The sequence below is a fragment of the Cervus elaphus genome, chromosome 31, assembly GCF_910594005.1.
Source record: "Cervus elaphus chromosome 31, mCerEla1.1, whole genome shotgun sequence".
In the NCBI taxonomy this organism is placed as follows: Eukaryota; Metazoa; Chordata; class Mammalia; order Artiodactyla; family Cervidae; genus Cervus; species Cervus elaphus.
In genome coordinates, this window is record NC_057845.1 from 37,769,780 (window position 1) to 38,058,137 (window position 288,358).

Below are 288,358 nucleotides of genomic sequence, written 5' to 3' on the forward strand. Positions count from 1 at the left end.
TTCTGAAGAACCAAACTCGGTCTCCTATTCGTTCGAGTTACACCAGGCAGAACGTCCCTTATTGGAAGACTGACTTGGGAGGACAGGTAACAATGGAATTTAGTCACACATTCTTTTGTTTGGATTCTAAAAAAAGGTTTAACTTCCTTGACCCCTCCCCCCGCCCCTCCCCCCCCCACAAACAAAATAGATATTTAAACCCTAGTTCGTGATGATAAAATTAAACTTTACTTTTACAAACATAAAAAAAGAAGAAATGTCATTTATAACAAAAAATTCAAATTAAACATTTTTATAGGTTTCATTAGTTTCTAGACAGCAATAGAGGTAAGAATATTTTTTAATGTGATTCATATCACAAGAGAATCTTGTTTTCTTGAAAAAGGACCTTTTAAAAATTCCAGGAAGGTTAAGGTACCACAAAATAATCAAGATATGCACATTTGTAGGTAAAACACTTCAGCTATTACTGAAACATAAGTATAATTACACAGGGTAAAAGATATTATCAGCAGAGAAAAAATGCCTTAAGTATGCTTTGTCTTCTGCCAAACTGATGGACACGAGTGAGCTCTAATATCATTATGTTTAGAAATGGCTTCATCCAGATCCAACTGTACACCATTAATGTTCACTTCCATACAGCCTTGATAAAAGGCATTCACTGGTGTGGCGCTGAATGGAACATCTGTTAAAACAGAATATTAAAATATTAGCCCAAGACTTTTAGCATCTTACTTGCTTATAGTTAGAGGAATTATTCAGATTGCTCATTTTCAGTTAAATTCTAATCCTAAAAGAAAAGAAAGAATAGAAAATAGCATTCTTACTTGTGGTGTTCTACTTTACTTTCTCCTTAAATCTGAGCAATAGGTTAAGCATTATTAAGACATTTTTTTCAACTCAAAATTATAGCTACTTGGAAGTCTTTTTTAAATGTCACAATAAATAAGTCTCTTTTATTATTGCTGGAATATAAGTAGATTTCTGCATTTTCCAAAGAAATAAGTGTCTTGCAGAGCATACAGTAGCAAGTCATAATAGGGAATTCACTGTTATGTAATGTTTGGTGTTCTGAAAAATAACAGTTTCAATAATACTTCAGTGAATAGGGCCTCAAGGCTTTCCTATGCTTTTACTCTCCTTATCAAACTCAATATTTAGGCAACATCCTTGGATTCCTGAGAACTATGGTTCATCTTCAGAACAGCCATCTCTCTATTTGCTTCCTCTGTTCTTGGCATCTCATCTCCATAAATTTTAATTCCCAATGGATATTTTTCATCTCTTAATCTTCCTTCTCAGTACCATATATATATATATATATATGGTATATATATATACTTCAAATTTCCCACTTCTAACTTGTCAATGTAGTGAATAAATCCATACTTTTCTATGGGCTCAGCATTTGTTAAGAAACGGTTTCAAGTCTGGCTGACTATCATAGACTATATCATTGTTATAAATATCCCTGGAATCATCTATTTCCGCTGAATTTAATTCATAATATGTGACTTAACATGCCTATTTTGCATATCAATTAAGAAATTACCCATTCCCTAGTTCACACTCTTCAGTTCAGTTCAGTCGCTCAATTGTGTCTGACTCTTTGAGACCCCGTGAACCGAGGCACGCCAGGCCTCCCTGTCCATCACCAACTCCCGGAGTTCACCCAAACCCATGTCCATAGAGTCGGTGATGCCATCCAACCATCTCATCCTCTGTCGTCCCCTTCTCCTCCTGCCCTCAATCCCTCCCAGCATCAGGGTCTTTTCAGATGAGTCAGCTCTTCACATCAGGTGGCCAAAGTATTGGAGTTTCAGCTCCAACATCAGTCCTTCTAAAGAACACCCAGGACTGATCTCCTTTAGGATGGACTGGCTGGATCTCCTTGCAGTTCAAGGGACTCTCAAGAGTCTTCTCCAACACCACAGTTCAAAAGCATCAGTTCTTCTGCGCTCAGCTTTCTTTATAGTCCAATTTTCACATCCATACACGACCACTGGAAAAACCATAGCCTTGACCAGACGGACCTTTGTTGGCAAAGTAATGTCTCTGCTTTTTAATATGCTATCTAGGTTGGTCATAACTTTCCATCCAAGGAGGAAGCGTCTTTTAATTTCATGGCTGCAGTCACCATCCGCAGTGATTTTGGAGCCCACAAAAATAAAGTCTGACACTGCTTCCACTGTTTCCCCATCTATTTGCCATGCAGTGATGGGACCAGATGCCATGATCTTAATTTTCTGAATGTTGAGCTTTAAGCCAACTTTTTCACTCTCCTCTTTCACTTTCATCAAGAGGCTCTTTAGTTCCTCTTCACTTTCTGCCATAAGGGTGGTGTCATCTGCATATCTGAGGTTATTGATAATTCTCCTGGCAATCTTGATTCCAGCTTGTGCTTCTTCCAGCCCAGCGTTTCTCATGATGTACTCTGCATATAAGTTAAATAAGCAGAGTGACAATATACAGCCTTGACGTACTCCTTTTCCTATTTGGAACCAGTCTGTTCCATATCCAGTTCTAACTGTTGCTTCCTGACCTGCATACAGATTTCTCAAGAGGCAGGTCAGGTGGTCTGGTGTTCCCATCTCTTTCAGAATTTTCCACAGTTTATTGTGATCCACACAGTCAAAGGCTTTGGCAAAGTCAATAGAAATAGATGTTTTTCTGGATCTCTCTTGCTTTTTCGTTCATATTCTTAAGTCTTAATTTCCACTTTTCCTCAGTATTTCCTCACGCTTTCTAAACACATCTTGCCTAAAATTAGTCCTCAGTGCTATTGACAAAGTCCTGGAACCACAGAAATTCTGACATTTTTACTTCTTCTGAACTCTTTCACTGTTTGTTTGATTTCCTAAAATTGCATTCAACTAATTTGTGAATAAGGTAGTAGGTGGATTTCAATGTACTTAGAATTCATTCATCTGAACCATAATTATACTTCCTAATAATTCACCACATTAATGTAACTATGCATGTATACCTATCAATGGATCTATCTAGCTAATGGATCTATTTATAACTTTTATAACCTATTTACTAAATCATTTTAATATATATATCTTGGCCGTGCTACTTGGCTTGGCAATTTCAGTTCCCCAGCCAGGGATTAACCTGGGCCACAGCAATGAAAGGGCTTTCCTGGTGGATCAGTGGTAAAGAATGTGCCTTTCAATGCAGGAGATGTGGGTTCGATCCCTGGGTCAGGAAGATTCCCCTGGGGAAGGAAATGGTAAGACACTCCAGCATTCTTGTCTGGAGGATTCCATGGACAGAGGAGCCTGGCAGGCTACAGTCCATGGGGCTGCAAAGAGTCAGACAAGACTGAAGCCACTAGCATGCACACATGTGCAACGGTGAAAGCACCAAATCCCAACCACTGGACCACCAGGGGGCGCTGCTACAGTCTATTTACTTATATTCCCCCAAAGCCTAGAGAAAATGTCCACATACGGGAAATGAACACACTGAGCAGTTCAAGTATTTTAAAGATTAGCTGAAGTTCAGACACCAAACTATTCAAAAGTGTTTCTAAAAAACTTTCTGCCTCAATTTTTTGGTCATTTAAAGTACAGTGTTGATGCCAATGTCATATTTTCCCATATTAACCACTTTTCCTCCAGTTTTCCCCGTCTTGGTAAATGGAATCTTCACCTACGCAACTGCTCATGCCAAATACCTAAGAGAGTCTTTCAATCATTAATTTCTATTAGCTTTGCTTCCCACATATATCTCCAGTCTAGTCACTGTATCCTATCTCCACTAACATCACCCCAGTCCAACAGTTTCCGCTGCTTTCTCATGTGCAAAATGGAGATAACAAAAGTATCTTCCTCATAGGACTACTTTAAATATTAAATGATACACTTGAAACACTTGAACAATGCCCAGACTGTTTGTTATGCACCATTTGAGGCAGTATAGTTGTCACCATTGTTATTGTAACTGCTTCTTCATCTGAGCCGCTTCATTAGCCCCCAACTCATCTCACCCACTTTTATCTCCCACCTGTCCATCTGCATCCATCATGCAGGGGAATTTTCTTAAACTGCATCATTGATATACCACTTCCTTGTCTAAAACTTTTTAATGATTCTTCCGGCTCCAATAAGACGCAGGACTCTGGACCAGGTCTATAATAATCCCACCCACCACCCATTTCACAGCCTCCTCTTGCATGACCATCCCCCTTGCTCAATGTGCTCTCATGCTACTGATCTTCTATACATTCCTCAAGCATGTCAACCCCTTTCCATTCTGCCATGGACAATTTGCATACTAGCTCCAATCTCCACCCTGATTACCTGTAAACTTCATTTAATCCTTCAAATATCAGAGTTGTATCTTATTCTCTTCCTCAGAGAGCTTGTTCCTGGCCCCCCCAGCCAGATCAAGGCCTCACTTTTCAGGCTCTAAAAGCAACCCCTACATTTCCTTCATAGAAGTTATGAAAATTTTAATTTTTAAAATATTTTCTTAATCAGTTGTTTAATATTTGCCTGTGTCATTAGATGGTAAGGGTCTTAACAGCAGAGATTGTATCCATTTGTTTATTGCTGTGTCCCTACTGCCTGAGACATAGGATCTTAATAAATATTGGGTGAGTGATGGTTGAATTGAAGAATAAATATTAAACTCGGAAGACAATTGTGAGTATAAAATGAAATAGCAAATCATTTGTGGCTAGGATAGTCAAATGCATCAAAACTTGGTTAGTTTCAGTTTACCATTAAAAAAATTAAATAAAAATGACCAATAAAATGTTCATGCAAGCCCCCAGAAAAAGAATAATGGTTACTGGAATTTTCTCTTCCCTTCTGATGCCCCTTTACTACAATTACATATGCTCTCTATATATACAGATGCTGTTTTACTAAAATTGCATATTTAAAATAGTGTCAATTTCATTAAAAAAAAAAAAACACTTTTTAAAACGGAAAACAAAGTAAGAAGATACCTGGAAGGCCACCCAGGTAAGTGGCCACTGTTCCTTTCATTGCTTCATCCAAGATGGCAAATTGTCTTTGAAAGTCTTCAGAGTGGAAGCTATCCTTTGTAAGCTGAGTCAATAGTTCCAAATTGTTTCTGTTGACTCTGATTTCCAGAAAGGTTTGCTGATCAGAACATAGACTTATGGCCTGTATCCGAGCTATTACCATACTTTCAACAGATACCAGGATATCCTGAAGAACAAAGACTCATTATAAACAAATACTAACAGTAATGCCAATTAAAAGAGACTTTGGTTTTTAAAATTCAAGAAACTGAATTTCAATGAGGTGGGGAAAATATGATCAAGTCTTCAAGTTTAAATGAAAAAACGTCTATTATCATAATCATTATTTTTGAATATATATTAATTTTACAAACTCCAGGTTTAGCTAAGATGTGAATGTACAGCAGGTTCTGAAAACTCAAGAAACCAATGGGAACTTAAGTAGTATCTTAAGCAACAAATTTCTTTTTATGAGCCTTCCCAATTTTAAAACTTACATATGGAAAAGGAAGGAGCTGAATCATTCTTTGTTGGGGAAAAGACCTAGAAAACTTAAAGTGCTTTAGTAAGCACATCCAGCAAGACTGAAAGGTTTATTTGTGCCACACAAGAAATCCTATAGACTTGGGACAAACTGAGTGACGTCTCTGAGAAAGAAAAACCAGGACTGTTACAGAGTATTTATCAGAAGGTTCTCAAATATATATACATACATATATGTGTGTGTGTGTGTGTGTGTGTGTATTTATTTTTGAATGTTTTAAACTGCTGATACACTAAATTAACTCAACTTGCCAAGAGTCATCTATGCAGATAGCTTACCAGCATATAGAGGAAATATAAAAAGGGAGAGAAAATAAAATCAAAACTAAGGAGATGGGTGTTATGCTGCTTTCCAGATAGCAGAAAGATATTCTGAAGTATTTACAGAAACACATGAAACATAGACAAGGTAAAATAAATATCAAGGACATGGCACGTGTTAACCTCCTCTACTATTCTGAATGTAGTGTTGAAGGCAGGATTTCCGTTTTGCTTTTAAAAAAACCAAAAAACTGAAACCCAAATGTAGCAAGCTCCTGTAGTCTACTGGAGACAAAACTTAACAGGATTTTTTTCAGGTTGCTTATAGTTAACCATCAGAAACTCCCCACAACCATCCCTTAAGTTGTAAACAGCATCTCTTTTTATCACTATGGGCATTATTCAATTATACGTCTGTTTCTAAAAGTCACAGAGAACATCCAAGTCAACCATGGCACAAATGAAAGCTACTTGCGGTAACTTGTTGGAATCCACTGTGGATGACACAAGGATAAAATTATTAATCTCTAATAGAAGGCTGAATAATACAGACCTTCTGATAACTCTCATGTTTTCTTTTATCTGAGAGTGTTTTCTGTTCTTCCTTCTAATTTCAAGGCAGAGTTGCCAGTAGGAAGCCAAGTACACTGGTTTTAGTTTTCCCTAGTCTTTTCTAATTTACTTACAGGAGAAAAGATTAAGAGTATCAGAAAGCACAAAAAAAGTATAATTAGACACTGAATATTTCAGAGTGGATTGCAATCAGACTCACTTTTATTCTGTTAGTACAGATAAATTCCCATGATACTTCAAAGATTCTGAATAAGGGCGGATCTCCATGTACTCAGAGAAGGCTCCAAGCAGCCTTTGTGGGAGTCTGCCTAATCTAAACTATAGATACAATACACAGGTTTTTCCATTCTCCCCTATCCCCTTACCGCTCAGTTCAAACCTTGGAAATAAGCCAGCAAAAAAGTAACAATAATGAATATTTATTCAATCTTTAATGACATGCCAACTAATTTATGTAAGTTATCTCATTTCATTTTCAAAACACCACTTTGAGGTAAACACTGTTATTCTATCCATTTTACTGATTTTTAAAAAATACAAAATAAGGATCATAAAGGTTCAGAGTCAAGTTACCTGAAGCTTTTCAGTGGCGGAATCCACCAAGGACAAGGCAAAGGGCACTGTGTCACCGGAAACCAAGGCCAACATAACGCCGGTGCCCGCTGATGGGCGAATATTCAAGGACACATTGATTTGCCAAGCCTCGGGATTGGATTCATTCTCTGTTTAAACAATGAAACAGAAGCAGGATCAATGTACTCCTAAGTGCACCAGAAGAATTAGCTATAATCTTATTAATATTCAAAGCCATCTTTGAGTGATATTATAGAATTTAGTTCTTTCTCAATGATCTATATAACCTAGGCAAAACAGAGCAAGAGATAACAGTTTTTAATGCCGGCAAGAAACACACAGATGTTCTCATCCTTTAGTTCTTCTGACAACAGAATTCTGGGTTGTGGTGTTTAGAATTATTATGAATTTTCCATTCGCTCTTTAACAGCTCTCCCTTCTGTCTCACATGTTCTCCAATGCTCAAAATCTCAGAGTGGTTGTATTTTAAAATACAAGAAAGTACGACAAATTTATTGTAATATTTCTGAGGGAAAATCTGAGTACAGCTGCCAACCCCAGCCCAGTACTTCTCTTCCTTATAGGAGTCAGGTTAGAGCAGTGGGAAAGAAAAATCTGATCTCTATACATAGGGGTGTGGGATGGTTTGATAATAGAGAAATATTCTGAAGCCAACAGTTAACTTTGAAATTCTAATAAGAACTCTTCTGTAATTATCTTATAATACTTAACATTCTTTTTCTTAATTATTAGGTCGAAAATCTATACAACTAGAGTGCAAGCTCTGCAAGTCTCTTTTTACTGCTTTCCTCAGTAATCACTTAACAAATGTTTGCTGAATTAATATGATTTCAAAACAGTTTGATTTCTAATAATTTGAAATAAGTTGTAAACTAATAATCTGAAAATATTAGCTTAAGATCTGAATGAAGTCTTCCCCGTTTAATACAAACAAATGTATAACAATAGCCCAAATACCACTTTGAGGCTTTAAAAGGGTGAATGTGAATGGAGAAAATAATTCTCCTTTGACAAGATATTCTTCCATTTAGCCACATCTAATACTATTACATTTTTCACTATAATCCTTTAAATTCCACCCAAGAGGAAAAAAAACCTGTATAATCATTTTGAAGTAAGTAAATTTACTGTAGGACATTAACAAGCTCAAAATGAACATGCAGATGTGGAGAAATTATAATGTAACATTAATTATAAAGTAGGCCACGTTTATGCTATCTGTGAAACAACTAGTTAGTTACTTATGAAAGTAAATTCAGGTACAATAAAACTATTTTCATTTTCTTTTCAGAGCTTTTCTTCCATTGGAACAAATTATCATGGGCCTAGTTTTTTTCTATATTCAATCATCAACTCAGTTAATGTATTTTTTAAAAAAAACCTTTATATTCAGAACAGAGCTAAAGTTAATGACATTGTATTCATTTACATTTAAAAAACAGAAAGCAATAGTAAGATGCTTCCTTAAAACTATAGTAATACTTTTAAGGCTGCAAATAAAGTTAAAATCTGACTTTTTCTTAAATCAGAGTATTCAAATTTACCCTAAATTCATACTAAATACTGTTAGTAGCTCAAATAATGAACTCATAAAACAGAAAATGACATAGAAGCCAACAAAATAATTAAGATACACAAATACCTAATAAAAATATGGTGAGATATTCAATTTCAATAGAAACTGGGATAATCAAAACTACAAGATTTACTTTTTCAACTCTCTAATTAGAAACAAATCTTGAGCATAAACTTTCTTCTGTTGGTAAAAGTTTAAATTGATAAAGAGAGGTCCTCTGGCAAACCAGCCATTACCCTAAGAACACGGTATATTAAAGGAATTTGAAGGGTAGTCATGAAAACAAGAAAACGTAAGCAGTTTAACTCTTGACTAGATTGATTCAAGCCCTCTCATTAAGAGTCTAGCAAATGGACAGATATGCTTATCTTCAAATGTTAATATGATTTATCTCAGTCTCTACTGTTTTATCTGACACCCATCTTTAAGCCAAAAATTATTAAATACAGAAGAAAAACAACCCATAGTCAAGAGAAAAAGCAATCATTATGGCTAGTTTTAGATATGACACAGATTTAGTTTCAATTCAAAACAGCAAGGAATTTTTGCTATTTGTTAATGAATAAATGTAAACATTAGTGAGAAGAGAAAGATACAATATGAGATCACTTACTATAATCTATGCTAAATTGAGCAACTCCAGTACCAGGATAGTAGGAACCCCTCTCCACAGTGACAAGACAATGCTTATTTTGTTTTTCTTGAATGATTTCCTTTACTCCTGAAGTTCCTTGATTCATCAAATTCCAGCCTCGAATACATCCATCTAGACGAGGGTTAATCTAACAATATAAAGTATAGACCAATGAATGCATTTTAAACTTAAAAAAGGGGGGCTTTGTTGATTATATTACTATGTCTATTGATATTACTATACTTATTGATTATATTACTGGATACAGATTTTCATTTAAGGGCAAAATTCTTCTTTGATGACGTTTTAAAATATTTAGAATTTTATCTAAATTTTTTCCAAGGTCTCCTACAGATGACAGTCTTTTTCAGTAAAAGTGCGTTTATAACATCAGAGACCTTCACTGGGATCCTAATGATTTTTAACATCTATCCTAATGATTTTTAACACCCCAAGCCCCACCTGCCTCTCCTGTATCATCCGGCACTAACTTTTCTGCTCTCTAGTTCCACGAATGCTTTTAGCTGTGGCCCTGAGTTCTCAGCTGCTTTTGCTTTTTGTTAACTATATTTACAACATAGGTTTGTCTTGCCATAAAACACTAAGCCTTTTCAGGAACAAAAGTGTTTTGCATTCTTTAGTCTCACCAAAGCATCCAGCCACACTCAGACATGTAGCCATTTCATAAATAGTTGATTTTTTTTTAATAATTTATTTTACTTTTAAAATGTCTTGATTTATCAATTTCAAAGGACAGGTATATTCACTCTGACATAAGTTAACTAACTCAGATTTTATATCATATCACAAATCTTTTAAAAGCTAAGGCGACTGAAATATATATAAAATAGTAAATATTTAAATTAAACCAGTAAGTGTAAAATTGGCAGATTCATGACTTCAAATGAAAAATTTTAAACTCTTCAAGGTCAGTGATCAGTCTCCTTCATGAAACCTTTTCCACAGAAGTTAGACAAACACATATAGAAAAATCATCTATTATATCTAGCTTCAATTTATGACAGGCTGCAGTTTTATTCCCATCAAAGATTTTCTTTTTAAAATTCAACCTTATGTATAGAGCAGACTTTTGGACTCTATGGGAGAAGGCGAGGGTGGGATGATCTGAGAGAATAGCATTGAAACCTGTATATTATCAAGTGTGAAACAGATCGCCAGTCCAGGTTGGATGCATGAGACAAGTGCTCGGGGCTGGTGCACTGGGAAGACCCAGAGGGATGGGATGGGGAGGGAGTTGGGAGGGGGGTTCAGGATGGGGAACACATGTAAATCCATGGCTGATTCATGTCAATGTATGGCAAAAACCACTACAATATTGTAAAGTAATTAGCCTCCAACTAATAAAAATAAATGAAAAAAAATAATAAATAAAATTCAACCTTACATGCTATACTTGTCTCCCAAATTTTAGTCCTAAAACAGACCTAAGAAAGTCTTACTTTGACTTGCTTCTAGAAAATAATGTACTTTTGGACTCAAATATATACATTTATAAGTCTAATGGCTGAGTATGAACTATTATGATGTTAATGTTTAACTGATGCTTGAAGAATTTTTAAAAATCTACTTCTCCATGAGTAATGCTGAGAATTTAAACAGGCTCAAAAACACTACATTCATTTTCTTATTTCCTTACTATAATTTCAAAGGTTGATAATGCTATTTTCCCACGTTCAGTTCAAGTTTTCACAGTCGGTGTGTTCAACAAAATAACTTCATTTGACTCTCAGAAAAACACATTTTCAAATCTATTACAGATGAAAGATTTCATCCATGATGAATGATAAAAGCTTGGATCATTACCGGTCTAATGAGTGCATTCTCCAATTTCCGAGGTATTCCTGCAAAGTATACTTTGGTTTCTAGAAACCCATTGGTGGGCTTAAAAAGGCTTTCGGGCTTATTTATATTCATTACAGCTTCTTTAGCTATTTTTACACTAATACTCTGTTCTAATTCTTCCACAGAGACCTACAATTAAAGAGACAAAAATTATAAACCAACCAAACATTACTGCATTTCATAAGATTGAAAAATCCTGTTATTATTCAAGTACATAATTTTCCAAAGTAATCATTTTAATGCACTTGTTAATTTGTTCCAATACATTTCACATGTCAAATTAGTATAAAGGTGATAAAAATGTGTTTTACTGTGATAATTCTTGATCAAAACTAAATCAACACCATATTTTTAAAGTTAAAAATCAGTATTTTTCTATCACATTTAAACATTCATTTATAATATATATCTTTCAATCCCAGTGTGCAGAGAAGGCAATGGCACACCACTCCAGTCCTCTTGCCTGGAAAATCCCATGGACAGAGGAGCCTGGTAGGCTGCGGTCCACGGGGTCGCTAAGAGTCGGACAGGACTGAGCAACTTCACTTTCACTTTCATGCATTGGAGAAAGAAATGGCAGCTCACTCAGTGTTCTTGCCTGGAGAATCCCAGGGATGGGGGAGCCCGATGGGCTGCCGTCTATGGGGTTGCACAGAGTCGGACACTTTCGACTGAAGTGACTTAGCAGCAGCAGCAGCCATAAAATTAACAGTTTAAAAAAAAGAATCACTCTACAGAATCTTAGGAAACTTTTAAGTGCCCTTATTTTGCATTTGTCTGATAGTATAAATATGAAATCAATAATGTGAATACATTTTAACATAAATTAAGAGAAGCTAGTACATTCAGTATTGTTTATTAAACACATATTATATTTTGTTTCAAAATTCAAAAGTAGTTGAAGTCATAAGAAAGCATAATACATTAAATTAAATTGGGTTTTTCCAATTCTGAAAGTAGTTTGGGTTTCTAAAAAAATTGGAAGTAGTGGTAAACAATAAAATTTTTTTTCTTATAAAGGCAATCTGAAGAACCATCGCTGCAATTTCCTCATATAAAACTGTAGGACTCAACATGCAAACTCTGCATTTACTTACCAATCGGGGTAGCCAGACAATAGGCATATCAAAGCACTACTACAGGAAGAGAAAAATTATGCTCTAAAGTAAAATAACACCCCAGCATAAGCCTTCATTTGTAGCTTTCATGTTATTCTATGTATATGAGCAAGCTTTGACAAATATTATACTTGAACTTAAGTATTTACATATTGAAAAATATTTTTTATAAATTATATTATTTTTAATATAATATTTAAAACAGTATATTGGATGTGATAAGAGTTTAAAACCACAGATTGACAGTAACTTATCTTGGGGTCTTTATAGCCCTCTTTATGCTGAATTTCCAAAAGCTTTTAGTCTATCTTAAATTAAAGGCTGGATCTTAAAAATATACTCCGAATCTGATCACTTCTCAGCACTCCTACTACCAACACTGAAGTCAAAGTTGTCATCTTCTTTTCACTGTGTTATCGCAATAGTCTCCTAATCCCATATCCTGTTTTATCCTTGTGAAAGTGAAAGTGTTAGTCATCCAGTCGTGTCCGACTCTGCAACCTCACAGACTGTAGACTGCCAGGCTCCTCTGTCCATGGAATTCTCCAGGCAAGAACACTTGACTGGGTAGCCGTTCCCTTCTCCAGGGGGTCTTCCTGACCCAGGTATTGAAGCCGGGTCTCCCACACTGCAGGCAGATTCTTTACCATCTGAGCCACCAGGGAAGCCCATAGTTGTGGCCCACGGGCAATAGTTGTTCCGAGGCACGTGGGACCTTCCCAGGCCAGAGACTGAACCTCAGATATCAATAACCTCAAATACGCAGCTGACACCACCCTTATGGCATAAAACAAAGAAGAACTAAAGAGCCTCTTAATGAAAATTAAAGCAGAGAGTGAAAAAGTCAGCTTAAAACTCAACATTCAGAAAACTAAGATCATGGCATCTGGTCCCATCACTTCACGGCAAATAGATGGGGAAACAATGGAAACAGTGACAGACTTCATTTTCTGGGATCCAGAATCACTGCAGATGGTGACTGCAGCCATGAAATTGAAAGACATTTGCTCTTTGGAAGAAAAGCTATGACCAACCTAGACAGCATATTAAAAAGCAGAGACCTTACTTGGCCAACAAAGGTCCATCTAGTCAAGGCTATGGTTTTTCCAGTAGTCATGTATGGATATGAGAGTTGGACTATAAAGAAAGCTGAATGCCGAAGAATTGATGCTTTTGAACTGTAGTGTTGGAGAAGACTCTTGAGAGTCCCTTGGATTGCAAGGAGATCCAACCAGTCCATCCTAAAGGAGATCAGTCCTGGGTGTTCATTGGAGGGACTGATGCTGAAGCTGAAGCTCCAATACTTTGGTCACCTGATACAAAGAACTGACTCCTTGGAAAAGACCCTGATGCTGGGAAAGACTGAAGGCAGGAGGAGAAGGGGACGACAGAGGATGAGATGGTTAGATGGCATCACTGGCTCGATGGACATGAGTTTGAGCAAGCTCCAGGAGTTGGTGATGGACAGGGAAGCATGGTGTGCTGCAGTCCACGGGGTCGCAAAGAGGCGGACACGACTGAGTGACAGAACTGAACTGAGGGATTGAACCCGTGTCGTCTGCATTGGCAGGCAGATTATTTACCACTGAGCCACTGTCTTTACTCTCTACAGTTTCAACAATCATTAGGTCCTAACCAGGATCATCTTTTAACATGCAAATTAGATCATATCACTTCTCAAAACCATCTAGGGTCTTTCTACTTAACACAAAATTCAAGGTCTTATTCCAGACCACATTTCTGACCTCACTTTTTACTACTCTTTCCCTCTCTCACTCCACTGCATCTACACTCACTTTCATGTTGCTGCTCAAATAAAAACAAACACATCCTCTAGCCTAAGATTGTATTTGTTGTTCATGTGACACAGAATTATCTTCTTTCCAAAATATCTGTTGTCATGTGCCCTCAAGTCTCGGATTTAAAGGAATCCCATCAGAGATGGCTTTTCTGACTCCATATGCACACTCACCATCATCATTCTCTACTGCCTGGCTTTGCTTTTCTTTTTCCTCATAGCATTAATCACTATCTGACATAGCTATTTGTTGACACATTTGTAGTTTTCATCTCACCACCAAAATGCAAGCTCCATAAAAGCAAGGACTTTTTTGTTTTATTCACTATTGCATCCCCACCACCTAGAAGAAGGAATAGCACAGAAAGTGCTCATGAAATATTTTGTTGGATAAATGAAATTATACAAATTATACATTTTCCACCAATATTAGGACTGTATCCAGCTATGAAATATAATAATCACTTACAAGTTATCAATATTTATTCCTACAGGTTATAGCCATTCTAATGACAGTCATTACACATTTGATTTTATTTACCTGAATTATAAAACAATTCTAAGTTATACATTTTAATTTCTTTATTTTTAACATATTTTATTTAAAATTTTAAAATAATTTAAAATTAGTGAAACAACTGCTATAAAGTGAATAGTCCAGTTAATAGGTTAGTTTAACTTAATCACTTTGTCATTAATTAAAATTAAAATACTTATTTAAAATATTTTCTTATTTTAAATAATTTCTGGGCTGCATAAATTTGTTTGAAACAGTATAATTCATTAATAAATCATCAGGATTATAAGTTAGTAGGACTACCATGCTACCATAGTGAAAGTGAAGTCATTCAGTCGTGTCTGACTCTTTGCGACCCTGTGGACTGTAGCCTACGAGGCCCCTCCGTCCATGGGATTCTCCAGGCAAGAATACTGGAGTGGGTTGCCATTTCCTTCTCCAGGGGATCTTCCCGACCCAGGGATCGAACCCGGGTCTCCGGCATTGGAGGCAGATGCTTTAACCTCTGAGCCACCAAGGAAGCCCTTGCTACCATTCTATCTTAAATATAAAAGGTATGGAGTGAAAAAAGAAATCCTATTTATCAGGGGAGTGTAAAGTGCAAAAATTGTTAAGACACTGAATTCCAATTTAAAGAAAAACCAATAGCACCAAATTTATTACCAAAGTTTCTCTCCGACTTGCTAATTGTTCTTAAATTTTACTTTTTCTATAAGCTTGTATTCAGTTTATAGAGGGAGATTTTAATTTAAATGCTGAAGCTAAAACATGGGCATATCATTAAATAATAGTTTCTTTTTAACAAGAATCATAAATATAGGAGATGAATGAAACTGAACAGCTGCCTTCCATTCAACCCGAATTTTGACTTTAACAGAATATAACTCATGAACAATTCTTCAATAAATACTACTTGCAACTCATGATCACTTCACAGATAAATATTTATCTTCTTCTTTATATACATTATATCCTACCTAGAAATGTATTTAAATTCACCTTCAAACAGCTGATACTTTCAATTTGTATAAATTCATTGAAAAAAGAATTCTGTTTACTCTCTTTTACTGAAAAAGTGATTTTAGTGGTTTTAGCTAGGTGATTTAGGGACAGCTGGCATTAAAGTGTATTCTTCAGTACACTGGAAGAATAGCTGTATGCATCAAATATTATAGATACAGATGTAGTAGGAAAGATGTGGTAAAAAAAAAAAAAAAAAGCTATACTAATAAGCAACAGAAGTGAAAGAATTTTAACACCTTCTCTGACAGTTGCATTTGATCCTCTGAAGCCACTATTCTTTCAAAGTCAGGAGCCCAAAAGCCATGGCTACCAATCAACAGATAGCCCCCTTTTTGGTGAACCACATCTGCACCCAACTATTCTTTATTACACTTTCCTGTAACATATTTCACATTACACTGTATTGGTTCACAGTGCCACATCCACTATTAAACTGTTAAGAGTCTAACCTCAAAGAACATGGACAATCTCTTACTATGGTTTCAGCCCCTTGGACTCAGGAATATAGCACTTTAAACTTGCTTACTAAATCCGTATTGAATATATGATTGCAAGAGTGGATAAGTATAATGAAATAATTTAGTGATGGCTTTACATGGTTGCTTAACATGGACCTTTCTTGACGGTTCCCATAGACTTAGAAAGTGTCTCTTTGGGTCACCACATTCTAAGGTGAAGCTGGTCTTCTCAGCTCTTCTCTGCTGAAAGTAGCATTGATTTAAAGTGACATTCTCCCCTCTGTAGACTAACAGTAATCCCTTCTCCAAGATAAGTTCCATTTGAATACAGTAGATTAAAGTTCTATTCTTGATTATTCAAATAAAGACTCCCTTTTAGGGATTACCTAAAAATGCTAGTTTCTAAGCATTCTGATTGGCTCCAGCTAGTGTATCCTATTTGTACAAATCCACTAATCTACATGATAAATTTAAAATTAAATTAAAATTTTAATTTTGTTACTACATGTATTTCTCTTTTACATTAAAAATATTGATGGCTATCCAGTGTAGCTGTCCTAGATCAGTGTTATCTTTGCATAACCCTTGACCTTATAGGTGCGATATCACAGTTCACCAGTTACAGCCACTAAAAAAGGTAAAGTTAAAAACAAAATAGTTATTTTTAACAAAGCAAATAACTGAAAACAACTTCAGTTATGGGAAATCCACACATGTTGAGAGAGAATAATTTCTCAGACCATTTCAGGTATTTACAGTGCGTAGAATACACTTCACACAACATCACATAAACCCAAACTTATTTTGGTTTGGTATCACTATTAAAGTAATGATTAATGATTTTATACAAACTGCATCAGAGTGGAATGATTCTTTATAAATTCTGCAAAACATACCATATTCCATAAACCATCATTAATAACTTTGCCGCCAGTTGTCATTTTGACTGTATTTTCATTCTTAAACTGAATTTCAATCTTTCCCTCACGAAGGGCAATCAGGAACCAAGCTGAGTGATCAGAAGATTCTGCATACAGGATAACACCTTCTGAATCATATGTCCGGAAATCAAATTCAGCTGAAAATCTGAACAATGGACAAAGAGAGAGCCTGAATAGTGAGAAATATTGAAGATCATGTTTTTCTTTTATTCTCGAACTGGCAAATAGCAGTATGTTGAAAGAGACAACTCTTTCACTAGAAAAAATAAAAGAGAAGGGCCGGATTAAACCCTTCTTGTATTATCTCTGGCTCCATGTGTACTTAAAATCAAGCTGTTTTACTTTCTTGCTTATTCGTGGAAACTTTTTTCTAAATGAGCATATGCCTTGATAAATTTTTCATCTTTTGGCATTTGTTTTGAAAGCTCTTTTAAATGCTGGAATACACATGTATAAATATTGGGCATATTGTCTCAAGCCTTTTATACACTATATAATGTAACATGAAGAGTCTTCTTTTTTTTTTCCTGTGTCCACATATGATTAATAAAAGATGTTTAATCCATGATTAGTTCATCCATCAAAGAGAAATTTTCCCTATGATTTCATATATGTCAGGAAGGAATCACTCAGAGAGATATACAAGATAGTATCTGAATGATTTCTAACATAATTAAGTCTTCATGTGTGGTAAAGGAAGGCAAAATCAAAAACTTTTAAAAGTATCTGTTAGTTTAATTTTAAAGCTCTCCAAAACTCTAATTGCACAAATCACTATCCTGGAGTACATAGAAGGAGAGTTTAAAAGATACAGCCGTGTGTTTGGGGCAATCTGAACTCTGACAATGCCTACTGCTATTAAGAGATTGAACATATATGTAGCTACTACAGGGAAGGATAAAAATCTTAAGAATGTTGGACTGAAAAATAATATATATAAATTCATGGCCTTACAATACTGTAATGAAAATCAGCATTAAAGTTTCCAAGGGACCCGTAAAGCAAAATGATTGAAAAAAGGTAAACAGGAAAAATAGTTGTATAATTACTGGCCATCTGAGTTAAATTAAAATAAAGGTAATTTAAATTAAAAAATGAAGATTTCAGATAATTATGAAATATGGCAAGAAAGAATCCCAGACTCTTTCCTTTTCTATGTACAATAGTAATAGTAATAGAGGCATAATTTGTAATGGGCACAAACCTACCTCGAACAGAACAAAGAACAAGTGATAGAATAAACTTTCTAGCCTTGAGAATTCCAAGACAATATTATAAAGAGGTAAATGTGGAGTAAAGTTTGTTGGATAGATGACAATATACTAGGAATTTAAGGAACTCGGATTATATTTAAAAAGAACCATTTTGCTCTGAGTAGGGACTTCTCTTTATATTCATCACATTTTGCTGATGTGAAGCATTATTATCTTGCCAAAACCTGAATCTGTGTATGGTCAGGATCTTCTAGAAGTTGATCCTATTATGGAGATAATTTCCTTCCCTTTGTAAAAACATGCTAAATCAGTAATTCAAATAGTTGTGTTCTGCATATTTTCTGTCTGGAATACATCAGCATACTGATTCACTAAGTTGGGGAACAATTCATTCTCTTTTAGAAGTATTGTAGAGTGAAAAAAAGTGAACTTGTTAACTTTGGGGCAGCATAAGGATTTGATGGTGGGAAATAGAGTTGAAGAAATTTGCAAAAAAATAAAAAGGAAACAAAAAACATTAGCTGTTTTTTGAGTTTGTTACACAGGTGGCAGCTTATAAAAGTTCATCAATCTGTATATGTAAGATATATGTATATTACATGTATACTTCTGTGTGTGTGTATGTGTGTGTGTGTATATACAAATATATATAATACCTCAATAAAAAGTTTAAACTAAATAATAAATACTGAAAGAAAACAATTGTTTGACCAATTTTATCCGATGTTAGAGCCCAAGCTTTTGTGAACGGTGAGAAATGAATATCTCTGAAAGTGTCTGAGATAATTAATTCTTCTCTCTCATAATTATTCTCATAGCAAGGAAAGGCTGTCTCCAATCCATACCACTAGAAGATATTCTTTGCTCTGAGATGTTAAAGGGGAAAACATTTTTGGGGAAATCAGAGTGCTAAAAGGTCACAATTATATCAGTGAATAAAGTTCAGTGTTCCTTAATGATAAAATTTCTACAAATTGAATTGAATTATTTAATGAGTATTCACTCATATATCTAATGGATTAAATTCTAAATATACATGCTTATCTAATTAAAATATTTTAAAATTTGGATTCTATAATCAGTCTCAAATGTTTCCTTTCCATTATTCCAACAAAATACCAATTTTTTTTTTCCTAGTTCCAACAATGATGGCTCTGAGAAAATTTGATAAAGTAGCATCATGATTCAAAAACAGAAGCAATTACTGTCTCTCCAAAGTCAACCTAACTACAGGAAGAGGAGATAAAGTACTCAGTCAACTAAAATCATGTGACACATTTCTTTAAAATACTACTTCAGTAATCTTACAGTTTCCTTAATAATTATGAATATAACTATATTCTAAAAGCAGTATCTTGAATTATTCCCATTACTTAGAAGGTATAAAAAAGAATGAAAATTTCACAAATACATTAAATCCTCTTTTCCAGCTTCTTAAAATATGTTATTCATTAGAAAAGGAAGAACTCTGACTTAAGGTAAAATGATCACTAGGGAAGATCAGCCTAGAACAACCCCAAATGATTCAAGCATGAAAATTATGTGTGAAGGAAAAAATGAACTTTAGGGTACCCAATATCATCTGATTGATAATACACCTAAATTATCTGATTGTTAGTAAAATTTCATGGATTTTAAACCGTAGTGACTCCTTTTCTTCTGTTCTGACATGCTGATTTCTAGAATTATCACTGACATTGGTACCTCACCTGGTGGTTTCTGGCAAACGAAATTTTAAATACAAAACAACCCCTACAAACTGCTCTGCCAAGTAAAGCAATTCATAATTTTTGTCAAGGTCCAGAGGAAGGCACACCGGAACAGCCTGGAGAAAAGGCAACAAAATAAGAAAAGGCATTGGTTACTGTTTGGTGTACGTGTCAGGATATCATCCTTTCTCTGGCTCCTAGTGTTCTTGTCAAACATATCCTCTCTGATACAGTACAATCAATGCAGAACACCCATGGTAATAACAAAGCAATATCTTTTACTTCCCTGTACAGTCCATCAGTGTAATCTCCAAGAATGCATGCTAAGTAACTTCAGTCGTGTCTGACTCTTCCTGACCCCATGGACTGTAGCCCGCCAGGCTCCTCTGTCCGTGGGATTCTCCAGGCAAGAGTACTGGAGTGGGTTGCCATGCCCTCCTCCAGGGGACCTTCCTGACCCAGGGATCAAACCTGCATCTCCTGCGGGCTCCTGCATGGCAGGTGAATTCCTTACCACTGAGCCAGTTTTATTTATTTTTCCCTCCGTACCTAGTTTATTTGTTTTTCTTTGGAGTATATAATTGCTTTACAATGCTGTGTTAGTTTCTGCTATAAAATAGAGTGAATAAGCTATGATGTTGTTAGTCGCTCAGTCACGTTTGACTCTTTGTGACCCCATGGACTGTAGCTCACCAGGCTCCTCTGTCCATGGGATTCTCCAGGCAAGAATACTGGAGTGGGCTGCCATTCCCTTCTCCAGGGGATCTTCCCCACCCAGGGAGTGAACTCAAGTCTCCTGTATTGCAGGCAGATTCTTTATAGCAGAATAAGCTATATGTATACATAAATCCCCTCCCTTATGAGCCTCCCTCCCACTCACCCTCCATTTGTTTTAAAGTCTTATTAAGCCAAAATTTTTCGGAGCAAAAATGTGCTCTCTAGATATCAAAGGAAATGCTGAAAAACCTAAACAGGATAAATATAAAGTAAGATATCAAAAAAAAAAAAAAAAAAAAGTAAGATATCATAATCTCCAAGGAATTTACCAAAAAAAAAAAAAAAAAAGATTTAGAGTCAGGTGATTTATTATCAGGGCTTCCCAGGTGGCTCTAGTGGTGAAGAACCCACCTGTCGGTGCAGGAGACATAAAGGACAAATGTTCGATGCCTGGGTCAGGAAGATCCCCTGGAGGAGGACTTGGCAGCCCACTCCAGCATTCTTGCCTGGAGAATCCCATGGACAGAGGTGCCTGGCAGGCTACAGTCCATAGGATCACAAAGAGCCAGGCATTACTGAAGTGACTCAGCACACATGTACGAACTATTATCAAGGTCTTTTTTTCTTTTAAGAGTAAAAACAAACATTTAAATGGAAAGTTTTTTAAAGAAGTTCTTGGGCATACATCTAGGGATATTCTAGGGAGAACTGTGCAAATAGCACTGTATTAAATCTAGGTCCTGAAATAATATTGCTCATTTCCTCTTAGAACTTCAGTAAATCTATTCCAAGGAAGATGGCAACGTGTAACTACAAAAAATACTGAAATAATAGGATATCAAATTACAAAATAAACATGCACACATTTCAATGAAGTACTACCAGTTACTACATATACCAACTAGCTTTCCTTACCTTCCTTTACCAAATAGGTAGCATAATATGAAATGTTGACATTTATTTTAACATATACAGCTTCTCTTGATAGCAGATAGAGAGTATGTGTAAATCAATGACTATTAAATAATCAGTTAGGGGTATGTATTTTTTTTTTTTTAATGTCTGCCTCATAAGCATGACATTTCACTTTCACTTTTAAAAATTAAAAGAGATTCATGAATTGGGCTAAAGATCACTAACGTGATCCTTGCTTAGGGAAAAAAAGAAAAAAAAGAGCTTCAGATTTCTTCAGTGGAAGAAATATTAGAACCTACCCCCAACATTCAATTTCTGAATCAATTATGAATTGAATTTGAGTATCCTAGAAGCAAGTTGTGGAGAAGGAAATGGCAACCCACTCCAGTGTTCTTGCCTGGAGAATCCCAGGGGCAGCGGAGCCTGGTGGGCTGCCGTCTATGGGGTCGCAGAGAGTCAAACACGACTGAAATGACTTAGCAGCAGCAGCAGCAGAAGCAAGTTGAAAAGATAGAAAGTAACAAAATTGATCCCTCTGAATTTTGATATACTTAAACCTCAACTAAACCCTACTCTGACAAAACTGTTTGCACCTGAGATTTTATGCACACTCTTGCAAGTACTAACATGCCTAAGGCATGATCAAACTTGTCAGAGTGTGATAAACAAAAGTAGACTCTGAAAAATGTTTTCACTGAAATTTCTATGAAAGATTTTTTCTCACCAAAAGAAGTATAAACCTTAGCTTTTTACAGTTGTTTAAGTAAACATACACATTGCATTTTCTAAAAGTACAGGCTTATACACATGAGCACTCTTGAACTGTGGCCTTGCAGCTTTTTTTTAATCCAGTCACTAATTATCCACATGCATGTTATGCCGCTTCAGTCCCGTCCAGCTCTTCGTCACCCACTGTGGACTGCAGCCCATCAGTCTCCGCTGCCCGTGGGATTCTCCAGGCAAGAATACTGGAGTGGACTGCCATGCCCTCCTCCAGGGGACCTTCCTGACCAAGGGAGTGAGCCCGCGTCTCTTATGTCTCCTGTACTGGCAGGCAGGTTCTTTACCACTAGCACCACCTGGGAAGTCCCTCACAAGGTTTACCAAATTACGTGGTCAAAATTAGTAAATAGATTCTGACTTATAGCCTGTTTTGGACTATAGCAATTAAGTAGAAATCTGTATTCTTATTTACCTCAACTATGTGGAAATAAGTACCTGGATCTCATTTTTAAAAACAGATGGGCATGTTAGTATTGCAAAGTGTTACCTCACAACTCTTCTGATCTTGGGCAAGTTTGAATCCTTTCTTTCCATCACAGTAACAAGAGTAACCTCCAGGGTAATTGACACAAAGTTGAGCACACAAGTTCTCAGAGCATTCATCCACATCTGGGGGAAAAGAGAACATAAATTTTAATATCTCCTGAATGTTCAGTCTAACAGAAGAAGGACTATTCTGATTTTAGTATAAGATAATCGGTGATAATAAATCCTTAGTGAAAGAAATTCTTTGACATCAAATCACCTTTATGCACTTGCCACAGAAATTTAAATGAGTCACAAATGTAATTTCAATTTGTTTATATGCCTGAATCAACAAATTAAAAGGATAACTTTCAGTAGTTAATTAATAAAGATATAACAACTATGCTAATTTTACGATTTTGAAGGAAAAAACAGAGTCTCAATGTAACTGTCGAATCTGATCATATGAATTCCATTGACACTTTCTTCTTAACTCTCTGCTTTGATGAAAAGGAAGGGGAAAAGAAGGAGTGGAGGGGAGAACAGGAAGACAGGGAAGGGAAGGGAAGAAAAGATCCCTTTTCTTTTTTTTTTTTTTCTTATTTATTTTTTCAGTGGGTTTCGTCATACATTGATATGAATCAGCAATAGATTTACACGTATTCCCCATCCCGATCCCCCCTCCCACCTCCCTCTCCACCCGATTCCTCTGGGTCTTCCCAGTGCACCAGGCCCGAGCACTTGTCTCATGCATCCCACCTGGGCTGGTGACCTGTTTCACCATAGATAGTATACATGCTGTTCTTTCGCAACATCCCACCCTCACCTTCTCCCACAGAGTTCAAAAGTCTGTTCTGTACTTCTGTGTCTCTTTTTCTGTTTTGCATATAGGGTTGTCGTTACCATCTTTCTAAATTCCATATATATGTGTTAGTATGCTGTAATGTTCTTTATCTTTCTGGCTTACTTCACTCTGTATAATAGGCTCCAGTTTCATCCATCTCATTAGAACTGATTCAAATGAATTCTTTTTAACGGCTGAGTAATATTCCATGGTGTATATGTACCACAGCTTCCTTATCCATTCATCTGCTGATGGGCATCTAGGTTGCTTCCATGTCCTGGCTATTATAAACAGTGCTGCGATGAACATTGGGGTGCACGTGTCTCTTTCAGATCTGGTTTCCTCAGTGTGTATGCCCAGAAGTGGGAGAAAAGATCCCTTTTAAATGAACGTTAATGTAATTCACAGAGACAGAATCCACCTGCCAAGCCAGAGATGTGGGTTCAGTTCCTGGGTCTGGAGGATCCCCTGGAGAAGGAAATGGCAACTTACTCTAGTATGCTTGTCTGGGAAAGCCCATGGACAGAGGACCCTGTTTGGCTATAGTCCATGGAGTCACAAAAGAGCTGAACACAACTTAGCACCTAAACAACAATGTAGTTAGAGATTAAATGACTATATCAAGAAAATATCACTTTCCATAATGCAATGATTAATGGTGGCAATAAATTTAAGGACATACATGTATTTCTTAACTTATTAAAGATATAGAAAAACAAAAAATCTCACTGTGCTATTACCTCCCGTTTCGTGAAATCTTCTCTATGGTCCCTGTCCCAATCCATACTTTAAGAAAATCACTCTTGAAAAGTTGTAATAAGATGTTTCAGCTTAGAAACACTTTAGAAATATGTAAGATCATTGAACTTTTAGATGAATATACCCTGTGATCTTTGAAAATTCCCAAACTCAAACACTGCTATAGCATAGTTTCCCCTTAAAATGAGAACCCCTTTGAATGTCTTAAAATAAAACTCCAAAATTAGTGAGCCCTCAATACTACTGAAATTGAATAGCATAACTAAAGTAATAAAATATTGTATATATGTATGTCACATCTATTTCTGCTTTACTGACTATGCCAAAGCCTTCGACTGTGTGGATCACAATAAACTGTGGACAATTCTGAAAGAGATGGGAATACCAGACTATCTGACCTGCCTCTTGAGAAACCTGTATGTAAGTCAGGAAGCAACAGTTAGAACTGGACATGGAACAACAGACTGGTTCCAGATAGGGAAAGGAGTATGTCAAGGCTGTATATTGTCACCCTGCTTATTTAACTTATATGCAGAGTACATCATGAGAAATGCTGGGCTGGAGGAAGCACAAGCTGGAATCAGGGATTAGTTTTAGTCATGATATTGGGCTTCCCTGGTGGCTAAGCTGGTAAAGAATCCACCTGCAATGGGAGAGACCTGGGTTCGATCCCTGGGTTGGGAATGTTCCCTGGAGAAAGGAAAGGATATCCACTTCAGTATTCTGGCCTGGAGCATTCCATGGACCATATAGTTCATGGGGTTGCAAAGAGTCTGACATGACTGAGAAATTTTCACTTTCACTTTCAGTCATGATATTAAACTCAATTTAAAATTTTAAAAAAAAATCAGAGGAGGATGCGAGATAATTTGTACATATCCATGATTAAAAAAAAATAACCCTATGATACATCTAAGCTATCTGGACAGCAGCACTGGAGTCAAATGAAGCAATCACAAGCTTCAAGGAGCTCTCCCAAATCCAGACACAGACATCCCTAATCACTGCTCCTCACGGTTTTAGAGCTTGGCTCTCATCTGGTTATGATGAGATTTTCTTTTTACATATATTTAATTACAATGGAGTTAGGTCATTTACTATTTTACAATAAAATGACAGACTTAAACACACACAGAAAATCATTGAAAAGCCTGGCATAAAACCAAAGATTTCTAACCACCTTGTTTTAAATATGTCTTCCTTCCTCTCTTGTGTGTGTGTGTGTCTGTGTTTCCTTTCAGCTGCTTTTTATTTTTGAATATTATGTGTTTCTTTTGCTTCTATCATATATGGGAGGTCTGCAATTCAAATACAGCTTAGAGGGCCATCAGATTGCACAGCACTGATCATGCATGCGTCTTACATACTTTTAATCTGGAAGGAAGCCATCACCACCCAACTGATCAAATTATAGCATGGATTTTATCACCTGAGAAAATCTGATTACTGATATCAAGGAGAACCAATGCTTCTCATTTCAAACCAGGGTGCCAACTCACCCCCTCCACCACCAATAATACCAATTGAACTTTACCGTCACAAGACTTTGATACGGGATTGTATTTGTAGCCTTCAGCACATTCACATTCAAAGTCTCCTGGGATGTTCTTGCACACAGCTGTGCCACAAATGCTTGGCTTTAAAATGCATTCATCCACATCTACAAATGAAACAAGTATATTAAAAAAAATTTTTCCCATACCAGAAGACACTAGCCAAGAACCCTTGATTTGTGTTTCCTGGGTCTAGTTTCATGTATCTAATAAGACAACAAAGTGGACTGGAAATAACAAAATATTAAATCTATCATCATGTTTTAGTTCACTTAATACAGTTTCTTTCTACAAATGCATAGGGAATTTGATTGGTGTCTGCTATTTCCTTGTAATCATGTAAAGGAAAAAAAGGCTTTAATTATTTTCTTATCTACCAGGTTACAGTATGAAAATAAATTGAAGAGACTCATCATATTCTTAACATGTATTCCTAAACACATGTTTCTGAAATATGATCTTAAAAGCTTATCTACACTGAAAAAAAAAAGCTTATTTACTCTGTATTATCACAAATATAAAAAATAGGATAAAAATGAGACGGCTCATCACTCTTACACCTTTCCTTTGGAAATGGACAATAGCTACATCTGCATACTACTATTACGGCTTAAATTATTCAAGAGTGATTCAAATTTAAAATGGGACTGGGTGAGGTCTTCAATTATTTATGAAGCCACAGCTAATCCAGGGTAAATTTTAACATTAAATTAATATTTCAGAAATTTGAAATTGCAACTAGTTACTGAATAAGTGACTGTGAAAAAAACAAGTGATAGAAATAGTTCAATAGAAATATAATTATTATAGTGAACTTTTCTCATCTGTAAAGAAAGCTGAGCACCAAAGAATTGATGCTTTTGAACTGCGGTGTTGGAGAAGAATTGACAGTCTCTTGGACAGCAAGGAGATCCAACCAGTCCATCCTAAAGGATATCAGTCCTGAATATTCATTGGAAGGACTAATGCTGAAGCTGAAACTCCAATACTTTGGCCACCCTGATTTGAAAAACTGACTCATTTGAAAAGACCCTGATGCTGGGAAAGATTGAAGGCAAGAGGAGAAGGGGACAACAGAGGATGAGATGGTTGGATGGGATCACCAACTCAATGGACATGAGTTTGAGTAAACTCCGGGAGTTGGTGGTTGACAGGGAGGCCTGGCGTGCTGCAGTCCATGGGGTCGCAGAGAGTCGGACATGACTAAGCGACCGAACTGAATTGAACTTTCTGATCTGTACTCTCTCAGGAAAGACAAGCTCAGAATGAAATCCAGATTTTCTACTTAAAAAAGCTGATAGTTTAATTTTTCCACAAATTGGCCAAATTTTCAGACATTTCTCTATTTAAAATAACCTGCACAAAAAATAAATGAATCAATTTACTGTGGCAAGTAAATTTTCCTGTATCTTGCTTGTATCAATGTCAATATCCTGTATGTTATAAGGTACTATAGTTTTGCAAGTATTCCTGTCTGGGGAAATTGGGTAAAGGGTGCATGGGATGTCTTTTATTACTTCTTACAACTGCATGTAAATCTATAATTACTTAAAAAAATACTTAATTTTAAAAAAAGAGCTATAAAATCCATATTTTTAACAGGAAGTAAAAACATGACTAAATTTATTTGATTTGAGGCATATTACAAGAACTCCTTTAAATTATATGAGTGTGGGTTATAGTATATACATTTTATGACTCTACACTGACATCTAATGTCTGATGAAAAGTTTTATTCTTGCATTTTTGGAAATTTACTGGCAACTTAATCCCAACCAAATCCACATTTTAAATAAAGGCCCCGTTGCAACAATTGTATATATATTCTTCTACTAATTGTGTACTTTATTGCTTATGTATCATGAACAAAACACTATGTAAATGAACCATACAAAAACATATGTACTGATAACAGAGACCATCATTTCTAAGAGAACTTTTGGTTAATGTGTATGAACTCAATGGCTAAGGATTAAATTGCTCTAAATTAAAATGAAAATCATAAATTCTTTAGCAGCACAAATTCTTTCAAGTATTTAGATGTTCAAGTACAAATGGGTATTATTTGCTTATGGAATGCGTATGGTATCCTTTCATTATGATGATTTTCTGTTAACTAGTGTTCTATTGATACTGGGTATTCTAAATATCTACCTCAAACACCTTCAAATAGGCAAACAAGAAAGATATATAATCTAAAATTGTATAATTGCTCATAAGAAATTGTTAGTTTATGCAGTTCACCTTAAAGTCACTTAACTACACTTTAAATGATATCATAGTAAATGACAGAATGATCTTGGTTCATTTCCAAGGCAAACCATTCAAATCACAGTAATCCAAGTCTATGCTCCAACCACTAATACTGAAGTAGATGAAGTTGAACGGTTCTATGAAGACATACAAGACCTTTTAGAACTAACAGCAAAAAAAAAAAAAAAAATGTCCTTTTCATCATAGTGGACAAGAATGCAAAAGTAGGAAGTCAAGTGATATCTGAAGTAATAGGCAAGTATGGCCTTGAGTACAAAATGAAGCAGGGCAAAAGTTAACATAGGTTTACCAAGAGAACTCACTGATAATAGCAAACATCCTTTGCCAACAACCCAAAAGACAATTCTACAGGTGGACATAGCCAGAAGGTCAATACCAAAATCAGACTGGTCATATTCTTTGCAGCCGAAGATGAAGAAGCTCTATACAGTCAGCAAAAACAAGACCAGGAAATGACCATGAACTCCTTATTGCAAAATTCAGACTTAAATCAAAAAAAGTAGGGAAAACCCCATGGCCATTCAGGTATGGCCTAAATCAAATCCCATTTGATTATACAGTGGAAGTGACAAATAGATTCAAGGGATTAGATCTGATAGACAGAGTGCCTGAAGTACTATGGATGGAGGTTTGTAACATTGTACAGGATGCAGTGATCAAAACCATCCTCAAGAAAAAGAAAGGCAAAAAGGCAAAATGGTTGTCTGAGGAGGCCTGACAAGTAGCTGAGCAAAGAAGAGAAGTGAAAGGAAAAGGAAAAATATACCTATCTGAATGCAGAGCTCCAAAGAATAGCAAGGAGAGATTTAAAAAAAAAAACTTAAGTGAACAATGCAAAGAAATAGAGGAAAACAATAGAATGGGAAAGACTAGAGATCTCTTCAAGAAAATTAGAGATACCTTGGGAATATTTCATGCAAAGATGGGCACAATAAAGGAAAGAAACAGTATGGACATAACAAAAGCAAAATATATTAAGAAGAGGTGGCAAGAATACACAGAAGAACTGTACAAGAAAGGTCTTAATTACCAGGATAACCATGATAGGGTGATCAACTCACCTAGAGCCAGACATCCGGGAGAGTGAAGTCAAGTGGGCCTTGGGAAGCATCACTATGAACTAAGTTAGTGGAGGTGATGGAACTCCGGCTGAGCTATTTCAAATCATAAAAGATGATGCTGTGAAAGTGCTGCACTCAATATGCCAGCAAATTTGGGAAACTTGGAAATGGCCATAGGATTGGAAAAGGTCAGTTTTTTCATTTCATCCCAAAAAAGGGAAATGCCAAAGAATATCCAAACTCTACACAATTCCACTCATTGCACTTGCTAGCAAGGTAATGCTCAAAATCCTTCAAGCTAGGCTCTAGCAGTATACGAACTGAGAACTTCCAGATGTACAAGCTGAATTTAGAAAAAGCAGAGGAACCAGAGGGCTTCCCTTGTAGCTCAGTTGGTAAAGAATCTGCCTACAATGCAGGAGACCCAGGTTCAATCCCTGGGTTGGAAGATCCCCTGGAGGAGGAAATGGCAACCCACTCCAGTATTCTTGCCTGGAGAATCCTATAGACAGAAGAGCCTGGGTTACAGTCCATGGGGTCACAAAGAGTTGGACACACCTGAGTGACTAAACCACCATTTGGGGGAACCAGAGATCAAGTTGCCAACATCCACTGAAACATAGAAAAAGCAAGGGAATTCCAGAAAAACATCTACTTCTGCTTCATTGACTATGCTAAAGCCTTTGACTTGGTGGATCACAACAAACTGCGGAAAATTCTTAAAAAGATGGGAATACCAGACCATCTTATTTGCCTCTTGAGAAACGTGTATGCAGGTAAAGAAGCAACAATCAGAATCGGACATAGGACAACAGACTGGTTCCAAATTGGGAAAGGAGTACGTTAAGGCTGAATATCATCACCCTGCTTACTTAACTTATATGCAGAGTACATCATGGGAAATGCTGGGCTGGATGAAGCCCAGCTGGGTCAAGCTTACAGGGAGAGATATCAACCTCAGATATGCAAATGACACCACCTTAATGGCAGAAAGCCAAGAGGAATTAAAGAGCCTCCTGATGAAGGTGGGGCTTCCCTAGTGGCTCTGGTGGCAAAGAATCTGCCTGCAATGCAAAAGACCTGGATTCGATCCCTGGGTTGAGAAGATCCCCTGGCGAGGGGAAAGGCTACCTACTCCATATTCTGGTCTGGAGAATTCCATGGACTGTATAGTCCATGGGGTCGCAAAGAGTCAGACATGCCTGAGCAATTTTCACTGGGCTTCCCTCACAGCTCTGTCAGTAAAGAATCTGCCTGCAATGCAGGAGACCTGGGTTTGATTCCTGGGTCGGGAAGATCCCCTGGAGAAGGAAATGGCAACCCACTCCAGTATTCTTGCCTGGAGAATCCCATGGACAGAGGAACCTGGTGGACTACAGTCTGTGGGGTCCAAAGAGTTGGACACTTAGTGACTTAGTGACTAAACTACTACTACTACTTGACGAAGGTGAAAGAGGAGAGTGAAAAAACTGGCTTAAAACTCAACATTCAAAAAATTAAGATCATGGCGTTCATTCCCAACACTCACGGCCAACAGATGGGAAACGATGGAAACAGTGACAGACTTTATTTTCTTGGGCTCCAAAATCACTTTGGATGGTGACTGTAGCCATGAAGTTAAAAGACACTTGCTCCTTGGAAGAAAAGCTATGACAAACCTAGACAGTGTATTAAAAAGCAGAGATATCACTTGGCTGACAAAGGTCGTCTAGTCAAAGTTATGGTTTTCCCAGTAGTCGTGAATGGATGTGAGAGTTGGACCATGAAGGCTGAGCATTGAAGAATTGATGTTTTTGAACTGTGGTGTTGGAGAAGACTCTTGAGAGTACCTTGGACTGCAAGGAGATCCAACCAGTCCATCCTAAAGGCGATTAGTCCTGAATATTCACTGGAAGAACTGATGGTGAAGCTGAAGCTCCAATACTTTGGCTACCTGACGTGAAAATCCAACTCATTGGAAAAGACCTTAATGCTGGGAAAGACTGAGGGTAGGAGAAAAAGAGGGTGACAGAGGATGAGGTGGTTGGATGGCATCATCGACTCAATGGACATGAGTTTGAGCAAGCTCTGGGAGATAATAGACAGCGAAGCCTGGCGTGTTGCAGTCCATGGGGTTGCAAAATGTCAGACATGACTGGGCGACTGAACAACAATAGTAAACTACGCTAAACGCTACAGTTCAGTGAAGGACAGACCACTCACTGAACACGAATTCAATTTAAGGATTTATGAAAGCAGACTATGAATAGAGTTGAACAAGATAACTTTACATTTTAACTTACTAAATTTTTTTACCTCATCACAAAAAGAGGAGAAGATGGGAAAGGGGTAGGGAGGAAGAGAGGGAAGAAGAAAGGAAAGAAGAAAAAAAGGGAAGGAAGAAAGAAGAGAAGAAAGAAAAACTTGCTCCCATTTTCTAAAGGTAACTCCAGGCTGGAAAATGTCATGTTTAGTTACCCACATACCTAGCACTTATATCTGAAGATTTAGTAAAAGACAGTTAAGCAATCTAATGGAAAAGATATCATGCAGAAAAAAGAAAGGCAAAATTTGGGGGAAAAAATATTTCTTTTTTTTTTTTAATTTATCTACTTTTTATTGAAGGATAATTTATAGAATTTTGCTGTTTTCTGTCAAACCTCAACATGAATCAAACATAGGTATATATATATATCCCCTCCCTTTTGAAACTCCCTCCCATCTCCCTCCCCATCCCACCCTTCTAGGTTGATCCAGAGCCCTTGTTTGAGTTTCCTAAGCCAAACAGCAAATTCCCATTGACTATCTATTTTACATATGGTGATGTAAGTTTCCATGTTATTCTTTCCATACATCTCACCCTTTCCGCCCCCTCCCTGTGTTCATAAGTCTATTCTCTATGTCTGTTTCTCCACTGTTGCCCTGTAAATAAATTTAAAAAGAAACACACTAGCAAAATGACTTAAAAAGCTAAATTAACTGACAGGAATTATTTAAGTCTGAAATTTTTTAAAAAAAGTTATGACCAGTGATGTGATCTTAAATGTATAAAGAAAAAGAAAAACCAGAGTTTCATCTTTTTCAAAAACACAACAGGAAATGAGGTGCAGGATGGAGGGTTTATATTGGAAATTAGAAAGGTATTTCTGACAAGGAAATATAAAATACAATGAAAGAAGTTACTAAGGATTGTGGTGATTTATTTGTAAACTGTAGATCTTATTGAAATAAAGGATATAAAAATCTACTACAGAGTCTGGAAGAAATAGGATCAACAATGATTTTGCAAATACTGTAGTATGCGAAGACTTGCATTAAAACTTCACTTTATCACCATATAATGAAACTCTTCATTAAAACATGTACATGTATCAATACACACATACATACACAATAAGAAAACAACAAAATACTCTGAAATAAAAAAATACCCGATCAACAATAAACTAAAGGCAGTCCCACAGAATCACAGGCTTCAAGGTGGATAATAATGTATACTTATTATAAACACTTAAAACTCAAGAGTTTTCTGTGAATTGCCTGGGGAGATTCCTCTAACTGAATTTTTGCTCTTACACAGAAAATACCTTTTTTTATTCTACCTTTTTTACTCTTACCTTTGCAGTCCTTTTTATTTGAAAGCATAACAAAACCATTTTTACAGGAACAGTGGTAACTTCCAGGTGTGTTTACACAAATCTGGCTGCAACCTGCATTTACATTTGCAGGATCTTTGCATTCATTTATATCTAAAAAGGAGAAAACAGAGTACTTTCAAAGTAATAAAGCCTTCTGAGAACTTTTCAGGAAGTCAATTCCGATTGGGTATGTTATAAACACCCACACCTGCTGGGTATGCTATACATACCAGACTCACACTTTTCTCCTTGCCAACCTGATTTACAAATGCAAGTGAATGTCGCTTGGCCATCTTTGCAGCTCAAATATCCATCTTCATTGCATGGCAGAGGATTACACTGGTCCGGAATGGCTGAAGGAAATACAAATCTATTTAATTTTTATAACACACCACAGTACAATAGAAATTTATGTCCTTTAATAGAAATCTCATGAACAAAGTCTGTGGTATGTGGAAAAAAATACTTAGTCCTTCAAATACTATTTCAAGAAGAAGAGTGGATCTATTAAACTTTTATAATTATTTCTGCAAAAGGAAGCTACTTTTTGCTTAAATCCACTCTTTTTTTAAATACTTTTATTTATTTATTTTTGGCTCTGCTGGATCTTCGTTGCTGAGCTTGGACCTTTTACTAGTTGCTGGGAGCAGCGGCTACTCTAGTTATGTTGCCTAGGCTTCTCATTGCAGTGGCTTCTCTAGTTGCAGGGCAGAGACTCGACTGTGGGGCTTCAGTTCCACAGGCTCTAGAGCACAAACCCAACAGTTGTGGTGCACAGGCTTAGCTGCTACCTGCATGTGGAATCCTTCTGGATCAGGGATCGAACCTTTATCTCTAGCATTGGCAGGTAGATTCTTTACCACTGAGCCACCAGGGAAGCCCCACAACTACTTTTATATTTGCAAATATACACAATAGTTAATAATTGCAATTTAATATTCTTTTTACATATATCACATTATTTGATCCTTAAAACAATTTCATGAGGCAAGCAGAAAAATAAAACCATTCAGTTCCAATAGAAAAATTTGAGACTTCCAATTTGGGATAATATAGAATAACAGAGGGCCTTTCCTGGTGGCTCAGACTGTAAAGAATCCACCCGCAATGCAGGAGACTCGGGTTCGATCCGTGGCTTGGGAAGATCCCCTGGCGTAGGGCATAGCAACCCACCCCAGTATTCTTGTCTGGAGAATCCCCATGGAAAGAGGAGCCTGGTGGGCTACAGACCATGGGGTCTCAAAGAATCAGACACGACTGAGTGACGAAGCACAGAACAGAATAACAGGGACCAGATTTATTCTCCTGCTTTAAATAAACAGAACTCTAGTCAAATGGTTTCAGACATTGGGCAACAGGCAGCAGAATACTGTGATTTTTAAGGCAAGGATATTTCTCTCATAAAATGTCACAGCACTTCATCACTATCTTAAATGATACGCCCATTTGTTTCTTGATTTATTTATGGTCTCTCTCGCCTCACTAGACACTGCAAAGGTTCCTGGCTCCTGCATATTCCCATACCTGTTTCTCTAGCCTTCCTAGCCAACTCTGAAAAGTCCTTTCATCTTTCTTTTTACATTTTCCTTTCCTTAAGTTAGCAAAGCAAACTGTTAATTGCAAACAAAAACAAAATTTTATTTTAATTTAACTAAAATCTAATCACTGAACTTTTCAGAAAATGTCCCCATGAAAGCAAGTTTTCTGTAAATTATTAGCAATTTATTAGGTATTAGTTATGTGTGTGTGCTCAGTTGCTCAGTCGTGTCTGACTCTTTGTGACCCCATGGATTATAGCCCACCAGGCTCCTCCGTCCATGAGAATTCTCCAGGCAAGAATACTGGAGTGCCCTGCCATTTCCTACTCCAGGGGATCTTCCCAACCCAGGGATCAAACCCACATCTCTTGCGTCTCCTGCATAGGCAGGCGGATTCAGTACCACCGGGATATCTGGAAAGTCCAGATATTCGTTAAAATAATATAAAACAGGTTAGTCAAGAAATTATAAAATTATTTTTCTGTCCTTTGGTAAATTAAAAAAATAAAGTATGAATTAAATGTACATGTTCAGGTGAACTGTTTTACTTGTGAAGTTACAACTAATTTTGCATTATAGAAAATGCAGATAAGTGAATATCTCAATAGTACCAATGCTGCATGTAAAATATTCACTGGACAAACATCCCAATTTACATGTTTCAATTTCACCTTTGTCTCTGCATGTCAGGAAATTGATAAACTAGAGACAAATAATTTACCAGATTTATCACTAGGCCTTACGTGAACTTCAGAGGGAAAAGGCTAATTTGATATCACAATATTTTACACATTTATATCCACATTTATACCAAATGTGGTATACCAATAATTATACCAATAATTCCACATTTCCACATTTATACCAAAAGTCAGAAAAATAAATGTGGCTCCCCTGTGATCCATTAGTCAACTGTAACATTTGGTCATAAGTACATGATTATGCAACAACAGTCAAAAAGCTCTTGGGAATAAAATTCTGAAGCCAATGATGTAAAGCTTGGCAAACAAGGACCACTTCAATTTAAAAATAAGCTAGAAAATTCATTTTAAGCACATTTACATCTGAAAACACATTCCTCCAGGGAGTTCCCTGGCAGTCCAGTGGTTAGGGATCTTCCTTGCTGTGGCCGGGGTTCAATCCCTGGTGGGGGGACTCAGATCCCACAAGCTGTGCAACATGGCCAAAAAGAAGAAAAGAATTCATCTTGTACATTTCTGATACATACACATTATATGATACTTAAAAGTTTAAACTAAGTGAATAATGAACACTGAAAGAAATAATTATTTGGCCAATTTGATCCAGCGCTAGAGCCATGTGGCATACCCCCTCCCCCCAAAAAAACACTATTCCTCAAATGTGTTTTGAGAAAACTTCCTCACTTGGCCTATAGCCAGCCCTTCAAGGGCTCATTTGTTGATTTTTAAACAGCAGTTATATTTATACGGTGTACTTTACTTGCAGGTTTTTGTCGTTTTGTTTTTTAAACTGATGGTAGAAGTGTTTACCATTGACACAGCTCCTCAGGTCAGGGTAAGTATTAGTTGACAGACGCGCAGTAGTGAATAATCCAGCTCTGAAAGAGCCAAGACAACCTGTAAAACACAAACAAGTGTCATCTTAGAGCCGATACACTTCACTTGATCTGAAATCATGGTAGAAATTATCCAGAGCAATAGGATATTTATGCTTCTGTGTATTGACATGATTCAGCAATCAAAATGCCAATCCTAAATGTCTCCATCCACCTTTTTGAAAAATCAAAAATCTACAAGCAAGATTGCAATATATACACAATCATGAAAAACATATTTATAGAAGCTTCTCTTTGGAGAAGAACCTTAAAGCCAGAAGGGGAAAATATCTTGGATTAGCAAAGAAATTTATTGCCACATAAATCTATGTTCTTAATTCTGTAGCAGAGACCTAAAATCACCCTCAAATTTGTAGACCAGAGCCTAATTTAGAAATTGTCTATTGTTAAGTGAATAGAATGAGTGAGTGTTTCTGTTTGTTTTAGGCAACTTCCAAGTCTTCCAATGTTGCATAGAGATTAATAAAATAATGTTTGTATCAATCAATATTACAAAGCAGGTTTACTTTATTCATTTTATTTCTTAATACAACTTTGTGAAATTAGATCCAGCAATCTGGCAGAAATAAGATGAAAAATAGAAATAAAATACGTATGGACTTTAACCAGGGGTCATTTAAGACCAACAACATAACATTTCTTCACAGCCACTGAAGACAACATTGTGTGTATCAGTTCATTGCACAGATAGGTGTAAGTGCTCACTTGCTAAGTTCTGTCTAACTCTTTGCAACCACATGGACTGTAGCTCACCAGCCTCCTGTCCACAGGATTTCCCAGGACAGGTACAGATAGTCACTAACGTACTAAAAAGGTGGTGCTTTGGTTATCTTTTGCTGAGCAAAGACTCCCAAAATTAGTGGCTTATAAAATAATCATTTTATATTACTTATGATCTATGTATCAAATATTTAGAAAGGGTTTATTAACTTAAACTGTTTGTCTCTGCTGCACACAGGACCAGTCAGGGTGGCTGGGGCTGGAAGACCCACTTTCTGGATGACTTTTCACTCACACGTTTAACAGCACAGGCTTCTGGCATCTCTGTCTCCGCACGGTACATGCCATGCTTCAGGGCTTCTCCACAAGGTTGCGTTTCCCTGAGTACGCAGTCCTAAAGTGGCACTGCTTTTGTGGTACTTAGCTTCCAAGAGGAAGAAGAAAGAAGCTGCCAGGCCAATTAAGAGGCACTGTGTCACTTCCATCATAGTCTATTGATCAAAGCAGTCTCAGGGTCCACCCAGATTTGGGGGAGGGGGAAAAGGATAGATTCCACATAGTGATGGGAAAGTGGCAAGATGACACTGCAGAAGAATATGTGAGATGGGACATATTTTTGCAGTCATCTTTGGAGAACACAGTTTATTACAGGTGGGTGCAAAGGTTCATTTTGAAGTCTGTGTGTATATTCCTTTTCTACTGCTTTTGTGACAAATCATCACAATGTCACCAGCTCAAAATAACACAAATTTATTCTTTTACAGTTACAGGGATCAGAAGTCTAAAATCAAGGTGTTGGTAGGACTGCGTTCCTTCTAAAGACTCTAAGAGAGAATCTATTTCCTCTGTTTCTTCAGCTTCCACAAGCTACCTGCATTCCTTGGCTCATAGCCCCAACCTCGTATCATTCTCAAGTCTTGCTTTATTGTCATGTATCTTACTACGAATCTGATCTCCTGCCTCCCTTATATGAGAACGTTTATGACTACACTAAATAATGTCCTCATCTCAAGATCCTTAACTTAAATCTTCGAAAATAACAATTAAGGTAACATTCAGAGGTTCTAAAGGTAGGACATGAACATTTTTGGAGGGGGGCGGTCACTATTTAGCCTACCAAGGTAGGTTATAATATTTTCCCATAAAAATAATACTTTATATTTACATTGTAGTCTTTCTGGAGACCCAGTGAAACCTAGGCAATCTTAGGTCTTGAGTATTCTTTCCCTGAATTCATTTGTTCCTCCTCTTGAATCACCCACTCCCAGAATTATCTTACTCTAGTGTGAACATTTCATTAGGATTCTGGCTTGTAAGAAAGCCTCATTTTGCAGTTCTGGACAAATCTGACAGCCAAAATTCGAAACCCTTAAGCTAGAGATTCAGGTGAAATGCTTCATATGATGATTAGATCCCAGGCCAGACTACAAAGTACATTTAACCCATAAACCACGTTATATACGAGTCCTTACTAATACACTGATAACATTTTTTTGGAATTTTTTTTTCTAATTTTTTTAGAATTACAGCGTGAAGAGTGAGTTGCATGGTTACTCAAAGCAGTGTAATCCTATCCCTTACTTTCCCATTTCTCTTTCTTACTGTCCAACAGGAATGCAGGAAGTGGGAGAGAATGAGTAGAAAGGTGAGAACTGGAGAGAGATCGTCTTAGCTTTTGTAGCCTGAAGCAGAAGCTCTCCCAAGAACTGGAACTAAGAATAGAACTTGGGCCATCATGGAGGGAAGCCTAAGAAAGAGGCACTTTCAGAAGAAGTTCCAGTGGTCAGACAGAATACACTAGAAAGAAATCTTGGTTCTAGACTATGACAGCTCCTATACCCATATTGTCATACGATTATCTTTTGTAACATTTTATGATTATATTTTATTTTATCATCTTTATTTTATGATTATAAATCCAATCTGTGCTGGGTTTATAGTAGTTCCCCCCTTTAACCTACATTTTGTGTTTTGGTATTTCTTCTTTCCCCTTTTTTCTTTTTCCTTGTTTATTCTTGTCAGAGGTTCATCTAACTTACTTCCCTTACTTTGCCTTTTCAAAGAATGCAATTTTCTTCTGCTAATCCTCTCTTTGTTTTCCATTTAACTTATTTCTATCCCCATTTTTGTTATTTCCTTATTTTTTTGTTACTCAGGGTTTTTTCTGTTGTACTTTTAAGAATTTGCTTGATTTGAATGCTCAGGTTCTTTTGAAAATTCCCAAAGTTGTCCTCTTAGCAGAAGTCAGCACCCCAGGTCTCCACACACACAGTGGGTCAGGCAGCCTTCAGGCTTCAGTGGACTTCTCACATTTCTTGACCATTTTTTTTTCATTATATTTTGTTATTATTAGCACCTGGAAAGCTATTGCTTCTTTCGAGATGATTTTAAGAGAAGTCAGCAGTCTGAACTAATCCACCAGTTTGACAAGAACTAAAAACTAAAAGCTATTTCTGATGTTTACACTTTGGCTCAGAATGTAGCATTCTTCCCAAGAAGTTTTTCTCTCATAAATTTAATCATCCATTTAATCAGGTGATATTTTACAGGCCTACACAGATGGCTGAGTTGTTTACTCTATTTTCTAAGGAAAAGAACACAATTTAAAAACTTACCTTTAAAAAAAAATAAAAATAAAAACTTACCTTTATATAATGAGGCCCTGAGTATTTTTGCCCAAATTCCATGTTTTCAGTGCAGTGCATGGAGGATGTGGATAGACTAACATATTTCCTGAACTCTTACAATTCTAAATGCAAACCCTGTCCAAAAAATACGTAATAGTGATCTACTTTCTTGGGTGACATTATCTCACTGTAAGGAGCTCCCAGCATGAGCTGTGGTAATTACTGAAACTACTATTAGGTTTACCAGAGACAGGATTATAAACATTTCTTTTTCCCAATTAAGAACACTGGCCTACAAAATATACACATCAAAGGACAAAAAGGTTTTAACTAAGGTAGAGCATTTCTGTTCTCAACGGTGGAATTCATCACATATAACCAAATAAAGACCAAAATATAAAATGTGACTCAAAAATAAGTCATAGTAAAAAAAGTCATACTTTTTTTTAACTATATAAATCGGTTGAATTCTACTTTACATTTGAAGAAAATTCGACATAATTTTTAAAAAATCTATCTAATTCATGTGTTTATTTGGTATTCCCAATAGCTCTGAAGTTAGAAAATAAAGTTATAACATAATGTAATACAGAAACTAAAAAGTTAAATAAGTTGCCTAATCTGACACAGCTGAAACTTTTAGGTCTGAGACTACAGCTCACATCATATTATTATTATTTTTCTTAGGACTTTGGCTTTTTCTATTATGCTGCCAAATAAGATAGGCAAAGAAAAGTGAAAGTTGGCTGCTGCTGCTGCTGCTAAGTCACTTCAGTCGTGTCCAACTCTGTGTGACCCCATAGACGGCAGCCCACCAGGCTCCCCTGTCCCTGGGATTCTCCAGGCAAGAACACTGGAGTGGGTTGCCATTTCCTTCTACAATGCATGAAAGTGAAAAGGGAAAGTGAAGTCGCTCAATCGTGTCCGACTCGTAGCAACCCCATGGACTACACAGCCTACCAGGCTCCTCCGTCCATGGGATTTTCTAGGCAAGAGTACTGGAGTAGGGCGCCTACATGTCTTTAAATAAAAGGACACCAAGGATAGCAAATCCGTATAAAGAATGAGATCTTACTCCCAAGGCTAATGAAACTGTATGGTGTAGAATATATATAAACAGAGGATTGGACTTCATCATATTTAAGTTTTCTATCATTTCTAAGATTATATGATTGAGATCCTTTAAACTTACCTAAATATTTTGGATAAAAATATTCCTAGAAAAAAAAAGAAAAAATATACCTTAACAAAGCTAAATTTCACTATAAAGTTAACATTTAATTTTAAAACATGTTTTTATAGTAAAGATGCAATAAGTTACATATAACTGTCATTTTCACATTACAATATAACATTTTTTCTATCGTAAAAGGTACACCAGAAGTATATGGCTAATAGCATTAAGCCAATAAAATGCTTTTAGGCTTAAAGCAATACTGATCAATTAAATCATGCTTCAAAGACTTCTAAACTGAAAACAGGTTCTATTGAAGATGTTAAATGTGACTACATATGCCCCCTTTTTGTAAATCCTTTAATTTTTCCATGATGATTAGATATCCATTTGATATATTTGACATCATGTTGATTACACACACACCAGATTAATTGCTGAATAACAGCATAATTTGAATTGAAGTGGACATTTATCTTTTAGCATCTTATGTACACGTAATACCTTACTTATAAACTGGTGATGTACCAAGAAATTTTTCTGTAAATCAGTAATTTGGACTAAGGAATGCACTTACCAAAAGGAGAAAAATGTTAACAATGAATTTCTGATGGAAAGGTCCCCAGGCTGGTTCACGAAAGCCTTCTTAAGCCATAAAATATCTAACATGCAGCATTAACAGTATAAGAACTCCTCATGAGAAACCAATGTTTCTACACAAAAACAACCTCAAGTACAGAGCATAACTTTCATCCAGGATACAATTAAAGTCCTTATTCCTTCCTCCTCTCACATATAAACCTACACAACACTTATCTACTAGTTTCTAAGAATGAGATCCAACCACTAAGCAATTCAGACATTGATACTGTCCTCTATAGTAGCGATACCCAATCTTTTTGGCGCCAGCGACCAGTTTCATGGAAGACAATTTTTCTTCCAGACCAAGGGAATGGGGATGGTTTCAGGATGATTCAAATGTATTACGTTTATTGTGCATTTTATTTCCGTTATTATTACTTCAGTTCTACCTCAGATCATCAGGCATTAGATCCCAGAGGTTGGGGAACCCCTGTTCTACAGAAAAAAGCCAGGACATAGGTAACGATGAATGGGTTCAACACGAGATAATGTAATGGGGAAAGGACTACATTAGGGACAATGGGGGGATAAGCAAAAAGGTGGTGACTGGGAGTGTGGACTAGGGTATGAGGGATGTAGACAGGGAGTGTTTGGGAACGGAAAGAAAGTCAGAAACAATAACAAATGCTTTTTCTTTCATTTCTCCCATTTCTTCCTCACTCTCACTATCATCTCTTTTTCTTCTATCAGTAACACCATTATCAGAATGAGTGGAGGAGAGGAAGCATATAAATGAGTTTCTTTTCTCCACTCTTTCCCTCCCCTCCATGCGTCTTCTGTCTCATTGCCCATTTGCTACTCAGAGGCTAAACTATGAGAACATATTTAGTGTTAGAAATACATGGTTAAGGACTGACGGGTGATAAAATAAAATGAAATCTTGGGCATGCAGGCTTGTCTTAAAATGTTCCGGCAAAACAAAACAAAAATTAGAGTGAGTGGGGTACAGAATAGGCAGGACAAGAATAGCAGATGGTTGATAATCACTGAAAAGGGAAAAAGCCACTACTTTGGGATATAGTTTCAATTTCCGTAACAAAAAGAAACATTTATGTATATGTGTGTGGTGTGTGTATTTGCTTCCTACACAATAAGAGTACACTGTTCCCTTGTGTGAAATAATATTTTTGCCTTGTCAATTGCTTTTCCACAAAAGACAGCAAAACTAAGAGAAACATTTGGTTTCAATCTTGGAGAGTGTTAAAAATGGGTACCTTGGGAAAAATTCCCTTTGAACCTATTAGAGTATGTGGAGGTAAGAGGATTAAAGGGCAATCCCAGAAAACACAAGTTGTTACTGTCCTGGACAAGTTCTCTCACTATAGACAAATGGTTCCTGCTTGTTACTGCTTATCTAGTCTCATGGTCCCAGGAGCTAAGTCAGAAGTAAAGGAAGTATTTGAAGATACATATGCAGATACTTTTGCCTCCCTCGTTTCCTTTTGGATATACAGTTCATTCCAGGAAAAAAAGTCTAGAGTAACCCCAAGGGTCATCAAATTTTAATTCTCAAGGTCACCCTCATCCTAATTCTTAGAGGCACTATTTATATTCTTGCTACCCACAGAACAAGTTAGAGAAAGGCTTCTCTAGGAGAATTAAGGGGCTAAAGATTAGCTCTAAGGGTCTCTTATTTCTGTAAGATATTTAGGGATCTTTACAGTTTTCTAGACTAACTTGGAAAAATGTATGCACTAAAGATATAAATTCTACCCCTGGGATTATTGATGATTTAAAGTGGGCTCAGGAAACTTCCCAAGAGTTTATGGAATAAATTAAAAGTATTCTTAGGAAACACAGTATTGAAATGAATTCTTCAGTAAGCATTCACTGAATACCTATTATGCACCAAGCTCTGAATTAGAGGTCCTGTTTTCTAAAGCTTAGTTAAAAATGCCAATGGAGAGATTAATGAAGCATAGTGATAATGATGTAGTCACACACACACACACACCTGAGGGGAAGATGCCTTCCCCTCACCCAACAGTACGAAATACTGGTTGGGAGAAAGTAGTTACAAACCATGAAATTCATTCTATTTGTGATAATTAGGTATAATTGAGTTATAGTTTGGTCAGAGCATACTGCTTTTGGCAAATAATATCTCCCTAACAAGCCCACCCTTGAAGGTACTTCCTCCTGAAATGCTTCAGTGGGAAAATGCAGAAGGTGATACTGTTGTCATTGTTTGGCTGCTAAGCTGTGTTCAACTCTTTGGGAGCCCATGGACTGCAGCCCACCAGCCTCCTCTGTCCACGTGATTTTCCAGGCAAGATTACTGGAGTGGTTGCCATTTTCTTCTCCAGGGGATCTTCCCGACCCAGGGATCAAACCCGCATCTCCTGTGTCTCCTGCACTGGTATGTGGATTGAACCCACAGAAGGTGATATACACAATCATTAACTTTAAAAAGGAACACAAGGGAACAGAGACTAAAGCTGGAAATGTTCTGTCTGTAACTATATGTCTAGGTATGCTAACTGACCGCTTTTCATGAGTTCTTACCGTTTCCGGGTTATTCTCAAAGACTTCCCTGGCTTCTTCTTTATTGCACAGTTCTTCAATGCATTCTCTTTCAAGATTGCCCTTTTTTGTTTCTTCAAGCAATGTATTTGCACGGCGTCTCCTAACCAGGACTTGTGAAGCATGTTGCCTTGACAAAACTGAAGGAAAAAAATATGTTTACATGAACAAATCTTTTATTTCTCCACCTAAAATATTTTTTAAACATGAGAATTTAAATCATTTTTTGGCTGTAAATTGCATGACATTCAAAGTAGGGTTACACTGAGGGGGAAAATGCAGATACATATATATGCCCCTTGGTTAACAACCCAAAGAGCAGTTTGGTGTGTAGCTATAGCACTTGTCTAATGATTTACACAAATTGTTCAAGTTTATGCTTGAGGCCAGATATAACTAACGAAAATTCAATGTTTACCTCATTATGACTGCTGAAAAAAGTACCATGCTGAAATGATTGTCACAAGTCACATAGCCACAGCCTCTTTAAAGTTAGAGTAACAAACTTTGTCAGTTTTAATGGAAAACTTGTGTGATCTCTGAGAAATGTAGGAGTACAGTCCAATCAGCTATTTGAAAGATACTTGATAGGCTAAAATACCTGGTTATCTACATAAACAAGAAAATAAAAACCCAAGGCAAAAGGAAGACCGTATGCAAAGCACAAAATACAGAAGGCAAAGAGAAAAAAAATGGTAACTTTGAGTATATAAAAAATTTTAAGCAGTCGACAAACAATGATAAAAATAACAAAGTTCAACATCAAGCAACAGACTGACATCTAGAATTTATAAACAACTTTTACAAATTAAATAAAAAATAATACAATATGGCAACCAATACAGGTATGTGTGCAGTGTATGTGTGCTCAGTCATTTAGTAGTGTCCAACTCTTTGCAACCTTTTGGACTGTAGCCCGCCAGGCTCCTCTGTCCATGGGATTCTCCAGGCAAGAATACTGGAGTGGGTTGCCATTTCCTCCCCCAGGGGATCTTCCCAACCCAGGGATTGAACCCGCCATCTCCTGTGTCTCCTGCAATGTAGGCTGAAACTAAAGAAGCCAGGTGTGCAAGGTTAAAAACAAAATAAAAACTGTAAATAAAATATAAACAAAACAATATGCAAACATCACTACAGAGAAAAGTTAAAGTAGCCGATAAACATGTGAAAAGATGTTCAACACAAATTTTTTAAAGCAATCAGACTTTTGCCTAATAGATTTGCAAAAATGTAAAAGAAGGAAGATACTACTGCACTGAAGGTCTCCAAGGTATATTATTAAATTGAAAAGTGCAAATTATAGATGCCTCATCTATAGCATAATCCTATATATACCAGCCATACTTGTAGATGTGTAAATATCAGGTGGACAAATACAGAGAAAAGAGTTTGGAAAGACACTCAAGCTATCATCTGCAGTTATATTTGAAGAAAAGAATGGAAAATATAGTTTGGGCTTTATCATTTTAGTATATGAATAGAATATTATTTCTTAATGAAAAAATTTTAAATCACATATAAGATCTACAAACAAACTTTTTAATCCTGATTTTTAACCACAAATGGTTACTTCACTAGAAAGATAAGCAAATAACATAAATAGCTAGATTACTTTTTCTCTTATTTCTCTCATAACCCAGTATATAATAAGGAATAAATAATCAAAAGTTGACAATAGAAAGAAGAAAAAGAACAGCAAAAGGACTAATTAATCAACACTTACTATAATTATGAGTTGGATAGTTGAACACCTTTCAAGAGTGATTTATGTTTATTTATTTTAGTTTTATACGGGTTTCCTCACTTACAAAACAGAAGTTTAAATGTGATGATTAACTAACAAAAGCGTTTGAGTTATATTGAATATTTTTACAATATCTCTCACCATTTTTACTGCTGCTCGAGATCAAGATAAATTAAGGCTGTGTGCATCTAAAAGATGCTATTCTGTGAGCATGCCAGCCTCCAAGTGCATTGCTAACTGATAAATGGCAGCCCAACCAACAATGAAAGGGTGTGAGATTAAAATTAGCTCACTTTATTTGAAATAGTTTTAAGCATGCTACCTTATAATAAATATAGCAAAAACTTGGCCCTTCTGAAAAGAAGAAAGCTTTAGTCATTCAATCATATCTGACTTTTTGTGGCCCCATGGACTATAGCCCACCAGGTTCCTCTGTCCATGGGGATTCTCCAGGCAAGAATACTGGAGTGGGTTGCTATTTCCTTCTCCAGGGGATCTTCCCAACCCAGAGATCAAACCCAGGTCTCCTGCACTGCAGACAGATTCTTTACCATCTGAGCCACCAGGGAAGCCTTTCTGAATGTCAAATAAAATATGTCAGCCTTTCTGAGGAAAACAATAACACTTTGTATTAAAGATGAATATACTGATGTAATAACAAAATAATCAAGGTCAGATGCAATTGGAAAACAAACCATAAACATCACTCCTTAGCATTTCTTCCTTACAGAATATCAAACTTTAGAACTCAGAGGTTAATATTGATATTTAAGAATATCTCTTTCCCTATAAGAGCCTTATTGCATGACACAGTCCATGTGTAGTAACACATATTATACTTATCTTTGGGGAAGTTCTCAATTGTCAGAGAGAACAAAAGTGGTAGTTTTAAAAAATGCTCACATAAAGTTATAAAGCCAGAAGAAAATACAGTAAACTCCATTACTACAGAGATGATGAAAATCCAGAGCATACAAGATATTTGCTCTAAGTTATTAAGCTTATAAACAAAAAAAGTACAACTTAGATCACAGGCACCCCAATGCTCAGACCTGCAACCATCCACTACTATTTGCTACTGCTTCTCAGAAAAGAGGGAAAAGTTTCATTATCTCTGATAATGAGAGGAATATTAAAAATGAAAATTGTTATATCTCTGCCCTAAAGGATAACAAAGCTAATAATTAAAAAAATGATTTTGTCTAAATAAATTTTGTCTGAATTTGAAAGTTTGTTTTAGTTTACCTAGGTTCAACCCAGTAATACTTTCAACTGGGATGGTGTACAACAACTTTCAAAGTGCATATTAGTGATTTCATTTGATCCTACATAAATAACAAAATATGCTACAGGATAGAATTATCATTTCCATTTTCTTATTGAAGAAACTGGAGCTGAAAGAAGTTACATATATTTTTCAAGATCATAGAGCTACAAAGTGGTGCTTTTTAAAAATTTTTTAAGAATTATTTTTAAAATTTATTTTTAATTGGAGGATAATTACTTTACAATATTGTGTTGGTTAACACCATACATCAACATGCATCAGCCTTAAGTACACATATATCCCTTCTCTCTTGAACCTCCATCTTGAATCACCCTCCCACACCAAGCCACCCCTCTAGGTTGTCACAGAGCCCCAGTTTGAGTTCCCTGAATCATAAAGCAAATTCCCACTGACTATTTTACATGTGGTGGTGCATAGGTTTCCATGCTCCTCTTTCCATCTGTCATTCCCTCGCCTTCCCCCACCATGTCCATAAGTCCATTCTCTCTGTCTGCATCTCCACTGCTGCTCTGCAAATAGCTTCATCAATACCATCTCTCTAGAGTCCATACATACGCACTAATATATGATATCTGCTTTTCTCTCTCTGGCTTACCTCAGTCTGCATAGTAGGCTCTAGGTTTAGCCATCTCATCAGAATGGACTCAAATGTGTTCCTTTTTATGGCTAGTAACATTCCATTGTATATATGTACCACAGTTTCTTTATCCACTCATCTGTTGATGTACATGGGGACAAGAATTTAAATATATCTATCCTCCAGTGCTCTTTCTTCTATGTATTCTACCACTTAAATGCCCACAATGGACTGGATTAAAAAAAATAAATTATGTGGTTGTGTAATGGACATATTTGGTATCTTAAATAAGACATGTATTGTCGGTTATAAAATCAACCCACTCATCTAACAGAATGTGTTTTCAAAGGAATCTACCATTCCTTGTCAAAAAGATATAAATGTGACCTCACAGATCCAAACTAAAACTACAGAACTGTAGGATGAGACAAATATATATTCTGAAGTGTTCATATCACTGGCTCAAAGTCTATCTGCCCCCAAATATCTATCCTGCTGGCATGCAGGAGTGTCTAAAAAGTTTCATAATATTCTTAATCATAAGATTCTTAATCTTTATGATTCTTAATCATAATATTAAGTATGGCGCCATAAGCACATAAATGCTTTTTTTGTATTATCTCCTATTAACCCTATCTCACTGTTAAACATACAATAAACTAAAACTCAGAGACGTGGAGTTTAATCTTACCAAATTCACATAACTGAGAACAAAGTTCATCAAGCCTGGCTCCAAGACCCATCCTCTTTTTGCATCAGCACATTGTCTCTAATCCTTTGTTTCACTTCTTTTAGATTAAGAAGTTTTTCAAGAAAATCCTTGTGAAAAGCCAGCTAACATGCTTGAAAAGTGTTACATTCAAATTTAAATTTTTAGGTTACGTTTAGTTATGAGTAGTCCGAGATTAGAAACATGACTGAATCTGCTTGATTTTTTACCTTATCTGAGTCATCCCTTCTTCACAGTAACAACCACAGAAGCTGAACAATTATGTCAATCACAAAACCACTGACTCCCTCAATGTTTTCTGTGGGAGCAAAAATTTTTTTCAGCATAAATTTGATTAACAACAAAAATTAATTTATTGTTGTTGGTACATACTTCATTTAACACCTGTCATAAGGATAGTGGAGTTAGCATTGTCTCTGTGGTGGTGGTGGTTTAGTTTCTAAGCCATGTCCAGTTCTTTGAGACCCCATGGATCATAGCCCACTAGGCTCCTCTGTCCATGTGATAAGAATATTGGAGTGGGTTGCCATTTCCTCCTCCATGGGATCTTCCCCATCCAGGGATCACACCCACAGAACTACATCTCCTGCAGGGCAGGCGAATTCTTTCACAGCTGAGCCATCACGGAAGCTCAGCATTGCCTCTTCTCACAGGAAAATTCCCTCACTGTTCAATTCAACTTGACCTCCATCAAGAGTTAAAGAAAAACGTTAAAAGCCCCTTTCCCACTTAGGTGTCCAAGCCTGCTATCTTCTGTTTAGAGGGGTCAGAACTGCAGTTTGTCCAAAACCAATCAGTCAGATGTAGGTGAGGTGGCAGATGGAGGAGACCCAAACTTTAGGCTGGTTCATCCTCTGAATCTCTTTCATTCTGCTCTCTTACCTTTGCAGAGATAGTTCTCACATTCCTCCCTCCTAAAACTCATATTTTAAAATTCTGCTTTCTGTCTCTTCTTTTAGCCCCTCTTGGCATCCCAAGAATGAAAAACTGTCCCTAAAAGAACGGATCTGAGAAGGCAATCTTAGGCTAGCGTTTGGTTTGGCAGAGTGTTTGAATCTTTGTTTCTTCTTCAGCGTGGGACAGGGTCAAGGAAATGGCATCCAGTATACAAACAGAACAATTAGATAACACATTGAGGTGTAATTGTGCCTCCCATCTCTCAACTGCTTGAAATGGCATGTTTTGCTTACACATAGACTGGGAAAAATAGAATTGCTATTTTTGATTGATATAGGAAGTTGCTATTTTCCAAATGATATAGAAAAACCATTAGCTAATAATGATGGGAAATTTTATTTTACAAATTTTATTTTAAATAATCACATGTTTGAGGGAGAAAGGATACATGTGTATGTATGGCTGAGTCCCTTCGCTGTTCATTTGAAACTCCCACAACGTTGTTAATCTGCTATACGCCAATACAAAAGAAAAAGTTTAAAGAGTAAAAAAATTAATCATCACATATTAAGTGTAAAAATCTTTGATTTTTATTATAAAGATTTATACAATAGAATATTTACAATTGAGGAGGGGTATTAAAACTATGAAGGTTGCAAGGACTAAGAAAAGACCAAAGATAGATTTTTAATTAGGCATTCATCAGACTACATAATTATTACAACTTTCAGAAAAGCTTGTGTTGACCTTAAGAAAGAAATGTTATGTCTGTACATATGTTATACGTCCATTCTTTCAAAGTAAAGTTTATTTTTTTTTAAGAGAGCTAACATACGAGCTAATACACTTCTCTAGATTTCACATTTGTTTCTTATTGAGGTCCAACTATCATATCTGTACACCACTACCAGAAAAACCATAGCCTTGACTACACTGCTGAGCAACCAATTCTTCTCATATTGTTATATTAAGAATTGGAAAAACATTTTAAAAAGTATTCTGTAAAGGTGAACCATGCCTCTGTCTTTCAAGAGGACTAAGCAATGAAAAGGCTGACAAGAAACATTTTAAGAGAGTCAAATCCTGTAAGAGGTAGGTCTGTAAGTAAATGAAAGTCGCTCAGTGGTGTCCGACTCTTCGCGACCTCATGGACTATACAGTCCATGGATTCTCCAGGCCAGAATACTGGAGTGGGTAGCCTTTCCCATCTCCAAGGGATATTCCCAACCCAGAGATCAAACCCAGGCCTCTCACATTGCAGGCGGATTCTTTACCAGCTGAGCCACAAGAGAAGCCCAAGAATGACTGGAGAGGGTAGCCTATCCCTTCTCCAGTGGATCTTCCCGACCGGGAATCAAACCGGGGTCTCCTGCATTGCAGGCGGATTCTTTATCAACCGAGCTATATGGGAAACCCTAAGAGGTAGGTCTGGATAAGGTTTAAATCTGGGAAAGAAGAAGAGGAGACAACCTGTGAATTATATAGTATGCATATAAAGGTGAGTTTTATAACTTTTGGATTAGGAGAAATAAGGGTTGGCATTTATTCAGAAGTAGGAAAGCAGTGGCATTTTAAAAAATGTGATCATTGACCCCCCTTCTAGAGCAGATCAAATGAGTAGGGAAACAATGCTTGAACTGTTTAGTCACAATGGAAGTGAAATGAACTTCTCCTTACTTGAAGATTTAATTATAACTAATTCACAGCCCCTAGTCTAGGAAAAAAGAGTAAATCGAACACTCTGCCAATTATCCCCAAGATTAAACCTTTGCTTTAGCCCTAGACAAAGACAGTATACATTTTAGTTACTCCTTCCAAAACTACAAATACTTCTACCCAAAAAACAGAACAGGCAGCTTGTGACCTTGAAATAAACTATACTGTCCATTTCTGCTATTTCATGTGTTTGCTCTCAGTAAGTGATAAATTAATGTATTTTTGAAGGAACTCAGAATTCAGAGTTTGGCAAGGTCTAAAGAGGAAATTTCCATAGCCCTCTCTTTTCTTCTCTAAACAACTATACTGTAAATTGGCTATACTTTCTGAGGCTACAAACAAGAGGTCTCTTTTTAGGATATGCAGCAAGATATTCATGTAGTCAGCTTGCTTTGTCTTTTTTTACCTCCTACACATTAGGGCACCAAAACACCATCTCATTTGATGTCATTTAACAAGAGGTTACAGCCCAGTAAATGTTTTGTTTTTGTTCTATTTGACCTATTTTGTTAGGGTGGCGTCAATTAATATTATTAGTTCAGTGGCCTGTGTCTGTATTTATGTTTGGAAAAGCAAAAGGCAACAATAAGACAGCTGGCCTAATTCTGCAATACCCCTCTTCCTGCACCATCTCCCGGATCTCCCCAATAAGCAATAAGTATGAAGCATGCTTAGAGGCTTAGGAAGACTCTAGATCTCAAAGGCTTCCATTTTGACTCCTGTGCTGTGCGTAGTCGCTCAGTCGTGTTGACATTTTGCAACCCCATGGACTGTAGCCCACCAGGCTCCTCTGTCCAAGGGATTCTCCAGGCAAGAATACTGGAGTGGGTTGCCATGCCCTCCTCCAAGGGTCTACCCAACTCAGGGATCAAACCCAGGTCTCCCACATTGCAGGCAAATTCTTTACCCTCTGAGCCACCAGGAGTCCCACCAGAGAGACTCTTAGGATATTACTATTTTTTAAGTGCTGATTATTCCAAATAAGATTATTTGGAATGTTGGTAAAGCATTGACTAGATATATATAATTCAATATAATTTCTGCCAACCTTTCAGAACTCCCTGCGGACTTTATAAAAGGCTGTAAGACACAGTCTAAATTACAGTGGAGTAAAATGATAACTTAGGAAAGGAGAAAAAGTGATTGGGATAAGAAGTCAAGGAAAAGAAGGCAAATAAAGCAGTAATAAGGAAAGATGCATTTAACGTATACTGTGTGGGATCAAGTAGTGCAACTAGAAAGAGTTATTTCAAAGAGTAATATGCTCTTTACCTTGACAATTACCCTCGACCAATTCCCACAAAGGCTTAAATAGAAGTCTGTCCAGTTACCTAGGACTCATATAAGTTTCCCAAAAGCAATGTCCCTTTAGAAAAATAGACCTTAACAATTTACCACAGAGGTTGTATATTGCTTATTTAACTTATATGCAGAGTACATCATGAGAAATGCTAGAAATCCAGAAAATCTGGATGAAGCACAAGCTGGAATCAAGATTGCTGGGAGAAATATCAATAACCTCAGATATGCAGATGACACCACCCTTGTGGCAGAAAGTGAAGAACTAAATAGCCTCTTGATGAAAGTGAAAGAAGAGAGTGAAAAAGTTGGCTTAATACCCAACATTCAGAAAGCTAAGATCATGGCAGCCGGTTCCACCACTTCATGGCAAAAAGATGGGGAAACAATGGAAACAGTGACAGATTTTATTTTGGGGGGCTCAAAAATCACTGCAGATGGCAACTGCAGCCATGAAATTAAAAGACGCTTGCTCCTTGGAAGGAAAGTTATGACCAACCTAGACAGCATATTAAAAAGCAGAGACCTTACTTTGCCAACAAAGGTCTGTCTAGTCAAAGCTATGGTTTTTTCAGTAGGCATGTTTGGATGTGAGAGAAAGCTGAGCACCAAAGAACTGATGCTTTTGAACTGTGATGTTGGAGAAGACTCTTGACAGTCCCTTAGACTGCAAGGAGATCTAGCCAGTCCATCCTAAAGGAAAACAGTCCTGAATATTCATTGGAAGGACTGATGTTGAAGCTGAAACTCCAATAGTTTGGCATTGGAAAAGACCCTGATGCTGGGAAAGATTGACAGTGGGAGAAAAAGGAGACGACAGAGGATGAGATGGTTGGATGGTATCACTGACTCAATGGACATGAATTTAAGCAAGCTTTCGGAGTTGGTGATGGACAGGGAAGCCTGGCATGCTACAGTCCGTGGGGTCACAGAGTTGGACACAACTGAGAGACTGAACTGAACTGAACTGAACAACCACAGGAGGACTCTAAACCAGCTACCTAGTCAATGTAATCAACTTAGGACTGTCTTCAAAAATTATGGAATAACAGCTAAAAATCACTAGATCATTGCATAAAATTAGTAGCATGAAAGAGAAGAGCTAGAGGAACATATAAACCCCAAAGGAAATAAGAGGTAACTGAAGACATAGTACATAACTTCCAAAAATCTATAAATAATATCCTAAATATATTGAGAAAATCTGGCATCCATAAAATGAAAGTATGTCATGATAAAGAAGTAGAGAAATAAAATATGATATAGAAATAAAAAAGTTAAAGGATGAACTAAAAAATAGTATGGACTACTCCTCACACCTCAAAAAGTCAGCCTTGTTTATAGCTATTGCTTTGACAAACATTTTAAAAGAAATTAAAATCCAATGTTGGCAAAGATGAAAGGAATTAGGTATTCTTAAAATCTACTTTTGAAATCAGTTTTCCAAAGGATATCTATTATTAAGTAATTGTGGTTTTGCATTATTGAACTTTGCCATTTGATATTGGAATAAATTCTGCAATCAATGTGGTTATGTTATACATCATTTTAATGTGCATTTCTTGCTTTATACTTTTTGATAATGAATTATTATGTGTTGTTTATTTTATATGTATTTTAGATTATGGAAATGATGTTAGACAAAAAGCAATATCGAGCCATTTTCTTATTCGAGTTCAAAATGGGCCACAAAGCAGCAGAGCCATTCGCAACATCAACAATACAATTGGCCCAGGAACTGCTAATGAACATACAGTGCAGTGAAGTTCTACAAAGGAGACCGGAGCCTTGAAGATGAGGAGCACAATGGATGGCCATTGGATGTTGACAATAACCTGTTGAAAGCCATCACTGAAGCTGTTCCTCTTACAATTACATGAGAAGTTGCCAAAGAACTCAGTGTCAACCATTATATGGTCATTTGGCATTTGTAGCAAACTGGAAAGGTGAAAAAACTCGATAAGTGGCTTCCTCCTGAGCTGAAATCAAATAAAAAAAAAAATCATTTTGAAGTGTCTTATACTACCCAACAACAACAAACCATTTCTCAATCAGACTGTGACCTGTGACGTAAAGTGGATTTTATACAACAACCAGGGACGACCAGCTCAATGGCTGGACCAAAAAAAACGCGCCAAAACACTTCCCAAAGCCAAACTTGCACCCCCGAAAAAGGTCACGATCACTCTTTGGTGGTCTGCTGCCGGTCCGATCCACTACAGTTTTCTGAATCCCTGTGAAACCATTACATCAGAGAAGTATGCTCAGCAAATTGATGAGATGTACCAAAAACTGAAATGCCTGAAGCCTGCACGGGTCAACAGAAAGGGCCAATTCTTCTCAGTGACAACACCCACCACACATCTCACAACCAATGCTTCAGAAGTTGAACGAATTGGGCTACGAGGCTTTACCTCATCTGCCATATTCACCTGACCTCTCACCAACTGACTACCACTTCTTTGAGCATCTCAACAATGTTTTATAGGAAAAATGCTTCCACAACCAGAAGGACACAGAAATTGCTTTCCAAGAGTTCGTCAAATCCTGAAGCACGGATTTTTATGCTACAGGAATAAACAAACTTTTTTCTCATTGGCAAAAATGTGATTGTAATTGCTCCTATTTTGATTAATAAAGATGTGCTTGAGCCTAGTTACAATGATTTAAAATTCAGGGTCTGAAATGCAATTACTTTTGCACCAACCTAAATAATAACAATATGTGTGTAAAACCTTTTAATAGACACACTCTTAAACTAATATATATAGGACGGATAAACAACAAGGTCCTACTATACAGCACAGGGAACTATATTCAATATCCTATAATAAACCAAAATGAAAAAGAATATTGTAAATGTATATATAGCCCAATCACTTTGCTATACACCAGAAATCCAACACACCACTGTAAATCAACTATACTCCAATACAATTTAAAAAAAAAAGAGTAATTGGGGGCCACCTTGGAGGCTGTCTACCACAGGCCAAACTGACTTTTCCCTTTGGGTGTTTTCTGTACTTTGTTATCATGATTCTGTTTTTCCCCTGGGTAGATATTTTTAGAAGTTTTCATTACATTAGAGAGTAAGATTTTCCACCAGTAAAAAAAAAAAAAGGTGCCCTATTCAGATATTCAGCTAACAATTCCATTTCTAAGACATTAAACTGAGGAAATGAACATGGACATATGTAAAGAAATATATATGAATATGTTCATCACAATACTGTTGATATAAGCAAAACACTGGAAGTAATATAAATGTCCAAAAATATGATTTTGCTTAAATATATTATGATGAACATTTATAAAGGAAAATTAGAAATCTGTTTTAAAGTGACATAGATTTTAATTTATTGATATAAAAACAATCATCGTTCTTGGGTGAAATAACATGTTACAAATACTATTAAGGGCAAAATTCCATTCTTTCACTTACATATTTTAATTTCTAAGACTGTACATATACATTCTTAAAAGGGATTAGAAAAATATAAAGCAAAATGTTACTTTGGCTTCTTGCTAGTGAACCTATAGATGTATTTTTTAAAGCACATTATATTAAGCATGGTTTAAAAATGTAAAGAGATAGTAGGATATAGCTAGTAGTTTACGTTGGGGAAAGATGTCCAATAGGGACAGAAGGTCAAAATGGAATCCCAGGAATCTCTAACATTTAAAGAAAAGCAGAAATCATCAAAACAACAGAAACACAAATAGTAACATGTATGCAGAGGGAGAAAGAAAATTTGAAGATAATGCTTCTAGACATAAAAGGAGGTCAATTTCAAAAGAATAAGTTTCAACAGTGTCAAAATGTATACAGTTGGCTTAACAATAGGATCACCATTAACATTCTCTGTCCCCAATACCCATGGGATGGTGAGAAGAGAGGAGACCTCCAGAACGAACTGTTTCTTCAAAAAGATCAAGTGAGAATAGGAAGTGAAAGAGTGGCTAATAACTTTAATAGAGGCGGAGAGGAAATATAATGTTTTCCTCAAGTTGGGAAAGTACATCACGGAATAGCTGTGAAACTCATGAGAAAATGCCAAGTAGGCTATTTTGAAAGATGGAAAATATCATATAATTGCAGGAAGTTACAGTTTTACCACTTCTATGGAGATTTAAAAGCTAATGTTCTTGAATGTGTCCTTTTAAAGTCCATTCCAAAAAATGGACCAGAGGACTAACAAAAATTAGGCTAATAGACTAGAACCAGTAAGAGCCGATCCCTATTGCTTCACTCCATTGTAGAAAGGTTCAGAACCTATGTGGGTAAATCACCCTTATTCCACTTGTCCCTCCAGCCTGGAGAATCCAATTTCTGCATCTGGACTGCTGCTGCTGCTAAGTCGCGTCAGTCATGTCCGACTCTGTGTGACCCCATAGACGGCAGCCCACCAGGCTCCCCCGTCCCTGGGATTCTCCAGGCAAGAACACTGGAGTGGGTTGCCATTTCCTTCTCCAGTGCATGAAAGTGAAAAGTGAAAATGAAGTCGCTCAGTCCTGTCGGACTCTTCACGACCCCATGGAATGCAGCCTACCAGGCTCCTCCGTTCATGGGATTTTCCAGGCAAGAGTGCTGGAGTGGGTCGCCAGTGCCTGGACAATGCAGTATAAATAAACCTCTTAAAGGAAGAAGTTATTGCCTATACTAGACTTGATAATACTCTATTTGTCACATTTATAAAACCAAAACTGCAACTTTAAAACATTAAAGCAACTTTTGTAGTTTTAACTTGAACCTTTGAAACCCTAGTTCCTAAAGGTTCTGTTACTGCACATCTAATTATTTTTCACTGGAGATTTTCCTTACAGTGGAGTTCTCCCTCCGTGGGGCTCAGCTTCTTTCCTCCCTTCTCTGACATCTTCTCCCCTTCTCGTTCCCTGGCCACTGTCTACTGTCACCCTGGCAAATTTCTGTTCACTTCTTATACAGAATCATTTATCTGTATTCTCTGCTATGGCCTTACAGACCGGAATGATTCAAATTCTAAGTGAAGAATTACCTGAGGGTCTTGTTAAAATGTGTATTCTGAGTCAACAGGTCTAAAGTGGTGCTAGAGATACTTCATTTCTTTTTTTTTTTTTCTTAAACAAATTTTTTTTTAATATGAGCTATCTTAATGTCTTCATTCAATCTGGTAAAATATGGCTTCTGTTCTATGTTTTGCTTTTGGCAACGAGGTGTGTGGGTCCTTAGCTGCCCAACCAGGGACTGAACCAGCACCCCCTGCATTGGAAGGTGAAGTCTTAACCACTGGACTGCCAGGTAAGTCCCTTCATTTCTAATAAACTCCCCAGTAATTGGGCCTCCTTTGTGGTTCAGATGGTAAAACGTCTGCCTGCAACGCGGGAGACCCGGGTTTGATCCCTAGGTCGGGAAGATCCCCTGGAGCAGGAAATGGCAACCCACTCCAGTACTCTTGCCTGGAAAATTTCATGGACTGAGGAGCCTGGTAGGCTACCGTCCATGGGGGTCGCAAAGAGTCGGACACGACTGAGCGACTTCACTTTTCAATGCTGCTTCTGGTCACTGGACGACATTTGAATAGTAAAGCTATAGACCATGTTTTGGGGACTTCACAGTCTAAGTCTAAAGCCATTTTCAAGGCAATTTCTAAAATAATAACAATTCTCACCATAGGAACAATTTTAATACTAACTGTTACAATATTTTTTTCAGGCTGCCAATTTAACAGCCAACTTAACATCATTATACTAAGTTCCCAGGTAGTTTGTTAGTAGGAATAGTTAATTATGCTCTCTCTCTATGACAAATTCTACTCAGATAGTTAAAACAACTTCACACTGTGTAATATACATTATGAAAAGTGTAAATGGGCACTAAGTATTTGTCCTTCTCTTAGAGGAAGAAACATGAATCTTAATCTTGGAGGAAAAATGTTGGTAACAGGGAAAATGCCGACCGAACATTCCATGTGCTTTCTTGGGCTGGGTGCTATTTACACTATAAGCAGATGTGAGTTTTGTCACTTCCATGCTTGCAGTCAAGAACAAGCAGGCCTCTTCCACTGCTTTCTTTTCTTTCAGGGACACTGGGAGCCATGTGTTCCAGATGGTACAACTAAAGATGTAAGAGATTTACACAAACCACACGGGACTTCACATGACTGAAAAATTAACTCTTATTTTGCTGAGTTACTGAGATTTGGTGATTTGAGTATTAATTTGAAATGTGTGGATTAAAGTGTTATCACTCCATAGCATATTTTTTAATTGGTTCTCTCGTGGAGTTACCATGGAGTTCAGGTTCAGTTCCCTGAACTCGTGCCTGGACTTCTGTCCTATGAACCTATGAGATAATACATCGTATTGCTTTAAGATGCTAAGTTTACGGTTATTTGTTACACAACAATAGAAAGCTAATACAAAGCGGTGTATATGATTTTGAATCAGGCTGAATGTACTCAGCTCAGTTCAGTGGCTCAGTCGTGTCCAACTCTTTGCAACCCCATGGACTGCAGTATGCCAGGCTTCCTTGTCCACCACCAACTCCCGGAGCTTGCTCTAACTCATGTCCATCGAGTCGGTGATGCCATCCAATCATCTCATCCTCTGTCATCCCCTTCTCCTCCTGCCCTCAATCTTTCCCAGCATCAGGGTCTTTTCCAATGAGTCAGTTCTTCGCATCAGGGAGCCAAAGTATTGGTGTTTCAACTTCAGCATCAGTCCTTCCAATGAATATTCAGGGTTGATTTCCTTTAGGATTGACTGGTTAGATCTCCTTGCAGCCCAAGGAACTCAAGAGTGTCTTCTCCAACACCACAGTTCAAAAGCATCAATTCTTTGGTGCTCAGCTTTCTTTATAGTCCAACTCTCACATCCGTATGTGACTAATGGAAAAACCATAGCTTTGACTAGATGAACCTTTGCTGGCAAAGTAATGTCTCTGATTTTTAATATGCTGTCTGGTTGGATTGCTAATTTTGTTCCATGTGCGAGCTAGAGCCACCAGCTTCAGTTCTAACAGCTGGCTAGGCTGGCTAATGCCATCTCAGACAAAACCTTGGCACACACTGAACAACACTGAAAAGCCAGATGTTCCCTGACATAATATAAAAGAATTTACAAAGGATAGGAGATTGATATTCTGCCTGAACTGTTCATGTAATTCTTTTTTTTCCATTTATTTTTATTAGTTGGAGGCTAATTACTTTACAATATTGTAGTGGGTTTTGTCATACATTGACATGAATCAGCCATGGATTTACATGTATTCCCCATCCCGATCCCCCCTCCCACCTCCCTCTCTACCCGATCCCTCTGGGTCTTCCCAGTGCACCAGGCCCGAGCACTTGTCTCATGCATCCAACCTGGGCTGGTGGTCTGTTTCACCCTAGATAATATACATGTTTCGATGCTGTTCTCTCGAAACATCCCACCCTCACCTTCTCCCACAGAGTCCAAAAGTCTGTTCTGTACATCTGTGTTTCTTTTTCTGTTTTGCATATAGGGTTATCATTACCATCTTTCTAAATTCCATATATATGTGTTAGTATGCTGTAATGTTCTTTATCTTTCTGGCTTACTTCACTCTGTATAATGGGCTCCAGTTTCATCCATCTCATTAGAACTGATTCAAATGAATTCTTTTTAATGGCTGAGTAATATTCCATGGTGTATATGTACCACAGCTTCCTTATCCATTCGTCTGCTGATGGGCATCTAGGTTGCTTCCATGTCCTGGCTATTATAAACAGTGCTGCGATGAACATTGGGGTGCACGTGTCTCTTTCAGATCTGGTTCCCTCGGTGTGTATGCCCTCATGTGATTCTTACCTATTCACTGCCTCCCCACTTCCTAATAAAGGGAAAAAAAAAGAATATATTTTCATGATTATCATAGATTATTGAGGAAATCATCAGAATTTTTAAAAAGCTGTATTGGCTGTTCTCCCTAGATGGAAATCCTGCTGGGAGGGGCTGCAACAAAAACTGGGCTCCCAGATTTCAAGGGCCATGGGAGGAAGCTGGGTGGTTGAGCTTAGACATTAGCCTATACTGACCTGAATCAGTCAGTAGTCAAATCTTGGAGAAAGGATTAACAGGCAAGGGCCTCCCAAGATCGAAATGGAAAGACAACCCACAAAATTATTCATTGAGGTTTTCACCCCAAAATTCTCTGGGTTAGCAAATAACACAATGAAATCACCACCTCACCTTAATTAGTAATGTTGAATCTGGATAGATCCAGAACCTCTTGAATGAAGGAGAAGAGAGATGCCTTTGAGGAAGCATCTATCAACTTTTTTCCTAATTTTCTCCAAAGCAAAATAAATGCACTGGGTAACTGCACTAAGGAAAGAGACTCCCAAAACTTTAGTCATTATTAGATACCTAAGATCTAAGATCAAAACACCTAGGGTATAAAGTATCTGTTTAGAACTGAGGTTTATGAGCCTCAGCTGATAAAGGGAATTCTTTCCTGAAACTATAGGTCCAATAAGACTCAGTCTTCAAACTGCGATTCCTTCCCCAGATCGAGAGAACATGAAACTGTTTTCAGCAGCAGTCTGGTCACATTGGAATATTCCTGCTCAAGTGAGAAACAAGTTGTTATATACCTGGGTGTCTATCATTAAGATGGCAGAATAGGTTTTGATGGACCTCTTATATTTAAGGCACATTCATTCCAATTTTAGATGTTCTACTCTGAGCTTTTAACCATGAGTCTAAAAGCTGCCAAATGGAGGTGGGAACCAAAGCAAGAGAATGCTCTCCAGCTAGTCCAAAGTTCACGTCAAGCAGTCTGTCTTGTAGCCTGGCCAATGACTCATCAGATCCAACTGGAGTCAAATGGTCCACCGGACGGCAGGGTACGCTTGAGAGACTGTAGCAAGTCCCAGAAGAATTTCAGTAGCGTTCCCTTTGAGTTGGGAGCAAGTCCCATTTCTTTCAGCAACTATTTTCCCTTTGAGAAACTGTTCCTGGTGTCCTTTTGGACTTACATGAAGACCTGAACACAGGACCGCTTTGTGATTTGAACAGCTCATCACGAACTAGATGCTATGTTTTCCATCCAGCTATAAATTTAGTTATGGCAGTAGTTCAGTTTTCAAACGGTATGAATGGGATGAGCTGAAAGGAATGCTAAGTGGCCCGGGCTGATTGCTCACTCTCTTGACTTCTTTCTGTCCCTTTAGCCCCTTCATAGACTCAAGAGGAAAGGCCAATGACCAAGAACAAACATGAAAAGATGTACCAAAATGAGCCAGAGTTAGACCTGCTACAAAGCTCCAGCCATAAATGAACTCTCTCAAGGGTGATCCTAAAGGGCACAGGAGAAACACAACCCTCACAATGGGCAGACAGATAAGCAGTTTTTCTCATTGTCCACTTTGCTTAGAATAAGAAATTATCCGAGATCAAGATCTATGCTACTTTATCACTGGTTACAAATGGTCTGTCCAGGTGTTCAGGAGACCTGCTAAGAGTTAGACCTTAGGCCTAGAAACAAAGAAGTTTGGGCAAGAATTGCCCCAGAGCTGAGAATATTTGTGTTCCAAGTCAGTGTTCACAAGATAGCCCCATACCAGAGATTCTAAATTACAAAAGGGGATACAATGGCCCACTTAATGATTGTCAGTTGTGTTTCTTCTCAAGGTAATCAGGTGAAGGCTCATAAACTCAAAAATCAACAAGTGTCAGCTAGGTTCCATAAATAAGGGAAAAGAATTTGGTGACAAGCAATGAGGAATACTTGGAATTACAGCAATCTTGAGAAGGTCCGACTCTTTGCAACCCCATGCGTGGACTGTAGCCCTCCAGGCTCCTCTGGCCACAGAATTTTCTGCATAAGAATACTGGAGTGGGTTGCCATTTCCTTCTCCAGGGGATCTTTCCAACCCAGGGATTTAACCAGTCTGCCACAATGCAGGCAGACTCTTTACCGTCTGAGCCAGCAGGGAATTTACTGAGATGATTTATTTCATCGAAAAAAGTGTGTTAGTCGCTCAGTCGTGTCCGACTCTTTGCGACCCCATGGACTGTAGCCCAGCAGGCTCCTCTGTCCATGGAATTCTCCAGGCATGAATACTGGAGTTGGTTGCCATTTCCTTCTTCAGGGGATCTTCCCCATCCAGGGATCGAACTCGGGTCTCCTGGATTATAGGCAGATTCGTGACCATCTGAGTCACCAGGGAAGCCTTCCAAATCACTGAGAGATGAATTTAAATGGAAATAAATGTTTGGTAAGGAGTGGTAAATGTATCATGATAAAAACTTTGACAATATTGTTTGTTTTGGGTTCATTAATGAAGCTGTGGTTATCCGAGGTTATAGAGTCAGATACAATCAAATGGATAAAGAAAACTTAGATCATTAGTGGAGAAGACATGGAAGTTTGCTGACTTTCTTTTTTATCTGTACCACGTGGCTTGCGGGATCTTGGGTCCTTGACCAGGACAGAACCCAGGCCCAGGGCAGTGTAAGCACTGAGTCCTAAGTACTGGACCTCCAGGGAATTCCCCAGTGACTTTCTATGTACTATTTGCTTGTATAACTGAATATTCAGCACTTAAGTTTTTGCTATGTTTCAAAAGTTACTTTCTTCACCTTTGTATAGTTTTTTAATAGTTGAGGACTAGAAAGAATTTGCTCAATATTTTAAAAATGCTAAATGCTGGGAGGTAGTGACAAGCATATGGAAATTCTTAACTATGCCATAAGTAGAAGTTTAACCAATAAATTTAATAATTAAAAAGAAAAAAAGTAATGTTAAGGTATTTCCCATCCAGGTTAATGTTAGCACAGGGAACATTCCTTACATACTGCTTATCCTGGGTTACACTTACCAATTTAAATCATTTTCCTGAAATAATAGGTCCTACATTCCTTAGAATCATTAGGATTGGTCATTGATTAGGACTGTATTTGATTTTTCACATGTTCTGATTTCACAGCAAGGACCTAGTTTTACTCAACTGCCTTCATTCACTGCTGCTGCTGCTGCTAAGTCGCTTCAGTTGTGTCCGACTCTGTGCGACCCCATAGACGGCAGCCCACCAGGCTCCCCCGTCCCTGGGATTCTCCAGGCAAGAACACTGGGGTCTGTTGCCATTTCCTTCTCCAATCATTCATTCACTACCAAGACACAATGACTCAAGTAAACAAACAGTTATCCCTCAAAACCAAATTAATAGACTTTTCCAATGAATAAAAGTTCTAATTGTTCACTAGGATGCCATTAAAAGTTGCAAACATTTGAGTTTTTACAAAACATGTGTTGAAACAATTCTGGCCTAAGATCAAGGAGATTTGAGAAGACTGACAAAGAATTTTAAGTCTTTCTATAACTGTGTTCCACTCTACTTAAAATGTAACAGCCACTGTGATTTCACAATAAGAAATAATTCTATAATTTTTTCAAACTTCATTGAAAAAACGGTAGCTCTGAATCAGCTCTAACTGAATCTTGCTATGTTAGAATGTGGGCCCAGTATTGCCAGATCTTTGTTTTCCAAAGAAGTCATAAAAACAAATTTGTAGATGAAATTTTATGATTTTTAAACTGCTACGAGGAGTAACACACCAGTCTGTGGGTACATATGGCCTTCCAGCTGTTGCTTTGTTCTCTCAGGTTAATGTCTTCAATGCTCATAAAAAAAGCAGCCACGGTGGCAAGGGTAGAGACTACATATAGACTTAATTACATAGATTTTCCTTCACAGAGGGCCACCGGACAAGACTCTAGCTCCTAAAAGACCCACCAAATCTGTTAGCAGAATTGTTATCATTCAGCTGTTGGAAATGGGGTAGATTACAAAATCCAACCAGTTACCTGGTGACTGGCTGATTAGTTAGGGCACTTTTTAAATGAAGAAGCAGCAATTTGTACTCAAAGGTAGAGAGATTTACTCTTCATTTAGACTTAATTTTTCTATCAGCACGAATACTGATAGACTTGTTCAATGCTTTATGCTAAGCCACCCAACTTTACCTCTAAGGAATTAATTCCACAAAAGAAATAAGTCAATGGGACGATTATTTTGGCTTTCATTGATCTATTATGTCTTATGGAATTATGCACTGATCAATTATTGAGAGCTCAGTTAGTGCCCTTTGAGACAAAAAGAGTCTCAAAGTGTTGCTTCTCCAGTATAGCTACTATACAAGCAGCAATTTTAAGGGAAGAGATGGAAAAATCATCCAGAGGTAGGAACAACAGGGCTCAGATTCTTCCTCAATAAGTGTGTGGTTCATCTCACTGAGCGGACCAAAAAAAAAAAAAAATCAAACATGAAGAACTGCCTAAAAGCAAGAGACATATGAATTGGGTAGTGAAGTAGGAAGTCATGAATGCCAGTCCTAGCTTAAAATCAAGAGACATAGGCAACCCCTAAAGCCAGTACCCATATCCCCTTGCTTGTTTTTTGTTAAAGTATTTTTTGGTATATAGGATGTGTTTGTATTCTAATGTATCATTCCACTCCATAAAGCACACCACATTGACACAGAACTGCGACAGAATTAGAGGAGACATGGACATCATCTGATGATACTAAGCTAGGAAATGGTAGCCTTGAGCCTTCTTCTGAGTGTGGTGACTGGAATCTGTTAAAGAGAGGTCCTTTCTGCTGTACATTAGTTATTTGCATTATATCAGAATATCTGCATTGCATTAGAAATATTTTTCAAACAGTGTTCATGGAAAGAAGGGTATGTATGTATGTTGTACAGCCAATTGGAATGTGTAGACTTCTGTTGTTTCTGCTTCCTTCCCAGCATCCGTTCCTTTGTGGGAGTGGTCCTTCTGACACTCTTCCTGATTCTAGTGAGTTGTCAATCACAGGACTCCAGAAATAAGCTAAGCCAAAATAATCAGGCTCTCTTTTCTAAGAAATTCAATCATGAACAAGTATACACAGAACAAGAAGGTAGTTAGAACTGGGTTATCTGATGGCAGCTCCTAACATAGTGAGCATATGCGTTTCCACTATATCAGTTCAGTCAGTTCAGTCGTTCAGTCGTGTCCAACTCTTTGTGACCCCATGAATCACAGCACGCCAGGCCTCCCTGTCCATCACCAACTCCCGGAGTTTACTCAAACTCATGTCCATCGAGTTGGTGATGCCATCCGGCCATCTCATCCTCTGTAGTCCCCTTCCACTCCTGCCCTCAATCCCTCCCAGCATCAGGGTCTTTTCCAATGAGTCAACTCTTCACACGAGGTGGCCAAAGTATTGAAGCTTCAGCTTCAGCATCAGTCCTTCCAGTGAACACCCAGGACTGATCTCCTTTAGGATGGACTGGTTGGATCTCCTTGCAGTCCAAGGTACTCTCAAGAGTCTTCTCCAACACCACAGTTCAAAAGCATCAATTTTTCAGTGCTCAGCTTTCTTCACAGTCCGACTCTCACATCCATACATTACCACTGGAAAAACCATAGCCTTGACTAGATGTGCCTTTGTTGGCAAAGTAATGTCTCTGCTTTTTAATATGCTATCTAGGTTGGTCATAACTTTCCTTCCAAGGAGTAAGCGTCTTTTAATTTCATGGCTGTAGTCACCATCTGCAGTGATTTTGGAGCCCAAAAAAATAAAGTCAGCCACTGTTTCCACTGTTTCCCCATCTATCTGCCATGAAGTGATGGGACCAGATGCCATGATCTTAGTTTTCTGAATATTGAGCTTTAAACCAACTTTTCACTCTCCTCTTTCACTTTCATCAAGAGGCTCTTTAGTTCCTCTTCACTTTCTGCCATAAGGGTGGTGTCATCTGCATATCTGAGGTTATTGATATTTCTCCTGGCAATCTTCATTCCAGCTTGTGCTTCTTCTAGCCCAGCGTTTCTCAAGATATAGAGTCTTGCTTTTCATAATCAACCTTTTCTGTCCACCAAGTTCAGTAAACTCTTTAACACTTAAGTGATATCTATTCATATTTAAACTTTTAAAATACTGTGAGAAAAATATGAGAAGGCTGATAATACCTATATTAATTAATATTCTTTAGCCCAAGTCCCTGGCTTCCCTAGGCCTGGTAATTCAACATACCATTACATAGTCTTCCAATAAATTCACTCAGATTTTTTTTCCCCTCTTTTTTTCTTTATTTCTTCTTTTCTTTCTTTTTTCTCTCTTCCCCTTCCTTCTTTACTTCCTTCCCTTTGGCATTAGTCATCAAGAGTCATTGCTGTTGCTTATAGCTAAAGAATATTAATTAATATAGGTATTATCAGGCTTCTCATAGTTTTCTCACAGTATTTTAAAAGTTTAAATATGAATAGATATCACTTAGCTATTAAAGAGTTTACTGAACTTGGTGGACAAAAAAGGTTGATTATGAAAAGCAAGACTTGACATCCTAGATGTGATTAATAGCAGAAGAATGTGGCATAGGGTGTTGTTAGATGCTGCTGCTATATACGAGACATTGTCTCTAACTCTTCCAACACCAACCCCAACTCTAACCTAAACTTGATAAAAATCTCTCCATCAGGGCAACACATTTTGAACTCTAAAATAAATGGAATTTAAGAAAAGACAAAGCTAGATAAATGGTAAAAAAAAAAAAAAATTCAGAAAAGGAAAGAAAAAAGTAGAAAAGAGAAGGAAAACATGAGTCATTAATGTCAAGGGTAGACACCTAAGCAGAAGTGGATGTCTGGAAAGGACCAAATTAGCACAGCCAAAGGGGACATCCTCTTTCCTCTATTTTTCTTCACACAGCCTTTAGTGTGGCATACAATATATAAAAGAATAAACTTTAAATCAATAGATAGATATACATATAGATCCAAATCTAGATATATGCATGTCTGAAGAGTCAGTTCACATCTCTGAACAATTTCAAAAAAAGTTTATAAACTTTTTCCTTTAGTGACTATTTCTATGGACTAAACAATGAATCATATAACAAATATTTAGAACTTTAGTTCTATCTCAAATTTAAAATGTTAGGGAGTAAACACATTCCATCTATATCTCAGTTTTCTCATCAGTAAGCCAGCAATGATTTTTAATCCCATTAAACTACCATACTTTTTAAAAACAAAGGTGCTACAGGGCCAACTATTCTTTATGGATATATGAAGAATTAATTCTGCAAATTAATTCTTTATAGAAGAATTAATTTGTCTATTCTATCAGTGTGTATATACAACAAGTGTATTTCTCCCTATGGATGGCATGATTACATGGGTATAATCACAAACACACACACATCCTTTTTAACTCAGCTACAGACAATGGGGTTATAAAACCAACTTAGCAACTACACAACAACAAAAGATTCAACAAAAATGTAACAATCTCGACAAAAACAAATGGTTTAGCAAATTTCTGTGGTGACAAGCAGTAAGTGTAGCAAGCCATTTTTGCCTTTTTCTCCTTTCCAAAACACTGGTTATCAGACAAACACTTGATTGTCCTGCTGAGCTATATAGATAATGAGTTAGTGTATGTGGTCCGCATATAGGCTTAATGATAGAGGTTTGTATGTCAAAGTTCTGCAACAGGTCTTTAATATAAAATCAGTAAATGTTCTTTTAGCCTTTAAAGTAGAATTATAAAACACCACATTCATCCTGATCTGCAACTAATAAAAATCAGTAGAATGTTGTGTGTGTGTTACGTTCAATCGCTTCAGTCCTGTCTAACCGGCTGCGACTCTATCAACTGTAGTCCACCAGGCTTCTCTCCCCAGGGGATTTTCCCAGAAAGAACACTGGAGTAGGTTGTCCTTCTCTCCTCCAAGGGATCTTCTCAACCCAGAGATGGAACCCATGTTTCCTGCGTTGGCAGGCAGATTCTTTACCGCTGAACCACCCAGGAATGTTAGTAAATTCCTTTTGCATTCTCCTGAAATTATATCTTTGTGAAGCTTACAATGGAGCTTTAACCGTTTATGGTGTAATTCAGTTTATCTCTCCCATGCCATTTCCTGAGAATAAAACATATCACAAGAAAGCATTTTTGACCAGTGAATGTGCTTAAACTTCAGAGAACAAACCAAGTGCAACTAAAACGTACTAAATACCTTGATACGACTATGTTCTTTTAGAGAAAACTCAATATCCTGCCTTGAATCGAGGCACGGAAACATAAAGAACAAGATACACGAAGATAAACTAAAAAGAATTCTGCGATGATCTCAGAAGAATGGCCCTCAGTGCCAAAAACTGTCAGTAAAAAACAATCTGAGAACTACAAAATATAACAGTCCTTTTGACTTCAAGGTTAAAAAATGACATCTGCCATGCAAACGCGCAGTCACCTCCTAACAATTCGTTTGTCAATGTTGAGATAAGCAAAGCAAGATCAAAGTCCAGAAATTGCCGAAGGGAGGTAGGCTGCAGCAGGGGTGCCGGTTGGGGTCAGGCGCTTGTTCAAATGGAAGACAGGGTGGGTTGCCTTCCCTCCCTACTTTTATAGTGCAGAATGCTCATCCTTGTCATCAACTGGGAACTTCAACTGTTAGGGGCAATTGGTAGGTAGGTGTTCTAACTCCTTCATGCATGTTTAATATCACTCTTGTTTTAGAATCTGTCCCGTAGGCAACACGACTCCCAATTGACCCTGCCCCACCATTACGACGCCCGCTAGATACACTGCTACTGGAAACTTTCTAGGAGGCTGCAGCCCCAGAAAAGAAAACCCGTCCAACAGGGCTAGTAGTTTAGTTGGCACCGCTGAGGAAGGAAGACAAGACGCTATGGATTACTCACAGTTCGCCTCCAAGACGGGAAGCACGAGAGCGAGGCACGCCAGCAGCGTCCCCGTGCGCCCACCCGGGACCCTCATGGCGAAACGCGCGGAGGCGCGGGCAGACGCGGCGGCGCGGCGCGGCGCGGCGGGGACCCCTGCGCCCGGCGCGCGGCGGAGACACGACCCGGGCGCCGCGAGTTGAGCACTGCGGCGCGGGGGCGCCGGTGAGCCAGCGCGCCCGCGGGGCCGCGGAGCCGGGGGCGGAGGGGACCGCCCGCTCCCAGCCCCCCGCCCGGCGGGGAGGTGATAACAGGGACATTTCCTGGAAGCTTTTCTTTTCGGAGCTGGGGGCAGGGCTCGGGGAGAGAGCTGGAGGCCTGGTAAACACAATCGAGACATCCTTCCTGGCCCTTCCCGGACGCCAGCGCTTCGTTCCGGTCTCCGGAATGTGAAGTTTGCCAAGAAGGGGAAGCAAAAGCGTCTCAGACGACCATCTCCACCACCACCACCACCTCCAGCGAGCCGGAGTGGAAGGCTGAGTGGCCCGGAAAATTGAGGACTCAGACATCAGGGTTCAGTTCAGTTCAGTTCAGTCGCTCAGTCGTGTCCGACTCTTAAAGATCACGGTATCCAGGCTTAAAGCTTAGAAGGAAAAAAATCTGATGTTGGCGATGAAGATGTTAACCAAAACCTGGAAGCGAATGAGAACTCTAAGCTGGCTACAGAGAACAGAGATAATGGAAGCTAAAGTGATAGTTTTGATCATCTACGTTTTAATTTTGTTCTTGCATTTATAGTGTAAAGAAAGTATAGCAAAAAAAAAAAGTTCTGGGGAGAAAAGAGAACATATCGGATTCTATCACCTTCAAATAGCTCATTTTTGGGTTTTGCATATTACCTCTGCTTTTTGTGTTTAGGCATGCACATTAGAAACATGTTGTTAATGTTTAAGACTGCGTTTGGGGCAGAACCGCCTAGATGAGAATGGCCATGCTCTGCGGCTTACTAGTTGTATTATCTGTAAAATGGAGATAATAGTAAGTGTTTACAGTGTTGCCGGAAGAATTTAGAGAGAGAACACACGTGAGGCAGTTAGTGTGTTAAAGAGTAGCACGTACTTAGGGCACACTTCCTGGTATCACTTCCAGTATTTCTGCCTAGTGAACATATAAACTGATTTCCTATGTGTGTCAGTCAATAGGCTGATGGGCTCTCAAGGGTGTTTCCCAACTCTAGCTTTCTGTGGTTCTGTGATCCAGCTGGATGGAAGTTTATATGGGTCACTATTTCTGAAAATGTGCAAAGGAGTTGTTGAATATATCCTATTCTTCCCTCTTTTAATTTAACTTCCTTCTTGCTATGTTGTGAATCTACCATGTCAGTCTATTCAGATTTATTCCAAACCCAGGCGATTTAATTAAAAATATAAGTCTAATCTCTGTAGAATGGTTTGGTGTGCTAGTAATCAGAACATAAAACAAAATGACCTTTAACTGTTATATTTAATTATTGAATATTTAAATGCATTTAAGCCACAGCATTGCTTCATTCGTGAGGAAGAATTAAGAGTAGAATATTGGCTTTGAGATATCAATATGTCACAAGGGAAGACTTCAAAAATCATGAATCAACAGTGTTCATAACAAAGCATCACCCATACAGACATTAAAAAATATAGAGTATGAAGAAAGCAATGTTAGCAAAATGCAAGGGACCTAAAAAAAATCTTGATCTTTAAAAAAGTTCAACCAAATGTGAAACTTTTAAGTCATTTTAAGACCACAAATGTATATCACAGTCCTAGGATTGGTTGTCAATGCTGAAAAATTATGTGTCCTACCTACACTGTAATGTTGAATTTTGAAAAATTATACCCTGAAATGCTTTAAAATTTAATAATACATCTTTGGAGAAATTTTTCAGGTTTTTAATTTATTGCATGAATTTACTCTGTAAAGATGATTTCACCTTTAGCTTGATATTGATTAGCATTTGGTCACTTTCACTGAGTCAAAATTTGTTTTCAGTACACTTCTAAATTTGTAATTAAATCTTATCCAAAATTTGACTGGCAAACTAATCCCTTTTCCTGGTTCTAATCCCATTCCCTCACCCAGTTTACATTGCTCCATGCAATCTACTAATACATTTTCTCACTTATTCTCTGCCATGTCTACTAAAAGTTGGTACTGGTCATCTGCCTCTACAAAGATTAAGTCATTAGCCACTGAAGCTGCTGACCTTCAACACACCCTGAAAAAAGTTCAGGGTGGAGATCAGGAATGAGGCACTCTGTGCTCTGGGAAAAATTGACAGAATGGGCCTTCAGAAAGTTACGTATTTTCAGATTTTATGATGCCAAATTCTTGCATCTTCTCATATCTAGAAAACCACTAAAACTGTTCACAGTAATAGATGCTCCGTGTCACTAGCAGTAAGCCTCTGCCAAAATTTGTGCTTGCTTGCTTGCATATACCCCCCTTGACAAAAATCATACAATACTGACCTTTCTGCTACCTCTTTAGAACAGTTATTAGCGTTATTTGAGATGTTCTCTCCCCAACTGTAGTCCTCATTTGGCCCCAACTGGCTAACTTGTAACTCTCATGTTGTGCATTTTCTTTAGTCCACAACTACTAGAATGTAAAATACAACCATAAGGGCAGGAATTTTTAAATGTTTTGTTCACAACTATTTTCTTAGTGCTTAGTACAGTGACTGGTACATAAACATTCACCTAAATTCAACTTAACAGTATAAGTCTGATAACATTTATGCCCAAATCTATCTATCTATCTATATTTCACATTTATATATGGGTATTATGTGAAGTGAGATTAACCAGACAGAGAAAGACAAATGCTGCATGTAATCACTTACATGTACAATTTTTAAAATGTTAAATTCACTGAAATAGGGAGTAAAATGGTGGTTTCAGGGGCTGAGAGGTGGGGAAGTGAGGAGGGGCTGATAAAGATACAAACTTTCAGTTATAGGATGACTACGTTTTGAGCATCTAACTTACAGCATGGTGACTAAAGTTAATTTTACTGTGTTGTATACTTGAAATTTGCTAAGACAGTAGCAAACTCTCACCCCTCCCCCAAAAGAAAGAAGAAAGAAAAAGAAAAAGAAGGAATGTGAGGCTGTGGATGTGTTAATTAATTAATTAATTAATTAATTGATTGTGGAAATCATTTCACAATGTATACATACATGAAATCATCAGATTGTACACGTCAGATATATTACAATTTTATTTGTTAATTTTTATCTCAATAAAACTGGAGAGAAATAAACCAGGTAACATTTAGGATGCAAATTCAACAGTGTCTGGAAAATGAATCGAGAGTCTTAATTAGAATGATGATAGCAAGACTATTTTTTCACTCAGAATAAATAGGTCTGTACTGTGGCAAAACAGCCACAAAATTACAGTGGCTTAAAATAAGTGTTTATTTCTTGGTTATAGGCAGTCTACTACAGGACTTTCTAGGCAGTTGTCTTCCATGGGTTGCCTCATCATTCCATGCTATTTTTAATGTTGTAGTACTTCAGAGGTTAAGTAGGCTTCCACAGTTAGCATTGCACAAGAAGATAGACCATGAAGAATTGTGGACCAGCTCTTAAATGCCTTCACTAAAAAGTAATACAGCCACCACACTCATATTTCACTGAACAAAGGAAGTCTTATGTCTTCAAGATGGTGGGAGTATTTATCTCATGTGCTTGTAAAAGAGAACTGGAAATAGCAGCACATGTCCATCAGACCAGTCAGCTAGTTAACTAACAGTCAGCTAGTTAACTAACTGACCAACAGTATATTAGTATCAGAAATGTTTGGTAATGTACCACTACCAGAATTAGCCTGACATGAAGTAGAGCAGGGGTTAAACATAGTTCCAGAAATGCTCAAGGACAGTAAGTATAGTACAGCTCTTCAGGTACAGAAGACTAGTAGTTATTAGATTCTCCAAGAGAACATATTTTTTAAGAAAAAGTAGAGGAACAAAGTCAGATTTTAAGGAATGTAAATAGGAAGCTGATAGAGGAATAATCAGTGAGATCAGAAGATAACCAAAATAGTATATAACTGTGGAAACCAAGGAAGGAAAGAATTTTAGAAGTGCTAACAGTATTAATTGTAGTTACAGAGGTATTATAGTATCCGGAAGGGCACTCTGGGGAGAGGCAAGGGCACTCTGATGAGGAATGGCTGGATGAGTTAGGAAAGCCAGTAGAGGTTATACACTCTGGAGAAACTGGAAAGAAAACTGAAGTTATTAAGATAGGACAATGCGAACAGAGAACAAGATCCCTAACAGTTTGGAGACAGAGGTAGGAGGAGATATATCGTAAATATTTATGGGACAGGTATCACCAACTTCAGAAATCTGCTATTATTTGCTAGAAATTGCACCTGAGCTATATTTTTCTCATTTCATCATCTTAGCAGCCCTGCAAAGTGGGTATTGTGATTCCCATTTCACAGATGAGGTTATTTGAGTTCAGAGCCAGTAAGCTATATGAGTTGGGATTAGAGTTTCATCAATGAGTAAAAGACAGAATTTAATTTTAAAACTAGAGCTACCTTAATCCCAAACCATTATTTTTCTCTTGGGATACACTGGGCTTCCTAGGGCCCTCTCTCTCTTTTACTAGAATTTGAAAATAAGTATATGTAACTGGAGACTGAATGGACACATGGATCCCTACATATAATGTATTCATTTCTTTCTATAGAAATGTACCTGTCATTTACTTATTTCCAAGGAATATAATAGAAAAGCAGACATTACAAATTTCTTTAAATAAAATATGACATGTTACAAAATAGCAGTAGCCTGTTGATGAAGGTGAAAGAGGAGAGTGAAAGAGCTGGTTTAAAACTCAACACTCAAAAAACTAAGATCATGGCACCTAGTCCCATAACTTCATGGCAAATAGATGGGGAAACAATGGAAACATTGACATACCTTATTTTGGGGGACTCCCAAATCACTGCAGACAGTGACCGCAGCCATGAAATTAAAAGATGCTTGCTCCTTGGAAGAAAAGCTATGACAAACCTAGACAGCATATTAAAAAGCAGAGACGTCACTTTGCAGAGAAAGGTCTGTCTAGTCAAAGCTGTGGTTTTTCCAGTAGTGATGTATGGATGTGAGATTTGGACCATAAAGAAAGCTGAGACCCAAAGAATTGATGCTTTTGAACTGTGGTGCTGTAGAAGACTCTTGAGAATCCCTTGAACTGCTAGGAGTTTAAACCAATCAATCCTAAAGGGATCAACCCTGAATATTCACTGGCATGACTGATGCTGAAGCTGATGCTCCAATACTTTGGCACCTGATGTGAACAGCTGACTTGTTGGAAAAGACCTTGATGCTGGGAAAGATTGAAGGCAGGAGGAGAAGGGGACGACAGAGGATGAGATGTTTGGATGGCATCACCGAATCAATGGACGTGAGTTTGAACAAACTCCGGAAGATAGTGAAGGACAGGGAAGTCAGGAGTCCTGTAGTCCATGGGTTGAAAAGAGTCGGACATGACTAAGCCACTGAACAACAACAACAACGACATGATCTCCATCTTGCAGAAACTAAATAGCTAGCAATCTATGTCTCTATGAATCCTGAAAGTACATACATCAAAATTTAATACTGGTTACCTTTAAATGGTGAGTATGAGATCTTATTTTCTTAATCTTTTTCCTTTTTCATACTTTCCAAAATGAACGTATACTTTTGTAAGCATAACCTCTACACAATATATATAATACAATTCCATTTCACATTCTATGTAACAATAAACAATTCCTAGAGGAAATCAACCCTGAATATTCATTGGAAGGACTGATGCTAAAGCTGAAGTTCCAAGACTTTGGCCACCTGATGCGAAGAGCCGACTCTTTGGAAAAGACCAACTCAATGGCAATTGAGTTGAGCAAATGTACCGTGAGTTTGAGCAAACTTCGGGAGATGGTGAAGGACAGGGAAGCCTGGCTTGTTGCACTCCATGGGGTCGCAAAGAGTCGGACACGACGGAACGACTGAACAACAACAACAGACTAAAACGTCACTCTCATCTAAACTATTGGATGGTTAGCGAACGAGTTTCCCCCTCATTCTTAATTTGATTGTCTCAGTGTATTTTTTCTGTAGTTGGGCAGCCAGTGTCCGCTGGCATCCCTCAGGATCCACTCCTTGCTTTAAGAGAACAAGACACGCGCAAGACCTGAGGTCTCGGGATCTCAGTTGGGATTGGAAACAGACAAGGAGCAGCACGATCACACAGTTTGGATAAGTGTACAGATCCCTCTTAGCCTAAGAACTGTTGGAAATCCCTCAACTCATCTCTGGACGCTTCCGTTGCCTAGCTACGAGAAGCGCCTGCCCCCCTCCCCCTCTCTCTCCAAGCCACTCCCCCTTCTCCGCCCCCGGCGGGGGCGGGGAGACGGGCCTCTTCAGCCACTGAGAGAGCCTCGCGACGGGCCGTCCAACGGTGATTGGAGAAGTGTAAGGGTGGTGCTTGGGGCGGGCCTTCCGCGCCTGGGGGGACGTCAGCACGTTGACGCGGGGGTTTTCTCTGGCGGCTGGATAACCGTGCCTGGGTTTGTGGAGCTGCGCCTTTAGTCCCCACTGCGTGGGCGAGGAGCGAGGTTTTCCGCTCGCCTGCAGGCGCGGTTGTTGGGCTTGGTTCTGAGAGTGACCGCCCTCACCCGTCTCCCGGCCTCTCCTCCAGGCCCATTCTCCTCTGGGCCTCCTCGGAGCGGCGGCGGCGTCCCCGAGGACTCGGCCCGGGAGGACTAGCGGCCCATCTCCGCTCCGGGCTCGGATGGGAGGCGGCGGGAGGAGCGGCCTGGGATGTTCAGTCTGATGGCCAATTGCTGCAACTGGTTCAAGCGGTGGCGGGAGCCCGTCAGGTAGGCTGGAGCCAGTTGGCCAGGTGCCTTCCTGGGGGAGGGGGCCAGCTGCGCCCCAAGCAAGGGGCGCCGCCTCTCCTCTCGGCCTCCAGCTCGAGTCTCTCACAGGCCGCTAGGGATGCTTTCGCCCCCAGTTTGATTTATCTCCTCAGGGAGCGATAGGAGGACGTAGCCTTTCAGTTTAGTTGCAGTTAAGTTCTATTCCGTAATACTTAATGTTGTTATAAATGGGTCCCAATTTCTTAAAAAGTTGTAGGTTTTGTGTGTGTGTGTGTGTGTGTGTGTGGAATTGGAGACTATCCGTTGTGTATTTTTCCTCTGAAACTTTTGTAATGGGATTTTTTTAATAGAGCATTATGAGATGTTTTTCATAACATCCAGAAACACTTTCCCACTACACGCACTGTTTTGTTTGGGACTTGGACTTGAAATCGTTCTCCACTACTTAATAATTATATGACTTTCCCACTTTTCGCTCCACCCTCCTCGTATTAAAGAGAGTGATAATATCTGTGCTCTAGGAGTGTTGAATTAAATGAGAATAACTGATGGAAGGTGTTCTTAACTGCAGTGTAGCTTCAGTTTTTACATGAGATCTAGTTAAGCCCTTTAGTTGAAAAAGTCCACTTTTTAACATTTCGTTTTAAATGCTAAATATTAATATTTAGAGCATGCTACTTGGTGTTCATTCATTTATTGAGAAAATACCACGTGCCAGGCACTGTGCTAGGAAGAAGTCAGTGAAAATTATGTTTTTAAAATTGAGCTACTCATCCTATAAAGAAACCTTAAGTTTGTTTGTCTTTATAAATAATGTTGTTTTTAAAATAATTCTACTTTAGAATTAAGCCAAGGGTAATTTATAGCAAAAGTTTTGGGTTTTTTAAATCATTAACATTTCAAATAAGTATTTGCCATAAGGATGAACTATTCTTTAAAGGTATACTTATAAGGAAAAATACATGTCTGTATTTGGAAATTTGCTTTAAATGAAACTTTTGAATTCTCCCATTATTAAGTCTTAAATGGATGTGAATCTTATAAGTGATGTGATCAACTTTAAAGAATCAAAGATGTGTTGAATGTGTAGGCTGATTTAATTTCTTTTTAACATATTCTGGTCTGACTGCAGCCTCTACTAAGCTTGGAGGATCATTCATAATAGATGGTCCCTTGTTTTTCTCTGTGTCTGGTTTTTAAAAAATATTTTATTTTTCTAAGGAGAGCACAGTAGCAGTATGTGTCCTTTTAACTAAAAACACTCAAAAACCTTTCACTCCAAAGAAGTTTTCAATTTAATTCATTATTCTTTGTGTTTGCTCCTTTCAGGAGCTGTAATGTAATAATCTTTGGGATGATTAAAGAAAGTACAGAGTTCAGAGAACAGAGACTGTATTGATTGCTGAGTAGAAAAGATAATAGGATTTGATTAATAAAGCAAATTGAAATTTAACCCTATAACTCAGTTTATTTTCTTTAATAAATAGTAGTATCAAGATCTGTGCTGTCCAATAGGGTGGTGATAGCTTCATATGACTGTTGAGCATTTCAAGTGTGGCTAGTTGGAATTGAGAGGCCGTAGGGCTTCCCAACAGTGGTAAAGAATCAGTGGCTCAGTGGTAAAGAATCTGCCTGCCCATGCAGGAGACACCTGTTCAATCCTTGGGTGGGGAAGATCCCTTAAGAAGGAAATAACCTCCCACTCTAGTACCCTTGCCTGGGAAATCCCATGGACAGAGGAGCCCGGGGGCTGTAGTTGATGGGGTTGCAAAAGAGTTGGACACCACGGAGCACACATGCATGCAAAGTGTGTAATACAAAGTAGATTTTGAAGATTTGTTATACAGGAAGGAAAAAGGTAAATATCAGTCTTTTTTTTTTTTTTAGTTTGATTACATGATGTTTCACGTTTTATTTTCATTTTTTAAAGTGCAATTACTAGAAAATTTAGCCTTGTATATATGGCTTGCACTGTATTTTTTATTAGACCTCATTAGCTAGATCATGGCCTAATATGAAGGACATGGATAAAATCAAAGTTTGATAGAGCTAACTGTCAGAGAACTTAAAAATAAATGAGTTATACCGTCTTTCAAGTACCGTGTTGATGCCTGGTTCATAATGGCTGAGTAAATATTTGTAAAGTATTGTATGTAGTTTGATTACTCCTTTGCAAATCCATAAGTAAACAATACTAGCAGGTAGTTCATTTGCCAGAACAAAATGGGAAATGAGCAAGCTGATTGTAAAAATATATCCAATTTTGTGGCTTTATGATATATTGCTCTGTAGTTTTTATGTTTTAGGCTATACTGCTCCTTACTGAGGAGAAGGCAATGGCAACCCACTCCAGTACTCTTGCCTGGAGAATCCTGTGGACGGAGGAGCCTGGTGAGCTGCAGTCCATGGGGTCGCTAAGAGTCGGACACGACTGAGCGACCTCATTTTCACTTTTCACTTTCATGCATTGGAGAAGGAAATGGCAACCCACTCCAGTGTTCTTGCCTGGAGAATCCCAGGGACGGTGGAGCCTGGTGGGCTGCCGTCTTTGGGGTCACACATCGTCGGACACAACTGAAGTGACTTAGCAGCAGCAGCTCCTTATTGAGATTCCCCTTCATATTTATATTTTATGAAGATATGTTTGCAAATGTGAGGAGTGAGTGTGTGTAAGAGAGAAAGTGATCATTAATACACTCTATTCTGAGGTTACTTTGCTGACTTTACACTGCATCCTTTGTATTTACCTATTTGTTCTTACTTAGATACTCTCCAAACAAGCATATTATTCTGGAGTTTGGAATCAGGGATTAGATTGCATAGTCAGAATGTGTGGATAGGACAAAGGCAGGAGTCAGAGGTCAAGTCTTCAAGCACCAGTCTAGGACAGGAGTCAGACCAGAATGCCAGGGAATTCAGGAATACCATATGCACTATTGTTAACCACCAGAGAGAACCTAAACGTAGGCTCTGCTGCTCCATAAAGTTAACCTTGAATAGACTGAAAGCTAGACTCATAGATAAGTGACTTTCTCCTGTAGAATCAGAGGGTTGTTTTTTTTTTTTTTAACTTTTTGAGTTCATGATACAGTGATCAGAGCTAAGAGGTTAACATTGGTATGATGCTATTAACTAAATTATAGGTTTTATTCTGAGTTCACTTGTTTTAACACCTAATGCTTTTTCTTTTTTTTTCCGGTCCAGGATCTAGTCAAGGATTCCGCATTGTTTTATTGCGTTTCTGTTCTCTCTCAGTCTGTAATAGTTCCTCTGTTTTTTCTTGTCTTTCATTACCTTGAGACTTTGAAGAGTACTTGTCAATTGTTTTGTAAAATATCCCTCACATTGTTTTCTTGTGATTTGATAAAAGTGTTGCTGCATAATTGGGTAAAGGAATACCATGGAGGTGAAATGTCCTTTTCAGTACATCATATCAAGGGGTACCTGATTTTGATATGTCTTATTACTGGTACTTAATTACTGGTACTGGTACTTAATCACTGGGTTATGGTAGTGTCTACCAGATTTCTCAATGTAGTGTTTTGAGTCATACAGGTTTTCATATGAATCCTAGGAGTTTTGGCACTTTCCCCCAGTCAAGTGTGCATAATTTTTGTCTTGCAACATTTTGAGAAAGAAAATTTATGCAAGTACTTGATGCTTTGCACATAGTAGTTACTCAGTAAATAATAACTGCAATCTTAGGAGACAAGTGCTGATTAGTAGGTTACTTACCTTAATTCTGGAGGAGGAAATGACAACGCATTCCAGTACTCTTGCTGGGAAATCCCATGGACAGAAGAGTCTGTGGGCTATAGTCCATGAGCTTGCAAAAGTTGGACATGACTGAGCGACTGAACTACCACTTCCTCAATTCATTTTGCACTTGTCAGCATAAATACCCTTCCCTTCCTCCCTTTCTGTTAGTAGAAGGGTTCCTTGTCCAAGGCTAGTTCTAGGAACAAATTAGTTCTGTTTATTCCATTTCTTCCCATTTCCTGGTGAACCTCAGTCATTCAGCATTCAGCCAGAGATCACAGAAGGAACTTCTCGGATGTAAGATTAAACCTAAATTTTTATCCCAAAATTTATTGTCCAGTTGATCAAAAATACAAAATGTTTCTCTTTTGTCTTCAGAGCTTTGCTTCTGTTCTTTCCTTAGTATGTAAACATACGTAAACCTCTCTTACCTAAAGAATAAAGCAAATGAAATGTTTCCTAATGTTGCTGTAAAAATTGCTATTAACTTAGTGACTTAAGCTTATTATTCTGCAGTTCTGAGATCAAAGCTCTAAAGTGGATCCGCAGGGTTGCTTGTTTACCTTCTGGAGGCTCTAGGGGAGAGTATTTTTCTTTGCCTTTTCCAGCCGAGAAAGAGGCTGCCTACATTCTTGGCTTGTGATGCCCTTCCGCCATCTTCAAAGCCAACATCATAACATCTTCTGTCTTCTGTGATCTCCTCTTCCTTTTTATAAGTAAGAAGCCTTGTAATTACATCGGGCCTACCTGGATATTCCAAGATAGGCTCCTCATCTGAGATCCTTGGCTTAATCACAGCTTCAAAGTTCCTTTTACCAGGTAAGTTAGCACAGTCACAGGCTTGGGGAATAAGAATGTGGACATCTTTAGGAGGTGGTGGTTCTGTGTCTGCCATTCTAAACAATCCTGTGCCTGCAGCCACTATCCTTCCTCCTCCCTTTACTTCAGACTTAACAACTGACCCGGTGTGACTGGCACTTTCTCAGCTTCCTCCCCTCTCATGCATTCCTGAACCCTCTGCATTACCCAGACCCTTCAGTTTTTCTTGCTACATTAGATGTTGTCTGGTTATTAAATCCAGTGGCTACTTTTCAATCTTTTGACATCAAATAACACTTAAGATCACTCTCTGCTTGGGAATCCTCTGATTTATTTTTCTTAATTTTTTTTTAACCTTTCTATTTAACCTATTTCTTTTTCTGTCTCTTTTTTCCAGTCTTTAGTCTTTCTTCACCTGACTCATGAGTTTCCTCCAGGATCTGTCTTCGACTCTCTTTTCGTCTTCTACGTATTCTGTCTTTGTGGTCAGTCTCACAAGATAGGACTTCAGCTACCTTGTCACCATTGACTCTCAAGTCCTCACTTCCAACTCAAAGACTTAACCACCACTTGAAGACTTACGTACCCAGTTACCATAGAATCTTCAATAGCAGCACATCCAAAACTGAACTTAGGTCTTCTTTCATGTTGAATTGCCTCTGCCTTCCTCTTACCCAGCTCAGAAGCCGAGAGTAATCCTGGACATGTCTTTGTGCTTTGTTATCTCAAATCATCAATCAAGTCTTTTGGTTTCTTCTTACTGAATACCACTTGTGTGTTTTGCACTCTTTCAGTCTTTTCCATACCATTGCTCCATTTTAAATAAGGCTTCCATTCTCTCTCTCCCAGGTCTCTTTGACAGACTTTCCACTATTCCCCTCAGATTTATCCTCCTCACTGTCAATAGTCTTTTTAGTATGCATCTGATTTTAAATCTTGAGTCTTTCCTAATTGCCTTTAGGATGACATCCAAACTTATTACTGAGAGGATACTTGTGACTTGACCTGAGCCTGGCTATATGAACTCATCATAAGCTATTCTTTTTTCTTCCTGTCATTCCAGATTTGGAGTATTTAAATTTTTTAGTTACTACATTCCTGCCTGAATGCCCTTCTTCATCTTCTTTTTTATTTTTTTGACTATTTCTCATCATGCTTAAATCTCACTTGGGAGAGTCTTTCCTTCAGGAAAGTTTCTTTGCGTTCCAGCTAGATTCTTTACCTTGCATTGTGTTTGCTAAGTAACCCCCTGTATTTATCTCTCTTATCCATGTATTGTAATGTTTATTCAACTTCCCTAGTCATCTAGGATGTCTGGAGGAGAGGAGATGTTGTTATTTAAAAACATTTAAAAGTAATGTGTGTTTATTGTTTTTTAAAGTAATATATTTATTACTTTATTGTAGTTTACTGTAGAACCTTCAAGGCACAGTTAAGCAGAACGGGGCAAATTTAAATTAACTCACAATCTCATCTGCCAGAGATTACCACTTTTTGCATTTTGGTGTAGAATGTCTTATATACATGTAAATATTTTTAAACAGTAGTGAGATAATGGAGTGCTATTTCACAGCTTTTTATTTATTTATCTTGCCTTAATGCTTAGTTAACATCATTTTGTATTGTTGCATATTTTTTGTTCGACATCTTTTTGTTAATAATAGCAGAGTAATGTGTTGTATTAATTCACCAAGGTGTGTTTAATCATTGCAGTTATTAAACATTTAGAATGTTTAAAATGTTTTACTATTTCAAAAATGCCTTGCTGAGCGTCCTTATATAAATGTTTTTGCATTAGGATTCTAGATCAAATGATATGAAAAAGTTTAAGGTGTATTATATATATTGCCAAGTTACTCTTCAGACAGGCTTCTTGTTTTTTTTTTAAACCAGTTTCTATTCCTACCAGCAGGGTGTAAGAGTGCTATTTTCCTAAAAAAAAAAAAGAAAAGGAGTTGTCACTTCTTCATTTTTCTAGGTTAAGGTGGATATGTTAGTTTCTATTTTCTTGATTACTGATAAGATTGTTTCCCCTTGGATATTTGTACTTCTTTTGAGAATTTCGCAGAGATTCCTTTTACTTTTTTATTACTATTGGGAGAGGTTTGTCACGAGAGTGTATGCTATCTGAGTCACGGCACCAAAGATGTCAAGCGAGTGTATGCTCCTCGATTCTTTGTCTCCTCACAACAAAGATTTGGAGTGACGGACATTAAAGCCCCTTGGCGGGTCACAGCTCTCGGAGGACAGACCGTGTTATAGCTCTTAAATAAATCACTCAGTTACAGCTCAGTGTTACAGCTCTATTTATTTAGATGATAGCAGGAAAATCCATCTTTGAGGTGTGAGGGCACGTCTATCCAAAATCGGAAAGAGAAGAGCGCCCCATCGTGTGGAAGAGAGAGAGAGAGAGAGAAGAGGGCTTTGGCTTCTCTTTTTATATGTTTCTCTGTCCCTGGGCCTGTCTTACGTAAATTGGGCCAGCCAGGAGCCTTGTTTGTGTTACCTGAGGTTCTCACTCTGGTCCTGGGACCTTCCTTTGTTCTATTTTCGAGGGCTTTCCCCTTCCAGGTCTTTTATCCACCGCCATTTTGGACTCCTTTTCCCTATTCTAACTACCTAACAGGTTCATTTTCATATTGCTGTTTCTATGGGAGATTTTAAGTGTTTACAGTAGTAACCCGTTCTCTCTCATACATGTCATGGATATTTTTCTTTTGTTATGTTTTTAAATTTTTTGGTGGTTTTTGAAGTATAAAAATTAAACTTTTTTAATTCAAATGTATCATTCTTTCAGTGTAATATATAGAAAATTCATCATCCCTCCAAGATTATATTCACTTGTACTTTCTTCCTAGTACTTTATGTTTTCATTTTTAATGTTTGAATCTATCTTGCAATTTATTTTGTGTAGAGGGAGCAGCCTTTATCCGGAACACAAGCCCCTGCTGTTTACTCAGTCACCAGGTTGTGTCTGATTCTCTGTGACCCCAGTGAACTATAGCATGCCAGGCTTCCCTGTCCTTCACCTTCTCCATGAGCTTGCTCAAACTCATGTGCATTGAGTCAGTGATGCCATCTGACCTTCTTATCCTGTCTCCCCCTTCTCCTCTTGCCCTCAATCTTTCCCAGCATCAAGGTCTTTTCCAGTAAGTCGACAGCCAAAGTATTAGAGCTTCAGCTTCAGCATCAGTCCTTCCAATGAATATTCAGGTTGATTTCCTTTAGAACTGACTGATTTGATCTCCTTGTAGTCCACAGGACTCTCAAGAATCTTCTCCAACACCACAGTTCAAAAGCATCAGTTCTTTGGCATTTACCCTTCTTTCTCTCACATCCATACATGACTACTGGAAAAACTGAAGCTTTGACTAGACGGACCTTTGTTGGCAAAGTAATGTCTCTGCTTTTTAATACCCTGTCTAGGTTTGTCATAGCTTTTCTTCTAAGAAGCAAGTGTCTTTTAATTTCATGGCTTCAGTCATCATCTGCAGTGATTTTGGAGCCCAAGAAAATAAAATCTATCACTGTTTCCACTTTTCCCCCATCTATTTGGCATAAAGTGGTGGGATTGGATGCCACCATCTTCGTTTTTTGATGTTGAGTTTGAAGCCAGCTTTTTCACTCTCCTCTTTCACCTTAATCGAAAGGCTCTTTAGTTCCTCTTAGCTTTTTGCCATTAAAGTGGTATGATGTCTGAATTTATGATATTTCTCCTTGCAATCTTGATTCCAGTTTGTGCTTCATCCAGCCTGGTATTTCGCATGTTGTACTCTGTATAGAAGTTAAATAGGCAGAGTGACAATATACAGCCTTGATAGACCCCTTTCCCAACATTGAAGCAGTCCATTGTCCCATATCCAGTACTAACTGTTGCTTCTTTCCCTGCATACAGGTTTTTCAGGAGGCAGGTAAGGTGATCTGGTATTCCCATCTCTCTAAGAATTTTCCACAGTTTGCTGTGAATCACACAGTCAAGGGCTTTAGCGTAGTCAATGAAGCAGTAGATTTTTTTTGGAATTCCCTTTGCTTTTTCTGTGATTCAGTGAATGTTGGCAATTTGATCTCTGGTTCCTCTGCCTTTTCTAAATTCAGCTTGTATATCCGGGAATTCTCGGATTCATGTACTGCTGAAGCCTACCTTGAAGGAGTTTGAGCATAATCTTGCTAACATGTGAAATGAGTGCAGTTGTACGGTAATTTGAGCATTCTTTGGCCTTGCCTTTCTTTGGGATTGGAATGAAAACTGACCTTTTCCAGTCTTGTGGCCACTTCCATGGTTCTCAGTAAATATCTGGACCCTGTCAGCAGGTCCTCACTCTTACATGTTGTCATCTACATATTCAGAACTCCAATTATTTATACCAAGTAGCATCTAGTTGCTGAAATATTGCATATAATATGATAAAATATGCCACGTGCTCAGTTGCTCAGTTGGTTCTGTTTGCAGCTCCTTGGACTTTAGCCCACCAGGCACTCTGTCCATGGAGTTTTCCAGGTGAGAGTACCAGTTTGGGTTATTTTGTATTTTGTATTCCAGGGGATTGTCCCGACCCAGGGATCAAACCTGCATTGGCAGGTGGATTCTTTACCACTGTGCTCCCTGGGAAGCCCCGTGGTAGAATATGTAAGAGTTTAAAGATGATTTCTAAGATTCCTAGCAAGGGTTGCAAGCAGAAGTTTGGATTGTGTAATTTTATTTGGGTCTTGAAGAAATTTGTGATTCCTGTATTTTCCCTGAGCATGATTTCAGGAATAGCCCACCTAGAGAGGCAGAAATTAGCATCAGTTTAAAGGAAGGAATTTTGGCAGCAAGAATTATGTAATATAATTTAAAATAGTAAAAAAAATTTTTGCCAGTATTTAAACAAAAAGAAAAATGTAGTCAGTACTCATGTGCTTGCTTCCCTAGGTTTTACTGATATTAACCTTTGGTCATCACATTTGTTTTTTTTCCTGAAGAAATGGATAAATTTTGAAGCTCTCTTCACCCTATTTATCTCCTACAACTTCCCACTAGCTACAACTAGTTTCTTACTCATCTGTGTTTTTCCTTGTCACAATTTAGCCTAACAAAGCTTTACTTCAGATTTATTAGTAAGTTGTTACTCACCATGGCTGTGTCTAAAAGAAGAGACTCAAATGTCACACTAAGCAGTGTGGCTTGTTGCTTTCTGTGTATCAGTGTGGTATGTGGTAAAACATGCCGTGATGTAGTATGTTATCTCTGCTAGGGGAAGCAGTCCCCTATAAACCATCTTTCTTGGTCTAAGTTAATGTAACTGTAAATCCTAGACTATTTATGGAAATTGCTGATTCTTATTTCTTAAGTAAGCTGTACATGCAGATTAGCAGGGATTATCTGATGTGCCACGGCAGAACTGGAACTTCTTACATTTCTTTTTTATCCCTTTACAGCTTCTTGTTTATTCATAGTAGGAACCTCAGAATTTTAGGAGAGAAAGGGATCTAGAGATATCCTGATTCTACCTCTTTATATTTTATTTTTTAGTTTTTATTTTTAAAAACAGTCTTTATTTTTAGATAAATTTTAGGTTTACAGAAAAACCGAGCAGAAAGTACAGCGAGTTCCCATACACCCTCCCTCCTCTTAATTTCTGTTGTTACTGGCATCTTGCATTAGTGGGGTATGTGTGTTACAATCGATGAACAGATAGTGACCTATCATTAACTAATGTCCACAGTTTACACTGTTCCTTTATGTTGAGGTTTTGTTTTATTTTTTTATAGTAATATGTTAGGAATGAACAAGCAGACAATAAGAATTTCATTTGATCAAGCTTCAAAGGCAGCATATGACCCTAAGTTTGGTTCCCTTTTTAGTACTTCATAAATTTAGATAGTGATTTTGCTGCAGTATTATCTTGAACGGTACAATCAGAATTAAAATACCAGAAAATAGTAATTATAAAATAATAGAAACATAAAATCACAACATAAATGGTTTGGTAAGTTTTTTCATTTCATTAATTCTCTTTGTGGTCGGTTTTTTTGTTTTCTCACACATACATCATAAGGCAGTATTTCCAGGTCCCTTTTCATATGTATTTGTTATTTGCTCATTGTTCCATGTAGTTTTAAATATTTTAAGTAATAAATACCAGTTCTGTTGTATTCAATTTTGCTTTAGTTTTCTCAGTGTTCTATTTTAACTTGCATAACATTTTTGAAGTTAGAAATATCTTTTATGTAATTATCTCATTTGAAGTATTGTCTTCCTTAGTTGACAGATGAGGAAGTTTAGAGTTGTACATGTTCACAAAAAACGTTCAAAAAATTGTAATAATACCATTCAGAAAAGATTCAGAATTCACATGTTTTCTAAGTTCAAAATGCTAGTATAATATGACTTACATTTCTGGCATATTAATTTATCTCTATATAAAAAAGGACCCTGAGATATAATGTATATAAAAGTCTTTGGCTCTCTAAATCCCTACTCTTTTTTCACTCAGAATTATTTTAGTTTTAAAAATATTTCTCACTGTTAATTATTGTATTGAAACCACAGCATGTAGATCTACTCAGAAAACTTCGATTAATGTAAGAAAATTAATGTATGTAATTTTAATTACATTATCTAATATTGAGCTGTTACTTTGATTTGAAGATTTATATAAGTTGAATCTGTTACAGTACAGTGTCAACTTAAAGTTGTATGTTTTAATTTTACTTACGTTTACTTAGCAAATAAAGTGAAAGTCGCTTAATCCTATCTGACTCTTTGTGACCCCCTGGACTAGTCCATGGAATTCTCCAGACCAGAATACTGGAGTAGGTAGCCTTTCCCTTCTCCAGGGGATCTTCCCAACCCAGGGCTCGAACCCAGGTCTCTTGCATTGCAGGTAGATTCTTTACCAGCTGAGCCACAAGGGAAGCCCAACAATACTGGAGTGGGCAGCCTATCCCTTCTCCAGCGGATCTTCCCAACCCAGGAATCAAACTGGGGTCTCCTGTGTTGCAGGCGGATTCTTTACCAACTGAGCTATGAGGGAAGCCCAGGGATCAGAAAATACATTTATATTGTTTCATTCAGTAAAAGTACAAGGTGTATGCTCAGCACATTTGATCCTGGGGCTGCAGAGTTAAACCAAGTTCTAGTTGAGAAGACTGAATTAAAAGTTACATGAGAAAGTTAAGGTTTGTTTGCTGTGATAACATGCCTGGTCCAGAAGACCTAGGAAGTTCCCAGCCTTAAAGGTCTGCTGGGGAGTGGCAGAAGAGGAGGCTGCAAGAGTTTGGACTTGATTCTGTTTAAGGATTTTAAACAGAAAAATGTCACTGTTAGCTTTTTCATTAACATCATAATTAGATTTAATTAACAGCATGCAACTCATTACCTTAGTTAATCTACCTGTTACTAGGTAATCTACCTTGTCTTAGCTCTAACAAATAGGTTATGATTGGGATACACTGAAACGTGGGGAAAAAATATTTTGATGAAAATGAGCCAGACAACCTGACTCTCTGGTATATATCTGTGTGTGGGTATACATATAAATGTGGGTAAATTTTAGGATAAACAAGACGGTTCCAGTTGCCCTTTAAATTAATAATAATTGTTTTTACAAATCACTGTATTTAAACTTCCCATAGAAACTGCTGTTAATTAACTTACTAGCACTGTAACTTTGGGTAACTTTGATCTTCTCTACTTTCAGGGATGGTGTGAAAATAGATAAGACACATTATGAAATAAATTCAAAGCATTGGTATTGTAGGGTTGGTAAAAAGCTGAGAGCATTTCTGAGGTACTTAATTGATGGCAGTTACCAAAAAGATTCCTTTATTTTGCAGAACTCTGTAGTGTTTGATACTGTTTGTCTCTTAACCCTTCAGGAAGCTGTTCCCATCCCAACATCATTATTGGTCTCAATTCTTTCTGGCTGCAATTGTAAGAGTTTCTTCAAAGGCTCTTAGGGTTCCATGTCCCCTGTCCCCTGGCTCTTCTTCCTTCTGTGCTCTTCCATCTATTCCTGCAGTTTTAATTAGCATGTATAATAATCTCATAATCTTGGCATATCTTTCCTCCAGCTTCAGACTTCAATGTGAGACACGCACTTCTTTCAACATGTGCAAAACTGAACCCATTAATCCTCTTCCGTTACTTAATCCCTTTCCATCTCTCTGGTCTCATTTTGTAGACTCCTTGTCTTGAATTTTATGCTGTAGTAATAGGTTGAGCTATAGTTTGAGCACTTACTGTGTGCCACAGGCATTGGACACTTTACTTGCATATCTAACGTAATTTCACCATATCCTATGGGATGGATATTTTTTTTATCCCATTTTACCGATAAAATTCTGAGAAGTTAAATAATGTGTCCAGGTCATATAGCTTGGAAATGACAGTTCTGGGGCTTGAACAGAGGTTGCTCTAACACCAAGCTTGTGAGTATATATCAGAATACCCGTTACCCCTATTTCTGATACTTATTACTAATACAAACATACTGTACTTCTTACAACAGAATCCTTTCCTTGTCATCCTTTCTGGTTTGGTATATAATTCAAGACTCAATGATAACTGTAAGAAGAGCAAAGTGATCACTTCCAGCTTCTGGGAAGGTTCACCTTATTAGCTATTTAATGGTACTTGTTTCTTAACTAGCAGTATGTCAAGTTCCCTTTAGATTCAATACATAGTTGTATTGAGTTGTGGTTGTGTATGCATGTTCTCCTTTTGCTTAAGGCTGCTTTCCAGAGGTGTGTTCTTCATTGCCTGGATTTAGCATCTCAGCACCCAGTTCTTACCTTCTCAGTGTGGTGTCTCAGGCAGTGTTCTTAGTCTGGAACCTCTTCATACTTCCTCCTATTCTCACCTTCCCGTTCCTTGGCAAACTTGTGCAATTTAAGAACTTAGCTGAGGCATCATCACTTGTGTAAGAAGCTTCCCAGATCTTCTCCTGTATCTCTAGGCTGAATGAAGTCTTCTGCTCTGTATTCCCTGAGCATCTTGTGTATATGGATAAGGATTTTAAACTTTCATAGTGTCACAAGGTACAAATATTTGTTCACATTTTAGTCACTGTCATTAGAAGAGAAGCACTCTGGGATAGAAACCATGTCTCAGGCATTTGCTCAGGCTTTTTTGTGTCTCTAGTACTCAAATGCCTAGTCTACTTTTATTGATTACAACTGTCTATTTACATGACAAAATGTTTACCTTTATTGCTGCTGTCAACTTTGAAGACATTATAAACCTAAGAACACTGTATATTATTTTTTCAATTGAATAGCTAATGTATTTGATCAATAATCAGAAGACATAGTATTTTATTTCTCTGTTGTGACATAGCATCACAGCCAAATTGTTCCCAATCAATGATAATTTTTCATATTTCAAAAGCTATAATGACATATACATTTTGGTATATGTTAGATTGAACATATTCAGTGTTTAAGAGTTCCATAGAATTTTGAGTGATAGCTGATTGTTAGCTTTTTAAACCCATTCTATTCTGAAAATATAAGTTTAATTCATTGTTATCAGACATAGCAGTAATTCATGATGTGATTTTCATTTGTCCTGCTAGTGTTATATTTTTTCATCAAGGATTTAATTACCTCAGATATTTAATTAAAGCCATGTTTTCAAGTATATAGCATAATGATCTTAAATATTGACTATGTACTGGCAGGGATAGTCAACATAAAAATATAAATCCAGAAAGACTTATTTCGTGCAGTTTCAGCATGATTATAATTTTTCTAAGTGATTTTTATGTTTGGAGAACTTTTTTGTTTAAATCTAATATTCTGTTTTAAAAAAGAAAGCCTTTGAGATAAAATCGAACAACTTTCCTTGGTAACTGCTTTAAGAACAGCATTTCAAAACGTATTAGTTCAGTTCAGTTTACAGACTGCAGCACGCTAGGCTTCCCTCTCAATCACCAATTCCCAAAGCTTGCTCAAACTCATGTCCATCAAGTTGGTGATGCCATCTAACCATCTCATCTTCTGTTTTCCCCTTCTCCTGCCTTCAATCTTTCCCAGCATCAGGGTCTTTTCAAATGAGTCATTTCTTCCCATCAGGTGCCCAAAGTATTGGACCTTAAGCTTCAACATCAGTCCTTCCATTGAATATTCAGGACTGATTTCCTTTAGGATTGACTGGCTGGATCTCCTTGCAGTCCAGGGGACTCTCAAGAGTTTTCTCCAACACCACAGGTCAAAAACATCAGTTCTTCGGCGCTCAGCTTTCTTTATAGTCCAACTCTCACATTTGTACATGACTACTGGAAAAAACGTAACTTTGACCACATGGACCTTTGTTGGCAAAGTCATGTCTCTGCCTTTTAATATGCTGTCTAGGTTGGTCATAGCTTTTCTTCCAAGGAGCAAGCATCTTTTAATTTCATGGCTGCAGTCACCATCTCCAGTGATTTTGGAGCCCAAAAAAATAAAGTCTGACACTCTTTTCACTGTTTCGCCATCTATTTGTCATGAAGTGATAGGACCAGATGTCATGATCTTAGCTTTCTGAATGTTGAGTTTTAAGCTGACTTTTTCACTATCCTCTTTCACTTTCATCAAGAGGCTCTTTAGTTTTTCTTCACTTTCTGCCTTAAGGGTAGTGTCATCTGCATATCTGAGGTTATTGATATTTCTCTTGGCAATCTTGATTCCAGCTTGTGCTTCATCCAGCCTGGCATTTCACATGACGTACTCACATATAAATTAAATAAGCAGGATGACAATGTACAGCCTTGATGTACTGCTTTCCCGATTTGGAACCAGTCTGTTTTTCCATGTCCAGTTCTAGCTGTTGCATACAGATTTCTCAAGGGGCAGGTCAGGTGGGCTGGTGTTCCCATCTCTTTTAAAAAATTTCCACAGTTGTGACCCACAAAGGCTTTAGTGTAGTCAGTGAAGTGGAAGTAGATGTTTTTCTGAAATTCTCTTGCTTTTCCTGTGATCCAACAGATGTTTGCCATTTGGCCTCTGGTTCCTCTGCCTTTTCTAAATCCAGCTTGAACATCTGGAAGTTCCCAGTTCACATACTGTTGAAGCCTGGTGTGGCAGAAGTCCTGTTGGAGGAGGTTGCCATTAGCTCCATTTAGTCACCGAGCAGACGACCCACAAACTGGAGAACAGTTATACTCCAGAAGTTCTCACACTGTTGTAAAAGTTCTAGGGCCCATAACAGGTTTCCCAACTTGGGGATCTGGCAAAAAGACTGAGAACCTCCAGGGAATTTGACTTTGAAGACCAGTGTGATTTGATTACAGGACTTGCACAGGATTGGGGAAACAGACGCTTGGAGGGCACAAACAAAACTTTGTGCACACCAGGACCCAGGAGAAAGGAGCAGTGACCACACAAGAGACTGGCCCAGACTTGCCTGTGAGTGTCCAGGAGTCTCTGGCAGAGGCGTGGTCGACAGTGGCCTGATGTAAGGTCAGGGGCACTGACTACCACAGTCTTGGGAGCTGTGGTGTGCTGGCCTAAGTCCTTTTGAAGGAGGGAGCCATTACCCCTACTATAGTGTGGCCTGAGGCCAAACTACCACGGCCCCTCCTGTTAGCAGAAAACTGGATTAAAGATTTACAGAATAAAGAAAACCAACAGAAAATGGGGATTTGTCCCCCAAAGTAATTGTTTTCGTTATGGTGATGTTTGAAGCACTGTAGATCTTGGAATAAATTATTCAAGAGCAGTTGAATTAATGTTAATATTATGGTCTAATTCATTATATATTTAGAAACTTGAATTATCCAAAATATTATTTGTGCTATATCATCCATATTTTTGGATAGTCATTTATTATATTTTGTTTAGGAAATTATTTTGTACTTTAATCTTATACTTTGATATTTGGAAGTTATGAATTCTTCAGACAAAGTAGTAAAATTATACTCTTCATATCTCAAAGCTTCCTTAAGAAGTGAACAAAAAAAAAAAGAAAAAGAAGTGAACATATTCTTCAGTTAGTGATGCAGGTAAAACTTTCACGTGGGTAGAAGTACCTAGACCTCACATATTCCTCAGCTCTGTAAATTCATATTCTGGCATTTCCACCGACCCCATCTCTGGCTGACTGGGAATGGGGTATGAGAAGGCTGCTAAATGACTGACCACTGACTCAAGTGTAGACATACTTTTGTGTATTCCTCATGGTGGATATAGGGATGGTTGAAGCATTTAGAAAAGACTGAGGCTCCTGGATAACAAAGGAAATTGACATGAAGAGTTAATTTCACTCACAAAATCCACAGTCCTCACTCACCATGGCCTGCTAGGCCCAGCTGATCTGGCTTCTGATGTGTTTCCCATCTCCTGTCTTTCTTCCCTGCGCTGCCATGACTGGGTTTTACCACACTGGCTTCCTTTTTGATTCTGGAACATTGCTGTGTCAACACCTCCCGACACACGCACCATGCCCACCGCCTTCGTGCCTCGGCCCCAACTGTGCTCTCTTTCCTCCCTTCAAGACCTTGCTCAGACCTTACCTCCTTTCTCAGTGCGTCCTGCCCTGATCACCCTGTTTACGCTTCTTTCCACCTCCACCCCCACTCCTGCTCCCCTTTATCCCTCTCTATTCTTTTTTCTGTAGTCCTTAATCACCTCTAACATAGGATATAACCTGTAATTTACTTATTTCTTATATTTATTGTCTCCTGCAACTAAAGTATAAGTTTAGAAAGGGAAGAGTTTATCATTTTTTGTTTTTCATTGTTGTTGTGATTATTTTAATAAGCAGGTATCTCAGTACCTAGAACACTGGTGTATGGTATACAGAAAATGTTTACTAACTATTTGTTTAATAAAGTCCAGCTCCAAGAAAGCCAGGCTTAGGCAGATGGAAAACACCCTTCTTGCCATCTAAGTTCTGTTTTTTTAACCCTTCTTGGAATGACTGCCAGTGAAGAATGACTGCACTTGGCAGAAACCCTGACTCCACTCCATGGGAATGTGGCCCAGTTTTACTGTGACTTTTCTCTCTCTATTCCCAAGTGTGTGGTGTTAATAAGTGGTCTCACCACTTGCTATACTAAGCAGTCATTAAGCCTGGAACAGAAATGGGCTTTAGTGCTGGACTGAATCCCCAGGATACTAGGAACTGTGTGGTAGGTTTGTTCCTTTATAACCTGTCCCAGGTTTAAGAAGTTCCTAGAAGTTAGGTGAATTAGGTTCTGGTTCTGACTGTAACCAATTCATTGTCTTAGCTTATGACTCTAGGCTGATGTTTCTTCAGTTGTAAGATTGAACTGGATTGTGTTTTTTCCCTTACTCTGTGAAGTTTAGCTATATCATCAGAAGCATTTTAAGTTTTCTAATTGAAGAACTCTCTTTTAAAATACATTAGCTCTTATGTTAATAATCATGTTACGGTACTATAAGATTTGTATTTGGTAAGGTGCTACATATAGAAAAACAACTGAGTGTACTAGTAGTGTATAGAACCTAACCTAATTCTTTTCTTATATAATTTCACTGGAAAAAACAAACTTTTGCTAATCGTTAGAATTCAGTTAACTAGAAAATTGAGTCTTTAGATGTGATAAATAACTCATGTTCTAGAATCCATCTTTCTCTCCCCCTTTCTCTCTTCTTCCCTTTATTTCTTCTCTGTCCTTCAGGTTATCTACTGTACAGTTTCTGTTTTTTTGTGCTTAGAGAACAAAAGGATGGCACTTCACAGGTATTTTTCAAGAATTTTGCTTTTTGAATATATATTTTGTTCATCATTGTACCCCTTAGCATTCAGCGTATTGACTTGTACATAGTAGTTGCTTCTTAAGTATTGCTTGGATGAATGTATTTGCCTTTATCCCCCCCCCCCCATATTTAATTCACTCAGAAGGTGATTTTTTTTAATTTTTATTATTTTAAGAAAGGTGACTCTTGTGATGTTGGGACTTGATAATGCTGGTAAAACGGCAACAGCGAAGGGAATCCAAGGAGGTAAGCTGAAAAAAATTATTATTAAATTATTCTGATTTATTTATTTAAATTGTTTTATTACATATTCGTTGGGTAGAGATATTGTGTACTCTATTATTTTATATTCTTAGTGTACTTGTGTCTAATATGATGAATAGACTCTGGCTTAATAGTACCAGCCTGTTCTGTTTCAGATTTGAATGAATGCAAAGATATGGAGGCTCCTTGAGGTCTTTGGTCAGCTAGGAGGAGTCATAGCTGTCTTCTAGCTAGTAGGAACGAAAAAGTGTAAAAAGGACATGCCCCTGCTATTAAGGATGCATATTATCTACATTCTTTTGGCCAGAATTTAGTTAAAGAGCTACAACTCAGTGAAAGAGAGGTAGAAACATAGATAGCCAGGACAGCTTCTTTGTATCTCTTGATTTTTTTTTTTTCCAATATGATGTGTAATTTTTACAATTACGTTAAAGATACATTGAAGGGTTTTATGTCCTTTATGTTACATCTCATTGGATTTATTTATTTAGTGTTAATTTAATGCTCTGTAACTATAATATAGAAGTTGCTGTACTAGTGAGTTTGTTGCGTACCCGGAAGATGTAGCATGAGCCATGCATCTTAAAGGTATGAATTGGGAAAAAACCTAACGTATATTTGTTCCTGAAAATAAATGTTGCAACAAGATATCATACATGACAAATAGGGAACTTTTACTTGGGGAAGTTTATGAAAGAAAATTGACACCTTGCAAAACTTGTTGGAAAAAAATGTTTTGTCACCCCCAATTCTGTTTTATAATGTTAGATACAAACTATATGTTAATTTCTTTTTTTTTGGTACGTATTTCATGACGTGTGGGATTTTAGTTCCCCAACCAGGGATTGAGCCTGTCCCCCCTACATTGAAAGTACAGGATCTTGAACGCTGGACCATCAGGGAAGTCCAACAAACTATATATTATTGTTTGAAGCAGTCTTCTAAAGGCTTTTTGTACCCCCTCATGCTGTCACTTATGTTATATCCTCGAAGAACTGTCACCGTCTAAATCAGGGGCACTCAATATGTCAGCAAATTTGGAAAACTCAGTAGTGGCCACAGGACTGGAAAAGGTCAGTTTTCATTCCAACCCCAAAGAAAGGCAATGCCAAAGAACGCTCAGACTACCGCACAATTGCACTCATACCACACACTAGTAAAGTAATGCTCAAAATTCTCCAAGCCAGGCTTTAGCAATACGTGAACCATGAACTTCCAGATGTTCAAGCTGGTTTTAGAAAAGGCAGAGGAACCAGAGATCAAATTGCCAACATTCTCTGGATCATCGAAAAAGCAAGAAAGTTCCAGAAAAACATCTATTTCTGCTTCAATGGCTATACCAAAGCCTTTGACTGTGTGGATCACAATAAACTGTGGAAAATTCTGAAAGAGATGGGAATACCAGACCACCTGACCTGCCTCTTGGGAAATCTGTATGCAGGTCAGGAAGCAACAGTTAGAACTGGACATGGAACAACAGACTGGTTCCAAGTAGGAACAGGAGTACGTCAAGGCTGTATATTGTCACCCTGCTTATTTAATTTTTATGCAGAGTACATCATGAGAAACGCTGGGCTGGAAGAAGCATAAGCTGGAATCAAGATTGCTGGGAGACATATCAATGACCTCAGATATGCAGATGACACCACCTTTATGTCAGAAAGTGAAGAAGAACTAAAGAGCCTCTTGATGAAAGTGAAAGAGGAGAGTGAAAAAGTTGGCTTAAAGTTCAACTTTCAGAAAACTAAGATCATGGCATCTGGTGCCATCACTTCATGGCAAATAGATGGGGAAACAGTGGAAGCAGTGACAAGCTTTAATTTTTTGGGCTCCAAAATCATTGCAGATGGTGACTGCAGCCATGAAATTAAAAGACACTTACTCCTTGGAGGTTATGACCAACCTAGACAGCATATTAAAAAGCAGAGACATTACTTTGTCAACAAAAGTCTGTCTATTCAAGGCTATGGTTTTTCCAGTAGTCATGTATGGATGTGAGAGTTGGACTATAAAGAAAGATGAGTGCAGAAGAATTGATGCTTTTGAACTGTGGTGTTGGAGAAGACTTTTGAGAGTCCCTTGGACTGCAAGGAGATCCAACCAGTCCATCCTAAAGGAGATCAGTCCTGGGTGTTCATTGGAAGGAGTGATGTTGAAGCTGAAACTCAAATACTTTGGCCACCTGATATGAAGAACTGACTGATTTGAAAAGACCCTGATGCTGGGAGTGATTGAGGGCAGGAGGAGAAGGGGATGACAGAAGATGAGATGGTTAGATGGCATTACCGACTCAATGGACATGAGTTTGAGTAGGCTCCAGGAGTTGGTGATGGATAGACGTGCTGTGGTTCATGGGGTTGCAAAGAGTTGGACACGACTTAGTGACTGAACTGAACTGAATTGAAATCAGGTTTTGCAGGTTTCTTCTGTAAAGAGCCACATAGTAAATATTTTATTATTTTTTAAAATTTATTTATTGTTTTGGCCATACTGCATGGCATGTTGGATCTTAGTTTCCTAATCAGGGATTGAATCCATGGAGTCTTAACCACTGGACCACCGGGGAAATCACAGATAGTAAATACTAATATTTTAGATTCTGAGAGTTTACGGTCCCATTCCCAGCTACATAGTTCTGACACAGTGGTTTGATAGGAGCCATAGTCAGTATGTAGAAAATGAACATGGCCATGTTACAATGAAACTCTCCTTATAGACACTAAAATTTGATGTGTTATGAAATATTTTTGGGAGTTGTTTTGGAATTATTTTAAAATGTAAAGCATGTTCTTAGCTTGAGGGCCATGTAAAAACAGGTGGCTATCCAGATTTGGCCTGCAGTCCATGAAGGCTTATCCAAACATCCTCTCTTTTATTCCTACAAAACCTTAGGTTCAAGGGAACAGGATCTAGGAACTTGCTAATAAATCCATCTCATTATTTGGATGTACTTAGAATATCCTCTTTCCATCAGGTCTTTTTCTTCTAAATCCCACCTCCATATATCTATCAGTGTCATTTTCTGAGTTTAGAAAATGTTCAAGTTGTCACGTCATGAACAAAAAAGTCAAAGCTGCCTTCAACTTTGAGCTGCCTTCTGACTCTGTTTTTGTTCTTCATTTTTACTCCAGTGACTAATTTCTTACCTTTTTTTTTTCTTTTCTAAAGAAACCAGTTATATAGAACTACTTGGGAGTTTTCTTAGCATATAGGTTTGATTGAGCCTTTTGATGCCTTTGTTTTTTGCTTATACTGTTCCCATTTGCCTTATTAAAGAGAAATAAACTTTTCTTTAAAGACAGAATATCTACTTATCTCTAAAGACACTTGTTTGTCATGTAGTCTTCTTTATGAAGTCCCCTCTGGTCTCCTACTGCCCTTATCACCACCGTGAACACAATTGGCTACTACTGTTTTTGTCTACTCCTGTTTGTATATAATACGTGTATCAGTGCTTAACTGCTCCTCTGTTTATATCTCTCTACCTCTCCTACTATAAATCCCAAGGGCAGTTTTACTTGTTCTGGTGTCCCATTTGAGTTATGCCTTAGGGTATAGTAAGCTGTTTTTGTAAAACATTTCTCCCACGGCTTCTACTCTTTAGCTTATTTCTGGCTCTTCTCTCTATCTTTTTTTTTTTTTATTAAATGAAAATTTTATTATATATTTCCTCCTTTCTTTTGAGATAATTTTCCTCTCTTACTGTATTATGATCAGCTAAGTCCAAACTCTAGTGTTTCGCCTATGATTTTATTACAGTTTCCTAATCTAAAAGTACTTCCCCTATCTTCATTTCATTCATTCATCTTTTCTTCTTCATGGCTGTCAAAGCGATTGCATTAATAGGATATAGGTTCGATTGTACTAACAAGCCTAAAATAACAGTGGCTTAACAAAGTAGAAATTTATTTCTCTCTCATGTAACAGCACAGGCAGAAGTAGTCTAGGGTCGGCATAGTAGCTGTATGGCATTAGGGACTCAAGTTCCTTTTCATATTTGCTTTGCCATTCCTAGTATTTTCCCTTGCCACCTGGTCCAGGGTGACTCAATACTACATATGTACTACAGCCAGAAGGAAGAAGTAAAGGATAAAGGGAGGCTGTCCTCCTTTTTTTTTTCTAAAGTGTGTGAACCAGAAGCCACCATAGTTCACAGGCTGTTGGCTAGAACCTGTGGTATTCCTACTTACTTATATTGGCTCATGTAATCAGGGAAAGCCAATTAGGTACCTCTTCACCCAACTTTATGGTCAGGTGCCTCATATTGGTAATTTCAAGTTGGCCATAGCGGTAGTATTTACAGCATGAAAATTGACAAATACTATACATATCAGAGTTCCACAGCCTCCAAAGCCAATTAAACATTTAACAGTGATAGCTTATGGTGAACGGTGTCAGATTCTTGATCTCCGAAGAAGATTTAGCTTTGGGCTTGATCACTCAAGAGCTTTTCTGTAGCAGAGTTTTATTAAAGTGTGAAAAAGGGACAGAGAAAGCTTCTAACATAGACATCAGAAGGGGTCAGAGAGTGCCCCCCTCACTAGTCTTTAGCAGGGGAATTATATATTTTTTAATTAATTATTACAATAAATCAAAATAATGTCTCAAGGTTGTAAAATTTTACCAGACCCACTCCCACAAGTTACATTTTAGGATAATAGGATTAGAATTTAATAATAGAAGGAACCTACCAGACCCACTCCCATAATATATGTTCTAAGATATCAGTAGTAACTAGTAACTGGTAATGCTGAAGAAGCTGAAGTTGAACAGTTCTGTGAAGACCTACAAGACCTTTTAGAACTAACACTCAAAAAAGATGTCCTTTTCATTATAAGGGACTGGAATGCAAAAGTAGGAAGTCTGGAAACACCTGGAGTAACAGGCAGATTTGGCCTTGGAGTACAGAATGAAGCAGGGCAAAGGCTAATAGAGTTCTGCCAAGAGAACGCACTGGTCATAGCAAACACCCTCTTCCAACAACACAAGAGAAGACTCTACACATGGACATCACCAGATGGTCAACACTGAAATCAGATTGATTATATTCTTTGCAGCCAAAGATGGAGAAGCTCTATACAGTCAGCAAAAACAAGACTGGGAGCGGACTGTGGCTCAGATCATGAACAACTTATTGCCAAATTCAGACTTAAATTGAAGAAAGTAGGGAAAACCACTAGACCATTCAGGTATGACCTAAATCAAATCCCTTATGATTATACAGTGGAAGTGAGAAATAGATTTAAGTGACTAGATCTGATAGACTGAGTGCCTTATGAACTATGGATGGAGGTTCGTAACATTGTACAGGAGACAGGGATTAAGACCATCCCCATGGAAAAGAAATGCAAAAAAGCAAAATGGCTGTCTGAGGAGGCCTTACAAATAGCTGTGGAAAGAAGAGAAGTGAAAAGCAAAGGAGAAAAGGAAAGATATTCCCATCTGAATGCAGAGTTCCACAGAAGAGCAAGGAGAGATAAAAAAGCCTTCCTCAGCAATCAATGCAAAGAAATAGAGGAAAACAACAGAATGGGAATGACTAGAGATCTCTTCAAGAAAATTAGAGATTACCAAGGGAACATTTCATGCAAAGATGGGTTTGATAAAGGACAGAAATGGTATGGACCTAACAGAAGCAGAAGATATTAAGAAGAGGTGGCAAGCATACACAGAAGAATGGCACAAAAAAGATCTTCATGACCCAGATAATCACGATGGTGTGATCCCTCACCTAGAGCCAGACATCCTGGAATGTGAAGTCAAGTGGCCTTAGGAAGCATCACTACGAACAAAGCTAGTGGAGGTGATGGAATTCTAGTTGAGCTATTTCAAATCCTGAAAGATGATGCTGTGAAAGTGTTACACTCAATATGTCAGCAAATTTGGAAAACTCAGCAGTGGTCACGTGACTAGAAAAGGTCAGTTTTCATTCCAATCCCAAAGAAAGACAATGCCAAAGAATGCTCAAACTACCACACAATTGCACTCATCTCACACTCTAGTAAAATAATGCTCAATATTCTCCAAGCTAGGCTTCATCTAAACATGAACTGTGAACTTCCAGATGTTCAAGCTGGTTTTAGAAAAGGCAGAGGAACCAGAGATCAAATTGCCAACATCTGCTGGATCATAGAAAAAGCAAGAAAGTTCCAGAAAAACATCTATTTCTGCTTTATTGACCATGCCAAAGCCTTTGACTGTGTGGATCACAATAAATTGTGGAAAATTCTTCAAGAGATGGGAGTACCAGACCATCTAACCTGTCTCTTGAGAAATCTGTATGCAGATCAGGAAGCAACAGTTAGAACTGGACATGGAGCAACAGACTGGTTCCAAATTGGGATAGCAGAATGTCAAGGCTGTATATTGTCACCCTGCTTATTTAACTTATATGCAGAGGACATCATGTGAAATGCCAGGCTGGAAGAAGCACAAGCTGTAATCAAGATTGCCGGGAGAATTATCAATAACCTCAGATATGCAGATGACACCACCCTTATGGCAGAAAGTGAAGAGGAAATAAAGAGCCTCTTGATGAAAGTGAAAGAGGAGAGTGAAAAAGTTGGCTTAAAACTCAACATTCAGAAAACCAAGATCATGACATCAAGTCCCATTACTTCACAGCAAATAGATGGGGAAACAATGGTGACAGCAAGAGACTTTATTTTCTTGGGCTCCAAAATCACTGCAGATGGTGACTGTAGCCATGAAATTGAAAGATGCTTGCTCCTTTTAAGAAAAGCTATGACCAACCTAGACAGCATATTAAAAAGCAGAGACATTACTTTTCCCACAAAGGTCCATTTGGTCAAAGGTATGGTTTTTCCAGTGGTCATGTATGGATGTGAGAGCTGGACCATAAAGTTAAGTACCAAAGAATTGATGCTTTTGAACTGTGGTGTTAGAGAAGACTCTTGTGAGTCCCTTGGAGTTCAAGGAGATCTAACCAATCCTAAAGGAAGTCAGTTCTGAATATTCATTGGAAGGACTGATGCTGAAGCTGAAACTTGGGCACCTGATGTGAAGAACTAACTCATTGGAAAAGACCCTGATGCTGGGAAAAATTGAAGGCAGAATGAGAAGGGGACAACAGAGAATGAGATGGTTGGATGGCATCACTGACTCAATGGACTTGAGTTTGAGTAGGTTCCAGGAGTTGGTGATGGACAGGGAAGCCTGGCATGCTGCAGTACACGGGGTCACATAGAGTCGGACACAACTGAGCAATTGAACTGAAACCTAGTTACGTCCCAAAGGCCCCACCTCCTTATACCATTACCATTGGGGATTAGGGTTTCAGCAGATGAATTTGACTAGAAGATAACCATGTAGTTTATTACACCTTTACACTGTCCCCTCCAGACTTATTCACAGAACATATAGGTTCTTGTGTTATTTCCATTAATATCATGTCTCTGAAGTGTACTGGATATTTTTTGAGGGTGAGTGAAGTCGCTCAGTCGTGTCTGACTCTTTGCAACCCCATAGACTGTAGCCTACCAGGCTCCTCTGTCCATGGGATTTTATAGGCAAGAGTACTGGAGTGGGTTGCCATTTCCTTCTCCAGGGGATCCTCCCAACCCGGGGATTGAACCCGGGTCTCCCGCATTGTAGGCAGACACTTTACCGTCTGAGCCACGAGGGGAGCCCCCCTATTTTATTCATATTTACCTTCTTATCCCCAACAAGGTTCTGGTACTGAGTAGGTATTCTGAGTGTGTTATTTCTCTTATTTCTTCCTCAGGACAGTTGACTTATTTTCGCTGATAATTTCGGGGAGGGGGGTACCTTTCAATTTGTACTTAGAGACAGCTGTCTGTGTTAACTGTGAAACAAATTCTGGTCTGGACTAGATCCACATTTTTAAATGTCTAGTATAATTCTGTTTTGGAATATATGTCTGCTTATATTGTTTCTAAACTTGGTTTTTCCTCCCTCTAGATAAGGCAGGTCTTTTAAAAATGTGACTTGTGATTGTCTTTATTAACTTTCTAGGGAGCTGTCTAAACTGTAGTAGATGCTTGCTGACAGGCAATGGTACATTGCAAGTCTGTTTCTCAGTCATACCTAAGCCTAGAAGCAAATGCCTTTCAAATTTATTTTTGTAGTAGCAAATGTTTTGCTGAATGTGAGAATGATAATACCCTCTAAACCAGTGTTGTTCAGTAGAGCTGTTTGCAATGATGGACATGTTCTGCATTGGCTCCGTCCAGTAGGGTGGGCCACCAGTCACATGTGACTCTTGAGTACTTTAAATGCAGCTAGTACAACTGAGGAACTGAGCTTTTTATTTAAGTTTGATTTAACTTTGAAATCCTCATGTAGTTTGTGGTCACTGTATTGACTTTATAAGCAAAGTTCAGGGGAGTAATGTTTGTTGTGAATTCCATGATGATGTGGAGAAGGTAACGGCAACCCACTCCAGTATTCTTGCCTGAGACATCTCGTGGACAGTGGAGCCTGGCGGGCTGTAGTCCGTGGGGTCACAAAGAGTTGGGTACAATTTAGCAACTAAACAGTAACAAACACAGTGGTGAGCGAATGGAGGAGACAGACGTGAAGTCTGAACTCTTCTCTGTAACTGTTGAGTCACTTGCATCGTTCATCGCTCATGCCTTCTCTTTTGCTGTGCTTCTGTTTTTGTTTTGTTTTCTTACCTCTCTAAAAAGTGACTTTCACTCTCATTTTCAGTCAGTTCTAGAGACTTTTACAAATATGAATCTCGATAAAGGACTACTTTAGTCATCCCATGGCTTAGAGGGTAAAGAGTCTGCTGCAGTGTGGGAAACCCAGGTTCCATCCCTGGGTCGGGAAGATCCCCTGGAGAAGGAAATGGCAATCCACTCCAGTACTCTTGCCTGGAAAATCCCATGGACGGAGGAGCCTGGTAGGCTACAGTCCATGGGGTCGCAAAGAGACAGACACGACTGAGCGACTTCTCTTTCCTTTTTCCTTTTTAGTCATCTCAATTATATTATTGGTCTGCTGAAATGCCTTCTGTGGCTCCCAGTTCTCTGTCTTCAGAACCCTCTTCAGTGTACATTCACTATTAAAGATCTGCTCCAACTACAATGTTCAACTTGTTTGTACGTCTTGCTTTTTCCATTTCTGTTACTTAGATCACTGATCTGACTGTTTAAATTCAACCTAGCTTTAAGGTCTAGGTTTCAGCTGCTAGTTCAAGGCTTGAACCTTAGTGATCTTTTTAATCTCTTACTGTCATTACCATTCCTTGGCAGTTATAATTGTATATATCCTGTACTTCTTTGTGCTGTCATATGCAGACGTACAAAGCAATTCAGTTATAATTTATGAAAATATCCTGTATTCTTTTCTTGTAGAAAAAAATAAAATCTACTCTTTACATTTACAAGCTGTCCTTGTAAGTTTCTTTATTCCAATTATAGCTTTTATTCAAATTAAAAAGGAATGGTCCCATACTCTTCATTGTTGTCAGTTGCTAAGTTGTGTCTAACTCTTTGTGACCCCATCAGCTGCAGCACGCCAGGCTTCCCTGTCCTTCACTATCTCCCACAGTTTGCTCAGACTCATGTCCATTGAGTCAGTGATGCCATCCAACTATCTCATCCTCTGTTGCCCCCTTCTCCTCCTGCCCTCAATCTTTTCTAGTATCAGGGTGCTTTCCCTGAGTTGGCTCTTCGCATCAGGTGGCCAAAGTACTGGAGCTTCTGCTTCGGCATCAGTCCTCGCAATGAACACCCAGGATGGATCTCCTTTAGGATGGACTGGTTGGATCTCCCTGCAGTCCAAGGGGCTCTCGAGAGTCTTCTCCGACACCACAGTTCCAAAGCATCGATTCTTCAGTGCTCAGCTTTCTTTATGGTCCAACTCTCGCCTCCATACATGACCACTGTAAAAGTCATAGCTTTGACTATATGGACCTTTGTGGTCAAAGTGATGTCTGCTTTTTAATATGATGTCTGAGTGTGCATGGACAGAGGAGCCTGGTGAGTTACAGTCCATTGGATCGCAAAGAGTCAGACATGACTGAAGTGACTTAACACACAGACACTAGGTTTGTCACAGCTTTCCTTCCAAGGAGCAAGCATCTTAATTTTGTGGCTGCAGTCAGCGTCTGCAGTGATTTTGGAGCCCAAGAAAATAAAGTGTGTCACTGTTTCCTTTGTTTTCCCATCTATTTGCCATGAAGTGATGGGACCAGATGCCATGACTTTAGTTTTTCGAATGTTGAGTTTCAAGCCAACTTTTTCACGCTCCTCTCACTTTCATCCAGAGGCTTTCTGGTTCGTCCTTGCTTTCTGCCATGCTCTTCATAGCTTCTCCCATTGCTTGGTTGTTTTAAACTATTCTCTAAATGTTTAGTTTTTCTTTATAACTCTACATGGGTTGTAATGGTCCCTGGGGATGGCCGTGGTGTTGAAAGTTGAAATATTTATTGTTTGTAACTTAGAGAATCTGTAGCCTTAAAGCAAAGGTTCATTTATTTATTCTACAAATACTTATTAAGTACCTGTTATATTGTAGGCATTATTTTAGGACCTGGGGTTATAGCAATAAAATCAATAAGCAAACAAAAAGCCCTGTCTGCAAGGAGTGTAAATTCTAATTGGATATTTTATAGTACCTATCTTTCCTCCAAACCAGTTTGCTTAGATGTAATGCTTATTATGTAAACAAATAATAAACATTCTATTTAGTACTAATATATGATGAATAATACACTTATGCCATTTAAGTTGTGAAGTTAAATTAGCGTTACTAATTTGAAGTCTAAAGATTCTTTTTCATTTGATTATTTCATTTGAAACAGAGTATCCTGAAGATGTAGCTCCTACTGTTGGATTTTCCAAAATTGACCTTAGACAAGGAAAGTTTGAAGTCACCATCTTCGACTTGGGAGGTGGAAAAAGAATTCGAGGAATCTGGAAGAATTACTATGCTGAGTCCTATGGGGTAATATTTGTTGTGGATTCAAGTGATGAAGAAAGAATGGAGGAAACAAAAGAGACAATGTCAGAAGTGCTGAGACACCCTCGGATATCCGGAAAGCCTATACTGGTGTAAGTAATGTTGGTGTTGGGCTTCCATGGTGGCTCAGACAGTAAAGAATCCACCTGCAGTTGGGGGAAACCCGGGTTTGATCCCTGCGTTGGGAAGATCCCCTGGAGGAGGGCATGGCAGTCCACTCCAGTATTCATGCCTGGGGAATCCCCATGGACAGGGGAGCCTCGTGGGTCCATGTGGTTGCAAAGAGTCGACACGACTGAGTGACTAAGCTTGTGCGCGATGTTGGTGTTATTGTAAACATAGAAGCAGCAGCATTAGTCCTTAAAGAAATCTCCCTAGGTTACAAAACACTGAAAAAGTGTTGTCACACTCTCACATAATCAAATGTATGTAATTTACTGGGAGTTGTTAATATACCAAGACTTTATTATAATGCTGTCTGTAGGGATTAAGGGCAGAGGCTATGTAATGAAGAAATCTTATAATTAGATCTGCTGGATTTTCAAGTGTAAACTCTTTGTTTTATTTGATAATTTACTCTTGTCAAATTTTGCAGATGGTCTATTAATGAGGTTCTAAAATGTTTTTCAATTTATTTTCCTCTTTTAGTAACATTTAGGTTTTGCCTCTTTTTTTCCCTTGAGTATTCTTGTTTGAAACTTACTTAGGTGGTTTATTTTTCTAATGCCACGTTGATTTCTCAGTTTTTACTTTTATATTTCCAAACTGAGCATGTGATCTGTGTCATTATCAGCGTGTGATCTGTGTCGTTATCAGCGTGTGATCTGTGTGATTATCAACTTAGTCATAAGCTTAGCATCATTTTGTTCAGCTGCTTAAACATTAAAAAAAAATTCAATGACAAAGCTTTTTTGCACTATCTGCCCTCATAGCATTTCCCGAGAGTAAACACAAGGTGGCGCTATGACTTTGAGACGTAGTCAAGTGAAAAGTAGTTGAAATTGCTCTTAAAATCGGAGTGAGTGGTATGTGTGCTCTCGCCTTCTTGTCCTTTTCTCTTGTTCTCTTGTAATTCATAACCAATGATTGAAAAAGAGAACAAAAAACCAAGCAACCTATCAACATGGTTAAATGGGAAAGTGTAAGCAAACTGTCCCTGTGGTCCTCAGTAATAAGTGAACATTTTTAAATGATGCGGTCTGAAAACTCTGATTACAGAAAATAAAATGTTACAGTACCATTTATTGTTAAGCTTATACTATTTAATTTTTATACTTTTAACTAATTAGAGAAGTTATTTGATAGATATAATTAATTCTTTTATTGAATCTGAAAGAAACTTTAATAGACATGAATACAAAGAGTAAACTTTGTTGAACCCCATAGGCTAAATTAGTCTCTACAAATGTTGAAGCAGAGAACCAGTGACTTATAAAGAGTACTAACAACTGATGCTCATTTGTAAAATAATTGAGTATGCTTTTTAATCTAGTAGTTATTTATTCTTTTTTTTCATGTATTCTTTCGTGCCTTTTTTCACTCATACAAGTACTAATTCAACAAATATTTGTTAAGCATCCACTATATGCTAGGCATTGTTCTGGTATAGGGATCCGTTTAGGTATAGGGATCCATTTGAGAACAGCAGTAATAAAACTCCACATGTGATCTCAGGAGTTTACATTCTTGGAGGTGAGGCACACAATAAATGTAATAAATAAATTGTATTGTACATTAGGTGATAAGTATATTGAAAACAAAACAAGTAAAAGAAGATCAGGAATCCCGTAGTGGCGGTGGTGACGGGCATGTTGCTCTTAAAATAACCGTAGTAGCTCTTATTGAGAAGACGACGCTGGAAGTAAGTCAGTCATGCATGTGTATGTGGCAAAACCCTGAGGCAGCGGCATGCAGTTGGTAAGTGTCTGTACAGTGGTCGCTCACCATTACAGTTTCACTGTCAGTGAGATCTCACAAAGACATGAGAATTAATTATAGATCATATAATATGTTTATGAAACACAGAATGGTTCGTCATCTGAATGGTTTTTCTTAAGGGACTTTTACAACTGTAGAATTCTTGTTAATTAGGCTAAAGTTTTGAGTTGTGTGTGCTTCAAAAATACATACAGTTTACCAGAAAGTACATAGTCTTAGTAAATTTAGAAGATGTAAGAAAGAATGAGGATAAAAAGTGATTGGCCTATCATGCACAGCCGGCCCCTGCTATCATTTTGATGAGTGTCCTGTGCATATTTTTGTAAAACATGCAATGTATGCAGTGTTCATATAACATACACAGTTTTCTATCCCACCCTTCTTGCTGCTTATAAACCCCTCTTTAATGTCCACCTAAGCCCCACATTTGAAAGTTCTCCTGTTTACCTTTTTGTCTCTGACCTACAGTGTTTGTCTTATTGATGGTGCTGTTTTAATATCTGAGTCTCTTTACTCCTCTCAGTTCCGTTTGATGTTAACTCCTTTCAACCTTTGTTCACTTCTCCCTTGTGTTACTGATTACTCTCCAGACCAGTCTCCCTGCTAGCATCTTGCCTGTTCTCTAAGCTCTCCTCTACATTGAAGGCAGGAGCCCTTTTATTTGATATTTTTCAAATCACAGAACAGGTACATGCTTTCATAAGTGAAACAATGCAAGAATAAAGTACTTGAGAGCTCTTTTTTAAATGAAGATTTGATCATTTTACTTTTCCTGAGTCCAGGTTGCCTTCATAGCTCCTTGCAGATGGGAAAGTCTGTGTTTTGACTGATAATAACTATAGCATATAATAGACATGGCATTGAAAAGCAAATGGAAAGGGTTGTAAGTGTCTAGTAAGTGGAAAGGGCCTCCAGTAGAGCCCTGCTAAAGTCCATGCTCTGGGCTAGTGGGTATGGAGATGGAGGAAAGGCTACTGAAATTACGAGGCTGACTGCAGTGCTCCTTGTTGCACACAGCTGCCTCCTTCTTGCCCACGGACGTCTGGACTTCTTAGCTGAAAAATCCAGTTATGGCATCTAATTTCTTCTGCTTGCCACTTTTCTGAGCCTCAACTAGTGGATTTAGGACCTGCAAAGCCTCTGAGAACTCAGTTCAACCCCTTGATAATTTTTTCTTCCCATCCTCTAATGATGAGCAAACAGAGAACAGCAGACCTCTAAGAAGATTCAGTCCTTCCACAGAAGGAATAAACCGGGAGAATTATCTTATCAGGAAAAACAAAATCACAGATTGGCAGAGCAGGATTCATTCATGCTAGGAGAAGCAGAGTAGATGACGATGACGGCAGGTCCTGGACACTTCTCCAGCTCTGCCTGACTCGATTCTGCAACCTGGTCTGACAGCGTGTGTTGTTGCACATAAAGTCTCAGTCACATTTCATTTTATGTCACAGACTTGAGGGTTCTCTGGAAAGGTCAGATTCATAGATCACTAGGCTTCTGTGCTTTATTAGCTTGGAAGTTCTTAATCAGCATAATATTCTAGTCAAATCTCTGAAATAAGTGGTGAAAAGTTGAAAAAAACATGGGTTTAGAGAGAAGATGGAGAGTCTAGAACCTGGATTCTAGGAGCTATTGTGAATTTGTTTATGACCCTGGCCAGTCACTTCACTTCTTTGGACTTAGTGGGTAAATGCTGTGCTGTGCTTAGTCACTCTGTTGTGTCTGAGGCTTTGTGACCTCATAGACTGCAGCCCACCAGGCTCCTCTCTCCATGAAGATCCTCCAGGCAAGAATACTGTAGTGGGTTCCCATGCCCTCCTCCAGGGGATCTTAACCCAGGGGTCAAACCCAGGTCTCCTGCACTGCAGGTGGATTCTTTACCAGCTGAGCTACCAGGGAAGCTCTAATGGTTAAATACCTCTTCTTTAATAAAAGTATCTGTAAAATATTGTATTCAGCTGTATATTATAATGTGAACCATAGTACAGTCTATGCCAAAAATCCATTTCAGTACAAAGGTAGAAGTGATTTATATTTCTTCTAAAGAAATTAAAAAGATATGATGTAAATATCTGCTCTGAGATAAGAAATATTATGATGTTAAGCTGTGTATTTACCTAGAATAGAAAGCTTCTTGTCTCTCATATCTACTATTATAGAGATTAATTTGAACCTATACTCTGATTGGGTTCCCTTTGTGGTTCATCAGTAAAGAATCTGCCTGCCAATGCAGGAGATGTGAGTTCGATCCCTGGGTTGGTAAGATCCCTCAGAGAAGGAAATGGCAACCCATGACAGCGTTCTTGACTAAGAAATCCCATAGACAGAGAAGCCCGGGGAGCTACAGTCCCTGGGGTCGCAGAGTCAGACACAACTTAGGGACTAAACGAAAACAATGTACTCAAATTAACTAAGGTTTGAAATATATTATCTACCCTCACATTCCCCTCCACATACACATGCTTGCTTTAACCATTTAGAACTTATTTTATTAAAAGCCCTAATACTACATAGTCAGATAAAGAAGACCTTTCCAAGAGAAAAAGTAAACAAGCAGTTGTATAAATAGCACTGAAATCAGCAGTAATTTCAAAATTTAAACTCAACATCCACCATAGAAGTTTTCTGTCAATAAAACAAGGCACTGTTTGTTGATTCCTTGCGACTGAGCTAGGTATTTTAAACATCTTAAGTTGAAATTTTCAGCAACCCAAGGTTACACTAATGTTATAAGAAGACGCATATTCTTTCTGTATCTCTTCTTTCTAATATAGTCTTAAATGTTGCCCTTAGAGCGAATGTAAATTACCCTTCACTTTTTGTGGTTGAATCTCCTAATACTGCCAACTGAAATGACTCTGGAGATCCAAGGCTAAAATTTCCTCCCAGAATAATAACAATTCTTACTGGTGTTAGCACACTTGAACTCTTGGAATGGTGCCTCTTTCTCCTTATGTACTGTCTGCTTAGCTGTGGAGTTATATGACCTAACTTAACTTTTAGTCAAACCTCATAAATTAGATACTACAGAACAAAAGTGTTAAATGTATAGCAGTTTCACTCAGGGGAGAAAACATAATATCTCTTTTATAATCTGACTAGATGTTATGAACATTTCAGGGAAAAGGAATATTTTGACCTAGAGGTCTCTGTACCATGGATGGCTTCCCCAGATCTTCTGTAATCACATACACAGTCCTGAGTGCTTGTGCATTTTCCTTGAGAGCAGATTCTAGCTCTCGTCAAATTCCTAAAGGATTTCATGACCAAAGAGGTTAAAAAAAGATGGCAGTGAGTTTTCATATTAGGAGAAACAATAACCAGGATTTTATCATTTTTTGATAAGGGGAGTTTTCAGCTTCTATATACCTGCTTAACTCAGCTTTCTTCTAGACAATAATATGGAAAACTTAGTTTGAGTGTTATTTTTTTCTTGTAAGTGCCCAAGAGAAGTTAATTAGGTTATGGGTTATCCTAACACTGTCCTTAGAATTTAAGTCAAATGTACTTTTACAGAGTTACATCTTTCAATGAGAAATAGGAGAACCTGGGTCCTTTGTCAAATTCTGGAAACCCTTAAGTATGGGAGTGGGGACAACCTATATCATTTAATCACTTGATCTTTAGTTGTAGTGGTGAGTCCCTTAATTTACTATCTGAAACCTCTACTCACTTTATAGTGCCCATTGGCTTAAGATGTCTTTTTTTCAGTGGAAACTTACCAAGCTGTCATCTTTATCAACCTTATTTAGTTACACTGTTGACTTACCTCTGCATTTCCTTGCTGAGGGCCACCTTTTGTCTCTTATGGCATCCAGCTTCACTATAGCAGCTCTAGTTTACAGTAAAGCTTCTTAGCTGGTTGACTTCTCAAGTAATTTATGCTCCAAGAACCCGTAGAGATTCATATCCTTTCCCTCCCCTGTCCCAACACGCTCTATTATAAAACAAAACAACGAAGAAAAACCTGTTGACTGTGTTGTTAAGCAGCAGGATGTTATCTAGGAATCACCTGGTATCAACATCAGACCAGACTATATTTTTTAGAGCAGGGCCAAGGATGCTTCTGTTTTTTCCACAAGTTTTCCAGGTCTCTCTGATGCACAGCAGAAATTAGGATCTACTGGTATAGGGGAAAGCATGGGCTCTGGAGTCAACCAGGCCTGAGTAGGTTACCTAATCATCCTGAGCTTCTTTGTTTCCACTTGTAAATAAGGATTTTAATATTTATAGTACATGAATTCTGAAATAATGTATTTAAGGCATCTAGTGCAGTTTTTTACTAGTGTTCTGTGCTTGTGATTGTGGAAATGAATAGTTGCTATCGATTGCTGATATGTGGTGCCTAGGTAGATTGAATTAGGAGAGCCAGTTTTAAAGTATCTTGTGTGATTTCAGGCTACATGAAGCTTTTGATTTACAGAAACTGACATGGCTTAGTAAGAATGAGTCCAAGTACTCAAAGTAGTTTTCACTATTTTTGTTATTGCACACTCTCTGAGCCAGTAGCTTCCTAATATTATGCTTCTAATGCTTAAGAATTTTTTCTTTTAAGGTAATTTGAAGGAAAAAATGGCTACTTTTAGTACTTGTTGTATGTGAATAAACAATATATTCAGCAGCTAATTAGTTAAATTGTTTTTATTGTGTAATAGGATGCTTTTGAAGTATAACAATGAAATTGTATGTGATATATCAGTTCAGTTCAGTTCAGTTACTCAGTCGTGTCTGACTCTTTGTGATCCCATGGACTGCAGCACCCCAGACCTCCCTGTCCCATCATCAGCTCCCGGAGTTTGCACAAACTCATGTCCATTGAGTCAGTGATACCATCCAACCATCTCATCCTCTGTCGTCCCCTTCTCCTCCTGCCCTCAATCACTCCCAGCATCAGGGTCTTTTCAAATGAGTCAGCTCTTTGTATCAGGTGGCCAAAGTATTGCTGTTTCAGCTTCAACATCAGTCCTTCCAGTGAACACCCAGGACTGATCTCCTTTAGGATGGACTGGTTAGAGCTCCTTGCAGTCCAAGGGACTCTCAAAAATCTTCTCCAGTACCACAGTTCAAAAGCATCAATTCTTCAGTGCTCAGCTTTCTTCACAGTCCAACTCTCACATCCATACATGACTACTGGAAAAACCGTAGTCTTGACTAGATAGACCTTTGTTGGCAAAGTAATGTCTCTGCTTTTTAATATGCTGTCTAGGTTGGTCATGACTTTCCTTCCAAGGAGTAAGTGTCTTTTAATTTCATGGCTGCAGTCACCATCTGCAATGATTTTGGAGCCCAAAAAAATAAAGTCAGCCACTGTTTCCACTGTTTTCCCATCTATTTGCCATGAAGTGTTGGGACCAGATGCCATGATCTTAGTTTTCTGAAAGTTGAACTTTAAGCCAACTTTTTCACTCTCCTCTTTCACTTTCATCAAGAGGCTCTTTAGTTGTTCTTCACTTTCTGCCATAAAGGTGGTGTCATCTGCATATCTGAGGTCATTGATATTTCTCCCGGCAGTCTTGATTCCAGCTTGTGCTTCATTCAGCCTAGCGTTTCTCATGAGGTACTCTGCATATAAGTTAAATAAGCAGGGTGACAATATACAGCCTTGATGTACTCCTTTTCCTATTTGGAACCAGTCTATTGTTCCCTGTCCAGTTCTAAGTGTTGCTTCCTGACCTGCATACAGATTTCCCACGAGGCAGGTCAGGTGGTCTGGTATTCCCATCTCTTTCAAAATTTTTCACAGTTTATTGTGATCCACACAGTCAAAGGCTTTGGCATTGTCAATAAAACAGAAATAGATGTTTTTCTAGAACTCTCTTGCTTTTTCGATGATCCAGCAGATGTTGGCAATTTGATCCCTGGTTCCTCTGCCTTCTTTAAATCCAACTTTAACATCTGGAAGTTCATGGTTCACATATTGCTGAAGCCTGTGATATATGTGATATATCGCTGTCCTATGAATCTTTCTGTGATTGTCTTGTATTCAAATGAGTATGTTCAGATATAAATATTACTATAGAAAATTGCTCTTTTTGAAACCATCTGTATATAATTATGCTAATGAATAATAAATAGTACTTGATTTTCTTAGTTTTCATGATAAACAATTTAGGAACAATTTTAAACAAGTATCAGTAAGGCACTACATAAAAGGATATTGCACAGCTTTGGGACAGACTCTTGACAGTCCCTTGGACATCAAGGAGATCCAACCATATCATCTTAAAGTAAATCAGTCCTGAACATTCATTGGAAGGACTGATGTTGAAGCTGAAACTCCAATACTTTGGCCACCTGATGCGAAGAGCTGACTCATTTGAAAAGACCCTGATGTTGGGAAAGATTGAAGGCAGGAGGAGAAGGGGATGACAGAGGATGAGATGGTTGGATGGCATCACTGACTCAATGGACATCAGTTTGAGTAGGCTCCGGGAGTTGGTGATGGACATGGAGGCCTGGCGTGCTGTGGTTCATGGGGTCGCAATGAGTTGGACACAATGAACTGAACTGAAACATTTGAAGCTGATCTACAGGAAACTTTTTTGTCTCTGGTAATGCTGCTGCTGCTGCGAAGTCGCTTCAGTCGTGTCTGACTCTGTGCGACCCCATAGACGGCAGCCTACCAGGCTCCTCCATTCCTGGGATTCTCCAGGCAAGAACACTGGAGTGGGTTGCCATTTCCTTCTCCAATGCATGAAAGTGAAAAGTGAAAGTGAAGTCACTCAGTTGTGTCCGACTCTTCGCGACCCCATGAACTGCAGCCTACCAGGCTCCTCCATCCGTGGGATATTCCAGGCAAGAGTACTGGAGTGGGTTGCCATTGCCTTCTCCGCTGGTAGTGCTGGTAACTAGCAAAGTATAAACCTCATCAATTTCTTTATATTTTATAAATTAAAATTATTTTATAGTGTTAGGAGATACACATACATATTGATATTTCTGTTCTTCCTTAATTCCACAGAGCTTTTAGTTTATAATTTTGCCCCATGGTTTTCTAAGGAAATGAAAACTGTCATATAAGAATTCTCTCATTTTTCCCACCACCAGATTTGGTCAGGTATCTGCTTTTATTCCTAACCTTCCCTTCCCTCCTATAATATCGAAGATGTGTTTCTACTCCTATCTAAGGTCAGCTTCTCCGTGTTTACTCTAGATCCCACCCCTTTCTACTATTATATATTACCCCTTCCCTTTCTTATACTGAGTTTCTCTCCCTGGATGTTTTCCATCAGCAGAATGTGCTATGGTGTTTTGTGGAATTTTTTGACTCTACATCTCTGTCTACCTGTTTTCTCATTTTAATAGGATTCTATTCAAAATTCTGCAAAGAACTGCCTATAGTGTATACATTTTTATATCACATTCTTTCCTCAGCATACTTCATTTGTGCTTCCATCCCTACAGTTCCTTGAAATTGCTCTTGTTGGAGTCAGCAAATTATCTCTATGTTGCCAAATCCATTGTTACTTTGCTGTTTTTATTTTATCCAAAATTGACTATTTCCTCAACTTTGGTTTTGTTTTTAAGCTTTTTGTTTTATTTCCTCAACTTTGTTTTTCCTTTTTTTTAAAAATTAAAACTCTGTATTTTGCATTGGGGTCTAGCTGATTAACAATGTTGTGATTGTTTCAGGTGGACAGTGAAGGGACTCAGCCACACACACACATGGATCCATTCTCCCCCAGGGTTTGCCTGGTGGCTCAGATGGTAAGGAATCCGCCTGCAATGCAGGAGCCCGGGTTTGACCCTGGGTCAGAAAGATCCCCAGGAGGAGGGCATGGCTACCCACTCCAGTATTTTTGCCTGGAAAGTCTCCATGGACAGGGGAGCCTGGTTGGCTATAGTCCATAGAGTCTCAAAGAGTCGGACACAAATGAGCAATTAACACTACAGCTATTCTCTCCCAAACTCACCTGCATCCAGGCTGCCACATCACATTGAGCAGAAGTACATGTACTATAACTTTTTCTTTAAATACTTTTTCATTACAGTGTCCTTTTCTTGGTTTTCCTCCTACCTCTTTGATGGTCTCTTCTTAGTCTCTTCATAAACTCCTCTTCTCCTTTAAATACAAATTTTAAAATACTTTTTTGGCTCTTTTCTGGCCTTCCAGTCTTTTGCATCTAGATACTTTTGAGACCTTATTTTACTTACTCAGATGACCTAAATCTATAGCTTTGGCATCTCCCAAAAGTTCCTCCTGATGTAACTAGTATCTTAGGAACCTTCACTTAGACATTTTATGGTCATCTCAGACTCTCTTGGCCAAAATAGAATTTCTTGATTTCTTCCTCACCTATAGTTTTGAAACCTTCATCTCTGTCTTTTCTGATTATAAATGGTATTATAATCCAATCAGTAGACTGGATTATAGCTGTTAAATCTATCATATTTTAGTCTGATTTTTTCCCCGTGACTGCAACATGGCATATAGTAATTAAGAACTGTTTTCTGGAATCATATTGCTTTGGTTGAAATCCCAGTTCTCTGTATAGTTTCTGTGGCCCAAGTTAGGTTACTTAACCTTGCTGTGCTTCAGTGTTCTTACTGGTAAAATTGTAATATTACTAGAACAATGCTGGGACATCGCAAGTATGTTGTTTATCAGCCTTAAGTATTAGTATTGCTGATTCCACCATCACCACCTGCCCTCCCATCCAAGCCCAAACCTCCTCCATCATCTCTTAACTGGGACTATTGCATTAGCCTTTTAATTGTGTTCTATATGTATGAGCTGGTACTCTATTCACCTGTCCTCAATTCCATTCTAACCCATTCTCCTACAGTAGACAGGATGATTTTTCTTGAACATAAATTACATAACATTATTACCAGGCCAGAAACAGCCCGAGGGCTTTGCCCTCATTACACTTGCTGGGAACTTCCGACTCCAGAGCTTTACATCTAGCCCCTGCTGAGCTTTCTTAACCTCACCTCTTGCCTCCCTGCTCTTTCCCCACAGGTACAGCTGTGTTGCTCATTCTTCTTTGAATGGAGTAAGTTATGGTCTCCTCAGGGTCTTGTACTGTTTGTTTCATATGCCTAGAGTAAATGTTTCCCTTGTCTTCACCACGTAGGTCTTCACTTACATTACCTTTTAGAGAGGCCTATATTGACCACCCAGTCAAAAGAAGCCACTCTGACAGTCTCTATCTCATCACCCTTATTTTAAATCTCTGCCAAGAGCTTAACATTGTCTAATATTTATGTTTGTTATATCCCTTCTCCACTAGAATATTAGTTCCAAAACTCTATCCCCACATTAGTTCAGAGTGTATCCCTAGTCCCTAGTCTACTGCCTGGCTTCACAACAAAGTGGTGGAGAAACTTCCAAGAATAATACAGTTACCTTTATTTTTTACTTTATTTAACAGTTTTCTTAATCTGTAATACAGTGTCCTGAGTGGATCCAAGGAAAACAGTTCCTTCACTTAGCTTTTTAGGCCTTAAGCTAGAATCAGCTCCTGGTTACCAACTAGACTCTTCTTTGAGTACATATTAATAGTTGGGTTTCCCTAGGATTTGTTGACCACTGAGTTAACTGACCTATCTGAACACAAAAGGTTTTATGCAGCTTCCAGTTTGATTTTGCTTCAATATAGCACTCCTTGAAGTCTTATCTTATACAATTCTTTACTACCAAAATGCTCTTAAATGAACCTGAAGGATTGTTTAAGTAGTTTTCATTTATTGACATTTATCTTGTTAAGGCATTGAAAGTTACAAAAAAATATGTGATAGAGCTTGTTATCTGTCTAGAAACTTAAGATGATTCATCTCATTTTTAATAGTTAACCCATGAATTTGAAGCTAATATACTATATTTAGTTTAATAATCGAAGACTTGTTTTATGTTACTAGCTTGATAAATTTCTGTCATTCTAGTAGGTAAGAATGAAAGGGGAAAATTATAACTTAATAGTGATGAAAGTTTATGAGTAGCTCTATGAAATGAAGAAGAGTGATATGAGACAGTAAATTATAGAACATCCTTTATTCTAAACTGGAGAAGTTTCTAAAATAGCTCCTTTATTTTGAGCCACAGCATGGACAACACCAACAACACAATATCTTGCAAGGATTTCTTTTTTTGTATTTTACAGCTAGTCCAAATTTTTCTTTAGTAGTGTTAACGTACTCTTTTGTGCCATTGACTATCATTTCAATACTGTTAATACTTTCTCCCTGTTCCTCTACCAAAAGCGATATCTGAATGAAAAGATCCCTTAAATCCTTTATTTGGCTTTCCAGATTAACCAGTTCTTTGTGTCTCTGTTCTATCTCTGAGAGTTGTGCTTTAGTGATACTGATTTCTGTGAGTAAGCTTTCATTAAAAACTTCCCATTTTCCTTGATAAAGCATATCGTTTACTTCTTCTTCAGGTAGTTCTTTTCCAGCAACTTCAAGCTGACGGAAAATAAATGTCCTGCACTTCTCTTGTTTTGCTGCTATTGTGTCGTTGTATGTAAACATAGTTTGCTGAAAATGGTGGAACATCGCAGCATGCTGAAATTTAAGTATCCTTGTGACCACCGATGATGGACCACTTTCATCCTCTGACTTTTTAACTTCTTTTACTAAATCATCCAAACCTCTGTTAATGTGTTCTGCTTGGATTTTTATCTCTTTCGCAATGCTAGACTCTTTCTTAAGTAGACTAAACCTCCTCATTGAAGCCACAAGACTTTTCTGTTGCTGCCCAAATTTTTGAACATTATCTGTCAAATTGTTAATGCTCTCCTGTAGTTTTTGGATCTCATGTAGGTGTCTCTCAGCTACAGGCTCTCTTTCATAAATAACAGCTTGCTGCAGAAACACCCCTTGTTCCTCTGCTTCTGTAGTCGACACATCCTTGTCTTTAGAGAGCTCAATTTCCTTTGTTCGTTGCTTCAGTTCTTGAAGTCGGTCTTTCATCTTCTCTTTTCTCCTAAAAGCAAAAATGATTGTGTTGAACAAAGAAAAAATTGGTGTTTTCCCCCAGTAGCAGTTGGTTTCACATAGCTACATCTATCTCACAGGAAAAATCCTCATGGCTTTCTGAGAAGATGGTTAAAAATAAGAAAAATTGATAAGAATTTTCTCATAAAGATTACTCAACTAGGAAAAGTAATGTAAAATGTCTTATAAATTACTTTGCATAATTCATGGCTTCTGTGACTTCTATTCAGTTGTGTAAAGTAGCTGAGTAAGCAGTGATAGAGAAATAATTGCCCCAAAGTAAGTTCTTCAGTATCATGATACTGCCACAGAATAGACTTTTCTTGATTTAGGAAGGTTTATCTTAGAATGGATGATTTGACCAGATCTTTTTAGGACTTAAAGGTCACTCTGAATGTGTCCTTATTACTGAAGGTATGATTCCCAGTTAATTTGCTCTATGTAATGTTAAAAACATTTTCACTTTGCTGTTCTGTGCTTAGTCACTCAGTCATGTCCGACTCTTTGTGACCCCATGGACTGTAGCCCATCAGGCTCCTCCGTCCATGGGAATTCTCCAGGCAGGAAGACTGGAGTGGGTTGCCATTTCCTCCTCCAGGGGACCTTCCCGACCCAGGGATTGAACCCGGGTCTCCCTCATTGCAGGTGGATTCTTCCTGTCTGAGCCACCAGTGAAGCCCACATGTGTACTTCAGCTAAAACCAGTGTAGTGATTGGGGAATTCCATACGAGAGCCTAAGCAATGTAGATAATGTTGGATTTATCTTAAAATTTCTCAGTCTTCTGGAATTGACTAACACATTATTTGACATAGCTTTGTTTATATCAATTCATAATAAGTGGTATTTTTTTATAGGATATACAAAAATCTTATTTGAGAGACACTGATGATATTGACATTTGCTATATCCTCTATTGGTAGTTATTCAGGGAATCAGTTGGTGTACATAGTTATATATAGTGATATGCGTATATGTGTATAATAATATGCATATGTATAATAAAGTGAATAAAAGGAAATCCTTGTTAATAAAACACTTTATTTTCATAGTTAATCTTGACTTTAGAAAGGCATTCAGAATACCTTTCATGATATTTTTGTGGATAAGAACTCATTAGGAAGTTACAAGTAGCTCATTGAACCACAGGTGGTATCAGTATCAACGAGGAGAAAAGGCCTCTAATGTTATGTGTTAGACTATCACACTCAGTGTTTGATACATTTATGCAAATATTTTTATCAGTTATTTGGATGTCATAGAAGGCATTCTTTTCAAAATTGTTGATGGTGCAAAATTTAGAGAGCTCTTTAGTATGTTGAAGTACAGAATTGGGATTTGAAAATTAAAATATTATAGAACACTATACTGAAATAAAAAAATATATTTAACTGAATAGGTGTAAAATGTTTCACCTAGTTGTTCCAAAAACACCTTTACGTCTATAAAATGGAATACCCTTGAGTTCATAGAAGGCTTTTCACACAAGTAGAGCTGTCTGAACATGGAATGAACTGCTTCATGACATAAAAACCTTGCCATCTCTAGAGATGTTCAGGATGTTATTGAATGATGATTCAATCAGGGATATTGTAGAAATGATACCTTTATTACATAAAAAGTTAAACTAATATTCCTTTGCTTTTCAGGTATTGGCATTCTGTCAGATAATTTTTGAAGCTTACTTTATGCAAAGTTTTAAATGCTGCATTGTATATTCAGTAATACCTGTCCTTGTGTAATTACTCTCTGAAGGGGGCTGGACAATATACAATTAAACAGATAAATGAGATAACTTTAGATCTTGATAGATCAATTAGGCAAGGCCTCACTAAAGAGCTGTTTGAGTAGTAAGACCTGAATATCAAGAAGATGAAGAGCCAATAAAGTGTATCCTGAGAATTAGAGACGTGGTGCTGGAGCAGGGAATTGGACTCCTGTGTTTTAAGGACAAAATTAATGTCTGTGTAAATAGAAATCAGGCTTCCCAGGTGGCACTAGTGGTAAAGAACCTGCCTACCAATGCAGGAGACTTAAGAGACTTGGGTTCAATGCCTGGGTAGATCACCTGGAGGAGGGCCTGGCAACCCACTCCAGTATTCTTGCCTGGAGAATCCCATGGACAAAGGAACCTTGTGGGTTACAGTCCATGGGGTTGCAAAGAGTCGGACACGACTTAGCTACTTTAGAGCTTTAGAGAGAGGTAGAAATTAATATGAGCGGTAACACTGAAGGAGTGAAATCAGGACAGTAGACAGGGATCAGATCACAAATGGCCTTGTGGGTCAATGTAAGGAACTTAGATTTTATTTTAGATAAAGGGGATGACAATTAAAAGAGAAATAGGATATTGACCTAAGGTTTATGTTTTTAATAGATCACAGTATTCAGTTTAGTTCAGGTGCTCAGTCATGTCCAACTCCTTACGACCCCATGGACTGCAGCACACCAGGCCTCCCCGTCCATCACCAACTCCCGGAGTTTACTCAAACTCATGTCCATGGAGTCCGTAATGCCATCCAACTATCTCATCCTCTGTTGGCCCCTTCTCCTCGTGCCTTCCATCTTTCCCAGCATCAGGGTCTTTTCAGATGAGTCAGTTCTTTGCATCAGGTGGCCAAAGTATTGGAGTTTCAGCTTCAATATCAGTCCTTCCAATGGACATTCAAATGGACTGATTTCCTTTAGGATGGACTGGTTAGAGCTCCTTGCAGTCCAGGGGACTCTCAAGAGTTTTCTCCAAAACCACAGTTCAAAAGCATCAATTCTTCTGCGCTCAGCTTTCTTCACAGTCCAACTCTCACATCCATACATGACTATTGGAAAAACCATAGCCTTGACTAGAAGGGCCTTTGTTGGCAATGTAATGTCTCTGCTTTTTAATATGCTGTCTAGGTTGGCCATAACTTTCCTTCCAAGGAGTAAGCATCTTTTAATTTCATGGCTTCAATCACCATCTGCAGTGATTTTGGAGCCCCCCCAAAATAAAGTCAGCCACTGTTTCCACTGTTTCCCCATCGGTTTGCCATGAAGTGATGGGACCAGATACCATGATCTTAGTTTTCTGAACGTTGAGCTTTAAGCCAGCTTTTTCACTCTTCCTCTTTCACTTTCATCAAGAGGCTCTTTAGTTCTTCTTCACTTTCTTCCATAAGGGTGGTGTCATCTGCATATCTGAGGTTATTGATATTTCTCCCGGCAATCTTGATTACAGCTTGTGCTTCATCCAGCCCAACATTTCTCATGAGGTACTCTGCATGTAAGTTAAATAAGCAGGGTGACAATATACAGCCTTGACGTACTCCTTTTCCTATTTGGAACCAGTCTGTTGTTCCATGTCCAGTTCTAACTGTTGCTTCCTGACCTGCATACAGGTTTCTCAGGAGGCAGGTCAGGTGGTCTGGTATTCCCATCTCTTTCAGAATTTTCCACAGCTTATTGTGATCCACACAAAGGCTTTGGCATGGTCAATAAAGCAGAAATAGATGTTTTTCTGGAACTCTCTTGCTTTTTCGATGATCCAGCAGATGTTGGCAATTTGATCTCTGGTTCCTCTGCCTTTTCTAAAACCAGCTTGAACATCTGGAAGTTCACAGTTCACATATTGCTAAAGCCTGGCTGGGAGAATTTTGAGCATTATTTTGCTAGCGTGTGAGATGAGTGCAATTGTGCGGTAGTTTGAGCATCCTTTGGCATTGCCTTTCTTTGGGATTGGAATGAAAACTGACCTTTTCTAGTCATGTGACCACTGCTGAGTTTTCCAAATTTTCTGACATAGTGAGTGCAGCACTTTCACGGCATCATCTTTTAGCTCAACTGGAATTCCATAACTGTATAGAAAATAGTTTTCTGATGACCTCCAGGAGAGACCTGGATGAAGAAACTAGATGGAATAAATGGGAACCATTTGGGATATATTTTGGAGGTGGAAGCAATAGGACTTATTGGTGATTTTAATGTTTCAGCAGCATGTAACCACCATTACTTCTTGAAATGCATTCAAGTGTTGCTTCTGACTTTCCTCTTGCCTGTTTGACTCTTCCTTCATCTTTTTCTCCTCTCTGATTTCTCCTTGTCTTTCCCACCTTTGAATACTGAAATGCTTCCGCACACAGTTCCCTTTTTATCCACCATTGTTTTCAAGCCTCACAGCATTAAATACTGTATGTTAGCTGATGACTCAAAATTATATCTCAAGTATAGACTGCTCTCATAACACCTGTCTACTCAACAGCTCCATTTAAATGTCTGTGTCTAAAATAGGCTCCTGATCTTCCTCCCAACTCCCAAACTGCTGCACTAGTTCAGTAAGTGGCATCTCTTCTGGTCTCTTCTTTTAGTCTTCATCCAGGCCACTTGACCAAAAAACTTGGAGTCATTCTGAATATTCTATTTTGTGTCCTCCCCCCATACCCCCCCTTATATTTAAACTAATAGCAAGTCTTGCCAATCTCTTTTTAGGGTACATGGCGAACTAACTCCCTGGCTCAAGTCACCATCCTTTCTCGCCTGGATTATTGAAATTGTCTCTCTGTTTCTTCATTTGTATCCCCTTCTCCTTTCCCCTTTGGTCTTTTCTTAATACAGACATCAGAGTTAAAATGTAAGTCAGATCACATCATTCCTATGTCTAAAGTCCTCCTTTAACATGATCTCTCAGAGGAAAAGCCAGAGAGAGCCCAAAGGTCCTGTAAGGCTTCCCTGAGGTCTCTTTCCCTCAGTCTGTAAAGGTCTGCCCGCAATGTAGGAGATCCAGGTTTGATCCCTGGGTCGGGAAGATCCCCTGGAAAAGGAATGGCAGCCCCCTCCAGTATTCTCGTCTGGGAAATCTCAGGGACAGAGGCCGGGCTACAGTCCGTGGAGTTGCAAGAGTCAGACCCGGCTTGGTGACCGAGCCACCACCAACAGCGTCCTGTGGGACTTCCCCACCCCTCTTTTTCCCTCGCTGACCTGCCTCCACAGCTCCTGGCTTCCTCTGCTTCAGCCATACTGCTCTGCTTGTTACTGCCTACACAGACCTGGCGGGACCCTGCCTTAGGGCTCTAGCACTTACTGTCTGAAATCTTACTGAAATAACACCGCTCTCAGAGAGGCTGTCCTTGGGCACCCTATCAGGAACTGCAGCCAGCATCCCCAGCTTTAGTTTTCTTCCTAGCACTTTTCACTATATTTTACTTATTTATCTTACTTTATTGGCTGCTCTACCCCCTGAATATAAGCTCCATGAGGGCAAGGATGTTTATTCATTCTGTATTTCTAGCACCTTGACAAGTCTTATGTTTATTCAAGTTCTCATATTGAGCACTTTATACCTCACGTTTTCTTGAGTTCTTAATATTTGACAGACACTGTTCTAAGTGTGTTGCATGTTTAAGAACTCTGAATTAAGTATTACCATAGTGTCTATTTTACAGATAATAACATTCGGACCCGATCTTAGGGAACTTAACCGAGATGTCAGCTTGTAGCTTTGGGATTCAAATTCAGATAGTCTAGTGTGAATGACTCCCTCTTTGCTATAATATAAAGCCTTTTTCAGTGGTGTCAGATGCTCTATAGAGATCAGATAAGTTTTCTGAAGAGGCAGCTATTTAAATGAAGTGGTTGAGAAAGAAGGCAGATCACAAGGGATAAGACCTTGAAATCTGTTTTGATGGGAAAAGTCTTTTATAGATATTAACAGTTGACTCAGAGACATTTCTGTGTATCTGAATTGCTGAGCATTTGAAGTATTGGTTGGAAACATTTAACAGCAAGTTTTTGTTTCCTGAAATGCACTTATAATTTTCTGCTATTTATTTTAAATTATCTAAATATTTAATTCAAGTAGCTTTAGGCCTTTTACTTTACCACTGATTTGTTATATTAAAAGTTAAAAAAGTTTCAATCTGTATAATTTATGCAAGTAAGAGACTTCTATGTAGGGAAAGGATTTTATTCTCCCTGTCTCTCCACCTTTCCATTGTCTGTATTCTACCTTACTTGCAAGGAATAATTTCTCTACTTTAGAAATAGAACTAACCAAATCTAGTGGCTTACAGAGATCTGTGGGAAAAAAATAATCAGCTATAACATTAAGCCTGGAGAATTTGTGGAAAGATTAGTTAAGGGAGACGATGAGAAGGTAGCAATATTGAGCAGACTTTGGGTGTTAGAAAAGTAGATCAGTATGAAACAGTGTTAAGCATATCTTCTAGGAATGTATTTACTGGCCTTTGCCCTTACAAGTAGGAAATAAGCAAAAGAGAGGAAATTTATTTAATGGTATGTGAGCATATTATTTTTTAAGTCCTTTATTAAAGTAAAAACACACTGATTTTAATTGAGAAAGGTTTCAGTACTAGAGCAGCCAATTAAATGTGCAGAAAGTTTGATGTTATCATTTTTTTATATTTTTCACATCTTTTAGATTGTATTGGGGATTCTCTGGTGGTTCAGGGGTAAAGAATCTGCCTGCAATGCAGGAGACCCACGTTTGAAATTAACTTATACATGTAATTTCATAGTTATTTATAATTACAATTAATTGTAATTAACCTAATATAATTATTAATATAAAATTCAGTTTTAAAAGATAAATTGTAAAGATTTTTAGCTTTATAAGCTAATTTAGGTTGGAACCTCTTGTGAGTTTTAAATAATTCGGTTTATGAGAACTTTCTTGTGGTCCCATTTTATCAGGCAAGATTTGCATAATTATGTCACAGTAATATCCAGTCACCAAATCTTGCTGTATTACAACCACAAAGATGTATTTCTCATTCATGTTTCATGTCCACGTTGGGTAAGCAGGGGCTCTCGTTCCCATCTTGGTCTTTCCGAGACCTAAGCTCCACCTTTCTGAGTGTGGTAGGTTGGTAGGGCAGTTGGAAGTACTGGAGAACTCTCATCGACATAACTGCTGTAGCCCTGAAATCAAACAAAGCATGTTACTTTGCTTTGCAACTCCTCAGCCAACTGAAGGAGGATGGTAGTGATGTGTAGTCCTCACCTGTTCTCCAGAAGAGAGGTGATGAACCTGGTTTTTTCCACATCTGTTGAATATTGTAATTTCCAAAATGAACCCTTAGAGTTAACTAATCAATATCTAACTAATCCTTAGAGTTGACTAATTGATTTTTCTTATGGGGAAATTGGAAAATTTCTGAAAATCAGAAAAGTTAAATGTCTTATCCAGGGCTTGTTAGTCATACTGGTATAAGGCACACTTCCTGGCTGCTAGGCCAGTGCTTTTTTACATTATAAGATGTTTAATACAAATTTCCTAGAATGTATATGTTAGATAAAGCTGGCATCGTCTGTATGCTCTTTTATATTCAGTATTTTATAAATATTCTATGATTATGCTGGTGAAGATTTTTAAAAAGAACTAAAAACTATCATTAAGTGATTGTAGAAATTTTTATCATGTTGTAACTTTGAGCAAGCAGAGTTATCACACATGATTTAGTATATGCCTCTGATAAAGACTAATCTTTCCAGTATAGAGGGAAGTAATTTACTAAAGTTGGTTAGTTTAGTGAATTATCTTGAATAGTTCCATACTGTTCTTTGCTTTAGTGTTTATCACTTACTTATCTATATGCTTCCTCTGGTATTACCATAGTGACGCTGAAAATTAATTCCTCCCGAAGTGTTTAGGATGTCACGTTGCTTTGGAAACAGTCATGGGCTCTTTTCTTTCTTCCTCTCACCTTCCCTTCCTCCCTTCCTCCCTTGATTTGCAGATCTGTTATTTTTCTTTATTTCGTAGTAAATAGAAATAGATTATCCTAATGAAGCATGTTAAAGTGAAGTTGAATTGTGTCAGATATCGTGTCATGTTTTTAATATAAACGCTGTGTTTAAAAGAAAAAAGCTCTTATGGGAGGTAGTGTAGCATATTAGATCTAAAATAACTATGTTAGCAGCTCTATTACTTAGGATTTTGCATATTATAATTTTTCAAATTAAGTACTTTATAATTTAGAAAAAGAAAAATCATTTGTTCTGATCTCTTGTATCTGTGTCATGGGAAATATAAAAATTTCTGAATTCTAGTCTTGGCACCATGAAGAAATTGGCATTCTTGTATTTTCTTCTGCTGTACCTCATAGTCATAGTAAGACAGGAAGTGAGGTGTATTGCCTTCCTATTTATGTACACAGATTTATGTATTCTGTTCATACATACATGTATGTACATACATACATGTAACCTGTTACTATGAATTTTTATAACTACATTGTACATAGCAGGTATGATGTTTGTTGCACTATTTTTTTAATTGACTTCTGTTCTTCATAATATGGGGAAAAAGAAAAGAGTATTTGAGGCTTAGACGAGAAATAAGGGGGTGGGTATCAAACCAAAATAGATTTTAATTTTTTTATTCATGTGCTAAGTAGCCTAAAAATTTTTTTAATTTCACAGTTGTGAAGAACTACAGTGAGTATAATTTTCTCTTTGATTGTGTGGCTTGAAACAAATCGTGAAATAAACTCTAATATACTTATGGCAAGTTAGGTTCTTTTTTTTGTTTTAGTTATCTATCAATAAACAGTGCCATCATGCCATCAAAAGCCTTTTTTTGAAGCATCATAGTTTAACTTATTTTTTTTAAAAAAACAAAATAGGGTATTTCAAATATAATAGCACAATATACTTTTGCAAAGTGCTTTTAAGGAGGTAAATTTTACTGTCACTGGTTTTGGAAATGAAGATATTTGACTCTGACCCTTCTACTAAAGGTGATCTTATCCTGGGTTTCTGTGTTTCTGGAAGAACAGTTTCCTGCAGGAATACCCCGTGGGCTGCCATCTCCTTCTCCAGCCTGCATGCTGAGTCACTTCAGTCGTGTCCGACTCTGTGCAGCCCTGTGGACAGCAGCCCTCCAGGCTCCTCTGTCCACAGGGTTTTCCAGGCAAGAGTACTGGAGTGGGCTGCTATTACTTGTAGATAGTTCCTTTGTTTATTGTGGTCACCAACTGTTTTTCATGGTGATGAACAGATGTATTTAGTAAACTTCATCAGCAGTTTATCTTCAGTAGGGAATTATATAGGAATGCCCTGAGTGCCTTGCATTATGGATATATTGTTAACCCGTTTTTATGATTATCACAACCATGAGTTTGACATACTCAAACTATCATAGCCCAGTTAGTATACAGTTATCCCTGCATATTGTGGGGGATTGGTTCCATGACGCCCACAGATGCCAAAATCCATGGATACTTAGCTCTCTTATATAAAATGATGTAATATTTGCATACAACTTATATATATCCTCTTGTATATTTTTACTTTAAAAATATACTTCAAGTCATTTCTAGATTACTTATAATACCTAATGCAATGTAACTGATATATAAATGTTTGTGAATAAAATGTTAATGCTATGTAAATAGTTGCTGGTGCATGGAAATTTCAAATTTTGCTTTTGGGAACTTTCTGGATTTTTACCTAAATATTGTCCATCTGATGTTGGTTGAATCCATGGACATAGGACCTGCAGGTACTGAGTGTGTGGGCCTGACCTTTCTCTAGGGATTTCTATAGCTCAGATAGTATAAGCATGGGCCTGATTTTTCTGTAGTGATTTTGTGGCCTGAGCGACTACATCACTCCTTGCTGTAGTTCTGGACAAACCAACAGAGATTTTCGTTTTTCTGTACGCAGACTATGTTCTGTTTTTTTTCTGTTTCATTACTTTATATAGGAAACTTGACTTTAGTTCTCAATTATGCACACTCTAAACCCCAGCCTCTAAGATAAAAGTGTTTGCTCCTAGTAGCCAGTGGTTGGTTGGTGTTGTTATTTAGTCACTAAGTCATGTCTGACTCTTGTGATCCCATGGACTGTAGCCCACCAGACTCCCCTGCCCATAGGATTTCCCAGGCAAGAATGCTGGAGTGGGTTGCCATTCCCTTCTTCAAGGGATCTTCCTGACCCAGGGATCGAACCAGAGTCTCCGGCACTGACAGGTGGATTCTTTACCACTGACCCACCAGGAAAGCCCAGTGGGGTTAGCTTTAATTCCTGCTGTCCACTTTGGCGCTGAGTGTTTTTGCTCTTCATTTCTGGCACCTGGATAATTCCCTTTCTTACTTCAGATATAATGATGTAGTTTAGAAATTTGTCTTTCTTTTCTTTTTCCCCATAAGATTATATCAAGCACTTCTCTAGGTTTCTAGCAAGAGGAGGAATTTCTTTATCTGTGCATCTTCACTTAAAGTCATAGGTGATTACTTTAAAGAGTTTACATAATTCAGAATGTTCCTTAAATCCTTATATTCATCTCTGTATAAACTACCTTAATGTAGGTATTCGGGTATACTTTCATGCTATACATAAATTGCATTTTCCAGTAGTTTCATACTCATAACTATATGTATAACTATTTCCAATTTATCTTATGATCTTCTTCTATCTTCATAAATTATAATATAAGCAAAGTGAGATATCTAAGTGTGTTAGAATTTAAAGTTGGAAGAGACAGAGTTCATGAAGGCATAAAACATTAAGCACATAGTTGTGAAATCATTTAATTGCTTAGGTAAGTGAAATTGGCAATGCTACCATTTTATGCAATATTTTCTGCACCTTAAATTTATTTTTTTAATATCAGAAGAGTTCTATCCAAATATGTCATCTTTCAGCATGTTTAATGTACTGCTTTGCTATATAATTTTGAATTTTACTGTTAATAACTGATTGTATCTTTGAACTCAAATGTAATATTTGCAAAAAGAGAATTAGAACACTGATTTATAAATACACTAATTAAATTGACAATTTGTTCTCTGAAATACGAAAGCAAACTTGTATTACTCAAAAGTTTCTCCACCCTATTGCGGATAGGGAACATTTCTGGAAACAGAAATATGAATAAGATTTTTCTAATGCTTTAGGAAATATGCCCTGGATCGATACTTTATATAATTTATAGAGTTTTTAAAAGTAAGACATTTCTTTTTATAGTTACTATTATCTACCTGCAATGCGGAAGACCCAGGTTTGATTCCTGGATTGGGAATATCCCTAGGAGAAGGAAATGGCAATCCACTCCAGTATTCTTGCCGAAAGAATTCCATGGAAGGAGCAGCCTGGTGAGCTACGCAGTCCATGGGGCCTCAACAGAGTCGGACACAACTGAGTGACTACACCTTAACTTTTCACATTGAGTAATCATTTCTAGAAATGTAACAAATGTTTATTTAACATAAAATGGAATGTTTTTTTGCTTTTGTGTATGAAGACAGCTTGCAGCATTTCCCTAGTTCAAGGTGAAAGCAGCTATTATTGGAATGTTCACCTGTTTGGCTTACAGGAAGAAAACAAACTAAAAAAAATATTGCAAATTATGTTAATTATATCAGTTTAAATTATTTTACATTTTTTGGTAATGCAGCCTTTGAGTGCTTTTTAAATTCTACTTTTTGTTTAGTATAAATAACTGTAAAATTAACTCTTTAATAGTAAGACTATTTTGTTTAAATATTAAGACTCATGTAATTTTGAACTCTCTCATATCTGACTAAAGTAAGCTGTACATATATAGCATTATTTTTATATTAAATTTAAAACTGCATCATCACAGAGGTAGTGTGTTCTGGGTATTGCATGGTCAACTTTCACGTTTACCCTTAAAGCACTTACTAATGGAAATATTATTTTGATTTGAAATATTATATATTAAAATCTAACGTAACAGTTGTAAAATAACTTTGAAGAAATATCAAAAAATAAAACATGTTTTGATGAAGCCTTTAAACTTTTTGAAACTACCTATATATTTTGCATTTAAATGATGGTGACTTAAGTTTTTAAAGTTATCAAATCAAATATAATATTGATATTAAATTTTAGAATTTAAGTACTAACGGAAACATCTAAAAATTGAGTACTTAGAAAAATTGAGTATGTCGGTATTTTACAGTAGTCCTTTTACAACACGACTATTTTTTAACTTCCTCAAATTAATTTTAAAGATTCTGGGAAACAACAGTGAAGAAATTAAGGCCTTATAGAAAATATTCTTAAATTTTTAAGCATTATACATATGTGGCAAGTTGGGCATAAACTTCAGAATTAAGTGGAAAAATGTTCTCTAAAGCAAGCACAGTATAATTTATATAGTCTGTTTATAGAGGAAAGAATTTTAAGTTTGTTTTTATAGGTTCTGACCTTCTAGTGTTTCCAAAATGGAAAGATATTTTTTTAAAGGACTTAAAAGGAAAAGTTGATTTTGTTTGTAGTGGTCTATTTCTAGGGACTCTAAACTCCTATCTCATTCAGCCTGTCGATAGTATATGTGAATGGATCAGCTGCCTGTAGCCTGGTCCAAATCTGAACAAAACAGGTAGCTTCAATTATCTGTTGAGTTCTTTTTAAATGTCACAGATTTAAATCTCTGGATGTCTCACATTAAAAGTACAGAAAAGAGTGGTTTCTTTACCTTTGTCTTGTTCCTTTGGCTTCTTTTTGTTGCTTTTCCACCTGCGTAGTTGGAGTCTTGCCTGTGAGAGAAAATCTTCAGTATCATCTGTAACATTTTATTCATATTTTATTTAAATCTCTGTCTTATAGTTCACAGGCTAATCTAGGTGCGGTTTTCATTTAGTTAACTTAATTGAAAGCCACATAATGAAATAAAATAAGTTAGATATAAAGCTGTTTTGCAGTTCGTATCAAGTGAGAACAAATTGCTTACCTCACACCTGGAGAATCCGGTTCTGCCTGTTAGCTGCCTGTTCTTTAGATTAAAGGAAGGTTGTTTTCACTGGAGCTAGTTGGTAACAGGAAGTCCTTGTTAAACTGTCTGCTGTAGAAAACTTGGCATAGGCTCTGAAATTCCTGTCCTATATTGTATATGAAATACATTACTCACAAAAAAGGGCGTTTATAATTAAACAAAGATTACTTTGTTTTCTAAAGGTGTGAAACCTTGCTAAATTGTTGGAATTTGGAATAAATAGGAATGAAAAGAACCTTGGGTAAAGGCTTTTTGTTCAGTTTACTTTAAAATAATTGAATTCCATCTTATTTTAGGGAATTCACTTCGCTGGTGGCTTAGCTGGTAAAGAATCCGTGTGCGATACAGGAGACCTGGGTTCAATCCCTGGGTTGGGAAGAATCCCTGGAGAAGGGAACAGTTACCAACTCCAGTATTCTGGCCTGGAGAATTCCATATACTGTGTAATCCATGGGGCCGCAAGTCAGACATGACTGAGCAACTTTCACTTAGGGAATTAAATAGTTGAATTCCATCTTACTTTCTTTGTTTTTCCCCATCTTATTTTCTTAACTCAGAAAATTACCAAATTTCAGAACTACAACAGCCAGAAAAGAGATAGTATCTTTAAACTTGCAACTTTACTTTTCTTTTTGGTATGCCTGCTATTTTTACGTTTCTTTCATAATTTTCCACATGAAAAGACTGAAATTGTACAGTGCTGTTATGCTGTTTATTATATCAAAAATTCAAAATTAAGTGTTGCCAGAGTGAAATATTTGTAGGAAAAATCAGACATGAAATTTCTCTTGCATGACTAACTTTTCTTACACTCCCTTTTTCTCTGTCTGAGGTGTTATGTTTTGAGGATGAGAGGTGGGACATTGCTATTATATCTATCAAAATATCATTTGTATTTATTCTTTGGTTTAGTAATCCCACTTCCTGAAGTCTGTTCCCACAATAAGGAATGATGCCTTCACACACTTATTCCTCACGGCCCTTTTTGTAAAAGCAAAACATTGAGAACTATCCATAAATACTACATGTAGTTCTTTAGTGGCTGAGTAAATGATGAAACATGCATATAATCAACATTTTGTTTATTAGTAAAGAATATAGCACTAAAGATGGTCTCTTTATACTGCTTCAGGGTAATTTTAGGATTTACTGTTTGGAAAAAAAGCATAGTGATTCACAGGAGTGTATATAGTATGCTAATGTTTGAGGAAGAAAGGGAGGGTATAGATACACATATAAACATCTGTTTACCAATCACTACCAGTGGATAGCCAAGGTGCCCAAATTGTGGTCTTTAAAATAGCATTTTCTCCATGTACATGTTTATATTATTAATAAAAAACAGTGGGAGAATGAATGAAAAACTAATGAAAGTTCATTCATTCTCTCACTGTACCCTCCCTGACTTGTGTTTATAGTTAGATGTTATAAGTAAAATTGATGATACTGCCATTTTTACACAGTCTTTTCAGAGGTATTGGTAGTGATGTTGCAGGAGAAGGCAGTGTTGGCATTGGGGGTGATACTGATTCAAAAACACTTAAAAGAATAAATTATAATGTGTATCTGGTTTGGATCTGAATTTGGACATTACAATTAAAGATATTGAAGAATATTAATTTTTTTCAGAGCTTAGGTGTGACAGTGGTATTAGAATATTTTTAAATTTTAGGGTGAAGTGATATGACTGATGGGAACATGGAAGATATATAGATGAGCAAAAATGGTATAAATTTTTAGATAGGTGATAGGGTTCATTAGATTGATTATTCAACATATTTATGATATAATAGATATTTTCCTGAAATACTACCAAACCCTTTTCAAGACAGTATTTTATTACCTTTTGACCTCTGCCATCTGATAGGAAAACAGTTGTTTTGTTGTTCAGTCTCTCAGTTGTGTCCAACTCTTTGCGACCCCATGGACTGCACCACGCTAGGCTTCCAGGAAAACAGTATCTTGTGGTAATTCCTAACTTTTTTTAGAACTTGTTTTGGTTTTTTAACTTGTTCCCCAGTTTGTTCCTAATTGAGTATAAGGTTTTCTATGTCCAGTGCTGTGCTAAATAAATTAGATAAAAGTGACCTCATTTCTCCAGTAAATTGCACTGTTATGTGAACACATCCACACACTGGAAATACAGGTTAGCTCAAATAATACAAGCTTTGAATGACTATTTAGGTATGTGAAACATGATGCAGTTTGTATTTTAAAGAAGAAAAAAGACTTGGGATAAGGGCCTTTGCATCACGATGCAGTGTATTTTAAGAAGATAAGGCCCTAAGGTGAAAGGTGTAACTGATGGCTGAGAGCTGTGGAAACTCGTCCACTACTTTTTCTGTTTGTACTTTGTTGTTGGCCTGTTGACCTATTGCTTGTTTTCTTGACATTTCTCTGTACTTGATTTCCCTTTTATAGGCCAAATCTTAAAAAATGTTTGCAAACTTAATAAAGGAAAAACGATGGAATAAAAGATAGTACATTGCTCTATAAAACCAGCATGTTCTGTAATCAGCAGGGTTAAAACTTTGGAGTAGGAACTTGGTGAGAATGTTTTTAAGCAGCTGTCTGATTGTATATTTGCTGTAAATCCACTTTACTTGTGTCTCTCTAGGTTGGCAAATAAACAGGATAAAGAAGGGGCTCTAGGAGAAGCTGATGTGATTGAGTGTCTTTCTCTGGAAAAGCTGGTCAATGAGCACAAGTGCTTGTGTCAGATAGTAAGTTTTGAGGCTTCTTTTGCCCTATAAATTATGTTCGATATAACTTAGTTTTTGTAAAGGTGATAAGCAATTAGAGAGTAGGCAGCTAACAAAATAATTTATTAGTGTTTCTTTTCTAAATATTTTACCCAGGAAATGCATGATCTCACTGTTCATTTGAAATTACTTACTACAGTGATATTTGTTTTCTGTTGTTACTGACTTCTTTAAAATATCTTCCATCATTTCAAAGACTTTAGATTTGATTTTGTTTAAACATTGCTGACAAATAGGTAAGCTATACAAACATGTTACTCTATAAATATTGTAAAATGGTGGAAGTATAAATACACAATTTATACTTAGGATAGTTTATGATGATTTTTGAAAGATTATATTAGAGTTATCCTACAGTCTTAAAGATGAACTGAGGATTTAATCATTTATTCTTGGTTTCAGAAAATGATTGTTAGGCTGTCAATCTTAAAAGATGCTTAGTGCCATAAGTTCCCTGGTGTAAGAAATTAAAATTTTCTGCTATTTTTATTATGTAGTGTTAAATAGTAGTAGTACTAATAGTATTTTTAATAGGTAGTTTTCTTCGGTAAGTTCAATTTTGTCTGTCAGTGATTTTGTTTAAAATTATCTAGCACTGCCAACTTCTTGTGTCAGAATCACTCTCCAAGCTTACAGGTATAATCCATAAAATACTTCAACTCATATATACATACTAATGTAGTAATTATTGCAAAGATGTATTTTATAAGTTAAAGAAGCAGGTGCTTTATATCATTAATTTAACGAGTTAATTGATTCAGTTCTCCAGTAATTATACTAATGGTTTATGAATGAATATTTGTAGAGAACTTTTATTTTTAATCTTTAAGTAAAATAAACTTCTATTTTTAAGGAACCTTGTTCAGCAGTCTTGGGATATGGAAAGAAAATTGACAAGTCCATTAAAAAGGGCCTTTATTGGCTGCTACATATCATTGCAAGGGACTTTGATGCCTTAAATGAACGCATCCAAAAAGATACAACCGAACAACGTGCTCTTGAGGAGCAAGAGAAGCGAGAAAGGGCTGAACGCGTACGGAAATTACGAGAAGAAAGGTAAGTGGATTAATTATATGGCACAGTGCATATGAAATGCCAGAACACCTCACTTTTATGAATAGTTTTTTAGTTTGCCTATTCAGGTTCTTCATGGTAAATTTTTTTTATTTCTGTAGACTTAGCAGGTTTGGTTGATAGAGGTCTACTTTTCCTAATGGTGGTATAGTAGTTATATTTATTGCTGCAGTATTTATCTCTCACAGTTTTACAATTTTTATTTCTTTATTTCTTATGACAACCTTTAGTGCAGTGGTTCTCAATCCGCAAGGTGATTTTGCTCCTCAGGAGACATTTGGCAATGTCTAGGAACATTTTTGCTTGTCATGGCTGGGAGGTGGGGTGCAATTGGCATCTAGAGGGTGGAGGCCAGGGATGCTGCTAACCATTCTGTGATGCACAGGACAGTCTCCCATAGGAAAGAATGTGTCGTAGACTGAGATACTCATTAGTGTCAGTGAAGATAGAAGGTAAGCTGTTAGTGGATCACCCAGCTGAAGCAAAATCTGATCTTCAACACTAGTTTTTGTCTGAAAGGAGAATGAATTGCACCATCTCAAGTTTTAAAAACATGTTATTAAAACTATTTTTAAAATGTGTTGCCTAAATGGAAATTTTAAAAATGTTTAGCAAACTCTAAATTAAAAAAAAAAAAGTTTACATAAATTCTACCATTGAGTCAGTTATTATAATCTTAATGCTGGAAGAAAATAATACTCAGATTTGATTACATGCATATATGCTAAGTCGCTTCAGTTGTGTCCAACTATGTGTGATCCCATGCACTGTAGCCTGCCAGGCTCCTCTGTCTATGGGATTCTCCAGGTAAGAATACTGGAGTGGGTTGCCATGCCCTTTTCCAGGGGATCTTCCTGACAGAGAGATCGAACTGGCTTCTCAGATTTGATTAGATGTTGAATTTAGTTCTTTATCCCAAGGTTTCTCTTTCTTTCTTCATTTGATTATTACATGTCAGGGGAGGGAAGAAATGGAAAGATTTCCAAGTGAGCTCTTGTGGCATCCAAAGTTGTCTTCCATCTACCTAAGTAATACTGGCCTCCTGTGTGCTTTAACAGTTGCAGCCTCATAGGCAAGAACCCACTGTCCGTGGTGATGCCTTTGTGAGGTGCTCCCTCACACTGTCAAGGAAATCCTCTGATTACTGGTATCTTTCATTTAATTCAGAGACAGGACTTATCTCTTGGAGAGATAACTTTTGTATCCTCAGGTGCTCAATAACATGAGCAGATCAGTGACATAGGTCTCTCTTGAACCAATAAGAGTTCCTGTGAGAATCTTTGATTTTCTATTCTAGTGTATATTTTCATGATATAAAGCTAAGTACACCCAACCATTCATGTAAATATACCTTCTATGTATTTATGAAAACAAAATATATGGCCATAGTTTTCTTTTTTTTTTTTTATGGCTATAGTTTTCTAAAGGCTTCTTTGCTTTTCCTCTACTTAGAAAACAAGCAAAAAGAAAAAAAAAGATTGAATAAAAGAAATTTAGACATTTTTTTTTTCCAGTTTTAGCTTTTTCCATAAAGATATTCCAGATCATGTTATGGCTGGCTTTTCTGGTACCCCTCTCCCCTTTCCTCCTTTCTCTTAGCCATGCCACTTGTCTTCGGAATCCTCTCCTGTTTAACAGAATCCATAACAACAGAATCCATAATTAAATTTAGATGAGAGTGTTAAAGAACTGTTTATTGTTAAACACAATTTAATAGGTTTTTAGATTTTTATAGGTTTAGATAATTTTGGAAAAAACAGTAAAACAGCTATTATTGGTATCTGAAAAATAGTATATTAAAACCAGATACTTGAAATTACTTACTAATAAATGAATAGCATTAATAATGAATAAGTGTCTGGTAAGTTATGTTTATATAGAGAGCTTTCACATATATTAATTTATCTGAAATAGCTCTATGAAATAGGTATTTTGTCCACATTTATGGGAAAGCTGAGGCTCAAGTATGCAGATAAATGACCACAAGGTCACAGAACTAGTAAATTGCAGATCACTAAATCTTGGCTTTCTAGGTTCAGGATGAGAGAATATATCTTTCCATCATAGAACTTAATTAATAAATGCCATAGTAATGAGCATTGACATTGTTCTACTATACTTACAGTATAGTTGCGGATCTAAAATAGTCATGTTTCTGTCTATAGCTACGTCTTTTAATAATTTATTACCTTTATCTCTGGGGCAACATTAATTTTAAGTCACAGATAATAAAATTCTCAGTAGTAACTAACATAGAAATATTTTTTTGGTTTGAGTGACAAAGGGCTACTTATTTTTATAGCCTTTTCTACTTATGCAAAGCAATAATTGTTATCTAGTTCATTTATGGTATATAACTGTACACAGCTCTTAAGAGGTTTAACAGTAGAACTTACCTAGTTAACATTAGAGAAGAGGATAGCATTGGTTTGGGAGGGTAATTAAATTGATTAATATAAATCTTTATTACATAGAAAAATAATCTGTACTGCAGACATTAAGAAGTCAGTCATAGAGAATGTCATTTTTGTCAGCATTTCTTTCTTTAAAAATTCAAACGATTAATCTTTACGTGGAGATAGAGGCCTATTACCTGCATAAGGATATCTGAAAATCAGTAATTCAAAGCCATGTCCATATGTTTAAATATTGAATTTAGTAGCCATAAACCTATTGCAGGTGTTCTTAAACATGATTTATCATTTTCTCATAAGGAATTCCAATTTTTTTCCTTCAAAATATAGAGAACAAAGAGAACAAGAACGGGCTGAACTCCATGGAACCAGTGGGATGGCTGAGTTGGACCCAGAACCAGTTACTGTTAATCCTTTCCAGCCAATAGCATCGGTAATCATTGAGGTATGGATAGTGGCGAATTAATTTTTATATGTTAAGTTATCAAGTTGGAAGTTCAGAAAGGAGGTGAGGGATAGGGAAAGGAGGCAGGGAGATAGTAGTATTTCACCAGAGATTAATTATTTGTAAAAGAAATTAAAAGGGGGAGACAGGCTAAAGGTTTGTTGCTTTTTCTTCCTCTTCAATCTTCCCTTCTGATCTAGCATTAAAAGGAAGAAGGATGGCTGCAGAATTCACTGAGAATGAAAATGAAGATAGGATATACAACTATCTTATTGTTCTGATAAATATATTTTGTCACATATCCTATGACAGTAGTGTTTAACTCTTATTTATGTTGTCTTTGTCACTGTATATTGCTATTACTATACTTTTACAGTAATATTTAGATGTTTATGAAGCATTAGAGTATGTAAATGGTTTTCTAGCTATTTTCCCAGGATACTTAATGTTTGAAACTATGATATGTTCTTTTTTTTTTTTTTTTGATATGTTCTTTTATATCTGAATATCATTTATTTTAATTTTAAATGTCAGAAGTTTAACTAAAATTAATTTGTAGATTTTAATCATAAGAAATTAAGGGTGAGAGAAAGAGTGTGTGTGTGTGTATGTGTGTATGTTTCTATATCTGTCTGTCTGTGTATCTGTGTCTGTTTTCACTTTCTACTGATGTTCAGAGTTTGCATTGGTCCTGCTTTAATCACTCCCAGCAGCTATGCTTCCTCAGTGGCGGAGCTTCCTAAATCGCCTCTCCATTCACTCAGAGCTTAATGTGGCAGGTGGCTCGCATGACCCACCTGTATGTTCTCCATCCCTCTTCCCCTATCACTGCCTCCTTCCACACAGGTATTCATCTGGAAAGGTGGATGATTAGTTCTTCCTTGGGGCTGCTGCTGAGGAGGGAGGCAGCTCCACAGGTAAGAAGATGATTGTATAGTTTTTGGTTGCTTTATTTTTGCAAAATAGTTGGTAATATGAGATATTTAGTTTTAAGTTACTTAAGAAATGAAATAAATGGAAATATCCTTTTTATCAAGCAAGTTTTCTTCCCCAAAAAACTTCGCCTTTAAAATGTTACCTGACATTTTTTTCCTTTGATTTTTATCACAGATAATGAAAATGGTGAGATGTTGGTTCCAGAATACACAATGAAACAATAGTAACAAACAGAATTATATATAAGTTAGTGTGTGTGTGTGTGTGTGTGTGTGTGTGTGTGTGTATATATATATATAATTTAGTATAAGAGAAAGGTGGCATTTCAAATCTGGGAGAAAAAAGATATTGTAACAACTGAAGAGTCATTTGGGAAAAACAAAATTATTGAACCAATTTTATTGGTTTTATTTTATTTTCAAAAAGCAAAATTATTGAACCAATTATTGTATACCAAATTAAATTTTAAAAGATTTAAATAAAAAAAGAAGCCTTAAAAACACTTGGATATAATACAGATTGACATTTGTAAACTTGGAGGAGGAGAAGCATTCAAAGCAGGACAGTGAGGCCACAAATCACAGACTGAAAAATAATAAAATGGGAAAAATAAAGTAGATCTTACTATATTCAGTTTTTAAAGAGATGTTCTACAAAGTTAAAGACAAAAAAAAAAAACACCAAACCAAACTAAATGTAATGAAAAATATTTGAGAAACATGGGACCAAAAAAAAAAAAAAGAATCCTTAAAAAATTACTGTGTAAATAATTAGACTCTAATAGAAAAAAGGGCATTGGGTTATGATGGGTAGTTCCTTATAGAAAAAATTTAAATGGCAATAAGGATATTTTATAACTTATCTTCAGTAGTAATAAAAATAATAAATCAACACTGAGGTAAAAAAGTATTTATTAGTTTGGTGGAGATGTAAAAGATTTATAATGATTAAAATCTGGAGGGGAAAATGGCAACCCACTCCAGTATTCCTGCCTGAAAAATCCCATGGACAGAGGAGCCTGACAGGCTGTAGTCCAAAGGGTCACCAGGAGTCGGACACAGCTGAATAATTGAGCATGATGATTAAAAAAGTGCTGAAAAAAATGTGGGGTGGGGGACTTCCCTGGCAGTCCAGTGGCTAAGCCTGCACACTTCCAGTATAGGGGGTGCAGGTTCGATCCCTGATGGGGAAGTAAGATCCTACATGCTGCGCTGTGCAATCAGAAAAGGAAAGACGTGGGAAAACATCAGCCTTTCAGTCCTCCAGTGGTGTAATCTGACATTAGTTTTTATGAAGTAAAGTTTGTAGTATGTCACATTTTAAAATGTGCTTTACCCATTGATCCAGCAGCATGACTGTTAGGAATTTATTCTGGAGAACTAATTCAATAATTGTATTTCTTGTAATAATGAAAAATTGAAAATCACGTCTTTGGCCATTGAGTGGGAGTTGGTACAACAAGTTATGATAGAATTATTCAAAATAATAGTGTAATTGATGAAAGTAGTAAGAGCTTACACATACATTATAATACAGGGAATCCCTGGCGGCTCAGTGGTGATTCAGCTCAAGAATCTGCCTGCAATGCAGTAGATCGCCTGCAATGCAGGACACTTGGGTTCCATCCCTGGGTCAGGAAGATTCCCTGGAGAAGGAAATGGCAACCCACTCCAGTACTCTTGCCTGGGAAATCCCATGGACAGAGGAGCCTGGTGGGCTACAGTCCATGGGGTCGCAAGAGTCAGATATGACTAAACCATAGCATAATATAATACTTTCATAGCTAACACTTTACTATGTATGTGTCATGCACTATTGTAAGCACTTCATAAATTGATTGACAGAGAAAGAAACATGTATTCTTAAATCTTTGATTCTTTTCTGTTTAAAAATACACACGTGCCTGTGCTTAGTTGCTCCGTCGTGTCCAACTCTCTGCGACCCCATGAACTACAGCCCTCCAGGCTCCTCAGTCCACGGGATTTTCCAGGCAAGAATATTGGAGTGGGTTGCCATTTCCTTCTCCAAAAATATACATAAATATGTATATGTAGAGAGACAGTCACATTAGTGTATGTTTGTGGATGTGTATGTCTGTATGTGTGTGGGATAGGCACAGAAAAGCACCTCTCACTGACCTGTACATCAAATAGTGATCATCTCTAGACTGTGGAATTACTGGTAATATAAGTGTTCTTTCTTTATACTCTCTGCTTTCTGAATGTTTGGCAATTAGCATGTTTTAATTGATATATTCAAATAATTTTAATGGAAATATCACACAGTGCCCTGACGTTACATAATGCTCACGAATTATTTGATTTCTCCCTTAAGCTATCTTAAATATGACCACTATATTAAGAATGATACATTTCATTTTTGTCAGAATGAAAAAAAACTTGAAAGAGAGAAAAAGAGGCAAAATACAGAAGACAGTGATGGCTGCCCCCTGAAGCATAAAATGGAGCATGAGCAAATAGAGACGCAGAGCCAGATCAGTGACAGTAGCCAAAAAACCAATGAGTTTGGAGTAGTAGAAAATTATAAGGAGGCATTAACACAGCAGTTGGAAAATGAAGATGAGACAGACTGGAGATCATCAGAATCAGGTGATAAATCTAGTTATTAAAAATATATAATTTATTTATTTTTATGGTCATTGTGTTTATTTTTAAGTTTTATGTATTATATGTGACATGTAAATAACATATATAAAACTTAAAAATACTTTTTCGTCATGGTTATTTTCACAAAGAAATGTGTCGTAAGATTTTTCATCTCCAAATGCAATGTTTCTTATGTTTTTTTCATGAATTTTAGTTCATCATTAGTTTGCTAATTTATTATTTTATTCATGATGTCTTAAAACCTAGCCCTTTGTAACTGAAAAGAATTTCAGCTGAAAATTGCATTTTCAATAATTAGGAATATTGCATAGCCCCAGGAATCCTTAGAGTGTATTTATTTATTTATTTTTTTTATTAGTTTAGTAAAAAATTTTATTTTTTTTTATTTTTTAATTTTTATTTATTTATTTATTTATTTATTTTTTCAGTGGGTTTTGTCATACATTGACATGAATCAGCAATAGATTTACACGTATTCCCCATCCCGATCGCCCCTCCCACCTCCCTCTCCACCCGATTCCTCTGGGTCTTCCCAGTGCACTAGGCCCGAGCACTTGTCTCATGCATCCCACCTGGGCTGGTGACCTGTTTCACCATAGATAATATACGTGCTGTTCTTTCGCAACATCCCCCCCTCACCTTCTCCCACAGAGTTCAAAAGTCTGTTCTGTACTTCTGTGTCTCTTTTTCTGTTTTGCATGTAGGGTTGTCGTTACCATCTTTCTAAATTCCATATATATGTGTTAGTATGCTGTAATGTTCTTTATCTTTCTGGCTTACTTCACTCTGTATAATGGGCTCCAGTTTCATCCATCTCATTCGAACTGGTTCAAATGAATTCTTTTTAACGGCTGAGTAATATTCCATGATGTATATGTACCACAGCTTCCTTATCCATTCATCTGCTGATGGGCATCTAGGTTGCTTCCATGTCCTGGCTATTATAAACAGTGCTGCGATGAACATTGGGGTGCACGTGTCTCTTTCAGATCTGGTTTCCTCAGTGTGTATGCCCAGAAGTGGGATTGCTGGATCATATGGCAGTTCTATTTCCAGTTTTTTAAGGAATCTCCACACTGTTCTCCATAGCGGCTGTACTAGTTTGCATTCCCACCAACAGTGTAAGAGGGTTCCCTTTTCTCCACACCCTCTCCAGCATTTATTGCTTGTAGACTTTTGGATAGCAGCCATCCTGACTGGTGTGTAATGGTACCTCATTGTGGTTTTGATTTGCATTTCTCTGATAATGAGTGATGTTGAGCATCTTTTCATGTGTTTGTTAGCCATCTGTATGTCTTCTTTGGAGAAATGTCTGTTTAGTTCTTTGGCCCATTTTTTGATTGGGTCATTTATTTTTCTGGAATTGAGCTTCAAGAGTTGCTTGTATATTTTTGAGATTAATCCTTTGTCTGTTTCTTCATTTGCTATTATTTTCTCCCAATCTAAGGGTTGTCTTTTCACCTTGCTTATAGTTTCCTTTGTTGTGCAAAAGCTTTTAAGTTTCATTAGGTCCCATTTGTTTAGTTTTGCTTTTATTTCCAATATTCTGGGAGGTGGGTCATAGAGGATCTTGCTGTGGTTTTAGAGTGTATTTAAAACGTTTAAAATTCTTGGAGGGTTTGTTTTGTTTTTCTTAATCTTCCAAAAGTTATAGTCAGCGTCATTTTCTTTATTTACTTGTGATTTTTAGGGGATGCAGACATAACTGAACATTTGGCAGAAACCAACACAATACTGTAAAGCAATTATCGTTCAATTAAATTTTAAAAATATAACTTAAAAGCCATTTTATTATCAAATATCCATGTTCCTCTTATTTTAATATTAAGTCTTTAATTTACAGTTACTTTTCTTTTTTTAAGCTAGTTACGTGCTTTAACAGGAAATTTATGTCTTTTGGTGTCATAGAGAGAGACCATTTGGACTCACACAACCCGAGGTAGCATCCAGACTTTCTCATCTGCCAGATGTATGTTATGTTATATGGTGTTCTTCAGTCCTTGTTTTTCTCATCTCAGAAATGGAGTTTTCATTTTTTTTTTTTTCAACCAGGCTTTTAGGTTTCCTTATAATAAAAGTAACCCTACAATGTTCCTAGCACAGGGCCTGACACATGAGAGATGCCCAGGAACCATTGCTTCCTTGCCATTCTTAGTTGGTGATACAATAACTAGGTATATGATGTATTTTTAAGAATGGTATATAAGAATTTTTGTATAGTATTAAAGAGTTTATGAAGACAAGGTCTCAGTCCCTGAGATGCAGAGTACCTAACATGGATGTTTTGCTATATAAAAATACTTAGATTTGAAAGTTATACTTTTTGTAATTTGAGAAGTTGGGGTATCCACATTTGTACCCATATCACTCTGTTAACAGAGTAAAACAAAATGTAGACTTAAAGTGGCCTCTAAATATATTGGAAGAGCTCTTTCTAATAACACTAATACATTGTTAAAGAACAAAATGGTTTGGTAGATGATTTGAAAATATTAACACAACATTGTTATTTCACATAGCAATCCTGAGGTATATTTTTCTCATTATGTAGAGTAGGACAGCAGGGACTTGGAAATGTTGAGTAATTTGAGATCACACGTCTCACCTGTGACTGTGCTGAGATACACTTCCCTCAACTTGCGATTCTCTGTTGCATAGTCTGTGCTCTTCCATGACCCTGACTTATTGCCCATGCTAAAGTACCATATGATTCTGGAAGCTCTCTTTCCTTTCTCCCAGCTGCAAAGCTTATAGCTTTAATTGTAAAAGGATGTCTCTGTTTATATCTAGAGTAAAATGTTCTCAAGTGACACTAATTTATTTTGAAAAATAATGAGTTTCCAAATATAATTGTATTTCTTACAATGTTTTATAGGTTTATATAAAACTTTATAGGTTTCATAGATGTTGGCTGTTTCTTGTGTAACATAATTTCCATTTTATAAAATGTATTATATGTATAAATTTAGTGATTTGGGATTATCAATTAAAATATTTCAGTGGCTCTGCTGTTTGATTATTTAAGTACTATATCATCCTGGTTTATGTTGTTAAAGTTTACATGTTAACAATATAGATTCACTTAAAATGTCTATATGTGCTAAGTGAGAATCTGTAAATATTTAGAAAGATTAAGATTCAATTCTGTAAGCTCTAATATGAGTTTTGGTTACATACATTTATATTGAACATCTTGGGCATTATTTTCATAGATAAGATGCTTTGGTTTGATTAGGGTCTTTTTTCACATTTCAAAGGATTATTTTTGGGCTTAGATCTGGAATCATTCTGTATATCCTACTGAGACAAACCAATACCTGTCTTTCTCCCCCAGGTCATCCGTAGCTTTGTAGAAGTCTCTGTAATTAGATAATCCTATTTATTTATTATGACACTTGAAAAAAAATGTTACTTTTGGAAATATGTATTTTTTTTTCGTATTCTGAATCACTTCTCATTGAACTTAAAATATGACTTTTTGCCACTCGCATCATATTTATTAATCATTCATTCAATAAGCAATCACTTACAAATTTATTCTTAGAAAAGGCAAGTTCACAGTTCATTATTGGTAACAATTTTTAAGTTGAAGTTACATTTCTATGGTAATAATAATATCAGTATTCTAATTCTGTTCTTTTTTTATTATAGAAGTAACTTTTTCCAAAAGGCATAAAGTTGCATGTTTATATTCTTATAGATGGCAGTAAAAAGAAAACCAAGAAACTAAGGATGAAAAGGAGCCACCGTGTAGAACCTGTTAATACAGATGATTCTGTTCCTAAGAGTCCAACACCACCTCCACCTCCTCCTCCTGGTGAGTAAATTGATATTGATACTGAATTTAGAAATATTGCCTTAAACAGTGAAGAAAAATTTTAAAAATCATGTAGTTTTTATTCAGGGTATTCATAATCTTGTGAATTTGTGAGAAAGGTAGAATTCTTTGTTCTGTCTACTTAGTTCAGAATTTATCAACATAAATATTGATTTTTTTTATTCAGAAAAAAATGCTTTATGAAAGTAAAAAAATAGTAAAAATTAATAAGACATCTTTTTCATCACTAAGCATTGTACCTCACATATTCAGTAAATACCTTACAATGTATATGTTTGTAGTTTCCTTTTAGTCTTGCTAGAAGGCGTAAGATGGTAACATTTTCCTTTGAGCCCCATTTTAAGACTCATTTTTGATATTCCATTTAATAATGTACATTTCTTTTAGCTTCTGTTTGGACTTAGGTTAGTAGCCTAAGGTTATTTATGATGGTGGTGAGGATGCTTATATTTTTAACTAAAGGGAAACAAAAACTTAAAGCAAGTATTACCAACCTAAAATTACATTCTAAAACAGAAACCATTTAAAATGGGTTTGTGGTTATTTGGTACTGTGTCATTCAATATGTATGAACTGACATTGAAGCTGTATACATTCCTGTCAAGAGAGGGATCCTCTTAACAGACCTAAAGAGATATTGTGTAACAGTGTTTTTAAATGTCTTTCTTTTTCTTCAGTTGGCTGGGGAACCCCCAAAGTCACTAGACTTCCAAAACTTGAGCCTCTTGGTGAAACACGTCATAATGGTAATGCCAAAGCATCAGTTTTCAAATATCTATACATATCACGTTCATTTATCTTTACCTCGTTACTTCAGTAAATTTTTACTTTGGGGAGCCTTTCAAATCCACAACCATCCTTTTTCATTTTACTTCACTTTCATTTATTTAATTTTTTATTCTTAACTGCCCTTTGCCTCAATATAGTTTGATTTAACATTTATCTTAGAAAACAGAAGTAAAGACCATCATAGCTTGTGTTTATCCATTATATATTAATATAAATAGTTGTAAAAGAGAATGGTTTTAAGGCAGCTTAAATATGAGACAGTACAATTATGGTGTTTAAAACTTCATTGTCCTATATATGCTCATATACTCAATGATGCATGCATGCTAAGTCACTTTAGTCATGTCCGACTCTTTGCAACCCTGTGGACTGTAACCTGCCAGGTTACTCTGTCCATGGAATTCTTCAGGCAAGAATACTGGAGTGGGTAGCCATTTGCTTCTCCAGGGGATCTTCCCCGCCCAGGGATTAAACCCACATCTCTTACGTCTCCTGCATTGGCAGGAATGTTCTATACTACTGGTGCCACCTGGGAGGCCCCAGTGATGGTGAAAGGGAAAGTGAAGTCGCTCAGTCGTGTCAGACTCTTTTGTGACCCCATGGACTGTAGCCTACCAGGCTCCTCCATCCATGGGATTTTCTAGGCAAGAGTCCTGGAGTGGGTTGCCATTTCCTTCTCCAGGGGATCTTCCCGATCCGGGGATCGAACCCTGGTCTCTCGCATTGCAGGCAGACTCTTTACCATCCGAGCCACCAGGGGATCCGTAATTGCTCTTTCTCTGCTTCTAAGGATACTCAGCTGCTGAAATTACAATAAAGTAAAGAGTAACACAGTTTGTAAGATCAGAAACCAAATCAGTAAACCAAATAAAGTTCAGTTTAATAAAAGTGAAGTTGCTCAGTCGTGTCCAACTCTTTGCGACCCCCTGGACTGTAGCCTGCCAGGCTTCTCCGTCCATGGAGATTTTCCAGGCAAGAATACTGGAGTGGGTTACCATTCCTTCTCCAGGAGATCTTCCTGACCCAGGGATTGAACCCATGTATCCCGCATTGTAGGCAGACGCTTTACCATCTGAACCACCAGGGCAGTTACTAAAGTCTTCACTGAATCAAGAAAACACTTCTTTGGATGAAATTAACATAAGGTGTAGTACAGCCAGTATAGGATTTAAGAGTTCCGCCTGGAAACTTGAAGAAGGACAGTGGGGAATACAGAGCTGCCCTTTACAACAGGCAGAAGTTCTGATTTCTAACATGCAAAAGGATGATTTATACATATAGAATTGTAGTTCAATAAAATTCATCAAGAACATCTCATTTCCTTTTTGATAACTCTGTTTACCTAATCTTGGTTTCCTAAGAAGATCCATTTACTAGAAAAGAAAAATTCAGAAGTTTAATCTTTCAAAAAGCATTATATATAATTTGAAATTATAGCAAACTATATAAACTATTTTATTCAAAAAGTATTTAAATTTAAATGTGCTGGTTGCTTTCTTTTTCTGAATACTGTATCAGTAATGAAATATTTCTTCATAATCATTCAGTTCAGTTCAGTTGCTCAGTCGTGTCCGACTCTTTGCTATCTCATGGCCTGCAGCATGCCAGGCTTCCCCGTCCATCACTAACTCCCAGAGCTTGCTCAAGCTCATGTCTGTCGAGTTGGTGATGCTATCCAACCGTCTCATCCTCTGTCATCTGCTTCTCCTGCCTTTGGTCTTTCCCAGAATCAGAGTCTTTTTCAATGAGTCAGTTCTTTGCATCAGGTGGCCAAAGTATTGGATCTTCAACTTCAGCATCAGTCCTTCCAATGAATATTCAGAACTGATTTCTTTTAAGATTGTCTGGTTTGATCGCTTTGCAATGAAAATTAGATTTTTTAAATTTCTAAAGACAGAAGGTTCGTCCTTCAACTTCAAAATAACAGTGAAGTCACATGTCTTTTTGGTGCTAACTTTACATCATGATGTTTTCGTTGACTATGATAGATTAGTTCCTGTTTGTTTATATTTTGAAATTGTATGTGTTAGAATATATTATCAGCTTAAATATTCACTATGTTGTTAGAAACAATTAGGTAGTGCTAATGTATGTGTATGTAAATATATATACATGTGTACATGTGTGAGAAGAGTTAATAAGCAGAAGAAATAAACTAGTCAAAGATGGAGAGGTGGGAAAACACATTGCTTAATTTGGAAAATAGTATAAAGTTACTTGTGACTAGATCTTAGGTTCACGTAGGTGGAACAGGTAAGAAATAGGAAGTTTAAAGTTATAGAGAGATACTAAAACTAGAATTATGGCTTATAGCCAGATTGTTTAGGGCCTCACATGTATATTTAAGATGTCTAGACTTGCTAAGTTTACAAGAGACAATATACATTTTTAATAGGAAATAGTATTACAAGAGTTATTGTTTAGGAAAGTAATTTTTGTCACTGTGTATCGACTAAATTGTGCCCATACCTAAGGTTAGGATCCCAGTTAGAAGCTATTGCAGTAGTCAGAGTGATAAGTGAAGAATGGGAATTGGAATGGAGAATAAAAAATGTGTTGAGAGAATATTGAACAGTTATAAGTTCTATATGAAGAATGAATGTATGGGATGAAAGAAGAGAGGAACAGAATATTATTTAGCTGAAGGGGCTAGAAGGTTGGTGCTATCTCTAATGCTGACAATATATGAGGAGAAAGGAAACTTGCTTTGGAGGTGTCTGTAGGCTTCTCTATTTGGAAATGTCCATATATCAGTGCAAATAAGATTCTGGAACTCTGGAGAAAGGGGACTCAGGTGGGTGGAATGGTATGTAGGTAGTTTTTGTTTTGTTTTTCAGTTGTCATCATATAATAGAAATGCTTTGTCCCTAATAGATGTTGTATATTTGTTTACTGAATGAATGCAGTTGAAGGAATGATAGTTTCCTGTTTCTGAGGGATAGTGTGTAAAATAAGGAGAAAAGAATGGTAGCATCTGGGGGAACATTAGTTAAAAGCAACTAAAAAAGAGATTGAAAATGGGCTAATAAGAAGGTTGTTTTTTGTTTTTGTTTTTCTTTGCTCTTCTATATTTTTAAATTAGAACTCCTAGAAAAGGATTATAATGAATTAGTTAAATTTTAAGACCTCTGTTATTCTAATATATCAGTTAATTTTAAGTAGATCAATAAATTTAACTTCTCAAAGCAGAGAATTAAACATTCTAACTTCACAAGTTTTAAAATATCTTCATTATTTTTTTCCCATAAATTTTAAGTCAAAGTATACCTTGTATAGCTAAGAAAAAGTATGATCAACTCTGTTTTCATTATGGAGAAGAAAGTCAGTATAATAAATTTAAAATTGTAATTAAAAAGTTTAAATTAGTTTTTAGTATTTGTTGTGAGATTTTTGTTTGTGATGCTGATAGTTGCCAATTTTACCATCACATCCTCTTCTTTTTCCTAACTGTATTAATATATATTTATTTGAATGTGGTTAATGGGAAGTAGACAACAGACATATAATGAGCAAAGGGAAATAATTAAGTTAACTGCATTTGGGTTTGGCACTTAAAATTTATTGAGATGAAAAATAATTTTTTATAGTCAAACTAGGAGTTAAGGCAGATTTTTATTTATGCTTTGATTATAGACATTGATTCCTTGATGACAATTCAATTTTACTTTTCTAATTGCTTTATTTTCTGTAAACCTTACTCTGGGTAATATGTAAGACATGCATTCAGAGAATACACTTAAAAACTGAATCTATATTCACTTTGTAAATACTCTTAATCCATACTTCATAAACATTACGCATTATGAGAAATAAACATTCTGTTGGCCAAAAATGCCAAGTATAAAACTAAAGAATATTTTCAAATCTTAAAATATGAATGAAGATATTTTGTATGTTAAGTTTGAAGCCCTTTATTAAAATGGGTATCAATTAATTTGGTCATATCAGTTGGTCAGTATGGTCAACTTATATCCCCTACAGTTAAGACAATAAGAAATCTGTTTCATATAAAATGATATAATTTTCTGGCAATGATATAATACAGAATCAACTGCAATTGATACTTCTTGTCACGTGTATGTGATTTGGGTACTTTTCAATTTTAGAAGTAAAACATAATATTCATTCTGGTTTAATCATGAGTTCTGTGATGTGTCAAAATTCTCATTAATTTTGAAAGCAAGAAATTAGAAAAGGCATACTTTAAATTTATCAAAATAATTGTACCTTATAATTTTATTAATAGTAGTATTAATAACTGTATACTATGTCCCTGGCATATTGATAAGCACTTTTAAGTACATTATCTCATTTTAATTCTTCTAATAGCCTTGTCAGATGGGCAGTTTTGTGTGTGAGAATCCTACACCCAAGCTCACATAGCTATAAATGACACAGAATTTGAAGTTAGGTCTGTTCAGCTTTGAAATCCATACTTCTAATTCATTTTATTAACATTGTTATATTAAGATTTGTTAGAGCATCATGGCAGCTTAGTATTCGCTTTAAATTTATAGTTGCTTGAACAATCATTTTCTAGTTTTTTTTAAGGAGAGAATATACAGTTTATTTAAAATTTTTTAAGTAATGACATAATTGTGGCAAATATAGCAGTGTCTGTGGTACGCTGGTGGAGGCTGCATACTGATGACACAGGAGCACCTCTCGTTGTTGAACCAGATTGATGCTCAAAATGAAGTGGGGTGTACATGATGTTGGGAAGTCTCATTATTGGTGGTGCTGACCTTCATCATTTGAATAAGGTGATATTTGCCACATTGTAAAATGTTACTGTTTTCTTTGTAATTAGTAAATATCACTGAAGTGATACTTTGAGATTATGTAAATATTCTGTTCTCCACAAACTTTAGCTTCTGTTTTAGCATCTGTCATTGGATTGTGTGTGCAATAATTTTTACTGTGGTATTTGCCTAATTGTAATTTTCTGTTACTCTTTTCTTCATTGAAATTTATTCATTTTCATTATTTTATTTTTTATTTTTTCCTTCCAGTTTTATTGAAATATAATTAATCTAAAGCAAGCACTGTATAAGTTTAAAGTGTATAGTGTAATGTTTTGACTTACATACATCATGAAATGGTTGCCACAGTAAATTTAGTAAATGAAATGCATCATCTCATACAGATTAAAAAGGAAAAAAAAAGAAAAAAATTTTTTTCCTTGTGATGAGAACTCTTAGGATTTATTCTTTTAACAACTTTCATATATAACATACAGCAGTGTTAATCATGTAATTATATTAATAATGTTTTACATTACATTCCTAGTACTTATTTTATAACTGGAGGTTTGTACCTTGACCACCTTAATCACCAAAGATACAAAGATTATTACTGACTGTATTCCCCACTCTGTACATTTCATCCCTGTGACTCATTTATTTTGTAACTGGAAACTTGTACCTGTTAATTTCCCTCACCTATTTCACTCATTCCTGCACCCCAGCTGCTGCCTTGCCATCCCTCTCCTTTGTCCAGCAACCGTCCGTTTGTTCTCTATCTGACTCTGTTGCTGTTTTGTTTGTTCTTTTGTTTTTTGTTTGTTTTTTAGATTTCACAGATAAGTAAAATTATACACTATTTGTCTGTCTTTGACTTATTTCACTTAGCATAATACTAAGTCCATCCATGTTGTCGAGAATAGTAAGAGTTCCTTGTTTTTTATGGCTTAATTATTGTGTGTGTGTGTGTGTATCACAACTTTATCCATTCCTCTGTTGAAGGGCACTGTTGAAGGGCACTTAGTTTGCTTCCATATCTTGGCTATTGTGAATAATGCTGTAATGAATATAGGGGTGCATATATCTTTTTAAATTAGTATTTTTGTTTTCTTTGGGAAAATACCCAGAAGTAGAATTGCTGGATTGTATGGTAGTTCTATTTTTAATTTTTAGAGGAATCTCCATACAGTTTTGCATAGTGGCGGCTGCTGTGCTGTTTACATTCCTACCAACAGTGCATGAGGTTTCCTTTTCTTCACATCTTCGCCAGTGTTTGTTATTTGTGTTGTTTTTGATGATAGCTATTCCAACAGGTGTGAGGTGATACCTCATTGTGGCCTTGATTTGCATTTCCTTGATGATCAGTGATGTTGAACATCTTTTTATGTGTCTGTTGGCCATCTGTCTGTTTTCTTTGGAATAAAGTCTTTTCAGATCTTCTAGCCCACTTTTAAAATTTTTTTTTTGGATATTGAGTTGTATGAGTTCTTTGTGTGGTTTGGATATTAACTCCTTACTGGATGTATTATTTGCAAGTATCTCCTCCCATTCAGTAGGCTCTTCTTTTGTTGATAGTTTCCTTGCTGTGTGAAAGCTTTTTAGTTTGATATAGCCCCACTTTTTGACTTTTCCTTTGTTTCTCTCGATTGAGGAGACACACCTAAAAAATATTAAGACCAATGTCAAAGTGTGTACTGCCTATGTTTTCTTATAGGATTTTTATGGTTTTGGATTTTATGTTTAGTCATTTAAGGTTTATGTTTGTATACAGTGTGAGAAAGTGATCCAGTCTGATTATTTTGCACATGACTCTCCAGTTTCCCCAATACCACGTATTGTCTTTTCTCCACTATACATTCTTGCCTCCTTTGTCATAGACTTTTGTTAGTGGCAGCCTTAGAGTTTGCAATATACATTTACAACTAATCTAATTTTGCAAGCTGTTTTCTAGGGCATGTTCTTGCATGAGGTGCTAGTATCTATTTAAGACCCCCTTAGGCCACTTGGCCAGACAAAATGGATGCTGAGGCAGCAATACGATGGAGCCGCTTAGCTGAACGATGGCACGAGCGGAACTGGAAATGGGCCCCTTAATACATTTTTAATATATTTATTTCAAGTGACCTTGAACAGCTTTTCTTCTAGAATAATTTTTGGGTCATAGGCCAGAAAAACTGAAGTTTCCTTATGCTATTAAAATTTATAAACCAATTTATGATAATTAAGGGTTAGGAACCTATTAGGAAGTACAAATTAAGACAAATATGCCCTAAATCAATGAACTATACTGAAGTATCATTGTAAAATACTCCTAATACCAGAACACTAAGATAATTAGCTTTTCTTACCAAATTCTTAGAAGTAATAAACACTGGCTAAGAACACGGATTGTACAAACACTGACTTTATCAGGGCTTTGTCAACAGGTTCCTTTAGTTTTGGATGTTTGTTATTTGTTTTGTTCTGATGTGAACACTTACTTGGAAATAATATATATATTAGGTGCAGCTTTATATTAAATCAGTAGAGATTAATTTATAACCTCGAGTTAAAAATTTGCCCTAGTGGTTGTTTTTTGAATTTATTCAAGTTTTTTCCAATTCAGACTTTTTTTTCCCCAATCTGCCCTGTGCATTGCTTCACTTACAAGGTCAGAGTTTCTTACTCTTTTAAAGGTGTTGGTTGGAAATAAATGAATTGTGTCAGAAATCTTATTTACCATAACAATTACGTATTTTTGGTATACCTTCTTTACATAGATTTCTATGGAAAGCCACTGCCTCCCGTGGCTGTGCGACAGAGACCTAACAGTGATGCTCACGATGTCATCTCATAACCAGGTCATATGGATGTGCTCTCTTTACATCAGCAAGATGAACTGCAGGGCCTTCTTTCTCAACAGAGGAAAACCTTGAACATCGATGACTGGGGCAAGATAACCATAACAATATCAGTGAGCCAAAGACCTGACTGTTCTGATCATTAATTACTTATCCATGGTCTTCATGGTTAAAAAAAAAAAGACCAGCAAGTGGGATGAGCGTTTGGAACAAGTTAGCAAGAGTTAGTGTTGACTCTGGTTTATACATCCCCACTCATGGGTGTATTCCTGAAGGAAAACCTGTTCAGAAAAAGAGCCAATGGACTCTGTACACTTCCTTTACTATTTAATAGTCTTTATTTCTTTATTTTAAATGTTTGTAAGATATATGTGCATGGAAAGGGGATTCTTGGGAATTTATAACCTCAATTTTTAACTTTTTATATTTTTCTAGAAATTTTGTTTAAGGATTTTAATTACTATGATATTGACTGTGCACTTTTCTATAGCTGGTTTGTTTCAACTGTGTCTGGAAAATGGAATTGATTTACTTGACAGACACGAACTATACAAACGAGATATATTTATATGGTTTGAAGTATGTTTTATAATAGTATTTTTCTTTAAGTATACATCTTAATTTGACCTTAAGATACTTTTAAAATAGATTCTCAGATTTTTATTTTACCAAATTTTGTTATTTGAAAGCACTAATTACTTGAATGTTTGTTGCTGTTTGTTTTCTTTGATGACATTCCCAATAAATGAAAGACACTTGCAATTCCTTTTGACTTAAATGCTTTTTAAGTTAATAGAAATGTTTTATGAGATACTATTAAAAGTCCCAGTAAACCCCTCTTTCAAAGATTAGATCTTTTCAGAAATCAAGGTGCTCCTTCTCACTCCTTGTTCTGTCAGAAGTTTTAGTAACTCTTGTAGGTTATTCTACCTCTTTTGTGTCTTGAAATTAAAGGCAGAAAGACCAAGAAAGCTACTATAGTCCAAAACTTTATTTTATAAGTGGGAAATGCTTGGGTACTAACAAAATAAGAATAAATGTTGGTTTAAGTTACATTTATAAAGAAACAATTACAAAATAATTAATTTAAAATAGTAGTACTTCCCTTGCACTGAAGAATGGCATTTATATGTTCTGTCTTCCAACTGGCGTTGAGACAAACTTTTAGATATTTTTTGAATAATAGATTAAAATGTTTAATTAAAAGCATCCATATACATCAAGGTGAAAATACTCTAAACAGAAATCACCTTGTTAAAACTGGTAAGTCAGTTTGGCAACTTATACTGATAACAGATATATATATACTGATATCTGATAATAACACGATTAAGCATGTCTAAGGCAGTTTAATACAATTATTTACTTTAAAAATTTTCGTTTTGAGCATCATATGCAGTTTTTTTGAGTTTTGTACATGGAACTTACCTAGTGCACTGAGTAGAAAGCATTCTACTTCAGATACAAAATTCATAACAACCCAAATTTGATAGGTGGCTGAAGTGTAAGGAAAAGTAACACAAGAAGACAGAATGTAAATTTTATATTGGCTTTTAGAGAAAAAACTGGCTTGTATATCTTCTTGGTTCCTTTTTGTAAAATTTACATTAGTTCATTTTTTAAAACCTGAACTCATACTTTTGCATTTTTACTATTCATCTTGTTTGAGAATACATATATCTTTAAAATTTTTGTATCCTACCAGTGATTAGTGTACAGTAATTACTGAGTTCATTTAATAAAAATAAATGAAGATCATTTTTAAGATTTTGAAATTAAATATATGGTAAAATAGAACATTTTATATATCTCAAAAATTAATTTGTATTCTTAACACGTTCTAAAAATATTTTTAGTTTTGTAAATCCACATGGCTTTTAACAAGTAAAATGCCTATTTTGTTATATGCTGCATTTTCATTCTTAATCACTATGAATTATGACATTTTCACACAATAAAAATAGCTTGTATCACTATGTTGTTTTGTTTTTCATTTGAGAAACTTAAATGATTTCTTTTTGGTAATAAAGGATTTTTAAAAATATGATTGTTGACATTTTAAGTTGAGAGATTAAAATAATATATTTTTTTTGTTTTTCATTAAAAACTTTTTTCTCTGCATACATTTTTATATATGTGAGACAAACATTAAAGACTGAAAAACAACATCGTATTGCCTTATGATTCTAGATGACTCAAGGTCTGTCTCTTGAGATACAACTATTATCCAAAAGATACAACTTCACTTATTTGGAGGATAATTCTGTATACCTTTTATGTGTAAAATATATAACATATATACAATTTTGTAGGTCGTCGCTATGAGTATAAAATAGTGTTTTATACTATTTCTAGAAACAGCAGTAGAAAAAAATGTTGAAAAATGCTAAACTATTTTAGCTATTGTTTGTGTTTTCCTCAGTTTTTCAAACTAGGTTTTTTAATTTGTCTTTTATAATGGAGGAAGCAAATTCATAATTTTGTAAAAATTAAATGCCATGTTTTCTGCAGGTTTAAAATTAAATGCTTTTTAAGTGCCAAATTATAGAATAGAATTCACCTAATTTGTAAACATTGCACACAGCCATGAAATTAAAAGATGCTTGCTCCTTGGGAGAAAAGCTATGACAAACCTAGACAGCACATTAAAAAGCAGAGACATTACTTTGCCAACAGAGGTCCATCCAATCAAAGCCATGGTTTTTCCAGTGGTCATGTGTGGATGTGAGAGTTGGACTATAAAGAAAGCTGAGTGCCGAAGAATTGATGCTTTTGAACTGTGGTGTTGGAGAAGACTCTTGAGAGTCCCTTGAACAGCAAGGAGATCCAACCAGTCCATCCTAAAGGAGATCAGTCCTGGGTGTTCATTGGAAGGGCTGATGTTGAAGCTGAAACTGCAATATTTTGGCCACCTAATGGGAAGAGCTGACTCATTAGAAAAGACCCTGATGCTGGGAATGATTGAAGGCAGGAAGAGAAGGGGGCAACACAGGATGAGATGGTTGGATCGCCGACTCAATGGACGTGAGTTTGAATAAGCTCCAGGAATTGGTGATGGACAGGGAAGCCTGGCATGCTGCAGTCCATGGGGTCGCAAGGAGTTGGACACAACTGAGCAACTGAACTGAACTGAATTTGTAAAACTTCCTGTGAATAGTTGAGGCTCATTCAGCATTAGAATATGCCATTACGTTTGAGGCTGCTCTCTTACTTAGTATTCTTTTACTATGGCAATATTTTATTTTATTTGCTACTTGGTTCTATTTGCTATGCTTTTTGTATTATTCAGTTTCTCCCATTAAAGAAATACTATTCCTGCAGATGGCAAAAGCTTATAAAAAATGATACTGCCTATGCAAATAAAGCTGTAGGTTATATATCTTGTCATCTTTTGCTCTGCCACTTAAATTTTTCTCTAACTGAAGTATACTTTGCAGCTGAGATTCTGCTAATACCCTCTAGTTTATCAAGAAATACATGCCAGTATATCCAAAAAATAAATTCATATATTTCAAAGCTTACATTAAAACTGCTTTAAATTATCAAAATAGTAATAATCCATTGTCTTTGTGGAAACATAATAGAAGTCTTTTTTTTTAATAGTAAATCAGAAATGAATTTTCTTTATTGAATGGGAGTTTATGTAAATGGAAAATATGAAGAAAATCATTTGTCAGGTTACAGCAGGAGTTGTGAATTCCTTTTGCCTGATGATGAGAAAACAACTTATGTCCCGGGTATATGAACTAGTGATCTCCAAATTTTATACATCCTTTTCAGTAAACACTTTTGGTATACAATAAATATAAAGTTACTGTATTAGTTTGCCAGGACTGCCAGAACAAAGAGTACCACAGACTGGGTGACTTAAACAATAGACATCTATTTTCTCATAGCTCTGAAGCCTGGAAGTCCAAGATCAACATGTTGGCAACCTTGTCTGAAACCTTTCTCCTTGGCTCACCTGGCCGCCTCCTCCCTTTGTCTTCACATGGCCTTTTCTCCGTGTGCATTTGCTGTTAGTGGCTCAGAGTGCCCAAATTTCCTCTTTTATAAGGACCCCAATCAATTCGATTAGGACCCACCCTAAAGGACTCCCTTTAACTTAAACACTTCTGAAAAGGCCCTATTTCCAAACAGTCACATTCTGAGATAATGGATGGGAGAGGGCAGGGGAGGGGAGAGTTAGGGCTTCAACATAAGGAATTTTCAGGGGAAAAGTTTCAGCCCTTAATTATGTACATGTTCTCCCGTATTTTGTATAAATGCCCTCCTAACTTTTTTTAAAGATTAGAAAAAAAGTTAAATACCAGTTACTATATTCACTTCCCAGCTCCAGAGGATTATTGTCAGCTGTAGTTTGTAGACACCACTTTGGAGGGCTGTTATTAAAAAAGTGAGAGCCTCGGCTGAGTACTAAAGTGAAGTCCAAGATTGCCTCGCCTGTAACTATGTTCTCTTGCTTTGATGGTAAGTTTCTCTGTTGTGTTTTTCTGCCATTCAATTTAAGAAGCTAACACTCTTGATATCAGATTGTTTCACTTACAAACCCTGTCTTTACCTTTTTGATGAATAAACCTAAACATGAAGTACTGTCAGAGGTGTTTTATATAAATATGAAAATTCATAGTTTATTGTGAAACACTTCTTAAATAACCTCACAATAAAATTGCATAGGTATGTAGAAATTATTTTCTTGTATAGCAGTAAGTCCTTATATTCTTAAGCTGCTTCAGTCTTTATCATAATAATAGCAATTTTAAAACCTTAGTACAATTTCTGGTGTTTGTGTCAGCTTACTCTCATGTCAGCTTCTTATCTCATGTTTGCAAAAACAAGTCTGCCTCTAACAGTTTCTCTTCTTAAAACTAAGTGTAGAACTTTGTTTATTCTCCAGTAGCTATTTGGTGTCAGGTAAGGGAAATCCATTAATATTTTTACGATGCTGATACTGATTCTAATAGATTAGCAGGTCAAATGAGAAAGGTCAAACTAAAGAAAAAAGGGAGAAAGAAACTAAAGCAGCTCCCCTCTGTTAGAAGAAATTTCCAAGCAGTGGAATCAGTTACAAACAATTGCAAATTTAAAATATTTTCATGTTTAAAATCATGATTTTAAGAAAAATTGCAAAAGTACTTGAAAATGTGATATGGTTAATAGCTCTAATATAAAGGTAAATATAAATAGCACTAAGACAGCTCCTGATAAATGGATATGAGTAGGTAATTTACAACAGAAATATAGTAATAAGATTTTAAGATCTACCAGACTAAGGACATAATTGAAAATTACAAGATTATCAGACATGCAAAGATCATGAAAAAAGTATCAATAAGATAGTAAGTATGTTAACCTACATACTTTCAAATACTATGCAACTTCTAGAAATTATGTACTGTATATGAAGAATTTTTAATTAAAAATGCTTATAAAAACAGGGTACAATCTTATATTTTTAGCAAATTTGAAAACGCATAAAATTAGAGAAACACACCAAAATGTTAATAGTGATTACCTCTAGTGGCATTATGCATGATTTTCATTCTCATAGGCTTAAAAGTTTTTTTTTCAATAAAAATCAGAAAACAATTATGCTAAAGAAGTTACAAAACAATATAATAACTAATATGACCTCTTTCCAAGCATAACATATCCCCTTTCCCTTAAAGAAAAATAGTATATATGATTTCTACCTTCTTAAAAGTTTTTTATATGTCTACATTGCAATTATACTACTACCACATTGATTCATTAAATGCAACCATTTGTAAGACGTACAGAAAAAAATAAACTATGAAATCTCTTAGAGGCTTAAAGGTACACTAATGACTTTTTCTTAAACTTTCAATAAAATGCATTTAATCACCTCCTTAATACTGTACTTTTTTTTACACCAAATCTAAATTCATTTTTAGATTATTGGATAACTGGTTTAAATAAATATATTAAGCTTCAAATCGCAATAGAGGTGGTGAAATTTATCTTTTTACATGGTCTTAAGATTTGCACTTATATACTTAAGACTGATATTTTGAGCATCAAGGGTCTCAAAATGATGATGCTCATTAAATATTAGGCACTACCTTAGCACTTTCTCTGATAAATTGCTAATTGAAATTACAAGGGAACAACTAAAGAGTAACACTAAAAGAGCAAATAAATTGCTATTCCTATCAGAATGGGTGTGATCCTTTCCAGAGAACCAGTAACACTTCCCCTAGTAAAAGTGGGTGAGGAGGTTCATTTTTTAGGGTGTTAGAATGTAAGGTCATTTTGTTAGTCAGCATTTGGTATCAGACCTTGGTTATAATCACTAAGATCAAGATAGTGAATAAAATACACAGTAGCAGCTAACATTTGGGTGTTAACTGTTTCTTAATCGCTATGCTAAACGTTTTACCTGTGTATTTAAATCAACTTAATCCTTTATCTCTCCCCGAGAGATTATTCCACTGAGCCATCTCTAAGAAACGCGTGACAAATTTTTTTCATCATATCCGTCCTTTTATCTTGAGTCCTGAATATCTGGGCTAATGGGAATCTTCAGATTTGGTATATTAGCAGTAACTATCTTCGCCTCTGAGAACATCTTAAAGCAACGATCATACAACAAGCTGACTTATTAGAAAAGACACCTGATTCTGGAAAAGATTAAAAGTAGCAGAAGAAGGGGACAGCAGAGGGAGAGATGGTTGGATGGCATCACAGACTCAATGGACATGAGTTTGAGTAAACTGGAGTTGTGATGGACAGGGAATCCTGGAGAGCTGCAGTCCATGGGGTCGCAGCGTCAGACACGATTGAGCGATTGCACAACAGTGACAAACACTTCCATTCTTTTTCTGAACTTCAAATACAGGGCAGAAAGAAATTTTTCAGAAGAGGCGTGGTTTCTGAAGATCCTCCGCCCAAGGCTCCGCCCAGGGCTCCGGCCACGCCCCCGGAGTAGGTAGGCACTGCCTCCTCCACCCACCTATTGAAGTAACTTTGCTCTTGCCCCTCGCGGGACACGTCGTGTCCGACTCTTTGTGACCCCATGGACTATAGCCTGCCAGGCTTCTCTGTCCATGGAATTCACCAGGCAAGATTACTGGAGTGGGTTGCCATCCCCTTTTCCAGGGGATCTTCCCGACCCAGGGATTGAACCCAGGCATTCCGCACCGCAGGCGGAGTCTTTACCTTCTGAGCCACCAGGGAAAGCCTCGCGGGACCTGGATCTTTTAATAGGCGAGATTTCATAACTCGGGTAAAGCAGAATCTCGCGAGAAGTTGAACCGGAAACGTGAGGGATGGGAGAGAATTCCGGCGAAAATCGGAAGACGGGTTGTTCATTTGGTTCCCTGCAAGCTTTAGGTACCCGGTGGAATTGATTTCTTGTTTGATCTCTCCTGACGGGATGGTGTTGACCTTGGTGAGGGCTGGGACCCAGCCGCGTGCCTGAGCCAGAAGCATTACCGACCGATGACGTTGCGAGGGAGGTGGCTGGGATGCGGGCAACTTGGTGATCTCCGGCTTTCTTTAGCTTCAGCCCAAAGCCCTAGAATAATGCTCAGTGTTTTGACGCTTGCTCTTGAGCGTTCTCTGTTTTCTCCCAAGACTCACCGCCGCCGCAAGTAAGCGGTCTGCACTGTAGCCTGCAGGCTTTAATATCCTTTCAACTTTGAGCGGAATGCAGGATCTTGGAAGGCTGAAACTGCCCTTGTCCCCGTGTTATGCTGGGAGATTAGAAGAATGTCTGTTAGATAATTGGCCTTCGATAAACTCTTTGGATGAGTAAATGAGATAAAGCTGCAGCGAAGTTTCCATAGGAAACTAACTTTTCTTCTAAATGCACTTTATTTTGGAATAATTTTACAAAATATTGCTAATACAGACTCCCCACGTGCTTTTTCCTGAGTTCCCCTGATGTTAACATCTAGAGTGGCTTATTTAGATTAATTTTGTTCTTTTGACACACATTGATATGTTAGCACCACAATTCCACTTCACCTTTTGCCTTACATTTGAGCAATCATTTGGAGAAACGTTTTTTATAAGTAGATAGAGTATGATAATATAGTTTTATTACGTGTGAGGTATAGCTCCTATCTTAACTGGTAATTATGAGGGGGGAGAAAAAGGTGTTATCTTAAGAAAAAAGACTGTGCTAGTAATGTTGAAATTCAATACATTTGTAATAGAGTGTGTCAGCAAATTTTTCTTATCATCATAGCTGAAAGCAAAACCAGAGAGGAAGCTTGCAAAACAGATTTGCAAAGTTGTATTGGATCATTTTGAAAAGCAGTATTCCAAAGAACTTGGAGATGCATGGAATACAGTAAGGTTAGTATAATTCATCTTTTGATGCTTTATGAAAGAACAAGAAATAAACCCTTCTGGGATAGGGGTACTGTGAAGATAAAAGAGTTTAAACCTGGCTACCATTTCTTGCTGTAGCTTCAGAAGAGAAGAAAGAGGAGGAAATAGCTTGAATCATAGGAAGATGGAAAAGGGAGAAAGAAAAGTTTGTAGTCATAATTTTGTTATAAGCAAACATTGTTATACCTTGCCCTGATTAACTGCTTTAATCTTTGAAACATGACTGCCCACCAGTCTGACAAAATTAATTACACTGTAATGGAGAAGTTTTTAAACTTCTGAGGATATTTGACTAGTTTCTGAAAATTCAGGAGATAACGCAACAAATCTTTAAAGCCATCACTGCTTTATCTTGGCTAAAGTCACTTTGGTAATCATGTTTCTTCTGTATGTCTTTAGCTTTATGTTTTGAACAACATGCCTATGCACGCACATACACGCACAAATTATTTAAACATTTTGTAGAAAACAGAAATGAGAAATAATTCAGTGCATAGACACGAGAGAAGTTTGATTTGTATGTACAGTGAGTTTTGCATTTGGTCAGTATGTTACTCTATGGGTTCTTTACATTGAGTGTCTGATGCACTATACCATACCCTGTGAAACAGTAAGACAATCCCCATGTCCAGTTTTCTGACGGTCTGGTATTCATAGGAGAGGAGGAGCATGATTAAAACTATATAAACTGCTAATTCTATAAGTATCCCAATAGAAGTAGGCAGGAGTACCTAGTCCCACGTAACAAGGCCTGATGGTGACAGCAAAGACCTGAGGAGAAGCCAGGTCTTGGTAATTTGACAAAGTCTGAGATGGTTCTGAAGTGATTTTAGACAAACTGTTTTAGAAACTTGTAAATACTGTAGCTTGAAAATGTAGTTTATAGTTGGAGATTTTTTTCAAAACTAGAGTTTTTAAATGAGCGTCTTCTGTCAGAGAAGAAAAGAGGGATGAATAGAGAAGTGTGTAATTAGTTCATGAGGTTTTCAGTATGCAGAGTTAACTCAGATAGAATAGCCCCATAGCCAGACATCTACAGCATGCTTATTATGTGCCAGGCAATACTGCCTTTATTTGATGCTTGGAAGAAACCTCCCAGGTTTCCTACTTTTCACGTGAGGGAACTGCACATAGTTTAAGTATTACAATTTGCCCAGGTTCACTCAGCTACTAAGTGTCAGAACTAGGGTTTGTTCTAGAAACTAGGGTTTCAATTTGCCTCTCTGGTTCACAAACTCCTACTGGTCACCCCTATTCTGTATGCCTCTCATACGTAGGATGTAATTAGGCATAAATGGATGATTAAAAAAAAATTTCAAGAGGTATATTGTCTTCAGACAACAGTAATCTGGCTACTCAGACCCTGTAATGAGTTATTTTTATGTTTAATATGCTTAGACAGATTTATAAATTATTTGACCCTAACCAAAATGAGCAGTGAACCTCAAATCCATTTGATTAGCCATGCCTTCTGCTTCATCTACCTTTTTGTTGGGTTTTCATGGTAATTTACATTTTGCATAAACATGTGCTAAATTTGCCATAAGCAAAATAAAAGCTTTCTCTGCTTAGAAAGTAGCCTGAGCATGGAGCAAGGCATGGGGAAAGAAGAACAGAAGGGTTTTTGTTTTTTAACTATTTATTTCCAAGACATAATATTGTGCTTGCAGAGTCTGTGTACTTTCAGGGGAAGGAGAGTGGGTTCTTGTGCTATCTAGAAAGCTAATAATTTGCTCAGTATTTTTAGTTATAGTAGTGGGGAAGATTTAGTGTTTAACTTTATTGCTCTGCAAAAATCTTTCTTGCCGTCATCCTCTGAGCAGCCCTTTGAAGTTGAATTTACCCTCATTCAATTTTTGCCTTGTTACCTACACGCTCTTCAGGTGAGCACATTCGTGTCGTGTCTTTAAAGGGCCCTCAGTATGCTGCCATCTCCTGTGGTGCAGCCCTTCCATGGAAGGGAAGCAGGAAACAATGTCAAGAAAGAGTAGGAGACAATCAGCTCATTATTAAAATCTCTGCAGACTAAAAATAAAATGGCTCAAGAACATATCTTGATGGACATCTGTGAATTGATTATTTCTGGATTTCTAAACCAGACTTTTTAAATGATTGTATGAGCGCTCTCTAGTGGGCAATAATAGCAGTAAAACAGAAGGGATTTCTTTATTTTAACTATGAACTCTTTTTGTGGGTTCTGTAATCTGTGCAGTTACACAGAACTAAGCAATGGTACTTAGTAATGTGTAGGTAAGATAATTTTTTATCCTCATCATTAGATAGAGTGGAGAATAGAATAGTAAAGAAAAGAAAATCACAGAAAAGTTGAAAATTATGTTATGTAACAGGCATTGTCCAAATAATACGCAATTTTCAAGGGATATGTGAGCACAGGCAAGTTATTGTAATCGACTTCCAGATTCTCAGCTTTCATATATGCTCTTTCAGAAGATTACTCTGCTTCCCTTGATTAAGGGGGCGCTTATTCCTCTTTCCCAACCTGTCCTTCTACAATTGTCTTTGTCCCACTTTCCAAAAAAGGTCTCACTTTCACTATCCTGATTCTTCCACAATGCATCCCCTCCAGGGTGTCAAAAATCCCTCTGCAAGAAACTATGGGACTGCTAGTGTAAATGACTACTACCAGATTCTTTGACAGGTCAGATGGTCTTCCAAGTTTTGCTTTTAGCAAAAGTAAAGGACTTGGAATTGAGCTGTTAGCTAACAAATCATTTAAAATCTTTCTGAAGATATTTAATTTAGTGAGTGGAGATCATAACAAAATATTTAAACAAAACGGAGACATTGCTTTAACAAAATGTATTTAATTCTCATCTACTTATTTAAGTGAAGGTTTTTCTTACCCCTTCTAAAAACATAAAATAGAAATTGATGTTGAACCCTGGTCATTATTTGTTGTTATTTAGTCGCTCAGTTGTGTCCCGACTCTTTTGAGACCCCTGAACTGCATCCCACCAGGCTTCTCTGTCTGTGGGATTTTCCAGTCCAGAATACTGGAGTGGATTGCCATTTCCTTCTCCAGGGGATCTTCCTGACCCAGGGATTGAACCCACCACTGAGCCACCACAGAAATTGATGTTGAACCCTGATCATTATAGCACTAGGTAATATTCATTCCTGGATGCATCTAGTTTCATTAAGGGAGCCATTTCCTATGAATTTTTTCTTTTTATGTTTATTTTTTATTTTTTTTCTTTTTATGTTTAGAAGGAAAGTGAAAGTTGCTCAGTTGTGGCCGACTCTTTGCGATGCCATGGGCTATATAGTCTTATTCTCCAGGCCAGAATACTGGAGTGGGTAGCCTTTCTCTTCTCCAGGGAATCTTCCCAACCCAGGGACTGAATTCAGGTTTCCTTCATTGCAGGCAGATTCTTTACCAGTTGAGCCACAGGGAAGCCCCTTTTTATGTATAGATAATTATCAAATGTATAAGTTATTTTGGTCAATTTGTACTAATAATTTTATTGATAACTACTCTGAAGCTACTATTTTAACACTTAAAACTTTAAGGCTACAATGAAAACAAATTTAGTATATTTGAGTGTGAGTATCTGTGAGTGTATGTGTGTGAGAGAGAGAGAGAAATACAATAGGGTAATAAAGATTAAAAGCACAAAATTATATCAGGACTTAAAGTTATAAAAGTTATATGGGGAAATAGAATATAAAGAAAAGGGAAAGGAAGAGTGTAAAATTTCCACCTGTTCGGGAAGAGTCAGTCCATGAATTTTTAAATGGACAATGATGGGTTTTAAAATCACTCGGGTATTTAGGTTCTGCAGGATAGATTTTAAAAAGTAGTGTAATTTATATTTTAAAATGTCAATTTTTACAGTGTGCTGGAAGCTACATCCTTAAACATAACGGTGAAGATTTTGATATCAGCTTGAAATGTTGCAGAGGGTACAGAGTTTTTTTTTTCCAAAATGACACCAGTGGATATACTAGCAAAGCATTTGCAGGTCACTAATCTTCTAGGTCCCAGTTCTGCTGATTGTTGATGTAGTTGAACTCCTGGCTTGGAGACCAGTAAGTGAAGCAGCTTCAGAATCTTGAGAGGAGGACTGAAATGCGGTATCTGGCCAGTGTCTTCTTAAGTCTTCTAGTATATGCTCCCTCCACTGTCTGCTGGGCTACTTGCCCATCCATCAGAGCTTTCAAAATGAGTAGGCTCCGGGGCATCATCCCACCAGCGCAGGCCCTGGAGGGTGTGTGTCGGGGGGTGGGGGGAGGAGGAAGTTACCAGCAGTGGTGCAGGGAGAGCTGAGGGTCACAGCTTTGCTTCCTCAGGGCTGGCTAGGTGCCACCCTGAGCAACCTTAGCAGTCCCATCTTTGGACTGATGCTGTAGCCGCTCCTCAAGGGCCACTTAAGTCAAGCTGTTCCCACTGCTAAGAGACAATAGGCTCTTCCGAGAGGCGGGGCCTCTGGCAAGTAGGTGAGGTTAGGAGAAGAGCTGCTCTTCCTCTTCCTGCCTGTACCACTTGCGCTGCGGTACTGCGGCCTCACACTCCCATTAGACTTTAAAGCCTGGGGATTTGAGTCAGAGACTTCTGCTTCAGTAGTGATGTGACCTTGGAAGCTGCCAAATCTCTGAAAACCTCCGTTAGCCTGCCCTCTGAAATAAGCGTAATAGCTGCCCCTCACAAAAGGCACATAGTAAGCAGCTGGTCAGTAATCTTTGTTATTAATAGTGTCAGGGTGAGGTGGATCCAGTGGATTGGATGGTAGGTAGAAAGGCTTCTCTGAAGAGAGAAGGCCTAATAGCAAGCAGGAGAGTTAGCCAGGCTGCAGGTTGGTGAGAGAGGAAAGGTCATTTTAGTGCAGAGGGGCCAGTTTAATGCTAAGTTTGTTAAAGACTATAAAGAAAACTTGCTCCAGGAAATTCAGGTAGTTCAGTTGGCTGGGTATAGATTAGGAGGGATCAGAAAATTGGTTTGTTCTGAAGAAGGGATTATTTTATCTAGTTGTTAGAGAATAAGATAGGATTAATTTCTTAAGATTCCTGCCACATCCTGCTGTCAGTACATGTTTTTAGATCTAATGAGGCTGTCCCCTCTTAAAGTCTTTCAGTGGCTTCTCATCTATAGGAATTTAAAATTTATAAGATAAAATTTTCAAACTTGATAATCTTAGACTTGTCCCATGTAATCTTCTGCCACACTGGACTACTTTTAATTCCCCAAATGCTCTGTTCTCCATCATACCTTGGTGCCTGTACGCATGCAATGGCATTTGCCTTGGAACTTGTATTCTCTTTTCATCCTGTGGCTAACTCCTTATCCTTCAAGATTTAGCATATTGGATAGTGTACAAGAATCTACAGTGTTCCTGAACTAACAGTCCTTGCATACAATATGGTTAAATAAAATATGCAAGATTAATAACCTTTGCTAAGGGATCTGAAAGAAAATGTGAATAAATGGAGAAACATACTGTGATGAAAGTTAGAAAGAGTGAATACAAAAAAGATGTTAATTCTCCCCAAATTTAGTACATTTGATATAATCCTAGTCAAAGTTTTTGTCTGTCTAAATCAGTTCAGTTCAGTTCAGTTCAGTAGCTCAGTTGTGTCCAACTCTTTGCGACCCCATGGACTGCAGCACGCCAGGCCTCCCTGTCCATCACCAACTCCCGGAGTTTATCCAAACTCATGTCCATCGAGTCGGTGATGCCATCCAACCATCTCATCCTCTGTCATGCCCTTCCCCTCTTGCCTTGAATCTTTCCCAGCATCAGGGTCTTTTCCAATGAGTCAGTTCTTTGCATCAGGTGGCCAAAGTATTGGAATTTCAGCTTCAGCATCAGTCCTTCCAATGAATATTCAGGACTGATTTCCTTTAGGATGGACTGGTTTGATCTCCTTGCTGCCAGAGATCTAACCAGTCCACCCTAAAGGAAATCTGTCTAAATATATCTCTACAAATATTTTATAAAATATTTTTAACTGACCAACTGGTTTTCATGTTCATGTGAGATAATAAACATTCTAAAAGAGCTTTGGAAATTATGAAGAAAAAAATTAGATTTTTCTGCCAGATGTTAACCAATTGGAAGTGTTTAAAGCCAGATGAAAGTGTATAAAGCCAATTAAAAGTGCCCTGCCAGATGTTAACCAATTGGAAGTGTGTAAAGCCAATTGTTAACTAAGGGATGGACCCATGATGTAAACCAAGCCTCTCCAGTCTGTATTAATAAAATTGTACTTCTGAGCATTATTTCCCTGTTACTTTGTCAACAAAGGTCTGTCTAGTCAAGGCTGTGGTTTTTCCAGTGGTCATGTATGGATGTGAGAGTTGGACTATAAAGAAAGCTGAGCACCGAAGAATTGATGACTCATTTGAAAAGACCTGATGCTGGGAAAGATTGAGGGCAGGAGGAGAAGGGGCCGACAGAGGATGAGATGGTTGGATGGCATCACCGACTTGATGGACATGGGTTTGGGTGGGCTCCGGGAGTTGGTGATGGACAGGGAGGCTTGGCGTGCTGCGGTCCATGGGGTTGCAAAGAGTCAGACACGACTGAGTCACGGAACTGATTTGAACTGAACATGACTCAAAACTCTGGATTGATATTCAGCCAGTTTGGAGGGTATAATTAGGATGGACTGACATAAGGTTACAACAATAAATTTCCTTTTAGGGTCCATTTTAATTCAGTGGTTCCCAAAGTGTGGTCTGTGGATCAGCAGCATTAATGTCACCTGAGGACTTACTAGAATGACAACAGGAAACCCCAGGTGGGGCCCAGCAGTCTCTTACAGTCACTATATGCACGTTAAAGTTCATGAAGCACGCTATTAAAGAAAGAGGTGGTCATCCCCCGGTAGAGCTGAAATGCTGGGCTTCTGTGATGCACTATCATAGTAAGAGGTAGTGATAAGAGAAAGCAATTTCACATATTAGCCTTAATTGAAATTCACATGGCACTCTTCCAGTCGCAGGTGTTACATTTCAATCCAGCCATTCCTCACATAGGCAACACCAGGATGAGTAGCAGCTGGAATTTATTTAATTGACCATGGTTAATGAGGCTCCCAAATAACTCAGCTAGAAAGGTCAGCTCGTAAATAAATTAAATATTTCCTGCTGTATCATTTGTCAGTTGATGTGAGCTTGTGATTGTCAAGAGATCCAACTGTTGGACCGAATGAAAACTTAGGAAGGTACATCTGCTGGGGAGGTGGGGGCAGGGGAAACCTGCACCATCAGTCCATAAGTGATTTTTAATCATGCTTGGTTTTGTGTCCTCTGAGCCACTGGCCGCCTCGTTAGCTCTGTTACTGTAGGGTTCACTGTAGTTAGCTTTCCATACTTCTGTCTTCATGAGAGGAAAACTTGGATACTTACTCTTTTGAACAGCCTTTAATGATAGTACTTTTCCCTTCAAAATTAAGACTCGGGTTTTAAATTTTTTCTTAAGAAAAACACTTCCTTATGCAAAGAGTGATAGACTAAAGTCTTATTTTGATGGATTTTTGAAGTATGCTAAAGACAGGTAATGTTTTTTTTCTCAAGATAATGTGCAGGGAAGGTCAAGACTGAGAAGCAAATGAGGCATTCCTCTTCAGTGCAGATTTTAAGGGGCCCCTAAAACTCAGGAACCAAGATAAATACTGTTTCAGTGACCGAAACTGATACCAGAGAAAAAACCCACGATGAACAAAATATCAGAGTTTTAAAAACAGGATCATAACAGTGCTGTGTTGAGCCATATGGAAGCCTGAGGCAAAAGAAAAAGTCATTCTGGCTCCTGGTTCTGAAAATCATAGGTAAATAAAGCGTAAGACTAGGACCTCGTTCCCTGACTTAGTGTCAAATTGTATTACCGTGTATAATGTTAATACCCCTTTGTTTATCTTTTTCTCCCTAGGGACATACTAACATCTCCATCTTGTTGGCAATATGCTGTTCTTCTTAACAGATTCAATTACCCTTTTGAACTGGAAAAGGATTTACATCTGAAGGGCTATCACTCACTCTTTCAAGGATCTTTACCCTACTGTCCTAAATCAATGAAATGTTACCTTAGCAGAACTCCTCACAGAATGCCTTCAGAAAGACACCAAATTGGAAACCTAAAAAAATACTATCTCCTGAATGCCGCCTCCCTTCTCCCAGTACTGGCTCTGGAATTGAGGGATGGGGAGAAGGTTCTGGATCTGTGTGCCGCCCCTGGAGGCAAATCTCTAGCTCTGCTGCAGTGTGCTTATCCAGGTAATGTACTTTTCTCTCCATAATTGACAACTTTTAAATGTTCACATGTTACAGAATACTTTTAGACTATGCAGGGAGAAATGTAAGACTGAATTTTCAGACTTTGAAAGCCTAAAAATCAAGACAGTGTGGAGAAGAGTAGAAGTTTTACTGAGGAAATAGTGTAAATAACCTTTTTTTTTCCCCCAGCTACTTAATCCTTACAGGTAATTGGGAAACTACAACAAAACTACAACATTTTGTGAACACAAATCTTTCAGATAATAGGAAACCTGATGAGCTAATGACAAAGGTTTTTAAAGTTTTATTGTTGCTTTTACACTTCAGAGTCTTGTATTGTTGTCCTGGTTATACTTTTATGCAACAAAAACATCCACATTTAAACTCATTTTTTGTATTATTGGACCATAAGGTTCTAAGAGAGTTCTGTCCAATAGGAATATAACATGAAGTATATATATAATTTAATGTTTTTGAGCATTCTCATTAATATAAGAAACAAGTGAAATTAATTTTAATAATACATTGTAACCTAATACATTCAAAATATTATTTGAACATGTAATCAAAATAGAAATTATCAATGAGATATTTGCATTCTCTTTCTTACAGTCTTTGAAATTGGTGTGCATTTTACACATAGGGTATATTTTAATTTGAATTAGTCACATTTCAAGTGCTCACAGCCTCATGTAGCAAGTGGGTATAGTATTGGATGGTACAATTCTAAAAATTTTAAAAGTTCTTTTGAAAGTACTTATCATTGCTATTATTAGTACTACAAAAAGGATGAAATACATGTAAAATACATTTTTATATATATTTGTTAAAAGTAATGCATTCATTGCAAATTCTTTTCTTAATGAGACAATGGGACTTTTAAACTATTACTTCAGGTTTCCCTGGATGAAAACTACTTATGGCTAGACGAGACAAGGTTCAGCCTCAATTCTGTCTGTTTTTTTTTGATAGTTTTGTTTTTGTGAGTGCAGATGCTATTCACAGAGATGAAAAGATGAAATGGTGAGAGTTGTGTTATAGTAATCTCACTACTTCTTAAACTCCTGAATTATAACCCTAATCACATAGCCCTCGTTCACTAAGCATTATTTTAATCATCTACTATATAAACACTCTGTAAACCAATGTAAGAACTGTGTAAACCTGTGTAAACACTGGGTCTGTTTTTTGATTTTGAAGAAGACAAAGAATTGGAAACCAATTTTAAAAGACTGTGTTGCGTAATCAGGAGACTCATTCACTTTCTCAGCCAAGGCACTAGTGTGCTGAACTGCCTTTGGAGTGCTCCGGGGGCTTCTGTGCTCCGGCACAGCTTGCTGTAATAAGACTCTGGATGGGTGGGAAGTGTGCTCCTCATTTATAAAATTGGTGAAGAGCTAGGAGAAGCCTTGACCAGAGGTGTTCTCCTGTTTTAAGAAGCCGATGATCTGAAAATTGATGCCTTTGAAACTATCTAAGCCTGCTTATCCCTTAAAAGTTGTTATGTATCCCCAGGGCATGCATATCCTAGTTTGAGAACTGCTAATATATATCTTCCTTTGAGAGCATTCCTGTTGAAATAATTTATAAACATTTTTATGAGAACTCTGAATCCAGTTGTACTGGGCATTGATACAAGTATACCAGTTAACTGTATATTTTAGGTGAAAACCTACTGTGTGTTTTCAAATTGTGGTTAAAACTGTTATTGAAGCTTGCTGTATTTTTGTTGTTGTTGTTAAGAGGTCACAACAAAAGAGATTATTTTGTAAGTTTGTTTTATTATTTTTATAATTCGAGCTGAAAATGAAATTTTATGGAATCATGTGTTATAAGGAGTATTTGATATCGCCTTTACCCTCTATTCTTTGATTGCATGCTTATTTTGTTTGTTACGTCAGTCTTGAATATAGAATTTTTAGAATTGTGAAAAATGGAAGAGAAATGCCAAATTTGGGTACCATTTTGAAAAGAGGGCATTTTAATCCTAGATTATCCTCATTAGTAGGCTATAAATATTTAACATGTTTATGGTAAAGAAATTCAGATTAGGAATCCAGAGGCAAATGGATATATTCTATGACTTTGAAGTATAGAAGAATCTTCCTGTTCTTACATCAAGGGCAATGAGTTACAGGCAGTAGTCCAAGTAAAGTAGCTTTTCATCTAAGAAGGGCTAATGATAATGGTTTACTAAGAAGTACAGATGTCTTCATGCTGATGCTCAAATCCCAAATTAGGTTAGCTACAGTGCTTGAATCTGGAATGCAGATGCCATGCTAAAAAAAGCTTTTATAAGCAAAACTTAAAATGATGGCTGCACTAAATGTGCATTTATCCTCTGAATTTCTTCAAATCAGTGCTGGCCTTTATTCTGGGTCAGGAGGTTCACAGCTTTGAATAATTAAAAAGCTCATATTTTAGGATGATTAAAAAAAATTAGCCTACTTCTCTTCTGGTCTAGCTGCTTCTACCTGTTAGCACGATGAGGGACTGTCCATTGTGTTTTATTGCTCTGTTTTTGTCAGTGGAGCCTCTGTAATGTCCTGGTGTTGATAGAAAAAGGAAAAAAAAAAGCCACTTTTGATTCTAAATAGGAAAACATTAACAAGTTAAGAATGACCCAGCTTGATAGAGTGGCTTGATCAACTTTCTTGCTGAGGGTTGACATGAAATTCGCTTTGCTGTCAATAATATCCTTTTTACATCTAGTTAGCTTTTGATGGTAGAGAACATTAGAAAGACTCTTTACTGAATTGCTTTTTCCCTTCTCCCTCTGAGCCTTTTGCACACCCTACAGGTACCATTTTCCCCTTCTTCCCCTTTGCTAATTCTTTTCCATTCTTCAGGTTTTCACTCAGAAATCAACTTTCCTAGAAAGCCTTCCAAGAACTCCCTGCATTAGATGCATCTTCTTTTTGGAAATAATAACAACAGTGATAATTTTGAACATGTAGTAGAAAAAAGAAAAAGTAAAGCCGAGACTCCAAATGCTATTCCTGAAAAAGCTCAATGACTTTTTCAAGAATTTGTTAAATTTATCCCCTTTTCTACTTAGATGAGGGAAAAATAAAAAAAGATTTGGTTTATTTTTGGCAATTTAAGCTTGAAAATTAATTCTGTCACAATGTAGTGAGTCTGAGACTGTGTGTGTGTGTGTGTGTATATATATGAAACTTGGATTGTAATGCCTTATATATTTTTTAAAGTTTAACCAATTTAATCCTATTTCAAATAAAACCTGTCTAGACCAAACTGTAATATAGTATAAAGCTGTATTTCAACTGAGAGTTACTTTAAAATGCTGAATTGAGGATCTTGACTAAAGCTGCAATTTAATGAAAAGCTGCCCTGATTTTCAGTTTTAGCAATTTAAATATCTTTATTATAATGCCATATTTTACATCAAGTAAGCCACATTTGGTGAGCATATACTATGTGTGAGGCATTGCATGGTAGGTGTAGAGCTCTGAAGGATATAGAGGTAACTAAGACTTCTGTTTCCTGTGATATGACAAACTATTTGTTTTAGCTAACTCTCCTGTTGAAAATAACTTAAAAGTGTGGGATATAATATTAAAGAAAAGCAAAATCTTTTAAAGTGTGTTAATGTTCTTCAAATACTCAGTGGCCAAAAGTTAACAGTTTGAGAACCTGGGAGGTAAATTGAGCATCGAAGCTGGGTTTTCACTTGAGAGCATTTTTTTTTTTTTTGCTTCACCTGGAAAACTTATTGCTTCATGAACATGTGTGGATACAAGAAGCCAGAGCCTGCTCAGTTAAAGCATCCATCAGAAGATTAATTTGTATAAACCTTAGACTCCAAAATACCTTTCCCTCCAATAAGGTAAACTAGGAAGAAATTGTCTTCTCCAAAGAACTGAAAGGAAGATTGTTTTCAGTTTTAGTGGTAGGGGAGAAGTGGACATACCCTCTGAAACTTTGTAACCAGAGCTAAGCCAGTATAGACCATTATGGTGAAGTTGCAGAATTATGGAAATAAAAAACCATCTTAATAGCAGCCAGAGAAGACAGTCTGCCTTCAAAGGACAACAGTTGGACTGAGGAATGACCTCTGAGTGTAATAATGGAAGCTGGCATTCAGAGGAATGATGTTTTCAATGTGCTAAGAAAAGATGACTGTCAATCCAGAAATACATTCATCAAAATATCTTTGAAGAGAAAAAGTAAATTAGACTTTTCTTTTAGACAGAGAGTAAGAGTGTAGTTTGTCACCAGCAATTCTGAAGGAAAAGGGAAAGCCATCCTAGGTGGAAAATGGAAGATACAAAAAGAATTGAAGAAAGAAGAAAGTGAGAAATAAATGGGAAAAATCTAACAGTCATTGGATATAGAAGACAATGATAATAACATTTTATACAGTTAAAAAATATAAGTGCAAATAAATCCCAATACATAATGCAATAGCATCTTATTTAGGAGGAAATGTTATGAGATTCTTGTATCTTTTAGGAAAAATGGTGGAGATTGACTTATTTTAGGTTTTTCTTTTACATATGCATGTTAAATGCTTTAGGGTTACTACTAAAAGAACAGAATATAAGATATTTAAACCAGAAAAAAGAAAAATGGAATGAAATTTAACTGAACAATAGCCAGCTTGATTACAAACCCTCGTACATTTGTGTTCCCTCCTTGCATGATTTACTTCCTTTTATTTCCCACTCTTGCTTCCCTGGGATCGTACCCTTCTGTGATGTAAACTTTTGTCTTCGGCTGTTTTCTAGTGATTTCAGACTAAGACAAAAGCTTTCAGACACCTATACATAATCTGCATTAGTGAATCCTCCAAAAAACCACCCAAAATTAACAATGTAGACTAAATAAAAAAGAATGTTCTACCTGTACAAATGAAGCTTTAAGGTGATTTTTCTAGTCCTTTCTGAAACCCCTCCCTAAATTGATGCCATCCTCTGAGTTCAAAATCCTTCAAGCTAGGCTTCAGCACTATGGGAATAGAGAACGAAAGATGAACAAGATGGGTTTTGAAGAGGCAGAGAGATCAGAGGTCAAATTGCCAACATTTGTTGGGCCATGGAGAAAGCAAAGTAGTTCCAGAAATAAATCTATTTCTGCTTCATTGACTATGCCAAAGCCTTTGTGTGGATCACAACAAACTAGAAAATTCTTGAAGAGATGGGAGTATCAGACCATATTACCTGTCTTCTGAGAAACCTGTATGAAGTAGTTAGAGCTGGACATGGAACAGTGTACTGGTTCAAAATTGGGAAAGGAGTATGTCAGCACTTTATAGCATCACCCTTCTTATTTAACTTATATGCAGAATACATGATACAAAGTGCCAGACTGGAGGAATCGCAAGCTGGAATCAAGATTGCTGGGAGAAATAACCACCTCACATATACGGATGATACCACTCTAATTGCAGAAAGTGAAAAGGAACTAAAGAGCCTTTTGATGGAGGTGAAAGAGGAGACTGAAAAAGCTGGCTTGAAACTCAGCATTCAAAAAACTGAGATCATGGCCTCTAATGCCATCACTTCATGGCAAATAGAAGGGGGGGGAATGGGAGCAGCGACAGATTTTGTTTTCTTGGGCCCCAAAATCATTGTGAGCAATGACTGCAGCCATGAAATGAAAAGACTCTTGCTCTTTGGAAAGAAAGCTTTAACAAACCTAAAGCGTATTAAAAAGTGGAAACATCACTTTGCCGAAATAATTGGTGTGGTGTTAAAATTGAAAGATGATCTTGAGGTCTCACAATTATAGACCTTGCTTTAAAACTAGGTGTTTATTTAGTGGAGGTTGGGATGTTATTACAGAGTTTTTTACAGTGGAATGACAATCAGAAAAATAACAACATATGTATATATGTGTGTGTGTGTACATATGTATACATATGAATATATGTATATACAGATATTTTTGAGCAAAGACTTTACAAAAACTTTTCCCACTTTACATTAGAATTTCACCTTCAGTTCTCTAGCTGGGTTCACCTGGTAACCTGAGAGAAATTGTTACTTTGTTTCTAGACTTGTGATAAAAATGACCTTGATTAGTTAAAATGCATGTGCACTGGGACAAGGAATAAATAAACCCTAGAGACCTGATGGGGATGCCATGCTTTGGGCTTGGCTGGGTGTAGTGACTCTTGTAATTGGTGTAACTGGGCATGTCCCAGTGACTGGAAGCAATGACTGTGGAGTTGTTAGTCTTTCCCAGCATCAGGGTCTTTTCCAGTGAGTCAGTTCTTTGCATCAGGTGGCCAAAGTATTGGAGTTTCAGCTTCAGCATCAGTCCTTCTAATGAATAGTCAGGGCTGATTTCCTTTAGGATGGACTGGTTGGATCTCCTTGAAGTCCAAAGGGATTCTCAAGAGTCTTCTCCAACACCACAGTTCAAAAACATGTGATTATTAATGACAATTGTGTGAATGCCCAGAAATTGGCAATGGTTGAATAAAAGAGGACACCTTTTTTTCCTATGTACTATTCATCAGCCTTTAAAAATGATTCGCATCTCTGCCGGTTGACTTGGTGGTATGGCCTTTGAACTGTTACCATGTGGAGAGTCAGGAGACAGAAAAGTGTGTAAATAGAATACTGTATATGCAGGTAATTATATAAGCACATGTATATCAGGTTAATAATGTAGGTTCCTTTTGATGGGTGGTTGGACAGTTGACAGTGGGGAGATAAAGAGTAAGATGGAAAAAAGACACTGCAAAAATATTATATAATTCCATTTATATATATCCATTTATATATTCCATTTATATCCATTTATATCCATATATCCATGTATGTGTAGGTGTAGACATAAAGAGATGTGGTAGGATTATTTAATGAAAATGTTAAATGATGCTTATCTGAAGACTGAGTTTTAGGTAATTTTTGGTGTTCTTTATACTTTTGTACATTTGAAAATATACTTGTCTTTAATATTATAAGCAATTTATGTTACTATAATAAATATATATAAATATTTATAAATATATATTTAACTACAGGAAAAACAAAATAACTTTTCTATCAGGGAGAAAACAGTTTGCTAACTGCCTTCTGTTTCTGAGAAGCAGCATAGCATGGTGCTGAAAAGCAGGCGGGCTCCGGAACCAAGGTGTCTTGGTTTCCTGTTGTGTAAACCTGAGCAATTACTTCACCTCTCTTTGCCTCCAGTTCCTTATCAGTAAAACGGAAATGATAATAAAATTACCCACCTGAGGTGTGTGAGGATCAAATACATTACTACATGTAAAGTCTTAGAACAGTGCCTAGCCCTGAATAGGGACTCAAGATAATAATTACTACTATAAGAAAGTGAAGATTAGTCACTCAGTCATGTCCAACTCTTTGTGACTCCATGGACTATAGCCCACCAGGCTCCTCTGTCCACGGAATTCTCCAGACAAGAATACTGGAGTGGGTTGCCACTTCTTTCTCCAGGGGATTTTCCTGACCCAGGGATTGAACCCAGGTCTCCCACACTGCAGGCAGATTCTTAACCAACTGAGACACCAGGGAAGCCACTACTACTACATGTATTGTTAGTAATCATTACGAGCATTTCTTGTTACTCCTTTTGCAGTTGAATGCTAAAAGAACTGGTGCTAAAAGAACTGGGCTTCCCTGAAGGCTCAGATGGTAAAGAATCTGCCTGCAATGCGGGATACCTGGGTTCAATCCCTGGGTCGGGAAGATCCCCTGGAAAAGGGAATGGCAACCCCACTCCAGTATTCTTGCCCGCAGAATCCCACGGACAGAGGAGCCTGGCGGGCTACAGTCTGTGGGTTCGCAAAGAGTCGGACACGAATGAGCGACTAACACTAACATTATGAACATTTCTTGTTACTCCTTTTGCAGTTCTTTGCTAGATATGGGCTTCCTGGTGGCTCAGATGGGAAAGAATCTGCCTGCAATGCGGGAAATCTGGGTTTGATCCCTGGGTTGGGAAGATCCCCTGGAGAAGGGAACAACTACCTACTCCATTATTCTTGCCTGGAGAATTCCATGGACAGAGGAGGCTGACAGGCCACAGTCCATGGGGTCACAGCGTCGGACACGACTGAGCGACTAAGCACATCACACATGCTAGATATGTTACTAAATTATCACAGTTGATCTTTTTTTTTCCTTCTAGTTTCATTGAGATACAGTCAGCATACAGTACTGTATAAGTTTAAGTTGTAGCATTTCATCTTAACAACCACTTTGTAAGGTAGGGGTAGTAAACTTTCTCCTGTATTCTGTTAGGGCTTCTGACAGTGACTGACATAAGACAGAGCTACAGGAATAAAGCATACACGTGTTTTTTCTCTTGGCCTTGACTCCCTGTCCCTGGTGATAAGAATATTCTTTCCTCTTATAGGGAGGGTATCTTTCACACGGGAGTTCATCTCCTGCTTTCAGGAAGAAAAAGATAGGTCAGATGCCCTTCCCACATCTGCTGTTATTCAAGTGCTTTTAACTCAATCAATATGCCAAAACAGCATATTTTGCAGTGGAGTGTTCTAAACTCCTTCAGTGAGACTGTGTAGGAGAGCTGAGTCAGTTTTCTGGAGTCTCACAATTCTTAATTTGAGCCTATGCCTTTCTTATCATAAAGCCAGTTACACTTTACATGCTTTTTTCCACATGCCACAGACCTTCCTTTATTTAAAATCAAGGTGTTCTGACCTGGAAGGAACTTTATATATCATTTACTCTTAAGAGCTTTAGGAGAGAACTGTGTCTAAGGTATTGGTTGTATAGTATATCTTTAGGAATCTCTAATTCTCTAAAGGTTTTTACCTTCAGAATTAAATTTGAATGAATAAATGGTGAGAGCTTCTGAGAGGCTCTGTAGGCGTGACTATGGTAAATGTTTTATGAAGTGTTTGCGAGTGTACTCAAGTCTTTAAACATAGACAATCATAATGTTTACCTCTCAGCCCTGTTCCTGTGTAATTGTAATGAACCAGTGTATTTCTGAAATTTATTTGATCAAAAGTGGAAATTTAACAATTCTATTGTGTTCATTTAAAAAAATTTTTTTTAATCCTTTATATTTAGGTTATCTTCATTGTAATGAATACGATAGTCTGAGATTGAGGTGGCTGAGGCAGACGTTAGAATCTTTCATCCCACAGCCTTTGGTAAATGTAATTAAAGTGTCTGAATTGGATGGCAGAGAAATGGGAGATGCCCAGTCTGAAACCTTTGACAAGGTACTTTTATTACATTGTGACAAATTGATAGACTCCCAGTGATCCTACTGTTATGTTGCTTTGTTGTGGTTATTTTCCATCTGCTTCCAGACATAGCTGGATACAATTTCTCAGTACCCTGGGAAATTCTGATAAAGTGAACATGGGAGCAGTTTTTATTTGATGGTCAGCATGTTCAAAAGAAGCGGTAACATTGGGATTGGGGATTATAGAATGCTTTTTATTTCCAGGTACCTCAAAGATACTCAGGAAGAGATCAGATATTATCTGAGTCGGTACACAAACATGTGCACTGTATTGCTTTAATTCGGTAACATTTCGTATCAGAGTATGACAGTTGAAGAAAAAGACAGTCTTTCAGTAAACTGAAATTGAATTATTAGTTCTTAAATATAAATGCTGAGAATTCAGGAATATAGTAACATCTGTTTAAAATGAGTAACTTTAAAAAAATAAAATGAGTAACTTTTGTAAAAGTTTTTGCTGTAGTTAACAAGAATATGAAATATTAGTAGACATTAGTAGACTTTTAGTCCTCTTATTCCCCTTCTCCACTGAAAAAGACCTAAATGCTGAAAGTCACAGGAAATTCTTTTGTAAGGTGTTAGTGAAGAAGCGTTGTAAACAATTTACCATGGTGTATTTTCAGTTATTAAAATAAATTTACTTATTTATTTGCTAATTTTTGCCACATTTTACATAGCTTCCCTGTATCCTTTGTGTCTGAGGAGGTTTTCAGTGCATACTTGCCTTCTCTGTCATTTTTTCCTATAGATATTAGTTGATGCTCCATGTTCAAATGATCGAAGTTGGTTGTTCTCTTCTGATTCTCAGAAGGCTGCCTGTAGGATAAGCCAAAGGAGAAATTTGCCTCTTCTACAGATAGAACTCTTGAGGTGAGAGCTATTAATACAAAAGTTTATTTTGGTTTCTAATATAATTTCAGTAGGCATGACAGCACATGACCCAGGGCAGCGTTGAAATGGAGAGTTTCCCGTGTAGGTGTCAGTCATTAATCCTCTGACGTCTGCACCCAGAAAATTCTCAGTCTCTTCCTTTTGAGGCTCATGTTGTAATGTCACCTCTGCCCTCCCACTCACCACCCCCTTCATGAAATCCAGTGTTGCTATGCATTGTCTTTTAAAGGACACAAATGATTTTATTGTGATTTGAAGTTGTTTGCTTATCAGGACCATCCAAAGCATGGGGTTCATCACCGTATTCTCTCACCAGGATGTGAACAGCCCCTCTGTAAGAGTAGCTTTGGACCAGGATTTTTTTTTTTTTTTCAGTAAGGACACATTGTTCTCGGTGAGTAAGAAGTTTTAGTTTGTTGTTAGCATTTATCTCCCCTCTAAGACTTTTCCAGAAAGGCATGACCACGGAGAGAGACTTGGTTTCTTTAGAACAGAGCCATTTGGGGACATCCTGCTTTGGTTTCAGAAGAGATTTATATTTATACCCTAATCCTAAGCAATTCCTACTGTTTAATGCTGAACCAAAATTCTTGGACCATGTTAAATATGCTTAAAGGATGCTTTATCACTCATCACTTCTTACATGTTGAAGGAGAATGAGTGGCAGTTAATATGCCCTGCTGACAACATGCTTTACTTCCAACTTCTGATTGAGTCACAGCAATGAACATACACCATTTCCTAAGTGTTACAACCAATACTAATGCATAGTCGTGTTCTTGTACCAGATTATGTCTCAGCTCATTCTGGTCATTCCAGGTAGCACCAACCAGCCGGTCCTTAAAGCATTTCTCATCTTGCAATTAGACTATTTATTTGTATTCTTCCAATGTCAGCCATTCATTTGCTATAACCCTAAGATATTTTGAGAATTCTTTTCCACCTTTCTCTTCTCTTTGGTTATTAGTTTGTGGATGTTGCATAGATCCAACCATAATAAATCTTTTTTTCTCACCTGAACTTCCTTGATCTGGCTCTTTAGCAAGTCACTCCTGTTATTCCAGACTTTGCCATTGTCATGCCTGGCACTGTAACAGGCCCCGGGTCTTTTGGTGTCTTATTAGCTTCATTATCTCTGATGTTTTTTAAACCTGTCAGCAGCGAGGCTTCCTGAGAATATCATTTTTCTTCCTTCTCATAAAAAATCCTTCTTGCACTCCTTTTTCTTTCTGTACCATACCATACTTTCTGTTTTATATTCTGTTTACTGCTTTTCCTTCTGTTTTATCTCAATTCATTATAATCTAACTTCCATTCCCTTTATTCTTCCAGATCTATGCTTATTAAAGTTACTAAACAACCATTAAATTAATTGTTATTTCTCAGTTTTAATTTTGTTTGATCCCTTGATAGCATTTTTAAAATGTATTTTATTATGCAACTGTTTCATGGAAACATTTTCACTGTAAAAATTAAGAAAAAATACACATGAGGCAAAAGGTCTCCTTGACCAGAGACCCAACTAAATACTAGCTTTCTTCACAAAATTGATTATTGGACTTTGGTGTATACTCTTCCAACTCTTTCTGTAGCTTTTCTTATATATGCATAGAGAAATATGTTAAAAAATAACTGCTGTTATTATGTATGCATTGTTCTGAAACTGGCTTCTTCTTGTATTTAACATTCATTTAAGTCTTTTTCTCATAAATCTATTTAGTTCTTGTCAAGTTCTGTGACATATTCAACAAGGTTAGTCTATAATATTTGAGTTAATTCTCTGTTTTTAGATATTTACATTCTTTCTTTTTTACTTTTATAAACTATTCTTTGTCTCATTGGACACACAGGATAACATTTTTATTGATTAAGTATCAAGAAATGGAATTAAGAATCAGACATTTTAATAGGTACAGATTACTGAATTGTAATTGGCTATACCAGTCTACATTTTCTTTTGTACTTGACTTTGTTGACTACTTGTTCCTTCTTAAAATATTCCTTTCCCTGATTTTTGTGATCATGTGCTTTACTGGCTTTCTTCCTACTTATTTTCCTTATTGGCTCTTACTCAGGTCGTCCCATAAATTCTGGGTTTCTCTGAGTTGCTGATGTTGGCCCCCTTCTCTGTTTATCTGATGGCTTCTGCTGATATAAGATGCCGTCTCCCAAATATGTGTCTAAGCTTAGATCTTTCTTAGCCTCACACCTATATATCCAATCACCTATCAGAGATCTCCAAGCTGCTCAGACACATAGAACTGAATTTGTCTAGAGGAACTCATAATTTCGAATGCTTTCCTATGCCCCTCCTTTGTCAAAATCAACAAAAATCAAATAGAAATCCCATCAACCTGCCTCTTTTCCTCTCCTCTCTATCTCAGTAATAGATCACTTTGCTGAGATACCATAGCATCATCCGTTTGCATAAGTCAGAAATCCATCCCCAAATCCTCTTTCTCTTATACCTAATCAATCACTAAGACGTTTCAGTTGTACCTGTTACATATTTCTCAAGCCCATTCACTTCTTTCTGTTCTTAATAGCCTAACCTGAACCCCTGGCAACTGTCACCTAAATCACTGCAACTGGCTTCTTCTGACTGCCCTGCTCACCTCCAGGTATGAGCTCTATTACTTCACTCCCTACAGTAAAGCCACATCTGGTGTGAAATGTAAATCTGATCATGTCATTCTCCTTTTTGAAGTCTGCAGTGGTTCCTCATTACTGTTAAGATTTCAGATTCCTTAGTATGATATTGAAGTCCTCTTATTTCACTAACGTTACTGTCTCAGGACTCTTCTTGCACTGGGTTCCAGCTGAGAAGTTTCTCAAACTCACCTTGCAGGGTCTCATTTCTGAGGCCTGTGAGTTTCCTGTTTCTTTCGTTGGATTACTAACTCACTCTCCCCTCTCTTTTGGCTAACTCTGCTGGGTCTTCAGGGATCAGCTCTGAGGGACTGAAGCCTTACCTGATACCCTCGGACTGGGATTGATATTCCCTTCATGTCCTTACCTTCATTTAAAAATACATTGATTGTCAGTTCTTCTGTATGACATTTGCCTTGTACTTGTTTTTTCTTCAACAAGACTGTAAGCGCCATAAGAGGAAGGATTGTCTTATTGTTTTTATTCCCAGGTATGCAGTTTGGTATCTGGCATGTAGAAGAGGGAGTGGAGTCACTAAATAATTGTTTAAAAACACTAAATTATGAGGGCTGAATATTTAGAATTTACACATGTAATTAAATTTATAGCAAAATTAATCTGACAAAAATAATCACATAATCATTGTTGTACTACATGGTAATTAGGCATAAATGTAAAGTAATTCACACGATTTATTTTGATTAGTATTAGTTTTACATAACCAAAGCGTGGTTTTAGTTTGTTTAGAAATGTTTAATACATTTCCCTTGACATCATGTAACGTTTTGATCATCATCACAAAGATCATGCATCTGTGTAAACCTTACATCCACACAGCCTTGTTCCCCAACAGCTGAGGCCCTTCTTTATTGTCTGCCCCTCTCTCCCATCGTCTTCCTCCCTAAAATAAATGGCTTCAGTAACACATCACTTTAGTAGCATATTAATAGGCTGCAGAACTGACATAGCAGTCGCAGTGAATGTTGGTTTTCATGTAATTATACGTGATTGGGAAAGGCCATCACACCAGCCCCCTCCCATTCTTTTCCTTGATCTGCTAGCCTGCATTCAATGCCTCTGATGCTGGTCTGCCTGAGAGGTATCGGAGCCACTTGAGGCAGTTGAAACTCTGAGCCCCTTGGCTTCGTGATTATGATGATAAACGGGAAAGAGCATGATACCAATGCTATAGTCACAGATAATGGTTCTTGTTCCCTGACATCTACAAATTTGCAGCTTAAAAAGATAAAGGAAAAAAAGTGATAATGCCAGCCACAATCTCTCTTTTATTTCCTGCCCTTGCCTCCAAAAAATGAAAAAAAAAAAAAAACTCTAGTAATTTTCTCATCAAAGATAGTCTTTTACTACTATGTCACATACAAAGAAATTTTTCTCCCAAGTCTTCCTCATCTAGTTATTGCTTTACCATCTTTTAATGGAAGGCAATCCTTTTATTCCAGTAAGGAATAGAAGGTTTAAATGCAAGCACATGCAAGAGAGTGAATACATTGATGTGTATGAGTTTTAGTCAGAGGTATGAAGGATTGATACAGATCCTTATTTGCATTTGCAAAGAACAATTAGAAAGCAAGCAAGCAAACACTGCCTAGCCTGATACTGGAGATGGAAGATGGCACTCAAGAGAGAAAAGAAGTGAGAAGGACAGTTAAGCGGCAAATAAGGAAAGCTTTTTGTTTGTACTATTTTGTCAGATTGGATTTGTACGTTTCTGCATTTGTCTGCTGACAGATACGGTGCTCAAAGATATTTTATGCCTTCCATGGTTATTAGTCACATACCAGAAATCATTCATATTTACATTAAATAGGCAACATGTATAATATTCAGAATTTTAGCTTTTGAAAACCCAGTACTCTATTACTGATTATTCTATAGCCAAACATTAATCTTGCACCTATTGTTTATGAATGTGATACTTCGGTGAAAATCAATACCTTAGTTAAAAGAAGTTTCTTGATGTTATAATTTTTAAAAGGAGTTAATATTAGTAGATATGTAATATTAACAGTTTTTTAGAAATTCTTTTTAAAAATTAATGCATGTATATAATTAAACATAATCAAGAAAATAGTAATCTGATTTTTTTTGGCGTCAAAAGCTTATTGGAAGGCATAGTGATGACAGGAAATCCCAAACCATATGAATTTATTGTACACTTATTGAGGACTCTTCAGTTTATCCATACAGAGGTAGAAAATTTAGAATCTTCTATTAAATTTATACAACATGAATATATAAGATATATACAACTCTCGTACATGTTTCAGATCATGAGAATGTGGGATGAAGATATAAGGAATGATTAATTGAGTATAAGCCAGTTCTAGTCGTGAAGTGCCATTTGAAAGTATACCTTTATTATCATTTCTCAAAATAATTTCTGAGACTAGTCATTTCAGTAACATACTATGTATGTGCACACTACATAATAAGATTCTCTTGCCTCATTTTTATTTAACTACGTTAAGAAAACAAAATATGCTGAAAGTGATATAGACATAGTCTTTTTAGAAAGTGCCACATTTGTGCAAGAGAAGTTTACATAATTTTTAGTTGCAAAAGCGTGAACTGAAGAGTTTGATTTATAACAAAAATATAAGTGTCTTATTGCAGTAATGTATCATGTCACCCATTTCCTCAGAGGAAATCAATCATGTTTGAAATAGTGACCCCTTCTGGTTTTGTTTCTCACTATTTGACAAGTAAAATCGGATTTGTGAAGTCATTGAAAAAGGAAGCTTAAATTATTTGATAATGTTTTGGAAATTTGTATAAATCATTCAGATAATAGTCCTTAAAAAGTGTTACTCTTACAGTAAGAGATATGTTTTAAAAGAAACATTAAAAAATCAATAACATCTCTTCTGTCATGCCCTTGAGCTGAGATGTGGGATACCTTGGACTGTGGAGCATGGTCTTCATCATTTATCAACACAGTGACCAAAAATTGATATGTATATATTAGAAGCATAATCTTTGGGCATATTGTTCTAACAGAATGGAAGATTTCCAATGCTGCTTCAGCAGTGTGTATATTTTCTCTTTAAAGTTTAACTTAGTTAACTTTGCATACTATCCCTTATATGCTTGGTCATATGTTTGGAATCCAGAAAACAAAAGCTATTTTTAATATTATTGCTACTATCGCTACTACTGCTAATTCTCCTTTTCCTTTCCTCTCTTCCTCTTTGTTTTCGCCCTCTTTCTTTTTTTTCTTTAAGTGAGGTGGCAGGAGTCAGAAATTCTGAGATTAAAAATCTGTAACTTGGGCAAAGTATGTGTTTCTTTTTAATAAGAGTTTATAGATCAAAATATTCAGCATTGACTGAAATTGTAAAGGGTTGAGGAAATATCCATAGCTATACTTTCTAGCCATTGTACTTTGAATCATAAAAATATGTTTCCAGGGCAGATTGACAGCGTAAAAGACAATCTTGAAAATAAGATTTTTGTCAGCGTTTATTAAATACCTACTTTGTGTCAGGAACTTTGCTAGACATGAAGATACTGAAATACATATGAAATGATTCTTGTCTTAAAGATCCTCAGGGAAGTTATCATCAAATATGGTATAAATTTAGTCATAGAGGGACTAGTTAGGGTGCAGAGGGTACAAAAGGAGGGATACCTAATTTGCTCAGGTTAAAGATGGGGTGTGGGCAAAAGAAGATGCATTTTACAAAATAATCAACAGGTAAATATCAATATTTAAACTGAAGATATTTTTCTAATAATTTTTCCTAATAATGAAAGTAATCAAGCCACATAAAGCATTTAGAATGTACAAAGAAATACAAAGAAGAAAATAAGCCATCCATTTAAAGAAGCTATTATTATTTGGATTTACTTCCTTTGAATACATACAGTACTTACAATAATGGAAATCATAGTGATATATAACATGATATCTTTTTCACTTATTTCGTTAGGAGTATTTTATTTATTTTTAGTAACATTTTATTATTAGGTAGTCTTTGAAAACATACTCTTCAAATGACTACATCATATAAAATCTCTTCATTCATTTATCCATTCATGTTGTTAAGAGTATCAAAGACAGCTCTTTCTAATGATAGAATCTCATTAATGCAAGAAATAGTTACAAAAACATATCCCAGTGGAGAAGAAAACTTCAGTTTCTTTTAAAAAATGATCTAGGCAAGAGTTTGATAATTCTTTGAGGAAGGAGTTAGCAGCTGGCCTGTGATCCATTTCTCTTTTGATCCAGGGAGATACTTCCACAGAAAGAAGAAGGGAGGTGACCCAGTTAAACATGTTGGTAACTGACCTCCTTGGTAAATAGACTAATGAATTTTGCTAAGAGGAGAACTCTTACTTATGGCATACTTTGAACAAAATGTCCCTAGTTAGGATTGCCTGTGGTAAACACAACCTGGAGTCTATAGATTTGTGAGGCATGTTTTCCTAGAGAATGTTGTGTAAGCTATTCAGCTCCCTAAGGTATACTGGAGACGTGTGACGTAACCTAAATGCTCCCCATGTGTGAAGTGGCCCATCAATTTTGCTTCTAGAAATCATCTGTTATTCTCAGCTAGAAAACATTCTGAGGCAGAAGTAAGACTTAAGCCACACTAGATGTCTCTGCTGCTTTTGTGCCGCTTGATTGCTTATATACTTGAAATTATTTTAGTAAAGCTTGAAGGTAAGCTCTCTGGTTCATGAGAATCTGATTAGACAAGAAAGTCCTTTGTATAGGCTCACCCCCAAACCCCAGCCAGTCATCTCTGATGAAACTAAATTGAGGAACATGATTTAGACCTGAGTCCCAAGTGCAAGGCTCTTATTCCAGTCCCACCTCTAAGTCTTGGAACTCAGTCAACTCACCCAGCCAACTGTTAGAAAGTAATAGCCCTCCCGCTTATGTCCTCTGCAGGGAAATACGATTAAGAGGATGAAGGGAATTAATTAAGAGATTTCTTACTGTGGAAAAATCCTTTATAAGTAGAATAAAAGTTCTTGGCTATAATCTTAAAAAGAGGATGAAGGGATAGGATCCAATGTGCCAGAGCTCAACTAGGTTCAAAAGAACAAGAGAGGTTGTGATGTTCAGGAATTGTGACTTTTTTCCATTGTGCCTTTATCCACTAGTAAAAATAATAAGTAGAGAAATGTCTACTTCTGCTTTATTGACTACACCAAAGCCTTTGACTATGTGGATCACAACAAACTGGAAAATTAAAATTCTTTAAGAGATGGGAATACCAGACCACCTTACCTGCCTCCTGAGAAATCTGTATGCAGGTCACGAAGCAACAGTTAGAACTGGACATAGAACAACAGACTGGTTCCAAATTGGGAAAGGAGTACGTCAAGGCTGTATATTGTCACCCTGCTTATTTAACTGATATGCAGAGTACATCATGCAAAATGCTGGGCTGGATGAAGCACAAGCTGGAATCAAGATTGCTGGGAGAAATATCAATAACCTCAGATATGCAGATGACACCACCCTTATGGCAGAAAGTGAAGAAGAACTAAAGAGCCTCTTGATGAAAGTGAAAGAGGAGAGTGAAAAAATTGGCTTAAAACTCAGAAAACTTTCAGAAAACTAAGATCATGGCATCTGGTCCCATGACTTCATGGCAAATAGATGTGGAAACAATGGAAACAGTGACAGACTTTATTTTCTTGGGCTCCAAGAGTCACTGCAGATGGTGACTGCAGCCATAAAATCAAAAGACCCTTGCTCCTTGGAAGAGAAGCTATGACCAACCTAGACAGCATATTAAAAAGGAGAGACATTACTTTTCCATCAAAGGTCCATCTAGTCAAAGCTATGGTTTTTCCAGTAGTCATGTATGAACGTGAGAGTTGGACTATAAAGAAAGCTGAGTGCCGAAGAATTGATGCTTTGGAACTGTGGTGTTGGAGAAGATTCTTCAGAGTCCCTTGGACTGCGAGCAGATCCAACCTGCCCATCCAAAAGGAAATCAGTCCTGAATATTCATTGGAAGGATTAATGCTAAAACTGAAACTCCAGTACTTTGACCACCTGATGTGAAGAACTGACTCATTGGAAAAGACCCTGATGCTGGAAAAGATTGAAGGCAGGAGGAGAAGGGGATGACAGAGGATGAGATGGTTGGATGGAATCACTGACTCGATGGACATGAGTTTCAGCAAGCTCTGGGAGTTGGTGATAGACAGGAAAACCTGGTGTGCTGTAGTCCGTGGGGTTGCAAAGAGTCGGACACGACTGAGTGACTGAACTGAGATGAAAAATAATAATAATAGATATCATTCATTGACTGTATTAGCTATTTTTCCTCTCCTTGTTTGAAGAGGCACGTAGAAGAAGAGAGTCTTGAATTGTTCGCTTCAGCAAACTTGGGGTTAGGTTAGCGGGGGCATCTCCTCCTTTATATAAACTTGAGGCGAGGATGGTGATAATTCTTCCCTAACCATTTATTCTTTCTTTAACTATTCATTGAGTACCACGAGGTACCAGTGGTCAACAGGGAAAATTCAAACCTTGTTTGACTTGGCTACAGTTATTGTTGTGAGTAATTAACTGTCCATCATTTCTAATTCAGGAGTCTCATGTCTTCTGCCAACAGCCATGAAACTTGCTGGGCTTACTTTTTAGCTTGCACGCAGGGTGAGATATCAGCCCCTTCATAGTTTTTGACGTTGCAGCACAAATGTCTTCTCCCATGCTGTGGCTTGCCCTTTTACTCTTTTGGAGTTTTATGTTTTTGTCTTTTACAGAAAGATGTTATTACTTTTTATGTAATTTATTATATCTGTGTCTCAAGTTTCTATAAGAGGAGATTCCCCCCAACCTACCCACAAGGTAGCAGGTAGTCCGTTTTCTGGGTGAACAGTTCAAGACTGTCTCCATGTATGTACTTGAGCCTCTTCAAACAAGGAGAGAAGCAGCTAATGCAGTCAATGAATGGTATCTATTTTCTTTATGATGGGGTATGATTTGTACCTACATATTATGATACTATGGTAATTAAGTTAATGTGGCACTAGCTTGAGGATCAGTAAAACAATTAAGTAGAATAAAGTCAGATCCATGTTAATGTGGACATTTGATTTATGACAGAGGTCAAAGTCAGAGTGCTAGAAAAAGGACAGACTTACTAACCAGGACACAAAGACAGCATTAATCATAGGGAAGAACTGTCACCATCCTTGCCTCAAGTTTCTATAAAGACTGCGTTGGCTATTCGGGGTCTTTTGTGTTCCCATATACCTTTCATATATATTTTAGAACCAGCTTGTCAAGTTTCCTGAAAAACTTGTTGAGATTTTGATTGGGATTACATTGTGTTGCGTGTTGGTTGCTCAGTCATGTCCAACTCTTTGCGACTCCCGAGGAGCCTGCTAGACTCTGTAGCCTGCCAGACTTCTCTGTTCATGGAATTCTCCGGGTGAGAATCCTGGAATGGGTGGCCATTTCCTTCTCCAGCGGGTCTTCCTGACCCAGGGATAGAACCTGGGTCTCCTGCCTCACAGGCACGTTCTTCTCTGTCCGAGCCACCATCTGTGAGATTCCACAGTGCCTTGTTTTCATATTTTCATGGTCTGTTGTTTCATTTCTCTGGAATTTCATACTCTGTATGTTCCTTAGAAACATACATATTTTTTATATTTGTAGGCCTTATTTTACCATCATTGGCTTTAATTTGGGGATTACATTAAGTCTATCAATTTGTAGAGTTTAGACATTTCCTATTATTTCACGATATTGGTAAATTTTTTAAGTCTAAAAATTTGTCCTTAGATCCTTTAGGATTTTCAACAAAACTTTCACCATTATGTATTATGTAGAAATATATATATATGTAATTTTTCTAGACTCTATATGATAATATTTTGCTTAGGATTTTTCTATTTATTTCATAAGTGAGACTACCTATAATTTTTTTTTTTTTTTTTTTAACAGCAGCTAGTATTTTAATCAGACAATGTACTGCGGGTTTTACATGCATGAGCCATATTCCTTGGTCAATATTATTTTCTTCGTTATAAGATAAGGAAATAGGCTCAAGGAAGTTAAGTAATTTGCCCACACAACATTTGAACTCAAGATTATCTTAACGAAAGACTATGATGATCTTTTTACCCTGACAGGTGGGTTTAGATTTCACAAGTGTTGTGTGCGCTCAGTCGCGTCTGACTCCTTTGCAACCCCATAGGCTGTAGCAGGCCAGGCTCCTCTGTCCATGGGATTTCTCAGGTAAGAATACTGGAGTGGGTTACCATTTCCTTCTCCATCTATAATTTTTTATTCTTAAAATACTATTGGAGTTTGGAATCAAGGGTTAACTAGCCTCATAAAACGAACAGAATAGTGGGCTCACTTATATACTCTGGAATTGTTTATGTAACGTTACAGTCACTATTTTTTTTCCATGTATGTTTGGGAGAATCTCCAGCTGAAGCCATATGGGCCTGGAGTTTCCTTTGTGGGGTGAATTTTGAATGTTGGTAGTTTCTTTAATGGTTATAAGACTCTTAAGTTTTTTCTTTCTTCCTGAATCAGTTCCGTGAGTTTGGGGGTTTTGTTTTTATTTGTGCTTTCAGTAATTTTCCCATTTCATCCAAGTCTACAAAGTTACTGACATAGAACTGTGCACAATATCTCCTTGTTATCTTTTTAGTATTTGTAGGATTTATAATAATGTCTTCTTTTTATTTTGGTTAACCAGTCTTTCCTGAGGTTTGTCAAATTTTTATCAGGGTCCAGTACTCAAAACAGTGTTCATCTTTTTTATTATAAGTCTGTTTTCTAATTCCAAACATATGGAGATTTTCTGGCTGCCTTTCTTGTTATTTTCTTATTTTTATTATGATAAGGAAGCATATGTTATATCAGCTCTCTGAAATTTATTTTGACTTGCTTTGGGTCAGTTTTTATGAATATTTTATGTTGCTTTGAGAAGAATGTGAATTTTATATTTCTTTATTAGTACAGTGTTGTATACTCTTCATTCAGTGACATGTTCATTTCAATAAAATGAATGTTCATTCAGTGAAATTTGTTAATTTTCTTATTCAAATCTTTTATGGTATTACTTAAAAACAAACAAACAAAAAAAAAACACCCTGATTCTTCAGTCAGTTATTGAATGAGATATGTGTAATTTGATTTTGTACATTTTTCCTTGTAGCTCAGTCAAATTGCACTTTATACCTTTGAAGGCCATGTTATTGTAGCATAGAAGTTTTGTTTTGCTAGTGGTTTTCCTACTAACTTTAGAACCCTTAGGGGTCCCTCTATTTTGGCTATTCGAAAGTGGGTTCTATTCTCCCTCCTTGGTCTTTAGTTAGTGCCTCCTCGGTTGTGTCCAGCTCTTTTGACCCCGTGGGCTGTAGCCCGCCAGGCTCCTCTGTCCGTGGGGTTTTCAGTCAGAAGTAGGGGGTGGGCTGCCATGCCCTCCTCCAAGTGAGTTAGACAGTACTGCTTCTATTTGTTTTAGTGGTTTGTGCTTCTGAATAATATTTAATTTGAATAGCTTATTCTATGACTTAACTGTTAAGTGTATAGTGGGGAGCTCCTGAAGGATTTTTAATAATAGAGTGACATGATTACATTTATGTTAGAATTATTAATTCCATATAGTAGATGGATACAAGGGTGCAAACACAAAGGAAAGCTAATTAGGAAGTTGTTGAAATTTTTAAGGTGGCTAATGATTATCAGTGGGTTAATGTTAGGACACAGAGGTATTCAAAATAAAGTGATATTTAAGCATTTCATTAACTCATCATAGTTGATTCAGTTTGTAAAATATCACGGTTAACAAGAATTTATTTTGTATTGATAACTTGAAAAGCCTCTAATGGATATCAAACAAAATGAAGCAGGCTGATTCATGTCAATGTATGACAAAACCCACTGAAATGTTGTGAAGTAAATAGCCTCCAACTAATAAAAAAAAAATAAAAATAAATAAAATGAAGCTGAACAAATAAGTTTAGTATAAGTATATAACAAGTACTTGACAATGGGAGCACATAAATTTTTCTATTTAAAAAATGCAAGCTTTTTTTTCAAGATTTCTAAATAGTGATTGAAAAGTGTGGCTGAGGATGACCTGGCTATTTTTGACTTGGGAGGAAGCGCTTCTTTGTCATTTGAGTATTCCTGTCATTTGGTGGTCTGTGTTATTTTCGCCTCTGCTGAATCTTTTGCATCTTCTTTCTGCTGGGAACAATAATTTTTATAATCCAGAGGATTTGACCTGAGGGTGAAGAAGGAAGATTAGACCAGCGTATCCATCAAGAGTCCCTGTGACTCTTTTTCCTCCCATCAGAATGGTCTCAATTCTGACGGTTCCTTACAGGTATCTGAACTTGCCATGCCTTTGACCTAAATAGAGTCACTAAAATGCCTTTGGTAAACTTTATGGGCTTTTAATTCTTTTATAACTTGACCACTGCAGGAGTTAAATGATTTCGTTCTTTAGTAGGAGATAGCTGTTGTTTTCCTCCAGAGAATTGTTTAGAGAACAGTGGTTTTCAGACTTCATTCCGTAACTATATAGGGGTTCTGTAGCATTGTTTTTGGAGCATCTTGAGGGAAGAAGGGGGAATGACCAGGATAGTCTGTTAGTTCACCACAGCAAATCCAAGTAGAACCATGGTATTTCCATCTGATTAAACTGGTGTGATTTTATTTGAAGAAGTTTCTTGTTACTAAAAAAAAAAATAAATTAAAAAAAAAGTCTGAAAAACTCTTTTTTAGTGATAAGCAATCTGTTTATTCATGGACCAAAGTCAAGTCAATTGTGGTTTTCTTGAAAGCTTTTTAGTTCTTTTTCTTTGTATGAGTAAACAGGCTATATCTGGTATTAGATCCAAGACCCTATCCTAAAAGTTTGGCAGGCCTAATATCTTCTGTTGTCACTCTTCTCTAATTTAAGCAACACAAAACTAAATTCCTCACGTTCAGTCTCAGCAGGTGGTGGTGGTGGTTTAGTCACTAAGTCGTGTCCGACTCTTGTGACCCCATGGACTGTAGCCTGCCAGGCTCCTCTGTACATGGGATTCTCCAGGCAAGAATACTGGAGTGGGTTGCCATTTCCTTCTCCAGGGGATCTTCCCGACCCAGGGATTGAACCCGGGTCTCATGCACTGCGGGAAGATTCTTTACCAACTGAGCTCAGTCTTAGCAGAGAGCTTTTAATACCTAACCCACCCTCCCATACCCATAATGAGGTAATTAACTGTTGGGAAGATATGCTAAACTTGTACATCTTGTACAAGTAGAAATTGATAATAAATATGTTAGAACTTGTCATTTATAATCTATTTCAGGAGTGTCTAGTGTCATTACTCTGCTCTACCAGTATTATATTAAAAATAACTCTTCTTTAAGGTAAAAACTTACTGTGAGTAGAGAGAAGATAATTATCAGCATTATCAGTTTTGTTTCTTAAGCTGACAAAGGAATAGCTTCTGGGTATGGTGTCTCTGAAAATAGCAAGCTCCATCACATTTCTTTATCTTGAATTTACAGAACTTCTTTGATAATAAACAGTTTGATATCTAGATATTTGATTATTTACTCTGAGCACAGTGAAGATTACCCTGAAGGCTTGTAAAATAATACTTCTGAAACTGATGATAGCACTGGGTAACTACCAACCTAGAAATATCTTTGTTTTAGGTAGTTACAGTACCTGAAACTTAATTTTGCATCTACATTTATATGATAGATTGTACATGAGCTTCAACTTTTCACCTTAATGCTTTCTTTCGCTGTAGAACATAATAATGGTAGGGATTTTTATATTTACTTTCTTGCTGGGGCTGCTGTTTGCCGGCAGAAGTAGTAAACTGATACAGAGTGATATGATAAGAAATAGGCAGTGGGAGAATGAAAGAAATGGGAATTGCTGAAAAGGAACAAAAATAGAAAAATTGGAAAGGAATATGAGGAGCCAGCAATGTGATACAGGAAAAAATATATGAAATGATAAGGAAAAGTAAATGAAATGGAACTCCCCAGAAGAAAAGATATGAAATGTAGTGGAATTAAACATTATGGTAGAGGGCAGACAAAGGGAACAACCTAGAGGTACAGGCTTTATGGAGTTCGTAACAGTTGGTTAAAAGTGTGATTTTATCATTTGTTGAGCGTGTCAGTCACTCATTCGTGTCCGACTCTTTGCGACCTTGTGGACTGTAGCCTGCCAGGCTCCTCTGTCCTTGGGATTCTTTAGGCAAGAGTACTGGAGTGGGTTGCCATTCCCTTCTCCAGGACCATTTGTTAAATTTTGTAGTAATTAAAGTTTTTCTATTAGTACATCAAATAAGGTTAATATATTTTTTAAAGAGTAGATTTGTTTTCTTCTTTTTAAATCAGACTGCCTTTCCTCTCCCCCTGCCCCTATGTCCTTTGTTAATTTCCCTTACGATACTAGAAGGGGAGTGTCAGGGTCAACATTTGTTTTTAAGTAGATCTTAACTGCACTTTTGGTACCACATATCTCAGTTTTAAAATAATGACCATGGTTTTCTATCAAGACAAGTTCACGTACTCAACATTACCTAACTGTTCCACTCAATGAGAATTGAGAGCCCAACTACGAAGCAGTAACCTTCCTTAAGAGGCTGTTTTCCTCTCTGTAGGAATTTATTGTTGGCAAGAGGAACAATCTTTTTTTTACTAATTATAAAAAATGATGTAAACTTATAAATCACTTGTTAGCAAAGGTTTTATTATTATTATTTTTCCTAAATAAACCCTCTGGCCCCTGTTGTTTCCATCTGTTCTGTTCTATCAGAGTCGTAGATTGCTGAACTCTTCCCTACTCAGAATTTTTTAGTTAGATGTGTAGTTCAGTATATTCCTTTGTTTTGCACTGAAACGTTCTCTTGTTGACCCACCTCTTAATTAAGGTAACCTTCATTCTTTCACTTATTTCAAAAAATATGTTTTGAGAATATACTTTCTAGTTGTGCTATCAATAAAAACATACAAAATGAATATAGCATAAATCCTGTTTTCAAGGAGCTGAAAATTTATTGCTTAGGAAAAACATAAGAGGGAGGAATTACTTGGTTTCAGAGATTAAGTGAGCTTTGAAGTAGGTCTGGAAATACGAATCAGTGAAGGTTTCAGAGACTAAGCGAGCTTTGAAGTGGATCTGGAAATTTGAATTAAAGTTCACCTGCTCAAAAGCAAACTGAAAAATTATGTATCTAAGCATTAGGACTCACTAAGTATCTAGAGAGATGAGGCAGAGAATCATCAGGGATCTTTGCAGTCATCAGGGATCCCGGCCCTATCTATCTTCTATCTCGTGATCCAGAGGGACATTTCCAACTCTTACTGTTTATCTGCACTGCAGCTAGTAGGAAGGAGAAAAAGAGCACATCTCACCTTACTTCCTTCCATTCACATCTTATGGGTCAGAGTTAGACATATGACCACCTTTAGTGAAAGACAGTCTAGGAAATTAGCCTTCGCTGTGCCTAGTTCAAAATTTCATTAGTACAGAAGGAAGTGAGAACAAATGTTGAACAATTCGAAGTGTCTGTTGCAGGCTGGAAATTCCTTGATCAGATAACATTGCCGTATGCAAAAAAATTAACAAGGAAAGTCCTTCAGCAAGAAAACCAGTGTGAAGATTTTACAATAAGAAGTAGATGACAAGGCCTTAACTAAGTGAATGGGAAGGAAATATAGGTATGTGGTCAGATTTGCAAGATATTTTCAACGGAGAATTAATGGGAGTTGGTGATTGATTGGCTCTGGAGTGGGAAGAAAAGGAAGGTGTTGAGGGTCACTGTTTAAGAGCGTGAGCTGTACACCACTATTACATAGATTTGAATCCTGGTTTGGATACTTAGACTGGTTTCATACAAGTTGCTTAACTAACCCTCTTGCCTTAGTTACCTCATCTGCAAAGTGAGAATAGTAACTTAATTGAAAGATTGAATGAGATGATAACATGTAAAACATCTAACTCTAGGGGAAAATAAACCAAAGATAAAGTTATAGGGAAGACTGATATTTAAGGCATAGGAAGAAGGGGAAAGGTAGATAAGAAAGCTAAAAGGGAACCTCAGAGAAGTAGGAGATGAACAAAAAAACAGTATCCAGGAAGACAAAATGAGAGGAAATTTCTCGAAACTGAGGATGAATGACAGAATTAAGTACTATGGTGAGGTGATTGTGAAAATAAACTTCTTAACTTCAGTTCAGTTGCTCAGTTGTGTCCGACTCTGTGACCCCGTGGACTACAGATACCAGGCCTCCCTGTCCATCACCAACTCCTGGGGTTTACCCAAACTCATGCCCATTGAGTTGGTGATGCCATCCAAGCATCTCATCCTCTGTCATCCCCTTCTCCTCCTGCCCTCAATCTTTCCCAGCATCAGGGCCTTTTCAAATGAGTCAGCTCTTCACATCAGGTGGACAAAGTATTAAGAGTTTCAGCTTCAACATCAGTCCTTCCAATGAACACCCAGGACTGATGTCTTTTAGTATTGACTGGTTGGATCTCCTTGCAGTCCAAGGGACTCTCAAGAATCTTCTCCAACACCACAGTTCAAAAGCATCAATTCTTCGGTGCTCAGCTTTCTTTATAGTCCAACTCTCACATCCATACATGACCACTGGAAAAACCATAGCTTTGACTAGATGGACCTTTGTTGGAAAGGTAATGTCTGCTGTTTAATATGCTGTATAGGTTGGTCATAACTTTCCTTCCAGGGAGTAAGCATCTTTTAATTTTATGGCTGCATTCACCATCTGCAGTGGTTTTGGAGTCCAGAAAGATACTCTGCCACTGTTTTTCCACTGTTTCCCGATAATTTGCCATGAAGTGATGGGACCGGATGCCATGATCTTAGTTTTCTGAATGTTGAGCTTTAAGCCAACTTTTTCACTCTCCTCTTTCACTTTCATCAAGAGGCTCTTTAGTTCTTCTTTGCTTTCTGCCATAAGGGTGGTGTCACCTGCATATCTGAGGTTATTGATATGTCTTCTGGCAATCTTGATTCCAGCTTGGGCTTCATCCAGCCCAGTATTTCTCATGATGTACTCTGTATATAAGTTAAATAAACAGGGTTACAATATACAGATTTGATGTACTGCTTTTCCTATTTGGAACCAGTCTGTTCCATGTCCAGTTCTAACTGGTGCTTCCTGACCTGCATACAGAGTTCTCAAGAGGCAGATCAGGTGGTCTGGTATTCCCATCTCTTTAAGAATTTTCCACAATTTGTGGTGATTCACATAGTCCAAGGCTTTGGCATAGTCAATAAAGCAGAAATAGATCTTTTTCTGGAACTCTCTTGCTTTTTCAGTGGTGCCTTTTTACTCATTTTATCAGTAAACTTCTGAGGAAAACATATTTTAATCTACCATTTAGAGTTATGGAAACAAAATTTGGTTAAAGGAATTACCAGATTCTTTGGAACTTGGAACAATTACCAAATTATTCTTGGACTGCAAGAAGATCCAGTCAGTCAATCCTAAAGGAAATCAGTCCTGAATATTCATTGGAATGACTGATGCTGAAGCTGAAACTCCAAAACTTTGGCCACCTGATGCAAAGAACTGATTCATTGGAAAAGACCCTGATGCTGGGAAAGACTGAAGGCGGAAGGAGAAGGGGGTAACAGAGGATGAGATGGTTGGATGGCATTACCGACTCAATGGACATAAGTTTGAGTAAGCTCCAGGAGTTGGTGATGGACAGGGAAGCCTGGCATGCTGCAGTCCATGGGGTCACAAAGAGTTGGACAGGTCTGAGCGACTGAACTGAACTGAACTGATTGGGAATTTTAATGAAGGAGTAACTAACTGCCTTTCAGTTTCTAACCATTAAATCTAATTTGTTAAAATTCTTCAGGATGAGGATTTTGATGTAAATCTGAGATGAAGAGGTTCAAATTATGTCCCAGAGGGAGGTATTTGCTTTCATTGATCTCATCATAAATTCAGTTCAGTAACACTTTAATAGGGGAAGGTTGTATACTTTATAAAAGAAACAGGTAGCCAGGATTCTCAGGTTATCACTTCAGACCTACTAATTCTTATTTCCTTTTTATTAAAAGTGTCTAAAAGTCCATATTTATTCTTTACCTTCAATGAGTATTTGGGACATTGGGATGATAAAATGTATGCATGTGGCATCCTCTTTCTTACTGCTCCAGATTCCATATTTATTTTCGCAATCATTGTACTTTGCTTCAAGGTGTGTCGCAGTAGTAAAGCCTGCAGCCCTTCTCCTGGTATTAGATTGGGGAGGCACTTTGTGCCTGTGTTAATTAGTTGTGTAACTTCAGGCAAGTCCCTGAGTCTTCATGGCCCTCCACTTGATGCACTGGGTCAGACAGTTTACCCTGTACACTTCGTAAGGTTTTATTAAGACGCCATGTGTGAAGTGCTCTTTAAAGTTAAGCATCCAGTAAACATAAGGTAGCATTATTAATTGGGCTTGTCACTTGTGCTTCATTTGGTTAACATGGGAATCAGCATCTCATTTGATTTTTGGACCAAATCCATGTTCCCATTAATGAAGGAATATTCTATCCTGAAGAAAGGGTAAGAATTTCCTCATGGAGGAATACATGTACTCTGGAAGCATTTCACCTTTTTTAGTTTTGGCTTTAGTTTTTGTCATTTGGGCAGTAAGATACTAATACAATGACTGCCAGTAGTTTTTACATATTTTTCACATTACTAATTAGATAACTGCTTTTCTTTTTCACATAGGTTGCAAGTAGGCTCATAAAGTAGACCTTTGTAGGACTTCTGAAACATTACTTGAATATTAAATGCTTACAAGGGACCAGTTGCAAGATTGATGTTTTTTTTTTAAGTTTTTGAAATTACTGTATTCTAACTTGGTTAAAAAAAATGTTTAATGTTGAAGTTTCTAAGATAAAGGGAACAGTCTTGCTAATATTGTATCAGGTTAGGGATTTTTTAGGTCTGTTTCACTTGATTGCTTCTCCATTGCCTGATTCTTTAATGGTGATAGAAAGGACAGGAAGAAAGATGAGTAAATATGGGGCTGCCCAGGTGGCGATAGTGGTAAAGATTCTACCCGCCAGTGCAGGAGACATAAGAGGCCAGGTTGAATCCCAGAAAATCCCATGGACAGAGGAGCGTGCCGGGCTATAGTCCATAGGGTCTCAAAGAGTCAGACACGACTGAGCACATGTACATGTGAGGACTAAATATGTTAATCACAGTAGTGTTCAGCCGTAATCTGAATTTTAAAGAATGTAGAATCTATTATTGTTTTACTTCTGTACCGGCAGTTGTGGTAGGAGACGCTGTGCCTGTAACTTCAAACCCATTACAGGAAGATATAAAAATATGTTTATCCCTTGATGGTAAATCATAAGGAATTAGTATAAGGGGAGAAAAATCACTTTTCTGCTCTGGTCAAAAGATGGCAGTATTGCTGTGCTCATAGTTTTCTTCTGCAGTTTGGGCTTAGTTGTTTTTAATGCAAAAAACAGATTTAGTGATCTAATTAACAGTGACCCTTCCAGTGGAATGCCACATTTCTAATCAAGGCCCAGAAGAATAGATCAGAAAAGTGGAATTTATATTTTTAAAATGTTTTAGATTGTTTTAATAGCTCTTTGTTAAAATAACATTCTCTAATACTCAGATTCGCCAGAGGAAAAATAGAACACTCTGTGTCATGCTTTCAAGTTTGGGAGGCTTGAAATACCCGCCCTTTGAAACTTGGATGGCTGTCAGGGTTCCAACATGTCTTAACAGGGTTTTTTTGTTTGTTTTTAGTTTTTAAAGGTCATTGAACTTATCTTTTCATTAAGGCGATACTTTTTTCCTTCAAGATGTTAAAACCAGGTAATCATTTTTATTTGTATTTCTTAGGTCATTATACTTAACTTGTTGGTAGTCTGGAAATATAAAGGTGGTCTCTCTCTCTCTTTTTTTTTTTTTTTTGCTGGGAAAGTGACATGTTTTCGCCTTGTTTCTAAGCCGGTATTATAAATGGCTCTCTGGGCTTGATGCTCTGTTTTTCTCTAAGCAGATCTTTCAAGGACAGAGAAATTCAGTGAAAATCATTGAAAAAAAAATTACAAAATGAACTCCTAAAAAAAGTGGCTTTATCATTGATTGTGTAAAGTGTTCTTTCAAAAATACAAACATGTAAATCACAACACATTTGGGAGGGGGGTGATGGGGAAGAACCGTTGGTGTATTGAGAGAACATAAAAATAATCCAGCTTTTTTCTTAATTTCTATTAGAATAAGAAAATGCTGTTGGATTCTGCATATAGATTGCAGATTTGCCTATTTGATGCCTTTTAAAGTTAGCATTTAAATGATTTACTTTAAAAAATAATTAAGCTTTCAACAAATAACTATGTGTCTAGTTTATCATATAGCTACAGTGTAGAAAATATTCTCATTAGCTTTGCATTGTGACTCACTTCAATCTAAACTACAAGCCCAAAAATCTTATTAAAAATCTTCGAGGCCAGATGTATTTCAGAATTCTGATTTTTTCCAAAAAAGTGATATAGTACATATTTGTTGCATCGCATCACCCACCTTCCTCGATAGGGTCTGGGGCAGCACCCTGTAATCAAACTTTGTATGTTTTCAGCAAAAAGTTTGAATTGTTATTCCACATGGGCTCAGTCTTGACCATAAATAGCCTTACTTCAATTTAGGTCAAATTTTGAGGCCAAATGAATCTGCCACCAACTTAAGAAAAAAGCTGTCATTTACAGAACTTTTTGGATTTCACCATGGAGTGTAAGAGATAGTGCATCTGAAGTGCCATTTCAGTCTACTCTCTGAACTGCCAAAAATCCATTAAGTTTTCTGTTTGTAAATGGGAAAAATTTAATTTAATGTTATGTTCTATTTAATGGTTTCTTTTTTTAAGAATATATTTTACTTTGACTAGGTGGTTTAACTCTAAATTGCATTTCAGCAAATACCATAAGACACTGAAAGAAAACCAAAGATGTGGAAAAATTTGTGCAGCCATTATCTGCCGTGGAGCAACAGGGTATCTGATGTACATTCTGTGGCAAGAAAGCCATCATTCTTTTTCTCTTAGGGGTACTGTGGTAAAAGCATTTCCCACTATTTTATTCTATACTGTTAATCAAGATCAGCTTTATTTCCTGCAGTACAGTTGTGGGGTAGAATCTTATTTCATATTTCAAGTAGGATTAAGCCTGATCAGCACTTAGGTGGGAGACTTCTGAGGGGAGTATATGTGTTCCGGGGAAGCGATAGAGGGATTGTATTATGTGGCCATCCTGCTTCCTTTAGAAGTACTTCCTCCAGCTCTGCATTAGAGCTGGACATTGTGTACTGAATAATATATAAAACCCAGCATAATGTCTACTAGTTCCCACTTCAGTGTGAACTATTAGGTTAGCCTTTAACCTCCTCTGATTAAAATAATACTTGGCTTCATCTTCTGTAATTACTTATGACTTTTTTTTCTGCCTTCCACTGATAAGTATGAGTTGAAAGCACTGTTGACAGTTTCTCCACCATCAGTTATAAGTCAATAGTTAAGAAAGCCCGTGTTAATTTAACCTGTTATTTCATGTCATATAGTTAGTGTTATAGCACAAGTGAAAAATATCCCATTATTCAGATCTTGTTAAGCCATGAAACATGAGTCTTTGAGAGGAAACATGAGTCTTTGAGAGGTCAAGGTACATAGCTCATTCAGAAAAGGTTGGTTAGCAGAGGATACCATTATGCCACAATGGATGTTGCTTCATTGTTTAGTTTTAATTCCTCTTATTAAAAAAAAAAACAACTACATGGCACAGAAATTTACACAAGCATAGAGCAACCTTTTGCCTTCTACCAGATCCCAGGTCCAACACTGCTTATTTTTCTTCTCTAGTCCTGACTTACGTTGTTATGTGGTCATTACCATGACTTTGCCAGTTTAATTTTAGTATTATTCAAATCTCTCTAACTTCTAAATGTTTTTTCCTTTTTAGAATTTAAAATTTCTTACTGGGCTTGTTAAGACCTACTAAGCCATATCTTCTGTTCTGATTGTCACATTTTCTCTCCTGAAGTAACACCTCTTTCACACCTGCTAACCGGATTTAAAAAAGGACAGTCTTTTTTTTTTTTTTTTTAAGGACAGTCTTTAAAAAGCCTTTTAAAAAGGTTTCTCTTTTTGATTTGGATGAAACCTATCCAAATTAATTAAATAGTATTATTACTTGGTTCTTATAGGCTATTTCAAAATACATGTGACTGATTATGGAAGTAAATGATTCATCCTAGACACTATGAAAGAAAATAATTCTCAGTATAGAAAAGTCTTGGCTATATGAACTCTATATGAACTTTTTTCATATTACCTGTTTTCCTTAATCTTTGAATACAGAATTATGGTATTTTTGAGGTCTGTAACTACTGTAAGCAAAAGGACAAAAATTGTATTTAAACAGCAGTTAGCAGCGGCAAAACAGCAACAGCCATTTGAAAGGAATTCCTAACATTTTGCTCTGAGACATTGAGATTAGCCCAATTCATAAAAAAACCTTTGTGCTACCACACACAGTTTTCTTGTTAAGAAATTAATGTGGCCAGTTAAGTTATACCAACCTAATTTTAGAAAGATAAATTATGAAAACTGGAACAAAAACAAAGCAGAAGAATCAGCCAATGTTGGCAACATTCTCGAAATTAATTTAAATTTGCATCAAGCCAGGAACATATTGTTTGTAAGTGATGAGGCTTCTACATGCTTTTGTACAACTGTAGTGAGAAAGAATCACACTTACTTGATTAGACATTGGCTTTGTTAACTGTGGAGCTAGGATCAAAATAAATCCTTGTAATGGGAGTTTAAAGATACCTTCGTTCAAATTGTATATATCCCTTGTATAGTAATCTAGTTTTTTTAAAAAAAGTTTTACACCTAATGCTATGAAAATGAGTGTAGTTGTTGCCCAATTGTAGCAAAATCTACTGATGCCATGGGACTTCCCTGGTGGCTCAGACAGTAAAGAATCCACCTGGAATGTGGGAGATCCAGGTTCCATCCCTGGGTCAGGAAGAGGAGGAGGGCCTGGCAGCCCATTCCAGTATTCTTGCCTGGAGAATTCCATGGACAGAGGAGGCTGTTAAGCTACAGTCCACAGGATTACAGAGTCAACGTAACTGAGTGACTATACACTTTTTTCTTCCTATCACTGATGCCTTAGTATGTGACTATAAAAAAAAAAAAATTAAGTCATCAACAGGTGTATTAGTTTCCTATTGCTACTGTTAACAAATTACCACAAATTTAGTGGCTTAAAATAGCACAAATTTTTTATCTTATACTTCTCAAGGTCATAGGTTCAAAATCAAGGTGTTAGCAGAGCTGCAGTTTCTCTTTGAGGTTCTAGGGGAGAGCTACAATGTTTGTGTCCCTCAGAATTCATATGTTGGAATCTTAATTCCGTGTATGATTGCATCAGGCCTTTAGGGGGTGATCAGGTTATGAAGGAGCACTCAAAAAATAGGGATCAGTGCCCTTGTAACAGGAAACCCAGAGTGCTCCCTACCGCCTTCCACCATCTGTGGACACAGAGGCCATCTATGAACCAGGAGGCAGGTCTCCTCACCAGATGCGGAACCCCTTAATCTTGGACTTCCCAGCTTCCAGAACTATGAGAAACAGCTGTTTACTGTTTAAACCACCTCCTCTCTGGTGGTTTGTTACAGCAACCCACAGACTGAGACAGGGAGAGTGATTTCCTCACCTTTTCAGTGTCTGGATTCAGCCCATATCCTTGGTCTCTGGCTAGCATTCCTGTTGCTCCAAACTTAGCTGCAGTTATCACCTCTCTCTCTCTGACTCACCTACTCCCCTTTTCTGAGGACCTTCATAATTATATTGGGTTCACTCAGATAATCCAGTGTAATCTTCCCGTTTTGAATGCTTAATTCCATCACATCTGCCTGTATCCATCTGCCATGTGATATGATATGTTTAAAGGTTCTGGGGATTAGGATATGGACATCCTGGGGGTCCATTATTCTTCCTCCCAGAGGCTGTTACCCCTTTAACAGTTCACATCTCTGATGTCTAGATCTGAGCCTTTTAAAAACATTTCTCTGGAGAATATTTAGGGGGCAATGACAAGAAGACAGATTAAAAAAAAAAAAGCTTTTTTTTGGAAACTCACAACAAACAGTGAAGATTAAGTAGTAAGCCTATAGTGGTAGTCACCTCCCAAACATTTTTTTTTAATCAATAAATGGGTCCATGAAAAGACTAGAAATACTAGATACCATACAATTTTAGTTATCTGTTCCTGAGAGAATGAGTTTTCCAGAGAGTTAATCCCTTAACAGTCAAAATTAAAAAAAAACAAAAAGATAAGTGATCTCTATGGGAAAATCTCATATTTATCCTACTGTCATAGTTTCCCTTTAATTTGTATTGTTGTAGAAATACATGGCATGGGTAAAAATTAAAAATATAAATGAGCTTTTTACTTAAAAGTAACTTACCCCTAACACTCCCCTCCCTTCTAGCCTTATTCCTCAGAGGTGACTACTTCTAATTATTTGTTCTTTATTTATTTTTCAAGTCACTACAAAACCTCTAAATAATGTTTATCCTTTATTATTTCACCTATCAGCTTTAGAGACCCACAGTATTTTATTTTATTGCTTCTCAGATACTCTGTTTTTACAAATTGGAAGTTTGTGGCACCGTTTTTCCAACAGCCTTTGTTCACTTTATGTGTCTCTGTCACTTTTTGGAAATTCTCACAATATTTCAAACTTTTCATCATTATTATATTTGTTACTGTGATCTGTGATCAGTAATCTTTGATGTTATTATTACAAAAATATTATGACTTGCTGAAGGCTCAGATGATGGTTAGCATTTCTTAGCAGTATTTTTTAACTAAGGTATATACATTGTTTTTTAGACATAATGTTATTGCAGACTTAATAGACTATGTATGTGCATTCTCACTCAGTCATGTCCAACTCTGCGACCCCATGGACTGTAGCCTGCCAGGCTCCTTTGTCCATAGGGATTCTCCAGGCAAGAATACTGGAATGGGTTGCCATGCCCTCCTCTAGGGCATCTCCCTGACCCAGGGATCAGCCCAAATCTCCTGCATCTCCTGCACTGGCAGACAGATTCTTGAGCCATCTGCCAGGCCAGAGTAATTGACTACAGTCTAGCTTTCGTAGCTTTCATATGTACCGGGAAACCAAAAAACTTGTGACTTGCTTTGTTGCGACATTTGCCTTCTTGTGGTCTGGAACCAAACCTGCAGTGTCTCCAGGGTGTACCTGCAGTGACTTCTTGCTGGGGCTTTTCTCACTTACACCTCCCTCCCCTCTTCACAGCACTCCGCAACCTGTATTCTCACCCTATCACACTTTCTCCCTCGGTGAGCTCAGAAACCTGGTGCTGCACACTTGGATCTGCATTTCTTGTTCTACTGGTGGTGGAAAGTATCTTTAAACACACTCTGAGCTTTAATTCCTTTCTGAAATAATCAGGGCATTATCTCCTGGTTTCTCTTTGTAATATAGGAACATGTACACCCCCACCGTGTCTTTCATTTCTCCCTTCTACTTCCCAGTGTCTTACACGTACACCTTTATGTTTAAGTTGTCAAGGTTGACAGTAGTCTTTCTGAGATTCTGTAATCTATTTTGAAACGTTACCAGGATCAGTCTATGGAGTGATTCTGAACATCGAGGGCCAGTGATATAAATTGCTTAATATTGTAAGTATTGTTCACCACAGAATGGACTAATATGTTAGACTTAAATTTCCTTCTCTGTTGGTTTAATGTTGTCATCAGCGTGACACTGAGAGGAAAATTTCCTTAGTCGGGTTAGGCGAATAGACTCTCTGTCTTTCCCTTCATCTCCTTCTCCCCCACTTCCCTCTTTCTCTTCTTCCCCCTCCCTCTCTCTCTTCCTACCCCATCCCCACCACCCCAGGTACATGTACCAGATCTTATTTCATTTCCTCTCTCCCTTCTCCCTGGAGCCTCCCTCTCCTTTAATCTGGAACAGTTACTCTCTGAGGGCTCCCATGCAGTTACCGTTCTGGGACTTCACTCCCTTCACTGTTCTCTCCCGTGGTGTTCACTGATTTCTGTGTCACCTTCCTCCTCTTTCTTGATTTACCTCCTCATTTTGCTAGAGGTAAAATTTCTGAGTCATCAGATAGCTGAAAGCTTCTTTCTCCCTCGTGTGTATTTATTTGACAGTATAGCAGAAAATAGCACCCACTTTAAACTGCTTTTTCCCCAGGATTTGGAGTGTGCTACTCCACAGATGCCAGCATGATTCCTGGACCACTAGAGGTAACCAGTTTTTCTCTCTGTAGGTAGTTAGCATTTTTCCTTTGTTCTCAAAGTTCTAAAATTTAACAGTAATGCATCTGAGTGTGTATGTTTTTCATTCATAAGTTTGGCGTTTTGACTGTGTTATGTAAAACCCTCCGCACCCTCTCCTCTTAGCTCTCTCTGATCTCATCTTTCCTCCTCTTTCCTCCCTGTGTTACAACCACTCTGGCCTTCTCCTTCCCCACACATGTCTAAGGGTCTCTGCACTGGATATTCCAATTGTGCAGAATGCTCTTCCTTCAAATATCTACATGGCCCACTTCCTTATCGCCTCAGGTCTGTTCAGATGTTGCTTCCTGAAGTATCACCCTTTTCTAATTATCCTACTTAAAATTGCAATCTCTGATGCCATCTAAGTACTCCTAATCCTCTTGAAAAAAGAAAGTGAAGCCTCTCATTCAGACTCTTTGCGACCCCATGGGCTATATAGCCTACCAGATTCCTCCATCCATGGGCTTTTCCAGGCAGGATTACTGAAGTGGGTTGCCATTTCCTTCTCCTGGAGATCTTCCCAATCCAGGGATTGAACCCGGGTCTCCCACAATGTAGGCAGACGCTTTACCATCTGAGCCACCAGGGAAGTCTATCCTCTTACCTTTAAAATTAAATCTTATCTTGATTTAATTTTCATCATAGAACCTATCACTAAGTTAAAAATATATGCAAACTGTGATATTGTGAATATATATTTCACCTTTGTTCCTGGTTTCAAACCAGAGCTCCTAAAACCCTTGTAATTTTCTAAGTGATGAGAGTGATAGAACGTCTTGTTATAATACCTGACTTTGGTAAGGGTGAAAGGAGCAATGTTTGTTATCCATAACAAGCCCATTTCAACCATACCTTAGTTTACATTAATGAGGTGGCTTTTGTGCAGCCCCCAAGGATAGGGGACCGGTTGCCAGGGAAACTGACTATGTGATTAGAGGCTGGAACTTTCAGTGCCACCCCTCACCCCTCTTAAAGAGGGAGAGGGGGCTGGAGATTGAGTTCAATCAGAGTGGCCAATGATTTAATCAACTGTGCATGTTTAATGAAGCCTCTATAAGAGCCCATCACTGGAGAGATTTGGAGGGCTTTCAGGATGGAGAGGAGGTGCTGGGAGGGTAGTGTGCGTGGAGAGGGCATGGAGGCCTCTCCCAGACTTTGCCCTGTGCATCTCTTCCATCTGGCTGTTCCTAAATTGTATCTTAATAATAAATCAGTAACATAGTGAGAGCCATTCTAGGAAATTATTTAAGGTAAGGAGGGCATTGTGGGATCCCCCATTTTATAGCCAGTGGGTCAGAAGTGCCAGAGACTTGAACTTACAGTTGGCATTCGAAGGAGTTTTATGGGACCAGGTGTATAGTGTTAGAATTGAATTAAATTGTAGGACATGAAGTCAGTGTTTGCCGAGAACTGGAGGATTGCTTGGCAAGGGAAAAACACACATGCAAACAAACACACACACATACATACATAAGTATGTGAGTATGTGTATATATAATTATGTGTGTATATGTTGATACATATGTGCATATATATGTAAATCCTTTATATTAGTTTGCTAGGACTACCAAAACACAGTACCGCAGACTGCGTGGCTTTAAACAACAGAGATTTCTCACAGTTCTGAGGCTAGAAGTCTGAGTTCAGAGTCCTTAGGGCTGGTTTCTTCTGAGGTCTCTCTGCTTGGATAACAGTCTTCTCCCTGGGTCTTCACTTGGTCTTCCTTCTGTAATTTTGTGTCCAAATTTCCTCTTATAAGGACACTGGGCACGTTGGGTTAGAGCCTGCCCTGATGACCTTATTTTAACTCAGTTACATCTTTAAAGATATTATCTCCAAATACAGTCACATTGTAAGACACTGGGGGCTAGGGTTTCAACACTGAATTTTAACAATTTCAACAATGAATTTTAATGGGAAACAATTCAGTCCATGAGAGACTTATTTTTTTATAGTCTGTCTCCTCCAGTTGGAATGTAAGCTTCATGAAAGTTAGGGTTTTTGTTGTTTTTGTTGTGTTTTAATGTATATCCAACATCTAGAACAATGCCCGGCACCATAATAGATGCTGAATAAATAATAATGAATATTCTAGCCTTTTGATGGGTTAGTTGAATCTGAACACTTATTTTCATCTCTAGAGACTGCACTAATTCAAGTCCCCCTCCCCCAGTTCTCTGCTGTCTTTCCAGTACTCCTATTAATTGAAATTCGGACCTACTTGATTTGTCTTTCCTGTCTCATTTGCAGTCAATCCATTGTTACACTTTTTTGGAAGATTTTTCAGCCATAACTTCCAAATACTCCTGCAGAACATCCTTTACTTTGATAATGTGTATTTCATTCCTAAGAGCTCTCTTCTTCATCAGTTTCATGACATTCTCTTATTGTTTTTGTGGGTGCTGTATTTTTGCTGACCTTTCTGCAGTTACTAGGTCTTGTTATTAATATGTCTCTTTTGTTCCCTCAATCTTCTGTTTCTTTATAGGCCATTTTTTGTTTGTTTCTTTCATTCTTTTCTTCTTAATTCATTTATTTTTAGTTGAAGGATAATTACAGTATTGTGTTGATTTCTGCCATGCATCAACCTGGATCAGCCAGAGGTATACATATGTCCCCTCCTCCTCCCTCCCACATCCCACCCCACCCCACTATTTGTTTTATTCTTTATCTCACATATTGCATAAGCATTTCTCTTAATTATCTATCATTGTACATTTTTATTTAATAATGGGACAATAAAGTATGTGGAGGTTTTTAAGGGGTGATATTTTGGCCTGGTGATGTGACTTTATGATTTGCTGATGCAGAGGTCTTTGGTTTATGGGGTGCCTTCAGTTCAGTTCGGTCGCTCAGTCCTGTTTGACTCTTTGCGACCCTGTGGACTGCAGCATGCCAGGCTTCCCTGTCCATCATCAACTCCCAGAGCTTGCTGAAACTCATGTCCATCATTTGGTGATGCCATCCAACCATCTCATCCTCTGTCGTCCCCTTCTCTTCCTGCCTCAATCTTTCCCAGCATCAAGGTCTTTTCTAGTGTGTCAGTTCTTCACATCAGGTGGCCAAAGTGTTGGAGCTTGAGCTTCAGCATCAGTCCTTCTATTGAATATTCAAGACTGATTTCCTTTAGGATGGACTGGTTTGATCTCCTTGCTATTGAAGGGACTCTCAGGAGTCTTCTCCAACATCACAGTTCAAAAATATCTTTGGTGCTCAGCTTTCTTTATGGTCCAATTCTCACATCTATACATGACTACTGGAAAAACCATAGCTTTGACTAGATGGACCTTTGTTGGCAAAGTAATGTCTCTGCTTTTTAATATGCTATCTAGGTTGGTCATAGCTTTTCTTCCAAGGAGCAAGCATCTTTTAATTTCATGGCTGCAGTCACCATCTGCAGTGATTTTGGAGCCCAAGAAAATAAAGTATGTCACTGTGTCCATTGTTTTCCCATCTATTTGCCGTGAAGTGATGGGACCGGATGCCATGATCTTAGTTTTTTGAATGTTGAGTTTCAAGCCAACTTTTTCACTCTCCTCTTTTACTTTCATCAAAAGGCTCTTTAGTTCCTCTTCACTTTCTGCCATAAGGGTGATGTCATCTGCATATCTGAACTTATTGATATTTCTTGCAGCAATCTTGATTCTAGCTTGTGCTTCATCCAGTCTGGCATTTCTCATGATGTACTCTGCATATAAGTTAAATAAGCAGGGTGACAATACACAGCCTTGATGTACTTCTTTCCCAGTTTGGAACCAGTCCATTTGTCCATGTCTGGTTAACTGTTGCTTCTTGACCTGCATGCACGTTTTTCAGGAGGCACATAAGGTGGGCTGGTATTCCCATCTCTTTCAGAATTTTCCACAGTTTGTTTTGATCCACACAGTCAAAGGCTTTGGCAGAGTTAATAAAGCAGAAGTAGATGTTTTCCTGGAACTCTCTTGCTTTTTTGATGATCCAGCAGAATTTGGCAATTCGATCTCTGGTTCCTCTGTCTTTTCTAAATCCAGCTTGAACATCTGGAAGTTCTTAGTTCACATATTCTTGAAACCTAGCTTGGAGAATTTTGAGCATGTTTTTCCTAGCATGTGAGATGAGTGCAATTGTGTGGTAGTTTGAGCATTCTTTCGCATTGCCTTTCTTTGGGATTGGAATGAAAACTGACCTTTTCCAGTCCTGTGGCCGCTGCTGAGGGAGTGCCTTAGGTCTTCCTATATAATTATTCAACTTTCTTAGATTAAACGTCTTCCAGCTTTTAGGGAAAGGTAAAATTGTCATCATATGCAGATAGCATGATACTATATGTAGAATCCCTAAAGATTCCACACAAAAATTACTAGTACTGATAAATGACTTCAGCAGTGTAGCAGGAGACAAGATCAACATACATAATTTAGTTGCATTTATTTATAGTGACAATGAAATGTCAGAAAGGAAAGGTAAAAAAAAAAAAAAAAAACCTTGTAAAATCATACTGCTTGCAAAATACTTAGGAATAAACCTAAAGAAATGAAACACTTATATGCTAAGAACTATATAAAACATTACATAAGGAAATGGGAGATGATTCAAAGAAATGGAAAGATATCCCATGCTCTTGGATTGGAAGAATTAATATTGTTAAATTGGCCATACCACCCAAAGCCATGTGTAGTTTTAATACAATCCCTATCAAATTATCTGTGACATTTTTCACAGAAATAGAAAAAATGATCCAAAAATTTATATGGAACCATAGAAGACCCAGAATTACGAAAGGAATCTGGAGGAACGAAAACAAAGCAAGCATAGCCCTCCAAGACCTCAGACAACACTGTGGAGTTTCAGTAATCAAAACGGTGTGGTGGCACAGAAACAGACATGGGTCAAGGGAACAGAACTGAGAGCCAGAAATAAACCCACACACCTATGGACAATTAATCTTCATCAAAGAAGGTGAGAATATATAATGGAAAAAATACAGTCTCTTCAGCAGGTGGTGTAGGGAAAGTTGGACAGTTGCATGTAAATCAGTGAAGTTAGAACACTCCCTCACACCATACACAAAAATAAATTTAAAATTCTTAAAGACTGAAATGTGAGACATGACACCATTCAGTTCAGTTCAGTTCAGTCGCTCAGTCGTGTCCGACTCTTTGCGATCCCATAGACCACAGCACACCAGGCCTCTCTGTCCATCACCAACTCCCGGAGTTTACCCAAACTCATGTCCAAAGAATGTAATCAACCTGATTTCGGTATTGACCATCTGGTGGTGTCCATGTGTAGAGTCTTCTCTTGTGTTGTTGGAAGAGGGTGTTTGCTATGACCAGTGCGTTCTCTTGGCAAAATTCTGTTAGCCTTTGCCCTGCTTCATTCTGCATTCTTTTGGCAAAACATTATTAGCCTTAAGACACCATAAAACTCCTAGAAGAAAACATGGGCAAAACATTCTCTGACATAAATTGAACCAATATTTTCTTAGGCCAGTCTCCCAAGGCAATAGAAATAAAAGCAAAAATAAACAAATGGGACCTAATCAACTTAAAAGTTTTTGCACAGCAAAGGAAACCATAAACAAAACAAAAGACAACCTATGGAATGGGAGAAAATGTTTTCAAACAATGCAAGTGGCAAGGGTTTAATATCCAAAATAAACAAATATACAACTGCTCATGCAGTTCAACAACAACAACAGAAAAATGGACAGCTCAGTCAGAAAATGGGCAGAAGACCTAAATAGACATTTCTCCAAAGAAGGCTTACAAATGGCCAATAGGCACATGAAAAGATGCTCAACATCACTCATTATTAGAGAAATGCAAATCAAAAATACAGTGAGGTGGCACCTCACACCAGTCAGAATGCCCATCAATAAGAAGTCTACAAATACCAAATGTTGGCGAGGATGTGGAAAAAAGGAAACTGCCACAGTGTTGGTGGGAATGAAAGTTGGTGTAGTCACTATGGAAAACAGTATGGAGGTTCCTCAAAAAAACTAAAAATAGAGTTGCCATATGATTCAGCAGTCCCACTCCTGGGCATATATCCTGAGAAAACTGTAATTGTAAGCGATACATGCACTCCCATGTTCATAGCAGCGCTATTCACAATAGCCAAGACATGGAAACAACATAAATGTCCATTGACAGATGAATGGATAAAGAAGATGTGGTATATATATATATATAATAGAATGCTACTCAGCCATGAAAAGGAATGGAATGATGCCTTTTGTGGCAACATGGATGAAGCTAGAGATTATCATACTAAGTGAAGTAAGTCAGAAAGAGAAAGACAAATACCATGATATCACATATATGGAATCTAAAATATGACACAAATCAAATTATCTGTAAAACAGAAACACACTCACAAACATAGAGAAAAAATTTGTGATTGCAAGGGGGGTGGGAAGGTGGGGGAGGGGTAGATTGGGAGTTTGGGGTTAGTGGGTGCAAGCTATTATACATAGAATGGATAAACAACAAAGTCTTACTGTATAGCACAGGGAACTATATTCAATATCCTATGATAAACCATAATGGAAAGGAATGTGTAACTGAATCACTTCACTATACAGCAGAAATGAACACGGCCGTTGTAAATCATATACTTCAATTAAAAAAAAAACCTTCCAACTTTTTACCTGGCTGTCCGACTTGCCATAAATAGGAGTCTGAAATCTGTAGTTCATTATATGTGCTTTGAATTAATATCTTTGTTTTCACTTCTTACTCCGGTAACATTTTGTGTGCTTTTTCTTTGTAGTTCGACAGGTCACGTTATGCCCTCTGTGGCTGTGGTTCTCTTTCTACTCTCTTCATTCACTACTACTCCTCTATCTACATATCATATTTCAGAAAAGTGTTGAAATTCACTGTTAGTTAATGAGTTTATCAGTCTTTTTTACTTTATTGTTTTGAGTTAGTACATTTTTCAATGCATTATATTTAAGGATGTCTAAAGGAGAGAGAGGGGAAAAAATCTTGTCATCAGTTTGCTTGTCTTGAGTTAGAATTTTTCAATCCTTTAATAATTAAATATAGAAAACAGAATTTGAACTTACTTTCATAATGTGGATCTTCATTAGAAACCCCAATTATTGGGATGTGCTCTGTGAGAGTGAGGGCTTCCCTGGTGGCTCAGATGGTAAAGAATTCACCTGCAGGGCGGGAGACCTAGGTTCGATCCCTGGATTGGGAAGATCCCCTGGAGGAGGACCTGGCAATCCACTCCAGCACCCTTGCCTGGAGAATCCCCATGGACAGAGGAACCTGGAGGGCTGCAGTCCAGGGGTTGCAAAGTGTCAGACACGACTGAGCGACAAAGCACTGTGAAAGTGAAAGTTGCTCAATTGTGTCCGACTCTTTGCGACCCCATGACTATACAGTCCATGGAATTCTCCAGGCCAGAATACCAGACTGGGTAGCCATTCCCTTCTCCAGGGTGTCTTCCCAGCCCAGGGATTGAACCCAGGTCTCCTGCATTGCAAGCATAATGTGGGTCATCATTAGAAGCCTCAATTATTGTGATGTGCTCTAGTTGTTTAAATATAGGTATGAGATGGGTCTGTCTGTGCTCTTGAATCCAGTAGACAGAAGTTCTTGATTAGTAACTTCTCTGGGGTTATAACCACAGCAGCAGGGCTATAACTTTTCTAGTTTTCTCTCTCAGTAGGTGACCTTGCTTCCTACTCCACTCTTATCAAAATGGTCTATCATGAACTTCCATTTATCTTAGGACGTCCCAGTTCCCCGTTCATTCTCCCTTGTTGTTTCAGATGAAGAGCTGGAATCCATCTTTTCTGAAGCTATCTCCTCCATTTGCAGCCTGAAGTCCTGGGACTATTCTCCTGGATATGCATCTGCAGATATGTTCAAATCTTCCCCTTGGTGTGGGGAAAAAACCTTCCTTCCCATCTTTTCCGTGAAGCTACATATTCAGTTGGAGAAGCCTTCTAAATTTTTTTCTAAGCTCTGATTTCTTTGCATATAAGTATTCTCTTGATGTCTGTCTTTAGTCCACTTTTTTCTCTTGTCCTTTTTCTGGGAAATCCTGTTTGTTCCCATAACTTCATCTATTACTGAGCCCTAACCACTTTCCTGACATTCAGATGCTCCATTCCACCTACGCATTAGTTCAGTTCAGTTCAGCTCAGTTCAGTCACTCAGTTGTGTCCAACTCTTTGCGACCCCATGGACCGCAGCACACCAGGCCTCCCTGTCCATCACCAACTCCTGGAACCTCCTCAAACTCATGTCCGTCGAGTCGGTGATGCCATCCAACCATCTCATCCTCTGTCATCCCCTTCTCTTCCTGCCTCATTCTTTCCCAGCATCAGGGTCTTTTCTGGTGTGTCACTTCTTTGCATCAGGTGGCCAAAGTATTGGAGCTTCAGCTTCAACATCAGTCCTTCCATTGAATATTCAGGACTGATCTCCTTTAGGATGGACTGGTTGGATCTCCTTGCAGTCCAAGGGACTCTCAAGAGTCTTCTCCAACACCACAGTTCAAAAGCATCAATTCTTCTGCACTCAGCTTTCTTTATAGTCCAGCTCTCACATCCATACATGACTACTGGAAAAGCCATAGATGGACCTTTGTTAGCAAAGTAATATCTCTGCTTTTTAATATGCTGTCTAGGTTGGTCATAACTTTCCTTCCAAGGAGTAAGTGTCTTTTAATGTCATGGCTGCAATCACCATCTGCAGTGATTTTGGAGCCCCCAAAAATAAAGTCATACACTGTTTTCACTGTTTCCCCATCTATTTCCCATGAAGTGATGGGACCAGATGCCATGATCTGAGTTTTCTGAATGTTGAGCTTTATTTTATTTATTTATTTTTTTGAATGTTGAGCTTTAAACCAACTTTTTCAGTCTCCTCTTTCACTTTCATCAAGAGGCTCTTTAGTTCTTCTTCACTTTCTGCCATAAGGGTGGTGTCAGCTGCATATCTGAGCTTATTGATAAAATTCTCCATTAGTACCAGTCAGTGTATTCCAAGAAAACGAGTTACTCCATACTCCACCTCCATCCTCCTGTCCTTAGAAGTACAAAACAAGAAAGTACTCTAAACACTCTCTCTGTCTTCCCCATGTGGATTGGTCTGATTATCATTTTTCTAGTCACTCAGGGATATATTAGAAAAGAATAGTTGTAAGGCTATTTGTAAGGCTATACACCCAAAGTTATTACAGTCAGAGTCAGAGTGCGATTAATTTCAAGTACGTAAGCTTTCTTGCCCTCAGCCTCTGTGGTTCTATGTTAATATACCTAATCAGTCTGCATTTTCCTGATTACACACAGGTCTGCAATTAAGGCCCTACGTCCTGGGGGGCTGCTTGTATACTCTACGTGCACACTTTCCAAGGCAGAAAATCAAGATGTGATCAGTGAAGTTTTAAACTCCTACAGTGACATCGTGCCTGTGGACATTAAGGAAATGGCAAGGACTTGCTCCCAAGACTTCACATTTGCTCCCACTGGCCAGGAATGTGGGCTCTTGGTGATTCCAGATAAGGGTAAAGCCTGGGGCCCAATGTATGTTGCGAAACTGAAAAAATCATGGACAACTTGAAATTGGAGATATGCCTTTTGGGAACCGTTACATTGATAACACATGCATGTATTATTATATTTCTTTTTCTAGTCTCTCTGCATGTTAATATTTAAATAATAATGAATTCGCTGGATCTGATTGGAATCCTATTTAGTTAATGTGGCATTTCAGAACTTTTCAGATGTATTTTTTTCCTAGAAGTGTTTCTATAGTAATGATTTAAGATGCTGCAGATGGTGTTTGTGCTATATAATAAATCTCTACTGTCTTTTACTTGGCCTTTTGTAGTTAAATTAATAGTAATATATGGTTTAGGCATAAAATGTTTAGAGATACATTCTATCCATAATGTTGGCGCTTTGAACCTTTAAAAATGCACATTTCCTGGCCCTCTTATCATTTTTCTCCTTATCAAATATACAGATTCTCTGAGGTTTTTTTCCCCTTTTCTGTAAGAACTGATTGGTATTCTGAGACTAACTTCTTAGGCAGCAGTATTTCTAGTTCTAGCAAAATAAGTTTCTTATTTGCCAAGTTGTTTTTCGTTAAGAACTATCTTCTGTTTACTGCAAAGGTCAGTGACTCTATTGACACCAGCTTTATTTCTCCCCTGTTTTGTTTTTTTTTTGTATTCACAAATACAAATTGAAAGGGTAAATTATGTTGAAAGGCCGTTAGAACAGCAGATTCACATGCACATGTTTGACTTTCGACATTCAGCTTGTAGAATAATGGAGTCTATCCAGCAGGCTATAAAGCAAGTACTTGAAACAAAACCAGAATGATTAATAACCGCAATAACTGAACTATATTTGGAGAGTTTTGCTACATAATTGCAGTCATAATGAGCACTACAGAATCTGATTATCTTACAGTTGCAATCTGGAGGGGCTTTTTATTTCGCTCCGTTATGAAATGTTATCTGAGAGTATGATGTCACATATTAATGCACAAGAGGGAAATGCCTAATGAAAGTGGATTATACTGTTACCAAAACCCAATACCATTTACGAAGTGGCTCTCCTTGTTTACACATATCCTGGGAATATTGTGCACTTTTCTGTATATGTACTTAGAGTTTAACCTCAGGTTTGGATCATCTGTTTTCTGTAGAAATTGCTTCACTCAGAGTCCAAACATATTTTTCCCACTATTCACAAAAATTAGGTAGCGTATTTTGAAAGATTCCATCTATTTAAAAACAGCTTAAAAAAAACTGTAGAAATACAAAATTCTGTTAAATCTGAATCTTTTTGAATTATTATAGTCTGTGCATTTACACTGGAGACTGTTTACTCATTTACTGTTTTGTTGTTGTTTGATTTGCAAACCTATGTAACTGGGTTGCTATAACTGGGGCGTCCTAGAAAGAATTATTTTTGTACCTTCATTGCATTAAACATTTTGTTTCCTCTTTATCTAACCAATATATTTGAAGAAAAGCTGGATCTTTTGGACTCAATCAGATATACCAGGTAAATACAGAAGAGTAGTAATAATGGAAAAGATTTTTTTGCGTGTGTGTGTGTGTGTGTGTGTGTGTGTTTAGTTTGTCCTTATTGTCCTTATTGGTTTGTTTTTTCAATTTGGAATCCTGTCTTCACTTCCTGTGATGTTTAAGAAGTCCATTTTGTGTAGATTAATCGCAAAGTAAGTTGTCACAGTGCACTTTGTTGGATGTCATTGTTTTCCCAACACAATGCCTAATCTGAATACTTGGTATGCCATTGGATTAGGCCTTTCTGTGATTCCTGAAAAATGCAAATTTGGATATACCTATAGCTCAGTATTGTTAGCAATAATTATAGTGAAACATCTGACAATTCATTGAGCATTAAATATTTTTCTTTATATGTTACTTTTTTGAACTTTAAGATAACTCCAAGAGTGAGTATCGTGACTACCTTTTCTGAACGAGAAAACCCAAGTTTAGTGCTGTTCCTAGCTGGCCAAGTCTATGCTGGTAAATAAAGAATGGAACCAAGATTAAAATTAGCTTCAGAGTCCAGCTCCTTCTCACTATTCTGCTCTGTTTCATGGGATATAGTTTATAGGAACCCTAAAGATTATCAACTGGCTTTATCCTTATTCTTAATTGCTCAGCTTTCCCCTTACATGCAATTCCCTATTTTCAGGGCATGAAAGGGTTAAGTAATACTTGGGGGAAGAACCCCAACCTTGGTTTTTTTTTTCCCATTTAGTTTTATTAGTTGGAGGCTAATTACTTTACAATATTGTAGTGGTTTTTGCCATACATTGACATGAATCAGCCATGGATTTACATGTGTTCCCCATCCTGAACCTCCCTCCCACCTCCCTCCCCATCCCGTCCCTCTGGGTCTTCCCAGTGCACCGGCCCCGAGCACTTGTCTCATGCATCTAACCTGGACTGGTGATCTGTTTCACACTTGATAATCTGCATGTTTCAATGCTATTCTCTCAGATCATCCCACCCTCACCTTCTCCCATAGAGTCCAAAAGTCTGTTCTATACATCTGTGTCTCTTTTTCTGTCCTGCATATAGGAGAACCCCAACTTTGAAGTGTTTCAGGCCATGTTTGAAATTTCAGAAGTACCTCTTGTGATTGCAATACCCAGAAATCTCCCATAGAGGTATTCTGTGCCTTCCTTTTCTTTGCAGGTGCTAGAATTGAAGAGTAGGAATTTGGAGCAGCCTTGCAGTGTCAATTGAAAAGCAAGGAGTAATTGATATTACTTTCTGTGGCATTGAGTTACTTTCAGAATAGCTTTATAAAAATTTAGGTTGCTTACCAACACATTAACTTCTCTGCCATCAGCACGCTGAACAGCCCATAGTTTCAGAAATAGACTGTGAATAAGTGTAATGCATTTAAATGGTTTGTACTGAATTTTTAAAGCATCAGATATTATCTGTGGCTTGGAATCAAGGCAGCCTACGGTTCTTTATACTATTACATATCCATATAGCCTTATACTGAAGATTGCATGTTACTCCCTTAACAGTATTATGAAAAAATATCCTTTTATACAATGTCAGTAGGCATAAAATAATAGATACCACAACACTTGCTACATGAAGTAATCACAAATCTAATAAGCTCTTATCCAAGAAAGACTTTATGTCTGGAGATAAGCATCAGATAATCTGCATAGGCTAATGCAACTCATCTGAAATACAAAGAGAAAATTGGAACCAGTAGCAACAATTTTATTAGATGCCAAGAAGTCCTTTGATGCAGTTGAATGGGAGTACTTGTGTTATATGTTAGGTAAATTTTGCATCGGGGACAAATATAACAGATAGCACAATTTATGTTCATCTCATTTATATGGTTCAAATCAATGGTTTACTGTCTTCTTTTCCGTGCCTTATTGCTGCACTGGGGAGGGAAGTAAGGACGATGCCCATTACTGATGTTACTTTTCAGGCTGACATTGAAGCTCTAATATCACCCAGATCCCCTGAGGATCTGAGGGATATTCAGATGAAGGTTCACAAGTTAACTAATGTCTGCTGATTATCTACTACTTGTGCTGAAAGCCCTAACAGCATCTGTCCTGAAAACATTAAAAGTGATGTCAGAATTTGGAATGCCTTCAGGCTGCAAAGTCAGTGGGAAAGAATCATAGATGCTATATTGACAAGAGTTATTTCTATTAATATTACTTCTGTGACATTTAAAATAGAATGGAAATTTTAAAAGAATTGATTTGGGATTCTCACTAGGGAATGATTAAACTATAGAGTGGAAAAACAAACTTAAAAAATTGACCTGTTAATTCAGTGGTAAGATTTTGTTAAAAGAGTTTTTACTAAATCTAAGGGGGAAAAAAGCCTCGTGGAGCATATTCTTCTTTAAAATTTAATTAGCTCAATCAAATATTAACTCCATACCTTTCTGTAACGTTTCACAAATGAAGAAAGTAATTTCCTTGGTCGTGTGAGATCATATAGCCATGTTGAAACTGGGTGAAAGTGTATGCTACCTTAGGAAAAAGACCATTTGCCTCACTGGAAGCTGTTTGATGGCATACGTCATGACTCAATTAAGCTTGCTATGGCTTGTCAAAAGGAATTTTCTGCTGCATATTGCTGTGGAAGAGCCCATTGCACACGAATAACTATATAACCTAGCAGAATCAACAGACTAAAACTGTATAGCCTATTGAAAAATAAGAAACATCCAGCTTCTTAAAAACATCCTAGTTCTTAAAAACAAGTGAAAGTAAACTTGCAGATATTAACAAGAATGGGCAAATTAAGAGGGATTAGCAATAGTGATAGGAGAAAAGAGGGATTGGGCTTATTTTAGTTTATAATTGCTAAGTGATGTGATTGTTCATTTACTTATTCCGAGTGTTACTAACCTTTGCAAAATGGTAAACTTTACCCTCATTCTGGTACTACAGTAATTTCTGGGGTGAGGGGCTGAGGAATGAGAGGACCGGAGTACTTGTGCTGACTCGTTAGTTGATGTTAGTAGGGCAGGATTGCTGGGCTTGTAGCTCATAGCTGTCAGTGCTTAAGAAAAGGGAAGGCTGGTGGCACCTAGCCCATATGCCACTGGAAATTGTTTTGTGTGATATTTTTAGCCATGAAGAGCCAGCATAACTAGTTTCATTGATAGCCACCCCTCTTGATCATAAAAAGCCTTAAGTGTAAATCCTAGATTATAACAAATGTGTTTAAACAAACACAATGTGTGTGCATGCTAAGTTGCTTCAGTTGTGTCCAACTCTTTGCGACCCTACGGACTGTAGCCCACCAGGCTCCTCTGTCCCTGGGATTCTTCAGGCAAGAATACTGGAGTATTGCCATGGCAATACTGGGTTGCCATGCTCTTCTCCAGAGGATCTTCCCCACCCAGGGATATAACCCGTGTCTCTTGCATCTTCTGCATTGGGAGGCAGATTCTTTACCACTAGTGCCACCTGAGAAGGCCAATAATCACAACTGACACACCCAAACTACCTATCTTCTTCCAAGTGATGACTTTTTGTCATATATCCTGGCACAAATAGTTTCTGTTAAATCTTGCATGTGAAGCTATGCCATAGATGCATTATTTTCAGCTGCTTAGTTAACCTGCCAACATAGTTAACAGGTTCTTTTTTCACCCCACAGTATTCAGTTGGCTAAAGCTACTGTTGATGCAGTTTCAACAGAGGTGATTTTTGAACCAGGAGAATGGTTCAGAAGAGGTTTAAGTGGGGTTTGGAACATCACTTGGGTTGGGTCTAGATTCAGTCCGTCTAGCATGTTTCAGGAGCAAAGGACACTATTTCAGTCCTGAAGGGTTTCGGATACACTATTAAGAAAAACATTACACCTCTCAGCAAAGTTTACACATTCATCTATCTGGTCACCCTCCCAACATTTGATGAGGACTTCAGCATCTAGCATCTTCCTCATTGGAACTCCTACCACAGGCTGAATTCAGCATCACTGTGGGAAACCAATCAAATATTCCACCTTCCTGATTCCTTTACTGCCTCTTGCCCAATGGCTATTGTCTCCAATTGTCTTCAACTTACACTCCTGGAAATTTCCTAGAGTTTGGCATTTTCTAGAGCCACAATCTCCAGTGGACTTTTCTGTATGATGGAGATGTTTTATCCACCCTGGCCAAAACAGACAATATGGTAGCCCTGCATGGTTATTGAACACTTGAAATGTGGCTAGTGTGACTACCATATTGGACAAAACAAATCTAGAATTTTTCCATTTAGGAAAATTTAATCTCATTACCTTCTGTTCTTCCAGCTTTCTAATTCTCTCATTCTCAGTAAAACTGCAGTCCAATTTTCTTGACACCCCTGTTCTTAAATCCTTACTGTCTTTTCTCTCCTGGTCTCCTTTCCTTACCCATCCTCAACCCTATGGTTGATAACTTAAAATTTTTCTCACAGTGCTTTTGCACTTTTTCTCCTTCATGCTTTTGCATTCTGTTATGTCTGGTATTTAAACTTGCAACTCTAGATAAATCCAGTGGCCCATGCTTTTACTGATATATGGAGATGGTTGATCATTATTTGGGAAAAAAAGAAAATCATATAGTAGTGCAGATTGATGTTTTTTGTAACTTCACACACCTGTGCAGATTGATTTCACTACAAATGCATGCTCACTTGCCTCACATGCTCACTTGCCTCACTTGCTTAATAACTTTGACTGTTCTTTGACCAGCTTCCTTTTCCATTCTCATTAATGACTTTCCCCACCTTCCACTGTTCTCCACGACTAATCTGTATAAACACTCTGCTCTTTTCTCTCGGAAGGTGCTCCCACCTCTTAGTTCCCTGAGAAAAATTACGGCCATCAGAGTGAATGTCCTGAATCTTTCCTAGTGCATGCTCCTTCTCATTCTGTTTAGAAGCTCCACCATCCTTCTGTCCTCACAAGTTAGAAACCTGGAAGTTAATCTTTTCTCTTTCCTCTTCCTCACTCTCTCCTCTGGATAATAACCAAATCTTACCTTTTTTATTGTTCTCTGTTGGTATCTTTGGCATTGCCTCAGTTAAGGTCACTTGAACTATTGAATTTTCTTCACAATTCACCTTTCCACCTGCTGCCTCACACCACACCATCCATGCTCTCTATTGCAGCTGGAGCAACAAAAACCCTACAATAAAACCCCTGCTTAAAATTTTCCAGTGACTCCCCATTGCCTTCAGGATGTCCTTGTAGCTTCAGAGTCCTTTTAGCATTTAATACTAGGTTCTCCTTTTAGCATTTAATACTAGGTTCTCTTGCTTTGAGATCTCTCACACACAGATATACATACACACAATTGCATCCTCTTTAACCTCATAAAAATATGAATAATCCTACTGAGGAAGTCTGTAGGACTTAGCACAGTGTATAAAGTGTTCCAGCTTATTGATTGGATATTTATTTTTATTTATTTATTTTTTTTTAGTGGAGTGCAGTTTATTACACCGGCAGGCCCAAGGCAGAGTCTCCTCTTAGCCAAGGACCCCGACCAGCATTTGTGAAAATCTTTTATACCCCATGTGTCCAAACCCACTACCCCAATTCCCTTGAGACTTACATAAACAAAGGAAGAGTAAATACAACTACAATAACCCCATCATTCACGTGTTATGTGTTCAAACAGTCAATAATCAATAAGCCCGCAGTTACATTCCAAATAGTTAATAACTGATAAGCCTGTGCTTACATTCTGATAGATAGTGTCCGGAGGCAGGGGTGATTAGTGTCTGTTCTTCAAGATTCCCCTGCCCAGAGGGGGGTCTTATCCTTCCATTGTCATTCCCACAGGCGCTAAGCACAGAGTTCAGAGTCCACTGGAGAGGTGGCCGCGCACGATCAGCACAGACAGGCCTGAGATGGAGTCCAGGCCCTATGAATTCCTTCTTCATTCCCCCCTCTTGATGCTTAGTTTCCATAACGAGCATCATTTATTGAGATATATTGTACCTTAGCCCTCCTGCCACCCACATGAGAGAATGCTATCAACCTCTGGGTTACAAAATTCACAAGGCATTGTAGGAAGCAGGGTCCACAAAGCAGTATGATCAAGATTACTATAACAACAGTTCATTAGACATGGCTTTCACTTGATTTTGCATATCCTCCAAGGCAGCAGATACATCTTCAGACAGGTCAGGGATGTACACACCATTCGCCAAAGTCCCTCCTTGGGCTGCTGTGAGTATGTCTAATGCCATCCTATTTTGAATTACTGCCTTCCTCATCTGAATCTGTTCTTTGTTCAAAGCTTGAATGGCTTTAGTACTGTCTAAGAGGGCGTGTTTAATGAAATTAGTTAAGGCCTCTACCTTAACCATGATATCCGTTGTCCCTACAGAAGGTATAAACAAGGCAGCAAGATAGTCATACCATTGGAACACAGATCGTGTCCATCTTGCATGCAGATAAGGCAGGTTTACTGGAGGCTGGTGTAGGCTAGGCTTAATTCTGCCATGGGTGAAAGCAAATCCTAATGTGCAACGCCCAACCCAGCCAACTGGTAACCATGGCCATAAGTTAAGCCCACAGAGCCACTGGGTCCCATTGGGGGCTACCCAGCGGATTCCAGGATTATATTTCCAGTCGGAACTGGGCCACTGAGCAGACTGATTGGGGTGATAGGTAACTTCCAAGATTTGTTTACTTTGTTCAGGGGACAAATAACAATTCTTTTGGGTCTAGGGGATGGTCTCCAAATCCAACTTTCTGTTCTTTTTGTTCCCAGCAAATAGTAGCAGGGGCAATCAACTGTCCTTTCTCAGGAGTCATCCAGAAATATTCATCCCAGACCTGGTAGTATTGCTCAAGGCACCGGGAGGCCTGTCCCACTTTTGTAAGGGAGCCCTTTTCCTCTTTAATTCTCATATATGAGGTATAAGCCTTTGTTATCTCCGTAAGGCTGGTATTCATGTTAAATGTAACCCTATGTCCCTGGCCCATTGATGGCTTCTTCTAACACCAGAGGGCAAAGAAAGGTTATGGTTGGTGAGAGAGAGGAAAGTTCCTTTCTGTTGTTAAAGTCCCCATAACGGAGTGACGATACCCACCAGGGGAGTCTGTCTATTACTGACAGGGGCATAGCCCCACATACCCAAGTTCAAAATTGCATTGGTGAGGCCGAGCAGCAGGAGTCGTTTACCCAGCTCCATCCTGTAGAGGGCTCGTCTGGGACCTAGTTTTCTTCTTCCTCCTCAGAATGATCTTGGTTTCCCGTGGGTCGGTGGGGTCCTTCTGGGTGGTCCACTCTGCGTCCTCCGGGTCAGCGTGGTATGTCTTCTTTGCTCTGGTGTGATGGATCAAGGGACAATACCTGCAACTTTAACTGCAGTAGGGGTAGTTAGAATAACATAAGGGCCCTTTCACCAAAGGGCTAGCAAATCATGTTTCCAATCTTTGACCCATACTTGGTCACCAAGTGTAAACTCATGAATCTGTTCCCCAAGGGGGAACGGCACCCTTTCTTGTACAAACTTAGTTACCCGATTTATTACCTTACCCAGTTCCATCTGCTGTGAAATCCTATCCCCCCTTACCTGAGGCAAATTTGTTGACACCTGTTTTCTTATGGGAGAAGGCCTCCCATACACAATTTCGTGTAGAGAATAGCCTTGGGACTGTGGGGTCATCCTGAGTCTGAGCAGAGCCATTGGGAGCAAGTCCACTCAGGAGCAGTCAGTCTCTCTGATCCACTTGGAGAGTCTCTTTAAGTGTCCGGTTGGTTCATTCCACCATCTCAGAACTCTGGGCCTCCTCTTTGTAGATCTGTGCCTTCTTCTTCGACACCCGGTAACCTGCTTCCATCAACAGCTGGAGCAGTGCATTTGTCCCTTTCCAGCATTTTTCCTTGGTCTCAAGGCAGCCAGCAGCAGGTCATCCCCCTATTGTAGGAGCTGACATCCATACTCTTCCGGATAGAATGAGTCCAGATCAGAAGCCAAGGCTTCCCCAAAGATGGCTGGGAAGTTTTTAAACCCTTGTGGGGGAGTCCAGATGAGCTGTTGTTTGGTGCTCCCCACTGGATCTTCCCATTCAAAGACAAAGATGGGCTGTGACGCTGGGGCAAGGCATATGCAGAAGAAGGCATCCTTGAGATCTAGGCAAGTGTAAACTTTAGTCCTCGGTGGGAGGAGGCTAAGTAAGGTATAGGGGTTTGGAAACAGTGGCGTGTAAAGTCACAGTAGCCTGGTTGACTAGCCTGAGATCTTGTACAGGCCTACAGTCCTGTCCTCCTTCCCTTTTGACTGGCAGGATTGGCATATTCCAAGCCGACTGGCACTCTACTAGAATGCCTGCTTGTTTCAATCTATTGATGTGGGGCAATATGCCGGCTCAGGCCTCCATCCATAGCGGGTACTGGCACCCTCTAACCGGGATGGTGCCTGGTTTGAGTTCCATTATCACTGGGGCGTGATGTTTAGCCAGCCTGGAGGGAGGGGGGGTTATCTTCCGCCCAGACCTCAGGGAATAATTGAGTTAGCTCCCTCATGCTCTTCTGGCCCACCCGGTTCTGCCTTCAGAGGCTCATGCAACCTCCACTCATCTTGGGTTGGTATTGAGAGAGAGGGCAAATAAGTCATAGAGTCCGTCCAGAAGGTGGGCCTCTCTCAGGGGAGAAAGTCACTTGTGCTCCTAGTTTGGAGAGCAAGTCTCTTCCCAACAGGGGTACTGGGCACTCAGGAATGTAGAGGAATTCATGAATCACTTGGTGCCCCCGCCCCCCATCTGACATTTTCTGGGCTGGCAAAACGATTTAGTCATCTCTTCTCCCGATACCCCAGTTACAGCGGTAGTCTTTGTGGACAGAAGTGCCACAGGTTTTGTTACTACCGACAGTTCTGCTCCTGTATCCACCATGAAGTCAATGTTTTGGTCCCCCACTTTTACGGTTACCATGGGCTCTCAGGGACCTGATATCTCTGAGCCCTAGCAGCCCTAGTTAATTTCCAGGTCAGCAAGCCCCACAACTGCGGGAGCTTCCTCTTCCTTCCTTGCCTTAGGGCATTCATTCTTCCAGTGGCCAAAAGCTCAGCGCCAGGCACACTGGTTTGGCTGTAATGGGCCCAGGGCCTCCCTTGGGACCAGCTGAAGGACTGTCCTGTCCCTGGGGTAGATGAGGTTTTCCGGAGGGCCCGAGATAGACTTTCCCAGAGCAGCAGCTAGCACTGTAAGTCTCTTGTCTGTTCTCTTTTATTCCCTCCGGCTCTCTGGCAGAGCGTGGTCTCTGCTTAATTCCAACATCTCCCTTCCCCTCTTGTCAGTACTCACCGGGAGAGGCGGGTATAGCTTGGACGGTTCGGTTGGAGCCGGATTCTGGAAGTGTTGGCCAGAGGCTTCTGTCACCGGGATCGGAGCCTGCCCAAACGGCGGCTCTACGAACTCCGGGAAAGCTGGCTGTTGCAGAAACTTCACCTGGCCCTGGATCGGGCATTAAGGCAGCCTCCGGTCCTGGTGAAGCACTGGGAGGCAGGCGTGTCATTATCCAGTATGCGGGAGGGGTCAGGTCATCCCCGTCCAAATCCTGTAGAATTTCCTTTTTTATCATCAGTCAATTTTTGTGCCATTAATATTTTTCCCTTTCCCTTCTGGATACAGAAACTTGTCCAAGTAGGAGGGTCTCGAGCTAACCCTAGCCATGAGTCAATAGATGGATATTGATCCAGGTGTCCTGGCTCTCCTGTGACTTTAAGTTCACGGTGTTCTCTGGTGGCCATCCTGCTCCCATAGGGGTCCATTCGACCTCACAGAGTATGTGGAGGCAGTTAGGCTTCATCTTCACCCCATAGTCTCCTCCTAATCCCTTCTTTAAATTTTTAATCATGCACTCCAATACAGTTGCCTTAGATTCACTTTCCCCCATCTTGCTTACCTTCTCGGACCTTCTTCTACTTTTCCTTTTCGTTCTGTCTACGAAGTTCTCAGTACCCTATGTACTTCTGATATTTCCACTCAGTGACACTTAAATTGCCATTCTGCCTCCTTCCTGATTGGGGCGAGAAGAGCCTTACCTGCCAGACCCCAGAGGGAGAAGGGGGATCGGCGTGTCTTCACCTGCCAGTCAGCATAGCTGAACCAGAACATCACATGGTCCAAGACTGTTTCTCCCTTAAAGTCCATTCTGCCTTGGTGGGCTTGATCAGAAACACAGATGGGTTAAATATCCCATGTCCCAGGCCATCTCCGGAAAAGCCAATTCATACTCACTTCTGTATCCCCCTCCTTCTAGCCTAACAATTCCGAGGGGGTCAAGAATTTCACAGCAGACAGGACACCTCCTGGGGGAGGGCAGAATACGAGCATACAAGGACCAGTTTCCTATCCTAAAAATCCCCTGGCGATCGCTTGGTAATAATTTTCCCCGAGACGGCGTGGAAACACCTCCTAAATGACCTTCACAAATTTCCTTCCTAAACCCTAGCACGCTCGTCAACCTGTGTACCAAGCAATCACTGCTGCCTGCCTATTCCAGGCTCCTGTGGGTCCCCGCTCCTTCTAGTCCCTCCCAGGGGGGTGATCAGGCCCCCTCTTCCACCCTGCCGGGTGGGCTCCTCCTCACCTGAGCGCTCAGTTCCCCTGCTGCCGTCCACTACCTGCTGACATGAAAGGTCCGGGCGTTGAGAAGCAGAATCCTTCCAGAGGGGCGAGGCGCCTTCCCCCCTCTAGGAGATTCAAGCCACAAAGCCTTGGGGTGGCCTCAAATGAGACCTGTCTCCTCAAAGTGAGGAGTTTCCCGGCCAATGCACCAAATGTTATAGCCACGCTTTCCGGGAAACAAACTCACTCAGAAGGACAATGCAGATAGTGGAGTGCAGTTTATTACACCGGCGGGCCCAAGGCAGAGTCTCCTCTTAGCCAAGGACTTGATTGGATATTTAAAGGATACCCTTTAAATAACTTGTATTTCCCATTCTATAATTAGCTAGAGTTCTTCTAGAAGATATGATGTAATTTTTTTCAAAGTGATCTAGACATTTTAAAATAGTTTTTTTTTTTTTTTTTTTTTTCCCTTCTGCTCTTATACTCCTATCTGAAAGCTGTATAAATATATTTTGGGCTGCAATACTTAGTTTTTTTTTTTTTTTAACAGCAAATGGAAAGAATAGTCAAACCATTTTCAAAAGCTTGTGCATTCGACTGAGAGATGTAAATTAAATAGAGAATCCACTATATTATGGGCATGCTTAGGCATGCATACGGTATGGGAAAACCTCAAAATGAAATAGGCTCAGTAATAAGGTTGGAATGCCAATGGATAAATCCATAATTGTCTTCGGGAGGATACTTCAAACCTACAAGGAATATCCAAGGGCAAAACAGTAGATGAGAATGTCTTAAAATAGAAGGAGATTGTACTTCAGCACATCAAGGACAGTAAGAAAAACAGATTATTAAAGTAGCACTTGCAGAATGATAGAAAAATCCTATTCTCTATAAACTTACCAGTTACTCCAGGGTTTTTTTCTTTTTTCTTTTTGAAATGTGAAAATTAATGTTATTTGGAACTACTTTTGCCTTTAAATTGATCTGTGACAGTAAATAGGTCTTAAACTTTCTAAACCTTGGTTACCTAAGTTTTCAAGTAAAATAGATTATCTCTATGGGAGGTGAAAATGTTTTGAGTTATTACTATATCACAGACATTGTTCTAAGTATTTATATAAGTATTCTTTTATTTAATCCAATCTCTTCTTTTTAAAAAAATTTCTCTGACCTATAGTTGAGATCGAAGTTTAAGACTAATATTGGGTACAAAAGTCATGGGCAGAAAGAGACAGACAGTAGTAGAGAACTAACATAAATCTAAGAGAAGTTGATAAACAGAAGAGGAAGATCTGAGTAGGCAATGGAACCATCCCAGGCAGAAGCAGGCAGGAGAGTCCAGTTGACAACTATAGCTGCCCATGTCAGCTCACACTCTTTGGAGTTATATTCTGTTTTGCTCACATATCGATGTACCAGAGAGTCTGGTTGTTTCTCTTGCTTTTTTGCAGAAATCCAGTCTATTTCCAAGCATGATATTTTTCACTCTTATTGGTCTCAAACTTTGATAATATAAGTATCCCTTTAAAGAGAAAAAATTCTCTGCGGCCCCAATGCTTTTATTAAATATTTATTTAGCTACAGACAAACAGACCTGTGTGTGATATTCTGTATACTTATAGTTTTATATAATTTTAAAATCTACAACACCCTATAAAAATTTTAAAAGTTGAAAATAAGTAGCATTCATTAAAAGTAGCATTCATTTAAATTTCAAATGATGCTGTTCTGTTGAAAAACTACATTGCCACTTAAAATCTGGGTATGATATCTATTATTAAGGTATAGGGCTCTGTAGTTCAGTGTCTTGGCTATCATGCATCCCATCATTTTTCCATCTTCCACCAGTTTTCTCTATTTGGACTTCAGAAAAATCTTTATTTTTGTGGTGTGTTAGGATGCCATTTTATCTCCAACTGTCCATGAATCCAGATTTGTTTATTAAGAACACTTTGAGGTTTGTTAGGTTATTTTTCCACAAATATTTAAAATAGTACTACTTGGTTTTCACTTAATGATAACAGAAACACCATAAGCACCGGAGTGGTCAAGAATCTGCCTGCCAATGTAGGAAATGCAAGAGATGCAAGATTGATCCCTGGGTCGGGAAGATTCCCCTGGAGAAGGAAATGGCAACTCACTCCGGTATTCATCCCTGGAAAATACTGTGGACAGAGGAGCCTGGTGGGTTGCAGTCCATGGGATCGCAAAGAGTTGGACATGACTGAGCATGCACACACACACACATGCATCTTATTGTGACTATCAAGATGATGCACGGTATGCCTATGTATGTTTTTTATTGAAGTTTAGAATAGTCTCAAATGAAATATAAAATTAACCAAATTCTCATAGGTGTTCAGTCAACTATGAATCATGAGGTTTGATGTAACACTTCTCTAGTCTTTACTGATATTCTTGAGTAGGAAAATGTGGAGCATCCTCTGACAAATGTGGCTCAGAGAGTTTGCCAGGAGAGAGAGTAGCATGTGGAAATCATAATTTAAATAAAAGGATAACATGTCTTTGGTCTATAGCCCTTCCCTACAAATATTTATTTGCAGATCAGGGACTTGCTTGCTGAAAGGATGGTCATGTAATGTATCATCCAACCAGGCCATGTTTGAGAGTGGAAAGGTAAGCTATTAATAATTACACAAGGACAACTGATATAACTAGGACTGTCACAGACACACCAGTCACATGGTCATCCTGTGGATGGGGCAGGGTCAGGGCAGACACTCAAGCATTTGGATAGAGCAAATAGATCTCCAGCTTCATGTGAAATACTTCTGTCCCTTCACTACCCATTCCTGCCGTCCCCACTGTCTGCAGAAATGAGATTCTCCTCCATCTAAGCGCAAATAAAAACCTCTTTGCTAACAAAATGACTTCACGTCCACTTTTTTGCCTGAAATATAAAGCATGAGGATATCCTTTTAATCAACAACTCAAGCTACACTCCAAACACTCTCTAGTGACTTCAGTATGGTACAGTTTTTTATGAAGCTTTGACAAGATCCCAACTGAGATAACTAATAGTCAGGATGAAGCTAAGCTAAGGCAGTGGCTTTCAAATTTTGTAAAGAAACATGAATCCCATATATAAGATGACACACACATATAAACCCATAGACACAGAAACTTTTATTACAAAATATTTACCTCTAAACTTGAGATGTGCCCCCCTGACATATACAATTTAAAAAAAAAAAGAAAAACATGATTCTGACTTAGTTGCTTTCATTACCCACTAATGGTTTGTGACCTACAGTTTGACAACAATGCTAACCAGCCATTCCCTTCTTCATCAAGTAAAAAGGTACATATCATATTATGTTAATTCATTTTCATATGCTTTCCCAGAACTTACTGTCTTGTTCTTGATTCAAATAACAATCAGTTTTGGGACATTTAAATAAATCTCATATAAGACATTGTATACTGTATCATTCAAAGTCATTCCCATGTAAGGCCTTAATCATGAATTTCTCTTAGTTTTTAGTGAATATTTTCAGATTAGGAAGTCTATGTAAACCAAGTTATTTCCCATTTTGCCTTGGGTATAGAGAAACATATTTAAATTTCATGTTCAACTGCAGCAAATCTCTATCTCCCTTCACATACCCCGTTTTCCACATGGCTTTTATTCACCCTTTATCCTCTTTTTTTGTTTAATAAAATGGTTATAGAAGATGTACTGGTTAAGTGTATATGTATCAGAGTCAAACTGCAGAGTTTGTGATGTTAGGCAAATTATTAACCTCTTTGGATCATAGTTTCTTTATGTTATCAGTAAAATGATAATCATAACCATAATAATATCCACAGTTATAGATTTTTGTGAAAGGTAAATAAAATGGTACTTTTAAGTACTTAGAGCAACGCTTAGCCTATATTAAGAGGACAATAAGTTAAATTTTAGGAGCAAATGTAAAATTAGTTAAGGATTCCTTTATTTCTCAATCTCAGGGACCAGGAAACTCCCGTAAATTTAATGTCATCCGAAGTGAGTATGTAAATGTGTTTCTGCATCTTATTCCATAACATTACTCCTTTGTGATATGTATGAGTTTGTTTTCCCACTAGTATGCAAGAAACTTGAGGGTCAAGGGCTGTCTTATCAATCTTTGAATTCCCCCATCTCTTCATTCAGTGCCTTCCTAGCATAAGTGTTTCATAAATGTTTAATGAAATGCATTAAACAGGACTTTTCAGTATTAATGAAGTAAGGAAGTTCTCAGTAGAAAGGAGTAAAAATCCACAGAGTTTGATGAAAACACGGAGTTTGATTTTCAGAACATGAGATGAGGCAGTGAGAGGCCAAAGCAGAATGCCCAGCTTTCCTGTCAGTGGTGGTTCAGAACATGGGCATTGTTAGTAAATCTGGATGTCAAATCCTGTCTCAGTTACTTTGTACAAAACTTGGGCAAGTTATGTAACCTCTTTAAACTTCAGATCCCTCAGCTCTAGAACAGCATAATTGATAGGTTGTGAATTTAAAGTACTTTGCACAGTGTCTGATATATGGAAAGCAGATATATTAGGTTTTCTTCTGCTGTATCACAATTCACCACAAATTTTTTAAATTAATTTATTTTAATTGGAGGCTAGTTACTTTACAATATTGTAGTGGTTTTTGCCATGCATTGACATGAATCAGCCATGGCTGTACATGAGTCCCCCATCCTGAACCCCCCTCCCATCTCCCTCCCCATCCCATCCCTCAAAGCTGGTCCCAGAGCACCGGCTTTGAGTGCCCTGTTTCATGCGTCGAACTTGGACGGGTCATCTCTTTCACATATGGTAATATACATGTTTTAATGCTATTCTCGCAAATCATCCCACCCTCACCTTCTCCCACAGAGTCCAAAAGTCTGTTCTTTATATCTGTGTCTCTTTTGCTGTCTTGCATATAGGGTCATCATTACCATCTTTCTAAATTCCATATATATGTGTTAATATACTGTTGGTGTTTTTCTTTCTGACTTACTTCACTCTGTATAATAGGCTCCAGTTTCAATCACCTCATTAGAACTGATTCAAAGGTGTTGTTTTTAATAGCTGAGTAATACCACAGCTTTCTTATCCAGTCGTCTGCTGATGGGCATCTAGGTTGCTTCCATGTCCTGGCAATTATAAACAGTGCTGCAATGAACATGGGGTACATGTGTCTTTTCCAATTCTGGTTTCTTTGGTATGTATGCCCGGCGGTGGGATTGCTGGATCGTATGGCAGTTCTCTTTCCATGATTCACCACAAATTTAACAGCTTAAAAAGAGCACAAACTTCTCTCAGAGCTATCATGAATCATCTTAATGGGGCCCTCTGATTATAGTTGCATCGAGAGGTTAAAAATCAAGATGTAAGCCAGGTGTGCCCTCCTCTAGAGCTCTGACGAGGGGCAGATGTGTTTCCAAGCTTGCTCAGCTCATTTTCACACTAGCTCTCAACAACTAGAAGGCACTGGCGGGTCCTGTCCCATGGCTCCCTGTAGAGGCCCTCTCGCTTTGTGAATCTTTTGATCTCTTCCTTCAGGAAAAGCCCTACGCCCTTTAACCAGGGGTCCCCAAACTGGCCCATGGCCTGTTAGGAACCGGGCCACACAGCAGGAGGTGTGTGACGGGGGAAACCCAAACCATTCCCCCACCCCTCCCCCAGTGGAAAAATTGTCTTCAGTAAACCTGGTCCCTGGTGCTGAAACAGTTGAGCACCACTGTCTTTAACTGTTCACTTTATCAGGTCAGGCCCACCTAGGGTAACCTCCCGTTTGATGAACTCAAAGTTAACTGATAAATAATAATCAATACTAATCCAAACATGGGGGTGATATTCCACTATATTCACAGGCCTGGCTCTATAATTCATAGAGCTAGGGAATTGTACAAGGGTTTGAGTTACAGAGGGTAGGATTCTTAGGGGCCATCTTAGAATTCTGCCTAACAAGAGGTAATTTCAGATCCCCTCTGAACAAGCATTTAAGTTTTGGGAACCTGGTGACTAAAGAAGAGAGTCACAATTCATTCCATATTCAGTGAGTGTGTGCATCGCAATGAGTATAAGATGAGATTTGTGGCTGACGTACCCTCACTGCGTGCCTCTGTTGCTGTGAGCATCATCTGACTCTGAGTATGATCATACTCAGAGGAATGCTGGGCAGAGTAAATATTGAATAAGTATCTGTAAAAAGAATGAATGAATGCATAAAAATATACTAAGGAGAGTAATAGTTTGAGGAAGGTTAAACTGGTGGAAAAATAATATTGGTCTAGTCCATAAAACAGAGAAGGCAGTGGCACCCCACTCCAGTACTCTTGCCTGGGAAATCCCATGGACGGAGGAGCCTGGCAGGCTGCAGTCCATGGGGTCACTAAGAGTCGGACACGACTGAGCGACTTCACTTTCAATTTTCACTTTCATGCACTGGAGAAGGAAATGGCAACCCACTCCAGTGTTCTTGCCTGGAGAATCCCAGGGACGGGGGAGCCTGGTGGGCTGCCGTCTCTGGGGTCGCACAGAGTCAGACACGACTGACGCAACTTAGTAGCAGCAGCAGTTCATAAAATACTGAACAATAAAGATCTGAGACAAGCTTATGTAGTCACAGGATCAGGGTTAGATTATATCATAAAAGTGGGACTTCAAAGGGAGGGATGGATGGGAAGGACGAATTAATAGAATTTCAAGACTAATTAGATATGGGGGGAAGAAAGATAGGGGAAATAAAAATGATTGGTATTTTTTAAAATGATGATAACATTTTAGTCTTCCGACATATGAAAGTTGCCCAGTCGTGTCCAACTCTTTGTGACTCAGTCACAATTCTTTGTGACACAGTCCATGGAATTCTCCAGGCCAGAATACTAGAGTAGGTAACTGTTCCCTTCTCGAGAGGATCTTTGCAACCCAGGTATTGAACCCAGGTCTTCCGCATTGCAGGCGGATTCTTTACCAGCTGAGCCACAAGAAAAGCCCAAGAATACTGGAGTGGGTAGCCTATCCCTTCTCCAGCAGATCTTCCCAACCCAGGAATTGAACCAGGGTCTCCTGCATTAGAGGTGGATTCTTTACCAACTGAGCTATCAGGGAAGCTCCTATATATAAAATGAGGCAAATAAAAATATATACTTCAAATACTCTCTTATTTCTATTGTTAGTGCCTAACATAATGCTTGAATGATGGTTGATTTTCAATAAATAGTTGGTATTTAAATATTGCTATTTTCTTGATTAATAGTCTTTAATTCATGACCCCCCAATTCAAAATGCTCCGAAAAAAATATTTTTTATAATTTGTTCAGTAACCTGGCCTGAAGTCTTTTAGGAGCAAAACTTTACCTGAACTGAGAAGTTATTTGTATCTTTATTTACTATGTAAATAACCATATTTTTGCTCCCTAAATATTCATATATTTACGGTGAGAACAGACACTTGGTTCAACCTTATAACCCAGCTTTTCCTGTTTCCCTGACTCAGCTCCTCAGCAGATGTGTAAATATGACAGTAGCCTTCGTATTGTTATCTAGTTCAATCAAAGAGCTACCAACAGATACTCCTGGAAGCCTTAAAAAATATATAGCATATGTAACACATTACTCTCTTAATAACTGAAAATATCTAATTTCAAATTATATCCAGCTCAAGGATTTTGGGTATAGAAGAGTGAATGTGTACTTTCGTTGATGGAAACAGAAAAATAGAGAAAGCTACTTTGAGGGAGAAAAAATTGCTTTAAATATGTTGGGCTTAATTTGTTTTGTTTTGTTTTTCACATCTAAGTGAAACTATTTTCCAGGCAATTGGAGATACCTGATTGGGATTTCAGCCAAACAAATGGGAGTTTTATATATATATAAAAGTGAAATTTTAAGCCATGGGAAGGATGAAATCTCCTAGAAAGGTTTTGGGGAGGATGGGAAAAAGCAGTGGATTATTGATACTTGGGATATGCACACAATACACGTGATGAAAGGCCCTGGTGGAGCAATCACAGTGGAGATGGTCAGTCAGGGCTGAAGTCAGTGGGAATAGTTTGAGATGGACGAGAAGCAGGACAGTTCAAGAGTTGCCAAGGAAAGACTTAATTTTAAGAAGGTGCAATTGATCACCAGAGTCACGGGCTACAAAAAGATCAGAGAAAAGGAGAACAGAACAACAAACATTGGATTTGGTAATTTGGTGAGTTCAAAGATGATGACTGGGTAAACTGAGTTTCCAGCAGGGAGGAAACAGAAACCTTGTGGGAATGGCAGTGGCCATACCTGGATTTTACTACCTCTTGATTGTGCTCATTCCCAGCTGATCTAGGAACACAAGATTCAAAGAATCAGAGAATGTCGTAGCTAAATCTGAGCATATATTCTATCCCTCTTGCTTTGCAGGTAAGGATGCCGATATTCTTAAAGTGATAATAAGGCTCATCACTTCAGATAAAGGTTCTGATAATAGTTGGTTGCAGAGTTAAGACTAGAACATGAGTACTGAGACTCCCAGTTTAGTGCAGCACCTAAGGGTGCTGTTTGAATGACACCTTTAGTCCTTTAGCCCCCAGAGTCCTGCAACAAACCCACTTAATACAGAAGAAAGGTATTCCTCCACCAAGCAGCTCAAGTATAAAAAAAAAACAGTATCTCTTACATACATGTTCAGGTACTTTTGTTATAAAGCATTTTTCTTTACACTAATTTGCCTCTCACACAATTAGTATTTTATGAGAAATTGAAAATCTTAACACTTGGATATATTATCGCTTTCAGTGAGCCCAATGAACTTTCCTTTGCATCAGTATCCATTACAGAAGATTAGTCACGCTGTTCTTAAATTTTGAGTAGTTTCATTTTTCTTAGGCTTAATGTCTGTAACTTGCAGTAATTCCAAATGTTTAAGAGGTTTAAGAGGAAGGACCACCACCGGAGAGTAAGCTCCTTCAAGGCAGGGACTTTATCTTATCTTTTATCTCTGACACCCTGGAACAATGTCTGGAGCAGAGTTTTGTTTGCCAACACTTAGAAGTCAGTCCTTCTGCGCCATGTTGCTTGAGCCCATCAATAATTGAAGGAGACAAGTGGGTTCAGAAGGAAAGGAATGGAAACTCGCGAACACCTGCTCTAGATCACGCGCAGCGCACGCTCTCCCCACGTGCCTTGGGCGGGGCTGTTGTAGGGATCTCCGGGGTCTCCAGCAGGTGGGGCAGGGCTCTCGCGTGAGCTCCGCTGCGCAGCTCACGCCCCAGACGGCGCGCCGGGTGCGGCGTCTCTCTACACCACCGGCCGCCATCTTCAGATGCGCATCCTGCATGGCTTTTATGGACACAGTACCAGAGCTGAGGGGTTGACATAGTCCTTTCGAACAAGGAACGCTGGTGTGAAGGGCTCGGTGTGAGGCCTCAGCTGCCGCACTCTAGGAGCAAGTGAAACGAGGAAACACCAAGGAGAAAAAGGTTAGATTTATTTCATTACGCAGCTTCTATGTTTATTGCCCGGGAATTGTCAGTGGGCTTTGCCTGTGACAGTATGTGTTCAATAAATGTAAATAGGTAAAGGAATGAACGAATGCAATGTTCAGTAAACCTCATCCAGGAACAGTGGTGAGAAAAGGTATTTATCTTTGGCTCAACCTCCTGACCTAATGTGGGCCTGTTTTTCTGACTGAACTCCGATAAGAAATAGCCCTCAGCATATTTGTAAATCAAGTGGTAGCCTGCAATCAAAGGAATAAATTCGAATTCTCTCAGAAATATCCTTAGCAGATTTTACTCCGTGGTCGCCAGTAGTAACCCCAAATAAAGATTTGGGACTTGGGAAGGAGGTCATGGGGCTGGTGGTGGAATGCACTGATCCTGGCCTCTAATATTGTTATAATTTTCTTTTGCTACCCTGTTACATGTTTCTTTGTCTCCTTTGGACTTTTTTTGTTTCTTCTGAAATGCAATCTAGAGGGCAAAAGGATATACCAGAAAGTCCAGTTTTACTTGGAAAGTCTCTGTTGAAAATGGCTTATCAATACTTACCACTTTTTCAGATAGACTGTACAAACATGCCTTATTTCAAGAAATGTGCAAAGTACTAATCATATTTTCCGCCCTGTGCTATAAGAATTTTTTCTTTCTTCGCTGAGTATGATATGCTGTCAACCCATAGCATTCTAACGTCACATATTTCTAGCACAGCGAGATTAAAATACCTCAAAGGCCTAATGACTCCCACATGTCTCACCAAAAGCCCGATATTGCTAAGCAAAGGCCCATGCTTTGCTAGGGAACCATGCATTATGCTGGCAGGCCGCCTCACTGGTGAGTTACCTTGGAAGAAAAGCCTTGACAACAATGGAACACTTTTTTTTTGGCCTTAAAACCCTTTATTTGCTCACCACCCCAGCGCCTAAGTAAACCTGTATTTCTAAAACAGCAATCACAAAGTACCTAGCTATTTCTAGATAAATTAGCTTAAACAACTGCATTGGTGAAAATATATCTTCCTGACTTCTCTGCCAGTCTACCCGGAGGATGTTCTAACTTAATTCCTATCTTTAACAAGACCAAGAACACAGTCTTTTGCGTCTCCGTGGGCATAGTATTTACATATTCAGGAATCAGCTTGGCAAACCAGAGCTTAAGCCTATGGGGAGGAAATATTGTCTTCGTTTTTTTCCCCTCCACTGTCTGCCCCCCAACTTCAAAGTTGAGAATTTAATTCTTGAATATGATAAGAGCCAAAAGTTGCCAAAGGGAAGATGACAATGGAGAGACAATGTCTGTCAAAAAACTTGTGTTGGTCAGCGAGGCCTCTCTGCCTCCCCTGTGCACCCTTGGGCTCCCATGGTCTTGACAAGTGTTTCCCTTCTTCCCCTTTCCATCCCCTGGAATGGCTTCCTTGGGCCCGACAGGGGCAGAGGCAAGCAGTCCTCAGCTCTGTATCCTGATTTAAAATGCATGGTGGGTAGAAATTAAAATGAGTTCTTTTTAAAGCAAAAATGTCACCATTCTCTTTCAGAGATGAAAATCTGAGTAGCGACTCTCAAGAGGAAAGATTGGTGTCAAATTAGGAGGCTGTGCTTAGTGAGCTTGTGATTTATGTGTAGGAATATATAATTTTTTGACAAAAAGCAAGATGAGGTTGCACTTGTATTTATTGGCAAACTAATATTGACTTCTTTTACTTTCAAGCCATTGGCATGCATTTTTGTATGTCATGTACCCTTATTTAATACCACACAGCAAGGACATGCGTGTTCCTGAACAAAGTTAGGGCAGGTGCTCGTCTACTGCAGGAAGTCTCCAAGGATTTCCTGGGATGAGGGCTGCCCCTCCATGTTGTTATGCATATTCGATGCCATTCATTTTGTTCCTAGGGGCCTGATTTCTTTAGCTGTGTCTCTACCTCTTGACTTTTTTAAACAAATTTAATTGATTAATTTTTTTTCTTTTGACTCTCCTGAGTCTTCATTGCTATGCAAGAGGCTTTCTCTAGTTGCAGTGCGTGGGCTTTCCCTTGCGGTGGCTTCTCTTGTTGTGAAACACAGGCTCCAGGGCGCGTGGGCTTCACTAGTTGCAGCACGTGGCTCTAGAGTGCTGACTCAGTAGTTGGGGCTCACCGGGTTAATTGCCTTGCTGCATGTGGAATCTTCCCGGAGCAGGGATTGAACCTGTGTTCCCAGCATTAGCAAGTGGATTCTTAACCACTGTACTACCAGGGAAGTCCTCCCTCTTGTCTATTAATGCTACAAACAGTAATCTTTACCTCTGACAAGTAGAAAAATTGATATAAGGATCACTGATCTCTAGAAATTCCTTAGAAATATATATTCAGGCTCTCTTTATCTCTTTCCCCATTATGGCATGCTATTTTAGCAAGCTACTTGTCACAAATAGGAATTCTGAATCACATGATCTACCTTTATTAACTGATAATCATGAGTATGATAGCATATGAAAATTTTCAATGGAGTATTAAGGACTAGTTTTATTCTGATTACTTGTCAAAAGAACTAAGAATCATTTGCTCCAAATTTGTGGTGATGGGGTTCAGAACATGATACCCCAAAATGTGGCACCTTCGCATGTATTTTAAGGTGAAGGAGCTTGACAAAGAGAAGGTGCAGGAAAGAGTCTCAGGACTCCATCTTCTCCACCACCCCCTCCTGTGACCGGTCCCCTGCCTAATCCCCAAGGAAAGCCTCCTTATCTATTGAGCTTAAAGAAGAACCTGATGAAGGCCTCTGTTTCCCTCAGTTTACTACTCTTAGCCCCTGCCCTTTTGTCCTATGACATTTCCCCATCATTTCCTGCCCTTTGTCAAACATAATATAAAAATTTGCAAGGTAAATAATTTCTTCAGGTCTTCTCTTACTTATGAAGCCTTCCGTGTCATGTAAAACATATTAAATAAATTCATATGCTTTCTCATGTTAATCTGTCTTTGTCACTTTACTTTTCAGCCCATCCAGGGGTCCTCAGAGAGCAGAGGAAAAGTTTTTCTCCCTGATATCAGCTCCTGCTTCCATGCTGAGTTCAGGTTGTTCTAGGGAGTGTGGCCCTCCCTGTATACATGAAGGGAAGTCTTGAAGTTTCATCTGTGCAGAGTAATCTCTGTGTTTTGCTGATTGTCATTTCTATTATATTTCCAGACCCTTCGGGAGAAGACAGCAGTTCTGAGTCATGTCTAGCATGGTGCCTCATGAGGCTTGAGAAATCTAGTTCGAGATGTTAAAGGGAGATCAACACAGACACTGCCATATTGTACTCATAAAATTTAAGTTTGTGGTTCCTTCTTGAGTCCCATGTTCTGAATCACAAGTGTCTTTGTTCATTCAGGTCCTTTACTGATGCTGTTCATCTCTCATCACATGTTCACATATGTCCAAGAAGCTCTTGGAGACGAGCTACCCTAATAAAAAGGAACACTCTCTTTGAAATGAGTCAGTTGTTTAGTAAAGCCATTTGACTTCTGAATGCTGGTTTCATCTTCTGTGAAATGGAGATGGTAATGCTGTCTTTACAGGTTACTACATGGTCTAGAAGTTGGAGTCCTTTAAGCAGGTAGACTCTTCCCAGTCCTTCACCCTTTCTCTTGGCTGGACTTCATTCACAGTGGTCTGACTCCCCTGGATAATTGCTGGTGGCCACACACACAGTGTCTGGCGCTTTGGCCTTTGTGTGCAGTCCCAAATGTGTCCAGTTTAACAGCTACTCCCATTTGTGTTCTGAGGCCAGGCATCCCCAGACACTGTGTTTTCTTTTTTTATTTATTTTTATTTTTTTAAGACCCTGTGTTTTCAATTAGTGTTTTAAGCTATGTTGCATCAGTATATATAACTTGAAGTTCTCTCTACCAGAGACTCCAGAAGTAGACCTATAACTTGTCATTCATTCATTTAACAAAGATTTAGACTTACAGTTTGCCCCCTACTCCTTACCAACATTACAACCCCATTCCACGCTGTGCACTTTTTCTCGCTTATTCTCAGCATACCACATAATTGGTTAATTTTTATTTCTTCATCATCTTATTTTCATTTTTTCCAGGCTTTTCGTAAATTGGAGGATAATTGCTTTACAATAATACATTGGTGTCTGCCATGCATCAGCACGAATCAGCCAGAGGTATATACATGTCCTCTCACTACTGAACTCCCCTAACATCTCCCACCCACCCCACCCCTTCGGTTGTCACAGAGCATTGGGTTGTTCTCCCTCTGTCAAATTCCCACCTGCTATCTATTTTACATATGGTAATCCTTCTCCATTGGAGGGCAGACAGACTGGAAATGACAATCACAGAAAACTAACCAATCTGATCACATGGACCGCAGCCTTGTCTAACTCAGTGAAACTATGAGTCATGCCGTGTAGGGCCACCCAAGATGGACAGGCCATGGTGGAGAGTTCTGACAAAATGTGGTCCACTGGAGAAGGGAATGGCAAACCACTTCAGTATTCCTGCCTTGAGAACCCGTGAACAGTATGAAAAGACAAAAAGATAGGACACTGAAAGATGAATTCCTCAGGTTGGTAGGTGCCCAATATGCTACTGGAGATCAGTGGAGAAATAACTGCAGAAAGAATGAAGGGATGGAGCCAAAGCAAAAGCAATACCCAGGTGTGGATGTGACTGGTGATGGTAGCCAGGTCTGATGCTGTAAAGAGCAATATTGCATAGGAACCTGGAATGTCAGGTCCATGAATCAAGGCAAATTGGAAGTGGTCAAACAGGAGATGGCAAGAGTGAATGTTGACATTTTAGGACTCAGTGAACTAAGACGGACTGGAGTGGGTGAATTTAACTCAGATGACCATTATATCTACTACTGTGGGCAAGAATCCCTTAGAAGAAATGGAGTAGCCATCATGGTCAGCAAAAGAGTCCAAAACGCAGACTTGGATGTAATCTAAAAAATGACAGAATGATCTCTGTTCATTTCCAAGGCAAACCATTCAATATCATGGTAATTCAAGTCTATGCGCCAACCAGTAATGCTGAAGAAGCTGAAGTTGAATGGTTCTATGAAGACCTACAGGGCCTTTTAGAACTAACACCCAAAAAAGACATCCTTTTTATTATAGGGGACTGGAGTGCAAAAGTAGGAAGTCAAGAAATACCTGGAGTAACAGGCAAATTTGGCCTTGGAGTAAAGAATGAAGCAGGGCAAAGGCTAATAGAGTTTTGCCAAGAGAACGTACTGGTCATAGGAAATACCCTTTTCCAAAAACACAAGAGAAGACTCCACACATGGACATCATCAGATAGTCAATACCAAAATCAGATTGATTATATTCTTCCCAGCCAAAGATGGAGAAGCTCTATACAGTCAGCAAAAACAAGATGGGGAGCTGACTGTGGCTCAGATCATGAACTCCTTATTGCCAAATTCAGACTTAAATGGAAGAAACTAGGGAAACCCATTAGACCACTCAGGATGATCTAAATCAAATCCTTTATGATTATATAGTGGAAGTGAAAAATAGATTCAAGGGGTTAGATCTGATAGAGTGCCTGAAGAACTATGGACAGAGGTTCATGACACTGTACAGGACACAGGGTTCAAGAGCATCCCCAAGAAAAAGAAATGCAAAAAAAAAAAGGCAAAATGGCTGTCTGAGGAGGCCTTACAAATAGCTGTGAAACGAAGAGAAGTGAAAAGCAAAGGAGAAAAGGAAAGATACACCCATTTGAATGCTGAGTTCCAAAGAATAGCAAGGAGAGACAAGAAAGCCTTTCTCAGCGATCAGTGCAAAGAAATAGAGCAAAACAACAGAATGGGAAAGACTAGAGATCTCTTCAAGAAAATGAGAGATACCAAGGGAACATTTCATGCAAAGATGGGCTCAATAAAGGACAGAAATGGTATGGACCTAACAGAAGCAGAAGATATTAAGAAGAGATGGCAAGAATACACAGAAGAACTGTACAAGAAAGATCTTCCTGACCCAGATAATCACGATGGTGTGATCACTCACCTAGAGCCAGACATCCTGGAATGTGAAGTCAAGTGGGCCTTAGGAAGCATCACTATGAACAAAGCAAGTGGAGGTGATGAAATTCCAGTTGAGCTATTTCAAATTCTGAAAGATGATGCTGTGAAAGTGCTGCACTCAATATGCCAGCAAATTTGGAAAACTCGGCAGTGGCTACAGGACTGGAAAAGGTCAGGTTTCATTCCAGTTCCAAAGAAAGGCAATGCCAAAGAATGTTCAAACTACCACACAATTGCTCTCATCTCACACACTTAGTAAAGTAACGCTCAAAATTATCTAAGCCAGGCTTCAGCAATATGTGAACCGTGAACTTCCAGATGTTCAAGCTGTTTTTAGAAAAGGCAGAACCAGAGATCAAATTGCCAACATCTGTTGGATCATCGAAAAAGCAAGAGTGTTCCAGAAAAACACATGTTTCTGCTTTATTGACCATGCCAAAGCCTTTGACTGTGTAGATCACAACAAACTGTGGAAAATTCTTCAAGAGATGGGAATACCAGACCACCTGACCTGCCTCTTGAGAAACCTATATGCAGGTCAGGAAGCAACAGTTAGAATTAGACATGGAACACCAGACTGGTTCTGAATTGGGAAAGGGGTACATCAAGGCTGTATATTGTCACCCTTCTTATTTAACTTATATGCAGAGTACCTCATGAGAAATGCTGGGCTGTATGAAGCGCAAGCTGGTATCAAGATTGCTGGGAGAAATATCAATAACCTCAGATATGCAGATGACACCACCCTTATGGCAGAAAGTGAAGAAGGACTGAAGGGCATCTTGATGAAAGAATAGAGTGAAAAAGTTGGCTTAAAACTCAATATTCAGAAAACTAAGATCGTGGCATCTGGTCCCATAACTTCATGGCAAATAGATGGGGAAACAGTGACAGACTTTATTTTTTTTGGGCTCCAAAATCGCTGCAGATGGTGACTGCAGCCATGAAATTAAAAGACGCTTACTCCTTGGAAGGAAAGTTATGACCAACCTAGACAGCATATTAAAAAACAGAGACGTTACTTTGCCAACAAAGGTCTGTCTAGTCAAGGCTATGGTTTTTCCAGTAGTCATGTATGAGCGTGAGAGTTGGACTTTGCTGAGTGCCAAAGTATTGATGCTTTTGAACTGTGGTGTTGAAAAACTCTCGAGTGTCCCTTGGGCTGCAAGGAGATCCAGCCAATCCATCCAAAGGGAAATCAGTCCTGAATATTCATTGGAAGGACTGATGCTGAGGCTGAAACTCCAATACTTTGGCCATCTGATGCAAAAAACTGACTCTTCTGAAAAGACCCTGATACTGGGAAAGATTGAAGGCAGGAGGAGAAGGGGATGACAGAGGATGAGATGGTTGGATGGCATCACTGACTCAATGGACATGAGTTTGTGTAAACTCCAGGAGTTGGTGATGGACAGGGAGGCCTGGGGTGCTGCAGTCCATGGGGTTTTGCAAAGAGTTGGACACGACTGAGCGACTGACTGGAACTGATCTGAATGTATGTGTTTCCATACTATTCTCCCAATTCGTCCCACCCTTTCCTTCCCTCACTGTGTTCACAAGTGTGTTCTCTAGGTCTGTGTCTCTCTTCATCATAATAGAAACTGCACTAAGGCTGGGATCTTTGTTTTGTTCACTGACATATATCAAACTAATAGAACAGTTCCTAACACTACTTATTTCAATTATTTCAATATTTGTTGAAAGAGCTTACAATATATTTTATGAACATGGGAACTAGTAAATTATATAGTTCTTCCAATGAATAGTTCACTTAAGACTTTCTTGGCTCTCCTTAAAATGATCAGAGTATCACATTGAATATTCAACTTCTTTCTTCTGTACTCTGAGGCAGATGGAGTGTTGCTCACTTCCTCTGGGTTCTCTGTGAGCTCTTGATCTCCTGGGATCTATTTCATCATTACCATCACCATCACCACCATTGTCACCATTATCATCATGGTAGCTAGTCTCCAAGATGGCTATTCCTGATCCTTTTCTCATGGGAGTCACACTCTTGTATAGTCCTCTTCCATGTTAAATAGGGATGACATAGACAACCCATAGGACACTGTGAAAATAATTATGTGTAATTTCTGAGGCTACGTTGCAAAAGACACCGCAACTTTAGTCTTTCTCTCTTGGATCATTTGCTTTGGGGAAAGCCAGGTGTCAGTCTATGAGGACAAGCCCAGGAGGCAAGGAAGGGAGAAGTTCTGACAACATGCCTGTGAGTGAACCATCCAGGAAGTGCATGCTTCCTCCGGAGTCTAGCCTTTTGATGACTGCAACATTTTGTCTACACTTTCATGAGAGACCCTGTGCTGGAACCATCTGGTTATACTACTCCCAAACTCTTGATCCATAGGAACTATGAGACAAAGAAGATTTCTGTTGTTTTGTGCTATTACATCTTGAAGTAATTTGTTACACGGTAGTGGCTGCTGCTGCTGCTGCTGCTGCTAAGTCGTGTCAGTCGTGTCCGACTCTGTGTGACCCCATAGACGGCAGCCCACCAGGCTCCCCTGTCCCTGGGATTCTCCAGGCAAGAACACTGGAGTGGATTGCCATCTCCTTCTCCAATCCATGAAAGTGAAAAGGGAAAGTGAAGTCGCTCAATCATGTCCGACTCTTCATGACCCCATGGACTGCAGCCTACGAGGCTCCTCCGTCCATGGGATTTTCCAGGCAAGAGTACTGGAGTGGGGTGCCATTGCCTTCTCCACACAGTAGTGGAGAGCTTATATAATCATGACTACACTTCTTGAATGCCTTCCATGTACGAGAAAGTCTATGATTGCACTCTTATATGAATGAGTTGGTAGCCATACCCTCACACAGAGGAGAAAATGGAGGTCCAGTGAGGTTAAGTCATACCTCTAGTGAGTGAAAGAGTTAGGATTTGAACAAAGGCTTTAATTTTTAACTACAATGCTGTTTTGAGTAATATTATCTTTTTAGTATAAAGCAGTTGCTAGCAGTGTCTGAACATGGTGCCTGGGAAACTTGGCAACCACAGACCACTTTCTATAATGTTCCTTTTAAGGCAAAAGGCAAAAGCATCCAGGTACTCTGAGTTTCAGGGATTATACAAAGCTTCCCAGAGTCCCCTAAGATAATGCATAGATTCTCTGTAATAACAATTCTTAGGTATTTAATTAGCTAGTCAGCTAACTGGTTCCCAGTGTAATGGGAACAGAAGGTAGGGAAGTTTGGATGCTAGAAGTAGATCAGGGATAATGAACGACCCTGAGAGAAGAAAGAGATACACTGAAGTCATGATTTTAAAATGTGATAAATATTCTATCATTTCACAAATTCTCCACATGGTCTGGCCTTCAAAGAAAATTGTGTCTCTTTAAAATTAAGTGTAGCCTCTTACAGTAGCTTCCATTGTTTTCCTGGATTTGCTTCTCTAATATTTCATTTTAAAAATGGTTATATCTTGAAATTCCCTGTCAACCTAGTGGTTAGAACTCGGTGCTTTCACTGCTGACGGTCTGGGTTCAAAACCTGGTTGCGGAATTAAGATCCTGCATGCTAGTGGAGTGAAGAACATTAAAAGATCCCTGACCTGAACTTTCTCCACATGTGGTCTCCCTGTTACAATGCCTATCAGTCCAAAATAGGATTAAATGTAATTAAAGTAATTCTCCCAGTGGAGAATCTAGATACATATTCTAATTGTTTAATATATTTACATGAGATTTAGACACAAAACTATGTCTGTGAAACAGGTGCAAGCTTAAAATCTAACCAATGAGCACTTAAAAATGACAGTCTAATTTCCCCAAATATATGAACCACCCCTTACTGCCATTTTTTGTGCTCAATACTCCCATTGTCCTTTGTGTTTTAAATTCTTTTGCTGACTTATTTCCTCTGTCAGTTTTCCACAGTCAGCATCCTTTAAAATTGGCTTAGAATTTTGCTACAGAAAATGCTGAAAAATCCCTTGCTGATTGTGTATGGCACGTACCCTACATAAACTATACCATATCCATTTTCTTTTTGAACAGTGCCTCTTACAAACATGAGATTAAAATAGAATTGGGGAAACCATCTAGAAATAAGCAAATGGTTGTAATAGAATGTATAATAGACTGCTTTCTATGGCCACTAACACTGTATAAGGCGTTGAACCTAACTCCAAAAATACAAGGACATAAGGATGGAGAAGAGGAGGTTGGGTGTCTGCACAAATAACCAAATGGGGTGGGAGGAAGTGTTCAGCAGGAAACTTAATGAACCAGCAGGGTGTTGTGGCAGCCAATAAAGCTAATGGGCATTAACAGAAAAATTCTGTCTGGAGTGAGGGAGGTGATAGTGTGCTCTGCTCAGACCGTTATTAGGATATTACATTGTATTTTGAAGAGCGAATTATTAAAGGAATAGAAGCAAATGAAGTCAGTACTCAGATAAGAAAATTCAAGATGTTGGAGTATTTAAAATTTATGTCATATGAGACGTGTATTCAAACATTTAATGATCTCTGTGGATTCAGGGTTTATATTTTCAGTTAAGTTTTCAAAATATGGACCTGGAACCTATGCATGGAAGAAAATAGGCTGAATCAAAAGAATAAGAAGGTAATTAGCTGCTTCAGGAGGTTTGTATTTGCAATTACTGAAGGTGCTCAAACATAGAAAACTGCTTGAGAGAGAATGCACACAGATTTATATAGCACTTATAATATTTCAGGCACTATTCTAAGCATTTCCAAATATTATATTAATATCATGAGTCTTTTTTTTCATTTATTTTTATTAGTTGGAGGCTAATTACTTTACAGTATTGTAGTGGGTTTTGTCATACAATGACATGAATCAGCCATGGAGTTACATGTATTCCCCATCCCGATCCCCCCTCCCACCTCCCTCATGAGTCTTTATAATTTTGTTGTAAAGTAGGAGCTGTTCTGACCTCATGACTGGGGAAGATGCTAAATAATTATCTAAGGCCACTGGTCAGTACAAGCAGGGAATGGTTTTACTCTGATTCAGTGTCTTTTTTTTTTTTTAATTATTTTTGGCTTCACTGGATCTTTGTTGCTTTGCATGACCTTTCTCTTGTTGCGTCTAGGAGGGGCTTCCTTGTGGTGGTGGCTTCCTCATTGTGGTGGCTTCTCTTGTTGCAGAGCACAGGCTATAGGTGCGTGCGCTTCAGTAGTTGCAGCACTGGGTTTCAGCAGTTGCAGCACTGGGGCTAGTAATTGCAGCTCTCGGAGTCTAGAGCGTAGGCTCAGTCGTTGTGGCACCTGAGCTTCGCTGCCCTGTGGCGTGTGGCATCTTCCTGGACCTGGGTCCCACCTGGGTCCTCTGTGTTTGCAGGTGCATTCTTATCCACTGTGCCAGCAGGGAAGTCTTAATTTTGCTTTCTTTCCTAGGCCCTGTTTGGGCACTGGAGAGGGAAAAAACACACGAATGGATGCCCAATAAAAGTTGGCAAAGACATATACCAGATATTAACATTGATTTTTCTGTGTAGGTAGAAATGTGCTGTGTGCTAAGTCACTTCGGTTGTGTCCGACCCTTTGCGACCCCATGGCCTGGAGCCCACCAAGCTCCTCTGTCCATGGAATTCTCCAGGCAAGAATATACTGGAGGGGGTTGCCATTTCCCTCTCCAGGGGAACCTTCTCATAGGTAGAAATGGATCATATTATTTTACATACATTTTCCAAATTTTCTATAGTAAAGACATATTTAAAATTGGAACTTTAATATTATATATTTGTAAGTAGTATAGTGTCTTTTACTGTACTTATAATAATAAAAGCACAAATCGTTAAAGCTTGAAGAAAGAACTAGAACAAGACTTTGGTCTCCCTTATTTTAGGGTCAGTTTTTCTGATACATAGTGTATTCAGCATGGTATGATAGAAAGACAGCTCTAGTGGAAGCCAGGCTCAGGTCCTACTTCTGACACTAACACAGTCTGCACCTCCAAATGAGTCCCTTAGCCATTTGGAGTTTTGGTTTATTTCTTTGTAAAATTCAAGAGTTGGATTCATTTCTATCTAGTCCCTTCTGACTTTCCATGATTCTATGCAGTTTTACTGTCTTATCCTAAATGAAAGGCAAATGATTCTAGGGTAGACATGGGAGTACCAGTTTATTAGCCTGCAAAATAAGTAACATGTGGACAAATATCCTCACAATCTGTGTTATTAATTCATTTTCTTAATGTAGCCAAGCTATGAGAGTATTGTTTTGTAGATCAATAAAAGGTCAAATATTAGCCCATTTGTAATGTTTAATGTAATACATGGAAAGACAATAATAATAACCACTCTACTGATTAGTATTAAAATTACCATCACCTGCACAGATATACTTGAGGTTCAAATAATTAGAAAATTCTACCATATAGCCTGACCAGCTTTGGAGTTGGAAATTTACATTTTGAATATGAAATCAGAATAAGTAAGGTATCAGAAAAATTAAGCTGTCTAATGATATCAGAATAAGGTAGCCTGCATTATCTGTGTACCTACCTGGAGATTCAAACTCTGTTGCTTTTAACCTCTATATACCACCTCCACCCAACCTTACCAGTTGGACTAGGACTCCCTGAAATCTGTTAATGTGTTGAAGGCTCCCTTTTCTTGCATATTGCACAGTTACTGCTGCTGCTGCTAAGTCGCTTCAGTCGTGTCCGACTCTGTGTGACCCCATAGACGGCAGCCCACCAGGCTCCCCTGTCCCTGGGATTCTCCAGGCAAGAATACTGGAATGGGTTGCTATTTCCTTCTGCAATGCGTGAAAGTGAAGTCGCTCAGTCGTGTCTGACTCTTCGCGACCCCATGGACTGTAGCCTATTAGGCTCCTCTGTCCATGGGATTTTCCAGGCAAGAGCACTGGTGTGGGTTGCCATTTCCTTCTCCTATTGCACAGTTAGGTTCTGCCAAAATTGAAAACCCTGTGCCTTTCCTTTATCTTTGCTTCCAGACTGGATCCAAATCCCTTTCTCTAGAGCATTGGCTTATTTGAGTGTCTTTGCTTATCTATGTCCTCATCCAGCTTACAGTGAAAAGTCCAAGGACTTTTTTGTTTTACTAATTTCCTGATAGTTCAGTTGGTAAAGAATCTGCCTGCAATGCAGGAGACACTGGTTAGATTCCTGGTTCGGAAAGATCCTCTGGAGAAGGGATAGGCTATCCACTCCAGTATTCTTGGGCTTTCCTGGTGGCTCAGCTGGCAAAGAATCCACCTGCAATGTGGGAGACCTGGGTTCAGATCCTAGGGTTGGGAAGATCCCCTGGAGAAGGAAAAAGCTACCCACTCCAGTTTTCTGGCCTGGAGAATTCCATGGACTGTATAGTCCATGGGGATCGCAAAGAGTTGGACACAACTGAGTGACTTTCACTCCCTCACTCACTCAAGAAGGGGATAAATTCACAATAACCCCCAAGTATTGATGGCACTCTTTGCTTCTTCAGTGCAGCATGGGATTCTCTTGGGCTAGAAGAAGCTGCTTTAGAAAAAGAAAAAAAAAAAATTCCAGGCTGAGAATAAACTAAAGTTACCTGTGAAACCAGGCACCTCTACAAAGTTGTTACTAGCAACTCTGCTGCCCAAGAAAAGAAGCAATGCACCCGCAAATCAGCTTTGTAATTCACAGATGGGCGTTATTAACAATGTGCGCCATCTGGCAGCTTCCCTTTTTTGACTAATTTGTCTTGCTAACTAGGCTCAGTTATGCTTGATGCTGCTGAGGAAGTGCATGTGCTGTCAACATGTATATATAACAAATTTTAAGATTTCACAACCTTAAAATCATTATTTTAAAAGTTTTTTTCTCTAAGTTTTGACTACTCAGCCCTAGATACTGCTTTGCTTTCAGGTGCTGTGTATCTTCAGTTTTTATATATCCTACATTGACAGGGAACTTCTCAGAGATTTTCCTTTTAATCAATATGGAGAAATGTCTATTGGGCATTGCAATGGTAAACACTAGAAAGTTACAAAAGCCCCAAATTCTGAAAATTTAGAAAAATTATTATATCAGTTATTGTCTGTTTTATAGTTTCAAACTCATCTTCTATGAATTCTGTAAAATTGTAAGGTTGTCTGTATATCTAATATTATTCTATGGTGTTTCTATTCTGAAGATAGCTATCATTAATCTTCCCTTTCTTCACATTCAATATCTTTTTTATTTTAACTAGGAAAGTGCACATTATGCCATTCTCTGTATACAGTTGCTGTGGAATTGATTAAATACAATTTCAATAACTTTCTCATTATAGCTAGATCTTGCACTCTTTATGAGAGAATATCTTACCTATTGATTATAAGGGAGAGAAACCCAACTCAAACCAACCCAGACAAAACAGTGGACGTTATTGATTCACCACCAGGTAGAGAAATAAAAAGGAAATGGCAATCAGGTATGACCAGATCGAGGACACAGATGTTATTTTCAGGTCTCTCTCTCTTTTACTACTCAGCTTTTCCTCTCTCCGTGTGTGAGCCTCAGTCTCTCCTATTGTTTTGAAGTTTTCTTCTGCTGGCACCCTCATACCTGTAGGATGCCAGCTTAGCATCTTTAAAGAAAGGAGAACCAACCCTTTCCCCTCAGTTTCCACACTGCAAAGCCAGGAAGGGGCTCTGTTGGGATTTGCTTATTCACCTACCTATGAATGAATCACAAGGCCAGATGGTACTGTGCTCCTGTGACTGATCCTCAGCCATTCTTTTGGTTAGAGGATGGGCAATCAGGCAATATTTATCAATTGAAAATGAGGAAGGCATGGTTGCAGATTAAGCAGATAAATATGGCAGCTACAATGGTTTACCACACTATCCAAGAATAAAGGAGCGTGCAATATAATACTTAACTTTTCATTATGGTAACCAAACATCCTGGATTTTCTAGAACAATCCTGACTTCAAACAGTGTATCCCACTGAGTAACCCCGCGTTCAAAGTTTGGGATTGGAAAATTATATATCATTCCACTCTTAGGCATACAGTGATTGGTTCTCACAAAAGGGAACATTTTGTACTCTTACATGACAATCTAGGTACTTTTTTTAAAAAAGCTTTAATTAAAATGTGCTAGAATATAAACTCAAGGGGAACATGGTCAATAATAGGTGGTAAAGAATATAACAAAATACTTTCACAAAAGAAAAAATAGCTTGAAGTTTTGGGTAAGCCTCCAAATCTTGCCAGCTAATATCTCTTGCCATATATAAACTTGTGTAACTCTCAACACTGACATTTAGGCTACTGTTTTCCTGGCACTTTTCACAAGCTTATTAACTATGCTTTGAAATTTTGCTTTACAAACTATTACTTTTTAATGAGAGAGCTCATTATTTTTCATTGGAAGTACTTCACTGCCAACTGCTACCATTTTGTAGAACGTAGGCAGACTTCAATTTAAGCAGCAGCACAAGGCTCCATTATGCTTTTCTGTTCATATTGGCCCCAATCCGCCGTCCTTTCCCCTCCCTGCCAAAACAAACATTTCTCCCCACCAGGCATACATTTTTAACCCTTGGAACTTGAAGCAGCTATCAGGAGTCTACAGATTAATCTGTTCCACCTTTGCTAACAGATGCCACACCGGTGCTAGGCACACACAGGCTGAACTCAGGGGATTCGCAACATTAAGAGTAACTGCGAAAACTATAAGCATTCAAAAGGCACTTATTTAATTCACTAGACTGTGGCATTTTATTTAAAAAAAAAAAAAAAAGCATGAACCCCTTCCTCATTACTCTTCTCATGTGATTTCTCCTTTGTTGAAAACAGTGCTCATTTTAATAAACCCCCAAAGGAGCACAACAAACAAATGTGAGCAGAAAAGCTGCAAGAGGTCATGAACACTAATTATCATCAAATGCCACCAAAATCTTCTGGACCCAAGGGACTTTCTTAAGTCACTGCCCACAGCACTGCTGCAATATGTGCCTTGTGTGACGAGTGGGAGAACCAACGGTCGGATGAGCATAAGATGCAGATGATGGTGTGCCTGTTGGTCCCAGCTACGCAAGAGGCACTGCCAGTGAGGCTGTTTATAAGTGGCAGCATGTTTTGGAAGGGGAACTTAAAGCACAAGAATCCTTTTTGCCATCTTAACACCATAAAAGGGAGAGAGTACACCATAGGCTTTTAGGAGTCCTGAGAAAGTTGGGGCATGCCGTGTTCTGATTTAAAATCCTTTTAAAGACTGCCCATTTTTTCTCACTCTTTTTCATTCCCTGACGACAGAATAGAAAGCACTCGGTGGTATGCAAGTGACACATCATTTTATGCATCCAAGTGCTTTATTCGCTTAACCATTTTTTCCAGCAATTTAAATAAATCACAGAGATGGAATTAGATTTTCCTGAAGAGCTAGGGAGAGGCTGAGTCGCAGTTAATTTCTACTGAGCTGATAGGAATTTTACTCCCTCCATTTAGGTGATCCTCATGTAGTTTGGAGAGGAATGTCTGGCATCTTATCAGCCTACTATAGAGGCTGCTTAAGCTCCTGACTAATGAGTCCCTGAAATATTTTTAATGAATGATAGAGGGAGGAGTATGAAATGGCCTCATGTTTATTCATTTCCTCCTTGTAATGCTGGCAGATAGATGGACTAAAAGATTGAGCACTTAAATAATTAACTCATTTAAAATGTGAATTATATGCATGATTTGCCTGACATGCTACTTGTGAAGTGGAACACACACTAAAACCTCTCCACACAGCAGTAGAGGTGGGGAGGAGAACAAGGTATTTTAGGTATGGTTAATCTGGGAAAATTTAGAAAAAAGTATGAGACATTAATGGGAATGGAGAAACAGAGGATCATACTCAATTTTCTTGCTCCAAAACAGGGATTTGGTGATAATTTTTGATAAAGGGCCAAGTAGTAAATATTTGAGGCTTTGCAAGCCATATGGTCTCTATTACATCTACTGAGCTCTGCCAGTGTGGTCCCCAGAGCAGCCGTAGACACTTGGTAAAGGAATGGATGTGGTTGTACCACACTAGAGCATGATGTATTGGCGTTGAATTTTGAATTTCATATACTTCTGAAGTGTAACAAAATTTTCTTCTTTTCTTTTTTGACTTTTGCAACCACTAAAAACGTAGAAAACATTCTTACTCACAGGCAGGACAAAAATAGTCAGTGGACCCACGGATGGTTGTTTGTGATCCCACTCTAGAAGGCTGTATATGTTTCTCCATTTAGTTATGGAATGAGTGTGTAGGGCTTGAGTAGGACAGAGTGTTATATAATTGTGGGATGCTTGATTGAAATGGTCTTTCAATATTGCCTAGTCCAGCACTCTTACTTTAATAATTATCCTTAGCATTTCTAGTTTACTATTAAGTATGCTAGGACATATATGTCATAGTACAGTACAAAGAGTGGCATATCCCTGGTGATTTCACTTGGTTTAGGATCTGCTTCTGGGCTCTGCAAGTCTAATAACATTTATCAGTGCTTTTGATTTTATTACAGCAGATGAAGCTGGCTCATGTTAACTCAAGATATTAACTTTTTTAAAGCCCTTTTTCACCTTGGCAATTTTATGAAACCTAAGGATCACTTTTTCAGAATAGTTGTTTAAAGGCTTAAAATAAAATACAATATCCAGTCATTGTTGATAACGAAAAAATATGTTAAAATACAGTTATAAAATTATAAATGTGCTATGGTAATATATAATTTTTTGTTAACTCAGTAAATAACAGGATCTAGTAAAGTAGTGATGAACATATAAATGCTATTTTATAAATAATACTTCATATCACAATGTGATATGAAAAGATCTGTGATTTGTTTTGGAAATAAAGTCTTAGATACTGTTAAAATCTCACAGGATACTGAAGTATATAAGCCAGAATGCTAATGTAGTAATATTCAAAGAAGAATTACATAAGTATTCAGCAGACCAAGTCTTCATATTGTCTTTACTGTGTTGTTCTCTCTATGGGCCAAATATATAAGAAGTTAAAACACAGGGAGTTTGCTTTATGAGCAGGAAAGTTGAGCAAAGATAGTTATGATTCAAATAACTTGGTACTTCCATCTCCACAGGTATTGATACAGGCAACAAGAGGATCTGCTTGCATTTTCTTGCTGACCTCTCCCCTAGGCAGTACTTAAATGGATACTGCCAGCATTTGCTCTAATGGCAGCTCTTCTGTTTCCTTTAGAAGCAGCTACCCTTAATGGCACACTTTCTGTATAATGGGTTTTTCTCTGGTTCATCTACATCTTTAGCAAGCCTCCAAACAATTTCTGGGATCCTTCAGTGGGTACCTTGCAGATGCTTCCAAGCAAGAACCCCTCCTGTGTTGTACTGCAAAAATGGCTATAAATATCCAGCCACATAGCCTTCTAGCTATGTCCCGACACCCAACACCTCCCCCAACACTGCTTCTCAGCTTGACGGTGTGATTTTCTTTGATCCATGGGCCATGAGCAAAGTGACACAAGCAGGGCCTCGAAAAGCACTTGCACTTGGGAGTTTGCTCTCATGTTCTTATAGAAAACTGGAGAAACCCAATGGGAAAGTGGGGGCTCACCTGTTGGATGATGAAAGACGCATCCCAGACCATGCAGTTCCTGTCTAAACCACGCACGAGTGAACCAAGAGGAATCTGTCCCAGCTGAATCTGTCCCAAATCAGCAGAACCTCCTGCTCTGATGCATAGATTCTGGAGGATGATAAATGTTTACTGTTTTAAGTCGCCTTGTTGTATGGTGGTTTGCGTGTTTGCATGCATGCTAAGTCGCTTCAGTTGTGTTCAACTCTTTGTGACCCTGTGGATTGTAGCCCACTAGGCTCCTCTGTCCATGGAATTTCCCAGGCAAGAATCCTGGAGTGGGTTGCCATGCCCTCCTCCTCCAGGGGATCTTCCCAACCCAGGGATTGAACCCTGGTCTCCTGCACTGCAGGCAGATTCTTTACTACCGAGGCACCTGGGAAGCCCTGTATGATGGTTTGCACTGCAGTAAAAACTAACTGCTTACAATACCATGCCATTTACTTTCCTACTTCATCCCTTTCCAGTGATATTATCCTCAAAATTTGTGCAGATTACCATGGTGCTCTGAAAACACTCTGCTGAAGTACTACATTTCTTTCCAGCCTTTGCTTAGCATCTCTCAGTATTACATTTTTTCACCCAGATGTAGAGAACTTGCCTCAAGCATCCCTTGTCTAACGCAGATATTGAGTGCAAATAACTTGCTGGTTTGATTCCAAATCTCATCTCTTCTATTTCAAAGAAGGGATGTGATAGTGTAATAAACTCTCTCTTAAGTTGCATTTGAATGTAGAAAAATATACCACAGAGAGGAGACAAGGCTTTACTCAAAGAAATAAACTGTTAGTGATGGAATTTCAGGAATCAGTTGAGGTATTTATAGGCAAAACGGATTTCCTCACAATTAAATAAATGTATTTGTTGGGCTTATGCCATGTCCGCAGCTAGTGTCAGGACTGGGGTGAAACCAGCAAAGTTTCTAGGACACAGAAATTAACAGGGCATCTACTCTCAGGGTCGTGTTGGTACCGAGGGTGAAAGCCATCCTAAATTTTGTGCCCCAGACCTTTTTCAGCCCTGGTTTGCAGCATTATGCAGGCCATAGTACTTCCCGACATTCGTTGTGAGCGTGGCAGGACACTGTTGGTTGCAACCCCAACAACCATTTCTCTCCGTTTGGTCACGCTCATAACATATCAAGTGTTGTTCAGTTGCCGCCACAGATTTCTGTGTTCACAAAGGGTCCCTTCCCTCCCCTTGGGGGTGAGTCATTATCTTTCTGAGGCAGGGTATGTCTAAGGCAAGCATGCTGCCCACACCTCTTCTCAATGATTGGTTCCCATGAGCATGTGACCCAGTCCTGGAGAGTGGAACTTGGCAGAGTTCTTCTGGGGTGCTCCAGGAACAGTACTCTCCCTAATCAAAAGGGATATACAGGAGGGAAGCCTCTTTTCTTTTCTAAACATATTGGTAAATGATGCCTAGCCTTGTTACAACCGTTTGCAACCATGAGAAATAGATTGTGGACTTGCTAGAGATAACAGATGAAAGTAATGTCAAACACCTAGGTCCTATTAATGACAAGGCTGACCTGTTGAATTAACCACAAATGAGCTATACCTTGGAGAAGGAAATGGCAACCCACTCCAGTATTCTTGCCTGGAGAATCCCAGGGACAGAGGAGCCTGGTGGGCTGCCGTCTATGGGGTCTCACAGAGTCGGACATGACTGAAGCGATTTAGCAGCAGCAGTAGCAGAGCTATACCTCTGGACTTCAAATATATGAGATAATGTTTTAAGCCACTTTTAGTCAAGTTCCTGTTAATTGAAGCTGAAAGTATATTTGATGCAACCAAATGTTCTGAATTTGCAGAGAGTTTTGCCTGTGGGGGAGACTACCACTTCCTTAATGCTTTAATTAAACAACATACAGAATATCTCCTTTCATTTCAAGCATGGTTAAAGAAACAATAACAACTTAGGAGACCTGCGATCTTATGAATCAACGTAATTTAATTTGTGAGGTAAGCCGAATAGCCACAGGCTTGGTATTAATAAATACAGCAAGAAAGCTGCAACTTTTTGTTACAGAGATGGAATCTCAGGACGCTGGGGTGAGAAACACAGGTAATAATAGAGTACCTTTGTTTAACACTATGAGCACAATAGGAGCAACATAGAAAATTGGTGGAGAAAAGGAATCTCACTTGTGTTTAATATACTGAGATACACATCAGCAGTGATTTAGAAAAAGCTTGCTAAGTACACACTTGATGGCCACTTTGCCACAGAAATAAAAAGAGAGACTTTATGTTCATGGAGACTTTATTTTTAAAAGAAATCAGAGATGTGAGAAGAAAACGAAGATATTATGACTAGTACATGTTTAAAAATCTGGGGTTTTCTCCATTGCTGGACTATCTGCACTGGGATAATGAAATCAGGAGTTACCAAAGGGAGAGAAGGGAGGCTAGAGACCTGGATGAGCAAAATAAAACCCTAGAAAATATGAAAGCAGAAGGACAAAATAGCATGCATTATGAAGAAGAGATGAGAGAAAATGAAAGAGACAGGGCAACTGGGAGCCTGGAATGTGATCCAGGCGGAGTTGTGGAGCCCACTGTCAGTGTGGGTATGGTGGCTGCACGTTCAGCTTCTGCAGGCGTGGCATGTGCACCAGCTGGTACCATAGGAACACGCAGCGGTGAGATGCTGAATGTTGGCAGTTAGGTCCGGGCGGGAGTACGTGGTGATTTGTTTCCCTGCAGGAATGCCCCAGCTCTGCCCGCTCCACACTACAGCTTAGCCCCAGGTCTGGGGCAGACGGGTCCTGGGAGAGCCAGGCTCACAGGTCCACAGAGCCGGGCACAGCCACCGTGGTTCCTGCAGCCTCAGTGCCCTGGCCCCCACCTCCAGTCTGCTCCATGCTGCAGCCTTGTTATCTGGGATGAACACAAGAGGAAGGGACGTGATTTGGACTGCTTTTGAGAATTGCCATGAACATATATACAGGTCCTCCATAGGTTCACTATGACCGCAAGGGTTTCACTTGCTTCAGCAATCACTGCCTTTAGGGCAGATCGCCCACTCAAGGACAATGGAACCTGATCAAATCTGACTCTTAAGGCTCATTCTGCAACAGCTAGGGAGAAGACCTGCCTCTGACAGCCACAAAGCAAAGAGAAGGCCCAACCTTAAATATTAATACAACACAGGCTTTGGACACCACACCAGTCACACCCCCTATCAAGGGGATAATGGCCAGAAGACTCTGAGGAAAGATGTGGATGGCATTCATACAAAAGACAGTCCTTGCTACAAAAATACTGGACACACACATGTTGCACAGAGATGCTCCCACATAAAAACACAGATTCATGACCACGGTAGATGTTACTTATAAATTCATAGAAAGAAAAGTAAAATGAAAAATCAGAGGAACTTCTCCCCATTAAAAGAACAAGAGAAATCCCCTGAAAGCACAAATAATAAAACAGACCTTACCTGTCCACTAGACCCCGAGTTCAAAAAGTAGGTTATAAAAATGCTAAAGAATTGAGAATATATTTTTGATAGAATTGCATATCAGTGTCACAAGGAACTAGAAGCTATGCAGGTGAGCCAATAAAAATTAGACAACTCAATTGCTGAGATAAAAACCAACGAGTAGAATACTAAATGACGCAGAAGAACAAATAAGTGATCTGGAAGACAGAATAACAGAAATCACCCAATAGAGGAGCAAACAGAAAGATGAATGAAAAAAGAAAGGAGCACAAGAGATTTATGGGATATTATAAAGTGTGCCAACCTACACATAAAAAGGACTCCAGGAGGAGAGAGAGAAAAGGGGATTGAAAATATATTTGAAGAAATTATAGTTGAAAACTTGCCAAACCTAAAGAAGGAAACAGATATCTAGGTACATAAAGGATAGAGACTCTGCCAAAATGCTGAACACAAACAGACACACATCAAGACATATCATAATTAAAATGACAAAAGTTAAAGAGTGGATTCTAAAGGAAGCAAGAGAAAAACAGTTTTTCAAAGAAAGGAATCCTGCCTTCTCTTTGCTATGTGGCTGTCAGAGGCAGGGTCTTCTCCCTGGTTGGTGAAGAATGAGCCTTAAGAGTCAGAAACAAAGGAAACAAGCCCCCCTCCCCCCCCAATAAGACTATCAGCTGATTTTTCTGCAGAAATTGAAAGGGGAAACCCCACAACCTAGGACTACCCAGCGAGATTATAATTTCAAATAAAAGAAGAAATTAAGACAGACAAAAATTAAAAATTCAGCAATATTAAACCTACCCTATAAGAAATGTTGAAAAGACCTTATTTAAGTAGAAAAGGAAGCAAGACTGTATAAGGGAAAATCATAGAAAGAAAGGCAGATGTGTAAAAGGATTGAAGATCACTTAAATCAGTAAACAGATTAGAAAACACTCAAAAAATTTTGTAAAAGTGACTATAGCACCAATTAACAGGAAAAGAAGCATCATGAAAATGTTAAATAAGACATCAAAATCACAAAATGTGGGGAAGGGGAGTATCAAGATGTATATCTTTTAGAATGTTTGAACTTGTATTACTATCAGTTTATAGCAAGTAAATATAGTTATGGGACAACATACTTGAACTCCATGGTAACCACAGATCAAAAACATACAATAGGTTCACAAAAATCAAGAGAGAGAAAGGAGCTCAAGCATACTTTAGAAGAAAATCATTAAACTACAAACGGACAAACAGAAGCAATGAACAAAGAAGAACTGCAAAAACAACGGGAAAACAAGGTTTAAAATCACAATAAATACATACCTATTAACAGCCACTTTAAATGTCAATGGACTAACTGCCCCAATCAAAGGGGATGGCCACCCACTCCAGTATTCTTGCCTGGAGAATTCATTATGAGATATTATGGGATATGAGATATTACCCCACACTGGTCAGAATGACTGTCATCAAAAAGTCTAAAATTAATGCTGGACATGGTATAGAGAAAATGGAACTCTCCTACACTGTTGTGGGAATATAAATTGGTATAGCCCCTATGGAGAACAGTATGGTGGTTCCTTAAAAAGCTGAAAATAGGGCTACCCTATAATCTAGCCATCCCATTCCTGGATATACATCCAGAAAAGGCAAAAATTCTAATTTTAAAAGTTACATGTATCCCAATATTTGTAGCAGCAGTATTTACAATAGCAAACACATGGAAACAACCCAACACACACACACACGCACACACGCAATGGAATATTACTCAACCATAAAAAGAATGAAATATTGCCATTTGTCACAACATGGATAGACCTAGAGATTATTATACTTAGTGAAGTCAGACAGAGAAAGACATATTATATGATGTCACTTATCTGCAGAATCTAAAAAATACATGAATCTATATACAAAACAGATTAACAGACATAGAAAACAAATTTGTAGTTACCAAAAGGGAAAGGGAGGGTGAGGAATAAACTAGGAGTATGGGATTAAAAGATATAGACCACTATACATAAAATAGGTAAGCAGCAAGGATTTACTGTATAGCACATTCAATATATTATAGTAACCCATAAAGGAAAATATAAAAAATATATATGTGTATGTATATATATATAACTGAATGACTTTGTTGTCCATGTGAAACTAACACAGTATTATAAATCAACTCTACTTCAATTAAAAAATATGGCAGGATGGGAAAGAATGTTTATTGTCTACCTACCAAATGCTAGGCCATTTAACATGCTTCCTCATTTAATTTTCATAGCAATCTTGGAAAGAAAGTGTTTTAGCCTCATTTTACAGATAAGGAAATGAAGATTTATCAGCTTATGTGGCTTGCCGGGGGCTGGTAGGACTGGCAGTCAAATACAGGTGTGTCTACTGTGTCCCTTTGCCTTTGAGTTTATGAAATGGGCTGCAAAGTCTTTAAGTGGGAGGAGAAGAATTAAATCTGTTACTAAATAGAATCTATACCTATAATCTTTTATGTTGTGAGTGAAATCCAAGACCATGCAAGCTGACTGATCTGGGGCAGTGGGATAGGCCAAGGTGGAAGAGGGAGATAAGGGGAGAAGGAAAGCTGGGTTTCTGGGAGATGCAAGTTCGACCTGAATGGTCTCGAGTAATTCGATTCCATCAGAAGGGATTCTGTTATGAGGTAGGGAGACAGGAATACAGGAGTGCCCAAAGATGTGCTGTGACTGAGTGTGGTTGGCAACCCCATTGGCTCAATACCTGAAGCTCTCCCACATGCAGGAGAAACGGGGAGACGGAAGTAACTGGGTATGCCAGTGGTCCTGGGAGGCACCACAGTTTACATGCAACACAATCTTATTGTCCCCTTTTGGTCCCTGTCTACAGCCCAGGCTTCTGTCAAAGGTGATGGATGCTTCTTAGAAGGAAACATATCGACTGCAAAGGGGATACATTTCTGTTTTGGATTCTCTGGGTTAGTTCTTCCAGGGGCAGGTAATGTGGGAGAGGTGCCACAAGCTATCAAAACAGGAGGAAGATGCCATCCAGAGAAACCCCAGAACATCAGTCTCACATAACCTCCATCTGCCAAACCTTTTATTTTGGATGTTTCGCAGGCATCTAACTCTCAACCTGTCCCCAGCTGACCTCATTTTCTTCCTGTTTGCCCTACTCTTTCTTGTCTTCATAATCACAGGCAGTCATATCGAGGCATGCAATGCCCAAAACCATGGCCTCATTCTGGATTCTTCCATCTCCTTGTCTGACACATCAAAAGTCCCTCCAAGCTTCTCTCTTTAATCATTGACTCACCTATTTAATTCTTTTTATGGCCACTGCCCTTGCCTGGCATCAGATCTTACCATATTTTATCTGGACCCTTCTAGCTGGTCCCATCCTTTTCATACAGTTCCTTTTAAGTTCACCCCACCACCCCACTGTACCCATAGTGAACTTTCTACCACACATTCCTGCTTTGATTAGCTACTTGTGACCTACAGAATCAGGACCAAACTCTTTAGCTTCTCAGCATAGTACATAAGTCTCTCCAATATCTGGCTTTTATGTACTTTTTAATCCTTATTTCTTCCCACTCTCTGCTCTGAACTTTACTATTCTAGCTATATGTAACAGTTGTGCTTCTCAGAATGTACTATATTGGCTAATGCCTTAGGTCTATGTTCACACCTGGATGCTTTTTCAGCATTTACTGCCTTGCTAATTTAGTCATCCTCTCCAGTACATTAGTCATTTTCTTTTGTAGGAATCCTGAACCAAAGATGAGGCAAAGTAATGCCTACTCCTCCTTCATGTCTGTGCTCCAAATACCACCCTCATTATATCTCTAATTTAACATATTGAAATTATCTTTTTATGTGTCTGCTTTTCTCAGATTATAGATCAGATGGCAGGGCCCGGGACTTGCTTAGGTTTGTTCCTTCAGGTACCTAAAGTGAACTGGCACATGATAGGCAGATGATAAGTGTTTATTAAAACAAATGAAAATACTCTTATACTGGCCAAATTTCACCATACACATGATGCACACACTCCATAAACATACTTTGAGCTGAAAGGATACTCCCAGGCTAGAGGCTTGAGTAATAGACAAGAATACTGGAGTGGGTAGCCACTGCCTTCTCCGGGGGATCTTACTGACCCAGGGATCGAACCAAGGTCTCCTGCATTGCAAGCAGATTCTTTACTCTCTGAGCCACCAGGCAAGATGTAACACTTGTTACACCATCCAAATAGCATTCCTCAACTTCTTGTCTAAGAAGAAGCCAACAGAAGTGTTCTTTTTAGAAATAGTTTTTAAAAATTATGCAAACAAAATTTGAGGGACCAACATCTAAATCATTATAAGAGAGTATACTGCAGTTATTTCTTTGCTAAATTATCATCTGCAGATTAACTCATCCATGGACCTCCAGGGAACATCATTTGGAGGTTGCTCCATATTTTTTTATTTCTTTTTCCTTGTTCACCTCAGAAAACTAATTTGAGTCATACCACATTGCAGGCTAAATGTCAGGTCTGTGGGCTAGGCTCAAGGTCTTTAACAATCTGGAAATATATATTTTTTCTGAATTTTCAGTGGACTAATTTACATCATTTATGCCTGTTGATAAGGCGCAAGAGCTCTTGGGATGAGTTCTAAGAGCTTACAAAGTGGATGACTTATGGCCATCATGCTTTTCTTGATATCAAGGGCAGTTGAAAAATTGATGTTTTTCTCTTGCAGAAATAGACTATTTGCAAACTATGATACTGGAGGAAATGAATTTTGTACAGTTTATGATGCAGGCATAGGTATAAGGTTTTTTTTTTTTTTCATGTTATTTAGAAAGATTGTCTTTTTGCTGATCTACATGTACACTTTCGATTGGTTTCCTAATGTGTGAAATTACAACAAATAATGATTATACACCCAGAGTAGTGAGTGCCCTGAATATTTATGGACCCAATAAATGTTGGCTATTGACAGTGCCTCTGATGAAAAGAAAAAAAGCCTCTTGATGAAAGTGAAAGAGGAGAGTGAAAAAGTTGCTTTAAAGCTCAACATTTAGAAAACTAAGATCATGGCATCTGGTCCCATCACTTCATGGGAAATAGATGGGGAAACAGTGTCAGACTTTATTTTTTGGGGCTCCAAAATCACTGCAGATGGTGATTGCAGCCATGACATTAAAAGACACTTACTCCTTGGAAGGAAAGTTATGACCAACCTAGACAGCATATTAAAAAGCAGAGACATGACTTTGCCAACAAAGGTCTGTCTAGTCAAGGCTATGGTTTTTCCAGTAGTCATGTATGGATGTGAGAGTTGGACTGTGAAGAAAGCTGGGTGCAGAAGAATTGATGCTTTTGAACTGTGGTGTTGGAGAAGGCTCTTGAGAGTCCCTTGGACTGCAAGGAGATCCAACCAGTCCGTCCTAAAGGAGATCAGTCCTGGGTGTTCATTGGAAGGACTGATGCTGAAGCTGAAACTCCAATACTTTGGCTACCTGATGCGAAGAGTTGACTCATTGGAAAAGACCCTGATGCTGGGTGGGATTGGGGGCAGGAGGAGAAAGGGATGACAGAGGATGAGATGGCTGGATGGCATCACTGACTCTATGGGCATGAGTTTGGGTAAACTCTGGGAGTTGGTGATGGACAGGGAGGCCTGGCGTGCTGCGATTCACTCCCTCATCACAGTGAGTGGAAAGACACTGGAGTTAGAAGACCTCATTTCTCACCTTGGCTCAATAGTCAATAATCTTTGCACCCTTAGAAGAAAAAAAAAGACGGATGCTTGCTGAGTCGTGTCCAACTCTGTGTGACACCATGGACTGTAGCCCGCCAGGCTACTCTGCCCATGGAAGTTTCCAGGCAAGAATACTGGAGCAGGTTGCCATTTCCTTCTCCAGGGGTTCTTCCTAACCCAGGGACTGAACCTCTCTTGAGCCTCCTGCATTGCAGGCAGATTCTTTACCACTGAACCACCTGGGAAGCCCTGTACTCTTAGAAAAGCCAGCTCTGTTCTCCGGGCCTCAGTTTTTTCATCTGTAAAATGCAAGGATTGAACCTTTTGGCCTACAATGGTCTCTTTAGTTATGCAATTTTATACTTGGCACTAAAACAATAAAGGTTTTAATGCGTGCATGATGGATTTTTGATCACTTTTTCTTCTCTACTTTTCTGTGTTCCAATTTTTCTTAGTATTTTTTACTGGCTTGTTTTAGAAAGCAAAAGTAATACATGGAATTTCATTGCTTCTGTGAAAAAATGTAAATAACATTATTTGAAAATCCATTATACATGCCATTGTATCAATGCATAAATTATCCCATTTAATTATCACATCTACGCTGAGAGTTAGAGATTATTATCCCCATTTGTGATAAGTAACTTAAGGCACAAAGAGATGAAATCACTTTCTCAGTGCAACTGGTCAAGTTACAGAATCAGGATGCTAAGCTCTACATAGAAATTCCTAGTAGACCATGCTGCTTCTGTTTAACACATTTTAAGAAAATGACAATTCCTTATACATATTTAAAAATAAAATATATGAGGAACTGGGGAACAGGAAGGGCTGGTCTAAGGATGTTAGCTGGACTATTAAGGACAGTGCTAAAATAAGCTTTCGTTAAAGCACTCTAGGGTATTTTCTGTTTTCTAGTGGTTGAATTTTTAAAAATTACCAGTGTCATAGCTGGCTGAAAGTACATTTGCCATCTGTTGGTAAAAATCTCCATCTTCTGGCTGTCCTTTTCCAATCGAGTCGTGTATGCAAGTCTTATCATTAGTGATGTATGCTGTGCTTTCTATGAGCCACTGAGCTGCCCTCAATCCAACTCCTCTACTAGCTCTTACCCAGCATCAGTGACAGATTTGAAGCAAAACTCTACATACTTGGCCTACTACCAGGTCATACTGTCTGACTTTAATTGCTTCTTAATCCTTGCATTAATCTCTTGTTGATCCTCTAACACGGTCTGCACAACAGCATTCCAAACCTTCACTCACTCCAATTCAGGGTCCAATCATTCCCCCTCGTTTTGAAGTGGACAACTTTCCTTCTTTATCAAGAAGTTAAGAGACAATTCTTTGTGAGCTTCTTAAAATCTCTTGTCCTCTTTACATGCCCTTTATCTTTTTTAACAACTGCCTGGGAGTAAAAAGTGCCTTTTTTTAGGACTGATGCTTCCACTTGAGCCCCAGGTGTCATGCCTTAATCACTTCTCCTTAGAGCATCCTTACTTAGTCGTCTTCTCTCCACTTTATCCTTACTTCCACCATGTGGAAGCATACATTTCTTAACCCTGCACTCTGCATCACGCAATTTCTGTTAAAATATCTCTTCTGTCTTTAACTTCCAAAATTGGTCTGTTTATCTGTATTCATTATCTCCCAGCTTTGCACCATTTATCCCCTCTCCAATTCCTAACAATACTGATTTTGAAGTTCCATATTGTTTGACTTTTCATAGTTCTTCTTTTTGACATGTCTTAAGCATCTGACCTGGTTTTTTGTTCCTTTTTTTTTATGAGTTTTTCTTCATTTCCAAGACTTTTTCATTCTATCCAAAAATAATTTTTATTCTTCCACAATTTTTTCCCTCATGTCTTGCATGATAGAAATAGCACCACCAGTGCTCCATTTACGCAAGTTTCTCTTCATTTGTATCCAAGAAACTGTAATGTGTCTAGTTGGACTGGTTTTCTATATTGCAAATAAATGATTGCACGTTTGGCAGCTTAAAACAACATACATTTATTATTTCACATCTTCTCTTGGTTAGGACTGCAGGCCTGGCTCAGCTGAGTCCTCTGCTTGGAAATCTCATAAGGCTACAGTAAAGATCCTGGCTGAGAGTGAGGTCTTACCTGAGAAATGACCTGCTTTTATGCTCCCACAGATTGCTATAATTCTATTTCTTTTGGTAGTTTTAGAATTTATGGTGGCTGGGTTCTTCAGTGTCAGCATGAAAGTGAATTTTCTAGGAGATCTATTATCTATCTGTCTATCTCAATCAAGGAAGTGACATTCAATCACTCTTACCATATTCTTTTGGCTAGAGGCAAATTATAGGTCCTGCCCACACTCAAAGGAGAGAGGTAACACCAGAGGGATACTTAGAATTTTGCTTACCACATCGCTCTTTCTACAGTACTCATGGGAGGAAAAGAAATGGCTTTTATCCAAGCTACAGGAAAATTTTACTGTAAAGTTGGATAAACATACAAACTACACAAAAGAAGATTTAATTTACTATTGAGATTCCCTAGGAAGGGAATAAAGTTGGATTTAGCAAAACAGGTAAAAAGGAATGTAAGAGACGAGAATGAGTCAAAGAGGAACTGCGATAAACATTGTCTTTAAATGGTCTGATTTGATGCTTAAGCTGCCCATAGTGATGTGTCAGGATTTTTGTTTGGTTGTTTGCTTGCTTTGACATTTCCAATCCATTACAGACAAGCTTTTCTAAAAGTGAAAGACCAAAGCAAAACCCAAAAAACTCAAAAAAAAAAAAAAAAGGAAATAAAAACCAAAAGCATATAAAATGAGTCTAATTTCCTCATCTTTGATAAAAAGCAGATGCAAAATTACTGTTACATTGCTATAATACTTTCCAAATGCTTACTTTTAGTATCTGTACTTATTCCATTGAGGACAGGTAACAGTTTGAGGATCAGTTGTGTGTGCAGTGCACACTTTGAGCAGTACTGATTTAATTTATTCCTGGCACATATTCTCCTGGGTATATAGTATTAATTCACTTTTCAAGATCTAAGTCCAGATCTGTTTTCTGAGCTTCTTTTGTTCATTCATTCACAAATGACTTATTATGGTCCACGCACTACACAAGACCAGACAAAATGCTAAATAAATTGATGGCTTCTCTTTGTACGTCTTTATCTCAGGATTCAAATGATCTCAAACATAGCATGTCAAAGAATGGCGTTGCTATCTTACCTATAGGAGGCTGCCCCTCCAATAGCTTTTAGCTTTATGCTTGGCACTTCCACCCACAAGTTGCCAAAGTCAGAATGTTACTTATCTACTCCTTCCTCCCTCATATTTTCTTTCCAAAATACCAAATCTATTTACATACATCTCCAGTGCTCCCACATTTATTCATCCACTGTTTCTCACTGAGACCACTATAGTAGTCTCCTGAGTGCTCTCCTTTACTTCATTACTGCTTCTCTCCATTAACCACCACAGTATATTTAGGAGGGTCTTTCTAAACTCTAAACCTCACCATGTTACCGCTTTGCTATCTTCTCATTCCCTGTCTGTATTTATCAGAGCACTGTCAAATTGGGTCATAATATAGAGAGGAGATGGCTGAAATGTTTTCTTGAGTAAATACTTGAAGTTAGAAACACTGTCAGGTTTTATTGATATTTTGAAATGGATAGATGAAAAGATTCTAGAGAATGAGTAAATACAGTCTGGTGGCAAGCCCAGCCCATTTAATGGAACCGTATTGGTCTCTCTTTCCTCTTCTGTTCTTGCTATTACCATTCCAGTTAAGATCTCATCATAGCATATCTGGAGTAACACTACAGTGTTCTAATTTCCTCCTGGACTCTACTCACTTCCTTGGAATCCAACTTAATGCCTTTTCTGAGGCTTTAATTCTGGATTCAGAGATAATCAAATAAATATTTCATTAAATGCATTTATTTTGTCAAGAACAACAAAACAATTAACTATCTGCTCTGTACCAGTCATTGTTTCTGATGCTTGGGCCACATCCGTGAACAAAATAGAAAAAAAAGAAAGATATATATATATATTCATATATATATATTCACATGTACAAATTTTCATATATATATTCATATATATATATACCCTTATAGAGCTTATGTTTCTTTTATTACATTTCTTTTCATGAGATTTCATTTATTTTTAACATTGAAATATATATACAGCTCAAGTTATACAGATGCAGTAGCATGATCCTAGTAGAGAAAGCCATGGTTCCCCATGCATTTGCAAATGCTATGTCCACAATCCTATATCAATTATATATCATCATAGCAATGCCTTATAACTGTGGGTAAACCATCTCAAGTTTAGTGGCTCAAAACAATAAACTACTTTATCGCTCCTGTGTCTAAGTCCCCTAGATAGTTCTGCTGATCTTTATTAAGCTCAACTGATCCCAGCTGGGCTGGCTCACGCATCTGTGGAAACCTGGTGGGTCAGCTAGAGGCCTCCTCATCTCGAATGGCCTTATTCATGTGTGTGTGTGCGTGCTGTTTGCTAATTGAGGTGATGGAGGTGACTGAGCCAGATGTATCTCACAACCTAGCCATCTAATTCAAACTTGTTCACACGCTGGTGGCAAGGTTGCAAGGGAGAGAGCAGAAGAGACCAAAGTCTTGAAACCTAAGCTCACATCTGGTGTGTGGACTCTCTTGGCCCTTCCTGTTGATCAAAGCAACTTGTAAGATCAGTGCAGACTCAGGGGGTAGAGAGAGTGTTCTGCCTTTGTAAGGGAGGAGCTGGGCACACTGCACGGGGAATGAACAGGGGCTGAGGAATTGGGGACATTTTGGCAACCAGTCTACCACTATTTCGGAAGAGGCAATGGCTCCCCACTCCAGTCCTCTTGCCTGGAGAATCCCATGGACGGAGGAGCCTGGTAGGCTGCAGTCCATGGGGTCGCAAAGAGTCCGACACGACTGAGCGACTTCACTTTCACTTTTCACTTCCGTGCATTGGAGAAGGAAATGGCAACCCGCTCCAGTGTTCTTGCCTGGAGAATCCCAGGGACAGAGAAGCCTGGTGGGCTGCCGTCTATGGGGTCGCACAGAGTCGGACACGACGGAAGCGACTTAGCAGCAGCCCAGCTACCACTATTTCTATCTCTGCAGATTCAGCATCTGATAGAATGAATGCTTACACAGAGATTTTTGCTTGTCAATTATTTTACACAGTTATCTTATTTCTGTATGTATTTCATAACTACTGTGATGCCTAAGACTAAAAGATAAACCTCTAGGCTTCTGTGAGCTCCTTGAAGCCAAGGAGCATACTTAATTCATCTCCTCGTCTCCATGGCACATAGCACAGTGCATTGTACAGAACAGACTATCAAAAACATTTGCTGAATCAAATGTTGTTCACTGATTCATTTACATGAATCTGCAGTAAAGAGCAGAGAGCAGTGTCATGTTGAGATGTCCTTTCACATCTATTTGGCTTAAAAGGAACATGAATACGTTGTAACTTAAAGTGCTTTCCCTGTATTATTTGGATAGCTGATTTACTTCCCTATTTGATGGAGAAAAGAGTTGAAATACATTAAACTTGACTCACTATCAGCCACCTGGTGATTCTGAGAAGAGACGAGAATTGATTTCTTTCAGATAGTTAAAATGCTGGCTAAAGAAAACCAAAACAAAACCAGATCTACCAGGGGGGGAAAGTAGAAGAGGCCAGAGGTCTTGTCCTATGGCAGGTTAAACTAGGTCCAGTTAACCCATTTAACCCTATGCTTGGGGAGAAGATTGAAAGGGTGGTTAAAACACACACACACACACACCACACTCACACTATCAAACACTTGTCTTAGGTGAGCCAAGTTAAGGATGTTAATAAAGGGTGAAACACATTTTTCAGAAAAGCATCTAAAATACTCTCAGGAGGCTCTTACTATCTGGACATAAGCTCCAGGTTAAGAGGTAAAATAGAGGTAAAGTATAAAGACCAGCTATTTTGACTGATAGAATTTGAGAGAATGTTACTGCTAGAAAACTCTTATATTAATAAAGGAGTTTTTTTAAACTCATATTTTTCAGGGATATTTTATTTAAATATATTCACTGAGAAGATGAAAAACAGAAAAGAAAAAAGAGGAAAGCTTTTTAGCTGTATTTGCTTTTTGCATTTGTAAATGTAATTCTGTCACCTTTGAAGAGTTGGAAGGAAATGAGATAGATATGTATGTTTTAAAAAAGTAACCTCAGAAAAATTGGAGAGATGAGAAGTTTTAGTTAGATTTTAGTTTATTAAAGAAATTCTCTTTTAAGGATAGGCTGTATTTTCACATATTCTCTTTCCTTTACAAGGAAAGATTTGGATTGTTTAAATTAAATTTGAATTTTAAGACTGTTATAAATGAAACAAACACCAAGAAATATTAAAAAAAAAAGTTAGAATTTTTAACATGGGTAATATAGTATAATTACTACAGTTTTAATTTAATCACAATAATCTATAACATAAATGGAATAATGTGATAATATTGATGTAAACAATTGTATTCAAAGAAGTTCACTTTCTTTTTTTTAATAGGATGTGCAGTCAGCCGTAGGTCTTACAACGGCAACTTTGTGTTTTGCTCAAGCAGTCCAGATCTTATTACATTCAGTTCAGTTCAGTTGCTCAGTCGTGTCCGACTCTTTGCGACCCCATGAACCACAGCACGCCAGGCCTCCCTGTCCATCACCAACTCCCGGAGTTTACCCAAACTCATCTCCATTGAGTCAGTGATGCTATCTAACTGTCTCATCCTCTGGCGTCCCCTTCTCCTCCTGCCCTCAATCTTTCCCAGCATCAGGGTCTTTTCAAATGAGTCAGCTCGCCACATCAGGTGGCCAAAGTATTGGAGTTTCAACTTCAACATCAGTCCTTCCAGTGAACACCCAGGACTGATCTCCTTTAGAATGGACTGGTTGGATCTCCTTGCAGTCCAAGGGACTCTCAAGAGTCTTCTCCAACACCACAGTTCAAAATCAATTCTTTGGTGCTCAGCTTTCTTTATAGTCCAACTCTCACATTCATACATGACTACTGGAAAAACCATAGCCTTGACTAGATGGACCTTTGTTGGCAAAGTGATGTCTCTGCTTTTCAATATGCCGTCTAGGTTGGTCATAACTTTCCTTTAAAGGAGCAAGTGTCTTTTAGTTTCATGGCTGCAATCACCATCTGCAGTGATTTTGGAGCCCAAAATATAAAGTCATCCACTGTGTCCATTGTTTTCCCATCTATTTGCCATGAAGTGATGGGACTGGAAGCCATGATCTTCGTTTTCTGAATGTGGAGCTTTAAAACAACTTTTTCACTCTCCTCTTTCACTTTCATCAAGAGGCTCTTTAGTTCCTCTTCCCTTTCTGCCATAAGGGTGGTGTCATCTGCATATCTGAGGTTATTGATATTTCTCCCGGCAATCTTGATTCCAGCTTGTGCTTCCTCCAGCCCAGTGTTTCTCATGATGTACTCTGCATATAAGTTAAATAAGCAGGGTGACAATATACAGCCTTGATGTACTCCTTTTCCTATTTGGAACCAGTCTGTTGTTCCATGTCCAGTTCTAACTGTTGCTTCCTGACCGCATACAGGTTTCTCAAGGTCATGTGGTCTGGTATTCCCATTTCTTTCAGAATTTTCCACAGTTTATTGTGATCCACACAGTCAAAGGCCTTGGTATAGTCAATAAAGCAGAAATAGATGTTTTTCTGGCACTCTCTTGGTTTTTTGATCCTATTACATTGCTGCTAGGTCACTTCAGTTGTGTCCAACTCTGTGCGACCCCATCCCTGGGATTCTCCAGGCTAGAACACTGGAGTGGGTTGCCATTTCCTTCTCCAGTGCATAAAAGTGAAAAGTGAAGGTGAAGTCGCTCAGTCACGTCTGACTCTTCACCACCCCATGGACTGCAGCCTCCCAGGCTCCTCCGTCCATGGGATTTTCCAGGCAAGAGTACTGGAGTGGGGTGCCATTGCCTTCTCCGCCTATTACATTAGGCAAACACAATTCAGGAGAACAGTGGATCATGTAACTACCTTTAATATTATTGATGAATTTTATTTCCACAGTAGGTTGGAATATGCCATAGATACTCTCTTATGCATGACCTTATTTAACTTTTGCTATTGCATTTCTGCATTTTTCATTGCAATTTAAAGAGGTTCTGATATACTTCCCTGCTACAGATTCATTTTGTTACTACTTTTTGCTTCAGTTTTCTTCACTCTGTTTCTCCTCTTTGTTTACCTTCCTGCTCTTTTTTCCTCCATCCTTACAGGCCTCTTGGCACCAATTCATATCAGCATTTAGGAATGCAGGCTAAAGTTAATAAGTTCAGTGTTAGACCACATGCAGACTTAATGTGTGTGTGTATTTTTTAATCAGCCTACAATTGATGACTACTTCATAGTGTGTCATCCCCTGGCAGAAATGAGACCATTAACTACTTGAGCTACAGGACAGCTTTGCTAAACATCCAGCTCATGTGATATCTGTAGGTGTATTATGATCTCAGAAAAATGAAAAAGAACATACAACATCGTAAACTAGATGCATCTACTTTTGTACTTCCCATATTAATGTATTTCCTAATCCCTATAAATAATTTTTCCATTTTAGTAAAAATAATATTGAGTTAAGCTGAAGAGACAGTAGAGAGAGCAGAAGGGAAGAATCCAACTTCCCTCTTGACTTTTAGGTTAATATAAGAGACAGAAGGATAAAAAGAATTCAAAAACCAGAATTTTTTGCTTAAATGTGTAAGAATATCCAACATAGCCGTTGAGGAATATCTTGTGTCTAAAGTGTGTGTGTGTGCGCGCGCTCAGTTGTGTCCAACTCTTTGTGACCCCCATGGACTGAAACCCACCAGGCTCTTCAGTTCACGGAATTTCCCAGACAAGAATACTGGAGTGGGTTATTATTTCCTCCAGGGAGTCTTCCCAATCCAGAATCGAACCCACGTTTCCTGAATCTCTGGTGTTGGCAGGCAGGTTCTTTACCACTGAGCCAGCAGGGAAGCCCTAGTGTTTAGAAGCTATTGGTTATTGTCCCAAACTATTCAATGAAAAACCAATTATATGCCGCTTGAGATTTTTTAAAATGGCTATTTGTGACATGCCACTTTCCTCCGAGGACCATGAGCGATGTAATGAGAAGGTACGTGGCCTCTTAGGCTGTGCTTCTCTTCCTATGTCATCATGTCCTATCTTTGCTTGATTGACAAGAGGACACTTCGTACATGTTGAGGAGCTAGCTGTGTGCTGTCCATGTGTACTTTTTTTTTTTGACCATTCTTAAAGCATGTCAGGCAGAGTTTTGTAATTAGCTGAAAAGACACGCAATTCAGTTTCACTTTGCTGAACCCAATCTGTAGGATTGACAGCAGGCCTTTAATAGATTCCTTCAGTAGATAATTAGACCAGTTTAACGCAAGCATTGCATGAATTAACATTTGCACTTGGGTATGAATATTCAGGGCTTTCTGCAGGGTGAGTTTGTTTCCCTAGAATTTTCAGGAGTACCTATTAGGCGCTTGTAATATATTGATTAGTACAGAATGGCACCAATTAGAGGGTGTGGGAACATCACAAGAGTCAGAGATGATATGCTTATTGGTGATCCTTATGTTTTTTCTGTAATCTCTAACCCAGACAACAGATAGCCTGCTTCAGTTTTGATGTGAATTTTACTCTAAATTGCTATGCAGAGAGCATACCAAGATTCCTAGCCTTTCCTGGAATTATGCCATCTGTTCGCTTCTCCTCTCTTTATGAGACTTTTCATCTTTAAGACTAACTCAAAAGATCATATGTTATAAATAAATAATGGAACAAATACATAAACAAAAGAATCATTGGGCCATTGAAACTTGCCTTTTGTTGTGATAGAAACTGCTTTGGCACAGCTTGCTGGTGTATCAAGTATCAGTTCAAAGTTTTATATGCATTTATCAGGGAATTTCAAAGAACTTAATGCTATATGCAAAATCATCTCTGAGAAAATAAAAATTTAAATTATGTACCTTAAGGATAAACCTTGTCAGGGAACTTGGAGGTGGAGGGAGGGAGAGATTGTGTAACCGAGAATAAAGCAAGCTAATGTCTCTGTATGAAGATTTAAAAGAAAAAATTTGTTTCCTGAAAACTGAAAGAGGTTGTGTAATATGGTGGTTGAGAGCATGTACTCTGGAGCAAGAATGCCTGGGTCTGGATCGAGTTTTACCACTAGTTTACTATCTGTGTGACCTTGGGTCAGTTACTTAACCTCTCAGTTCAGTCTGCCAATAGTGTGATAACAGTGGTACCCACTTTATGGGGTTGTGAGGATTAAGGGAGTCTAACATATGCGAAGCACTGAGTGCCTAGTACTGTGGAAGCCCTATGTGTTTGCTCTCTATATTTGTTAAATTATATACAAACACAGATATTTCAAAATATCTACATTACATAAATATATATATATATATGCACACATGTAGTATAGATAGTTTGAAATGATCTTTTCTAAAGTATATAAAACACTGAATGTAAACTTTAAATATTTCAAAGAGCTTTTTACTTACAAGACGTGACAGCTATTCACAATAGAGTCAACCTTAGATCTCCTTCCTTTCCAGAATTAGGAAATCCCTGAGCCTCCTCCTCTGCTCCTAACCCCCCCATGCAAGATCAGAAATGCACTTTTTGGAGTATAGTTGATGTACAATATTATATTAGTTTAAGGTGTACCACATAATGACTCTGAAGGTTAATGTCAGGTCTGGCTCACAGGTTGTATGTTCATGGTCTGGAAAGCAACCAAATTATTTGAAGTGTACTCTCTCCATGATTTTCAGTGTTCCAATCTTAGCATTTTCATAACTGCAGCAAGGGTGAAGTGAATATATAGATTGTGTGTGAACACAAGCTTCCAATCTGTGTGTTGGCCTATCCCGGGTTTAGGGCATTTGGATCAAGAATTGGAAGAATATTAAAAAGTTCCTGTCTGCTCTAATTGAAAATGCCCCCAGGCCTGAACCTCAGTTAGAGAAGACCCATGCTGCTGTGAATAAAGTGAGAGGGAAAATAGACCCCCTCTGTGGAAAACTGGATTCCCTACCCAGCAGAAATGAAGAGCCCTGTTACTCCTGGGGTAATTTAGGAATAGCCTGAAGGCCACCTATTCTTTATGGGTTTTCTAAGTGCTCCGCAAATAAAAGTTGCTTAAATTGAGTCAGTGAGAGACCCTGGTTCTCAGAGTTCTAATGAACCCTGCCTGCCAGTGAGAGCAGGTGCCCTTCTTCTTACATATACTTCGAATTATAGAATTCTCACTTTTTGAAACACTGCTTCTGCAGATATGGGAGCTGGTTAAGACTATGTTCCCAATGTGTCGAAGAGAATTGAAGGGTGCTGTTTGACCAATACAAATTACATTAAAAAGAGCTTATCTGTGGTTTTTTAAATTGGGATTCATCAGATAAGTATGATCATATCTTTTTTCTTTCCTTTAATAATGCACAAAGCATGCCAATGTTTTGTAACTGTAGGGAAGTCATTCATTTTAACCAACGTACTGCAGATTGCTAAATCTAAAACTCCTGCTCCTCAGTAAAAATAGTGTTATTTTATTCAAGTATCTTTTTCAAATATTTATATTATTTATTTATTTGGTTATACTGGGCATGTGGGATCTAGTTCCCTGACCAAGGATTGAACCTAGGCCCCATGCATTGGAAGTATGGAGTCTTAACTATTGGACCACCAGGGAAGTCCCCAAGTGTTTGTTTATTTGGGGAGATTTCTTTCAAGAGAGGTGAAATAATTGGTTTTATACAGAAAGTGCTTCAATTGAGATGAGTGCTGTGATAACACAGGGTGAATGCCATGAGGTATGCTAGAGATTTTCTGTGAGAATGGTAGAGAGGGACCCTCTGTGTGTGGTGCGGAGGAACAGGGAGGGGAACACTTTAAACTTGGTCTCAGAAGATAACCATCATCAGTGTCAGGATTCTGGAGGATGTCTTTTGTCAGAGCCTGGTTAAAACCGATTTCCCACAGCATGATAAATAGAACGATGATTTGCTTTTCAAATATCTATCAGAGGAGATGAGAATGCCAGCATCATTTCTCCTCCTAAATTTTTCTCTTTAGTCTTATATGTGCAAACAGAAAAAGAAAAAAAAAATGTTCTGTTTCCCATGTGTAAATCAGCTAGGATTTTTCTATGTTCTATCTTTTCTGACTTTAATTGTGCCATTTTGTAAGTTGAAGTTGTGAAATATAAAACTTGATTAGCATTCTATGAGTTTCCAGAATTTCCTTTAAGAGTTAGGGTACTGCATATCTTTGAAGAGCACATTGTTATGTTGGATGAAAAATAGGAAATATATTGTTAAAATAAAGAAAGATAGGGGATTCATAATCAGTTGATTTAAGATTTGGAATATGTCAATGCTGCCTTACTGTGGGGGAAAAAAGCTGGAAAAAGCTTGCTAAATTTTTATCTTGCTCTGCCTGTTTCATTCAAATGTCAGGTTAAAGAGTAACCATTTTTGTAGGAAACTTAACTAAAGCTGTACACTTCAGCATGATACTGCATTGAGTGTTACAAGGGGATAATTCTCTTTTAAAAATGGTGACTTTTTGAATAAGTTCCAACATGAAAAAAATCTGTAAGTGTAATCAACAAAAGGAATCTAAAAAGTTGGAACAAATGAAGCTATCCATTTATTTCTAACCAAAATATGTCCATTCTGCTCCTGCTGCTCCAGTTTCATTAACACTAACTATGAGAACAGATATTGTAATTGACAGCTAAGTCTATTGCTTGAGATTTTGTCTTTCATATGGGTGTGTAGGGTGCAAGTTATGCATTAGAAATTGTCACTTTTGTTCTTAAGTGCATATTCCCCAATGTGCTGCATTGCTTTGTACACCCCCATTTTGCCTTTTATTTTTCTCTACTGTTAATTTCTCTAGGTACATACTCTTAGTAAGTTAAAGTTGTGTTTCTTTTTTTAAAATTTTAAGGCAAAATGTATAGCTGAAAATATCTTTTCCTTAAACCTATTTGAACGTTTATGTCTGAAACTTTGAGAGGATTTACAGAGTATGAATGGCCTCTGAGCGGAAAATTATGCGAAAATGTCACAAAACAATGGCCTCATTTCCTTCTAATTGCTTCATGTGTTTCCCTGTAGAAGAAGTAAGTTTTGAACCAGGTATTTCTTCCATAGTTACCCTGCGTTATAAGGACCCTAGCAAGGCTATGTGTCACTTACATGTGGAAATCTGGTGGAGAACCTCAGACCTGAATGATAAGAGAAACTTGGTGCCAAAGAAAGCTGTCTGTGCTTTTCAGGGTCAGAATTTGTTATCTAGGCAACCTTGGTCAAGATACTCAACTTTTATGAAACTCAGCTTTTTTCTGACATGAAGATGATAATATTAGCCTATTTCCTAAGATTTTTATTGCAGACTGAATGGAATGCCTTCTGTCAAGCACTTTAAATAGTGACTGATCTGTTATAGGTACTTAGCAAATGGTAGGTAGTCCCTTCTTTCCTCTCAAAGAATTTGAACAAGGTGGCTTATGATGTTAGTAACCCTAACCATAACTCTTGCTTTTTCTAGCTCCTGTTATTATTAATTAAAATTTTTCTTCTTTTGTTTTAATGGGAAAACTGGAGAACCGTATAAATGACTGGTAACTTGACTATGTTGTGAATAGGAATACATACTGATTCAAACTTTGAAATGAAACTCTGGCAATATGTAATAAGAGAATTAAAATCTACGTCTTCTTCAACCTCCTTATCCTAAGGAATTAATCAGAGAAGCATATAAATAATTATGTAGCATTGTTTATAATGTTGAGAAGTTGGAAGCAAACTATTATTAAGAAATTAATGAAAAATATTTAATGCATCTCCATAATGAAATATTTTCTGGCCATTAAAAGTGTTGCAGACTTTCATAAATTTATATGGAAAAGTGATCATTATGTATTATTAAGAGAAAGAAATATACAACAAAATTATATTAGCTAAAAGTATTTTTACAATTTAGTTTAAATAAATATGTACATACTAATATTGTCAATTACAATCTGTAGGTGGTAAGATTTTTATTTTGTGTTTTCTGGTATTGTCTGAATTTAAAAAAAAAACAGTAAGCAGGTATAGCTTGTGTTTACATTTGAAATAATATTCATCATTTTAAAATATTTCATAAATATATAAAATTACTAAGGTAGCACATGCTATTTGGAAATTCAAACCATAAAATACATAAAGTAAGAAATGAGAATTAATCCCACTTCTCCTACTGTATTTAACTCAGAAGCAGTAATAAAACACTAAAAGTTTCCCATTAATAAAAATAACCAGGCCCTTCCTAGTCTGAATTTCTGTCATGAGAGCAAACAGCAGAAACACAGCGCAGTATAGCAAGTTGCCTCCCTAAATGGTTTGGTGGATAAAGCCAAGATCTCCTGAGAACTTGGACTGTCACTGCTAACTTTTTCCTCTGTGATATTTACCATTGTAACCTCATTTGAGGCTTTAAATGGATTCAGAATTAAAAAAACCTGTTGCATTGGCAAAGAAGAGCCTTTCCTAATATGCAGAACACACATGCCCACCCACTGTGAGAAACTACATTGGCAAGATTATACTGGAATCTCCCTTTGCCACAGGAAGCTGCGATGTATGCCAGTCTACCTAGACCAGACTGAACCGAGGAGTGCTATATAGAAAGGGTCTGCAGCAGATTTGGCTGAAACAGCCAGGAGATCACACCTGGTTTCAACATCCATAATCACAGTTAAGGTTGCTAATTGACCCAGAACCATCTGAAAGATGTCTATTTTATAATCCTCCTGAAGAGCAAATTCTTCAAAGCACACAAGTAGGGAGCAATGTTTATTTTTGCTATTAGGTTACATTAAGTGTAAATAGGTCTCAAGTGATTTTAATCACATAGGAATAGAAAGTTACGCTTTTTAGCACTTTTGAGAAGTAAGACAACAGAAATTTCATCACTAGTTTCTTTGATCGGGATGCTATCACTGTCAGTAAATGGTATTTTACCACATCATCCTATTAATTATGTGTCACTCTCTTTGAGCCACTTTCATTTGAGGAACATGAGAAATCTAGTCTTCATAGAAAGCTGCCTAACAGGAGAATGTGATCTCAGGACCCCTCCATGTCTTAACAGGGGAGATGGCAAGGGGACTGCTGAAGTCACCAGGGATAGGATTTGCTTTTCCACCTTGCACACACTCCTCCACACCACTTTGTTAAAACAAAACAAAACAAAACAAAACAGGCTAACTTGTACTAGAAATAGTGTTCAAACCCATAAGGATATAAATCCATGGGATCTTAAGTCCAACGCCTTAACCACTCAGCCATTCTGGTACCTGCTGCTCCTCCACCTCTCTGATCCTCAGCTTTCACATCTGTGAAATGTGGAGACTGTTAGTATAATATTTATGAAGCTCCTACTGTATACCAGGCACTATACTAAACATAAGAAAAGAAGTCGAATCCAACAACCATAGTCTTTATCCTCAAGGCATGAGTCAGAAGATAGCATGAGGCAGAATGCATGGGGACAGTAAACACAATTCCTTAGTCTATCACTCAAGATGGGAGTGGGAAGAACACAAGTTCTTAAAGCATCAATGCTTTTTTATCCTCTTTCGATAGAAGCTGTAAAATAACTGACAACATAAGACAACCTGCTATTGGTGCTTCATCGCTTAGAATTTAAGAACTCCTCATGAATATTGTGATACACTCTGTTTTGAGATTGTAACTGAAATCTAAAAAAATATATTGTTGGGAAAATTAACTGCCCATAATCTCATAAGTAGTAACTTGATCTCTGCCATATTATCCATTTTGTTATTGCAAAAATGTATGTGTTAAATAGGTTAATCTGAAAGAACATCAAACAGAGGACTTAAAAATAAATTTGCTTACTTATGTAGAAGACCTCCCTTAATATATAACACTTTTCATGATTATAATGTCTGGTTGAGCTAATATCTGTGAAGGGTGTAAGGTCTGTTCCTAGGTTCATTTTCTTTTGACATATAAACATCCAGCTGCTGCAGCACTATATGTTGAAAAGACTGTGCTTGTTCTATTGTATTTCCTCTGCTCCTTTACAAAGTACAGTTCATGGTATTTATTTTGATTTATTTCTGGGCTCTCTATTCTCTTCTGCTGATCTGTTTGTTTATGCTTTCAAGTATACTGCATAGTGTTGATTACTGTAGCTTTATAGTAAGTCTTGGTGGCTAGTAGTAAAAATCCTCCAACTTTGTTCCTCTTTTTCAATGAGTTGGCTATTCTGAGTCTTTTGCCACTCCATATAAACTTTATGTTTTGTTGACATGTGTAAAATAACTTACTGGCATTTTGATTCTGTTAAATCTATATATCAAGCTGGGAAGAAATAACTTATTGATAATATTGAGTCTTGCTGTCAATAAACATGGATTCTCTCTCCATTTGGGGGCTTCTCAGGTGACTCTAGTGGTGAAGAATCTGCCTGCCAGTGTGGGAGACACAAGAGACACGGGTTCGATCCCTGGGTCGGGAAGATCCCCTGGAGGAGGGCATAGCAACCCACTCCAGTATTCTTGCCTGGAGAATCCCATGGACAGAGGAGCCTGCTGGACTATAGTTCATAGGTTTGCAAAGAGTCAGACAGGACTGAAGCGACTTAGCACACATGTACGCATCTCTCTATATAATTCTTCATTGATAGCTTTCATTTTGTAGTTTACCTTATAAGCATTTTGTACACATTTTATAAAGATTCATGCATAAGTATTTGTATTTTTGGGGGGAGGGTGCTAATAAATGGTAGTATGTTTTAATTTCAAATTCTAATTGTTCATTGCTGGTATATAGGAAAGTGATTGACTTTTGTATATTAACCTTATATCCTGAAACCTTGCTATAATAGCTTGTTAGTTCCAGAAGATTTTTGTTCATTTCTCTTAGGTTTTCTACAAAGACCATCATGTCATCTGAGAATGACAGTTTTATTTCTTCATTCTCAATATGTATATCTTTTATTTCCTTTTATTGTCATCACATTAGTCAGAGTTTCCAGAATGATGGTAAAAGCAGTGTTGAGAAAGGACATCCTCACCTTGTTTCTGATCTTACCTGAAAAACTGAGTTTCTCAGTGTTAAGTTTGATTATTTGTAGGTTTTTGAGTAGATGTTTTGTCAAGAAATTTCCCCTCTCTTTCATGAATGGGTGTTTGATTTTGTTAAATGCTTTTTTATTGCATCTATTGACATAATTGTGTGACTTTTTTCTTCTTTAGTCTGATGATATGATATACATTAGACTTGCAAATGTTGAATCAGTCTTGCATACCTCAGATAAATCCTGCTTGGTTATAATGCATAATTCTTTTTATACATTGTTGCATTTGATTTGTTAATATTTTATAGAGGACTTTTATACCTAAGTTCATGAGAGATTTTGGTCTATAATTTCTTTTCCTGTAAAATCTTTGCCTAGTTTTAGTATTAGGATAATGCTGACCTCATAGAATGTGTTGAGAATATTCCTTCTGCTTCTATCTTCTGAAAGAGATTGTAGATAAATTATTCCAATTCCTTCCTTAAGTATTTTATAGAATTCACCAGTGAACCCATCTAGTCTAGATGTGTTCTCATTTAAGGGTTATTATGTATGGACTCCATTTCTTTAATTGATATAGGTCTGTTCTGTTCATCTACTTCTTCTATTTCTGAGTTTTGGCAGATTGTACCTCTTGACATATTGGTTGATTTTTAATGATGTATTTAATTTAAACATAAATTAGAGAATAGTTGACACAATTATGAGTGTTTATATCCATCAATATGGTATATTTTTCCATTTATTTAGGTCATGTAAAAGGCCTATAGTCATAGATTGTATTATTTTTATGGTGACCTTTTCTATTTTGTCACATTTAGTCCAAGAGACTTAAGATTTTCATGAGATTTTTAACATTTTTTAAAACTATATTTTGTTATTATTATGAGATGCTATTGATTCTATATATTATGCTGATATCAGAAAATTGAGTTTTCTTAGTATTTCTAAGAGTTTACCTGTTTATGCTCTTTCTTTTTGTATGTTGACTATTATATGGTGTCCAAGGAGAAAGGTCTCTCCCTTTTAGCTATTATTTTATTTATTTATTTTTCTTACTTTGTTACATAGATTAAGATTTTTAGGCAATGAACAAGTTGCACTGTACCTGGCTTTAACATGTTTAAAATTGTATAATTTATATGTTTGTTACAGGATTTTGTTGTTGTTAGATGAATGCCTTTTTTAATATCTTAGAATTTTTTAAAAATCATGAATAACTTTTAAAAAATATTAATTCAATTCCATTTATTTAATGTTTTTGGTGTAGTTTTCTGATTTAATTATTTGTAATAAGGAGAAAACAAATATTCCATCTGATGAATGTTTTAAAAACCCATAAAAAGAGTGTAACTGTTAGAACAATGATTATAGCAGAGAATAGACATAATGAAGAACCCACATGTTGAAGAAACTTCAGGTAGATTGGTGTTTTCTAAAATGTAGGAGGAGGGGTAACTGAAGCCTTCAGGTGATTCCAGCTCCTGTAACTGATCTTAGCCGCATGAAAGACTGAGTGTGAACTATCTAGTCTAGTTCAATCACCTCCAGAAACATGAAGCATAATAATAATAGTATTATCATATCTGTGCTTATTTTTTGAGGTCATTAATTGTATTATGGTTAGATGAGATTAACATTAGATGTCTAGTGAATGGTATATAAAAGCTCTTTTTGCAACATTTTGTAAGTAAAAGTTGATTCTAAATTGAATCTCCAGAACCTTGAGACATAATAAAAAATATTGTTGCTTTATGCCACTAAGATTGGAACAGTTCATTTCACAGTAAAATATATAACACTAAACTATTGTCAACTGAAGCTCATGGAGATAGGGATGAAGGTGGATTTATTGTAAATTTGGTTTTAACTTCAGATATATCTTGTTGCTATTCAGTCGTTAAGTCATGTCTGACTCTTTGTGACCCCCATGGATTGCAGCACACCAGCCTCCCCTATCTTTCATTACCTTCCGGAGTTGTCTCAAATTCATGTCCACTGAGTTGGTGATGCTATATAACCATCTCATCCTCTGCAGCTCCCTTCTCCTTTTGCCTTCAACCTTTCCTAGCAGCAGAGTCTTTTCCAATGAATCAGCTTTTTGTATCAGGTGGTCAAAGTATTGGAGTTTTAGCTTCACCATCAGTCCTTCAAATGAACAGTCAGGGTTGATTTCCTTTAGGATTGATTGGTTTGATCTCCTTGCAATCCAGGGGACTCTCAAGAGTCTTCCCCAGCACCACAGTTCAAAAGCATCAATTCTTCAGCGCTCAGCCTTCTTATATGGTCCAGCACTCCACATCTGTACATGACTACTGGAAAAACCATCGCTTTGACTACTTGGACCTTTGTAAGAAAAGTGGTGTCTCTGCTTTTTAATATGCTGTGTAAGTTTGTCATAGCTATCCTTCCAAGGAACAAACATCTTTAATTTAATGGCTGCAGTCACTGTCAGCAGTGATTTCATCTTACGTTATTGAAAGTTGCAAAAATAGAGCAGAGAACTCTTACACACCATTTATCCAACTTTTCCTAATGTTAGCACCTTATATAATCACAGTAAAAATAATGACATCAAGATATGAACATTTATATAGTAATAGTAGTAATCTAGAAACTTGGAATTTTGCCAATTGTACCATTCATGCTGATTTTCTAGTCCAAGATTCAATGCAGAATCCCTCTTTACTTCTGGTTGTTATATTTCGCTAGCCTTCACAGTTCTATTATAATGCCTCTTTGTTTGTCTTTTATGACCTTGACATTTTGGAGAGCATGGACCAGCTATTTTGTAGAATGTCACTCAATTTGGATTTAGCTGATATTTCCTCTTGATTAAATTCAATTTATGCATTTTTTAGCAAGAATATCACTGAAATAATGTTGTAACCTTCTCAGTGTATCATATCAGGAGATACAGCACAAAGACAAGTCTTAGGTCATGATGTCTTATTATGCAGTTTTTATTTTTATCACTTGGTTTAATTTTTATCAGTCTAAGGTGGTGTCTGCCAGGTTTCCCCATTATAAGGTTATATTTTCATGGGTAATTAATATGTATCTTGTGAGGAGACATTTTGTAACTATGGAAATATCCTGTTTCTTATCATATTTTTGTCTACTAGTTTTAGCATCCATCTGTGACTCTTGCCTGATATCATTATTACTGTGGTGTTTGCTGAATGGTGATTTTTCTATTTTCATAATTCCTTCCACATTTATCAATTAGAATTTTGCTGTAACAAAAGCTCTTCTTTCTCACTCATTTATTCACTGATTTATTTATATCACTATGGGTTATAATCCAATATATCACTTATTTTATTGTTCAAGTTGACTGAGATTTGGCCATTGAAATACTCCAAGTTGTTTTTCAATTTGCTCCCCTTATCTTCCAGCATTTTCTTTCTTTCTGCCACTACAATGTAACCCACGATTGTCTAGTAGTTTCCCTGCCTCAGTCCTGGAGTCCATCACTCCTCCAAAGAACCCTGATTTCACTTGATGGAGGACAGTATTTATAAACTAAAGTCTGGGAGTTAGGTGTTCTCATTACTACTAAAACAGTATTGCTACTAGGGTCTCTCAGTGATAAGAGCTGCAAAATATACATGCTTAACATGTTTCATATAGACGTATCTGTATTTGTTTCCATATCTACCTGTTCATATTTATGTTACAGACATGTCTGATTCCAGTTCCCTACCACTGCAAATTTCATTCTAGCTTGCTTTCTTTGTAAGCTCACTTTTCTAACAATGAAAAAATTCACTCTCATTTCCAGAGTATTCTTACGTATGAAAATTGATTTTTGTTGGCATGGTCCTCTTTTGGCTCCCTTTTCCCTACTTCTAACTTGACTACTTTCCATGCATTTCTGATCTCACAAAGGTAATTTTGGCAATAGAGACAAATGGAGACTATCAGTTTTGTAGAGTCATGCAGTTAAAACAGTGTACAGGGGATCAGGTTGACAAGCAAGCACAGCCATTTAATTAATGTTTTTAAATAGCACTATTTTACCAGCCTAATTTCATATTGGTTTAAATCGTTTGATGGATTTTGTTGAGTGCAATGCTAACATCCTTCATCAGGATTTACAATAAAGATAGCAAATTGAGACTGAATACTTCAGTAATACATGTCAGACATGTCCCAGAAACTGAAAACAAACAAAATTAATATTATGCATTATTTTAATTTTGTAAGGGATGTTGGAACATTCTTTCTGTGAATAATGCCATACAAAACTAGTTTGTACTGTTCTGGTTATATAGTGACATGAATAAATGAATATCAATTAGACACTTGTTTTTCTTTTATTTTAAGCTTAAAAAGTTAGCCATAAAATTTGAATAATGTATGTGCCTATTTTAACTAATAGTCTTTTTTTTTTCCTGCTACCTAGTTTAGAAATGATAATTTTAACTTTAGAGCATGTTTTGATTTGCAAATTTGTTGCCCAGTCTCTTTTCTTTATAAATAGATACCTAACTATCCATAACTTTAGAAGTAAAGTAATTCTATTATGTTCATGAAAATCCTCATTATTGAGTTAGATATCTTGAGTGATCTTTATTAAATATTAAAAAAAATAGTTCTCTTGGCATGTGTGGGTTTTAGACTCAATATTCCTATGAAGATCATCTTAGAAACTGTCTTCAAATATATAAAGGGTGAATGTTGGACAAATCATACCAGCTTTTTACAGACTGTTAAAGTATGCACAAGAGAGCCAGGGACTTAAATTAGGGTTGGGAATTTAAATTCCATTCTGAGGAGCAATTTTCTTATAGTGAGAACTGTTAAACCTCAGATCTGCTCTTGAAGTTGAGGATTTAGAATTTATTCTCTAAAGGTCTTTATAAACTAATAAATTTGTAATTCCAGGAGAGTTTAGGTGTGATCTCACCATAATATAGAGACATAGACTTAACAAGTCCCCCAAAGGCCCCATCCTAGCCTTAAGATTCTGAGACTACCATCTGCATTTAGAATATACATTAGGTTGGGACCAAGGGGCCTGTTTGAGTCTACCTGTCTATGGAGAAGTGATCCCTGCAGAAATGAGTGAGAGAACTTCCATGTACACTCCCACATATCAGTAAATTTGGGACTAGAGTCCCCTCTGGTATGCCTGAATAACAGTAGCAGTGCGATCTTTTGTGTAGTATGCTACATAATTCTTAGGATTGTTTTTGAGGGGTGTGTATTTCATTAGGACTTTCCTGTAGCTCAGATGGTAAAGAATCTGCCTGCAATGCAGGAGACTTGGATTCAATCCCTGGGTTGGGAAGACCCCCTGGAGAAGGAAATGGCAACCCATTCCAGTATTCTGGCCTGGAGAATCCCATCGACAGAGGATCCTGGTGGGCTACAGTCTGTGGGGTTGCAGAGTTGAACATGGCTGAGTGACTAACACCACCTCATTAACCATTATAACAACTGTGTGAGGCACAAAATATGTCTTTACTATGCCTTCAGCGAAACAGGAGCAGAGATTTTAGAATTCTTGTCTGAGATCAAGAAGCAGAGTTGGGATTCTAATGTTTATTTTTGACAAGAGGCATTGCTTTTCCCAGTCTCCTGATGCCTTTTATTTGATAGTGTTTGGAATGAAATGTAAATACCAGACATCAGTGAAAATTTCACATTGTTGTTTGTTCCATCGCTCAGTCATG

The 288,358-nt window shown here is 37.9% G+C and overlaps 4 protein-coding genes across 10 annotated transcripts; 2 read left to right on the top strand and 2 right to left on the bottom strand.

Moving 5' to 3' along the window:
* Positions 1–205: 205 nt before the first annotated feature.
* On the bottom strand, positions 206–68,965 carry PROS1 (protein S). Its single transcript, XM_043892911.1, has 15 exons — positions 68,581–68,965; positions 43,616–43,773; positions 40,487–40,511; positions 35,862–35,948; positions 33,043–33,165; positions 32,792–32,923; positions 25,842–25,967; positions 22,727–22,848; positions 19,825–19,940; positions 16,857–17,046; positions 11,008–11,175; positions 9,163–9,331; positions 6,953–7,101; positions 4,964–5,189; positions 206–688 (listed from the first exon to the last, which is right to left on the bottom strand). Exons 1-15 carry the CDS (start codon positions 68,957–68,959, stop codon positions 528–530), a joined length of 2,331 nt encoding a protein of 776 aa, XP_043748846.1. The 5' UTR covers positions 68,960–68,965; the 3' UTR covers positions 206–527.
* A 6,160-nt stretch (positions 68,966–75,125) lies between these two features.
* On the top strand, positions 75,126–153,801 carry ARL13B (ADP ribosylation factor like GTPase 13B). 5 transcript variants are annotated; one of them, XM_043892637.1, is made up of 11 exons: positions 75,126–75,482; positions 91,313–91,427; positions 93,919–93,989; positions 104,800–105,049; positions 133,186–133,291; positions 134,184–134,386; positions 137,149–137,263; positions 140,586–140,808; positions 144,527–144,643; positions 145,342–145,410; positions 152,955–153,801. In XM_043892637.1, the coding sequence occupies exons 3-11, from the start codon at positions 93,935–93,937 to the stop codon at positions 153,029–153,031; spliced, it is 1,215 nt and encodes a 404-aa protein (XP_043748572.1). In that variant the 5' UTR covers positions 75,126–75,482; positions 91,313–91,427; positions 93,919–93,934; the 3' UTR covers positions 153,032–153,801. The 5 variants fall into 5 exon arrangements, with proteins under 5 accessions (XP_043748572.1, XP_043748571.1, XP_043748574.1 ...); XM_043892636.1 differs by lacking the exon at positions 91,313–91,427; XM_043892638.1 differs by lacking the exons at positions 75,126–75,482; positions 91,313–91,427 and adding an exon at positions 79,994–80,060.
* STX19 (syntaxin 19) lies at positions 116,235–160,275 on the bottom strand. The gene is made up of 3 exons (XM_043892645.1): positions 160,215–160,275; positions 130,272–130,332; positions 116,235–117,825 (listed from the first exon to the last, which is right to left on the bottom strand). Exon 3 carries the CDS (start codon positions 117,810–117,812, stop codon positions 116,928–116,930), a length of 885 nt encoding a protein of 294 aa, XP_043748580.1. The 5' UTR covers positions 117,813–117,825; positions 130,272–130,332; positions 160,215–160,275; the 3' UTR covers positions 116,235–116,927.
* Positions 160,276–160,295: 20 nt separating this feature from the next.
* On the top strand, positions 160,296–217,796 carry NSUN3 (NOP2/Sun RNA methyltransferase 3). 3 transcript variants are annotated; one of them, XM_043892644.1, is made up of 6 exons: positions 160,296–160,446; positions 161,248–161,357; positions 169,286–169,629; positions 178,665–178,819; positions 179,594–179,715; positions 180,010–181,313. In XM_043892644.1, exons 1-6 carry the CDS (start codon positions 160,432–160,434, stop codon positions 180,146–180,148), a joined length of 885 nt encoding a protein of 294 aa, XP_043748579.1. In that variant the 5' UTR covers positions 160,296–160,431; the 3' UTR covers positions 180,149–181,313. The 3 variants fall into 3 exon arrangements, with proteins under 3 accessions (XP_043748579.1, XP_043748577.1, XP_043748578.1); XM_043892642.1 differs by lacking the exon at positions 180,010–181,313 and adding an exon at positions 216,038–217,796 and having other exon boundaries at positions 160,298–160,446; XM_043892643.1 differs by lacking the exon at positions 180,010–181,313 and adding an exon at positions 216,038–217,796 and having other exon boundaries at positions 160,298–160,446; positions 169,337–169,629.
* The last annotated feature ends 70,562 nt before the right edge of the window (positions 217,797–288,358 follow it).

Bases quoted from the DNA above. Each gene is read 5' to 3' on its own strand.
- NSUN3 (XM_043892642.1), top strand. The intron at 161,358-169,285 runs GTTAGTATAATT...TTTTCTCCCTAG, and splicing joins GATGCATGGAATACAGTAAG to GGACATACTAACATCTCCAT. The intron at 169,630-178,664 runs GTAATGTACTTT...CTTTATATTTAG, and splicing joins GCTGCAGTGTGCTTATCCAG to GTTATCTTCATTGTAATGAA.
- ARL13B (XM_043892636.1), top strand. From the start codon at position 75,424: ATGTTCAGTCTGATGGCCAATTGCTGCAACTGGTTCAAGCGGTGGCGG. The intron at 134,387-137,148 runs GTAAGTGGATTA...TTCAAAATATAG, and splicing joins CGGAAATTACGAGAAGAAAG to AGAACAAAGAGAACAAGAAC. The intron at 140,809-144,526 runs GTGATAAATCTA...ATATTCTTATAG, and splicing joins CTGGAGATCATCAGAATCAG to ATGGCAGTAAAAAGAAAACC.
- PROS1 (XM_043892911.1), bottom strand. From the start codon at position 68,959: ATGTCTCGATTGTGTTTACCAGGCCTCCAGCTCTCTCCCCGAGCCCTG. The intron at 5,190-6,952 runs GTAACTTGACTC...TTTGTTCTTCAG, and splicing joins CCGCCACTGAAAAGCTTCAG to GATATCCTGGTATCTGTTGA. The intron at 689-4,963 runs GTATCTTCTTAC...CTGTTTTAACAG, and splicing joins TTACCTGGGTGGCCTTCCAG to ATGTTCCATTCAGCGCCACA.
- STX19 (XM_043892645.1), bottom strand. From the start codon at position 117,812: ATGAAAGACCGACTTCAAGAACTGAAGCAACGAACAAAGGAAATTGAG.